This window comes from Cydia splendana, chromosome 1 (genome assembly GCF_910591565.1).
Source record: "Cydia splendana chromosome 1, ilCydSple1.2, whole genome shotgun sequence".
Taxonomy (NCBI): Eukaryota; Metazoa; Arthropoda; class Insecta; order Lepidoptera; family Tortricidae; genus Cydia; species Cydia splendana.
Window position 1 is genome coordinate 1,755,137 of NC_085960.1, and position 241,582 is coordinate 1,996,718.

Below are 241,582 nucleotides of genomic sequence, written 5' to 3' on the forward strand. Positions count from 1 at the left end.
GATTTAGCGTGATGACTGTAATTCACTATTTTATATGGAACTGAAGTTGAAGTGCTATTAGGTACATGATTTTGTTTGAAATGACTAAAGCGAAGGCCAGACTGTGTAGCAAGTTATTATTTTAACCAATTCGTTATTAAATTTATAATTGGCACCTACTAATAACAGATATATAGTACCTTATCGAGTATTTATTAATTTTAACGAGCAATAATTCATTTAAAACAAATATGTATTTGATACGTTTGTTGGTGACCATAAATCAAAAAATAGTGTACCTACTTACGAGTATTTGTACCTATTGTATACTCGCAAGTAAGTACAAAAATAAACATTTTCAAATTGTTACATGTTTTTGTCAGTTTATAAATTTTGGCTTAGCCTTCCGTGCCATTTTAATGTCGCTCACATGGCGACCCCCATGGCGTTCAAAGTGAGCGAGAATTCTTTCAGGTCGCATATCTCAACCGATTCTATTGAAATTTGTTGAGCAGGTTTGATAATTATATACATTTTTTGCCTATTCTGTTCTTAATTTTTTTTCAAAATGGCAGAGCCAATAGATTCGCGCGGTCTACAGCTCATAGCCACTAGTCATTAAAACAACGTGAAATGACCAACATCCGTTGTCTGCCGTTAGCAAGGCTACCTGTATCCTGTATTGACTATTCATCATTTATAACTAATGTTAGTTGACGAGATGGCAATAAAAATCCCTCACGGTCAATACGCGTCAGCCGGCGAACCCGCTTCTTGGAAACGTCATTAGAGAAAAACTACTTAAATAACCTAAATGATGTCATCTGAAGTTGACGGAAATTGACAGGATCTATTTTTACTTTGGATATTATTTATAACAGACCGGAAGACAGTGCGCTGTCACGCTCATACACCGGAGGGACGTGCGAATTCGCATGTGCCATAACCGCGAAAGGCGCGATTTTATGGAGAGCAGTGTAAGGGGGTTAAGGCATAGCTTCAGAGGTACAGTGAAAACGCTGGAAGAGCTTTTGAGCTGTAGAGCTCGCGGCGAGCGTGGCTTGGAGGCCGAAGCTTGGTCAAAGTGAGGCGAGGCCACAAACGCAACTCAGCGGCAAATGATTCAAGTTTATATGAAATTGTTAGAGGATTGTTATTACCTGCAATAAGTCACCTTTATTTTCGTGCATGCCACTTATAAATAAATAAATATTATAGGTATTATACGACATTATTGCACAAATTTACTAAGTCCCATGGTCCACCAATGCGTCAACATGCACTTTGGTCCACCTGCCATCACTAATCTACTTACCTTAAATAGGTAATTATTAGGTATTATTACTTACCTCAAAACTGTTTTCCCTTACGTTTTCTAAGAAACTACTGATGGTGTTCGAGTATGTTAATCACTTAACTCCCAGGGTCTGACAATGTAGGGCACCCGGACAAATCTAGACCTTTAGTCATCTCTGTAAGAGTCAGTAATAAATAACTTACAATTCTGTATTATAGGCACATAGGTATATTGTTAATTTTCCTTCGCGGGAAGAAATTAAGAAAATTTACTGTTTTACATCAAGATACGCAAAACGCACTTTTTTCAAAATAAATACTCTGACTTAGGTAAGTATATCCAGCCTTTATCCAGCAGACATAAGCCAGTATATTATAGTTGTAATGATTTCCAAGATTGTATACGTCTGTTTTACTTAACGGATTGTTCTACCTGCCTTTCCCCTACGTACAGTTTTTTGATCACACTTATTCTGAAAGGGGTACTTATAGCTGGTCAAGCAAATCTTGTCAGTAAAAAAAGGCGCGAAATTTAAATTTTCTATGGGACGATATCCCTTCGCGCCTACATTTTTCAAATTTGCCGCCTTTTTCTACTGACAAGATCTGCTTGACCAAGTATAGCTTACATTTAATTGTGCTTTGCCTACTAATAATAATAAATAAATATATAATAAATATTATAGGACATTTTTACATAAATTGACTAATAGTAGGAGATCCCACATATGGTCGACCTTCACCAATCTGTCTGACGGATGAAACTATGAAAATATGAAAGAAAATATGTTCCAGAACATAAATAAATAGGGTTGCCTAAAGAAACATGGTCAAGGCTATTTTTAATCAATTTTTGAAAAAAAAAATTTTTCGGCAAATTTCACCGATTTGTCTGACGAACGAAATAAGTTTCAATGGAAAGTATACAACTTGTACAACATAAATCATCTAGGTTGCCTATCTTTTTCCGGTCACTATTATGTGGTTGCCGTGTTTAAAGAGGTGATTTTATATCGATAATTGCACTCATCTGTCTGACGCTTGAATTATACATCAAAATGATGGTAATTTTATTGCAAATACAATGGTATAGGGTTGCCTGCGAAAATCCGGACACAAATAAGGGTTGCCAGGCTTTTAATTAAAATAAGAAGGGAAGACTTTTAGCGATAACTGATAAAAAGGAAAAACCTTTTTTTTTCTTTATAAACGATTATTTCCGAAATGATTCACTTTATCAAGAAATGTTGTTTAAAGACCCCTATTTATTTTGAAAGGCCTATCCAACAACACCCCACACTATAAGGTTGGAACGATAAAAAAATTGTCACACACATTTTGTTTCTTTCAAAGCGATTATTTCCGTAAATATTCACTTTCCATTGAAACTTATTTCGTTCGTCAGACAAATCGGTGAAATTTGCCGAAAAAAAATTTTTTTTTCAAAAATTTATTAAATATAGCCTTGACCATATTTCTTTAGGCAACCCTATTTATTTATGTTCTGGAACATATTTTCTTTCTTATTTTCATAGTTTCATCCGTCAGACAGATTAGTGAAGGTCGACCATATATGTGGGATCTTAGACCATAAGGCCCACGGTAAGCTCAAGAAGGCTTGTGTTGTGGGTACTCAGACAAGATTACGATATATATAATATATAAATACTTAAATACATAGAAATCAACCATGACTCAGGAACAAATATCTGTATCATCATACAAATAAATGCCCTTACCAGGATTCGAACCCGGGACCACCGGCTTAATAGGCAGGGTCACTGCCCACTAGGCCAGACTGGTCGTCACTAATAAATGGTTGTAATAAATAACTATTAGGCAATGTTCATTTTATTGTAATGTATTACATATATCCAACCTTGAAACAATTACCTATGTCATTAATACAAAAATAGGCCACATTTATGTTGCATCACACTTGTTTGTTACCAAAATTACCCATTGCCTAACAGTACAGATTTATTTCTATATGAATCGGAAAATTGCCGATTTTATAGATAACCCAATTTTCAACAATGAGTTTATTATTTAACCCAACACTGGTCAGTCATATTTGAACCATACATCTGTTTGGAACTAAAAATCGCCGTTAATAAATAATAATAAACTTATTTTTATTAAAATAATATCTAACTACTCGTACCTACTCATTGGTAATATTGGCAAGATAGCATCAAACGTTTACAGATTTTATACTATTTATGACTATATTGTTCGATAAATTTATGGACCAAAAAGTGATAAAATGACAATTAGCGGCGACACAGTTTGCAGCGTAATCCAGGCTTTCCCAGTTTTACTAATATTAGCTCAAAACGCCAACAGATGTCTTAAAACCCCCCTCATATACCATCCTCCCTCCCCCACCCATTCTCCCGAATACTACGAAGCTTTAGACGCCCTATTTCAATCTTTATACGGGCATGGTCACGACCATAGTCATGGTCATGATGACCACGGCTGTGACAATAGCCACGGCTATCAATACCACGGAGATTACGGGTACGGGAAGAAATCAGGGCATAAATATTACTATAATCACAAGCCATGCTATAACAAACCACATTATGGTCATACTGGGCATTCTGACCATAATTATGGTCAAAGTGGGCATGGTTATGGTCAGAGCGGACATGGTTATGGTCAGAGTGGACACGGCTATGGACAAAGTGGGCATGGGTATGGACACAAGTACCCGACGTATGTGCTGAAAGTGAAGCCTCAAAGCCACGGTCATGACGGGACGAAGGTGTACGCCCCGAACCAGATATACAACGTGAAACACAAGTCTAAGATAGTGGTACGGAAGAATAGGAGAGGAAAGGGGAAGTCGGCGGCCATTAAAGAGAAAGGTAAGGTTTTTTTATAATAAATGTAAATAATAATAAATATTATAGGACTATTTACTATAACTCACAACATTAGTAGGTACCTCCACTACCTCCTTATTTATTTACGAGAAAGCGAGCTAATCGGCACTTAATATTATTTGCTAATTGGCAGCTAATTGGCGAACTCGTGTCGATTTAAAACACTCCCTTCGCTCGTCATTTAAAATTCGACACTCGTTGCGAATTTCCCATTTTTCGCACTTGTATCGTAAATAACTATTATTAACACACCTCTCGGTTATAATAAATCCCCCGTATAGTACATACTTCTGCTACGGTTGACTTGGCACGGCCAACTACTTTATACCTGCAATGACTCACTAAGGTGAAGGCTTGTTCGCACTACAGTGTTAATGGGACTACCATTATTCGGCCACTTTATAGCAGGTTTTTTTGATGTCTCATGATCTTGGATTATTACTATTTTGATTATTTACGTATATGTTAGGGGAAGTCCGGGAGACTTGAACCAATTTATTAAAAAAGTGCCATTATCTAAATATTATTTATCAACACTCCAATATCACCTAACGATATCAGTTCGGATATGATAATCGGCCCGATTCGAACTTTAAGATACGTCAGTATAGATCTAGAAACGATATGGATTAGATATGTCAGATTAGATTAGATATGCATTAGACATCTAATCCATATCGTTTCTAGATCTATTAATAGACGTATCTTAAAATTTGAATCGGGCAGAATGTATGTTTTTTTTTGGTACTTTTTTAAACATTGGTTAAAGTCTCCAACAAGGGCAAATGTCCTGGATACCACCTACATAGGTAGGTATATGACGTTGCCTGAAAAATGTACCCGTAATAGTTTGTGGCACTCTCAGCAGAAAGCGTCCAAAAAAGATAAGTATGTACTTAGAGGTAATAAATCCCCTCAAATTAGTAGCTTATCAAGAGTTTGAACAAATTTACGAACGTCATATTAATAATAAATAGGTAATATTATTAATTACCTACTATGCAGTCCAAGGGGCCTTGATTTCGGAAACTCGGTCAGAGTAAAGGTTATCAACGGCAAAAGCAAAGATATATTTATATTATAATGTATAGACATATAAACATACGTTATCCTTATAATGTATGTAAATAACGACATTTCAGTATACAAACCTGTAATCCAAATAACTGCAGTAAATATGCTAATTTATTGATAGCACAGACTGTGACATGATTCCTTTGTGATATCAGTCGATTCCAGTGTTTCTTTATTTTCAGAAGATTAATGCTGATTTTTTTTTCTCTTTTGGCCTTCTTTTTAACGCTATCAGAGGCGCAAATTCTGCTTGCTATTTTAAAAGGCGATCCATACCGCATTAAAAGCCCTTAGCATTTCTTCCTGAGGTAAATTTTTCCAAAGTGGCTTTGCGTACATAAATTCACGACATGATAATAATATGTTATGTAGCTTTGGCCTGTACAGGAAAAGCTCATAGTAAATTACTAATGGGGTAAAATGATTCCAGGGATCATTTTACGCCTACCAATATGGATCATTTTACCTCAAACACCAAATTTAAAACATCGATATAAATATAACGATAAAAAACATGTGTCCGTACAAACATCGTTAAAGTATATTAGCTAAACATCATTAAGATTCGACAGTGTAACACAATTTGAATAAAATGTAATATGCTAAAAGTAATGGAATTCGGAAATAGGCTTACCATAGATTAGACATATATTATAATTTCCTAATAAAATCTCGCTGCGTGCTCGTACCTACATGACTAACATGACACTTTAAGAGGTAACTGGTGGGGTCACGGGACAGACGTTTACTGCATATTTAGATAGATGGCACTGGTGCAACTACTGGTAGTTGCTCAGATACGATGGGGAATCATTTTACCTCGAGAGATCGTATCATACACAAGTCCCCTACCCCCTACCTAAGAGGAAATATGGTGCTGTAGGTACTGCACACTTTTTATTTGCGAAGGAAAGGAATAAAATCAATATTTTGACAAATTTAATAGTGGTTTCCAAAAAAAATACTGGTGCATGTAATTCTCGACAGCTAGAGTATAAATAGAAGTAAACAAAGTATTAAAGTACCTAAGAGAAAATATGAGGATATATGGGGTATTATCTACGAAAAGGGACCTTATTGTCGATGGCGCTTACGCCGCACAGCGTCGCGTGAGATTGGATTTATATCGGAGCATCGTTAATAATGGCGTAAGCGCCATCGACAATAAGGTCCCTTTTCATAGATAACGTCACAAATGGACTTTATTAGGTACTGCTACTGTAATAAATAACCCGCTGATTACTTTTTATTTGTAGTATAGCGATGAAAACTAATTTTGGCAAATAGGGCGACGTGGGTTCAAAAATCTTAAAGCCGGCAACGCACTTGCAACACCTGTGATGTCCATGGGCTAAATTTTTTACCATCAGGTAAATAATACTACCAGAGAAGAAACAAGACCGTATTGCCCGCTACCTTAGATTGAGTAAGAGTTGTGACGATGATGACGCAGGAAGAATAGTTCGATGGTATGACCATGGCCCCGCTACCCAAGTAGCTATGACGCCACAGTCGGAATTTTGCCCGAGATTCCGTCCCGTTCAGTTCCGACAGTTGACAGTCTGTTCCGGAAGTTAGGGTCTGAACGCATTGAGCGCCGCTACGGGCGCTACGGCCCCTAAAGGGTTGATTAAACAACATAGATTCGATTTATGCTCTTTTTTCAAATTATTTATATATCACGCCTGTATTTGCCTGCCTGAGGACATTGTTTATAAATTTTATAATTTAACGCTCATTGGGTGGTAGGTAGGTACACATAAATTAAGTTCACGGCTGTAAAATTTAACCTAATTTTCTAATTGAACTTGAATAAAATTGATTGAACCCTTATTTTAGAGCCGAATGTAAAATCTGTGGAAGGCCAATTATTAAAATAAAATTAGAATGAATTGTCAAATTACTTACATATTATTTACATATATAATAAAAAGGTAACACTTGGAAAAAAAAATAACTTTCACGTATCAATTTGTATTGAATTTGCCAAATTTGATTAGTGTTTTTACCTATAAATATGTATGTACATCTAGGTACATCAAAAAAGCATATAATCACAAGCGGACGCGTAACACAAATCTCCGCAGACCTTTTATCACATAGTGCGTCATACAAAATGACCAGTGGTCAATATATACGCGACCCAGCCTCCGGTCCCTCAGTACCTCCACGGCCACCAAACCGTCTTGACAGACACATCATTGTCTATAAAATTTAAAATCAACTTTATAACCTTCAATTAAAGTTCAAAGTTGCGCGTGCGTGTTTTTTTTTTACTGAACTTTTTATCAAGTGTCGGTTAGTTGAGGCGAGACCTCCAGACGGAGTGTACGATGGCGAAGTTGCTCTGTGTGTGTTTGTTTATGTGTGTGCAATTAGTGTTTTGTCAGTTTGGTAAGTTTTCTAGGTTTAAAATACTTGGGGTAAAGCTTTGGCTAATATTAGTCTAACTTTCTAACTGTTCTTTCACCTAGAAATTCTTAAAGCACCGTTATTGAAACTTGGCACAGGTTTTGAATTCTATTTTCAAGTTTAAGTATAGACTTTGCACTTTGATAAAAAAGTTGAATCAATGAAATTTCACGACGCTCACGTTCAATTCATTTTCCACATTCACAAAACAAAGAGAAAATAGACAAAAATATAAAATAAAACTATAAAGCGGCGGCCTTCCTCACTAAATAGGTACTTCCCCTATTTTAACGAAAACATTCCTTTCAAAATGACAACAAAATGTCTTTCTTAGGTTGTAGGTAGGTTGCAATCATGCAATAACTTTTAAAAATTAAAAAAAAAGAACGTTTATTGATCTTCCTTTACCAAAAAATGTTATATTATATTAGGCAGGGGCGTATTTACCCTAGGGCCATCCGAGCCATGGCCCGGGGCGGCAACCCGGCATATGCCGCCCCTGGCGGATTGCATTTTGTTTTTCTTCTTTGACTTCTGGGGCGGCGAAACGTATTGGCCTTGGGCGCCACAAAAATGCGCCCGTGATATTAGGAATACTTCTATCTGAGTGCATTTAAAAAGGTAAACACTGTCTACCCTACTTATTACATTGAGTGTTTGTTTACAAACAAATGTTGTTAAGACTACCCTCGAAGATAATTAATAAACTGTATTTGGGGCATGCCACAAAAACTGATAAAAAATTTGCGCGAATTTTATCCATAGGAGGTGGTAAAGTAATTTCATTAAAATTTAGAGTTGTGTTCCTCATTTTGGCTAGAAGAATTGACTTTTAAGTGATGGTTTTAAATGATAAAGATTTTGCAGTGTTCATTTGGATTTAATTTATACTTAATGTTTTACAGTTTGTATTATTCTCGAGTTCGTATGGTGAAAAATAATGTGTAGCAAAGTTTTTTTAACCCTCGTGCCAGTCTTGCCTTAAGAGCCAACGGGAGTGGTCATTTCTCCATACAAACGTACTCCTCGTTTTCCTCCGTGGTTTTTGAAGCTAGAGCAATGATTTTTTCAACACAGATTAATATTGTCAATATCTGTGTCGGACCGTTTTGCTTTTTTTGATATTTTAGTTTTTTAAGGCACTAGAGTCCTTCAAAAATGGCCAAAATGGCCTAATTGACTATGCCGCAATGAGAGGCGTGGCATTCAAAACTGATATCAATTAGCCGAAAAAGCAAAACGGTCCGACACAGATAATTTCATAATCATTTAGATTTCCAAATTTGCTTACGATTGGTTAAGTTTTGGAGGAGGAAACAGAGGAGTACGAAACCTCGATTTTTGAGATTTTTACGCAGGATTTTTCGCCTTGTCCTTATCGCACTACTTTTAGGTGCCGCTTCCGTTAGCGAGACGGGTATATTTACCTAAAATATTTAAAACACAGCTCCTGTTTCGTCTTAACACCCTTGCAGCTGCTGCAACGCTCAAAACTTTTCCAACCACTCACTATGCTCTTGGTTCAATTTTGGAATGTTTAGCTTGTACGGGTACTTTGTTTACGTCATAGTCATAAGTGTGTAAGGTGCAGGGGGGCAGTTTAGACTGCGGGGTAATTTAAACTAATCGAAATATCTTCCATGGTTTACATTATTAACTAGAGTCACACACAACACTTCTTTTTCGCTAACTGGACATATGTGGCACTCTAGTTAATAATGTAAAACATGGAAGATATTTGACGACCGGTCTGGCCTAGCGGGTGCCTGTGAAGCCGATGGTCCTGGGTTCGAATCCCAGTAAGGGCATTTATTTGTATGATGACTCAAATATTTGTTCCTGAGTTATGGTTGTTTTCTATGTGTTTAAGTATTTATATATTGTAGATGTAGATGTAGTGTAGGGACGCCTGGCCGGAAGCAGGCGGGCTGTCGATCGCGTGTCGCGTTCATTCAGCCCGGTTCCCTGGAGTCGGAGCTGCAGGTTACTGTCCCGGCGGCATTCCCTCACCATTCTCCTTAAGTCTACTTGTTTTCCTGCAGAACAGAAGGATATCTTTGAGTTCGACGTCCTTTAGTTCGTTCTCTTTTAGTGTATCTTTACCGAATGTATTATATCGCGGTGCCGCATACATAATACATTCCGCTAGTAGGTGTAAGCTAGTCTCCTCCTTACCACAGTGTGGACAGGAGGCATCTCTGCTAATCTCCATTATCTTAAGGTGTCTGTTGAGGGTGTTATGACCTGTAATAATACCTGTCAGAAGTCTCAGACTGCTCTTACCTAGTTTCAGAAGATACCTGGTTCTCCTGTGATCTATGCCTTTGATCGTCATCTTCGACTGTCTACATCCAGTTTCTTCTTCCCATTCTCTTTGTGCTTCCATGTCTTTTACCTTCTCTATGACTCCCTTCGTGACGTACGCTGACATAGGCAGAGCCGGTTCCGGACCAATGTGATCCGTTTCCGCCCCCATCCTTGCCATCTCGTCCGCTTTCTCATTACCCGTCACTCCTTGGTGTCCTGGTACCCATGCCACCGTGACGCTTCTTCGTTTGCCTATCGAGTTAAGCTCCTCCCGACATTCTCTCACAAGGGAGGAGGTAACCGATGTTTTCTTCAGTGCCTTCAGTGCTGCTTGGCTATCTGTATATATTACAACAGCGCCTTCTTGCTGCACACTCTCTTTAATTATATGTGCACAGCGCGCTATTGCACATACCTCTGCTTGAAATACGCTAGCATACCTACCCAACGGTATTAATACCTTCTCTCCCAGTTTAGGGATTACTATGCCTGCTCCTGCTAGTTTAGTCGAGCTTCTTCTTGAGCCATCCGTAAAACAGATAGTCGTCGGGTGACTGACTTCTACCTTCCAGTTGTCTCTCTCTCCTATATGTATCCTATACTTCTTGTCAAATATCTCCTGCCTTTTTATAAGGTCGTTATTGGCCATCAACATCTCAAGTGTTCAGTAGCTCTTTTCTCTACCTCAATCCAGAGTGGCTTCAGGCCTAGCATTACCTCCAATGCATGTGTCGGGGTCGTTCTCATGGCCCCTGTCATCATGAGGCACGCTAATCTGTGTACTTTGGTTAGGTCTTTTTGGTATTCTTTAATACGGGCCCTATGCCACCATATCACTGCCCTGTATAGCACCCTGGGAAGTATCACTGCCTTGTAGATCCAGTGGATCATACCTGGTTTCAGTCCCCAGTTCTTTCTCACTGCCCTTTTGCATTGACACAGTGTTCTTATGGCTTTTGCCGTCTGTTCTTTGATGTGAGTTTTGTATCTGAGTGTACTATCTAGAGTAACTCCCAGATATTTCAGCTCGTTCACCATTTCTATATCTATGCCTTGTATCTCTATGGGTCTCATCTCCTTTATTCTCTTATTAGTGAATAGCACTAGCTTTGTTTTCGACGGATTGAGATCCAGTCCTCTCTCTCTACACCACCTCAGTACCTGTCTGAGGCCTCTTGCCATTATATCTCTAATGACGCTAAGAACCGCCCCTCTCACTAGTAGCACTCCGTCATCAGAGTAGGCCTGCATATACATACCCCCTCTGTTGAGCTCCTTCACCATTGAGTCAAGAAGTAGGCACCACATCAGGGGGGACAGACATCCCCCTTGTGGGAGCCCTCTTCTTGGACTAATCTTCTTTGATACTCCTCCTAGCTCCGCCGTTATGGATCTGCCTTTTAGCATTTTTCCTATCCATTTTGCTATTGTCGGTCGGATGCCCTCTCTCCTCAGGCTTTCTTCTACGGCGTCGAAAGTAGACTTATCAAAGGCCCCCTCTACGTCGAAGAAGCAGCCTAGTGCGTATTGTTTTGTATCTAATGCTCTATTTCTTCTATATTTATATATTAGGTATACATATCGTTGTCTGAATAACCACAACACAAGCCTTCTTGAGCTTACCGTGGGACATGGTCAATCTGTGTAAGAATGTCCTATAATATTTATTATTTATTTATTTCCATTAGTTTAAATTAGCCTGCAGTCTAAAATGCCCCCTGCACCTTACAAGTATTTGAGGAAAATACCGGAATGCGTGCCGGACGCCTGTGCAATTATGATCCGGTAGTAGGTACTCGAACCAACGCAAATAATACCGCCAAAAAACCCATGTGATATGCTGTTTGTTATTTTAGGTACTTAAATAAAAGTTAAGTACCTTATAAACCACAGATATTAGTTGTTTTGTAATTGCAAAAAACACACAAACACCACCAACGCTATAAAAAACTAGGTACCTACTCAAAACTTATAACATGAACCTAAACTGACCTAAGTAATCATATCTGACAAAAGCTGGTAAAGTCGCTACCTATTCCAATATTTTCGTTACTAAAATACCTAGAGTTAGACCAAGAAAAGTCTGCAGCGATTTTGATAGCCCACGCCAGCCATTAAAATAACACTTGCACTGCGCGCATGGGCTATCAAAATCGTTGCAGACTTTTCTTGGTCTAACTCTAGTTAGGTAATTTTACTTATTTTATTTTCGGTTGGTTATAGTATAATCGGTTCACTACCTACGCTAAGCTATAGGTTATCATTTAATCCAAATAAAAAATTAAATGTTATTTGAGAGGACTCTCCGCTTTCACTTGAACAAAAAAGCGTCTTAAGGAAAAATTGATTTCATAAGGTAGTGGCCAAGTAGCCTTTATGCTGAAAGGGGTTCATTCGGAAAATAAGTTTGAAAACCCCTTATTTTTAGTATGACCATAACAGAGGCGAGAAGCTAATTGCTGCATAAGAACATTAATGATCCATTTTCACTATCTTCTTCGTCTTAACTTTATGCTATTAACCTAAACTCTTATATTCTTCATTTGTTTCAAAATTAGACATCTCCTTGGCACATTATTTATTTCTGTATTTCCTTAGTATTCTCAGTTGATTAATTTTTAGTGTTCCGTACAAAACTGTGTTCACTGAACACTTATATTCAAAATTATTCTCATTTTTAACCCTGTTTTTATTTTATAAAATCAATAATATACCTGGCTATCTTTTTGTTGTTCTCTGTTCATTACCAATCTTTAAGTGAATTTCATTATTTTGTAAAAACATTAACTCCATATTTTACTCATCATAACCTCTTAATCATATCTAAAGTACCGAATTCTTATATCTAGGATTCTTCCCATCGCGAGACAACCGAGGGTTCAGTCAGAGCCTCCTAGACCCTTCCAGAATAAGGCACAGGATCCAAACTGTTCTACACATCCAGCCCCAGAACCCGAGCAACAATCCGTATGGCTACAACACAGACGAATACGGCAGACCCATATCTGACTACAGCCGACCAAATTACGATTACGGCAGACCAAATTACGAATATAGTAGACCGAATCAATTCTATGATCAAAATGGGGCCAACCAATATGGCTTCCAGAATCCAGTAAATACAAACAATTTTCAATATCCGCAAAGTCAGAATGAATTCCAAAACACACCCAGCCCAATTGGGCTCAATACTCCACCGCCACAAAGTGAATATACAAATACCAATGGTAATAATATCTTCCAGAATACACCAAATCAAAATGGGTTCCAAAATCCACCAAGCCGGAATGGTTTCCCTGATTCCAGTCAGGTTGGATTTCCTACTGCACCACCAAAGAATGAATTCCCTAATACCAATGAAAACGGCTTTCAAGATCCACCAAGCCAAAATGGGTTCCAAAATCCGCAAAGCTCAAATGGTTTCCCTGATTCCAGTCAAGCTGGATTTCCTGCAGCACCACCAAAGAATGATTTCCCTAATACCAATGAAAACGGCTTTCAAAGTCCACCAAACCAAAATGGATTCCAAAATCCGCCAAGCCAAAACGGATTCCAAAATCCGCCAAGCCAAAATGGTTTCCGTGATTCCAGTCAAGTTGGATTTCCTACAGCACCAGCAAAGAATGAATTCCCTAATACCAATGAAAACGGCTTTCAAAATCCACCAAGCCAAAATGAATTCCAAAATCCACCAAGCCAGAATGGTTCCCCTGATTCCAGTCAAGCCGAATATCCTACAGCACCACCAAAGACTGAATTTCCTAACACCAATGAAAACGGCTTTCAAAATCCACCAAGTCAAAATGCATTCCAAAATCCTCCCAGCCAGAATGGTTTACCTGATTCCAGTCACGTTGGATTTCCTACTGCACCACCAAAAAATGAATTCCCTAATAACAATGAAGATGGATTCCAAAACCCACCAAGTCAAAATGGATTCCAAGACCAACCAAGCCAAAGTAGTTTTCAAAATGAACCCAACCTAGTTGGCTTTCCTGATAGAAGCAGCTTTCAAGATAATCAAAATAGCGATAATTCAAACGCATCAAAAGAAGCGAAACAAAATGAAAATACTCTGATTGTTATACCTGGGAACACGGTACCAAATGAAGATGCTTTTGTCTTTGATGGGCCTAGTGACGCTGTAGCATTCCCTGATTCTCAGAAGGATAAAACTCCTGGATTTACTGAAGCTACAGAGCAAACTCCTAAAGTTACTGAAGAATCTTCCACTGCTGAATCTACTACAGCATCGATAACAACAACATTGCCGCCATTGACTCCAGTGTCAGCGGACTCAAGAAACAATTTCAACTTTGGACCGAGCGGCATCTTCCGTAATGTTCTTTTTTAATTCAGAAAATGGGAAACTAACACCGGGTTATTGCATTTGTTTGTTTGTTTGTTTTGTTTGGTGTTAAATCAAAATGAATCAGATACGGAAATCAGATATAATAAGAGATAGGTACATACCTAGCTAACAAGTAGGTTAATTTTCTTAGACCAAAATTTCGCTGTCTCTTATAGTTTCCTTATTTTCCTTAGCTACAGACACATTTAGATTTAACACCCTGTTTAGCATGGCTCTTAATATGCAGTATTTTAATCCTGTTGATCATGTGGTACCATTGAAAAACTGTAATCTGTATTTCATCATCATATTTATCATCATCTATGGTTCTCCTTATCAAAATAATACAATTGAGTGGCTTTGTCATTATTTCATTATTTACAAACATTTCATCGACGATTTTACGATGCATCTTCCCTTGAATTCATATAACTAATTATATACCTACCTGCAATATTTATTTTACATGTAATTTATAAAATTGAACGGACGACCAAACATGGGTTACCTGTATGTTGACTTTTTAGAATACGCCAAATAAAAAACACGAATCTATAAAAAAATTCTATTTCCTTGTTAGAAATTTTCTATGATACATATTAATGATAATCATGTGAAATAGCTGCCTTACTTTCATTTTCATTTAAGGGTTTAAAATTGAGCATGTCAGTATGCCCTTTTGGGTACTCGTAGCATCTAGGTATTTGATTTGAAGAATTAACAGTATAATTATGTGTAAATATTATTATCAGTGATTGGTGTTTAAATTTCTTACGAGTTATCTAAATGTTCAGTTTATTGTCAATCTGAGAACTAATAATTAACTTTATGTATAAAGCAACATCACTTATCTATAGAACTTTGTAAATCACTTCTTGTGAAGTAACATTTTGGGAAAGTTTAAAATAGGATGATTGATATCTCAGTATCCTTATCTTACCTCGTACAGGCGCTGTCAGATATATCGGAGCGGCCAAGGTGTTCACAATATCTGAACACGCACTCTAACACCTTGACAATTGACAATAGAGGCGTGTTCAGATATTTGTGAACGCCTTGACAGCTCCGATATATCTGATGGCGTGTACAATATGTACTATAAGTTCAATTAAAGTGGGATGTATCGTGCATATCGATGTGAGTTGACATTGACGACCGGCGACCTCTCGAGCCGTGGTCAAGGTTACTCCGTTACTCAATGCCTTGTAAACATAACAAGTGTCGTTGACAGACCGGTCAGTCGTGATGGCTGGCCCCTTGCTCCATACCGACAAGGGGTCTAGCCAAAATTACAATCGTACATCGACAAACGCTAAACGAAAAAAATGACAGATGCTACGGAAAGTCATGTGACTATTTTCTATACATTATTTAAGTTTCGATTTGTGTTTGGTGTTTTCTATCAACGATCATGTCACTTGGGCTAGGCCCCCGGAGACAATATTAAATTCTAAAGCGTAAACTTCAAGATAGTGTTTTTGCTCAGCAAATTTGACCCCTGGGAGTAGACGGGTTAAAGAAGACATAAAATTTTACCTACGTAGTATGATATTTATATGTTTGTAGATACTTAACTTTATAGGTACATAGGTAATTTAAAATCGGACAATAGGGTATTTTCCTACTAGTCAAATCAGTTACTTTTTTAGAACTGTCAAAACGATTTGCTAATATGGAATTTATATGAAACATTACATCGTCAACTCGCTCACTTTTTATATTTCTATCCGATTTATTAAATTGAACTTGTGTTTAAAACTAACTTCTGTCTGTGTTTTTCTAATAATTATCTGGTGCTTTATTTCATGCATTGTGTAAAATAATTTATTTTAAATACAGTATAATACCCTATTAGAATATGTTTAATCAGATTTGATACGCTCCTAAACAATCAGACAACTTTCGCAAAAATCATAATTCTCAATTATACTCCTAACCATTCGAAAAACTTCAAAACAACAATTAAAATGCATCAACAACACTGAGCGCACCTACCACCGCCCACACTGTTAACTGACAGTTCGTAAACCTTATTACAAAACGCATAAGGTCCACTGATGAACACAGACTTAAGAGTGTTGCTGTTTGTACATCAAAAAGGTCTAATCTTACACGAGTTTTATAGCGACTTACTCGTAACATTTTGGACGACATTGTCATTAGTTTGGGTCCATGAATGATAACGCTTAAAATATTTAAATGTCGTCGAATAAAAACCTGACGAGCAAGGTGAACCAGTGTCACTTGTGTGAAGTGAAACCAAATTACTTCGTTTTAGGTAAGGTAAACGTACTAGTGCTCGACATGCTAATGTCCAATAGATGACACCTTGCTGTCACCTCTATTGACAATGACTTAAGTTTGAAGATGACATGTACTGGGACCGCATCGAGCACCAGTACGTTTACCTTACTTCATTATCTATTTCATATATTTATTACTGAAAATTACATATTTACATAAATATGATTTAGTCAATTCTACTTCTAACACTGATTTCGCAGTGGAAATCGAAGTTATATTTATTTTTACTGTTTTTCCTAGAATCGGCAAACAATTATGTGATACATATATTAATTTCGGGCAAAATGAAAAAATCATGCATTTAAGGGTTAAGGCCGCTAAGCTGATGGGACTGGGCACGGGCAGGGGTGCGAAACTCCTCCCTTCCTAGCGTGAGTCATACGCTAGACAACCGGGCCAGGCCCGGGCCGTGCCGTCCGATATGTCATTTTCTATGACGGCTGATCGGTGATCACGTCGTGCTTTCCATAAAAGCTCTAGCCCCGATCTAGTGTGAATCATTCTTAATACGTGCATGCATGGGTCAAGGCTTGGGTTTAACTTAAAATTTAATAGATTAGGTTATTTATACCGGGTGTGGCCTGTAACATGAGCAAATAATTAAAACATAGATTGTATGATATGAGGAGTCTCCTCATAGTGACCAACATTTGTTCAGCGACTTTTAAAAATAACTTGGGGTTTGATTTTTACTACACTTTAAAGTTTATTCTAAGACGCAATGTATTGCGAATTTTGTTATGTTTAAGGCGTGACAAGCAACGTCAATCACAATGATATGGCGTGGCGATGGCGTCCATTGAAGATAATATTTATTTTGTATGAAAAATAGGGAGTCTAAATACTTCATAATTTTTAAAAGTTGTTGAACAAAAGTGTCACTGTTTGAGGAGTACAATCTATGTTTTAATTATTTGCTCATGTTACAGGCCACACCCGGTATAACGGTAGAAACCTTTTAAATCATAAGAATTTAAGCGATCCATAACAATTATAAACCACAGTTTATTTTGAGTCCCAAACTAGCGAACGCTTCTCAATCATAGCAAATGATTTCTACTTAGAATCGTGAGCATAGCGAAGCACTTAAAAAGTACAGAGTGCAAATAACATTTTACCTCAGAAATGAGAACGTAGGAAATGCAGCATGAAAATAAACATACACAAACATACATAGTATTAAAAACAACTAAACTTTACAATGGCATGACAAGCTGCGCGAGGAAAAGTAGCTATCACTTACTGTTAGTAGGCAAAAGCATATTTCTCAGAGCTGCTATAGCTAAAAGCTTTATTTTACTTGCAGAGGAAACCTGCACAACGGTAGACAATGAGGTGGGCAGCTGTATCTCGGTCACTGATTGCCAACCCTACCTAAAACTGATCCAGGAGTCGAGGAGCAACCCTAACGCTTTGCGGGTGTTAAGACAAGCACACTGTGGCTTCCAGGGAAATAATCCCAAGGTAAGATCGCTAATGACACATTAAGACTAGTGTCAACCCTACCTGAAACTGATTCAGGAATCGAGGAGCAACCCTAATGCTTTGCCCCTTAATAATCTTATCTAGAAAGTATCATTTAGGGATCTGGCGCATATCTTTAAGAACATATCAAGTAGGTACAATTTCGAGATGATACGCGGGTCCATAAAAGTCGTCGAAGACATTTGGATATACGTATTCATAGGTTTTGATGTTATTAATATTATTTATCCGTCTTTTATATTTTCAATCAATTTAAAACTAGTCTAATTAAGTCTAGAACAAGGATTACTATAGGTATGAAATTATTTTTTTAAACCGCCTTCATTCTCTCTGAGAATACTCAATTTATAGAAATAGTTACTACCATTAAATCGATCGTGATCATTCGACGTCATGATGTGTCCAATAAACTAAACCTTAGATGGCCCAGGAATTACTTAAGGTAAAGATTTTTTTTTCCGCAGGTCTGCTGCCCTCGCCCTGGCATTCCCACCGGTCTACCCCCCACCGAGCCTACTCTAGCCCCCACTCAGCCCACTCCAGCCCCCACCCAGCCTACTCCAGCCCCCACCCAGGCAACAGAGCCTACTCCAGGTCCGGAGCCTAAGGAGCTAGAGCCACAACTTGAAGCCGTGTCGCTACCAGAGGCCCCGGTGTGTGGAGTCAGCAATGCGTCCTTCAGTAGAGTTGTTGGAGGCATACCTGCTAAGTTGGGTAAGTAAAATGAAGATGAATGTGTGACGAGCTGAAAATTCTACACGTATGTACCGCCGTGACTCGGGTGGCCGAGTGGTTGAGGTATCTGGCGTGAATGCAGAAGATTCTAGTTCGATCCCAGCCCTGGGCACTGGAGACCTTGGTCACTTTCTCTTATATGACATCTATTTCAGTTTACTACATAAGTTACAAGGTTTTATACACCGGGTCCCTTGTGTGGTTGGAAACTCTTACCCAAATATAGCAGTGATTATTTTATTGTATTTTCTCTAACCACTCAGCACTTTTCTTGTTCCAGGTGACTTCCCCTGGATGGCGCTGCTGGGCTACAAGGAGCGGCGCGCCGGTGCCGGCGCACGCTGGCTCTGCGGGGGGTCGCTCATATCTGCCCGCCACGTTTTAACTGCTGCCCATTGCATTCACACCAGGGAAAACGATCTGTGAGTGTTTTTTTTAATCAGTTAGTGAGTGGCAAACAATACTGCGTTTCTTTACCCTATGACATAAGGACGCGTGCAGGCGTGCTACTCCAGGGGAGTCAAATGTGCGTTTCGACCTTAACTCTCTAAAACACCTAAATTGGGTAGGTATATGATCGCCTCGAAATGGGAAAAATCTTCTTTTCGTATTAAAATGACGTAAGTGCGGGTAATATACACCCATTTGCTAGTATGACTTTTTATATCGTACGAAGACGTCCCTCCATTATGCGCGGCCGACGCTTGGCCGGTTTTATATGTATATATTTTTATTTTTGCACAATACATAAGTGCATATATTTATGTGTAGATTAGTTTTAAGTCAGGTACCCACTGATCAGCGTCTTGGCTTGCCGTGGCATTATGTTGAGTGGGGATCCTGTTTAGCATCTAGTTTGTGTAATTTGTGTTTTGTGTGTTATTTTTTGTACTCAGATGTTAAATAAATGTATTTATTCTTCTTCTTCTTCTTATATGTAAAGAGCGTGTGAATCATCAACTAATAAGCAATATTATATAGGTAGTATTTTTAGCATAATAACGTCAGACGTATGCAGCTTATACTGGTGTATTTTAAGAATTTATAGTCATCACTTTATTATGCAGCAGTATTTTCCAAGGGTACTAAAGCGAAACTAATCAATTGTTCAATATTCAACCTTGTGAACTAGCACCTAACAAATAATTTTGCTTGTCATTCGAAGTTCTGATCGCAGTGACAAATAAAATACGCAATTTGAAAAAAATCAGCCGCGATTTCGTAATAAGCCTCATTAGTATGTAAACAGCTCCATTGTGTGTTCACGGAGAATGAGTCCAAATGCAAAAAAATATGACCTATTACATTTCAACATGAACTTCTATGAACCTTCGAATGAAATGTATAGTTAGTTAGTTTTATTTAAAAAAAATCTAATTTGGGGGGAGATTTTTGAATTTCGATCGCTTGATTTCGTCACTCGAAAATCTGTGGAAAACGGAGAAATGCTAATTTTAGAAATACGAGCGATAGAAATTGGGAATCGGGTGGTATTGACCACTCGTTTCCAATTCTATTAGTAGAATTTAAATGCCTAGTAGTGGAGATATTATTGAACGAAATACACGAAATTGAACGGTCGAAATTCAAAAATCGGCTCCCTGAACGTAAGTAAGTAGGAATAGTAATTTGGTTTTACAAGGGGGCAAAGTTGTTGTTTAGCCGCTCGCTAATATTGATACCCGAGCAAGCGAAAGATTCCAAAATTGAACCACGAGCGTGGCGAGTGGTTCGTAAAAAGGAATCTTGAGCGTTGCGAGGGTTTCAAAGCACGAGGGTTAAACAAAATTTGCCCCCGAGTGAAATACAAAATTTTTCACCACACCAACTCTAAGCAAATATTAAATGTCAAATATCAAACAAAATCAAACCAAATAAAATCCAAATGAATGTTATTAAATTTTTATCATCCAAAATCATCATTTAAAAGTCAATTCTACCAGCAAACATAACAAAACAACTCAAAATTTGCATTTGATTACTTTGCCTCACATGTGAATAAAATGCAACTTTGCTATCAGTTTTTGAAGTGCAAAGTAAGCCTTTCCGAGCTGGTGTGGTGAAAAATATATTAAATTTAATTTAGGTACGCACTTTATAACACTATTTAATCAAATTAATGACTGTGATTAGCAGTATGAAGTGTAGGAGTTAGATGTATGAAAATAATAATTTCTCGAATATCTGGCTATCACTAAAAGGCTGTCAAAAAAGGTAGATAAAACTTTTTAGGTATCAGGTGAACTGATACCTAAAAACTTTTAGCAATAATGTAATGAGGACCAAGCCAAAATAACCCATATATTAGCAGGTAGGTAGTGCACGAAATTATAGGTTAAAAATTGTACAATCTATAATAATAATAAAATACTGCACTTAAAAGCAATGCATACCTACTGCACATACAACAATTTTCCTCACCATATCACAGAATAATTAATAGTACTACCGTACAGAAAGGAAACTTCCTACAAAAACGAAGTTTGACAGCGGTTCAGGGTCGAATCATGCTGTCCCTTTCTAATACATGGCACTATCCCTTTCGGCTATTTAGGGTTGTCAAAAATCAAGTGATTATCTTATCTGTGGTCGTGCACGCAAAAGGAAGTCAAGTGGTGCCAACCCTAATAATTGCTCGGAGCAATGCTGAGCCGAGCGGAGCCGAGTTTGACCGAAGTCAGGAGTTTCGCACCCCTGACCATATGTTAAGCCCCCTCCAGACTATGCGCGTGAATCACGGGCGAAGCCGCGAACGCAAGTGTGGAGTCGATTTTCGCAGACAGCGAAATCGGCTCCACACTCGCGTTCGCGGCTTCGCCCGCGATTCACGCGCATAGTCTGGAGGGGGCTTTAGATATAAGTGGTATACCTATAGCTATTGTGATTGTATTACAAATCGTTTCTTCTGAAGGGCAAACGGAAGCAGTGCGGTATGAATTACAACATAAATACCAAATAAAAATCCTCATAAAAAACTAGGAATTATCCAGTTCCGTCAAATTATAAAATGTAATGATTCTAGTTATGAATGGCATTAAATGAGATACAGTAATTATGGTTCACGTCAGTCTGAATGATATCGAATGCAGTTTATACATATAATGAAAAGATAAACCGGAACTAATCTAATGTCACATTAAATTTAATGAAGATAGTTATATAGGTAAGTATATAAATTAGAGATGCACCGGATATTCGGTTACTATCCGGTATCCTACCTATCCGGCCATTATTTTAATATCCGGCCGCATACCGGATAGTAACTTTGCTTGATTTCAGAGTAAACAATTTGGATTTAAGAAACAGTCAGTCACGGTCATAATCGTACACGTTTATTATTTTAAAACAATTTAAACATTCAACTAACTTGCGCGTGCACTCATTTATGACCTACCTATAAATGAGTCCGCGCGAACGTTCACTAGGGAACAGGTCAAACCTGCACAATGCGCTCCTGAAAAACCGAAATGAAGGTATAGTTCCACCGGCCGAATATTCGGCCGCCGGATACCGAATATTCGACCGATGGTCAGTCCGAATATCCGGTATCCGGCCAAACAACTATCCGTTGCATCTCTAATATAAACTATAAACCTAGATCCGGCCTTCACCACTGCTGGAGGGCTTCGTATTTTCTTTAATATATGACATAGGTACCCTATATCTGTTTCAGTTATAGTCTATTGATACTTATACATTCTACTCACTTATTGATACTTATACTTATACATTATTCATTCTACTCACATTCGAGGAAAACATTGCGAGGAAATCGGACTACACCCAATAAGGCGTAGTTTCCCCTTTTTGTTAAAAAAAGGTTAGATGGCAGTAAATTTTGGAAAATACTGGGGATTTGGGAAAGAATATAAATATAAATATCCTAAATTTAGGATAAATCTCGAATAATTAAATATACCTTACAGAATCCTTCCCAGGATAATAAAACACATTTAAAAATAATTTAAGCGTATTCTCTAGCTACTGTTGGAAAACCGCAAACGTACAATGATAATATAATGTTATTGTCTCTCCAAGGCCCGCAGGCAGATTCTCCGACCGGTTTATATGTAAATACACGGTGCATATGGTTAGTTGTTCGTATTTGTTTCTGTAAGTGGCTGGTTACGTAACAGAACCGACACACATATTAAAAGCACCAAGCAAAAGCAACACAAGAAAACAAAACAAGATGGACATAATCATTACAAAAATGGTAGTTCCACATCATACTCTATACCTACAACTTTTTCAAAGTTTTTTTTAAGATTATTGTTTTTTTACACAGTTCCTAATATATTCAGAACAAGTTTTCTCGATGTTCTTTTAGACGAATTTTAATATTTTCGAATGCATTTCTGTTATTGTTTTAGTTTGTGCCCCCTTCTGATCATCCAGCCGTCTCGGAGTCTTTGAAAAATAAAAGCGTTTGGACAGTGAATCTCGCTCATTTTCGAATGTCATTTAAGTATATTTATTTTATTCTCAGCTACCTTGTCCGCCTGGGAGAGCTGGACCTCGAGCGCGACGACGAGGGAGCGACTCCCGTGGACGTGCTCATCAAGACCCTGGTCAAGCATCAGGAGTACAGCCCCAAGTCCTTCACTAATGACATCGGCATCCTCGTTCTATCTCGCAACGTGCAGTTTACTGGTAAGTTCTTTATCCATGTTTGATAGAAAATAAAGTAAATCTAAAATCTAAAGCTTTTAACGGAAATTTTAATTAAAATAATTCAACAAACCGCGTAAAAATAACTGAACGAATAAAGTTGTAAATGACAATGACAGCATATTCAGGACTGCCTCACCTTGTAGTACAACAACCCAAGATTGAAAAATCATTCAGAAATTGACATTGTACGAGTATGAGTTTTCAACGCTGACCACACGCCATTTGTTTTAGATTTGATCCAGCCTATCTGCATCCCGCGCAGCGGCGACCTGCGCTCGCGCAGCTATGAGAACTACACGCCACTCATCGCCGGCTGGGGTGACACGGAATTCCGTGAGTATTCATTACCTACCCTTTATTTTCCTTTTAACCACAAGGGTCAAGACAAGTAGGTAAATTCATAAATACCGTTTAAATCCAAAAGATTTTCAGTCAATTGTATGTTTGTGTTAGATGTGTGTTCCACTGTAGTACTCGTATATATAGATAGGATTTTAGATTTTATTTTTAATTCATGAAATGAGATATAAATCGATTTTACAGTACATATGGCCCTATTTTACCGCACTAGTGCGTAAAATAGCACTTTTCGTGTGTATGTCAAAAGTTTGAAGGGCCATATGTACTGTAAAACGTTGTACGATACATTCGATTTATCGCCACTCGTTTCGAATTTCCTCTTTTCCGCACTTGTATCGTAAATAACTATTCTTTATTGGTCGGAAGTGGGTGAAAATGGCCACATTTTGACTGTTTCGGAAAATTTAAGTAGTCGGGTCGGATGGGGTTTTAAAACGTTTTACCTGATAGCGCGATTTTTTTGGTAGAGCTTCCGTTAACGTGTTGTATATGTATATGCTTACTTATATATATGTATATGTACCTACTATTAAATACTACTTACTAGTTTAATACTTATTAGTGCTTCAATACTGAAACACATTCGAGAATGATTAAATGCAAATATTAACCTCTGTCTCTAAATGTTATCGATCTATCTAATTATAGTAATTATGTATTCTTAAGTACCTATACGTTACATAGGTACTCCTTTCGTTATTGTCAACTATGTAGGTCACTTACTATCTAGAATAAACTAGATTAGGTAGGGTAGGAAAAGTTACGTTTACAATGAAATATTAACTACGTTGTGGTATAAATATAATCCTTTTTTCCTCCTTGTCAAATATGACTACATCAAAAATTGGACTTATCTGTTTTTTTTACTCTAATTTTAGATATCACTGTAGGTTGATGTGTTCAAGTACTCATACATCTATCATCTGTTTTTTTGTTCAGGTGGTCCATCGGCCCCGCACCTCCAAGTGCTCCAACTGCCGGTAGTCAGCAATGAGTTCTGCGCACAAGCATACTCAGCGTATAAGGCGCAAGTGATTGACCAGCGGGTGCTGTGCGCCGGCTTCAAGAAAGGGGGGAAGGATGCATGCCAGGGGGACAGTGGGGGGCCGCTTATGCAGCCTATTGTAAGTATCACTTTAATAACTGACAAGTCTCCTCTTCTTCCTCGCGTTATTCCGGCATTCTCCCACGGCTCATGGGAGCCTGGGGTCCGCTTAGCAACTAATCCCGAGAATTGGCGTAGGCACTAGTTTTTACGGAAGCGACTGCCATCTGACCGTCCAACCCAGAGGGTAAACTAGACCTTATTAGGATTAGTCCGGTTTCTTCACGATGCTTTCCTTCACCGGAAAGCGACTGACTGAATAACAACTGTGACTAGTACAATGCACATTTTCCTTTGACGCCAAATTGCAAATAAAGTCAGCTTCGTGTGACTTGCGTCCACATTTAAAAAAGACATAGAAGTCGATCTTTAGTAAAACTTTCTATGAGTCGTCAACCAGCGAAACCAGTGCTGGTTTTACGTAAGGCCCACAATCTCAAACCGTGTTTAACCAATCTTCTCATTTTCCAGTACAACAGCGAGACTCACACCACATTCTTCTACCAGATCGGCGTAGTGTCCTATGGCAAGAAATGTGCTGAAGCTGGCTTCCCTGGCGTATACACTAGGGTCACCAACTTCGTCCCCTGGATAGAAGAGACTGTAGCGAATAACTGACCTGATAGAATGTAGAATCTAGTAACTATGCTTCTTGAATGTTTTTCAGGACAAATTTTTTACCAGAAAGTAAAGAGCTACATCTTCAGAGCGGTTGGGTGGGTATGTTTGTACCTATAGTGTCTTCAGAAAGGGCGTAATAGGGTAGGCTATTAAAAAAATGTTAATAGTGCTTTCCTCGATTTCATGTATAATACGATCGTCCCTTAATGTCGATAATATCATAGTCCCGGTCAAATGACAGCTTCCCGGAGTACGGCTAAAAAAAACTAAGCAAACAAGTCTCAAACTCAAAGGTTGTTACAATAGAGATAAGTATATTATGTTTTATTTTTTACTAGCGACCCGCCACGGCTTCGCACGGGTTAATAAATTATACACCTAAACCTTTCTCAAGAATCACTCTATTGATAGGTGAAAACCGCATGAAAATCGTAGTTTTTGAGTTTATGATAATCGCGAACATACAAACAGACAGACGCGGCTGAGGACTTTGTTTTATAAGGTGTAGTGATCGTGCTGAGTCGTGCACATGAGTGTATGTGTAATATTAATATTATTTTTAAACTTGTCATTCATAACTTGTGAAAATGAATCTCACAGTTAGATTAAGATAAACACATGACAATAGAAATTATATATTATTGACTTCATATCTACACTTAAATGTTTAAACTTTAAGTTAAATCCACAATATAAGATCAACGATTATCTATATTTCTGTGCAGTATTTGACTGTAAATCGTTCAGTCGTTTGTTATAAATTATAATTATATTTATTTAATATGTAACATAATTTATTTTAAGTAGGCATATAAATTAAGCTTTAATGTAGGTTTTTTATGAAATCAGGATTTTTGTTTATGCACTCGGTGATAATAAAGTTTATATTATAATTAATGCCGTATTTTGATTTATAAATATCTTTTTATTGTTGCATAATCTTATCTTCTCACATACCGATCAATGTGTTGTTCAAAACTGATTTCCTCGTTTTACCTAATCGTAATCAAAATAGTTTTATATAATACAGTACTAAATAATTAATCATCAGGCTTTCTGTTAGTATGTATGTTAGATTGTATTCCATTGTTAAGGCATACAAACGTATACTTGCCTATCAATTTGTCTTATAAAACGTGTAAGCTTAAAATTAAATTAATAATTAAATTTTGTGACCAGATTCTATGATTAAATAGATTTTTTGTCGATCCAGTTTTTGGAATTTTTCAAAATGCGAAAATTGGCATAAAGGACTTAAGCACCAATAGCATCTATGGCGCTTAAGACTTTTGTGAGTTCACTGTTATAACGAACTCAACGAACTAAGTATTTTTCACTTTTCCATTTCCTAAGCTTACAGCTCATAGTGCCACTAGTATAAAAATGTCCAAAATACAAGCAAAGTTGCCGGAAACATACATTACCTTATAGTTAGTGATCGCCGCTATCTCCCGATATGGTGATAAGCTTAGATAAACTCAATTCATCGACGCAAGTCCATGGAAACGAATGTGTTTTGATCGGTGACAGTTCTCATGTGTAGTATAGAATTAGATCCTATCCACGCTAGATAATATCTAGTGTGAAATAGGAATCAGATTGTTACTAGTGAAGGGGGGAGTGTTAAATTAGGTTATAATGGCAGCCACTTCTGGTAAGTAGAACACTGTTAATATTGTTATGAACACTTTGTTTATAAGGACAGTGATATACAGTACAGCAAATACAGAACAGAAGGCCCTGGCCCCGGGGCAGAACCAAGTTAAAAGCAAAAGGTTAAGTAGGTACTTACACCCTTTGAATGACAAGAACCCGATACGTCATGCATTGTAGTGAAAATAGCGCAAAAAATGCGTTTAAGTGGTAAATTCAAATAGGGTTTGCTCCGTGTACTTAATAGTAATCGTTATGTTATGGGCAACTTGATAAGTACGGTCACTATGCCGTACAAAATAATGGCGAAGCGATATTTTTTTACTTTCGACTAATACCTATGTATTAAATATTGTGCTTGCTGCTATTGAGCATTAGGTACTCATCAGGAGCGTCCATAAAACTCGATTCATATACCACCTTACCCAATTTATAGACAATTGCGTATTTTGCCTACAACTCACGAACAGGAAGGACAACTAAATTAGCTCCGGCTTACTTACTCATTTTAATGACGCTAATACGCCTCTGGTACCTATAAACTAGTTCATGCGCAGTGGAAACAACAACGTTGGGGTCCATCACGGATTAAGGATGACGGACGTTAGACCGGGCCGTGTCCGGCCCGGAGCTTCCGGCGCATCAATTTCTATGGAAAGCATCACGTGATCGCCTGTCATGTCATTGAAAAGTAAGCTCCGGCCCGGACACGGCCCGGTATAACTTGAGTCATCCTTTAGACTGTGGATTTAGTGGAAGGCTGGATGTAGCAATAGTAACTTGAGCAATTTGTGCAAGTGCGATTAATCAGCACGATCTGGACGAATGAAACAAGTGAAAGCGCGGCTAATACAAATAACAAATCACAATAACAAATAATAATACACGGAGAGAAAAAATATTGTTCGAATTAAAAACCTGACTTCTAAAAGACGGGATTATCAAACTCTATTAATTTTTACATTTTTTTTCTAGGCGATAGTAAATAATATAATTTCAAGGAAATTTTATTAATTTTATAGTATAGGAAATACAAAACGGTTTTACTTAATCGTGAAATTAATAATCTTTACTCGGAATAACAGAGTTGTATAAATTCTATAAAACTTTCCTTGAGTTTATAAATGGTGTACTAGTTTACAGTACGTAAAGATTACTAGATAATACAATGGGATTTATTGAAATCGGTGGCTACAAATGAGTATTAATAATTATAAGTCAATTCTGATTTCTATACTTGGTAATCTTGTAATAACAAGTCCCTTTCTTATTCTTATGAGTTTTATTCTTATTTCCGTAAATAGTAAATAGCTTTAAAGATATTAGTAAAGTGTACTAATAACAAAATTCCTAAACGCACTGACCGCCCCTCCCCCCGCACGCGTACTCCGTATCCATCTTGACTCGTCCATTTTGCTTGTAACCTCATCGGCGAAAGGAAGAAATTATGTCATTGTGCCCAAAAAATTAGTTTGGTGCATGTGGTGTGTCGTTGAATGGAACTATGACTAAGTCTAAATTTAACTACGTTGAACATATAACAAAGAAACCTGTAAAATTGGGCCAGCGACTTGTAAGTAACCATAATTGCAATTTACAGATGTTGCACCCGTACCTGATCCTGATCCAAGCGCGATTGGAGCGTGCTACGCAAATTTAGATCACGTAAGAAGTGATCGTTCCTTACGGGATCTAAATATGTCTGGCATGTTTCGATAGCGTTTGAATCGCTTGGATCAGGCTCAGGTGCGGACGTATGTGTACAATGTAATTATATGGTTACTTGAAATTAAATCGCAGCTTACTGAATCCCATGAATTATTCTATAGATTTGTAATTTCTAGTAAAAATATTACTGAAAATAAGAGTGCTGCTTTATAGTTTCCAAGCAAACTGTTGTGAATTTTAGTAATGGGATTAGTAAAACCAAGAAACAAAACACTAGATAAAACTTCTCAGCTTTATAAATTCCATTACTTTTTTTTTATTATTCCTAATAAAGTTTACTTGTTTTTAGTGAACAGTATTGTGTTTCCAAAAATTTCTTTTTTGGGTTTAGTAAATACTAGTAGGATCTTAGTAAAACTGGTTTATAACCGTTAGTATAATCTACTTGTCATGGGATTCACTAAAATTTTACTAATGATTAATATTTTTTACTTGTTTCTACTAAGTTTTTCTCTCCGTGTAGAATCGTTCGCAGACGTTTCTGCTTGTTAAAAATTATAAACAACAAATCGTCCCCTGCCTGCAAAAAAAATATGATTACTCATTGGAAACTTAACTTTATTATTTTTAATTAAAATTGAATCTCCAATGATCATACATTTTGAGATGTGGCCGTATAGCAGGCAGAGAATGAAATAGCTCGCGCCTCTACAGTCTACACACTCCTCTTACATGTACAGTCGACGTCAAAGATATGTGTACACTTTTGCACCTTACTCCTTTGTAATAAGGCGAAAAGTGTAAACATATCGTTGACGTCGACTGTACCATTACTTTAAGCATCACGTGTTTGATAAAGGGATTTTAGCTAATGAATAATAATTAGACATTTATCTTTTATTATCTTTTCACAGGAGGCAATTAGCATGATATGTAGGTATATAATATACATATACGTACGAGTGTTTAATACGTAGCATTCGTTATCTTAGTGCTAAATATTTTATTAAGTAAGCATGTGACTTTCTGAAAAAGTAGGTACCCTGTTTTTATTAGAAAACAATTGTACGTCGAACATTTCCGCGAAAAAATGCAAATCATTTCATACTTCCGGCTTCGAAGCAAAATGTCATCAGCCTATTACTCCTATTAGGCTATACATAATAAATGTCTCCTACTGCTGGGTTTCCTACAGCCCACTTCTGAGCTATGTACAGCCTCTCTCTCACCTATAGGGTTTAGTTAGGCTACAATTCCAACTAGTTTTTCAATTTCAAATGTACCAACATAGACACAATTCCTTACCGATATTTTCTTGGCTGAAAAGGAACAGGTACATACGTGTCCTGGTTCCTGGTCATGTTGACCTCCCGTAGAAAATTTGAGTCTCGCGCCATTTTCTTCTGACAAAGTGGGTTTGACAGAGTATATAAGCTAATAAAATACGTACTATTTACCCTACTTGGAGGTAATCAACCGATATAGGTAATATAAGAATAAATTAATTATATTCATCGAACGTGACAAATGGCTGAAAACAGAATGGTTATTTAGCCATTTACAAACTATAAAATGAACTTCCCTTCAGTGAGTAAATAGTAGGGACTTGAAACAGATATTCAACGGTCTCGCATTAAATTTGCTCCTTAAAATTTTCCCTAATTACAGGACACCTGCAATTTAAGCTATGGCACCTACTCAGCACGTACATCCTGACGACACCGTTCTTCGGCCTGTGTCTCCAGGGCACCTTGCTGATCCTCGTGCTTCTGGACACCAATGTCACGCTGTTGCTCAAAAGAGAAGCTGCCTTAGGCCATGTGCCGGAGAATACTCATGGTAAGGCATCTGCTGAAAGTCTTGTACAGCAGGACCACGCTAAAGTGTTGTTTTCTGATCACTTTCTGCTGAAAGGGAGAAAGACAGAATTATTTCCTTGGCCCTATTAGCAACAAGATAGTAGACAGTATCTGGCAAAAGCATCTATTTAAAAACCTCTTCATTGGTGAGCCAAAGTTTCATTGACACTGCCTATAGCAGTCGGAGCAAACGAGGTCGCAGTCTAGAGCGTGCTTTGCGTCGAATCTTGAGTAAAGGATCACTCACGCTAGACCGGGCCGCGGCGTTCGACATGTCATTTTCTATGACGGCTGATCGGTGATCACGTGTTGCTTTCCATAGAAAAGAAGCTCCGGAAGCTCCGCCCCAGCCACGGCCCGGTCTAACGTGAGTCATCCTTAAAGCTCCACTTCTTACCTTTTTCTTTCAAGCTCTTTATTCCTTTTTCTATGGCATTTCAGACTGGGTGACCATCGGTGCAGGCTTAGTAGAGTTTGGTCTAGGCGCGCTCATCGCGTGGTGGGGCCAAGCCAGGAAGAACTTTGCCTTGTCTTTTTGGCTAACAGCGGTCGCTGCTTCCGGCCTGCTTGTGCTAGCCTTTCCTTTTAAAGACACTCCTGACTCCACTGTGAGTAAGTAGTTTTTCTATTGAGCAATCCCCATCTTTACCTACTGATCTGATCTTTGACATTATATATCTGCGATCAGGTTCAACTCATCTCAGAAAAAGTACCTACGTTTATGGTTTGACGGAATTAGATGCAAGTCGAAATTTGGTGAATGTGACGTCCTTAGGCTGAACATGATGGTTGTGGTGATAGTTTTTTTACATGTTGTCTTTCCGTTATAAGAAACCTGAGATTTCCTTTCCTTAGGTGTAGGTGTAGTATTCACTACACCAGCCTATACATATTCATGTATAGGCTGCGTTTGTTGATTTTAAGACATTTAAAAATCTTCTCCAGTCTAAACCATCTTTCAGCTATTCGGCATCACTTCAAACAGCTGAGGTTACCTAATCTTAATTTTCTTGAGCTGACAAACGCGCTCTAAAAATGTATACAACAAGGCTGTCAAACACTAGCACGTTTAATTAACTATTGCTTGAATAGCTAGAAAGGCGGTTCTAATCTTATTCTTCTATACAGAGCTATGTGGCGGTGAGGAAATAACATCGTACTACAAAACCATTGAAAGCCCCGAAGACGATCCCTGGATCCCTCGTGTCGCCATGCTGTGTTTGACTGCCGCCTTCTGCGTCCTCGCGCGCCTGAGTCTGTTCGCGCATGGCTTCGTTTATGTGGACGATCATGAGCCTGAGCATGGGGCGTATCGTTATGGTGAGTCAACATTTGACAAAACAACCGGCCAATTTCCACTTGATTCAATTTATTGGGGCGATATCGTTAAAATTATTAGAAAAATGGCATTGCTTTTTAAGCTTTAATTATTGCTTTATAACATCTTCCCTTTCCTTCCATCTTCATCTTTCTTTTTTACTAACCCGACCCGACCATTTAATTCACCCGACTAGGGTTACCAGATGTCAAAAAGACTTTTCTATTATGTACCTAAAAAGGTGCATTATTCAAATTTAAACAATGTATCAAGCATACATAGATATCGCTTACGATTAGCCCCCCCCCCCCTATCACCGAGCGTCTGGAAAAATATTCGCACATCAGGAATTTTGTCCGGAAATCCCAAATTTGGATCTAGTAACCCTGCACCCGACCAAAGTCTACCTAATTCTAAAACCCATAAGTTTAATCGTACAAGCCTAGTCTGTCAGTATTTATTATGTTGGTAGATTATAATGTAGGGTTGGTTGTAACGGCATGCAACAGACTAATAAAGTAGTCTATAATCAGACGTTGTTTCATTGTACATTTCCTAATACTACATGGCGCAGTCGGCAGGATTAACAAACTAACACGAAACTAAATTATTCCTTCTAGATCAATATATATATTCAATTTGGCTTCCCAGGAATACTGATCACAATCCGCCTCTCCCTGGGCCTGAACGGCGTGAACTGGCTGACCCCTTCCTCCATTCGAGACGAGTGGTGGCACGCGCATCTGTCTCTCTGTATGCTGACAATCATGTTCGCGATACTGTTTACTCTGTTCCCGAGACGCAAGATCCATAATAAGGGGGCTGACGGTGAAATGGTCAGCAAAGGTAAGATAACGGCTACATTCCAATAGCGACAGCATTACTGCTATTACGAGCACTATAGGAATATCAATTCTTTAGGGCATCGACTATCTACTTCTTAAACCTCTACCCTCCATAGCATCGACATTGATTTTGATATTCCCTGTAGCAATTTTTTGGTTATTATACTTATTATTTATACGTGGGGCAGAAATCTAGACAAAGAATTTGTCAGTTAGCTAGTGGTATGTTTACTACATGGGTTAGGTACCTACCGTAAAATGGGGTGAGTAGGGATTACGAGGGCAGTTGGGATATGAATGGGGTGAGGAGTGATGGTAGGGGGGTGAGATAGTCGAAATTAGACTTTTGTGAGACATTTTAAACTTTTTAGACGACAACGGTTTCACTCACTTGAATTTTTAGTCGCTATAGATATAGCAGAGTGAGATATAGTATTTTTAGACCAGAGTTATCACGTTGTTACGTAAATATTTTATTCCCTTGAGAAGTCAAGCTATTGTAATATTGTGTCAATTCTAGCAATTGTCCCATCTCACTCAATTCCTATCCCCCCTAACCCCGACTACGTGGTGCGTTGGATTTCCTACTATTTTGTGTTTATCGTAGAATCTATGAAATGAAACGACAGATTATCATTGAAAAACTAAAGTTCATACTATCGGAACACTTTTCAAGTATATAAATCAACGTAGGTGCCACATAATATACTCGTAAAAATAAACTTTTATTGAGGTTTGAACTTCGGATTTGTCCCAACTCACCCCATTTTACGGCACTTAAGGTGTCATTACCAATGTCCAATCATTGACTCACAAAAGAGAATGCCTAAGACCGTGTGAAGTGTAACAGGCAGAGTCGCAAAACCTTAGGCCGAACTTCTAACTAGAATAAACGTTACGATTTGTGAATAAGATCCGTGTACTTATGTACCTATTTCAGAATTTTTCTCAACACTGGGCCGCGTGCTTCGCAATAAGATAGTTGTGGTTCAGAGCATCGCGCTCGCTTTCCTCTCCGCCGCTCTGTTCGGCTTCGTACGATTTGATGACGACATTGTCGAGGTTGGTTACACATGTATCACATATATCAATAGATCATGAGGCCTTTAACATCTTGACAGGTGATTTAAGTAGCGTCTGTACGCAAGAGACAACGTTTCTATACTACAGTCAGCAGCAGAAGTTGCTAAGCGGGCTAGGTGTTCAAAATTATCTTGACGAGACTTTATTGTTAAGAGAATTCAGCTCTTAACAAAAAAGTCTCGTCAAGATAATTCTGAACACCTAGCCCGCTTAGCAACTTCTGCTGCTGACTTACGTACAGAATTCTCATTCGTTTGACAGCGGAAGACAAAATATTAGTAGGTAAATAGTAGGTATGATGGAAATACCAGGAAATAAGTACCAATATTTTTTCAGTCTTTTTACTCGCTTTTATAAACAATAGGACATAGACCATCGCTAGTGAACTTGGTATGTGTGTTCAGTTTTACATCTGAACTTTTTTGTTAAGTAGGTACCTATCGTTATTTTAAGAAAGCTAAAGTAAATCAATGTGTTTCACTGTTTCAGGCTCAATTCCACATTGAGACCAAACGACAGGATCCGCGCGCTTCGCGACAAGTAACCAACATTTTTCGAACTTTGGTCATCCTCTTTTTTGTCATGGTAAGTTTCAAAGACGTTAAAATTTTGTCGCTGCGCTGCGATCGTCGATCACTGATCAGCATTTAATCTAACGTCTTTGTGATTTGATTGATTTAGGTATGCGTGGCCCCGGCATCCCCCATCTTCTACTGTTCTCCTTTTACTATTATCAAAGTCATGAGTGTCTACGCTTCCAGATATTCCGCACCCATTTCTCGGGCCGCCGGAGCGACGGAGTGAAGGCGACGACGTCAGCGCGCGTCGGCGGTATCGTGGCGATAGCAACCGCTGTACCCTTAGTGGTGATCAGCCTACTGGGCTGCAACATTGGAGACATAGCTGGGAGCAATGCGGAGTACGGGTTGCCGGTGTGCAGTATGCAATGCGGGTATGTCCGAGAAACCGAAGGGTATTTTCAAGCTTTGGCAAGTCCTATGAGAACTACAACTACGAGTAGTCTATCCAGGCCGCGTAGCCAAGATGCCAATCGCTTACGCTCCGTAGCGATCGAAACGCAACTGTCACTGTCACACTAATATAGAAGAGTGATAGAGAGACATAATGCTTTTCGTTGTCGAAGCGATAGCGATTGTAACCTTGGCTAGGCCGGCTGTGTGTTCAAAGTCCTGTCCCAGCAATGTGTCCTAACTATATGTATTTCTCAGGTGTTCAGCCGACAGTTACGGCTTCAGTCCAGTGTGCACGATCAACACCACCACCACGTACTTCTCGCCGTGCCTCGCCGGCTGCCAAGAGGTTGAGAACCTCAACGGATTTTTGTAAGCTTATTAAGTTCTAAACCAGGCATAAATGGCATTAGGGTCACATAATATCTTTTCCCGTAAATTTTGATTAACTAGAAAAACTATACTCTGCCGGCATAATGCCCCTTAGGATGACTCACGCTAGAAGGGTCCGGGTCCGGGCCGAGGCTTCCTACACTTCGTTTTCTATGACGGCTATCACTTAATGCTTTGTATAGAAACTGAAGTGTCAGACACCTCGGCCCGGCCGTTCCCGGACCGTTCTAGCCTGAGTCAGCCTTAAAGGATTTTTCCGTTTGATTGCTTATAAACGATGCGCTTGTGAATCACTGAAGTTACAAACGACGAGTCCATAGGATAATGCGGTTTTATGTCAGCGTTCTGGTACAAAAGTAGATCTGCCTTAATCCTTGCAGACTATTCTCCGAGTGTTCGTGCGGTGGCGGGCGCGCCGCGCGCGGGGCGTGCTCTCTTTCCGACTGCGGATCTGTCTTCAATATATACCAGCTGCTGTTCGCGCTGGTACTGTCGATGGCAGGTAAGATTCAAAAGACAAACCCTTTGACCACTAAAGAAGTCAACTGACGCGCGCGCTTACAGTGCACTAAACCACTGGACCATACCAAGGTTGCGGTCCGGTGCGGCCGTCAGTGCCATTCAGTGCCGGGAATCCGCTCAGCGGGTTCTCTGTTCGTAGTCGCTTACCTCTACAAAGCGAAAACTCTTCTACGAAAATGTTGGCACTGTTGGCAGTAAATGCGTTAATTATAAGTATTAATAAAGTATCTGACGTTACAGGAGCCGCCCTCCTAATGCAGGGTATGGTAATCGTCCGCTCCGTGCTGCCTGATGACAAAGCCGTAGCCCTGGGGACTTCGTTCGCGGTCACAGCTCTCCTGTCCCACATACCTGGCTACATGCTCTACATGCTGATCAGCCGTGAGTATTGCTTCCAGTTCCTTTTCAACAGCAACATGCTTAACGCTTAGGCGGGCCTCACACGGCTGACCGTGTGCACTGGCTGCACTGATGCAGCCAGATTCAAGCAGTCGTAACTTCAGTTTCACCGTGCTGTCGGTAGTAAGGCCCGCCATAGACAGACCGCTTGAATCAGTTAGGCAGCGACAAGTGGTCCGTGTATGGCGGGCCTTAATGTGCCAACGGAGACGTTCGAGCGGCAACGACCCGCTGACAAAAGCAAGCGGCTGGCACGCTTCTCATATCCCTTGGACAATAGATGCAACAGTGGTGGCCCCGCCAAACGCTGGCTTGACCTTGAACCACGCCTCAAAGGAACGCCACGCCTATAGAGTTCAGGCGCGTCATTGTGAGCCTGGCGCGTCAGTCGACGTCTTTAGCGGTCAAAGGGCTTTAACCCCGGGCGTAAGTAGAGTCCCGCGGACGCAATATGGCGTCCGAAATCAGTGTTGGCCGAAAGTTAATGCGAATTGAAAATGTTGGCCATTAACCATTATAAATTGAACCTTAAACCGTAACGGACGATTACAGATTACGGTTCAATTTATAATGGTTAATGGCCAGCATTTTCAATTTGGATTAACTTTCGGCCAACACTGTCCGAAATATCGACACCTCAAAATTAAATTCTAAATTGAAAACCTCAAGTTCGTTTTTTTGCTGGCAAATATGACAGACTCCTGCTAATACCAGGGGGGTTAGCGTCAATTCTTTTCCCCGAGACTCATTCAATAAGTTTTTTTTTAATTTTCAGACTTAAGCTGCGCATATACAGCCAACGGAGGCTGCCTGTTCCACTTCCCGTCTCTCTGGTCCATGACACTTCTGAGCGCGGGCTTCTCTGCTGTCTCCGGAGCGCTAAGTTTGATGGCAAGTCGTTTGGCTCGATCAATATCATAGCGGAAAATAATTTTGTGGCTTAGGCCAATTTGAACTTATATTTTGACATCAAAATGCTGTTATCCTAATTATTCGCTCATGCATCTCGCTCGCGCCAATTCCCTTCTCGACCAATTTTAGGACAATAGGTATAAAAGTGGGGAATCGTAGGTAATTTTAACTATAAAACTGCCGTGGGACTCAAACATATTAAAAATAAAATTTTAATTTAGTTCCGGTTTTTTTGCTCAACTTTGTACCTAAACTATAGTTCGTTTTTTTAGCATTAGAAAGAACTTGAAAGAAGGTAAGCGATCTTGACATGTCTTTTAATTGAAAAACGCTTTTTAAAAATCAATAACTATTACTTATGAAAGCAGAAGAATATAAATGATCGTATTAGATTCATAATTGTAACATATTTGCCGTAACTTATTTTTAAAATGTGTTTTTCAATTAAAAGACACATCAAGATTGTTTACCTTATTTCTAATGCTAAAAAAAACGAACTATACGTGAATGTCTATTGTCTTGAATTGTAATTTTAAGTTTATGTTTAGGTAATTGTAAATAAAAAAATTATATTACTAAGCTTTATTTTACTAACATACCTATCCCACTTTGTGTCAAAGACACGTATCATAATAACGACAGTACATCTCCAGTTGTAACATTTCTCGTTTTGACATCCGCTTATGGCTCCTCTATGCGATGGGCCAACGCCGGCCACTCCAAGGGACGCATTTATGCGTTAAGGGGCCCACTGATTAACAGTCCGTCGGACGGTATCGGCCTGTCAGTTAGAACAAAATTTTGACAGTTCCGAACAACTGACAGGCAGATACCGTCCGGCGGACTGTTAATCAGTGGGCCCCTTTAGAGGGAGTAAGTGATATTGCTATTTTATTCTACCGCATGGCTGCGTCCCTTCGAGTGGCTGGCGTTGGCCCATCGTGTAGAGGATCCATTAAACATAACGCCATCTAGTGACCTATCAGAGAGAGATAGAATATATATTATTATATTCTTTGGATAGAATGTTTATCAAGGAAATATTAAACAAACTTTTTTTTTCAACAGTTTACTACAACAATTGAACAATTCATGACACAATGCTAATATCAAATACAGCTCTAATCTACAAATAAGTAGAAAAATTAAATAACATAATAACATTGTTGGCCCGTTCCACAAGCCATAAATACAGCATTTGTTTAAAACTATTGTGATAAAAATCTTAAAAATAGACAATGCTAATAAAAACGTGCAAAATAAATTTATTTTTGGCAATTTACAATAACTACAATACATATTGGATATTATGCAAGCTTAGAATATAATGCGATTATATCGACTTTAAAATAAAGATAAACTACAAAAAAGTATCTTATTCTCTACAACATAAGGTATCCTGGATTTTTCATTGACTGATCTTAAAGCAACAATACATTATGTCTGAAATTATATGTATAATATATAAGTACTATTTATGTCAGTATAAATATGGGGTACATAATCAAATACTAATCTAACTTGCAAAATACCGTTTTACTGAGCAAATATTAGAAAGAATGCGAGCAAATAATTGACATAATATAATATAAATACTTAACACTTAACATAATTCCGAATCTACATGATTTCGCAGTTAGTTACCTATAGACTAGTTGTAAACATGACGTGACGTATTTCCTATTTAAAGATCTTAGATAATCTCTTAACAGATAAATAGTTATGTGGAATATATTACTATAAGATAAGTGATAAGACCGTGTTAACATACTGTCGAGACTAAAAACCGTATAGGTATCTACCACATTTGGAAGTAAATGTATAAACACCCCAAATGTTTATTGTATATCCAAGTTCTTATTCGCCTATTAACCTATAAGGTTAAAACATCGAACAATATAAAATTACTATAACAAACGTTTGAAATAACGCGGTATTATCCTTATTTCATTACATAAGCATTAAGTATATACTAACGTTATAAAATAAAAGGTCGCGTCCAGATCTGACGAATAATATGCCCGCTAACGCGACATTCGCGAATCTTTCGCGCACTGCAGGCGCGCTTCATATCATACTACGTACGGATGTAAGTAGTGCATAATTATTCTACGGAAACGTACGAACGTGTCTTGCTATTTCAGTCAGTCTCGGTATAAAAGTACTGAGCTTGACTGAAGTAGCATGACAAATACGAACGTTTCCGAGAAAATACGATGGAAAACATTTATGCACTACATCTGTAATGCAAGTAATTAGTGAACCTTGGTGAGGCGTTCGCAGTACATTCGCCATATCTAGACGTACCTTAAGGCTTGATACTCCATGTTACTTTTCTTCTGGTCTGTAGTGTTGCAGAAATACGAATAGTTACTGGTCTAGTAAGCGCAGATTGACGAAGATGATTTTGTCTTCCAAAATATCGATACTGGCGAGAGGTAGTTTATATCATTAACTGGTCTCTGGTTTCGGAAAGAAGGTGCACTATGTGCGATAAGTTAGTGGTCCAGGATGCGAAGGTTGCCAGAAACGATCTTATTCTCAAGAACAGCTCCGGATGGTATGTCGATGCGGTCGCCGTGGTTCGCTATGATGATCACCGTGCCCTGAAAATAACGAATGTAAGGATAAGGAAACACATAAATAAATATTATGTAACAAATCGACCTAGCCTAAGTAAGCTCAATAACGGCCCGGCCACGAGATTTGCGAGATCGGCGGCGGCGGCGGCAAACATACGTGGGAACGAAAGGACCGATCCATATCTTAGGAACAATTATTTGTGATGAATACAAAAATAAATGCCCTTATCCGGTTTAGAACCCGGGACTTCCTGCTTCGTAGGTCACAACCGACTATTAGGGTACGAGGCTGTCAAACATCTTATCAATATGCGCGGAAATTAGACATTACTATTCTTATAATAACAAGTGTCTACCAAAAATATCATTTTTAAAAACACATTGATTTACATATTACAGAACTTACTGGCCCCAAAGAACTTCGAAGAGTTCCATTATCTTCTGGCTCCATTATCAGATCAGTTAGATGGTACCAAATAATTACAAGATACTTGTAAAGTTTCAACTCAGTACAGCTATTGAAATGCCAATTTTTCTTTTGTGAAGATCCATAAGAACATAACATATAAACAAACAAATAAAAATGTACTACCAACCTTCAAAGAAACTCCTCTTCCAAAAGTAACATCCCCAGACACCGTCAAATGATCCAACTCAATCAGATCCGGTATCGTCGCGAACCTGTTCAAAAACTCCTTCACTTTCGCGAAATGGTTGTCCCCCAACTTCACAAGCGGCGTGGACGGGAACATCCTCTGCTCTGACATAACTAAAGACCCGTGCGACAGGCTGTATAAGTTAGACATGACTAGCAGCAAATCTGAGGTCTTTTTCACAGGTAAAAATCTAGATCTAGGTACGTTCACGCCTATTCCTCCTTCGAAGCATTTCATAGCTGCACCTACAGCAGTTTCAAGTTGGATAACGTTCAAACCATCGCCTAAATGCTTGTTATTAACTATTATTTCCATGTTTAAAGAGCCTTGTTCGACGACTCTTTGTATGGCGTCGAGTTTGGCCCATAAGTTGTTGGTGTTGAAGAATTTGAACTGGCTGACTGATTTGAAGTCGTCGACATGCTCTTTGGGCACTTGGGCGATTTCGAGGAGGCGGAGTTTGTCCTCGTATTGGATGAGGGTGCCTCCCTTGACGTCCGCTCTGGTTTTGTCGGTTACCTGAAAAAAAAAAACGTGTTTAAGAATGAACCCGGAAGAAAAGTGACCGTTTAGGTTGAGGAGTATGTTGAGGTCGACAGTGGTGCCCAGATTGACAATATTACACATGACAATTACAATTGACATGGAGGCATGGACGAACTCATCGAGAGACTGTTGATTCAGGTGGAGGAGCAAGTTGAGGAGGTTGAGGTCGAGAGTGGCGCCCAAGTTGTTAATATTACTGAAGAAGCAGGAGTCTTTGATAAACAATTCTTACCTCCATAACGAACTCGTTGACAGGCTGTTGATGATTTGGGTTGAGGAGCAAGTTGAGGATGTTGAGGTCGACAGTGGCGCCCAGGTTGTCAATGTTACTGATGAAGCAGTAGGTACGGCCTTCTTTGATGAACTTCTGGAGGAGGCCGGAATTGTGGAAAGACTCGTAGAAATCGCCGTGACCGGGTGGGTACCAGCTGAAAAAAAGATTTGCTGTCTGAAAATGGACCCTCTTGTACTGACTAAAGGTTTGAAATTAATTGCTTGAGGAGGGAAAGAAACAAATGCAATCTAGATTTTGCATCAATATCTGTCAAGAACGTTGCATTCAATGAAAAACATCAGCAATATTTTTAATGTCAAATAGGTAACACAAAACAGTCTGTTTTGCGAAAACTGGAAAATTCGGGAAATAAGTTCTTTTACATTTGTGGCCACTGACCTATCTAAACTAAGCTAGTTATATTCGTATATACTTAGGCTACTTTATCATTATGAACGAGTCCTTCCATAGCCACTGGCAGTAGAGACTCCCTGTTGATACACGGATTTCAAGATTGGTCGAATGTACTTGTATGTGTGTGCAACCAATTTAAAATAGACTATTAATATATCAATAAGCTTCAATATCTTTTGGAACCCTACAGCACGCTGCCGTCTCTACGCCGTTGAATGATGTCCACAGCACTAGAACCAATCTAAAAGCAACCTTATGGCTATACACTTACGCTTCAATATCATTATAAACGTGTCCATCCTTCGCCACAGGCAGTAGAGATTCCCGGTTAATACGCGGATGGCAAGACTGGTTGAATGTGTGTATGTCCAGCTTCAAGCCCTTGTATTTGCGGATGACCTTTTGGGTGTCTTCGTCGGTGTTGAATGAGTTCATTAGGACGAGGGGTACGTTGCATTTGTAGGTTTTGTTCAGATGCTGGAATACAGAAAGAGAAAACACGTGTTAGTCACATATATATTCATACTGGGGGTCGTAATGTGTTTCTCGAAACTTTACGAAATATCATTCAATATTATTAAGTCGCTTTTCGGTGAAGGAAAACAACACGAGGAAATTGAACTAGTCATAATAAGGCCTAGATTTGTTTTTGGGTTGGAAGATCAGATGGCAGTCATCTTAGCAAAACTATAAGGGCTGCTTCTAATAATAAGGTCAAAAGTTGATTAGAACTTGGAACTTTTCACGGCTTGTTTAATGCTAAGTAACCTTAATATACCTACTACTATACTAATCAGTGTTGACCGAAACGTTAATGGAATTAACCATTATTCGCCATTAACCATCCGTTACGGTTTACTGTTCAATTTATAATGGTTAAATGCAATTAACATTCGGCCAACGCTGATACTAATATACCACCTTTTTACTTGTTAGTTTGTTCACAAGGAATCCTCGAAAGCATTTTCTTTTCTTAAATTCCTGCTATTGTTAAAAACACTAACCTCAATCTGCTGCACAGTTAAATCCAGGAACGTAAGCTCATTCCTGACTTGTATGACAGACTTCGGTCCCTTACATCCCATAGAGGCTCCCCCAGCCCACCATTCAGCTATTCCTGAATTATTTTACTAAGACCTTCTACAGCAGGGTCTTCTCAATAGCATTCTGAAGCCAGTTGCACTGTCAAAAATACTAACCTCAATCTGCTGCACAGTCAAATCCAGGAACGTCAGCTCGTTCCTCACTTGTATGACAGACTTCGGCCCCTTGCAACCCATAGAGGTCCCCAGACCACCATTCAGCTTGACCACCACAAGTTTGTCTAACATGTGGTGGATATTGTCTGTGGTTGGGGTCTCGAGGGAGCCGTAGTCGATGACCGCGCCCTCTGGGAGTTTCTCGATCTTTTCCCATGTTACTGATGGGCCCTCTGCAAAGAGAAATAGCAATTTGTAAGTACATATGTACCTATTTACAGTGCTTGCAATAAATGAAGTTTTAGAGGATCAGTTTTAGGACCACAACCATTGTAATAACAATAACGTAAAGTTTCATTGAGTTTTGTATTCTAAATGTCAAGTGAAGCCCAAAATATTACGTGTTACTTCTTCTCTTTTATATGAACAGGGAATCAAAAGGAACTGGCTGAAGAGATTCTGGCACCCCTGGAACTCCTTAACGACCAGCGGTCTACGGGCTTCAGCGAATGTGGCCAGTAATCTCTCTAGTTCTACTTCTACTTGTGCTGCTACTCGTGCGAGGGCTAGAGGGAGAGAGCTGACCTGTCTGTCTCACTTACGTTCAGCAAGGAACCGGCTGAAGAGATTCTTAAACCCCTGGAACTCCTTAGTGACCAATGGTTTGCGGGCCTCAGGTAACGTTGCCAGTAACCTGTCAAGTTCCACTTCTACTCTTGCGAGGGCATCTCGTTTTGTGGCCTCTTTGAAGTCGCGAGAGCCGGAGGGGGTTCGTTGATGACTGCGGATCTGTAAATACAAAAACAGCAAATTAACGTAACAATAATAAGATTTATAGCTTTCTATTTATTCCATCATCTCTCAATAGTCCTTACATCCTGTGGGGTGCTGCCTCTGCATGCGTCCCATGACACGGGCAAGGGCAGCATCCGCTCGGTGTACCCCTAACTAAAAGGAGGCCCTTATTGGTTTACGTGTTGGCTTCGGCTCCGCGCAAGCCTTCCTAATATCCGGAATACCATTGTTCCGTGATGGGTCTTTACCCATCACGGAACAAAGATATAATGTGTGACCATACCTAGTAAGTCCTGGGTTCGAATACGTTAGGCTACTTTATTAGTGAACAGTATCGGACAAGCATACTGTTGTTTAGTTTGGAGCTAGGTCACCGAAAAAATACAAAATAAAAACTACATTTTAACATGTGTCCTTTGTAGAAAAAATAAATTCAGTACCTATACCTAAGTATTTACAATATTGCTCATTCTCAAGAAAAGTATTTTTAAATTTTTTTCGTGCAGTACCTATACGTCGGGATTTTGTGTGGCAGTAAACAAAAAAAAACTGTTTTAAACTTAAACTTTTTGAAAATGTTCACGTACAAAAAATACAATAATAAAAATTAAAAATTATCTCATGAACCGTGATAGTTGAAATTTTGACAGATGATGTTGCCGCAATAACAACAAATACTAAACAGTACGGAACCCTCGGTGGGCGAGTCAGACTCGCACTTGGCCAGTTTTTAATTTCAAATGTTGCACTCGTAATTTGTAAGCATTATTGTTCAAAAGTAATGGCGTGCGGCGACAATGATTGCAGCCATTATTTTTTTATCAAAACTGAAGCTTATCAACAAATTAAACACTGGCCGAGCGGGATCATAATGTTTTGTGGAGTCGGTAGCAAACAAGCAGACGAGCCCCTTTGTAAGAAGCAGATGTCGACGCCTAAGGACATAAGCGATGTATTATGCTAGTACCAAGAGTAATTCATCTTCATGAAAAAACATACCTATAAATGGAGACTATTAATATTTTAGAGCATAGGTATTATATTTTTTGTTTAATTTTGTTACTAGCTTACCAATACCAACATGACTGTAATGTACTTACTTACTTAATAAATTAATTTACAGGCTGGCCATCGCTATCCAACGTGGTAACGCGGCAAGTATCATGGGCACCTTTGCACCCGGTACAACCCGCGGAGGTCTTTTAGATTAAAATATTTTAATATTTAGATATATTTAAGTTACTTTTGTATGATTATTTATGTACCTTTAACGTTTTGTATAATAAATAAATATATAAGGTTTGCCAGCGAGCGATGGAGCGCAGTATACTGGGTGTTCGCAGGACTGATAGAATCAGAAACACGGAACTGCGCTTCAGAACTAGAGTTGTAGATGTAGGTGTCAAGACCGCTAAGCTTAAGTAGGACTGGGCTGGACATGTCTGCCGCATGCACCCTGAAAGGTGGGCCAAAATGGTTACGGAGTGGGACCCACGGAACACCATAGATGGTGCTAGCCGGAGTGCAGGCAGACCGAAAAGGAGATGGCGGGACGACTTGGACGTATTTTGTCTGGATTGGCGGGAAACTACAAAAGACAGGGTTGAGTGGAGGGAGCGAGGGGAGGCCTTTGCCCAGCAGTGGGACACTTAACCAGGCTAACAAAAAAAAAAAATATTTACAGTAACTATAAAAGTATGTACAAATAAATTGCTACCCTTACAGGGTGCTGTAATCTGTACCTATTCATTGTAAAATTGTAATATTATGAGCATTAAATATGTTTGAATTGTTTTACTTGAATTGAAACATAACTCCAGTAAAATAAGTAGGAAAACTTTACGTGATAATACGAATTTCAAACATGGAAGGTCTATCCGAACCTCTGTTCAAAAGGGCCTTAATAACTAATTGTTACACACATTTTTTTACATTGCTTTAAATCAGAAAAATAGGTATTTAGTACGTTAACTTTGATTAAAATTACTCGTATACTTGTGCTAGAATTGACTCGCTGGATGATATGTTGATATGTTTACAATGCCGCTCGGGAATAAATAACGATGTCCGAAGGTCGTTCGTACCATCGTAAAAACTTCACTCACCATTCTACACCCTAATTCTCACGACATAAAGACTATCAATGGGCAATTGGTCAGCCATGTCGTTAGTAGTCGTAGTAATAAAATATTACGTAGGTATATGTTATGTCACTTATGTCGACGGAGTAGGGTTTGAAATTGTAGCAAGGAGCCATATACGACTAGCCGTCACGTAACTGTATACAATTAATAGTACGACAGACGTAGCAATAGCTACCTAAGTTTTTCTCGATTATTTATGGGAGAGATTACCCTTTAATATAGATATATTTCTTTTGATGTTCAATAACCACTAAGCATATTTATAAGCTATGTTAAAGACACTTTAAATGTCTTTTTTAGCCCTTTTGTAAGTATCGTTCAATTTCTACAGACTGAATTCACCATGGGAACTAAAAAAAAAACAATAATTGCCTACTTTTTTTATTCGGAACTTTCGCTAGAAAATATTGTCATATAAAAACTTGAAAAGTAATAAATAAAGAACACTGCCATGGCTAAATCGAAGTTTCAACCACAACAACTTTATATTATGAAAATTTGATTGATTCGATTCACGATTTCGATTAATTCGATGAAAAGTTTATCGACTAAACAAGAGGTCACTCAATTGGCTCATTAGTTACAGTCGCCAACAGATATATAGGAGCAGCCAAGATGCTCAAAAATATCTGAACATGCACTTTAACGTCTTGATAATAAAGGCTTTGTTCAGATGTTTGTGAATATTTTTACCGCTCCGATATATCTGATGGCGACAGTACACGTACACTATGGTATTTTACAAACTGGAAAAGGGTACGATGATACTGGTAACCTAAAAATGCCAATGTCTCAAAATTGTATAAAATTGACATTAGCTAGTTTGTTAGTGCACGACACCTTGCACTTTGTGACTATGCGCTGAAACTTGGCACAGTTGATTCTTAGCTGGTAATGAGCAGATACAGACCGGGAGACCTCGAGAGCCATGTCTCATTTAGTGGGGGGAGGGGGGGAAGTTCGACGCCGCCGCGCTTCACTTGGAGCAACATTTCTCTAATACTGTACCTATTAGGGCATGTGATATATCATTTTCGGTTAAATTAAGGATGAGGAATTTTTTTTTGGAACCAAAACAATGCACTTTCTAACAAAAAAAAAACATAAAGTAGAAAAGACAAAAAAACGTATCATGGATTTTTTCATAATTACCAATTTTTTTTTTAAGTGTAGTAGGAATCTGAAAACAAAAAATATAGTTGTAAAGCTACACTTATTACGTTTAAGAAAATATATAGTTTATTATACAAAACTGTTGATAAATGGGAGATAAAAAATAATATTAAGCGTGGGCCAGAGTGATCTCAATACAAAATATTATTAATGTGGGAAAGTTACTTATAATTTGTTCTATAATCGTTTAATTTTTTAGTTTTTCGTAAATACCTCGTAAACGGTAGCCCACAGCAAAAAAATATCTTTTACGTAAATAATCTGTTTCAGATTTCTTATAAAATAAGTGCTCCTTTTTTTCGCTAAGATCAATATTTAAAAAAATATTGAAGGGAGAAAATAAATACTAAGGTCCTCTTTTTTAGTCATTCGTAAATAACTCGTAAAGGATGTCCAATAGCAAAAAATATTTTAACACAAGAATAATTAGCATAAAATTTCCTACAAAAAAGGTTATTCAAACTTTTTCGCTAGGATCAATATTTAAAAAGGGGACCTTAGAATTTATTTTCTCTCTTTAATATCGTTTTTAATATTGATCCTAGCGAAAAAGTTCAAATGACCTTTTTTGTAGGAAATTTTATGTAAATTATTCATGTACTAAAATTTTTTTGCTATTGGCCTTCGTTTACGAGTTATTTACGAATGACTAAAAAAGGGGACCTAAGTATTTATTTTCTCCCTTCAATATTTTTTTTTAATATTGATGGTAGCGAAAAACAGTAGTACTTATTTTATAAGAAATCTGAAACAGATTATTTACATAAAAGATATTTTTTGCTGTGGGCTACCGTTTACGAGTTATTTACGAAAAACAAGAAAAATAAACGATTGTAGAACAAATTATAACTAACTTTCCCACATTCATAATATTTTGTATTGAGATCACTCTGACCCACGCTTAATATTATTTTTTATCTCCCATTTATCAACAGTTTTGTATATTAAACTATATATTTTCTTAAACGTAATAAGTGTAGCTTTACGACTGTATTTTTTGTTTTCAGATTCCTGCTACACTTTAAAAAAAAATTGGTAATTATGAAAAAATCTAAAATACGTTTTTTAGTCTTTTCTACTTTATGCTTTTTTTTTGTTAGAAAGTGCATTGTTTTTGTTCCAAAACTAGATTCCTTATCCTTAATTTATCCGAAAATGATATATTACATTCCCTAATAGGTATAGTTTTAGAGAAATGTTGCTCCAAGTGAAGCGCGGCGGCGTCGAACTTCCCCCCCTCCCCCCCACTAAATGAGACATGGCTCTCGAGGTCTCCCGGTCTGTATCTGCTCATGACCAGCTAAGAATCAACTGTGCCAAGTTTCAGCGCATAGTCTCAAAGTGCAAGGTCCCCATACAACGGTGTGCAGTAACAAAGCAGCTACATCTATCATCGCACCCTTCCAGTTTGAAAAATACAATAGGTATAATACATACCTACAGAAACCTTGAACTGTGTTCTTATATAGGTAGAATATGTAGGTATAACTACGTAATTTATCGTGAATATCATGAATAAGTAAATATTTCATATTTCCTGTTTCTCGCTATGATCAAATACTCGACATCGACAATATCTGCGGGTTAACTTAAAACTAATCATAATTCAGCTTTTCCTCATCGCTAACATCTAAATAAACTCACGTCTAACGTATAATAAACAAGTATCTAAAAACACAACAAAAAGGCCTGTAGTTTATGTATATTTTTCGATTGCCAGGCCAATGTGACCAATCGTTTGACGTTGCTAATGAGAGTGACCGACCACCGACCGACCGGAGTGACTATACCGAATGATTCTTTTTATAAATCAGTTCATATGCAAAATCAATTTAAAACTTACATACCTACCTTAATTGCAATGCTTATTTTAGTAACAGTGTTTAACAAAACCGATTATTAAGATCAGCATTTATTACTATTATCACTATGCACAAAGATTCTCACACAGAAACAACAAAATATTAAGAACGTAACCACAGTGTTTATGATATGATCCTGCAATACATATTTTAAACTAAAAACATCTAGTCATTATGCAAAATTGTTATAACATTAAACTGTAGAATTAACTAAATAAACAAAGTATTTTACGAGTACGATGATGCCTACGAAAATTTTACAAACCATATCTTCATATCAAATCAAAACTAGATAATGTACTAATCCACGTATTTTTTTTAAATATACGAGTATTTATCGATAATTTGATATTTATAAAATAATTACTAACCAAAGATCTCACTAATTCAGTTTCTCCCGGCATTATGTCAAAAGGTCAAAACACACACAAGAATCGAAACGAAAAAATAAGAATGTCCTAAAAACAAGTGCGCCTCTATATATCCTGGCGACGACTGAACGTTAAAATACTGTTGATTAGTGGCCCTACCAGCTAACACTGTAGCTGCGACAAGCGAAAATAAGCTTTATGATTGAATATGTAAGATCCTCGGCATGTCCCTGATAAGCATGTATGATCGCTGTTTGTTATCACAGGCGTCTATCACACCGTATAATTGCGAGTATTATGTATTTTAAAGCTAATATGTACATTGCATATTTAACTTAGTATTTTATTTATGCAGGTGTGGGTGTGGCCGTAACGCAATAATAATGAAACTCGTACGTACATTTGTTTCTTTAGACTGTGAGGAGCATTTTTTTTTAATTAAAATAATATTGCAAAAATAGTGTACACAGTCTGGCCTCGCTAAGTTTAAGTAGGACTCTAAGGAACAAAATAAAAGTGTTTGGCGTGAACACTATCCGCCGAATTCGCGAATGCTTAATTTGATCTAAGCAGCTTTTTTTTATCCAGTGCAAGCTTACAGTAGGTACTACATCAGTTCACTTACACACGTATAATTATATCATTTTCCTATTATTAGGTAATTGCTAGATTTATAGCAGCACTTCTTTAATAATCTAGATTTATAGATATTACACTTTTTGCTTGGAATGTTCTCTCGATTTTTCAGGGACATTATCAGGCCCTGACTTAATGACATTGGGATCAATTGCGAGGTGTAAAAATGTATGATCAATCGAGTTGTTTTTCTAGGTACTATAAATTTAATATAGTATCATCAACACAAGTCTTATTGAGCTTACTATCGGATGTAACCGGTTTATTTGTGTAAGTGTCGTATAATTACTTATTTATATTTATACCATTTACACTTTAATGTCAGGGAGGGAGCAGTGTAAATGCGGCCGCACCAATTACCTCAAGCCTTGAAAACCGAACTAAACAAACCTGGTGTGTCACTATTCTCTATCACCCATATCTTTACTGATAAGTACATTGATCTAACAAATACGGACAAAGATCATTTATGCTGCAAAATCTGCATTATCATCCTTTAAATTGCACAATAGTTACTGCCATCAAACCATCCAACATCAACATTTATTCAGCAAATAGGCCACAAGGGCACTTCACACGTCAACATTGAATTTACGTACGAGCAAAAAACACAAAAAATTATAAAATACGTCGAACCTCAAATATCATATTAAAATTACTTAGAAATGTATAAAGTCTCTAAATGACGAATTCCCAAAAAACTATATTTATATTAAAAAAAAAAACAAACATTCAAAATACCAAACAAAAATCTAAAATTATTTAAGGATAAATGTCTCTAAGGGCCACTTGCACCATTCACTAACCCGGGGTTAACCGGTTAAACCTGGAGTTTCCATGGTTACCAGTACAATTTGACACTGGGTTAACGGTTTAATCGCTTAACCTCGGGTTAGTGGCATGGCGCAAGTGGGCCTAAGTGTCAGAACTAATTAATCAAATTATCCTTAGAGATGTATTGTGCAATTTTAAGAATGGCAATGCAGATTTTTTCATCAGCTTACAATTGTGTGTAAGAACACACAAGAATTTAAAGTTGGTGAAAAATCTAAATGTTATTAATATTATGACAATTATGGATTGTTGAAGAATAAATGATCCATAAGGACTGATAATTAGGCGTTAATTTTAGTAAAGTAAACTCTGTGCAATTTACATAATTTAAAGAATGATAATGCAAGTTTTGGTCATCATATAGCAATTTTTGTGTTTTTCAATAATCCATAATTGTCATAATAACAGAATAACTACATGTACCAATATAAGTATATTTCAAAATCATACATGATATGATGATAACACATTTATTACGTTAAATAATACAATTTTAAGCTTATTTCAATACAGTTGTGTGGTAGCAAGAAGAGAAATCTAATCTTCAAGGATGGGTATTTCACAGCCGTCTTCAGATCCAAATCTTTCTATCCTTCTTCTCGTTCCTCTAATTCTTAGAGAGATAGCTCTGATGATTGATATTTGTATTTTGACTTTGATCCAGTTGATTATTTGTGAGTATGGTTTCGACCATTTTACATGATATGATGATACATTCAAAATCATCACTACAATCAATTCTAAGAGCCAATTTTTTTTTAAAAATCTATAAGTCAATAGGGCTATTCATTTCACAAATGGGGGGGGGGGGGGGGGGGGCTCTGGACATCGCATGATGGTAGCATGACATAGGAGGTCATGCTACACGGGGTCATTCGAAGCATGATTTTAGGGGAGGGGGGCGGGTCAAAATTAGATGACGTAATTTATGAACAGCCCCTTAGGAGGAAACAACACAAAATTGCTTTGCCACTCTTGAGGATAAAATCCAACTTTCTTATTCAGTATTTAGTATTTTACAGGTCATTTTACAATTTATAATAATAATTAAATTATTACTAATTAATTAATTTCCTTAATTTTATTTTATCTTATGTGTTTAAATAAGAGCCTGTACTACCTAGTGTTAAGAAAACCACTGAAAAACGCTTTATTAGTAAATTGTATTATGACTTTACTCGATTGAAATCGTAAGGTGAACTTTTGATCGTCAGTGAAGTAAAGGTTATCACATATAGCACTTGCCTGTACTCGAATGTTAATGACCTTATTTTTATGTTTTAGGAAGACTCCAAGAGCGACATTAATTGTTTGAGAGCGACATATATGTAGCGTAGCGACATATATACGTAGTATTAAAATTTATAGGTAAGTAGATATTTTTGGTATTTAATAGCGCAAAAACTTAATGGATTTGGATAAAATTTACCACATAGTTTAGAATCTGGATTTATAAGATACTTATCATTCCTATAAATATCACTAGATATTTGCGCGGGAAAATAAAAATAGAAGAATATAGTAATAAAACTAATATTAAAGTTCTGACTGGCATTAAAGTCCGTTCACCTAGGTCAACATTGTCGATATTGGCCAATATTTATTCTTTTCAATTAATCCACTAGTTAGGTAACACATTTCAGGATTATAATATAGCTACGTACCGATTCTTGCTGGATTATATCGAAATAATTAATTAAAAAAAAACAAGTCCGAAAAACACACCTTGCTAAGTATATCCATATTCACAAGCAGAAACGAAACGCACCAAAAATTATGGCGGGAGACGACTAGTCTATGAGCCAACTGTCAGCACAATAACTGCCACTAATGATGGCGCCGTTGAGGAGGAACCGATACGGGAGTAGATAAGCTATCATAGGTCTCTGACCAGTAAAGATAATATGGGTATTAAGAGAATTATGGATGATATTAATACAAGCTTCTGCCTACGACTTCGTCCGCGAATATGAGTGCTTCCATATCCCACTCATCTCATCATCATCATATTAGCCACTGCTTTATCGCCTACTGCTGAGCATAGTGAGCATATACGCCACTTGTCCCGGTTCTGGGCTGATCTCATCCAGAAGAGATCAAGAGACCCGCAATTTTAGCTAACGCCGCTAACGGACGCCAGACGCTTCCTTCATCCGAAAGCTTCCATTCCATTAACATATTGGTCCACCTTTGGTCATCTCTATTTTACTTTGGTAATGACGTATGTGGGATACCATAATAAATTCACCCCCTTAAGGAAGTATTTCTGTAATAAAAACTAGGTACCTATCCTATGTCCGTTCCTAAGACAACTATGTACAAGTTGCGAAAACTTTCCAAAAAGTTGGAAAAGTTCTCGGAAAACAAATAAAGTTTTTCATACAAAGGTATGAGAAGCCTCCGAAATCATTCCACGTGGAAATTTCACAATTTTGGAAACTTTTCGACGACACATCAACACCTGTAACTCGTTTGAGTTGCCATAGTTAGTTGCATCGGGGCTATTCATAAATTACGTCATTTCAAATAAGGGGGGGGACGGGGCTGGACATCGGATGACGGTAGCAGGAAGTTTGAAATTATGTGGATGTTATTGGAATTAGGAGGAAATGGGGTCATTTGAAGCATGATTTTTGGATGATTATAGGGGGGGGCAAAAATCGTCAAAAATCGATGACGTAATTTCTGGACAGCCCCTACTATCTCCATACCAAATTTAGTTTCAATCGATTGAGTAGATTAAACGGGAAAAAGTAACTGACAGACATACATAATTACTTTCGTATTTATATTATTAAACGCCGTACCCGTGCCTATCGTGTGCGGCGCGTCATCGTGAACCTTGTCGCAATGCACGAAGGCTGATATTGGCCTGTAGCCGCGCGCATCTGTTGACGGTTCTTAGGCGGTAAAAGGGTTAGGCGGGATTTAATGGCTCCTCTACACGATGGGCCAGCGCCGGCCACTCCAAGGAACGCATTTATGCGTTAGAGGGAGCAAGTGATATTGCTATCTCATTCTACCGCATGGCTGCGTCCCTTGGAGTGGCCGGCGCTGGCCCATCGTGTAGACTCTACACCATTCTATCAGCTGCAAGTTCCAAAATGTTTCTTTCACTGGGGCGTTGAGATCGGTCAGCTCAACGGACTTATTCAAAAAAGTATTTAAAATCCAACATTTTTCATCACCAACCAGTGTTTCACTTGAGAAATAACTAAAAAGTTAACTTTGCAAGCTCTCCACTATAGCAGAAATATCAATTTCCACGTTCACGGAGTTATCTGATGATGTACCTTGAATTATTTTAGCCATGCAAAAAGGAAAGAATCAAACTGCATAGGTACTGTGACTGTGTAAAGATGTTGTCCATAACTCAATTTTTGCTATGAATCCATGAACTTTATCTTTATTTACTTCATAATATCCAATTTTTACTCCCGTGGTAAAAAGTAAAATACCATCATATAAAAATAAATATAGAGTGCGTTCCAAAACGCATATGTCACTGAGTGAATGATAGAAAGGTGCGTTCCAAACACTGGTCTGTGGTTCCAAATTTGTTAGAGTCTGTGCGGAAAGAAAAGAGCCGTAGAATGTATGGGATCCCATACATTTCACGACTCTTCTTTCACAGAAAGTAAAACGTAGAAACGGGGTTTAGGGGGGTCGCGAAAAAAATTTAGTGGTCATAAAGGGCCGTGACACCATACAGTTTGAAAAACACTGGTGTAGAGGAGCTATAATAGGTACTGTACTAGCCTCTGCCCACGACAATGTCCGCGAAAGTACGTAATAATCATCATGACTATGTACTCCCTAAGTATTACTTAGTAAGTACCTAGTACTCAGACTACTCACTATAATTATGCAACTAAATAACATATGGAAATGCTCTAATAAAATCAAAATATTTAATTTAAAAAGAAGTATTTACTTTCTAGTTGATAGTTCATGTATATAGTAATAGATGTTCAGTAAGTATATAATAAAACCTATGATTAAATTCACGGTATGCAATAATAACCTTATTAATATATATTCTCTGTGATTAAATTAATAGGTAAGTACAGGTATGTGAAAATGTAATTAGTTCTAGAGAAATAATATTTTTTATGTATCTATGGCGTAGAAATAAAATGCTCATGGCGTAAACCATTTGCAATAGACACGTGTAACGGCTCGATTCGGGAAATGAATTAGAGATTCACTAGATATGAAATAGTAAAGATATGTGACGTTCCACAGCAAAAGGTACGTTATGACGGCTGACGCCGCGATTCGGGAAATGAATTAGAGATTCACTAGATATGAAATAGTAAAGATATGTGACGTTCCACGGCAAAAGGTACCTTATGGCGGCTGTCGCTTACGTCGCATTGGGCCGCAATAATATTGGAGCGGCGTTAATAGCGTAAGCGCCAACCGCCATAAGGTACACATATCGTTACTATATCGTATCTAGTTAATCTCTAATTCATTTCCCGAATCGCGCCGTAAAAGTAGGCATTAAGTATTATCGTGCCGGGTTACATATCAGAATACCAAAAATCGATTTACCTAATGTTGAATCACCTATGCTCGTTTCACCTATTTTTTTAAATACCTAATGAGCAATTAACCTAAGCTCATAACACCTAATGAACGAATTACCTATTGCACGTTTCACCTACAATTGGTTTACCTAAGCTCAGAATACCTATGGTCGATTTACCTAAAGTTGAAACACCTAATACTCGAAATACCTAAAGCTAATATACCTAATACACGAAACAGCTAATGTTGATATACCTAATGCACGAAATACCTAAACTCGGTATACCTAATAATCGAATTACCTAAAGTTAATATACCTACTGCACGAATTACCTAAAGTCGGTATACCTAATGATCGAATTACCTAAAGTTAACATACCTAATGAACGAAATACCTAAATTCGATACACCTAATGCACGAAATACCTGAAGTCGATGCACTTAATGAACGAAATACCTAAAATCAAAAATATAATTATTGTTTAGTAGAATATTATTAGGACATACAACATTTGATATAATTTTTTTAGCCAAATCATTCAATTGGCTTCCTGTTTTTTATTATAATATAAGGTCTATTCATTTGACAGAGTCGAGATAGGTGCGACGACGAGCAAACCGAGGAGGACCGTGTTAGGTTAACTGCGACCAAACAGTGCCAAAACCGACTTTTATTTCTTCTTCATGATGTTAACTTACAAAAATTAAGTTTTTGATAAGATAACTAATTTTGTATTAGACTTACGAAATCATTCTACTACCTAAAAAGTAGCGTATACAAAGTGTATTTTTAATTTGTTATCCAAACAGTTTCTACTGTAAGGTTGGGAAATCATACGATTTATTGCAGTTGCCACTTGATCATTCGGCAAAATGATATGAATTTTGTGCTAGGTATATAGACTTTAGGTATTCCGTGTATTAGGCATATCGACATTAGGTAATTCGTTCAGGAGGTATATCAACTTTAGGTATTTCGTGCGATAGGTTTAACAGTTTTAGGTATTTCGTCCATTAGGTAAATCAAGTTTAGGTACATCGTTCATGAGGTATATCAGCTTTAGGTGTATCGTCCATTAGGTTAGGTTAGGTTAGGTTAGGTAGTACGGCAGAACTTAATAACTACAGACCAATCGCGCTATTACCCTCATCGTCAAAAATATTCGAAACCGCTATGAGTAAACGTTTATATGAATACTGCGAAAAAAACTTAATCTTTAATGATAGTCAAAACGGTTTTCGAAAAAATCGTTCAACGGTTTTAGCTATGTACAAGTTTATGCAGCATGCTATTGATGTTATAAATAATAAACAATACGCGATCGGGATTCTGCTCGATATGACGAAAGCGTACGACCGTGTCCAGTATAATATCCTATTACAAAAATTATATGGGATAGGCGTTAGGGGTATTCCGCATAATTGGTTCAGATCATACCTAGAAAATCGTCAGCAATGCATAGAAATACAAAATTACGATCAAAATAATAGCGAAATAAATTACACACATTCGGATTTAAAATTGATGAAACATTCCATACCTCAAGGCAGCTCAATAGGATGTCTCCTGTTCTTGATATATATCAACGACCTTCCAAAAACTATACAGCAGACGTGTACTTTATTTGCCGACGATATCTCCATCCTCACTTCGTGTACAGACGATTATAATATAACACAAGACTTAAGCACTTTATTAACAAACGTAGTTGACTGGTTATCGGATCACAATTTGGAAGTAAATTTTTCAAAAACAAAAATCTTACAGTTTAGGCCTTATCAAAAAACACCCCTTAATATTAATTTCACCTTCAATAATATAAAATTAGAATGTGTAGATACCGCTCCTCTTCTAGGTTTCGAAGTTGACTGCAATGTTAACTGGAAAGCGCATGTAGCAAAAATAAAAACGAAATTGTCCCAGTTCACGTATGCCTTACGCGAATTAAAAAAAGCATGCGACCTCAACACCGCCTTAACAGCTTACTATTCCTATGCCCATGCTTGGCTTACCTATGGTGTCATTCTATGGGGGAATAGCACAGATGTGGAAAGCCTATTTATATTACAAAAAAAATGTGTTCGAATCTTGGCTAACATAAATATACCGGAAAGTAGTAAGACACACTTCATCGATCTAAAAATACTTACCCTAACATCAATATACATTTTGGAAACATGTAAGTTTGTAAAAAAATACCCTCATTTTTATACCAAACATTCAGATATACCCCGACGTTACGCCAGTAGGTTTCAAAATAAGCTGGTGCAGGTTATCCCCTCAAAACTCAAACTACATTCAAAAAGTCCTAACTCAATGGCAATAAAAATATTCAATAAAATTAGTAACGAAATAAATAACACCAAGTCCGACACTGAATTCTTTAAAAAACTAAAAGATCACCTCATTAAAAAAGCTTATTATACTTTAAATGAATTTTTTCACGACCAATAATTGCAATTAATAAAGCACCTATACAATAAATAACACTAATTAATATAATCTTATTATTTTGTACAAAAAACTCGATCTCCTCTTATTAAACTGTTTGCTGTGCCCTACAGGGTGTCATATTGTACACAATTCTATGTAATAGGTTAAGATACAATGTGATATGCAATAAATATTATGAGTATGAGTATGAGAGTAGGTATATCAGCTATAGGTGATTCGTGCATTAGGTATAATAGCTTTAGGTGAAACCTGCAGTAGGTAAAACGTGCATTAGGTATATCGTGCATTAGGTGTTTCGTCCATTAGGTTATTTGAGCTTAGGTATTATAAACTTAGGTCAGTCAATGTTTAGGTAAAATGATCGATAGGTAATTTAAAAATAGGTGAAACGAGCATCAGTGATTCAACATTAGGTAAATCGATTATCGGTATCCTGATATGTAACCTCGTGCCGTTATCTAACTATTATAACGTAGGTACTAACACTAAAGGCTAGGCCACACCGGATTCGTAACCGTAGAAGCGGAGCTTCATAGTAATACTTGTTATAATAATACAGAATAGATAATAGTTCTATGTATAGCCCGACAAGAAATTGTATAAAATTATTGAGGGCGCCACTTCCTACGTAACTGTCACATTTTTAACGTAAAATGCTTAAACATGGCAACAACTGTAATTATACTATGAAGTATTTGAACAAATTAAATTATTTTTCAGAAAATATTTTAATTTGTTTTTATCAAGTAGAAACACTACTATATAAATGGCTGGAGGCCTTGGTCACTTTTTCTTAGTATATGACATTTATTTCAGTTTATAACTGTAATTATGTTCCATTCTATTTAATTTCTACAATTTAATGTCGCACTATACCCATGAATATAGTATTTTAACTGGATTAGACATAAAAAAGTTTTAAAGTATTGAAAACAACTTGAATGCCTACATAAATACATGTCAATATTGCTAATTAAATATAGTCAGTATATATTAATAATATAGTCTGTCAAACAACTTCCGTCAGTAGAAAAGAGTGGCAAATTTTAAATGTAGGCGCGGAGGTTCATTGCTATAAAATTTGAATTTCGCGCTTTTTTCTACTGACAAAATTGGTTTGCCAGAATATATAAAGTTATAACTACAATATAAGTTAGTCTCCCAATATGTAAGTATTAAGTTATAAGTTAGTCTACCAGCATGCTAAAAAGCTGTCAGGTCTTACCGCAGGTCTCAGCCGGTTGTCATTCGCCTGGAAGATGCAATTATTGAGTCAATCAAGCCAATAACAATAGCAGTTTTAGAGATGTTGGGCTAGTTTCAATAGTTTGTTTATTTCAGTCAATGTGAACCTATGTAGTACTTGTTCGCAGAAATCGCGAAGCGTCTGGTTGACGTAACTGGGGACCGAAGAGCTGAGGGCTACCTCACACAATGTATCACCATTGCGCGAGGTAGCCACAGCGAGGAAATGCCGCCAGCATCCTTGGTACAATGCCCCAAGCACCTATTTTAGATCTAAGCTAGTTTTTAATTTCATTTGGTAATACCACTGTATATATATTGTTTTTGACCACCCACTAGATGGAGCGCACAAGTTACTACACCGTTGCATCTACATCTGCAGGAAGCCGTACATATGGCGGATGACAGAAGCCTATGGAAGAGACTGGTCGGCAACATTACAACATGATGTCACAATCCTCAGCATTGAGGGAACAACTGATGATGATGATATATTGTTTTTAAATAAATGATTTGTTTTTTATAAGGTACAAAGTATCCAGACAATGAAATAACCAAACTATTTAAACTACCAGAAATATTAGTTGAATGCTTTTAAATAAGTAAATTTTGAGCTGTGTGTAGAGCAGGTACAAGCAGCAACACTATTGGTAGACCTTATGCCTGTTGTATTTTGTAATAAGGTTTACCAATGGACAGTTAACAGTGTGGGTGATGGTACACAATGGGTAGTATTGCAAAGATAGTAGAACAACAGATAAATAAGATACATCATTCTCATTAATAGAACCTGGTATTATAGGGTCACCAAAATATGTTGACTTTTTTATGTGGCATTGTGTACATCAGCAATGATGAGCCGTTTAGGCATACGAAATTGAACTTGCATTTGTATATACAAAGTAAATACTTATTTATTGTAATAATTACATTAAACGTAACAAATGTACGAACATTATTAGTAATAATTAAGACGAACCTGCTAATATTAACACAAAAAAGTCTTCAAAAGTCCTATACAACCGGTGTACCTATCCTATAATCGTAATAATACTAGACTAAGTATAATAAGCATATGTACATAGAAAAATGCTATGTCATTCAGCTAATAGCAATGCTAAGACGCTTCATCATTCAAGTAATTGTGGCTTAGTTGTTTATTTATGTTTCAAGAATGGCTTGTGTCCGATCCGAGCGTCTAATCGTCAAGTGTTGACCTCTACGCAGAGGCAAGGTTACAGTAGATAAATACCGCTGTTATTACGTCTTATCACAGAACCTAAGCATAAACATGTATAGTACGTACAAACCTTCTTATTTAAATCTGCCGTTTCTGCCATTATCACTGGATATTATAAAACACGAGTGTTTTATTATCAGTTCGTGCACGCCGAGCCGAGCGGACCGCGGAGCGCGCTTCGCGATTTTTGACACTTGACAGTGACATTGACAATCAGGTGATTGTCAAACAGGTAAACGAAACGCAGCGAGCGTTTTATTTCGTCACATTTGTTTGCAAATTTCCCTATTTAAATTTCCGTAATTATTGCCATTTATATTATTGTTACTACCAAAGAATCTAGACACGCGGTAGCGTGTCCAGCCAAGTTCAAAGAAAAAGGAACTGGCGACGCAGCAACCGTGTGTAATATTACACGAACCATTTCGAGCTACTTTTGACCCCTTCACAACTTGAAACCTACTTAACCTACACAAATGAAATTTGGCACATGTATTCAAGCCCCTTAGCTAGTCCAAAATACAAAATTTCATAAAAATAGCTCATACAGTTATTGATAAATCAACGTGTAAAAACCGGCATTTTTGTGACTGACTGACATATAGATCACAAACCTAACCCACTTCCAGATGACCTAGAAACTTGAAATTTGGCATCAAGGTAGACTATTAGGTGTATATAGAGGGAAAAATCTGAAAACTGGAAATTATTGATATTTCGATGGAAAAAAAATTATTAATACTTATAGACCAAAATCCTAACCCACTTCTAGATTACTTAGAAACTTGATATTTGGCATGAAGGTAGACTATTAGGTGTATATAAAGGGAAAAATCTGAAAACAGGAAATTATTGATATTTCGATGGAAAAAAAATAATTAATACTTATAGACCAAAAACCTAACCCACTTCTAGATGACTTAGAAACTTGATATTTGGCATCAAGGTAGACTGTTAGGTGTATGTAAAGGAAAAAATCTGAAAACTGGAAATTATTGATATTTCGATGGAAAAAATAATAATTAATACTTATAGACCAAAAACCTAACCCACTTTTAGATGACTTAGAAACTTGATATTTGGCATCAACGTAGACTGTTAGGTGTATATAAAGGGAAAAATCTGAAAACTGGAAATTATTGATATTTCGATGGAAAAAATAATAATTAATACTTATAGACCAAAAACCTAACCCACTTCTAGATGACTTAGAAACTTGATATTTGGCATCAAGATAGACTATTAGGTGTATATAAAGGGAAAAATCTGGAAACTCGAAATTATTGATATTTCGATAGAAAAAAATAATAATACTTATAGACCAAAAACCTAACCCACTTCTAGATGACTTAGAAACTTGATATTTGGCATCAAGGTAGATTATTAGGCGCATACAAAAGAAAAAATCTGAAAACTGAAACTTTTTGACAACTGACCGCGCGTTAGCGAGGGTCTCCTTTTCAGCTTAAGGCAAACTGCTTTCATGATGAATAGAATACTTACTATAGTAATTTCTGTACAAAAAGTAATGATATCCCAACAAAAACATAAATGTGAAATGAGAGCCAAGTTCAATATTAAGAATATGTGTTGTTGTTGACTCGCTGACAAAAGAAATGAGATCTATATGGGTGCCAAGTTCTGTGCTGTGTAGAAAATCCTGAAATTATAAAGGATTTGTCTTGGCTAGTTTTTACCAACAAACCAAATTTTAGAAAAGTAACGTACCTAGTCAAATATAATAAATAACCTATACGTAAAAACTAGCCAAGACAAATCCTTTATAATTTCAGGATTTTCTACACAGCACAGAACTTGGCACCCATATAGATCTCATTTCTTTTGTCAGCGAGTCAACAACAACACATATTCTTAATATTGAACTTGGCTCTCATTTCACATTTATGTTTTTGTTGGGATATAATACTCATTACACTTTTACACATACTACACTTTTGATTAAATATTTAAAAAATAGTTTGATGAGATCGACTCCAATTTATTTTATGATTAAATTGTCAACTTGACTTTATGCTATAAGTACTACTCTTTGCTTTATGCTCAACGTATTTTTTTAAAAAATTTATTGCACAAACCAAAATTCACAAATAGTGGGCTTAATACTAAAAGGTATTCTCTACCAGTCAACCGTTGGTTCAAACAGAAACATAAGGTGGAGGAGAGATTTACAAGGAGAAATTTTAGCCGTTACGTAGATATTTGGCAAATATTCATAAATATCTTTGTATAACCACGGATACAAAAAACTTCTTTTACGTCACCCTAGGCCCGTAAGTGGGATTTTCTTCCCACGCGACGGGAAGAAAATCTCACTTCCTGGCCAAGGCAAGACGTATCATATATATAAAATTGAAAAACCAGAACGGGATAAAAAACGAGGGAAGAAGCGAGATGGCGCCTTACAAATTTCTAAAAAAGTTTTTGACACGTTTCTCGAATACGACGCACGTATGATAAGAAAAAACTCTTCAAATCAATTATCTAAATATGGGAATAGAACTAGAACGTAAAAACTACCGCTTTCGACGCGTATTTAATTTACAAAAAGGAAAAGAAATTTTCATAATAATCTTTATTGTATGAACATCGGCTATTTCTCGGCAACTCTCGGTTCGTTTCGTTTCGGTGTAAAGTAATCTAAATTATGTTTGTCATGTTGGCATACAGTTATTCCTACGTGTTTTTATACGAACTAATATAAAAAGTGATGTCAACCTCAACCTTAGTGTACGCCCATACGAGTGACTTATGCCAAATATGACATCAATCAAATTAATATTATCATATTATTAATAATTTGTATTTTGTTGTTTTAAATTTATTTTGAGTTATATTATTCGGAGTCAATTTGAATTCACAGTCAATCAAGTCAAAAAGAAATTCGACTTCGGCAAACATTGCCATTCGTCCGGGGAACGGGCTGCCGAGATAGGCCAGAAATACAAAGTGGATACGTTAATATGAAGTCCATCAGTTCAAGGGATGACTTTAGAGATACTTAATCAATTTGGAAACTGTTTTCTCGCGTAATACGATACGACTCGACCAGGTAAGATTTTTCTTCTTGCTGAAAGTAGATATATCGGAGTGGATGAGGTATTCACAAATATCTGAAGTCTGAACAATGTAAATTATAATGTAACTTTAAAGTGCATGTTCAGATATTTTTGAGCGACCTTGGTGGCTACGATATATATCTAATGGCAACTACACATTCATGAAGCCAATGTACAGTCCGTATGAAATAGATCAGGCTAAAGTAGCCAAATATATCGTAATATAACTTTGTTGCCATAGAAATAAGGATGTGTTCCGATATATTTGGGTATTGGAGAGACCAAAGCGGCTTAGCTTCAGTGGCTCGGACACAGAGAGAATGGGAGAGGATCTTGCCGTGAAGAGAGCGTACTTGGGACAACGAAATGGGAGACACCCGATTGGACGTCCTAGGTACCGCAGAAACGACGTCGTTGCTCAAGACCTGCTCAACCTCGGCTATAGCGACTGGCGAGAGCTATCGCAAGACCGAGAAACATGGCGTGATCTGGTATCGGAGCCCAGGACTCTTTTTGGATCGTTGCGTCACCGTAGTAAGTATTGTTATGTCCAGAAAGGAAAATGGGGACTACCTACGTTAGTATGAAAAGGCGATATATGGGCGGTGGTCGTCCGAATTCGTCTTAAGGCGGAAATTAATCTAATGAACATTTTTGCTGACTGGACTGGGCTTATAAAAATAAATAATAATTAAAAAAAATACAATCTTGCCATCATTTTATCTTATCAAATGACATCATTTATTCAGAAATTTGCGAATTAATTTATCCAAATAACGGTTACAAATAAGAAGTCCCTATCACAGAGTTATGAACACTGGCAAGGTTGAATAGGTACATAATAATGTGGGTAATTAACGAAGCATAAGACAAACTCTTTATTTCATTTACGCGAGCGAAGCCGCGGGCCCGCCTAGTAACTTTATACAAACTACGGGCGGTAAATGTAAAAGCCCCAGATCGCATATTTATGGCCCTCACCTTCGGTTCGGGCCACAAACACCTGCGATCTGGAGCATTTACGAATTTACCTCCCTAGGTATGTAATGTACTATTATGAGTGTATTAATATAGAGAAACTATCGTGTCAGGTACCTGACTTTAACCTAGCAATGTAATGTACAAAGGCGTACACAATGGGCCAGCGCCGGCCAGTCCAAGGGACGCAGCCATGCGGTAAAATGAGATAGCAATATCACTTGCTCCCGCTAACGCATAAATGCGTCCCCCAGACTGGCCCACGCTGGCCCATTGTGTACTGGGCCTTAAGATTTTTAAAATATGACGTACGAAGACACAGAGAATCTACTAATAGTTGTAAAATGATTATAAGCAATATGACTGGATTTACAACAGGATAATAGGATAAATAGGATAATTATCACGATAAATAAATATATAGTATTAAGTTGCTAAATTATAATGTGTTTTTTGTAAGTGAAAATTAATTTGCTTGAACAATGTTTGCCATATTTCACGCCTGAAACACAGGGAATCCTAGTTCAGGCACATGTAAACGATCACTATTTTTAAGTCTTTGTTTTATATGAATGTAACCATGAAATACGTGTTTTTTGAATAAATTATGTTTATGTTTATGTTTAAAACGCCTGTTTATAAGTTAAGAGAAAAACTAGTCTACGTCGTTTCACTTCCATTTTTAGAGTTCCGTACCCAAAGGGTAAAAACGGGAGCCTAATTACTAAGACTCCACTGTCAGTCAGTCACCAGGCTGTATCACATGAACCGTGATAGCTAGGCAGTTGAAATTTTCACAGATGATGTATTTCTCTTGCCGCTATCACAACAAATACTAAAAAGTACGGAACCCTCGGTGGGCGAGTCCGACTCGCACTTATCCGGTTTTTTAGTCCATCGTCTCTTTATAAAGCCACGTAAGTACTTGGGCACAGATGTTGTTTTGAGATAAAACTTACCTATATTATCGTTGTACCCTCCGCATGCTACGAAGTATATAGTCACGCTTTACCATTTCTTAAAGGCCTGCAACGCACTTGCAACCCCTCTGATGTTGCAGGTGTCCAATGTCCATGGGCTCCGGTACTTGTCACTATCTTTTCATTAGTTAGGCGATTACATTGTTACTATTAAGTCCCTACTAGATTCCGGGTTCTGGTTCGAATCCGGCCTTCACCACTGGAGGGCTTCGTCACTTTTTCAGGTAAATTATGACATCAATTTCAGTTTATAGGTTAATGAGTACCTACTTAATGACGTAATGAAACAAAAACTAATCGCTTATACTGAATATTTATATACATAATATAAACTTAACAGGTAAATTAGACACTTAAAGCACCATGCATTCTCACTTACTTAAGTTATACCTATGTAATATCTTATTAAAATACGCGAAAAAATTAAATACCTAGTAAAATTAATTATTTTCGGAAATAACATTAAAGACCGAGCCACACCGCTTGCGTGTGCAGCACGTGTGCGTCGACGTAAGCGTAGACGTGCGCAGCACCCCTGTCACACCGGGTGACGCGCAAGTCACGCAGCGCACGCCACGGGCACGCAGTGTGCTGTACACGTCACGCAGGCGCACGCTGCAGCTCGGTAGTACGTGCAGTAAAATAAAATACTCCTGCGACGGTACATCATGTTATTATACTACCGTTGCAAAAGCTGCATGCTGTTTGAACAATTTTGACAAAATTATACACAGCGACATGATGCGAATGATCTCAAATGAACTGATAAAAAATTGTCTCATATTTGATTCGAGATAACTGAGAGATTTGAGAGTACCGAATACCTAATATTATTCAACGACGCACAATAGTTCACAACCAACCTCATTTTCCAATAGTACCGTTAGTACCTAACATTCCCACAGGCCACAGTAAATTTTTATATGACTTATTTTTTGTAATCTTTGTTCTAAATGTTGTAATATACATTCGTATTGTAGAACGATATTAATTAGGTTTTCTTTTATCACTGAATCAGACTGAATCCATATTAAAAACCAGCACGCGCACTGGCCGAGTTGTAAATAAATACAAGCTAGCTGCGCGTGTACACGCACAGCACCTATGCAGCACCGAGCTGTGCGTGTCCGAACCTGTTCGGTTCGCCCTCTCATAGGGAACACCGTTTAACACAACGTCATCACTGCACGCAACGAAGCGACGTTGCCGCTCCGCTGCGTGCAGGCGTGCACGCAGCACGCAGCCGGTTTGTCTCGTCGGAGCTGCGTTGCGTGCAAGTCACGCGTACGCGCACGTCACGCACACGTCACGCAAGCGGTGTGTCATCTCTTATGGGAATTCGTATTCTACAACGCAGCGGGACGCGTACGTGCACGTGCACGTCTACGCAGACGCATCCGGTGCAGGGTTGGGCAAAATACTGGCTTCCACGTATTTCAAATACAAATTACAAAATACATTTTTAAAAGTATTTGAAATACCAAATACAAACTACATTGGTGACTGGTATTTGAAATACAAAATACAAATTACAGTGTTTAAAATAATGTATTTCAAATACAAAATACAAAATACTTTTCTTTTTTTTTGTTTAATCATTTAGTTTTTTTTAACGAATATCCTTTCCTAAAAACTTATAGGGTCATTGCGCTTGTTTTCGTCCTTCTCTAGTTTTCGTCCACTTGACGAAATTTGAATATAAACCTACATTGCTGCACAAATTTGGACTGATTTCAATCCTTAGCTAAACAATATATCTGTCTACATATAAAACATATATTTCGCAAATAGTAAATTAAAAATGAAATATATTATATGCTAATCTGTCAAGTGGTCGAAAACTAGAGCATGGACGGAAACTACTACAATGACTCTATCCCCTGTCTGTTGACGAAAAGTTCTGCGCAGAATAGCTCGCGCAATGTACCTATTTGCGCTCGTACAAGTCGTACATTATATTTAAATAAATGTTCCATTTTAGGATCATAGAATTTAATAAAATGTATTTTGTAGAAATGTATTTTGAAGCTTGAAGTATTTGAAATACAAAATACAAAATACATGTGAGTGCAGTATTTGAAATACCAAATACAAAATACTTTTCCAGGTAGTATTTGAAATACAAATACAAAATACTAAAATGTATTTTAAATACGTATTTCAAATACATGTAATTGAAATACTGCCCAACCCTGATCCGGTGTGGCCTGGCCTTAAATACATACACGTTTACAACATTTCAAGACATTCACAATAGGCAAATGCGTCCCATAATGCAATGCAACACTTAATCGAATTTAAACTGTCTTGAGTCATGGTAACTTAAGCTAATTTTACGGCTCACATATTTTTTGTCACCTCTACACAAATGGAGACATAGAGTCTCCGAAACATGTCACGCAATCACTATCCAAGGTTCACATCTTCTCGCTCTCTCCATCCCTCAGCATGACCCAAGAGATTATTAGACGGTGAGTATGAAAGCCAGACCAGCTAGCACCGCGCTGGAGTAAGCCCAGGATTTATGCCTAATTAAGTTTCTATATACTATCCAAGGTTCACGACGTCTCCTTCCTTTGGATCTTTCTGTCTTCTCAGTATGATGCAGGAGGTTATGGTGAGTATAAAAGCCAGACCAGCTAGCACCGCGCTGGAGTTCAGGATTTATAAGTAAGTTTCTATTAGGTAGAATATCCAAGGTTCACGTCTCCTTCCTTCGGTTTTTTCTGTGTCCTCAGTATGACGCAGGAGATTACGGTGAGTATGAAAGCTAGACCAGCTAGGACCGCACTGGAGTACCCCACCCAGGGCGCGAAGTGATCGTTCTGGAGGAGACACTGGGAACCGCGGGTGAAAGCGCACGTGAACCCTGGAAAGAAAGCAGATAAAGTGGGATTGACATTATGTGATACCTTCGAGTATAATATCGTGGGATTTTCTGAGTTGAGAAAGAAAGTACGGGAAATTATCGAGGTTTAGCACAACTTTCACACACACATTAAGGAACGATAGGTATTATTTGTTTTGTTTTAAGAGTATAAACTACTAGTTTTGAGTGGGTAGTCTGATCTGATACAGTGACATCACCGCAAATTGAGGAGCTAACGCTTCAAGCATTAAGGAAGACTCACGTTAGACCGCGCCGTGTCCGGGCCGGAGCCTACTTTTCTATGACATGACAGGTGATCACGTGATGCTTTCCATAGAAAACGATGCGCTGGAAGCTCCGGTCCGGCCACGGCCCGGTCTAACGTGAGACATCCTTTATCCATCGTAAAAAAAATGGTATCATTGCTCCATTGCCACAGTTTTCCTTTCGTGAACCTTGTTGCAAAGAGATAACATCTACCAATAGTCAAGCAATTTTATATCTGGTTGTACTCACAGCTAATCCCCATGTAGAACGCATGGGCCCCCACGAAGGCGACGAGTGACACAACGCTTGACGCGACGCCTAACGCCATCGCGACGTCACGCCTTTCCACTGACTCCAACAATACGGTGGTGTGCCATATGAACGCCAAAGCTGAAATGCAATTATTACAGATGCCACGAATATTCGGCAACTATTCGGTATTCGGCCTATTCGGCCACTTTGCGGAGTATTCGGTATTCGGCTGAATGTTGCCTACTATTCGGCCGAATATTTAATATCTGTTGCACCTATTTAATATTTAAAATGTATTCTTGGAAAGTAGTTAAATACGAAGGCACGTTTTTGAGCATTTGTTGATTACAACATATTTTATTTTTATCATGGCTCTGATTTGATTGACTCATTAATTCTGTTCAACGTAAAAATATATCTTAGCAAACGTTGTGCTTTGTTGGCGAACAGGTTTCATAATAATTGTGACTCAAAATGTTCGCATGTCATGCCGAATATTCGGTCGCCGAATATTCGGTATTCGGCTGAGAGAGGGGCCGTATATTCGGTATTCAGCCAAATTCACTATTCGGGGCATCTCTAGCAATTATAATTAGATGTTTCTTAAAAAGACTTCATAGTCATACGACATGAACCTAGCCGCCGTGCCGCCGAAGTTACGCTCTCATTTTAAAACGACAAATTATTATACTTCGCGCTCGAATATGCAAGCGCGATAAGCCCGCTCCACACTCGTGCGCGAATCGCGGCGCGAAGCCGAGAACGCGAGTGTGGAGTCGAGTTCGTGAGTCTGAGAAATCGACTCTACACTCGCGTTCGCGGCTTCGCGCCGCGATTCGCGCTCGAGTGTGTAGCGGGCTATAGAGGCAGAGGCGAACTTCGCAAATTTCGGGCATCTTTTACTTATACCTTATACTTAAAGGAGTAATTAAAGTGACAGAGATAGTTGCTCGCGGTAAACTGCGATTCGATTTTCGCTATATATTAGCGTATGCAGATAAGCAACAACCTACTGAGATGAGACCATTTCGTGGCACTTTCTCCTTGTAAACGTTTTTATGTTTAGTATATTTTTCCTTTATTTTGTGTTTGTGCTTACAAATAAACTATTTCTTATTCTTATATACAAATTTCCTACGAAACCATGCATAATTATATTAAGTAAAAAAGTGAACTTACTGCTGACGAACCAAACCACCACATACATCATTTGGTGGAAAGAGTACATGCTGGCGCAGGAGCCGTCGTCGCACGCGCCTCTGGTGACGCGCCCGCCCAGCGCGCATGAGCAGTCCGAGTATACGCTGAAACCGGAAGTTAATTAATTAATTATGTCAATCATATTTAGAAATAGAAAAAAAAATTAGGCGTGTAAAATTAGACCCATAAAAAGCGTTTTGGGGATTTAATTCCCAGCAAGCTGGAAATCGTTTTAATACCTTTCGTTTGGACCTAAATGCGTGCAATCCGAGTTTGCGCAATCCCAGGAGGTGTGCTTAAATTTTGGGAGCCTTAGGAGATACATTTTTCCACGGATTGCTAAACCACTCGATGTAAAAGGAACCCAGCATCAATTACTATGGTACTACCAGCAAGGTTTGGTGGATCAGACATTGGTGAAAAAGGTAAATAAATTCAAAATAGAGGCCTTTTTTTACAGCTTTGACTACGAATTCATTTATATTAACTTTCATCATGATTATAACAAATTTTCCGTCGGACGTACAGTTTTCGATCTACAGCAATTATACTGAAAAGGAGCAAAAATTTATGCATACCTCGTGGGATTGCGCAAAGTCGGATTACACGCATTTGGGATCAACGATCAAATGAACGATCTCCAGCTTGCTGAGAATTAATTATTCGAAAAAATCTAATTTGATTGGCCTATTCGTAGAATTAAAATTATAGATAGAAAATAAATGCGAAACGGGGCACAAATCATATATGTATGAATGATACCTACCTATTATGGCTCCTCTACACGATGGGCCAGCGCCGGCCACTCCAAGGGACGCAGCCATGCGGTAGAATGAGATAGCAATATCACTTGCTCCCTCTAACGCATTTTAAATGCGTCCCTTGGAGTGGCCGGCGCTGGCCCATCGTATAGAGGAGCCATTAGGACGAGGCATTCCCCAATGCCTTGTACGAGGCTTGTATGTAGCTAAATAATAGTTTTAGAAGTTTACAAAAGAAACTGCGATTTCGATGAGAGTAAAGTAAAGAATTAACCCAATAGTATTAACAGTGTCAGCTGTAGCACAACCGGCGTGGCAAGGAGAGAAATACGTCGTCATCTGCTCGGGGACGCAGACGGGATTATACACCATCCATGGTCGATCGCAACTGAAAAAAAAAAACATCAATATTTATTTACGCTTATTTCTACTAGGTTTTCCTATCATCTATAGGTAAAGAACTATTTTGTGTATTTTTTTCATTTTAGACCCAGTAGTTTCGGAGATAAAGGGGAGAATGGTCATTTTTTGGCTATTTTCTTAAATAGCTTCTAAACTATTTATTTTAAAATTACATAAAATATATATTTGAGATTCACAAAATGAGCTCTTTCATTTGATATGTAAGACGATATACCTAAGTAGTTTAAAAAACATTATTTTTGAATTTTCTCATTTACCCCCAAAAGTGGCTTCATGTTTAAAATTCATTTGTTTACGTACGATGTCCGTCTTTGGGTCACGAATTTACATATGTGTAACAAATTTCAACTTAATTGGTCCAGTACCTTTGGAGAAAATGAGCTGTGACAGACGGACAGACAGACAGACGCACGAGTGATCCTATAAGGGTTCCGTTTTTTCCTTTTGAGGTACGGAACCCTAAAAATTTCAAATACCCTATTATTACATAAGTTCCGGATAACTCACAGGTCGTTTCACGGAAGCTATCACGAATGCAACGAACGAAACTTTCATTGTATGTGTGACACATGTTGCACATGTATCGGTAGGTATACATACAGTCAGAGCCACCATTTTATTGGTTAATGTCATACATCATACGCACATAGATATTTTCATTCACTCATTCATTCCATTCTGCCAGCTCTTGTGAATAGGGTATTTGACTACTACTCAAATCAGTTTCTTATTTAGAGCTGTCAAAACGATTTTGCTAATATGTAATTTATATGAAACACTAGCATGTGACGTCACAATCAAATTACCTACTCTTTATAGTTTTATACGGGTGACACGCGTATTAAAATATAAATTGTGTTGTTGTGTTGTGTTGTTAAAAAAATAACTGCTGTCTACGTTTCTCTATTAATCTTCTGGTGCTTTATTTCATGCATGGTGTAAAATAATTGATTTTAAATACAGTCAAATACCCTATTGATCTTGTACGAACCGGAATTTAAATCCGTCCGGAAAGGTCCGGATACTCCGGATTGATTCCCTTACCGCTAGGCTACCAATGCTTTAGACATTTTTGATAGCACGAGCTAAACTTACTCGCAGTTTAATCCACAAGCAGGCCGAGTATAATTAAGCTCGGTAAAGCCTCCAATCCCGCTTCGATTGCAGCTCAGCACCGCCGTCATCGCAACGTAGAACGCGGTAGCGAGGAAACTCATCTTTGCCGCGTTGGCGACTGCTGCGTTACGGTCAAACTTCGGCATGATCGGGGCGGTGTAGAGGTATCCCGCTAGCTGAAAGTACGACTAATAATCTTAAAAAAAAAGTAAATCCGACTTCAGTTCCACTTTGTTACATAGTACATTTTACAGCTGAGTGTATACTTAACTGCAATCTGCCTTGCTAATCTTGCTATGTTACGACAATAAGTTTCACCGACTATTTAGTTGCATAAAATGGTAGAATAAATGTTTATTCGACCTTGCTATACAGTTTACGACAATAACGACTACAATAAGTGTCACCGACTATAGGGTATTTGACTACTAGTCAAATCAGTTTCTATTTTTTCGAAATGTCAAAACGATTTGCTACTATGGAATTTATACTAGTGGCTCTGTGAGCTGTAGACCTCGCGAGCAGAGCTTTAAATAACATGGTGCTAAGAGCTTTAAATATAGTAAATTAAAAAAAAAACAATACGAAATGTATGTGTAAAAAAATACAAAAAGTTATAATATCCCAGCATACAATTACTGGGGATCGAACCCAGACCCTCTGTGCAAACAGAAAAAGCGAACGTTTACAAACTGAGCCAAATAGTTCTTAGATGGGTTGACGAAATTTAGCTACTCCTTCTCAAATTAAAATTAGTTAAAATTAAATATCTCAATACCTCCGAAACCAGCGAAATAAATTTTCTGAATTTTTGGCCATTTAATCTATAAACATATCTCAAAAAGAAAACACGCGTATGGTACCGATACCACTATTTGTTTAGGCGCGAGCTATCACGACACCGCCATTTAAAAAAAATTCAAAAAACCGAACGGACAAAAAAATTTTATTTAGACATAGAATCCAGTCACAAAATTTCACGAGATTCGGTTAAGAATTGCGACCTGTAGAGGAGAACATCCGGACATACAAAAGCAAAATGCTCCAGTCGAAACGTAGACCTTCGCTACGCTCCGGTCAATGAAACACTAGCATGTGACGTCACGATCAAATTACCTACTTTTTATTGTTTTATACGGGTTTTAAAGTATAAATTGTGTCTAAAAATAACTGCTGTTTACGTTTCTCTATTAATATTCTGGTGCTTTATTTCTTGCACGGTGTAAAATAATTTATTTTAAATAAATCTAACAAACTTTTACATTCATTACATTCTTAGATTTTCATTCACACACTTTCCACTCCCTTTCACAACAAGCTTACAAACACACTAGCTCACACTCCTCTTTCTTTCCTAATTCCTATTCTTATGTTTAATATATTTATTATTATTTTTTATTTAAAATATTGTTATTTTTATTGTTGTTATTGTTATTTTAAATACAGTCAAATACCCGTATACTCATGACAGACATTTCATCAATAAATTCATTGCAACAAGAAGGTCTATTCAAATTGTAAGTCATATAAAAATAGAAAATACAATTTTAATAACCGAAAGAGAACTTACAATAACTCCTAATGCGATGAATATTAGTTTTATCTCAACATCCATTAGGTTCCATAGTGATTCGTTGTCTGGCCGCACGTAGTATTTCACCTGTAAATAAATAAAGGGTTATTAAGTATTTATGTTGAGAAAAAATACAATTTAAAATGTAATTGATTGTCGTTGTACCATCAGCCGTAAAAGTGCATTTATCAATGAAATCATTCATAGTTTCTCCATGTAATTTCTCAGCTCACTGTACATAAGTTGGGCACTTTTGCGTAAAATACTTACTTGGTCTCAGTCATTTACTATCATTTTCTGATTTGTGATTGAGAAAGAGGCTTAATTAGGCCATCGATCCCGATTGATCCCGATCACGTGATAGGTTTGTTCAATAAATAACTAATGTGAATATTCTTAATCACAGTAACTCAGTGGTCCTTGAATGTCTCCCGGTGATGTATGAAAATAAGGCAAGTACTACGTTACCATATTTTTACATTAATCACTATTAATATATGAATTATGGTTAACAAATTCCTACGATTTGGTTTAGGTACAATTTGGGTATGAAAATTAAATACGCGAATTCAATACCTATTTATCATAACTTTTACACGACTGCCCAAAAAAAAAGTGTATTGTTTTTTTTGGCAATAGATTAATGGTCATTAAAAGTACGCATTAAAGTACCTGCGCAAAGGCCACATCATGCAGCCCGAAGCCCCGCCAAGCAGCTACCAGTAAGGCCATTGCCAGGATTTGCAGGACTCCTACTCTGCTGCCAAGGACGCGACCCATGCTACGGAGTAGACCTGGAAATATCAACAGCTTGGTTTTATTTTATTTGTACTCAGAAAAAAAAGAATGCTTATAATAAAGCGGCTCAAAGGGCCATACACACACAAAGAAATAAAAAATGATTTTCCAGTAGGTACTCCAAACATAAGGATACTGGAGTATAATAATTTATGGATGTGATTCTGATACCCTAATGTAAATCTGCGTATCAAGCTTCCTACCTCATTGTCTCTCTACAAATTTATGAATTATTATATAGATTCTAGGTCAATAGGCTGCGATAATGGATGTATTGCAGCCGCAATTCAGTCAGGTGAGTCAGTTGCTTCGTAAAAACCACGTCCGATGCTTAGGAGCATTAGGTTGCCAAAGCTTATACGAAGTGGTGGAAGATGCGTACCTTTGTCATTTCCACGTTTTATTTCCGGCGCCGGAATCGCCTCAGGATACCTGTAGAGCCGGACCAACGTGATCAGGCAATTGACGTCGGTGCTCAGGATCACCAGCCACGTCAATTTCAAGCTCATGGTTTTCAAAGTCCTACCGAAGGTGAACACCAACACGCGGTATAGGATGAAGATACCTGAGGATGAGGAATTGGAGAGCAAATATTTAAGGAAGTGAAGTGATAATTAAGATAGTCGTTCAAATGTTTCAGTTATATCACCAACGAAATTTAAAAATCCGGGCAGCAATCGAGTTTAACATTTGCTACAGCAATGCAGTGGGCAGTAATGACATGCTGCAATACTGCTGCAGTATTACTGCCGACTGCATTAGTGCAAAAAGTTACAAATCCATACTAATATTATAAAGGCGAAAGTGTGTCTGTCTGTCTGTCTGTCTGTTACCTCTTCACGCTTTAGTTGAAATTTGGTATAGAGATAGTTTGAGTCCCGGGGAAGGACATAGAATAGTTTTTATGTCGGAAATCATCCCTGAAGAGAGTGCAAAGCGGGATGGAATTGAAAGAGTTAATGAATTGCCTAATAATTGAAGTAAGCAATGCGCGAATTGAATGATTGCTATTAAGCATTATTCAGGCGCTATACCTACTTTAGCTGCTGTCACTAATTCCACGCAGACGAAGTCGCGGGCAAAAGCTAGTTTAATATAACTGTAATGACCTATTGTGTTTGTGTGATTTTATGTATTAAATAGCACCTACTCATATTATCGAGAATCTCTGTTTCGCCCTATGGTTGACTGGTAGAGAATGCCTTAAGGCATTAAGTCCGCCATTTGTACTTATTTTTATTGTGCTATAAAGTTGAACTAAATAAATAAATATTAACTTACCAACATGCATATGCAGGTTATACGAAGGATTCTGTTCATCTAAATACGCAATCCCATGCACAAAGAAGGCCGCTCTTCCGAGCGCGGTCACTACCCCCCATATGAGCAGCATGGACAGACGGATGGCAGCCTTCATGGAAATACCCGTAGCTAGTGGAACTGTGGTTTCGCAAAGACCTGCAACCGAAAAGCAAATGGTTACGCGCGGATTTTGTAATTATCAAGGTGTATCCACGCAGCAGTTAACTTTTGTGGTTCGGCCTTCGCATTTAGACACTCGTACATGGACCTTCGTTTTTTATGTCCTAATGCTAGATAATTTAAACTATTCGAGTACCTAACTTTGTACCTAAATCACAACCAATAACTCTTAAAATAAGACCAAGAGGTACAATAATACTCAACTCACCTTCCTCGACAGTATTTATTATTATTGTGGGGGTGTTGTGGGCTTTTGAGTGACACTTCGACCAAGCTGTGATCTATTGTGACGGCCCTTTAAAGTTCACTACTAATGCCCGTTGAATCCAGGAAATTCCAGATTCTTTGCTCTGTACCTCATAGGGTTTCCTGTATATGTCGCTCTAGGTAGGTACTTCTTTTGGACATTAGTGGTCCGCAGGAACAGAGAATATGCATAGCAGTCTCCTCTGACTCCTGGCAGAACCTGCATGTCGGATCTTGTTTTTTCCCTATTTGGAACATGTGTTTGTTCAACTTGCAGTGTCCAGTCAAAATTCTAGTCACTGCACAAGTTTTGTGTCTTTTGAGCCCTAGAAGCTCCTTAGCAGTTTTGCTGTTGAACCCTTTAATTAGAGCTTTCGAGTGTTCTTGTCCTTTGACCAACTTCCTCCAATCGATTGCTCTCGTTTTTTCTATGTTGTTGAGCAGAGAATATGCTCTCGTTTTGTGATTCCACAAAACGGTTCTGGGCCGACCAGGGGTGTGTCTGCGCCCTTCCTAGCAAGTTTATCCGCTTCTTCGTTTCCGTTAATGTCGGAGTGCCCTGGTACCCATCTAAGTATGACTTTGTTAGAATTAGCCAGTGCATTTAGGTTTGATTTACAGTTCTGGACTAGTGTTGAGTTTGACTCAAGAGATTCTAGTGCCAGCAGAGTAGCCTGGCTGTCTGAGTTGATGTAGATACTTATGCTGATGTCTTAGGTTTCTATCCAGGTTGATCTCCGCACATTTGTTGATGGCGAAGAATTCTGCCTGGAAGATTGAGGCCTGTGTGCCCATGCTGACGCTAGCTCTGAGCTTAGGTCTCTCACAAGGTACAATAATACCTACTCAACTCACCTTCATCGACAGTAACCTCCGGGCCGGGCAACGCAAACAGAGGCACCGTGACGATCAGAACGGCGATGGTCCATCCCACTAGCACGCTCCTTCTCCTCTCTGACCCCAGCCCACTGATTATCGGGACCACGAGGAACTCCAGCAGCGATATGCTCATTATAATGACATCTAGAAGGGAACGATAAATACGCTTTAGGAACCATAAAAAAAATTGGCTAAATTCTCCTAACTACAGGTACAGTACGTAACGTCCCTACAGGTAGATTTTACGTACCTACATTATTTCTTTATGTCATTTGTCTATTTGGTTTGTTGATAAAAACTAGCCAAGTCAAAACCTGATCTTGAATGACATCCCACATAAAATAAATGCACTGTAAAAATGATTTTGTATCCAGAACTTGGCACCCATGATCTCATTATTTTTGTCGGCGAAGTCGACAACGACGCATACCGTAAAATGGAGTGAGTAGGGATTACGAGGATGGTAGGGGGTGAGATGGTATTTTTAGACCAGAATTATCACATTGTTACGTAAATACTTTAATTCTCTTGAGAAGTCAAGATATTGTAATATTGTGTCAATTCTAGCAACTGTCCCATCTCACTCAATTCCTATACCCCCTAACCCCGACTACGGAGTGAGCTGGGATTACCTATTATTATGTGTAGCCACCAGCGCATACTGTCCTACTTCGCCCACAAAATGAGGAGGGCAGATGAAAGCCTTGAAAAGCTGATCATTGTTGGAAACACGGAGGACAAACGAAGCCGGAGACGATCTCCAACTAGATGGAGCGATCAATTAAGAGGGGCCCCAGCTTCAACCAACTTTTGCTCATTTGTCAGAGACGCGATAAACAGGCACCGTTGGAAGCAGATCATAAAAACCAGGTGTGGACCATCACCACGTGTGGATGACCACGATCCTCAGTCATGAGTGAGCGACCACAGAGAGAGAGAGGAACACTTTTCAAGTATATAAATCAACGCGCCACATCCATATCCATACTATTTATAATCCATATATCCATATAATATCCATATCCATATATTTAATAATAATATAAATGCGAAAGTGTGTCTGTCTGTCTGCCTGTCTGTCTGTTACATCTTCACGCTTAAACCGCTGAACCGATTTAGTTGAAATTTGGCATATAGATATTTTGAGTCACGGGGAAGGACATAGGATAGTTTTTATGTCGGGAATCATCCCTAAAGAGAGTGAAAAGGGGGGATGGAATTGAAAGAGTTAATGAATTGCCTGATCACTGATTGAAACTTATGCTCAAATTGAATGATTGCTATTACACTTTATTCAGGCGCTATGCCTTACACTAGCTGCTGTTACTGATTCCACGCAGACGAAGTTACGGGCAAAAGCTAGTTAATATTATAAAAGAAAGTCTGTCTGTCTGTCTGTTACCTCTTCACGCTTAAACCACTGAACCGATTTAGTTGAAATTTGCTTTAGAGATAGTTTGAGTCCCGAGGAAGGACATAGGATAGTTTTTATGTCGGAAATCATCCTTGAAGAGAATGCAAAGGGGGGTGGAATTGAAAGAGTTAATCAATTACCTAATAATTGAAGTAAGCAATGCGCGAATTGAATGGTTGCTATGAGCATTATCCAGGCGCTATACCTTCCTTAGCTGCTGTCACTAATCCACGCAGACGAAGTCGCGGGCAAAAGCTAGTTGATAAAATAAAATACAAAAGTAAAATGATTATGTTATGACACTTAAGTATTGTGAAAACGTTCTATGGTGGGTCACAGATTTGCCTCCCGGTTATGTCTGAAAATAAGGCATTTACATACCTACTTCGTTACCATCTGTTTACATTAATCAATATTAATATATAAATTCTGGTCAACAAATTCCTACTATTTGGTTCAGGAACAATTTGGGAATACAAATTACTTATACAAACAAAATTAATTGATGTTCGATTATACGTACATACGAGTAGTATGCCCAAAATTACCTGTAATATAGTGCGGCAGCTCTCCAAGATCAGTGCTCTGCTGCAGGAGGAAGAAGATCGCCAGCTCTGCCATCATTAGCGTCGTGAACCCCATTTTGGCCGTGCCTAGAAACGCCACCGGCTCGAAGCTCTCCGGGTTGAAGTATTTTCGCACATGCTCACGAACTGACAACACCCAAAATAAATATAAATAGTTATTTTCACCACACCAGCTGGTAAAGGCTCTCTTGAATGTCTGTTCGCGATAAACTCAAAAACTACCTACTGAACAGATATTGTTTTCACCTATCAATAGTGTAAGGAAATCATGTTAAGCCGTCCTTTTTTTTAAAGATTTACAATAAATTATTAATGAGCAATTTTCCAATTGTATAATTTTACCATATGAATTGAAATATGTGACTGGTATATATAATTTCCACCAGAAGGAGTAAATGACGGTGTGACGTTCTGTTTTCGAATTACCTCCGGACGAATAGGGTATTTTCCTACTAGTCAAATCTGTTACTTTTTTAGAACTGTCAAAATGATTTGCTAATATGGAATTTATATGAAACATTATATCGTGACGTCACGGTCAACTCACAGGTACTTATTATATTTCTATTCGATAGAAATTGTGTTGATTGAAACTCCTATCCATTGACATAGATATCTAGGGGCTGGCTTTACGGACAATAATAATGAGGCATGACAGGGGCCAGTACAGCGGTATGACACCGGTACAACGCGTTTGGTTGATGAGATCGCATCACGCGCGCGATTGGTTGATGAGTTCGCATCACGCGCGCGATTGGTTGATGAGTTCGCATCACGCGCGCTATTGGTCGCAACTAGTTGCGTTAGACTGCACGATTGGCTGGAATTCGTGAGTCACACCGCTTAACTAGTACCATTTTTAGTGCCATAAAGCCAGTCCATACATCTTATCGGTTTTTTTCTTCTTTTTCAATTGCAAAGTAATTAAAGGCTACAGGCATACTTGTAGGCGTATGAGGTTAATTGAAAGATTGAACATTTGTCAGCTCAATGATTTGCAAAAACCGGTCTTAATGCTCCGGCACAGAAACGTTAATGCTCCTATCTGTATCTGTTTCTGTTTTTCGAATAATTATCTGGTGCTTTATTTCATGCATGGTGTAAAATAATTTATTTTAAATACAGTATAATCTTCTTCTTCTTTAAGTGCCTTCTCCATCCCGGAGGTTGGCGGCCTTATGTCTATATGCCATTCTATCTGAAGTCATGCGAATTAGTTTCTCTGTACTGCCCACGTCCAACCAGTCTCTTATGTTCCGTGTCCATGATATTCTCCTTCTCCCACGTCCTCACACACACATAATACAGTATAATATGTACCCTATTTCAAATTCTGATTCTATTTCATTTAGATTATGACAAAAAGTCAAATCGCAATATAGTCATCAACAATGCAATTTATAAAATTAAGAAACTAAGAAAAATTGCTTACAGTTTATCGGAAAGTTTAGGTATGTGGCATATAAAAACGTAATATCGCCAACATTGTGGGAATTATACTCCAAGCTTAAGCATTATCAACGTAAAAAACTACGTAAACTTAGTGTAGTGGCTAAAACGACAGTCAGACGGATGCAAGGCGAAAAAATCAAAGATACATAAATAGGTCTGTACGTGTAATAAATTGAAAAACCACAATACATGTGTAAAATATACGTGTGATAAAAAAAGGTATATTAGTTATATTTTGTGTCTAGTTTACTTTTAGTTTCTCAAGAAATACATTTTGATTTCGTGGATTTGCTTTATTTATTTCATTGCATTTTTTAGAAAAGCACTATACATACATCGGCGTGAAAAGGGGTTGTCGGCCTCATAACTAGCTGGCCTCACTACGTTCGGCCGTCTATATTAGGGAATGCTCCCGGTACTGAGTTTGTATGGCGAGAACCGGGAATTCCCGGTTCCGGTACTGTGTTTGTATAGAAAACCGGTACCGGGAGCACTCCCTAGTCTATATGCATTCGGCCGGCAACCCAGCTTCCCAGCCTCTGTAGTAATGTACATACATATATTATTCTAATTAAAAAAAGATGACTTAAATGTAATGATGTGATATATTTTTAGAATCGGCTTAAAATGCCCTTTCATTTAATATCACACAAGATAGCCCATATAACCATTCCAGTCGCAGAATCACAAAGTGGTAACTAAATGTCAGATGTGTCGTAACAGAGTCCACACAATGTGTCTAGAATTGTTTCGAAACAAAGTGTCGTCGCCGTGTCTACACTTTTCCGTAACAAGGTGTCGACACATTTGTGTGCACTTTGCGTGCGGTTTGCGACTAAATCTGACAGCAAATTTGTGACAGCAAATGTCAATATAAAATACCTCTTGAAAACCAAGGTTTGTCAAACTACTATTAGTGTCTCGTGTGCTCGTAATTCTAGTAAGTCATCATGGGCAATGCAAATGATAATAATCGACCGAAACCATATAAACACCCAACACCCGTCAACCTTTTACAGAAAAGTTTTTAAAGAAATTCAATAAGCTACTTAGGTCAGGCAACGAATGCTCCAAAAGTTGTAGAGGGAAATGCTCGGAACACAATTTTTGACTCCGTAACTCGGTTTGACAAGTTAGGAGGTGAACATATCAAAAGTCCCCGGCCGTAGCCCTTGAGCGGGGGGGAGAGAGGGGGCTTTGAAGGTCCCATTTTCCCGTTTTTCGATTATATCTCGGAAACTATGCATCTCAGCGACATGGCCACTTTGACGACAATACAAAATGAAAGTTAATTTAATTTGTTACAAGTTTATTCAATCAATTTTTTCGATATGTTGAATAGTTTTTGAGATATCCGCTCTTGAAAGTTTATTTAGGGCTCTCAATTTTATCTTGATATATCTATATCAGTGAAGGTGCTAGGCCGTGTTTGGTATCGTTTTCGTATAAATCTGGGGTGCTGAATCCATTTAAGATATCACATTGACACCATTCCACAAGATAAAAATAAATCTTTTTAGGGTTCCGTACCTCAAAAGGAAAAAACGGAACCCTTATAGGATCACTCGTGCGTCTGTATGTATGTCCGTCTGAATACACAAAATAGTTCTTTACCTATAGATGACAGGAAAACCTATTAGAAATGTGCAGTCAAACGCGAGTCGGACTTAATGTACGGAACCCTTAATACGCGAGTCCGACTCGCACTTGGCCGGTTTTTTTGAAACTCTTCTTGACGCTTAACCGCTGAACCGATTTCGTTGAAATTTGGTATAGAAATAGTTTGCGTCCCGGAACAGGACATAGGATAGATCTTATAACCAAAATCATCTTTTGAAGGTGTGAAAAGTGGCGTGGAAATTTGTACGGGAAATCAATAACCGCTGAACCGATTTATATGAAATTTGGGATGGTCTACATCTTTGATTTAGTTAAAAATGATGAAAAAACATGACTTCAACTTCACCTAAACTTAAACAGTATTAACTTCAAGAAGTCAATTCTGAATTCCCCCCTACACCTCATTTCACACCTTTAAAGGATGATTTTTGAGGTAACTTATTATATCCTGTCTCGGGACTCAAAATATATGTGTACCAAATTTAAATTAAAACTGTTCAGCAGTTTAAGCGTGAAGAGGAGTTTAAAAGAAAGTATTTTAATAAGTTTATATGTTTTTACTTCGGAATGGTGTCAATGTGATACCTTAACTAAATTTGGTACTGCGAATTTATACGAAAACGATACCAAACATGGCCTCGTAGCTTTACTGTTGTAGAAGTCAAAATAAAATTGAGAGCCCTAAATTCTTATTACTTGGCCAAACTTGTGTAGAAGGAAAAGGTAAAATAAAAGTCTTCGGCAGGAATATAAGACACACATATATTTTTTTTTTGCGTTACTATTTCATTCATCAAATATAAACATACCTTGATTATACTATTCTAGTGAGATCCTCATAGATAAACAAAAACATTTACTTAAAAAATTACAAGGTCGAAATGTCACGGAACTTGTGAGAGTAATATGTGAAAAATTAAAACTTTTATGACAAAAAAAATCTGGACACAATTTAAGAATCACCCAATTGCGTCGAGGAATCATCTGTATTTTTGCTTGTTTCATTACCTCCTCGCTTCTTTTTTGTCCTTTGTATTCAGTAGCAATTTGTTAGATCTGAAAATAAAGATAACTTGCGTCGTCACGGATGTCGATTTATAGGTTTTAGGGAGTGCAGAATTCGAAAACGATGATCATTTTATAATCCAAGATGGCGGCTACGTATTTTGTCATAAAAGTGGAATCCAAAATAGTCATCATTTTCGAAATCTGCGCCCCCTAAAACCTATAAAACGATATCCATGACGACTTTTATGACATAGTGCATGGCCGCCATCTTGGAATCCAAAATAGTCATCATTTTCGAAATCTGCGCCCCCTAAAACCTATAAAACGATATCCATGACGACTTTTATGACATAGTGCATTGCCGCCATTTTGAAATTGAAAATGTTATCATTTTCGAAATCTGCGCCCCCTAAAACCTATAAAACGACATCCATGACGACTTTTATGACATAGTGCATGGCCGCCATCTTGGAATCCAAAATAGTCATCATTTTCGAAATCTGCGCCCCCTAAAACCTATAAAACGATATCCATGACGACTTTTATGACATAGTGCATTGCCGCCATTTTTAAATTGAAAATGTTATCATTTTCGAAATCTGCGCCCCCCAAAACCTATAAAACGACACCCATGACGACTTTTATGACATAGTGCATGGCCGCCATTTTGGATTCCAAAATGGTCATCATTTTCGAAAGCGCGGCCCCCTAAAACCTATAAAACGACATCCATGACGACTTTTATGACATAGTGCATGGCCGCCATCTTGGAATCCAAAATGGTCATCATTTTCGAAATCTGCGCCCCCTAAAACCTATAAAACGACACCCATGACGACTTTTATGGCATAGTGCATGGCCGCCATTTTGGATTCCAAAATGGTCATCAATTTCAAAATTGGGGCCCCCTAAAACGTATAAAACGACATCCATGACGACTTTTATGACACAGTGCATGGCCGCCATTTCGGATTCCAAAATGGTCATTATTTTCGAAATCGGCACTCCCTAAAACCTATATATCGACACCCATCTCGACATTTATGACAAAGTGTTTTGCTACCATCTGCATGCAAGACATTTCTATTATTTTTACGTACAAAAATAGCCCCCTGTCAACTTTCAATCGAGATTTAATCGATAATTTATTCGATTAATATTCAGATTAATTCAATTTCAATCTATGTTAGGTCGACTAAACTAATCGCGATTAAAATTTGAGAATTAACTTTTTTTATTCCATTAATTAGTCGAATAAACAGTTAATCGATTAATGCCCATCTCTGACCACGGCATTTTTACACTTTGAGAATATCTGAAAACAAATCAACACAAGGAGCCATTTTGCAAATCCAGTAACATACCAGTAACTTTGTTATTACTTTTGACAGCGCGTGTCATGTGTCAACACAGAGTCGACACAAAGTCGAAACATTGCAACTACTTTGTGACTGCAATATTTCTCAGCCTTAAACCATATTTATACATCATAATTAACAAGTTTCGTAGTATGTAAAGCGTTATTTCTGTTATTTAAGTATAGTATACGCATCGAAGTACTAAAAATGCTTCAAATAATATAGTTATGAACACAGGCACTGAGAAGTAAACAATTTCATTTCCGGCTAAACTAAAACAATGTGGTGGCGCGTTGATTATATTACACTTAGTTTATCAAATCACTCGAGCAGTTTAATTCCCCATAATAATTTAAGTCCTATTGTAATATAAATGCAAACAATATATAATTACGTCTTGTAATCCGTTTTAGAGATGGCGTATTAATGTCACTTATTTTTATTTAAGTATTTTTCCATCTGACAGTTTCCATTTGACAGGAACAAAATGAACGAATGAACGAATGATTTTGGCATAAAGTAGTCGCAAACCCGAAACAATGTGTGCACACGGCGACCACACTTTATGTCACTTTGTGTCATGTGTCGACCCTTCCCCATTTCTGGTAACTGTGTCGACACGGCGACGACTCTGCGACTGGAATTGTGACCGAAACAGACGGTGTCGACACAAGATGTGTCAACACCGCGTCGTAACGGCGACTGGAAATGGTTGTATGGGAGGCTTCTGAACAAAAATTACACGTCCGAAAAAAGGTGACGTCATAACTACTCTCCTTTTTTCATTTATTTTTTTGGTGCGACGGGTCAAATTGATTTAAATGGCCTTAAGATCAATCGTACCGATTTTCATGCTTTCAACACAATTTGCTGGGTTTTGACAAAAACGGGACCAATTAAGTACTATACAATTCAAACATAAAAATCCAAATCGGTTCAGAAATGACAAAGTACTGAGGTAACAATTACATACAAAAAAATACGGTCGAATTGATAACCTCCTCCTTTTTTGAAGTCGGTTAAAAATACCCAAGGGCGGTAAAGTTACGTTGACCGGAAATGAGACTTTCCGCCCGCCAAACAAGCAACAGCTTTAGAGTCTGAGCGGAAAGAGAAAGTCGTAGAATGTATTGGATCATACTCGTACATACGTGTGACATTAAATACAACTTAACAACAACACTTACCTCCTGGCAACAATTTATTACTCTCCATAATTACACTTATATGTAGTAAAATTGTATTATATTAAAACACAATCTTCTTCCTACGTGTTCGAGGTACGATCCCCTAATGTTCGAAATAAATTTGTAAACCACTGGCTTTAAAATTTTATTTTAGTGTCTAATTAGCTGCGTCTTTTACTAAGTAAATAAAACACAATTTATTCGCATTAATTCAATAATAAATAAAACAATCAATAAGTTTTCTACACCCGACTTGATAATCGAATGATATCAATAAATGTGAACTAAAGCCGCAATATATATAGGTACTTATGTCCAGAGATGTGACTTATCTAAGATAAAAAAGTATCTAAGATAGGTACCCTTAGACACTTAGAGCAACACCGGCTTCCGACAGTCGGTACAAATCATTCTGCCATTTTTAGCGCACTTCTCACTCACTACATACAAAATCCAATCTGTAATGACGACACAAATACATAGAAAATGACACACGTCAAAGACAAATCTTGCACACCTCGATCTCGTTTTATTTAGTTTACTTTATTGCACATAAAGTTATAAGTACAAAAATGGCGGATGGCTTTTTTGTGTACGGACGAGTCACTACACGCACCGCCATAGGTAAAGTTGTGCCTATGCCTCGGCAGAGGGGAAATAGTAGGTACGAATGCCGTCTACCTTCCCGGTGTTGCTCGAAGAAGATAACATGGGTCATTGACAGTGTCAAAAAAACAGATATACTTACAGTAAGGAAAGATAAGTCGGGCCCTGGAGGGAAACTACCTTAAATTAGGTATGTACCAACTAGTCGGGAAAGCCGACTATCCGGCCACATTTGTAGTCGGCGATTAGTCGGCGACTAGTCGGCAAAAATGACCGATTAGTCGGCACTTTATTAGTGAAAGAAAATCAGAAAAAAAAATCAACAGTCAATATTTACCATATGTTTTATGTTTATTTTACTAAAATACCTATTCAGGGTGCATACGAAAACTTTTGTTCATATAATTGACCGTTTGATCGTTATCATATGTTGGTGGGCTGGTGTTTTCATCTACAGGTCGATCTCAACTGATGCTCGTGTAATTTCATGTGCAAGTTCGATAGTATTTTTTTTTAATTATCATTCAGTTTTTTTTTTAATGGTGGAGCCATGAGGAACTATTAATGTTATTGCAAAATTTAGAGACTTAGTCAGGGCACGTTGCTCGTAAAGACGCTGACCACAGGGGATAGGTTCTTAACTGGAGACTACGTACGGGAAATAGAGCCTTAGAAATACCTCCCACAAGCTGTACTGACGGTCTCCTCAGGATCGCAAAATAAAAGAACTAAAGACAGAAATTGAACGAGGATTCTTGTGATAGGTCTTTGAACCTGTAGAGAACACCTTTTAGCCAAGCTAAATTATGATGAATAGCGCAACCAAAGGAGCAAAACTATTGTTTTTCACCTGAACTTATACGAAACTAATGACCTGGCCGACTAGCCGATTAGTAGCCGACTAATCGGCCATTCGAGCGCCGATTAGTTGGCTAGTCGGCTAGTCGGCCAAATCAATAGTCGGTACATCACTACCTTAAATCCTTAAGCTGGCTCATTTTACTTAAAGGAGACATTCCTTTATTTTTAAAAAGAAACAAAACTGCATTCAAAGATTTTCTAAAACTCTCTTGCCTCACCCGGGACTCGAATCTACCATAACTATATAACGGGTAATATACAAACATTTAAATCAGAAAAGACGAATATTACCCGATCAATACCTCAGGGCAGCGTTCTCGGTTCTGTTTTATTTTTAATCTATATAAATGACCTGCCTAAATCTATAGATAAATTTTGCACCCTTTTTGCTGACCAAATTTGCATCTGTAATAATACCTGGCCAAAATGAATTACATTTAATTAATAGCTTAAATTCAACCATTCTAAATAACGTAACCTGGTTAGATGATCATAATTTAAAAATTAATTTTAATAAGACTAAACTCATGCAATTTAGGCCCTATCAGAAACGTACCATAAATATAGATTTCACATTCCAAAGCACTACATTAGAATCCGTCCACTCTTTCCCACTGTTAGGTATACACATCGATTCGATTAATTGGAAAGAGCACATAAAATGCAGTATCTGTAAAATTGAGCCGTTTCACTTATGCCTTAATCAGCAAATCCTACTATAGCATACACGAATTCTTAAGCGAGTAATAGATTATTCAGTTGTATAAGTCGATAGTCGCTATAATTATTGTGAACATTATTGTTATTATTAAGATTTGAATTAGTTGATATTGTCTATTCATATTTTTAATGTTCATGTTGAGACTGTACTTAGCTTTAAGCTATTTTAAATAAGCATCAAATGTACACATGAAACGCAATAAAATATTTGAAATTTGAAAAATTTGAAAATCGACTAAAAATTCCAAAAAATAAAAACTCGCAATTTTATTCTACTAGACGATACAGTTAATGTTAATGATAACATTTCTCCATGAAACATTAGGTCTTAAACTCGTCTGTCGTACAAAATATCCATAAAATCTAATATTTAGTACTCAAGATTTTTTTAGACAAGCCAAATTGAAGAAAAAAAAAAATACTTTGAAAGCAGTTTTGTTTCTTTTTAAAAATAAAGGAATGTCTCCTTTAAGTAAAATGAGCCAGCTTAAGGGTTTAAGGTAGTTTCCCTCCAGGGCCCGACTTATCTTTCCACCTTGTATACTATACGCTAACGACTACGTAAGTAATTTACTTTCTATACATCTCGCTCGCACTAATATGCGAGTACGAGCGAGATGCATAGAAACAGTGAGATGGGACAATTGCTAGAATTGACACTACTCGTACTTATATATTACAATAGCTTGACTTCTCAATAGAATAAAGTATTTTTCACCTCAGCAGGTCCAACAAGGGTACTTTGCTTCTTAACAACAGTGAGCAAAATGCGATTTTGCTCACTGAGTCATTTTGTCTCACTCAGTGAGCAAAATGCGATTTTGCTCACTGATTGAGACAAAATGACATTCAAGTGATCTTTATAGTCAAATGTCATTTCAACATGCGGGGTCTAATACAAGTTCGATATACTTGGGTTCTATTATCTCTGTCCCTCTAGGTATGTTCTCACTGCTTAGGGTGAAAAATTTTGTGTACTACACGAGATCAAAGTTATTTTACATCTCGTGCGCTTTTCAATCCCTTACTACGCTCAAGATTCTAAATTAGATTCACTCGCTACGCTCGTGAATCTATTATAGAATCTTTCGCTTGCACGGGACTCAAAATAAGCACTCGAAGAAATATCAAACTTTGATCTCTTGTTGTACAAATAACTATTTCTACTCGTCGACTGTACCTAATTCTTGAATTAAGATTTCTTATACCAAACTGCAATTGGGTATTTTTAATGTATGGGCTCCCAACTCAACTACACTATTCATTTCGATACAGTTTAGTCAACTGTAATGAAATTGACCAATGACAGCTCGCTGCGATCAAGAGGACGAAACAAAACCATAGCTCAAATTAATTATTTATTTTAGGTTGTACCTATAGTAGAAACAATTGCTTCAAAAGTCAGAAACGCGCATGTGACACCCTTAATATAGCAACATCCATCAAGTTTTTCAATCTCGTACCTCACTTAAGCAACTCAGCAAGCTTCGTTGCCTAAACACGGTACTCGACTGAAAAGCTTTCTATTATATCACGAGCGTATAAAATATTATTACGTAACAATGTGATTACTCTGTATAGGTAAATTATGACACCAATTTCAGTTTATAGGTTAATGAGTACTTAATGACGTAATGAAACAAAAACACTCGGTTAGACTGAATATTTATGTACAAAGTTATAACATACTTACAGATAAATTAGACACTAAAGCACCTTTCTCACTCACTTAATTTATTAAATTTATAATTTTATACCTATGTATATAATATCTTATTAAAATAAACGAAAAAATTAAATTCCTAGTTAAATTGATTATTTTCGGAAATAACATTAAACTTGCATTAAACCTACACTAGGCAAATGCCTGTCCCATGAAGGATAAAGTGTGTTGACATTTATATTTTACAATTTTTTCTAGGTACAAGCAACACTTAATCAAATAGAAACTGTCTTGAGTCATGGTAACATTAAGCTAATTTTACGGTATAACTCACATATTTTAAGTCACCTCCACACAAAGGGAGATCTAGGGCTCCGAAACATGTCACGCGATCACTAATATACCCAAGGTTCACATCTTCCTTCGGCTCTCTTCGTCTCTTCAGCATGACGCAAGGGATTATACGGTGAGTATGAAAGCCAGACCAACTAGCACCACGCTGGAGTTCAGGATTTATAATTAAGTTTCTATAGGTACACTATCCAAGGGCCACGGCTCCTTCCTTTGGCTCTTTCTGTCTTCCCAGTATGACGCAGGAGATTACGGTGAGTATGAAAGCTAGACCAGCTAGGACCGCACTGGAGTACCCCACCCAGGGCGCGAAGTGATCGTTCTGGAGGAGACACTGGGAACCGCGGGTGAACGCGCACGTGAACCCTGGAAAGAAAGCAGATAAAGTGGGATTGCCATTATGTGATACCTTCGAGAATAATATAGTGGGATTTTCTGAGTTGAGAAACAAATGTACGGGAAAACGGGTTTAGCACAACTTTCACACACACATTAAGGACCGATAGACATAGACATAGACATAGACATAGACATAGACATAGACATAGACATAGACATAGACATAGACATAGACATAGACATAGACATAGACATAGACATAGACATAGAGAATTTTTTTATTTAACACCACATTGAAAAATGTTTACAGGCAATGCTACAAAACATTATAAGGCTTAGAATTAAACTTAAATAGGCAAAAATTTGTATATTTACATGTAGATATAATTTTCTTAATTATGATGCTAAAAAGGAGCGAACCTCAGCATGTGTTGCAGCAGGCTTACCTACTACAACGCTGGTTTTCAGGCCGACCCTTCGTACAATACGAATTTGCTTGCTGCATGTCGGAAACTATGGCTAAGACTATTTTAGTTATTTTAGTTCGATAGGTACTATTCGTTTGGTTTTATGAGTATAAACTACTAGTTTTGAGTGGGTAGTCTGATACAGTGACATCGCGAATTGAGGAGCTACGCTTCAAGCATTTTCCATCGTAAAAAATGGTATCATTGCTCCATTGCCACAGTTTTCGTTTCGTGAGCCTTGTTGCAAAGAGATAACATCTACCAATGGTCTAGCAATTTTATATCTGGCTGTACTCACAGCTAATCCCCATGTAGAACCCGTGGGCCCCCACGAAGGCGACGAGTGACACAACGCTTGACGCGAGGCCTAACGCCATCGCGACGTCACGCTTATCCACTGACTCCAACAACACGGTGGTGTGCCATATGAACGCCAGAGCTGAAAAACATTCATAATTAGATTTTTCTTAAAAAGACTTCAGAGCTTCAGAGTCATACGACATGAACCTAGCCGCCGTGCCGCCGAAGTAACGCTCTCATTTTAAAACGACATTCATTCATTTGATATTGAAATTCAAGGTACCATAGGCAGTAGGCCTGCCAATGTCAAATTATAATACTTCGCGCTCGAATATGCAAGCGCGATAGAGGCAGAGGGCCGACCGCGAACACCGAACTTCGCAAATTTCGGGCATCGTTCTCTTTTACTTATTCTCACAAACTACTAAGAAGATACTACGTATCTTATACTTAAGGCGTAATTAGAGTGACAGAGATAGTTGCTCGCAGTTTACCAACTTCGATTTTCGCTATATATTAGCGTATGCAGATAAGCAACAACCAAGTGAGATGAGACCATTTCGTGGCACTTTCTCCTTGTAAAAGTTGTTATGTTTAGTATATTTTTCCTTTCTTTTGTGTTTGTGCTTACAAATAATTATTTCTCATTCTTATATACAAATTTCCTGAGAAACCATGCATTTATATTAAGTAAAAAAGTGAACTTACTGCTGACCAACCAAACCACCATATAGATCATTTGGTGGAAAGAGTACATGCTGGCGCAGGAGCCGTCGTCGCACGCGCCTCTGGTCACGCGCCCGCCCAGCGCGCATGAGCAGTTCGAGTATACGCTGAAACCGGAAGTTAATTAATTAATTATTTCAATCATATTTAGAAATAGAAAACAATTTTAGGCCAGTAAAATTAGACCCATTAAAAGCGTTTTGGGGATTTCATTCCCAGCAAGCTGGAAATCGTTTTAATACCTTTCGTTTGGTCCTAAATGCGTGCAGTCCGAGTTTGCGCAATTCCAGGAGGTGTGCATAAATTTAGGGAGCCTTAGGAGATACATTTTTCCATGGATTGCCAAACCACTCGACGTAAAAGGAACCCAGCATCAATATCAATGGCACTATCAGGAAGGTTTGGTGGATCAGACAATTCAGTGTCTGGTGAAAAGGCATTATCAAAAACAAAGAAATCCAAAATGGCGGCCTTTTTTACAGCTTTATTGACTACGAATTCATATTGAGGTACCTTTCGGATCCTCAGATTTGATACATTTTCATCATGATTAGAACAAATTTTCCGTCGGACGTACCGTTTTCGATCTACAAGCAAAAAACTGCACAACAGCAAAAATGTATGCACACCTCCTGCGCAAACTTGGATTACACGCATTTGGGACCAAATGAAGCTATTAAAACGATTTCCAGCATGCTGGGAATTAACTATTCGAAAAAATCTAATTTGATTGGCTTATTCACGTAGAATTCAAATACAAAGAAAATAAATGCGAAACGGTGCACAAATCGTATAGGACGAGGCGTTCCCCAATGCCTTGTACGAGGCTTGTATGAAGTCGGTAAAAATGCTTTAGAAGTTTACAAAAGAAAGGTTTCGATGAGAGTAAAGTAAAGAATTTACCCAATAGTATTAACTGTGTCAGCTGTAGCACAGCCGGCGTGGCAAGGAGAGAAATACGTCGTCATCTGCTCGGGGACACAGACGGGATCATACTCCATCCATGGTCGATCGCAACTGAAAAAAACATCAAAATTTATTATAGCCACATATAATTTATAATTAGAGTGTTATAAATTTCCATAGGCTGTTAAGCTCACATAGGCAATGGCAGATATAACTCAAAATGTAGGCAATACGATGGGTGGCAAAATATTGCAATTCCACCACTGTACATGAGTAAGCTTGTGAAAAAAAACCTCACGAATCCTCATGGCTCAGTCATTTAAAAAAAAAAAAACAAAAACTGAAGTTTTACTTCACCGATAAAGGTCCGGTAAATACCTACCAAAATAATAGGGTTGTTGACACATGTTGAATTGTATAACTAAATCTAGTTAAATAGATAGAAAATGAGCAATTTATCACAATAAACAGGAAACTTAAATAATATAATATATGGAAATAATAAAAAAATACAAGACCTCAAAGTATGGGACGGCCACTTGTCTGGGACGCTACGTGCGTAGATACCCTGGCGCCGTCCCATATTCCAGGCACCAAAGTTGGCGCTGGTGCGGCCGCATCCTCGGCTGAAAGCCTCAAACGCCACAAATATGTCACACTAGGTAGTAGCTACATATTTGCGGCGTTTGGAGTGGAAACCTTGGGGCCGTGGGGACCTAGCGCGCGTCGTCTCTATGAGAAGCTGTCAAAGCGCCTCATAGAGGTTTCCGGTGACCAGAGGGCTGGCCAATATTTTGCCCAACGGATCACCATTGCCATCCAGCGGGGCAATGCGGCCAGCCATCTGGGCACCCTATCTACGGAATACGACTTAGGGCAATTTTCTTATTTATAAGTTTGTGTTTTTATTATGTTGTAAAAATTTTATTAAATAAATAAAAAGTATAAAAAAAAATTTTTCAACTTACAAATAGGAAAAAAAAATGGGTAGATTCGATTCCTTACATTTTATTAAAAAAAATATTGTATACCAACAATATACATAAACGCATTAGGTAGGTATATCACCGGCAAAATCACAATTCCCTTGTTTCCAACATCGAAACGGCCCCTAACGTTACATCGTGACGTCACGACGTATTGCCATTTGTTAGAAGTGTTTCGTGAGTAAAGTGCGGGTGCCAGACTTCGACCATTTGTGACTTTTGTATTGCTTTAAGACAATGGGTCCCATACAGACATTTGATCCTAAAAACAAACCTGATCGATTTAATTATACCATTCATAAAAAAACCGGCCAAGTGCGAGTCGGACTCGCGTTCCAAGGATTCCGTACATTACCCAATTTTAAACAATGTATTTTTTATATGTGAAAAGCGAGTGAATTGCCTTTAAAAAACCCGTAGGGGTCGGATCAAAAACTGAGTAATTAATCCGACTCACGCTTGACTGCATATTTCTAATAGGTTTTCCTGTCATCTATAGGTAAAGAACTATTTTGTATATTTGTTTCAAAATTTTAGACCCAGTAGTTTCGGAGATAAAGGGGGGGAATGGTCATTATTTGGCTATTTTCTTAAATAACTTCTAAACTATTTATTTAAAATTAAAAAATATACGTATATTTGAGATTCTCAAAATGAGTTCTCTCATTTGATATGTAACACGATATAGTTCAAGAAACATTATTTTTTAATTTTCTCGTTTACACCCCAAAAGTGGCCTCCATGTTTAAAATTCATTTGTTTACGTACGATGTCCGTCTTTGGGTCACGAATTTACATATGTGTAACAAATTTCAACTTAATTGGTCCAGTACTTACTTTTGGAGAAAATGGGCTGTGACAGACAGACAGACGCACGAGTGATCTTATAAGGGTTCCGTTTTTTCCTTTTGAGGTACGGAACCCTAAAAAAATCAAATACCCTATTATTACATAAGTTCCGGATAACTCACAGGTCGTTTCAGGGAAGCTATCACGAATGGAATGAACGAAACTTTCATTGTATGTGTGACACATGTTGCACATGTATCGGTAGGTATACATACAGTCAGAGCCACCATTTTATTGGATAATGTCATACATCATACGCACATAGATATTTTCATTCACTCAGTCATTCCATTCTGCCAGCTCTTGTGAATAGGGTATTTGACTACTACTCAAATCAGTTTCTTATTTAGAGCTATCAAAATGATTTTGCTACTATGTAATTTATATGAAACACTAGCATGTGACGTCACTATAAAATTACCTACTCTTTATAGTTTTATACGGGTTATAAAATAGAAATTGTGTCTAAAAATAACTGCTGTCTACGTTTCTATATTAATTTTCTGGTGCTTTATTTCATGCATGGTGTAAATTAATTTATTTTAAATACAGTCCAATACCCTATTGACCGAACTTGTACGAACCGGGGTTTAACCAATGCTTTAGACATTTTTGATAGCAAGACCTAAACTTACTCGCAGTTTAATCCACAGGCAGGCTGAGTATAATTAAGCTCGGTCAAGCCTCCAATCCCGCTTCGATTGCAGCTCAGCACCGCCGCCGTCATCGCAACGTAGAACGCGGTAGCGAGGAAACTCATCTTTGCCGCGTTGGCGACTGCTGCGTTACGATCAAACTTCGGCATGATCGGGGCGGTGTAGAGGTATCCCGCTAGCTGAAAGTACGACTCATAATCTTAAAAAAAAGTAAAACCGACCTCAGTTCCACTTTGTTACATAGTACATTTTGCTATGTTACGACAATAAGTTTCACCGACTATTTAGTTGCATAAAATGGTAGAATAAATGTTTATTCGACCTTGCTATACGGTATACGACAATAACTACAATAAGTGTCACCGACTATAGGGTGACACTTATTGTAGTCACCGACTATAGGGTGACACTTTAAAAACGGCCTGAGAAGGCACTATCAAAAACTAATCCTTTAGGGTTATAATCGCCCAAATCTAAAAGAAAACCGAAATTTTCGCGGGTTTTTCGATATTTGACAAAATTGCGTTCGGCGCTCGAAGTCACAAACTTGTATTATTCATTGGGCCAACATCATAAATAAGTCTGCAAAAAATTAGAACTACCGGATTTGACGCAAAAGAGCCAGGTTACAAAATTCGACCAAGTTATTGGATTGTAACTGCTGTTTACGTTTCTCTATTAAACTTCTGGTGCTTCATTTCTTGCACGGTGTAAAATAATTTATTTTAAATAAGTACAGTCAAATACCCTATACTCATGACAGACATTTCATTAATAAAGTCATTGCAACAAGAAGGTCTATTCAAATTGTAACTCATATAAACGTAGAAAATACAATTTTAATAACCGAAAGAGAACTTACAATAACTCCTAATGCGATGAATATTAGTTTTAACTCAACATCCATTAGGTTCCATAATGAATCGTTGTCCGGCTGAACGTAGTATTTCACCTGTAAATAAATAAAGGGTTTTTAAGTATTTTTGTTGAGAAGAAAATACAATTAAGAATGTAATTTGTTGTCGTTGTATCATCAGCCGTAAAAGTGCATTTATCAATGAATTCATTCATACTTTCTGCATGTAGGTAATTTCGCAGCTCACATCACATAAGTTGGGCACTTTTTCGTAAAATACTTACTTGGTCTTCTGGTCTTGGTCATTTACTATCATTTTCTGATTTGTGATGGAGAAAGAGGCTTAATTAGGCCATCGATCCCGATTGATCCCGATCACGTGATAGCTTTATTCAATAAATAACTAATGTGAATATTCTTAATCACAGTAACTCAGTGATGGTACTTGAATGTCTCCCGGTAATGTATGAAAATAAGGCAAGGACTGCGTTACCATATTTTTACATTAATCAATATTAATATATGAATTATGGTCAACAAATTCCTACGATTTGGTTTAGGTACAATTATTTTTCACATCACCTATTCGAAAAAGTTGTACTTTTCTGTTCTAGGACACATTTTTATAATTTTTACATAGGTACAATTTTTTTAGCTTAAATAGTGTTTTGAATGATGATAATTTCCTCATTTATTTATTTTTTATTTTCCTCATTTTGTGTTTATTTTCCTCATTTTTTTATTTTCCTCAGTCGATGTAAAAAGTAGTTATGTATCACACGGCATCAAAATTATTTCGTCTTGGGCGTTAACACTTCAATCCCTCATTACGCTCAGGATTCAATGTACCTACGCCCTTGACGGAAATATATAATTTTTATCCCTTGTAACACAAACTACTATATCATACTTTTTACACAACTGCCCAGAAAGAAGAATGTATTGTTTTTTTGGCAATAGATTAATGGCATGAAAAAGTAGAATGACCCAAAAAGCTAATTTTCTATGGAAAAGTTGACAGTTCAGTACAAATCTCGCGCCAGTCCTTGAATGAATTTATGTACCAAGCATTAAGTACCTTACCTGGGCAAAGGCCGCATCATGCAGCCCGAAGCCCCGCCAAGCAGCTACCAGTAAGGCCATCGCCAGGATTTGCAGGACTCCCACCCTGCTGCCAAGGACGCGACCCATGCTACGGAGTAGACCTGGAAATATCAATAGCTTGGTTTTATATTATTTTTACTCAGAAAAAAAAAGAATGCTTACAATAAAGCGGCTCAATGGGCCATAAACACACAAAGAAATAAAAAATGATTTTCCAGTAGGTACTCCAAACGTAAATATACTGGAGTATAATAATTTCTGAATGTGATTCTGGCAAATGTAAACACCCTAATGTAAATCTGCGTATCAACCTTCCTACCTCATTGTCTCTCTACAAATTTATTAATTATTATCTAGTTTCTAGGTCAATAGGCTGCGATAATGGATGTAAAGCAGCCGCAATTCAGTCAGGTGAGTCAGTTGCTTTCGTAAAAACCACGTCCGATGCTTAGGAGCATTAGGTTGCCAAACTTATACGAAGTGGTGGAAGATGCGTACCTTTGTCACTTCCACGTTTTATTTCCGGTGCCGGAATCGCCTCAGGATACCTGTGGAGCCGGACCAACGTGAGCAGGAAATTGATGACTGTGCTCAGGATCACCAGCCACGCCAATTCCAAGCTCAAGGTTTTCAAAGTCCTACCGAAGGTGAACACCAACACGCGGTATAGGATGAAGAGACCTGAGGAATGGGAGGGTAAATATTTAAGTGAAGTGATAAGATAGTCGTTCAAATGTTTCAGTTATATTACCAACGTTTAAAAATCCGGGCAGCAATCAATTTTAACATTTGCAGCAGCAATGCAGTCGGCTGTAATGACACGCTGCAATACTGCTGCAGTAATACTGCCACAGAATAAATATAATAAATAATAGTACTAGGTACAGAAGACTCACTCTCTAACAAAACGCGTCTGTTACGATCAGGACAGATATGGCCGCTAGGTGGCGACAGCGCCACGCGCGGTTTATGGCTAGCCACCAAAATTGGTGTGGAACGGATGTACTTTTAGCTACCTGTAGCAAAGCGACGAAATCGCGGACTGAGCCACGCCTGATACTGCCGACTGCATAGTGCAAAAAATTACAAATCCATACTAATATTATAAAGGCGAAAGTGTGTTCTTCACGCTTTAGTTGAAATTTGGTATGTTAGAGATAATTTGAGTCCCGGGGAAGGACATCAGGATAGTTTTTATGTCGGAAATCATCCCTGAAGAGAGTGCAAAGGGGGGTAGAATTGAAAGAGTTAATGGATTGCCTAATAATTGAAGTAAGCAATGCGCGAATTGAATGATTGCTATTAGCATTATTCAGGCGCTATACCTACTTTAGCTGCTGTCACTAATTCCACGCAGACGAAAGTGATTTTATCTATTAAATAGCACCTACTCATATTATCGAGAATCTCTGTTTCGCCCTATGCTTGACTGGTAGAGAATGCCTTAAGGCATTAAGTCCGCCATTTGTACTTATTTTTATTGAGAAGTTGAAATAAATAAATAAATATTAACTTACCAACATGCATATGCAGGTTATACGAGGGATTCTGTTCATCTAAATACGCAATTCCATGTGAAAAGAAGGCCGCTCTTCCGAGCGCGGCCACAACCCCACATATGAGCAGCATGGACAGACGGATGGCAGTCTTCGTGGAGATACCCGTAGCTAGTGGGACTGCGGTTTCGCAAAGACCTGCAACCGAAAAGCAAACGGTTACGCGCGGATTTTGTGCTTACTGATTATCAAGGTGCATCCACACAGCAGTTAACTTTTGTGGTTCGGCCTTCGCATTTAGACACTCGTACATGTACCTTCGTTTTTTCTGTGCTAATGCTAGATCATTTAAACCACATTTAAACTATTCAGGTACCTAACTTTGTACCTAAATCACAACCAATAACTCTTAAAATAAGACCAAAAGGTACAATAATACTCAATTCACCTTCATCGACAGTAACCTCCGGGTCGGGCAACGCAAACAGAGGCACCGTGACTACCAGAGCGGCGATGGTCCATCCCACTAGCATGCTCCTTCTCCTCTCTGAACCCAGCCCACTGATTATCGGGACCACGAGGAACTCCAGCAGCGATATGCTCATTATAATGACATCTAGAGGGGAACGATAAATACGCTTTAGGAACCATAAAAAAAATTGGCTAAAATCCCCTAACTACAGGTACAGTACGTAGTTAACGTACCTACAGGTAGGTTTTACGTACATATTTCTTTACGTCATTTGTCTATTTGGTTTGTTGATAAAAACTAGCATAACTAGCCAAGTCAAAACCTCATAAAATAAATGCACTGTAAAAATGATTTTCTACCCAGAAATTGGCACCCATGATCTCATTATTTTTGTCGGCGAAGTCAACAACGACGCATACCGTAAAACGCATAGTGAGTAGGGATACTAGGAATTACGAGGGTGAGGGGGGTGAGATGGTATTTTTTGACCAGAGTTATCACATTGTTACGTAAATAGGTACTTTATTCTCTTGAGAAGTCAAGATATTGTAATAATGTGTCAATTCTAGCAACTGTCCAATCTCAATCAATTCCTATCCCCCTAACCTATTATGTGTAGCCAGCAGCGCATACTGTCCTACTTCAGCCACGTAATGAGAAGGGGAGATGAAAGCCATGAAAAGCTGATCATTGTTGGAAACCCAACTCCAACTAGATGGAGCGATCAATTAAAAGGGGCCCCATCCTCAACCAACTTTTGCTCGGTTGTCAGAGACGCGATAAACAGGCACCGTTGGAGGCAGATCATAAAAACCACATGTGGAGCATCCACATCCACCGATGACATGAGGGAGCGACCACAGAGAGAGAGCTAGAGGAACACTTTTCAAGTATATAAATCAACGCGCCCCATCCATATCCATATTATAATATTATTAAAGGAAGTATATCTGTTACCTTTTCAGGCTTAAACCGCTGAACCGATTTAGTTGAAATTTGGTATAGAGATAGTTTGAGTCCCGAGGAAGGACATAGGATAGTTTTTATGTCGGAAATCATCTTTGAAGAGAATGCAAAGGGGGGTGGAATTGAAAGAGTTAATGAATTGCCTAATAATTGCAGTAAGCAATGCGCGAATTGAATGATTGCTATTAGCATTATCCATGCGCTATACCTACTTTAGCTGCTGTCACTAATTCCACACAGACGAAGTCGCGGGCAAAAGCTAGTTGATAAAATAAAATACAAAAGTAAAATGACTTATGACACTTATTGTGAAAACGTTATATGTATGGCGGGTCACAGATTTGCCTCCCGGTTATGTCTGAAAATAAGGCATTTAATTGCCACTGCGTTACCATCTGTTTACATTAATCAATATTAGTATATCAATTCTGGCCAAAAAATTCTTACTATTTGGTTCAGGAACAATTTGGGAATACAAATTACTTATACAAACAAAATGATTTGATGTTCGATTATACGTACATACGAGTAGTACTTATACCCAAATTACCTGTAATATAGTGTGGCAGCTCTCCGAGGTCAGCACTGTGCTGCAGGAGGAAGAAGGCCACCAGCTCTGCCATCATTAGCGCCGTGAACCCCATTTTGACCGTGCCTCGAAACGCCACCGGCTCGAAGCTCTCCGGGTTGAAGTATTTTCGCACATGCTCACGAACTGACAACATGCAAAATAAATATAAATACTTAAATAGTTATATTCACCACACCAGCTGGTAAAGGCTCTCTGGAATATCTGTTCGCGATAAACTCAAAAACTACCTACTGAACAGATATTGTTTTCACCTTTGAATAGCCTATGTAATGTAAGCAAATCATTTTAAACCGAGATGGCTCATATGCCAATTGTCTCATGATGAAATAAACTGGTCACTTTTCAACAGAAATGACTATTGAAAAGATGAAACACGATTACTGGTTTCCAAAGCTAAATAGATTCGTCAAAAATTACGTGTCTTCTTGCATGAATTGTGCTTACAATAAAGGTACCACAGCCAAACCAACTGGTTATTTGCGTCTCATCCCTAAGGGCGATCAGCCATTTCATACAATGCATATGGACCATCTTGGACCATTTATTCGGAGTAGACAAGGAAATATGTACGTATTAGCTATCATCGACGGTTTCAGTATTCGTAAAAGCTGTTAAGAACGTCAAGACTAAAACAACTATCAAAATATTACAAGACATATTTGATACTATAGGAGACCCGAAGTCCCGAAGGTTATCGCTGTGATCGCTGAACTAGTTTTACGTCGTCAACCTTTAAAAAATATCCTAACGATAGGTTCCAAGCATGTTTTAAACGCTGTTGCAACGCCACGAGCTAACGGGCAAATCGAAAGATATAACCGGACCATATTGAGCTCGTTAGCCACTATCATGGCCAAGATGAACGTGATTGGGACACACTAGGGACACACGGTTAGGTCGACTTCAGTGGACTCTTAATAATACTCAAAATAAGACGTCGGGCAAAACACCTTCTGAGTTAGTCTATGGACAGAGAAGCGTTAACATAACTGAAGCCGCTGTACTTAAAAATTCTTTGGCCGAAACATCTACGGGAGATGCACAGCCAACTTTATCTGAAATTAGAAAGTCGGCTAAAGAAAACACAGAAACGAATCAAAACTACATGGCGAAAACATTTAATCAGCAGAGAGCACCGACTGTGTTTTTCAAGGAAGAAGACCTGTTTATGATACCGAATCACCACAATCCTGCTACAGGCAAAAGCAAAAAGTTACGTCCAAAATTTAGGGGACCCTTCAAGATAATTGCTGTACTCGACAGCGACCGCTACGAAATATCAAGCATTGACGGACACTCTAAATCCAAGTATTTATCCGACAGGTCACTAAAAAAATTTAAAAAAACATACAACCGAATTGATGACCTCCTTCTTTGAGATTTGGAAGTAGGTTAAAAAGATGGATTACATTTCAATGTGATAAGGAGACTGACACTGAAGTAGTATCATCTGATGCGTCAGCGTCAGATAACGAATAAAAGCTATGCTATGATTAGATGTACCTAGATAACCATTAAAAAAACTAACAAAGTTGTTTTTAGGGTTCCGTAGCCAAATGGCAACAAACAGAACCCTTATGGATTCGTCATGTCTGTCTGTCTGTCTGTCTGTCGGTCCGTATGTCACAGCCACTTTTTTCCGAAACTATAAGAACTGTACTGTTGAAATTGGTAAGTAGATGTATTCTGTGAACCGCATTAAGATTTTCACACAAAAATAGAAAAAAAAACAATAAATTTAGGGGGTTCCCCATACTTAGAACAAACTCAAAAATTTTTTTTTCATCAAACCCATACGTGTGGGGCATCTATATTGAGAAGACCTATCCCACTGTACAGCTATATATACAGTGGAATAGGTCTTCAAAAATGATATTGAGGTTTCTAATATCTTTTTATCTAAACTGAAGGTGTAAATAAATCATTTATTTACATACAATACACACAGTAATTTTGGTTTTGGGTAATATATACAGTGGTACTACTAAACTAAATTAATAGCTAGCTTAAATCTAAATAAAATAGGCCCTTGAGGCATTGTACCAAGGACGCTGGCGGCATTTCCTCGCTGTATCGCAATGCTGATACGTTGTGCGAGGTAGCCGCCAGCTCTTCGGTCACCAGTTACATCAACCAGACGCTTCGCGATTTCTACGAACAACTTAAGCGCGCTGGGACCCCATGGACCTAGAGTTTCAACTCCAAATGGTGCAAAATGGTACTCTCTACCGAGGCTCTTATATTTGTTACGTTTTAGAATTTCGGCGCTTTCCGCCGCTCCGCCCGCTTTTACAGTAGTCCGTTGGAGGTGGGACGGTGCCAGTGTGTCTACGCAGGTAGCATCCCACACCAACATCCGTCCCAACCTCCAAGGAACTAAGGACACTCCATCGGGCCTCTTGCCATCATCTCTGATAATGCCAGTCGGCTCAAGAAGAGCAGGCACATTGATGGTGGCAAGAGACCGACGGACTATGTCATTAAGCGACGCATGTCTCGAAAAACGGCCTGCACTTTTTTGACAAGATAATCCGTGGTGTCCCAGTCGGTCCACGTCCGTGCCACAAGAGCATATGTGTGGCGTACACACCGAAACCCCGAGTCGCAAACCAGTCGCCAGTCTAAGGGAGGCCGGATCCAAGAAAGTACCAGTATTGGGCGAAGGATGGGCATGTAGCCAGTAACCGGCTTCCCGGGCTCCGACCGCCAAAAGACTCGCGCGGTCTGGACCTGTACAGTTGTTTAGGAGAGTATTGTAAGTTAAATCACAGTAAACATTATCCCAACTCCTTTGTGAATTTGGGTTGTCTGGAAATTGTTTGCCTGGGCAAGCAATTTTAAAAGCATTTTTGGCGTCCTCAAAGCCCGCGATCTCACAGTTTGTGGGCAAAGCCCTTAAGATATTTCCTATGAGACCAGGCGTGCTATGAGTGGACGCCAAAAAGGCTGGGGAAGCCGCACTGGAAATTTTGCGAATTCCTAAACCTCCAAACCGAATAGGGAGGGACGCTTGAGACCAGGAAGGCTCACTTAGCTGAATGTTTAGAATCGTCTCTAAATTAATTTTGATCAAATCATCTATGGGCGACAATAAATTTTGATGTTTCCAGAAAGGACAACAGCGGAGCACATACGTAAATTTAGGGACAAAAAGGCAGAATTTAAGAATCACAAGAGCATAATGAGGGCTAATTTCGAGTAAGCGATCCGTGTGACTTTTGAATTTAGTTATGGAGTTAGAAATATAATCGGGAAAAGATTCTTCGAATATAGGAGAACCCAGGAGGCAAAGAGAATACTTGTCTACTGATTTGATATTGGGAGTCAGATCGTCGAATTTGGGTTGTAAGTCGGTCAAAGTACAAGAAGATTTTTGAATAAAGAGTTCGCATTTACTGAAATTCAGTTTTAAACCAATATTTTCGAAACTACTCTTAATAGTTACTCTATACTCTCTTTTTCTAAACTGAATAGTTTGCGCGAGAGACACTTCCAAAGTGGTAAAATGTGTGTCGCCCTAATAAGAGAATGATAAAACTAAAAAAATATATGATGTACATTACCATGCAAACTTCCACCGAAAATTGGTTTTAACGAGATCTAGTAAGTAGTTTTTTTTAATACGTCATAAATCGTAAACCGCAATTTTATTATGTTACTTGCTGCTACGGAATCCTTCATGGGCGAGTCCGACTCGCACTTGGCCGTTTTTTTGTTTAGATGCAATACCTGACATGACATGACATGACAGACCTTCCTATTCCCACAACCCTTTCATTTCAGTTACCGATAAGTTCTATGTTTCTTTATGACTATTTTGTGTAGGTACATACATATTATTGTAATTTAATTTTAGACCCAGTAGTTTTAGAGTTATAGGGTGGATGGTAATTTTTTGTCTATTTTCTAGAATAACTTCTAAACTCTATATCTTAAAATTATAAAAAAAATATGTTTGTGATCCTCATAATGAGTTCTTTCATTTGATATATGTATAACACGATATACATAGTTTGAAAAACTTTAATTTTTAATATTCGCATTTACCCTCCCAAAAGTGGCCCCCATGTTAAAAATTCATCTGTTTACGTTACATGTCCGTCTTTGGGTCACATGTGTGTACCAAATTTCAACTTAATCGGTCCAGTAGTTTCGGAGAAAATAGGCTGTGACAGACGGACAGACAGACAGACAGAAGCACGAGTGATCCTATAAGGGTTCCGTTTTTTCCTTTTGAGGTACGGAACCCTAAAAATACGGTAGAATTGATAACCTCCTCCTTTTTTGAAGTCGGTTAAAAATACCCAGTAAAGTTACGTTGACCGGAAATGAGACTTTCCGCCCGCCAAACAAGCAACAGTTTTAGAGTCTGAGCGGAAAGAGAATAGTCGTAGAATGTATTGGATCATACATACGTGTGACATTAGATACAACTGAACAACAACACTTACCTCCTGGCAACAATTTATTACTCGCCATAATTAAACTTATAGTAAAATTATGTTAAAACACAATCTTCTTCCTACGTGTTCGAAGTAGGTACGACCCTCCAATGTTCGAAATAAATTTGTAAACCACTGATTTGGCTTTATAATTTTAGTATCTAATTAGCTGCGTCTTTTACAAAGTAAATAAAACACAATTTATTCGCATTCATTAAATAATAAATAAAACAATAAATAAGTTTTCTACACCCGACTTGATAATCGAATGATATCAATAAATGTGAACTAAAGCCGCAATATATATATGTATGTCCAGAGATGGTACTTATCTAAGATAGAAGTATCTAAGATACTTAAGATAGGTACCCTTAGAGCAACACCGGCTTCCGACATGTCGGAAGGGAGGAGCCCAAGCAATATCTTATCGTAGGTACAAATCATTCTACCATTTTTAGCGAGGGACACGTGCACAGTCGTACTTCTCACTCACTACATACAAAATCTACAAAATCCAATCTGTAATGACGACACAAATACATAGAAAATGACACACGTCAAAGACAAATCTTGCACACCTCGATCTCTTTTTATTTATTTATTTAAACTTTATTGCACATAAAATTACTAGTGGCTCTGTGAGCTGTAGACCTCGCGAGCAGAGCTTTAAATAACATGGTGCTAAGAGCTTTAAATATAGTAAATTAAAAAAAAAACAATACGAAATTTATGTGTAAAAAAATACAAAAAGTTATAATATCCCAGCCTACCATTACTGGGGATCGAACCCAGACGCTCTGTGCAAACAGAAAAAGCGAACGTTTACAAACTGAGCCAAATAGTTCTTAGATGGGTTGACGAAATTTAGCTACTCCTTCTCAAATTAAAATTAGTTAAAATTAAATATCTCAATACCTCCGAAACCAGCGAAATAAATTTTCTGAATTTTTGGCCATTTAATCTATAAACATATCCCAAAAAGAAAACACTCGTATGGTATCGATACCACTATTTGTTTAGGCGTGAGCTATCACGACTCCGCCATTTAAAAAAAAATCAAAAAACCGGACGGACAAAAAAAAAAATATTTAGACATAGAATCCAGTCACAAAATTTCACGAGATTCGGTTAAGAATTGCGACCTGTAGAGGAGAACATCCGGACATACAAAAGCAAAATGCTCCAGTCGAAACGTAGACCTTCGCTACGCTCCGGTCAATAAGTACAAATGGCGGATGGCTTTTTGTCTTACAGACGAGTCACTACACGCACCGCCATAGGTACACTACAGTTGTGCCTATGCTTCGGCAGAGGGGAAATAGTACGAATGCCGTCTACCTTCCCGGTGGTGTTACTCGAAGAAGATACCATGAGTCATTGACAGTGTCAAAACTGGTAGGTATATACCACAGACTATATAATAGTTCTTACGAATATATAGGTAAATTATGACATCAATTTCAGTTAAACTTATAAATAAACTTATAAATAAAAAATGCTCCCCAGGTCGCTGTCATGTGTTACGGTGCCCAGAAGACTGGCAGCGTTACCTCGTTGGATGGCCAGACTTAGTCTCTGGCCGAAGTAGCTGCCAGCCCTCTGGTCACCAGACGCATCCATAAGACGCTCAGAAATTTCTTATATAAAGATTTCGCACTGGGCCCCCACGGACCCAGAGTTTCGACTCCGAACGGCGCAAATATGTAGCCCTCGCCGAGGACAGCATACTTGCGCCGCTTGTTTAGTTCCGCTGTTGTAGCCGCAGCCCCCGCCTTATTTCAGTTTATAGGTTTATGAGTAGGTACTTAATGACGTAATTAAATAAAAACACATCGTTTATAGTGAATATTTATGTACAAAATATAATAAGTTATAACGTATTTACAGATAAATTAGACACTCAAGCAACTTTCTCACTTACTTAATTTATTAAATTTATAATTTTATACCTATGTAATATCTTATTAAAATAAACTAAAAAAATTAATACCTAGTAAAATTTATTAATTTCGGAAATAACATTAAATTTACATACACTTTTACAATATTTCGAGACATCCACACTAGGCAAATGCCTGTCCTATGAAGGAGAAAGTGTGTTGAAATTTATTTCACAATGTTATCTAGGTACCTACATGCAACACTTAATGAAATTTAAACTGTCTTGAGTCATGGTAACATTAAGCTAATTTTACGGTATAACTCACATATTTTTAGTCACCTCCACACAAAGGGAGATCTAGGGCTCCGAAACATGTCACGCGATCACTACCCAAGGTTCACATCTTCCTTCGGCTCTCCGTCTCCTCAGGCTCCTCAGTATGACGCAAGAGATTATACGGTGAGTATGAAAGCCAGACCGGCTAGCACCGCGCTGGAGTAAGCCCAGGATTTATACATAATTAATAAGTTTCTATACACTTATTCAAGGTTCACGTCTCCTTCCTTTGGCTCTTTCTGTCTTCTCAATATGACGCAGGAGATTACGCTGACTATGAAAGCTAGACCAGCTAGGACTGCGCTGGAGTAAGCCCAGTATTTATAATTAAGTTTCTATAGGTACACTATCCAAGGGTCACGGTTCCTTCCTTTGGCTCTTTCTGTCTTCTCAGTATGACGCAGGAGATTACGGTGAGTATGAAAGCTAGACCAGCTAGGACCGCACTGGAGTACCCCACCCAAGGCGCGAAGTGATCGTTCTGGAGGAGACACTGGGAACCGCGGGTGAACGCGCACGTGAACCCTGGAAAGAAAGCAGATAAAGTGGGATTGCCATTATGTGATACCTTCGAGTATAATAACGTGGGACGGGAGTTGAGAAACAAATGTACGGGAAAGTATCGAGGTTTAGCACAACTTTCACACACACATTAAGAAACGATAGGTATTATTCGTTTTGTTTTAATTCTATATTATTCGAGTTGAGTTGAGTTGTCGGGGTAAGGCTACAGAACGTGTGTGATTGGACTGATTGGAATGAATGAGTGAATGGAAATATCTATGATGAAATGGCGGCTCTGACTGTATACCGATACAGGTGTCACTCATACAATGTATGTTTCTTTCATTCCATTCGTGCCAGCTTTCGTGAATCAATCGGTTCCAATTAATGATCCCGCGGTTGCATGGGATAAGGTGATATCACCGCTAACTGGGGAGCTGCGCTTCAAGCATTTTCCATCGTAATTAAAAAGGCACTATTGCTCCATTGCTGACAGTTGACACAGTTTTACTCTCGTGAACCTTGTTGCAAAGAGATAACATCTACCAATAGTCTAGCAATTTTATTTCTGGTTGTACTTACAGCTAATCCCCATGTAGAACCCGTGGGCCCCCACGAAGGCGACGAGTGACACTACGCTTATCGCGAGGCCTAACGCCATCGCGACGTCACGCTTATCCACTGACTCCAACAACACGGTGGTGTGCCATATGAACGCCAAAGCTGAAAATAAATTATAATTAGAATATTTCTTACAAAGTTCGCAAATTTCGGGCATCTTTCTCTTTTACTTTTACATGTTTGTGCTTACAAATAAATTATTTCTTATTCTTATACCTATACCTATACATATTTCCAGGAAGGAACCATGTATAAATGCATTAATAAGTAAAAAAGTGAACTTACTGCTTTGCAACCAAACCACCACATACATCATTTGGTGGAAAGAGTACATGCTGGCGCAGGAGCCGTCGTCGCACGCGCCTCTGGTGACGCGCCCGCCCGGCGCGCATGAGCAGTCCGAGTATACGCTGAAACAGGAAGTTAATTAATTAATTATGTCAATCATATTTAGAAATACAAAACAATTTTAGGCCAATAAAATAAGACCCATAAAAAGCGTTTTGGGGATTTAATTCACAGCAAGCTGGAAATCGTTTTAATACCTTTTGTTTGGACCTAAATGCGTGCAATCCGAGTTTGCGCAATCCCATGAGGTGTGCATAAATTTTGGAAGTCTTAGGAGATACATTTTTACATGGATTGGCAAACCAGTCGTTGTAAAAGGATCCCAGCATCAATTACAATGGCACTATCAGGAAGGTTTGGTGGATCAGACAATTCAATGTCTGGTGAAAAGGCATTACCAAAAACAAAGAAATTCAAAATGGCGGCCTTTTTTACAGCTTTGACTACGAATTCATATTGAGGTACCTTTCGGATCCTCAGATTTGATAAATTTTCATCATGATCAGAACAAATTTTCCGTCGGACGTACCGTTTTCGATCTACAAGCAAAAAACCGTAAAAGAGCAAAAATTAATGTATATATACACACCTCCTGGGATTGCGCAAACTTGGATTACACGCATTTGGGAGCTATTAACGATTTCCAGCTTGCTGAGAATTAACTATTCAAAAAAATCTAATTTGATCTGCCTATTCGTTCGTAGAATTAAAATACATAGAAAATAATTGTGAAAGGGTAAGTACAAATTTTAGAAGTTTACAAAAGTAACTGCTGTTTCGATGAGAGTACGAGTAAAGTAAAGAATTTACCCAATAGTATTAACAGTGTCAGCTGTAGCACAACCGGCGTGGCAAGGAGAGAAATATGTCGTCATCTGCTCGGGGACGCAGACGGGATCATACTCCATCCATGGTCGATCGCAACTGAAAAAATAATTCATAATTAGAGTTGTTTTAAGTTTCCATGGGTAGTTAAGCTCACATAGTGGCAAATTTGCCCTAATTCCCAGTAGGCGCGGGTATTGGGCGGGTGGCAAGATCGGCCAATTGTGGCAAAAAATTCGCTGATGGTAACAAGAAATAACTCTAAATGTAGTCAATATGATGGGTGCTGAAAAAGGGACGCCTACAGGGCCTGGGGTCTAGGGCGGCAAACGATTGCCATACGAGTAGGTATTTGACTACTAATCAAATCAGTTTCTTTTTTCGAATTGTCAAAACGTTTTTGCTAACTACGGAATTTATATCAAACACTAGCATAGCATGTGACGTCACAATCAAATGAAGTCTCTTTATAGTTAAATAAGAGTTTTACAATAGAAATGTTGTCTAAAAATAACTGCTGTCTGTTTTTCTATTCATATTCTAGTGCTTTATTTCATGCATGATGTAAAATACCTAATTTATTTTAAATACAGTCAAATACCCTATAGAACTTGTACGAACCGGGGTTTAAACACGTGACCTCCAGATTGATTCCCTTACCGCTAGGCTACCAAGGCTTTAGACATTTTTGGTAGCAAGAGCTAAACTTACTCGCAGTTTAGTCCACAAGCAGGCTGAGTATAATTAAGCTCGGTCAAGCCTCCAATCCCGCTTCGATTGCAGCTCAGCACCGCCGTCATCACAACGTAGAACACGGTGGCGAGGAAACTCATCTTTGCGGCGCTGGCGACTGCTGCGTTACGGTCAAACTTCGGCATGACGGGGGTGGTGTAGAGGTATCCAGCTAGCTGAAAGTACGACACAAAATGGTATCATTATGTCTTGTTGTGTTTGCATTTTTTAAAGCTGTAACAGACCAGTGTACCGGGCCGCGGCCTTGGTCCGGTCAGCACATCTCTTTCTCGCTGTCACACAACCTTAACGGACGTACAACGAACCAACTTCAACACGACCGAAGGTTCCGGTCCGTTACGCCCGGTCTCTTAGCAGCTTAAATGAGCATACAGTTAGTGATATACGTGATCCCGTGAACAAGGTAAGGTGTAATCAAATTTTAAGACATATAAAAGTAGAAAGTACAATTTTAAAAACTGAAAGAGAACTTACAACAACTCCTAATACGATGGCTAGTAGTTTTAACTGAATCTCCATTAGCCCCGTTACTGAATCGTTGTCCGCCCGCACGTAGTATTTCACCTGTAATAAATAAAGATTAATGGTCATGAAAAATTAGAATGACACAAAAGCAAATTTTCCATGATGATGACAGTTCAGTACAAATTTCGCGCCAGGTCTTATGATTTTGTCTATACCACGCATTAAAGTACCTGGGCAAAGGCCGCATCATGCAGCCCGAAGCCCCGCCAAGCAGCTACCAGTAAGGCCATCGCCAGGATTTGCAGGACTCCCACTCTGTTGCCAAGAACACGACGCATGCTACGGAGTAGACCTGGAAATATCAACAGCTTCGTTTTATATTATTTTTGTACTCAGAAAAAAGAATGCTTACAATAAAGCAGCTCAATGGGCCATACATACAAAGAAACTAAATAATATTTTCCAGCAGGGACTCCAAACGTAAGTAGGTATAATGGAGTTTAATAATTTGACTTATATGTCCTAAAATCAGTCCCGATGTTTTTTTTAGGAAATATAATTTAGTATAATAATTTCTGGGTGTGACTTTTTGACTTAGGTATATGGCCTAAGGAGTACCTATGAACATTGTAAGCTTTGCTTGTGAGTGCCTACAGAAAAGACAAATTACAACACTCTAATGTAAATTTGCGAATCAACTTTCTGTTGATAAATTCCTCATTGTCTTTCTACAACTGTATTAATTATTATTTATTTTCTTTTGTCAATATGATGATGATGATGAGTCAGTTGCTTTCGTAAAAACCACGTCTGATGCTCCAAACTAGGTCGCCAAAGCTTCTCATGCTGCTGCTTAGGAGCTATGATAAAGACTGGTAAATAAAATAAAAACCTCCACTTATTAAAAACTTATTAAAAACAAGCCCATGCAGCAGGTCCGCTTGCGGCATATAGACCCTTCATTACGCTGGCGGCGTTTCCTCGCTGTACCGCCAGGATGATACGTTGCGAGAAGTACGCGCCAGCCTTGGGATCTCATGTGGAGCCAGTCAGCCTTTGTGCCTAATTATACGAAGTGGTGGAAGATGCGTACCTTTATCACTTCGACGTTCCATTTCCGGCGCCGGAATCGCCTCAGGATACCTGTAGAGCCGGACCAACGTGATCAGGCTATTGATGACGCTGCTCAGGATCAGTAGCCACGCCGACTCCAAGGCCAAGGTTTTCAAAGTCCTACCGAAGGTGAACAACATCACGCGGTGTAGGATGAAGATACCTGAAGAATTGGAGGGAAAATGTTTAAGGAAGTGAAGTGATAAGTCTTTCAAATGTAACAGTTATATCACCAACAAAATTTTAAAAATTCGGGCAGCAATCGACTTTAACATGCAGCAGCCGATATGAGTAGTAATAGGTACTGCCGACTGCATTGGTGCAGTAAATGACAAATTTAATATAAATGTAATGACCTATTGTGATTGTGTGATTATACCTATGTGTAATTTTATCTATTAAATATCACCTACTCATATTAACTTACCAACATGCATATGCAGGTTATACGAAGGATTATGTTCGTCTAAATACGCAATCCCATGAACAAAGAAGGCCGATCTTCCGAGCGCGGCCACAACCCCACATATGAGCAGCATGGACAGACGGATGGCAGTCTTCGTGGAGATACCCGTAGGTAGTGGGACTGCGGTTTCGCAAAGACCTGCAACCGAAAAACAAACCGTCACGCGCGTATTTTGTGCTTACTGATTATCAAGGTGCATCCACACAGCAGCTAACAGTTAAGTTATTGTGGTTTGGTCTTCGCATTTAGACACTCGAACATGCACCTTCGTTTTCTCCGTGGTAATGTTAGATAATTTAAGCTATTTGAATACCTAACTTTGAACTTAAATCACAACCAAGAACTCCTAAAATAAGATCAGAAGGTACAATAATACTCAACTCACCTTCATCGACAGTAGTATCCGGGTCGGGCAACGCAAACAAGGGTAACGTGGTTACCAGAGCGGCGATGGTCCATCCCACTAGCACGCTCCTTCTCCTATTTGAGCCCAGCCCACTGATGATCGGGACCACGAGGAACTCCAGCAGGGATATGCTCATTATAATGACATCTAGAAGGGAAAGATAAATACGCATTAGGCACCATAAAAGCACCCAAATATGGGCTAAAACTACACGTACCGGTTACACGTGCCTACAGGTTTGTCTATGCTACAGGTATAGGGTTATTTCGTTACGTATTTGTCTAAAATTTGGTTTGTTGATAAAAACTAGCCAAGTCAAACCCTGAACTTGAATTACAAGCCAAGTAAAATAAATGCATTGTAAAAAAATGATTTTCTACCCAGAACTTGGAACCCATCTCATTATTTTTGTCGGCGAAGTCAACAACGACGCATATGCATAATATTGAAGTTGGCTCTCATTTCACGTGAGATTATAAATTACATTGATGAAATAAAATACAAAATACAAAAGCAAAATGGTTATCGGCCCGATTCGAACTTTAAGATATGTTAATTAATAGATTTATAAACGATATGGGTTAGATATGTCAGTGTCAAATGTGTCGTTTCTTCAAACAAAAACGTCAATTTTGAGACAGACACATCTAATCCATATCGTTTCTAGATCTAATAATTGACGCATCATAAAGTTCGAATAGGGCAGTGACACTTATTGTGAAAACGTTCTATAGCGGGTCACAGATTTGCCTCCCGGTTATAATGTATGAAAATAAGGCTTCTACCACTGCGTGACCATCTGTTTACCTACATTAATCAATATTAATATATGAATTCTGGTCAACAAAATCCTACGATTTGGTTCAGGAACAATTTGGGAATACAAATCATACAAACAAACTGATTAGTATGTTCGATTATGCGTACGAGTTTACCCAAATTACCTGGAACATAGTGCGGCAGCTCTCCAAGGAATGCGCTCTCCTGCAGGAGGAAGAAGGCCACCAGCTCTGCCAGCATTAGCGCCAGGAACCCCATTTTGGCCATGTCTCGAAACGCCATCGCCTCGAAGCTCTCCGGGTTGAAGTATTTTCGCACATGCTCGCGAACTGGCAACATACAGATACATATATACATATCGACGCTGGAAAGGAGAAATTGGATAAGCGACATTTTCAGAGAAATTGAGTTATATACATCGTTGGAATCGCCAGATTTTTCTGCATCGAATGGACTAGGTTTCGTACCCATCTGACGACTTTAGTGTCGCTTATCCAGTCGGGGATTTGGAGAATCACTGGTACATTTAAGTTACTAAACGACTTAGTTTACAACAATTTTTTGAAAAGTGGAGATTAGATGAAAAGTTATTCGATGTAATGAACCTTAGAGTTTTTTACTTATTTGCCAGTTCAGCTTAAGCTTAGCTTGGATAATTTTGCCTTATGACAACTAACCTTTCACTGTCGGTTAACTATTTTTACCTGACCGAATAATAGCTTTCTATATCATATGGATAAATTTACTTAACTGTCAAATGTGAATTATTGGCGTTTATCATTATTTACCTAATTTCAGATATGAAAAATTTGTCATTTATCCCATTTTACCTGAAATTAGTTGGAAGCTACCTAGTATTTTTTTTAACTTAAGTACTTTCTTTTTGTTGTTTTTTTTTCATAATATCAGAAAATGCCAAATAACGAAAAAAAAATATATTAATCTAAGGTATGAAAACACGAGATAATATTTTTTCCTATTTTGGTTTCAAATATGAATTTCCCATTCTTACTGGTACCTCATAACTCATAATTATGTTGACCCTTTTAAGCAATTTTGATCTCAAATAGAAATGGTACTCTTGTTATCTTAAGACTCGTTACATAACTTCTTATTTGAAATAAAGCTATACAAATTCCTTAAAGGGCTTTTTTTTATATGCGTAGGTATGCCAATCATCCTTGTGGTTGATAACTATAAAACTCATAGAATGTAGATGTATCATAGGTTCAATGTGTCGCATAAGCAGCTTATCGAGTTTGAAATTGCTCCTTAAAAAGTGTTAGATAATTTATCTTGATTTGTTTTTTGGAAAATTTTACGTATATACTTTTTTGCTTGACTATAAAATAAGCATACTTTGCAATAAGATAGTTTTTACTCGATCAATTCTGACACCAAATTTACCTTGGAGTTTTTTACCTGACTAATTTCTTGTGAAATGTGTCGGTAAGATAAATTTACCTAAATTTATTTTTACGACCATTTTGCTTAAGCGACACTAAATTCTTAAATAACTCCTTTAAAGGTAAAATAATAATAGGATAATGTAGAATACATCACTATAACCATATAAAATGTCTAATTTAGGAAATACGTCATCATTAGGAATTTTAATGATTTTTTTTTAGAAAGTCTTACAGTTTTTTGGCTCCCCCGTAAAGTTAGCTGCGTGTCGCTTATCCAATTTCTCCTTTCCAGCGTCGATATAATTACGCCTATTTCCCGGAGGGGTAGGCAGAGACCACGGATTTCCACTCGCTACGATCCTGACATACCTCTTTCGCTTCCTTCACTTTCATAACATTCCTCATGCACGCTCGTCGGTTTAGGGTGCTCTTGACCTGGCCTTTCGTCAGGATTTCCCCGATCTGATCAGAGAAAGTCCGCCGAGGTCTACCCCTTCCAACTTCCACTTCCACTTCTCCCTTATACACTCTCAACTGAACTTGCAACATCCAAAATAAATATAAATAGTTATTTTACTGATGAGAAAGTTTTTCCATATGTGGGGCAAAGTAATAGGTATGATACAAATTTTGAGTTGAGATGTTGGCTGGTAGTATTAACTTTTAAATGATGATTTTTTGTTGTGAAAATGTTTAATAACGTGGTAAAGGTTTTTAGATTTAATTTCGTTTGATTTTGTAAGTACCTATGATATTTTACAGTTAGGGTTTTCCTCGCGATGGTGTGGTGAAAAATTATGTGTTTCACTCGGTCGGTCAGTTAAACAACAACTTTGCCCCCTTGTAAAACAAATGACTATCGTGGAACAAGAGAGCAAATATCGTTTTTTGCTGCTAAAGTGCTAATTGCAAGTATCTTTAAATTGAGAGTTACAAGCAAAGAGTAAAGTAATATACATAATATAGGTTTAAAGGTTGATTGAAGTGTCACTGTCACTGACTTACATCTTCGGTCGGAAGGACCGCGCTGTTTTCTGCTGTTGTAATCATAACCCTCCTTTTGCGTTGCCGTAGTCGGGTAAAAAGAGACTTTTCACGATGAGCATCGCACGGAGTATTTTGGTCATTTGTGTGTGTAATCAATCACATTTTATATAGTATTTCCGTTTATTTCACAGTCCAGGATTGTTAAGGATCTATGAAATATCTCGGGGTACTTTCAACCGTTGTTTAACAATCTACTATTATTTAATACACTATACAGTACATATGGTGCTAATTTACCGCCCTAGTGCGGTAACCAGCACTATACGTGCGTATGTCGAAAATTTAAAGGGCCATCATGTACTGTAAAACGTTGTACAATACACGTGCGGAAAGTAGGAAATTAGAAACAAGTGGCGATAAATTAAAACACTACCGAAGGGAGTATTTTAAATCCACACGAGTTGCGATACAAGGGCGGTAAAGTTACGTTGACCGGAAATGAAACTTTTCGCCCACCAAACAAGCAAAAGCTTTATTACAACACGTGTGACATTAGATACAACTTTAACCCTTACCTCCAGGCAACATTTTTTTGCTCTCCATAGCTACACTTATAATAAAATTTTATTATAAGTTAAAACACAATCTTCTTCCTACGTGTTCGAGGTTCGACCCCCTGATGTTTGAAGTATATTTGTAAACCACTCACTGATTTGGCTTTATAATTTTAGTGTCTAATTTGTTGCTTCTCCTACCAAGTAATGAAACACACTTTATTCGCATTAATTCAATAATAAATAAAACAACAATAAAACAATCAAAGTTTTCTACACCCGAATTTATAATTGAATGTGTTAATATTAATTAAAGCCGCGTTATATATACTTAGGTATGTCCAGAGATGGGACTTATCTAAGATAAAAATATCTAAGATACCCGTCGAGCAACACCGGCTTCCGACATGTCGGAAGGGAGGAGCCCAAGCGATATCTTATCGTAGGTACAAATCATTCTGCCATATTTAGCGGGGGAAACGTGCACAGTCACACTTCTCAATCACTACATACAAAATCCAATCTCTAATGACCTGATGACGACACAAATACATAGAAAAAAAACACACGTCAAAGACAAACTACTAAGGGCCAGTTGCACCAACCACATTTGACAGACTGATCAACGTCAGCCGGCGCGCCCCGGCGCTTTACTATGAAACTTTCCATACATAAAAATTTAGCGAACTCTTTAACGATACGAACAGTTTGGTGCAACCGACCCTTATATGCACTAATACACTAAATTAAAAAAAATGCGAGTACGAGCGAGATGCATAGAAAGATTAGAAAGTAATTGATTTTCTCGACAGCGTTTAGGTACCGTAAACCGGGGTGACTTTGGAAAATTTGGGGTTGCTTTGATAGATTTAAAACGGCCATAGAATTACCATTATTCATTATTTATTGAAAATGTTCCTGTAACTAGTTAGATTACTATATATTTATATTCACCTACTGTAAAACATCTCGCATAAATATATATTATGGCTAGAAAACTACAATTTTAAAGTCGCCCCTGCATTTGAAAGTCACCCCGGTCAATGGTATGTCAGTGCCAAACTACAATCGAAATTTAAAATGTCACACTAACCCGCCTGGGAACAAAAGCTAGTACAGATGTAGTGCATCATTCATTATTTTCCATTGTATTTTCACGGAAACGTAAGAACGTGTCTTGGTATTTCATTCAGTCTCGGTACAAAAAGTAATGAGGGTGACTGAAGTAGAGTACGAGTAGCATGACAAATACGAACGTTTCCGAGAAAATACGATGGAAAACAATTATGCACTACAACTGTACTAGACACAGGTTTTATTTGATGTTAAAATATGTTATTTCAGAATGTCGTTTTGAAATGAGAGCTTAACTTCGATGGTATGTCAGTACAAGTATTAGTGCGAGCAAGACGTCCGCGCGAATGACACCTTACTGATATGATTCCGATATCATTCAAAATATTCCAATACGTATCGGTTTGATGTGAGGTGCACGTTCGAATCGGCCTGTTAAATTATGTATGACAATGATGACGTGAAAAATGACGATGATTATGGATTTTCGTCGCGTCAGACATCAGTACATTTTTAGTTTTTGATAAGATATTATCCAATAACTATGACTGTAGAAAATTATATCTGTACTTACCTACATACTTAAAACACGTAATATTATCTAAGTACCTTATCACGTAAACAATAATCTTTAACAGGAAAAAAACAAAGGTTGTAATAACTATCCCAACAAAAACATAAATGTGAAATGAGAGCCAAGTTCAATATTAAGAATATGTGTCGTTGTTGACTCGCCGACAAAAGAATTGAGATCTATATGGATGCCAAGTTCTGTGTTGTGTAAAAAATCCTGATATTATAAAGGATTTGTCTTGGCTAGTTTTTACCAGCAAACCAAATTTTTGAAAAGTAGCCTATACGTAAAAACTAGCCAAGACAAATCCTTTATAATTTCAGGATTTTCTACACAACACAGAACTTGGCATCCATATAGATCTCAATTCTTTTGTCGGCGAGTCAACAACGACACATATTGAACTTGGCTCTCATTTCATATTTATGTTTTTGTTGGGATATCATTACTTTTTGTACAGAAATTACTATAGTAGGTACTTATTCATCATGAAAGCAGTTTGCCTAAGCTGAAAAGGAGACCCTCGCTAACGCGCGGTCAATTATTGTCAAAAAGTTTCAGTTTTCAGATGTTTTCTTTTGTATACGCCTAATAGTCTACGTTCATGCCAATATCAAGTTTCTAAGTGATCTAGAAGTGGGTTAGGTTTTGGTCTATAAGCATTAGGTAATTTTTTTTTCCAACGAAATATCAATAATTTCCAGTTTTCAGATTTTTCCCTCTATATACACCTAGTAGTCTACTTTCATGCCAAATATCAAGTTTCTAAGTGATCTAGAAGTGGGTTAGGTTTTGGTCTATAAGTATTAGGTAATTTTTTTTTCCAACGAAATATCAATAAATTCCAGTTTTCAGATTTTTCCCTCTATATACACCTAGTAGTCTACTTTCATGCCAAATATCAACTTACTAAGTGATCTAGAAATGGTTAGGTTTTTGGTCTATAAGTATTAATTATTATTTTTCCATCGAAATATCAATAATTGCCAGTTTTCAGATTTTTCCCTCTATATACACCTAGTAGTCTACTATCGCCCTAAGGCAGAATGGATGAGTGATGAAGCCTGGTCCGCTGTTCTGGAGAGGAAAGCCCTTAAAGAGAGTGGCATAACCACGGAGGAGCGGCGGCAACGTTACTCAAAGTTGCATAGCAAGGTGCAGAACCTGTGCAGAAGAGACAGAAGTGCCTATTTGGATACAGTATGCCAGGAGTTAGAGAAAAACGCCCAAAAAGCTCACACTCGAGATATGTTTCAAAAAGTGAAATTTCTTGCAAGAGAATTTAAACCTAAGAGTTGGACAGTAGAAGATGAAAAGGGAGTGCCTATTGTTGACAAGCCATTAGTACTAGAGCGATGGAGATCGTACTGTCAGAGTCTTTATAGGAGTAACGCATCCGAAGAAGGTGACGAGAGAATGGACTACAATACTAAAGAACCAGACATTCTCCTTCGGGAAGTGGAACTTGCTATCGGGAAACTAAAACAGAAGGCACCTGGCAGTGACGGAATAACAGCACAAATACTAAAACAATTAGGAAACGCCGGTACTAAACTGATCCATACCATATGCCTCAAGGTTTGGCGTACGGGCCAGTGGCCAGAAGACTGGATGGAGTCGATCGTAGTACCACTGCATAAAAAAGGATCGACACGCAAATGCGAGAACTATAGGACTACCTCGATGATATCACATGCGAGCAAAATTCTTCTCTATATTATTAAAGAGAGACTAGCCTACTACAGTGACAAAGTGATTTCCAGGGAACAAGCCGGTTTTGTTAAAAACAGAGGGACGCGTGAGCAAATATTTAACTTGAGACAGTTAATAGAAAAAAGTCGGGAATTCAACATACCGTTAGCACTATGTTTTATAGACTACGCAAAAGCGTTCGACTGTATTAACTGGAGTCATATGCTGCGAGTCATGGATGAGATTGGCATACCCGAGCACCTAAGGTTTCTGATTCAAAACTTATACCTAGATGGACAGTCGAAAGTAAGGCTAGATAACACCGTCTCAGGCAATTTTAAGCCAGAACATGGAGTCCGCCAGGGCTGTATACTCTCCCCTGTACTTTTTAATCTGGTTGGAGAACACATTATGCGTAGAGTACTGGAAAACTGGAATGGCGGTGTAAAGATAGGAGGAAATCGCATAAGTAATCTACGCTTCGCCGACGATACGACTCTGGTGGGATCGAACGAGGAGGAGTTAGCGGAAATGTTGAGGACCCTGGAAACAGTCAGCTTGGAGTACGGCTTGAGAATCAATAGAGGCAAGACCAAGCTGATGTTCGTAGACAGGAACAACACTGCGCCACGTACGTACGAACTCCAAGATCTGGATACTGTGGACGATTTCATATACCTGGGCTCTCTAATACGATCCAATGGCGACTGCGACAAAGAGGTGGTGCGCAGAGGTCAGATGGCAAAAGCCTTCTCCATCTTTCTATATGAGTCAGAAACGTGGACCCTGAAGGCAAGAACAAAAGAAAGGATTGATGCGTTCGAAATGTGGTGTTGGCGGAAAATGCTGGGGATCAAGTGGACGGACCGCCACACAAACGAATCAATCCTTAGCCAGCTGAAAATCCGAACACGACTCTCCACTATTTGCACACAGCGCATACTTCGATTCTTCGGACACGTGGCTAGACGCGAAGATAGTCTAGAGGTATTGATGATGGTCGGTCACGTAGAAGGGAAGAGAAGTAGAGGAAGAGCGCCTACCCGGTGGATAGACACAGTAAAGGCATATGCAGGACCCAAGGCCCAGACCTGCCTGCAAATAGCGCAGGATAGGAGTGCCTGGAAGAAAGTGGTATTAAGCGTTGGTAATCACGACCCTCAGCAATGAGGATACGACTGGGAAGAAAGAAGAGTCTACTTTCATACCAAATATCAAGTTTCTAAGTGATCTAGAAGTGGGTTAGGTTTTTGGTCCATAAGTATTAATAAAAAAAAAATCCATCGAAATATCAATAATTTCCAGTTTTCAGATTTTTTCCTCTATATACACCTAATAGTCTACCTTGAGGCCAAATATCAAGTTTCTAAGTGATCTAGAAGTGGGTTAGGTTTTTGGTCTATAAGTATTAATTTTTTTTCATCGAAATATCCATAATTTCCAGTTTTCAGATTTTTCCCTCTATTTACACCTAATAGTCTACCTTGATGCCAAATAAGTTTCTAGGTCATCTGGAAGTGGGTTAGGTTTATGATCTATATGTCAGTCAGTCACAAAAATGCCGTTTTTAAACGTTAATTTATCAATAACTGTTTGAGCTATGTTTATGAAATTTTGTATTTTGGACAAGCTAAGGGGCTTCAATACATGTGCCAAATTTCATTTGTGTAGGTTAAGTAGGTTTCAAGTTGTGAAGGGGTCAATAGTAGCTGGAAATGGTTCGTGTAATATTACACACGGTTGCTGCGTCGCCAGTTCCTTTTTTTTTTAACTTGGCTGGACACGCTACAAAGTTGTTGTTTAACCGCTCGTGCTAATATTAATACCCGAGCAAGCGAAAGATTCCAAAATTGAACAACGAGCGTAGCGACGAGTGCTTCGAAAATGGAATCTTGAGCGTTGCGAGGGTTTCCAAGCACGAGGGTTAAACAAAATTTGCTCCCGAATGAAACACAAAATTTTTCACCACACCAACCCGAAACAAATATTAAATATAAAATATGAAACAAAATCAAATCCAAATGAATGTTATTGAATATTTATCATCCTAAATCATCATTTAAAAGTCAATTCTACCAGCAAACATAAGAAAACAACTTATTTTAAAATTTGCATTTGATTACTTTGCCTCACATGTGAATAAAATGCGATAACGCATTTGATAACGAGAATATTTTAGGAAATAATCGCCTCGAAGGAAACAAAATGTACGTGAGGATTTTTTTTTCGTGTCATCCCTATGGTGTGGGATGTTGTTGGAAACTTCTTTCAAAATGAATAGGGGTTTTAGAAGAACATTTTTTGATAAAGTGAATATTTTCGGAAATAATCGCTTTGAAAGAAACAAAATGTGTGTGACAATTTTTTTATCGTTTCAACCTTATAGTGTGGGGTATCGTTGGATAGGCCTTTCAAAATAAATAGGGGTCTTTTAACAACATTTTTTGATAAAGTGAATATTTTAGGAAATAATCGCCTCGAAAGAAACAAAATGTACGTGAGGATTTTTTTTTTCGTGTCAACCATATGGTGTGGGATGTTGTTGGAAAGGTCTTTCAAAATGAATAGGGGTTTTAGAAGAACATTTTTTGATAAAGGGAATATTTTCGTAAATAATCGCTTTGAAAGAAACAAAATGTGTGAGACAACAACCTTATAGTGTGGGGTGTCGTTGGATAGGCCTTTCAAAATAAATAGGGGTCTTTAAACAACATTTCTTGATATAGTGAATCATTTCGGAAATAATCTTTTAGAAAGAAAAAAAAAGTTTATCCTTCTAACTTTTGAACCTTCTGTCCAAAAAATATGAAAAAAATCACAAAAATACTGCTTAAAAAACTCAATCAAATAAAATTAAAACAAACTTGATCAGTTAAGCCGTTTATGAGTTTTCGCTAAAAGTCTTCCCTTCTTATTGTAATTAAAAGCCTGGCAACCCTTATTTGTGACCGGATTTTTGCAGGCAACCCTATACCATTGTATTTGCAATAAAATTACCATCATTTTGATGTATCATTCAAGTGTCAGACAGATGAGTGCAATTATCGATATAAAATCACCTCTTTAAACACGGCAACCACATAATAGTGACCGGAAAAAGATAGGCAACCTAGTTGATTTATGTTGTACAAGTTGTATACTTTCCATTGAAACTTATTTCGTTTGTCAGACAAATCGGTGAAATTTGCCGAAAAAATTTTTTTTTTTTAAATTTATTAAAAATAGCCTTTACCATATTTCTTTAGGCAGCCCTATTTATTTATGTTCTGGAACATATTTTCTTTCATATTTTCATAGTTTCATCCGTCAGACAGATTGGTGAAGGTCGACCATATGTGGGATCTCCTACTATTAGTCAATTTATGTAAAAATGTCCTATAATATTTATTATATATTTATTTATTATTATTAGTAGGCAAAGCACAATTAAATGTAAGTACGTTATATCGTCGCATTACTTCAAACCCCTAAGCACATCACTGTGAGTCCTACAGTTATATTAATACCAGTTTGAGAGAAACTCACTAGATGGCATTTAAATAAAAAAATATATAAAATAAAATGCATTTATTTCATACAAGGGTGGATTTCAAAATCCTGCGAAAACTTATGGTTCGGTCTTTATAAAAAAAACTAGTAGGTTGTGCGAGTTGCAACTTTTTTATATGTTTTTAAGAACTATTATCTTCATGTTCCTTCAATTACCATCTCCAATAACTTAATAGTTTTTTTTATATAAAATGTTTTATATGTCTAAAATCATCACCGTCTACCGGAAAAATCTGAACCTTATTGTTTGCAGTGAAAATTATAGCATACCTATCGTACGATTGCGATTTTTCTTTTACTTATATCTTTTCCATGTTGTTGTTTAACACATGGGAAAATATGCAATAATTCCTTCACCGAGAAAGTACATTTAAAAATATTTAAAATTTTGTCACGAATATTCGTCAACACCGTCATGGTAATGTCAATGTGAGCTTATCTCCGTGTATGAACAACGAAATACCGCTAAAGGTCCTTGCCCTATTTTTCACTTTAATATAGAATGCCAAAAATGATTTCACTATAAAGTCACATCATTGAATCGTGAGAAATATTACGAACAAATTTGTAAAACGTAGTTTGTCACAACAGAGCATCATCACCGTTATGCTTTGGTTTAAAAAAGTTACAAATGATATATTAGAAATAATTATTGAAATGAATGGCACACTACATGAAGTTTATTGTGTAGCATAGACATTAACTACTATTATTCGTATTCTAGAAATAAAAACAAGAAACTCTCAAATCGTCAACACCATACCCATCATCACCGGGAAAAAATGACGACCGGTGATGATTTCATGTGTATGGTGATGACGGTTCTCAGAAACTTTTCTAGTTATTTTGCTATAATTCATTATGAAATTAAGCTGTATGTTTGAAAAACGTTCTCTATGTCTTCTAATACTATATAATGTCTACCTTATAAATGTAAAATAAATGTAGAAGAAGATATGACTATTTTTTTCACACTAGAGGATGGTTAGTTTTAAATAACATTTTGACTGAAGTAGGCAAAATTTAGGTCACTTAGAACTTAGAACATACAAATGTTTATTTTTTATCATCTAATAATGTAAATCGTGCAACTTAGAGTCTGTAATTGCATGTTAGTCGTGTTAAAACAAAGTATAAACAAGCAACATATATTAAGTTTTAAGCGACCATAGGCTACGGTACTGGCTCACCATCGTAATGGCCTTATGTTTTTTGATAATATTATATTAATTGATGTACATATATAATTACAGCAATTAATAATTATACCATTGGGTAGTCACCGGACCCAATACCTAACATTTGTAACTTATGACATGCATTACAAGTAGGGGTCTTGCAACTTATAAAACACTGATTATATATTAATGTTTAGCTATTAAACAATATATATATGGATTTAAATCATTATAGCTATTTTTAAAGTTAATTTATAAAACAACAAAAATACAAACTTATGTAATGAATCAAATTATAAAAAAAAGTAATATATCATAAAAATTAAGCTCACTGGTAAGCCAGCAATTTTATAATATGATATAAATACCAAATTATGCAGTAGATAAAAGAAGATGCGGGTTTAAACTGATAATAAGAGTAAAATATTGTTAATATGATTTAACATTGAAAAAACCCAAAAAAATAAATGAATACATAAATTGCCTATTTCGGAATATAAATTATTTAAAATTATACAATAAAAATACTTGTTATATATTTATTTATATGAATAAAATGTATTTTTTATAATTTACTAAAAATAATTTATGTAGCTAGTCTTATGTTCAAAAACATGTTATTTGTAATGTTTATTAAAGTTCTAAAGCCTTACAAAAAAAAAGTTTTTGTTTTTTTAATACGTTTTTAATACATATATAAATTAGTTCCCAAATCGTCATTACCGTACATGCAGTGTCATTACCGTCTATAAAAGAGTCATTACCATACCATGATTGTCATCACCATCTTGCGTTTTTATTTTCCGAAAGCGATTTCTTCAAATATAAGCCACAAATGATTTTATAAATACCATAAAGATCATCAATATACAGCCCCCTATTACTTTACCCAGCTAGAATCGTGTTAAATTAAACATTAAAAAAATATATTTTTTTGTATGGTGAAATTTCTGGTGATGAAATCCACCCACAAACATGGTCCATATTTTGATAATACATCTTAACAATTTAAAACTTATAGCTAAGGTAAACTTAAAAATAAACTTAAATGACTATCTTAGGTACTAAAGACAAATGCAGAGAGGACCAGTGCCTTATCAGGCCACTGTCCCATCTGTCAGCAACAACGGCCAGGCTCCAATTTCACCACGGTGACAGGTGCGACAATTGTAAAACATCACTGTTGCTGATGTCACAGGCATCCATGGGCTACGGTTACCGCTTACCATCGGGCGGGCCGTATTCCTGTTTGCCACCATCATTGTTTTATTAAAAAAAACTTTATTATATCGGAAAAAAACAGATATTTCTCTTGCTAAGTTTATGACAATTGTCACAAGAAACACTACAATTGTCACGAAATTCCGACATATAACTCATTACCTGTCAAGAATTACCTACAATTCTTCTAAATCTTGACAATTGTCAGAAACTTCACAAAAGAAATATCTGTTTTTTTCCGATATAATATAGTTTGTTTTCATAATACAATGATGGTGGCAAACAGGAATACGGCCCGCCCGATGGTAAGTGGTAACCGTAGCCCATGGATGCCTGTGACGTCAGCAACAGTGATTTTACAATTGTCGCACCTGTCACCGTGGTGAAATTGGGGCCTGGTCAAATTGACAGGAAAGCATTAGGCCACGCGAGTCATTATGGGCACGATTATAGACTGATAATGATGACATTGATGACATTTATATTTTATATTACAGGAGATTTGGTTCGTGTACTGATAGTTAAATCGACACCTATGAGTATGTAGTAGATTTATTTATATTTTGGTTACCCATAAATATACAGGCACTTACATAAGAAACTTGTCTTCGCGTTGCGTCCTTTGCAGGAAATATCGACTTACTGTGGAATAGACTGTGGATAAAACAATTTCCGTGATCGTAATGTTCGTATTACCGATGTATCGAGTATTATAGGGAGTATTATATTCTTTGATCGGATGTTTCACACACATATTTTCATCTAACACGATAACAAGCCTACAAACTGATATTACAAATAATATTATATTATTATATGTATAAGTCCGTGTGTTTAATTAAAATACATTCACTTGCATCTTCTTATCTTGCCTGATGCACTTAATGAATAAAACAGCAACAAACTTCTTTCTGGCATCTCTATCCAATAAGTATGACGTGAGACATGCCGAACCGAATCGGACAGAAAAAAACTTTGACAGTGACATTATCACATTATTGCAAAAATGTACATTGCGGTTTTAACTAAAAAGTAATGATAGTTAAAATGCAACGCCGTGTTAAATTACATTTACTTAATCGTTTTTTAACATATCAAGTGCTAGCTAAAACTTTAATAAGTATTTCATAAATTATTGATATGTAGAATATTTTTTTTATCAATGTAAAAACCCGAGTGTAATACAAAATGTTCAATTGAAAGTCCAGTGTTTGTCACATTTATCTGTTAAACATCAACTCAATCATCATACATTACTTAAGTACATATACAAAATGCATTCGCTACCAAATTCGCTCCTTACAAATTTACCTTTCAATGCGCCCCCTGCACACAGTTGGCGTTCGCACCCTAGTACCAACTTAGTTATTATACTACTTTTAGTACCATTAAACTTAACCTAGTATAACTTTGCGTATATCGAGTCCACAGGCTGCAGGTGTACAGCGATGTACAGAACGCTCGAAATAATGTTATTTTTACTAAATAAAATAAAATAATTTTATTAGGGCGAGCGAAGCGAGCCCTATCACTATTCGACGAACTATGCATTCTTGTGGTACACTTTACGGAAAAACTACTGCACTGGTAGGTTTGAAATTTAACATAGTAATTTAAATTCATGTCTAGATGTGTTATCAAACATAAAAATATCATTTTATAAACCTAAAAAAATAAAATAAAGCAATAACACTTTGTATTACTACTAGCGCCATCTCTTGGCAAAATAATGAATTAACATTTGCTAATATTAATTATTAATTTCTCTAACAGATGGCGTTAGTAGTAAATAAATAAATATTGGACATTATACAAATTGACTAAGCCCCACAGTAAGCTCAAGAAGACAATAATGTCGACGGCGCTTACGCCATTAACAACGACGAATACAAAAGTGGGTTAAAATTTTGGATTCAGACGCACCTCGCGTCGCTTGGTTTGATTCCCAATTTAGCAATTAAGTTTCTGTGAATACCTACTTACTAGAACAATCTTGCTGTGGAGGTCAATTTCCTCGTGTCTCGATCATAAATCATAAATCATTTATTTTGCTTAAAACATGGTACAATAGATGGTCAACAATTATAAGTGAAGCACACATTTCACCAGTAGCTGGCATGCAAAATTTATACCTACAATATTTGAAACTAACAAAGTCATAACAAAAAAATATTATTAATGGAAACACATAAATAGATCAGTCATGTTGTGTTAGCAAACTTAAATCGGGTATTTTCACTTCGAGAAACAGTTTTGGCGCCATTAATTTATTACGTAAGACGATTTTTGAGTGGAGGGGGATCAAACATATCTTATTATTTCTTACAAGGGGGAGGGAGCGGGTTTTCATAGTATTTTTTTAATTTCTATGAAATTATGACGTTTAAAATACAAATAATAATACTTCCAGTACTTCCACACTCTATGCTATCAAACACGGTACAGAGTTAGCTTAAACGAGCTCAAGTACCTAAGGTACAGGTACAAATATCACATTCGTAATTTTTTTTTAAATAATAAACATTAAAACAAACCAAACGTGGTACTCAATTTTTTTCTTTAGATTCTTACGTAATATATGGTAATATAGGGGGGTGGGAGGAGGGGCTCAGCCTATTCTTATTATTTCTTACATAGGGGAGGGAGGGGGTCAAAAACTGGCAAAAATTGTCTTACGTAATTAATGAATGGCGCCTTTAGTGTTACTATTGCTAAAATTATAAAGATAAGCATATTAATACAAACTTCAGTGACTTAGGGCCGACACACGACTGCAACTTGTATGGGAACTACACGCCACCTGCACGCCAATTGCAACGTCAGCGTGCAGTTCAACAAAATGACCCAGAACCCTGGCAGCTCCTAGTGGAACTCAGGTTTGGTGCAACAAAGGCACATTAAGTTTTGGTCATCTGACTCATCTTGATGAGCACTTAGGAGAGTAGTACCCAAGATAGAGGTGATGCTGAACCCTGGCAGTACCTAGTGGAGCTCGGGTTTGGTGCAACATAGACACACGCGGTTTTGGTCATCCGACTCGTCTTGATGAGCACTAGGGAGAGCAGTATCCAAGATAGAGCCAATGCTGAACCCCGGCAGTACTTAATGGAACTTAGGTTTGGTGCAGCATAGGCACACGCTGTTTAGGTCATTCGACTTGTCTTGATGAGCACTTGGGAGAGCAGTACCCAAGATAAAGCGGATGCTGAACCCCGGCAGTACATAGTGGAACTCAGGTTTGGTGCAGCATAGGCGCACGCTGTTTTGGTAATCTAACTCGTCTTGATGAGCATTTGGGAAAGCAGTAACCAAAATAGAGCTGATGCTGAACCCTGGCAGTACCTAATGGAACTCAGGTTTGTTGCAACATAGGAACACTCTGTTTTGGTCATCCGACTCGTCTTGATGAGCACTTACGAGAGTAGTACCCAAGATAAAGCTGATGCTGAACCCTGGCTGTACCTAGTGGAACTCAGGTTTGGTGCAACATAGGCACATGCTGTTTTGGTCATCTGACACGTCTTAACGAGCACTTAGAAGAGCAGGACCCAAGATAGACCTAATGCTGAACCCTGGCTGTACCTAGTGGAACTGTGTGTGTGAGTGTTTATGTGCGGAGCAGCGTGATTACCGCCACTAGTAGGTGTCCAGACGGGATAGGTTTTCGCTGAATTGTGTGGTGTGGACGCAAAAATAAATTACCCAGCATTATGTAGGAAAGCCAGTTGGGGGCTATTCATAAATTACGTCATTATAAATTAGGGGCGGGGGGGTGTGATGGTAGCATGACGTAGGAGGAAACGGGGTCATTCGAAGCATGTATTTTGGATGATTTTAGGGGGGGTCAAAAATCGTCAAAAAACGATGACGTAATTTATGGACAGCCCCTTGGCATCCTTACAAAAAGTACTGGGCGACCGTGTAGGATGTAATAATAAGCGCTTATGAAATTGTATATTACGTGTGGATGATGTTGACAATTTGATTTTGTAGTCTGGACACGTTTTTAACGGACAAAGTAAAAGCTGTAACAAACAGGCGTACCGGACAGCAACCGGCGTCCCGTTAGTATATTTCTTTCTTGCTCTCACTTATAGTTGCGGTCTTAAATGCCGTAACACACTATCGCACCGCACCGCGACCTTGGTGCGTCGCACCCATAAGTGAGAGCGAGAAACAGATATCTCTTTCCCACTCTCACTTATGGGTGGGCGAGAAACAGATATCTCTTTCCCGCTCTCACTTATGGGTGCGACGCACCAAGGTCGCGGTGCGGTGCGATAGTGTGTTACGGCCTTAACTGACTTATTACGTACCCACCCACTCAATCGAACATGAAACAAGCTTCGGATTGGATCAAAGTCGCGGTCCGGTACGTTTAGGTAGAAAAACTCCGCGAGCCCTTACAAAGCTCTGCTTTTTGCTAGTTAAATAAAAAAACAATGACATTGTCCGTCACACATGACGTCACGCAAGCACCCTGCGCCGCCTAAACGAAACAGCAGGCTCAGGCATACATTTTCGCCGCGCGGTAGAAAGAGAGGGTTACGCCTTACGCCTTACGCCTTACGCTGTCTCGAGTTTAACATTTTTTCCCCACCTCAAAAAGTGCACAGCGCCGCTAAAGAAGTTTTCACTTCAAAAAACTTTCATTATTTTTGTTTTCCTCATGATCCAGTCATAGATTTTGAAAATACCAGTTTCATTGAAGGGAAAGTTGGGATGATCATTCGTCTGTTTTTAGGGTTCCGTACCCAAAGGGTAAAAACGGGACCCTATTACTAAGACTCCGCTGTCCGTCCGTCTGTCACCAGGCTGTATCTCATGAACCGTGATAGTCAGATAGTTGAAATTTTCACAGATGATGTATTTCTGTTGCCGCTATAACAGCAAATACTAAAAAGTACGGAACCCTCGGTGGGCGAGTCCGACTCGCACTTGTCCGGTTTTTTATCATTCGTCTGTCTTTAGTATTCGTCTGTCAGAAAATCGATGTCATTCATGTTAATCGATTTGTGATTTTTGGTGTGGTTCGCGGGGAGCGGGGAGTGAGTGAGCGAGACCACAGATATAAAATCTATGAGTATGAGCAAGACAGGTGAATCGTAGCCGGGCAGAGGGGCATCGGTATCTTTGAATCGGTTAGGATTTCCCATCACTAAATTACGGCTGTGACGTCACAGTAGGTGGTAAAAAGTCGGCACACTTGGTTTCAATACAAATCGTGATATTTGCTTCATCTAGCTAGTGTATATGTCGTAGTCAGATCGTATAATCCGCCGTATTACATTACGGCTAGCCGTTTTCAAAAACAGGGGCGTTTTGAAATGCGGCGGTTCGACGATTAGCCGGATTGTCATTGCGATACGTTCTTCAATAAGGCGGCCTACGTTTAGCCGCATCATACTACTATTTAGATTGTAGAGTGACCAGTTATTTCGGTCGCCTACGTAACCGGAGTTTGACAATGTTTGCAATTTAATTTATTTTTACCATGATCCCACCGCACTACATGTGTTTCTTTTCCGAAACATTTCCTTCATAACTTAAATAGACGGAGCCCCGCTAGCGGGGCTCCTATTTCTGGGCGGTTTGTCCTTCGGGCATCTGAAGCTACCTAACGAACCTAACCTACTTACCTACCTACGCTTTTTTCCCGAAAGTGTAATGTTTTCACAGACGTCTCCTAAATCAATAGGTAGGTAGGTTAGGTTCGTTAGGTAGCTTCATATGCCCGAAGGGCAAACCGCTCAGAAATAGGAGCCCCGCGAAGCGGGGCTCCGTCTAGTTAAGTTGCGAAGGAAATGTTTTTTGAAAAGAAACAGTCCGACAAACTCCAGATTTGATGGACACCCCAGCGTTTTTCATAGTTTGTTGTTGTTATGTCAGGCAGCGCCACGAGTGTTAAAAATGGGAACTAAAAACTGTCAAAGCGGAGGCTAATGACTCGCTGTATTACATTACGCCTAGCCGTGTTGAAGAACGTATGGCGCCGAATACATTCCGGCGGATTCTCATTCAGCCGCATTCAATCCGGCTAATCGTTGAACCGCCGCATTTCAAAACGCCCCTGTTTTTGAAAACGGCTAGCCGTAATGTAATATGGCGGATTATACGATCCGACTGCGACATACAGGGTGATTCAGGAGACGTGAGCAGGACTAATACTGCGCATTTCGTAGATTATAAGCAACACTTTCGTATCAGTATTAGTGAGGTTAACGTTAATTTTCTAACTTCACATTGAAAAAAAAAGTTATTAATTTATTTACGACATGCGTGGTCACCCTAAAATTAGAATACTAAACTACCGATATTCTGTGTCAAATTGAATGTCACCACTGTCATCGCGGTCTGGTTACTTTTGAAAACTCGTATCTCACTCAAGTTTGACAGTTTATTTTCTTCGTAATCAAAAATTAAAGAGGTTTTATGCTTATTAATTAGGTCTTGTAGGGTGACCATGATTGTAGAGGATTAAATTTGCCCTCACCAAAAAGTTAAAAAATAGGAAAAAGTGTGGTTGTTTCCCCTAAATACGACGGTGATCGATCAATTATCAGTTACTGAGTGTGCAGGATTAGTCCTGCTCACGTCTCATGAATCACCCTGTATATATTATATCTGTGGGAGCATCTCTAGTATTTATTCCAGGGTGAGAGATGTTTTTGCGCGCGTTGTTTCATCCGCTACTAGGTAGGGCAAACCTTGGCTATTCGGTGATACGTAGTTATCCGGTGATAGTGAGTTTTAATGTCTTTTAGCCGCGTTACCTGGTAATTATATTACTTTAAACCATATTACACCACATTAGTCACATCCATGGTATCTCTTAAACATTGTTTTAAGCAATCAAATTACCGGGCAACTCGGCTAAAAGACAATAAAACTGACTATCACCGAATAACTACGTATCACCGAATAGCCAAGGTTTGCCCTACTTAACGGGAGTACAGGAGCGTGTTGGTATGGTTTGTAGTTTCTGTTACCTCTGCAGCAGTTTTTAAAATTTAAATAACTTAACTTTTAGTTTAGTTCTTTCTATTTTGCAGTCGGTTATAATTATTTTGTACTCGTAACATCCTATGAATATATAAATATGTAACGTAATTTTCTTATCGTGAACATAACAATACATGATATAATAAACAATCACCACAGGTACTTAACACAAACGCCCAGATTATCGCATTTCAACCATGATATCGTTAATTCTGTATAAGTTTCCATTAGCATATTACCTACTTGGATATTTCATGATAAGATAATAATAAATAATAAACATTATGATGATATTTAGAATTTGTAATTGTACCTAATCATGACAAGTACATGTAGGTAAGGTCGCAATTAGACTATTATATAATATCATAGACTAGCGACTCGCCCCGGCTTCGGACGAGTTACACAAAACCGTAACAAATTATACCGTAAACTGGGGCTATTCGGTACAATTTTTGTAGTAAAACATCAATAACTCCATATTTTATATCAAAAATATATTTCTTTTTAATAATGGTTAAAACGCATCTTTCTCCGTCATTGTATGTACTACATATCGATACCTTTGGATTCAATTGGCGTAAAGGACATTTTGGCGAAAATGAGTTGTATATACAGTTTTGTTCAGAATTCCAAGCGCTATCGTTCTGTATAGTTAAAATTTCGATATCTCTTAAAAAGTGGCCTTTACGACCCAATTATTTACTATGATTTTGCAAAAACAGCTTAGCTCAAGGGGCGTAAATGACCAGTTACAAATTAGATGTTCAAAGATATTATCGTAAAGGTTACCGCTAAATATAAATATTGTTGTAAATGACTTACATGTCTTTTGTCGTCCTTTAAGCCCTTCATTTGTCTTAATGATTTTTCATATCGTATGGTCACGATGGTCGTAAAGGACATATTTTACTATTGATATTATTGTACTTGCCCTTTACGACCCGCTCTAAAAATATTTTTTTATAAGTATAAGAAGCGAACAAGGTCGTAAAGGACTTTTCTAATACTTGTGTTTTTTACTACCTCAAATTAGTTTCTAAACTCTAAATTTAAAACAAATAACATGGACCTAGCGGTGAATAATATCAAATAAATCGTTTTCTGGGACCTTTATTACTATAATGTAATGTTTGCCCTTCAATTTGAAAGCATTTACGCTAAGAGCTTTTTCCACTGTTATCTTTGTTCATGGGCGTAAAGGTCTATAACAACTGTAATCGGGATATACCTAGCATATTTAACTACCGTTTGATACATTTTTAAGCTTCGTAACAGTAAACTATGCTGAAAACAGTTAACATGTGTACCGTGGGTGGTAACTAATACACCCCAAATTTGGAATAAAATAGTCTGATAACGTCCCTTACGACCCCTTACTAAACAAGATTCACTAAATTATCAAAAAATTCATGGGCGCAAAGGACATTGATACTGTTTTTGACCAATTTTAAAGGACATTAACTTCTTTCCTATTTAATTAATAGATATGAGTGCTAATTTAGGTTAAAGAGACTAACATTTTGAGTACTTTTCTAATACACATCAAAAATAAGCTCGATAAACAACAACAATATATCAAAATTTAAAAAAACTCGCAGTTTTTCGCTTCTCCTGAAAACTAGCATTTTGTCCTTTACGTCAATTGAACTCAAAGGTATCGATATGTTTGAATGAGTAATAATTTTTTAAGAGGTGTTCTAAAATTTTTCATGGTTGACGTTTCACGTTTTTGACAGCAGTAAATTAATTAAAAAAGAGAATAATTTTTAAGAAAAAAAAAACGACTTCTATGGGGGCCGGTGAAAGATTATTGTAGATGGTGCACTACATATGTAGAAAAGGAGGTAAAACCACCCACTTTTCTACTAGCATTTCGCTTCTGTAGGGGTCGTAGTTCTAGCCTAACCCAATCCACTCCTCTGATAGCAGTTCGGTTCTGTGAGGATCGCAGTTCGAACCTAATCAAACCCACTTTTCAAGTAGCATTTCGTTTCTGTAAGGCTCGCAGTTCTAACCTAACCTAACCCTTGTTCGGTTCTGTGAGGATCGCAGTTCAAACCTAACCTAACCCACTTAACGGCGCATGCGGTGCGGTGTACGGGGGTTTGAGCGGGAGGGGTTAGTAAGATTGACATCATCATACTTTATACTTATACCTACATTTTATGGTAGGTAATCATGATGGTTTATTTAGTTAAGGTATCATAGTGGTTTTCCGGGTCAAGGTCCGGGTCCGAGTCCGAATCCGGGTCCGAGTCCGGGTCCGAGTCCGAGTCCGGGTCCGAGTCCGAGTCCGAATCCGAGTCCGGGTCCGAGTCCGGGTCCAAGTCCGGGTCCGAGTCGGGGTCCGAGTGCGGTTCTGAGTCCAGAGGGGCTACCGCGAAAACCATAATTCGCAAATTGCGGGGATCTTTCTCTTTTACTCCAATGAAGGCGTAATTAGAGTGACAGAGAAAAATGCCCGCAATTTGCGAACTTCGATTTTCGCGGTTATAGCCCAGGTCCGAGGCCGGCTCCGAGTCCGGGTCCGAGTCCGGTTCCGGTTCCGGTTCCGGGTCCGGCTCCGAGTCCGGATCCGAGTCCGTGTCCGAGTCCGAGTCCGCGTCCGAGTCCGGGTCCGAGTTCGGTTCCGAGTCCGAGTCCGGGTCCCAGTCCGGGTCCGAGTTCGGTTCCGATTCCGGGTCCGATTCCGGGTCAAATTCCGGGTCCGAGTCCGGGTCCGAGTCCGGGTCCGAGTCCGGGTCCGAGTCCGGGTCCGAGTCCGGGTCCGAATCCAAGGTCCGAGTCCAAGTCAAAATCGAAATTCGAAATCACCAAACGTGTACTATGCGTCGTTGAAGAGTTCTGTTCTGGTCATCATCAGCAGTTCCACTTCATCAAATGCGACAGTTTTAAATGTAAATGCTTGATTTTATGATGTAAATACAAAAAAATCTATACGTATGCCTTTATTATTTGAGGAGTTCCCTCGATTCCTTATGGATTCCATCATCAGAACTTGAGCTTGACAAAAATGTGGCTTAAAAACTTAACTTGCTTAACAAACATAACGAAGAGGAAAAATCGCCAAACGTGAACTATGCGTCGTTGAAGAGTTCTGTTCTGGTGATCATCAGCAGTTCCACTTCATCAAATGCGACAGTTTTAAATGAAAATGCTTGATTTTCTGATGTAAATACAAGAATCTCTATACGCATGCCTTTAAGATTTGAGGACTTCCCTCGATTCCTCATGGATCCCGTCATCAGAACTCGAGCTTGACAAAAATGTGGCTTAAAAACTTAACTTGCTTAACAAACATAACAAAGACGACAAATCGCCAAACGTGAACTATGCGTCGTTGAAGAGTTCCGTTCTGATCATCATCAGCGGTTCCACTTCATCAAATGTCACTTTTTTGGATGTATATGCTTAATTTGTTGATAAAAACCCAAAAATCACTATATGTATGCCTTTAAGATTTGAGGAGTTCCCTCGGTTTCTCATGGATCCCATCATCAGAACTGGGTTTTGACAAAAACGGGACCAATCTGTATGCATATACATACAATCAAAAAAAGAATTTCCATAATCGGTCCAGTAATGACGGAGATATGGAGTAACAAACATAAAAAGAAAATATAAAAAAAACACAACCGAATTGATAACCTCCTCCTTTGGGATTCGGAAGTCGGTTAAAAAAAGGAGAAAATCCGAATGTATTTTTTAGTTAAATCAAGATATTTTTCTTTACCTGTCTCTAAATCTTTATAAAAAATTTACTACAGTATATTTGGTAAATTTATATGGTTCTTAAATAATAACAGGCATGAATAGCAGTGTCAATAACAGTCCTATCGTTCGCAAATTAACTTTTTGTTACAATCCAAAAAAACATATGAAACATAACTAATGCCTCTTAAGTACATGACATGTAGGGTAGATCTCTAGGATCTTTACGAGTACCTGTATTATTTATAAATTTTAATTTAACGCTGAAAATAGCTTTCCGCGCATCCCTTTCGGAAGGCCTCGTAAAATCATACACTTTTCCAGTATAGAAACATCCTTATTTTTAGGAAAAATATATGTACACCATCGCAAGCGCAGACTTCTGGCCGCAGGGTGTGGTGTTTCGGCGGTTCCGGGGCAACCTGCTGAACCCTACGCCGAGATACAGAACTATTCGGATTTCGAGATAATCACAAGATCTTGAGACGATTTAGAGATCAACTAGATCTACATTAGATATCCACTAGATGTGACTTGGATATCTAAGTCATAACTTGTCGAAATCGTTCAAGAGGACCTCCAGAATCGCGGAAACGTCAAATTTGACATATCTATCTTACAAATATCTTTAAATTATCCATATCGTAACTTGTTGATTGAACTAATCTTGATGAAATCTAATTCATTTTCCAAATCGAGCCGTCAGACGACGCAACAGAGCCACGCTGTTACGTCATCGCCCGAATCTAATGTTTAGTTAATTTCATTTTTATTTGTGGGTATGGTTTTTCTTAGTCTTTTCTTTTATTTTGTAGTTTCACAGTGCCTTGGTTTTATACTGTAATGCTGTGTTACTTATTTGATCAATAAATAAATGTAGGTAATTGAATTTGAGTAAGAATTGCAATTTCTTTTTCATAATAAAAAATCTTTTAACTTATTGTTTAGTCATCATTAACATATAATTTAATATACAAATATAAGTACCTAAACAATACTCATACTCATACTCATTTATTTATAATATAATTACATATTACACGTCAAAAATGGAAAATTAAATTAGATAAATTAAGATACAATTATTGTTATTATGTTACAATTACATGTCTTTCCCATCACGGAACAATGGTGTTCCGGACCTTTGGGAGGCGTGCGCGGAGCTGAAGCCAATACGTAGAGGCCCTTTTGACACTTTAATGAAATGTAAGGGGTACACCGAGCGGATGCTGCCCTTACCCGTGTCATGGGACGCACGCAGAGGCAGCACCCGCCAGGGTGTAAGGGCTATTGAGAGTTGATGGAATCTAAAATGAACTAGGTTATTGGGTGAAAGCGATGGACTAAAAGTACTGAGCTATGGGGTAAAAAACCGGACGCCTGCCTAATAAAACGGCATGCAACAACAATTACATTATTATTACAGGTTTGGTTGGTATACCTAAATAAGTGTGTCAAATATTATTACAATTGTGATGATAGTGTTAATTAAATTTGTTTCATAAAAATTATTATCTAAAATGTCAACTTGATTGTAAATTATAAAAGTCATTTAGACTGTAAAAGGCATGCGAGAGGAGCCATTTCTTCAGTTGGCGCGTGAAGAGTTGATGGATTTTATCGTGGTGATGTCCTGCGGTAATGTGTTACACACTATATTTTAACCTATTGGGCGGAATGCACGAAAGGAGCATGATATTGTCTCATCATAAATAATGATTAGGTACCTAATGAATACATCAATCTCCGAACTTTAAACCTAAATTCAAAAATATGAAAGTATTTTTTTATATTGTGTATTTTTTTCAGTCGTGTAATGTAGACATTAGGTACATAATATGTGCCTACGTATGATTCGATAATAAATATAGTATGATGTATAGATATTTAAAAGTATGCGTGATGGACACCTTTGCACCAGAAAAGATGCGGGCCTGCGGGATGCCTTGTTTGAGTAGTTTGCTATTATTGTTTAATTTTAATTTTAGATTTTTTGTACTGGTGTAGCCAGTTTTAGTTGTTAATTTGTTTTTTTTTTGTAATTGTATTCATGTATGTATGTCTTTTCTTATCTGTCTTGAAAACCAAAGAAAAGTTCATGTCAAATTATATGTTACTTCAGAATGTCGTTATAAAAAAAAAACAGCCAAGTGCGAGTCGGACTCGCACACGAAGGGTTCCGTACCGTTATCTATAAAAACGGTCACTCATCCAAGTACTGACCCCGCCCGACGTTGCTTAACTTCGGTCAAAAATCACGTTTGTTGTATGGGAGCCCCACTTAAATCTTTATTTTATTCTGTTTTTAGTATTTGTTGTTATAGCGGCAACAGAAATACATCATCTGTGAAAATTTCAGCTGTCTAGCTATCACAGATCACGAGATACAGCCTGGTGACAGACGGATGGACGGACAGCGGAGTCTTAGTAATAGGGTCCCGTTTTACCCTTTGGGTACGGGACCCTAAAAATGAGAGCATAACTTAAATAATATGGGAGCGGCTTTTTGGCGACGGGGTCGTATACCTGAACTCTTAATGATGTATTTAAACAAAACCACATACTGAATACATCTCTCATCTACTTAATTTATAATATCTGGGAGACAACATATAAAAACTCAAAAATGCGCGTTTCCCAAGAGATAAGATTTACTTGACATTTCTGCCAAGAATTTGGCAGACAATTCTGCTCCTATTGAGCAGCCCAGTATGAACATGGAATTGGTTCCAGTCATAACCAATGATTTAATAGATTTAAACTAGCTGTTAAGACAAAAGATTCTGTCTCTGGCAATTTAGTTTTAAATAAATATAATGAAAAATACTGCAAACATGGAAAGTATATCCACCTGGTGCATCAAAATATTCAATGTATTAGAGGAAAAAATGTATAGATAGAACTTTTTTTGAATGATTTTAATATTGATATTTTATGTCTTACTGAACATTGGTTAAATAATAATGAATTAATGCCCCAATTTAATAATCACCAGGCGGGAAGTTCGTTCACCAGACTTAGTTCCATACATGGTGGGTCATTAATTATATTAAATAGTCAGTTAAAATTTAAGGAACGTAAGGACATTGTATCCATGTCTGTTGAACGGACTATAGAACTAAGTGCAGTAGAATTAGAGCAATTTATTGTTGTCTGTGTGTATAGGCCGCCATTAAGTAATTTTGAATTATTTGAAAACATAATGGAATCTGCCCTACTTAAAATATCATCTTCTAGTAAGAAATTGCTTATATGCGGCGACTTTAATGTAAATATTATGGAAAATTCAACAATGTCTTGTAGATTATTGAATCTTTTTAAATCTTGTAATCTCAACCACATGTTTATGGAGCCCACTAGAGTGACTGCTACTAGTGCAACCTGTATAGATAATATTTTCACAGATATTTTTCCTATTGCTAAAAAAGTTATCAGCAATTTAGAATCAGACCACTTAGGTCAATTAATGGTATTTGAGGCATTAAGGAAAAATACCATGAGAAAACAAATAACTTTTGTACCGGTAACCTCGGACCGCGTGGAAAGAATGAAGCTAAGTTTAGTTCAGGCGCTACCCTTTTTGTCTTCCGATATGAGTCCTAATAGTATGTATAATTCATTCTTTCACACTTTTATGGATCATTATAATGCGATATTCACCTCAAAATCAGTCGTAGTTAGTGGTGCATCAGTTTTTAGTGAGTGGGCTACTGCGGACTTACATCAAAGAAGACGTGAACTGTATGCCTTATATGAGGAACGGCGGTTTAATCAGAGTGATGAATTTAAAGAACATGTGAAGGAGTATTCGAAGAAGTTTAAAGTAGATTGTCATATAGCTAAGCGAAATTATCTAAGTCAGAAAATAAAAAGTAGTTCCGACATTGTTAAAGCAACCTGGAAAGTTATAAATGTGGAGACTGGTCGCTCGAAACATACAATTAAAGAACTTAAACTAAACATTGATAACAAAATTATAGATTCCAACTTAGAAGTAGCTACAGAATTTGAAAAATTTTTCACCGAGGTACCAGTATCCACAACTAAGGATTTAAATTCATCACCCTCATCTGCTGTTACATTATTAAAACATAACGCTCCAGAGTGTTGTGGAGACCTTAATTTTGAACATGTTTGTACCTCAGATGTAATAAAGGCGTTTAAATCAATTAATGTCAAAAAAACTAATGACCTCTGGGGAGTCTCTGTCCATGCTGTCAAATCCTTAGTAGAAATTGTAGCGCCTGACTTGGTAGTTATATTTAACAACAGTGTTGATTGCGGCGAGTTTCCTGATCTAATGAAACATAGTAAAGTAATTCCTTTATTTAAATCTGGTAGCAGCTCTGACCCCACTAACTTTAGACCGATATCTGTGCTACCAACATTTAGCAAGATTTTTGAAAAATTAGTTCTTTCTCAATTAGTACGACATTTTAACGTTAATAATTTGATGCATAATAAGCAGTTTGATTTTACACGGGGTCGCTCAACAACCGATGCTGGTGTTGAGCTAATTAAGCATATTTTCGATGCCTGGGAGGAGTCACGAGATGCTTTAGGTGTCTTCTGTGATTTATCTAAGGCCTTCGACTGTATTTGTCATGAAACATTAATCAGGAAACTTCATTATTACGGAGTTAGAGGATCGGCACTGAATTTACTTAAGTCCTACTTAAATAGTAGAATACAAAGGGTCGATGTGAATGGACAGCGATCACCTGGGTCATTGGTCTCTATGAGTGTACCACAGGGGTCAATATTGGGGCCTTTCCTGTTCCTTATCTACATAAATGACTTGCCATTCCTTATTAAGACCCACCATGATATAGTATTGTTTGCAGACGACACCTCACTTATTTTCAAAGTCAAACGTCAGCAACAAGCTTACAATGATGTAAACAATGCTATTTCAAAAGTAGTAAATTGGTTCAATGTTAATAATTTACTGTTAAATGAGAAAAAGACTAAATGTATTAAGTTTGTCACTAGTAGTAACGTAAGGCATGTACAAACAAGTGTCATTGTGAAGGATAAGGAATTGGAATTAGTTGATAGTACAGTTTTTCTTGGTATAACTTTAGATTCTAAACTCCAGTGGGGTCCCCATATTGCTACTCTTTCGAATAGACTGAGCTCTGCAGCTTTTGCAGTGAGCAAAATCCGTCAGTTAACTGATGTGAAAACAGCTCGATTAGTATATTTTAGTTACTTCCATAGCATTATGGCATATGGTATTTTACTGTGGGGCGGTGCTTCAGAGATAAATACCATTTTTGTTCTGCAGAAGAGGGCTATTCGAGCAATATACAAAATGAACCATAGAGACTCACTTAGAGATAAATTTAAGGAAATTGACATAATGACAGTGCACTGTCAATACATTTATGAGAATATTCTGTATGTACATAAAAATATTGTAAATTTTAGGAAAAATTGTGAAATTCATAATATTAATACTAGAAATAAACATAAGCTCGCAGTGCCCTTCACTCGGCTCCATAAAATTAAAAAATCATTCATGGGTAATTGTGTAAGATTTTATAATAAACTTCCAAACCATATTACTGAATTATCTATTAATAAATTTAAGAATTATGTAAAGCGTAAACTTATTTCTAAAGCTTATTATACCACACAAGACTACATGAATGATATTACAACGTGGGATTAATTGTTATTCGAAATGATTATTTATTTATTAGGTATATTTGATTATTGATGAGGAAATGGATATTCCGATGTAATACTATCTACTTCTTTTGTTACTTATGGTTTTTTTTTTTTTTTTTTTTGACATTTAGATTTTATTCTAGAAATTCTAGACTAGTATTTTTTTTATACAATCTTTTTAATGTTTGACGATCCTTTTGTGAAATTTTTAGTGTTAAATTTGATATGTATAATAATCCAATTTTATTATGGAATAATACTAACATCAATAAATTGCTCTGATAATTAGATTAAGATTAATTACGATTCATAAGAGCTTGTTGCTAGGCCTACATGAATAAAGTAAATTTTGTTTGTTTGTTTGTTTAAGACCTAGCTAGATCGGATTTATCGCCCCCGAAAACTCCCATATAGCAAATTTCATCGAAATTCCGAGATCCAGGTTGATAGATATAATAACTAAACTAAATCAATAAATTAAATACCTAGTAAAAATTATTATTTCGGAAATAAAATTAATTGTACATTATTTACAACATTTAAAGACCTTCACACTAGGCAAATGCCCGTCCCTTGAAGGAGACAGTATAATTAACATTTTACAATTTTATCTACATGCAACAGGCTACTCGTATTTAATATGATATACAGATGTAGTGCATAATTGTTTTCCATCGTATTTTCGCGCAAACGTTCGTATTTGTCATGCTAGTTCGGTCAACCTCAGTACCTACTTTTTGTGCCGAGACTGACTGATATAGACACGTTTGTACGTTTCCGTGAAAATACGATGGAAAATAATTACCTATGCACTGCATCTATATAATATATCATAATATAATATATCATAACTAATATGTCGTCAACAGTTGCTTCATGGAATACAATATTAGTTCGCTATTTATTTATAGTAATTATTATCACAGTAATACATTGTCATCTTTTATAACACGCATTTCCTAAAGGGGTTACTACATCTATCACATTTCAGGACACTTATGAGTTATGTAGTAACTGATACTTTATAGAGCCCAGAATGTTATAAAAGTCGATTTTTTTCGTCATATTTGGTAAAAATTTGGTGGTTTGATAGAGTTCCCTATTCGTATAATAAGCACAATTTCACCATTTATGTCTTAAAAAATCTACACTATCTAAAAAATCCACCGAGGTACGAAAACGTATCATAAGTATTTTCATAACTCAATGGAAAATTACATACATGAATTGATACAATTCGTTTGTCCCAAATTGAGATTTCGTATTTATTTCACCCTCTTCAAACCAGCCAAATTTAACCCAAATTAACAAAAACTACAACAAAATATATCGGCACATTATTTGTTTCATTTACTTATAACTAAGTTTGTTGTTGTTATATACACTATCCAAGGTAGATATCTTCTTCCTTCGGCGCCTTCTGTCTTCTCAGTATGACGCAGGAGATTACGGTGAGTATGAAAGCTAGACCAGCTAGGACCGCACTGGAGTACCCCACCCAGGAAGCGAAGTGATCGTTCTGGAGGAGACACTGGGAACCGCGGGTGAACGCGCACGTGAACACTGGAAAGAGTTTAATAAATAAATACATTATATAGGTACGAGTATATTTACAGATCGACTTAGTCCCATACTTGTAATTAAAAAATAAAAATACATGAAAATTATTTCTAAGTTATTTAAGGCTTGTGTTGTGAGTAATAGACGACTGTATAGTAGGTACTATAAATACTATGATATTATATAAAAAAGAATAAATTAAACACGCACTACAGACACGCACCGTGATAGATTCCATTAGGGTTCCAGCTAAATTGGACATTCCATAGCGTTAGTATTGAGCAACCAATTAAGCTAGGACCCTACATGGCTCAACAGTCGTGGAGCGTGATGGTACCTACATCCGTGAGCTAGTGTATCTGTACTCACAGCTAATCCCCATGTAGAACCCTTGGGCCCCCACGAAGGCGACGAGTGACACTACGCTTGACGCGACGCCTACCGCCATCGCGACGTCACGCTTGTCCACTGACTCCAACAACACGGTGGTCTGCCATATGAACGCCAGAGCTGAAAAACAATTGTAATCTTTTCTTAAAAATAGTTGAAGATTACATGAAGATATTGGAGATACAGCAAAAAGGGGTGTGAAACAAAAAATGATAACCTGTGACTTCGTTCTCTTCTGCAGGTCTGCCATTATCGATCTTTTAAAAATCATCGCGGTTAGTGGAAAGGCATTTTCACTTCGATATGGTAAACCTTCTAGGTTTCAACTCGGAGAAAATTAAAACCCAAGTCTCGAAGAAACAACATATAAGGTGGGTAGTACGAGAACTTCGGAACTACATGTATGACATGTATATTTTATTTTCTAAGGAAATATCAATATTTATATTAGTATCTCCGCTGTTTTGCACGGAGCGGGTAAAATCCGTCGCACGCGTCCGCGCCAATCGTTGCTCTTCCTATTTTTCAATAGGGTATCTCCTACTCCATGCTCCGAAGACAGCGGAGACACTTAAGTAAAAAAGTCGGTCAATAAACTTACTGCTGACCAAGCAAATGGTGACGTAAAACATTTGGTGTAAATTATACATGCTGGCGCAGGAGCCGTCGTCGCACGCGCCTCTGGTGACGCGCCCACCCGGCGCGCATGAGCAGTTCGAGTATACGCTGAAACAGGAAGTTAATAGAATACATCAATCATATTTAAGAAATAGAAAAAAATCTAACAATTTAAGAAAAACGAAACGGTGCACAAATCATATAATATACATAGGATGAGGCGTTCCCCAAGGTTCAATTTTGGATCCGATATTTTTTGTGTGTATTATGAACAACTTCACAATATCAGCGTTAACGCAAACAAGATAATAGTTGATAGCAAGGCCAATCGAATAATATAGTTAATAATCTTGGCTAGGGCGAGTTGCAAGTGGTAATGTGCTCGGTAAATATAGTTTAAGTAAATTTTAAAAAGCAACAGCTGTTTCAATGGTAAAGTAAATAATTTACCCAATGGTATTAACTGTGTCAGCTGTAGCACAGCCGGCGTGGCAAGGAGAGAAATACGTCGTCATCTGCTCGGGGACGCAGACGGGATTATACTCCATCCATGGTCGATCGCAACTGAAAAAAACAAATAGGTTTATTTAGCCACATATCATTTTAAACTTAATAACATAACCCCTGGTTAGGGCGGCAGGTACTGATAGTTTCCATCCAGCGAAATCAACGCGATCAAGTTTTAGACATTTCTGATGATAGCACTTCTTTGTGACCTACCCACAGCTTCGTCCACAAGCAGGCTGAGTATAATTAAGCTCGGTCAAGCCTCCAATCCCGCTTCGATTGCAGCTCAGCAACGCAGTCATTACAACGTAGAACACGGTGGCGAGGAAACTCATCCTGGCGGCGCTGGCGACTGCTGCGTTACGATCAAACTTCGGCATGACGGGGGCGGTGTACATGTATCCAGCTAGCTGAAAGTATTAGTTGACACAAAATGGTATCATTATGTCTTATCGTATGTTTTATGTTAATGGAAAAGTGATTGACCGATAAAACCGGTCTAAATGAGCAAAATTTTAATTGCTTATTTATCGTAAAAAAAAAGCAGAATAGTTCAATTTCTGGCCACTTTTTAGAACAACAACGACTCACTTTCAGAGCTCAGTTAATTTGTTTGTTAATTAGCTAGGTATCGAATACTTTACTTGGACATTGTGAAACAGGCCCTAAGGTTTATTACAACTTAAATAGAACTTACAATAACTCCTAATACGATGGATATCAGTTTTATATTCATATTCATCATCCCCAGTTGTGAATCGTTGTCCGGGTGCACGTAGTATTTCACCTGCAATAATTAATTTGAACACTCAAAAACTTATTCTACTCATTCCTTTTCCATTTAAAAAGAAGCCTTGCGTGTAGAATGGATTCCCTTGAGAGTGTCGAAATATGTATACGTGTTTTGCGGCATAGACGGCCGTATCTTTTTATGCGTTCACTTAGAAGTTTGATTTTTTCACAGCTTCAAGGGACTGTACACTTGGTATAGTTTTAATTATTTTTCAACTGGATACCTTCACGCGTTCCCGAGATAAAGGTCTTGACAGACAGACGGACGGACAAGAAAGTGATCCTATAACGGTTCTGTATTTTCCTTTTGAGGTACCCAACCCTAAAAAACAAGGAAATACTTAAACCAGAGTAAGATAACTCCAACAAACCACATAAACGGTCATTATCTTATTTATCTGCTTATCTAAATCGTATCATTGCCAAGCCTATTGACCAATTTTGTAATCTTTGTATTGTAACGCTGCTTTGTGTAACCTAAATTTAGTAATTGCTTATCTCCTGCCTACTAACCAAATATTTGAAAAAACATCATAAAATTCGTATGAAAATCGCCTAAAGCTGACCCCACGAATGCCATCTGGGAACCTAACGGGCTTAGTAAGAAGATAATAAGAGAATATATAACATGATCATGACAATAACACGAACAGAAACTTAGGCCGTCTCATGCATCCCGAAGCCAAGATTAATAAAATTGCCACTACTTAGGTACTCTACCGAAGCAATAGCAAGCGTGCTCGAGGTGGTGCACATACTGAGCTGCGAAATTGCATGGAGAAATTATCAATGAATTCATTGATAAAGTCGCCATGCACTTTTACGGCTGATGGTATTACATATGTGATGGTCGAACGCTATGAAGAGGTCGGCTGGCGGCAGTCTGCACCTTGCCGTCCACAATGGCTTATGACCGCACAAAATAGAGACAAATTGCATGTGGACGCGATCCTCAGCAATGAGGGAACGAGAAAGATGAAGGCGACGCACTACGGAATGTACACAAGACTCGTACCTGGACGAAGGCCGCTTCATGCAGCCCGAAGCCCCGCCAAGCAGCTGCCAATAAAGCCATTGCCAGGATTTGCAGAAGTCCCACTCTACTGCCAAGAACGCGACCCATGCTACGGATTAGACCTGGAAATATAACAGCTTGGTTTTATTTTATTTGTAGTCAGAAAAAAAATGCTGACAAATGGGCAGTGTTTCGGTTTTATCTACAAGGGGAAAAGTTGTTGTTCAACTCCTCGTGCTAATATTGATACCCAACAAGCGAAAATTTCTTGAATCTAGAGCGTTCCGAGGCTTCAGCAATCTTTGCTACCGAGTAAAACAAAAGTTTTCACCACACAAACGCGCGGAAAATATTAAATAACTGTAAAAGATTACAAATCAAATCCAAATGATCGTTTTTAGGGTTCCGTACCCAAAGGGTAAAACGGGACCCTATTACTAAGACTTCGCTGTCCGTCCGTCCGTCCGTCCGACCGTCCGTCCGTCCGTCCGTCCGTCCGTCCGTCCGTCTGTCACCAGGCTGTATCTCACGAACCGTGATAGCTAGACAGTTGAAATTTTCACAGATGATGTATTTCTGTTGCCGCTATAACAACAAATACTAAAAACAGAATAAAATAAAGATTTAAATGGGGCTCCCATACAACAAACGTGATTTTTGACCAAAGTTAAGCAACGTCGGGAGTGGTCAGTACTTGGATGGGTGACCGTTTTTTTTGCTTTTTTTTCGTTTTTTTTTTTGCATTATGGTACGGAACCCTTCGTGCGCGAGTCCGACTCGCACTTGCCCGGTTTTTATTTTGTTCGGTACCGTATTGATTTATTTAATAACATTTTTAAAACAATAAAAACACTAAAACTTATAAATAAAAATTTAAGTCGTAGTCCGTAGGTAGGGTGCCCAGAAGGCTGGCCGCATTGCCCCGCTGGATGGCAATGCTGATCCGTTGGGCAAAATTTTGGCCAGTCCTCTGGTCACCGGAAGCCTCTATTAGGCGCTTTACCAGCTCCTGATTATTAAATATCTATGATTAAAAATTATCAATTTTTAACAAGCAGAAACGTGAAACGTCTATTAAGCTTAGAATAAATTATCATCCGATTCTCCAAATTAGGTTTCCAAGGCTTCTCAAGCTGCCGCCTAGAAGGTATCTCAGCACGAAGTCAATCAATCAATCAATTCTTTATTTCATTAACAATACAGAAGTAGTGGAAGATGCATACCTTCGTCCCTTCGACGTTCTTTTTCCGGCACCGGAACCGCTTCAGGATACCTGTAGAGCCGGAGCAGCGTGAGCAGGTACTTGATAACGATGATCAGGATCTGCAGCCACGGCAGGTCCAAGGTCATGGTTCTCATGCAGCTGCCGAGGGTGTATACCAGCACGCGGTAGAGGATGAAGAGACCTGAGAATTGAAGGGCAAACATTTATGCAAGTTAGCCTTATAAACGAATAGGGTTAGACCAAGAAAAGTCTGCAACGATTTTGATAGCACACCCAGTGCAAGTGTAATTTCTTTTTCATAATTTCATAGAAGTTTGACGTTTAAAATAACACTTGCTCTGAGTGCTATCAAAATCGTTGCAGACTTATCTTGGTGTAACTCTAGTAAATTTTTCTGAGAAAGTTAGAAAGCTAAGTTTCGGTTTGACACTGGTAAATATGTAACCAAAGTCGAAAAATATCACCAGACCATAGTCCTTACGAGGGTTGCACTGAAAATGTCGGGAATAGAGAAAACTGTCGCATCTAGACAGTCAATCTTTATTTTAATGCATACTTAAACTCAAACTGACCACGCATATAAATTTTCTTTTGAAAGTAATCATTCTGTAATGCACACGGCTCATAATCCCAAAGTCCTTTTTGTATGGCGATTTTGGGGCTGGAATTGAAGTTCTATATATATATATTTTTTTTTTTTTACTGTTGTCATATGAATATTTAGGAATGTCGAAATCTGCCGATATGCAACTTTTTTGGCACTCTTTTTTAATTAACAGCACAAATGCGATTTTAAGTTTTGACGTTGCTTTGGAATGACATGCTTCTTTAAGATCACCCATGGGATAAAATGAAAGTGACTTTCATATTTAATTTTAACTGCAAACGAGCGTACGATGAACTCTAGTTCATAAAAAAATAACAGAAGCCCTATTATTTGTTCGCTGAGGGCATATTGAAAACCGTTTAAAAAAATATGATCCGAAAAATCACTTGGCCAAAAATTCAAAATTGCCAGTAATTCTTAAATACAAAAATGACAACCAAATGGAATATACCTTAAAAGTTTTATAAAGAGTTACATTTTTATAAATTATATGCCTCTTTCTATTATGTTATTTCTAAGTGTCCCATTCCCAAATCTTTCAGTGCGACCCTCGTATTACATTTTCAGCAGCATTCGTATATGGTGGAGTATTAGCACCCGTACTCTATTTATTAACTTACCAACATGCATATGCAGGTTATAGGAAGGATTCTTCTCGTCTAAATACGCAAGTCCATGTGAAAAGAAGGCCGCTCTTCCGAGCGCGCTCACTACGCCGCATATGAGCAGCATGGACAGACGGAATGCAGCCTTCGCGGAGACACCCGTGGGGAAAGACCGAGGAACTAGTGGAACTGCGGTTATGCAAAGACCTGCAACCACAAAGAATAGGGGGTTACGCGCGTATTCTGTACTTACTGTTGAATTTCGGAAAATAACTTTCTATTATAGCTTGCAATGTAAACATTTTCATTTTAGCATCGAAAAGCGACTGGTAAATACGAGTATCAAATGACTCACGCTAGACCGGGCCGAGGCGTCCGACATGTCATTTTCTATGACGCCTAATCGGTGATCACGTGGTGCTTTCCGTAGAAAATGAAGAGGCGGAAGGTCCGGCCCGGCCCCGGCCCGTTCTAGTGTGAGTCATTCAAAACTTCTGAAAAACCTGCGACCACCGAATTGTAAGTCGGATCTTCTTACAGCTAGGCTAACAACGCTTCTAGTCGTGTAGGTACCTAACGTTGTATCTGTACCTACCTTATTAATAAATAAATGAAAAAAATTTATTCGTACGCACAAACACATAAGGGAAAATTACACAGAACAGAAAAACATAAAAAGAAGAAAGTGCCACGAAATGGTCTCATCTCAGCATGTGGCGACTTCCAGCGCCGATGTTCCGATGAGACCATCCGGTGAAACAACCAAGAGCCCTGAATCATAACCAAGAGCTTCTAAAACTAGACCAAAACATTCATATTACTCGTACACACCCTTATCGACAGTAGTATCCGGGTCAGGCAACGCGAACAGAGGCACCGTGACGATCAGAGCGGCGATGGTCCATCCCACTAGCACGCTCCTTCTCCTCTCTGAGCCCAGCCCACTGATTATCGGGACCACGAGGAACTCCAGCAGCGATATGCTCATTATAATGACATCTAGAGAAAGATAAATACGGTTTAGGAACTTAGGTGCTGTCACAGACTAATTAACACATTCAGCTCCAAGAACCCGACTGTCGGGTACACTGTTCGTATCGACTACACGCTCCATACGGCGAAACCGTGGCTACGCGCTACGAGCGTAACCCGTAGCACTTAGTGGCAATGAATGTGTTAATTGTTGAGCCATCTACGGTTCAAGCTAATTTGGTACTAACCAAAGTACTAACTCAATTAAATACTAACGTTATGACATCTCCAATGTAAAGTAAAACCTAAATAGCTTAACAATAAAAGTCCGTGACTGTACGAGTAGGTACATTTAACATTTACAGTGAGAATACTAATTGAACAGTGTAGGGAAAGCGATAAGAGAAAATTTCTCCTATTTATTTTTTAATTTTATGGTCATTCTTTAAAGTAACGATACGCTGATTCTGAAATAGGAAAATTTTAATTCTAATATAAAATTTAATCGTCTAGTTTCAAGATTACTTTGTGCTATTGTGTAGCAAAATCTGCTATTGTACAGGAATTGTTACTTTACTTTATCATATTTTATACAAATTTTATACGAATAAGGACTTTGCTTTGAAAAAATGTCCATGTGAAAATATCGCACTTTGGAAAGATGCCACAATTCAGCCGATCTCTTTATCAATAAACGATTACTGCAGATCTCTTTTGTGTTCCAAATTTTCCAATGTGTTACTAGAAATTACAATATGATGCCATACCATACCACTGAGAGAACCAATCCATGGTACATCGTAAAGGTCCTAATGTATACGTACGACGAGTATAAAATCCATCTAAGCTAACTTTGCACTTTTGCACCGACTTGTACAAAGTGAGTGAGGTGTCATTATAAGCATCGTATTTTCATAGCAATTTTACATTAATTAATGACATGGCCAAACCTTGTCATTGCAAATGCCATGTCACCCAAGTTACCTGTAATATTGTGGGGCAGCTCTCCAAGGTCTGCGCTCTGCTGCAGGAAGAAGTAGACCACCAGCTCGGACAGTAGCAGCGCCAGTAGCCCCAGCTTGGCCATGTCTCGAAACGCCAACGAGTCGAAGCCCTCCGGGTTGAAGTATTTTCGCACATGCTCGCGAACTGGAAACATCCAAAATAAATGGAAAACGAGCGTCAGCGAAGGTCTTAGTTTCAGCTTGAGCAAAAATGCTTTCGTATGTCCTGATGTTGTTCTCGTAAAATTTGATGAGTAGGTTCGATGATTAGGTAAATATATTTTTTTGTCGATCCTATTTTTGGATTTTTTTTTCATAATGGCGGAATCATACATTTGTTCAGTTTCGAGTTATGCTCGCGAGGTCTACAGCTCACAGAGCTAGCTAGGTACTAGTTTTATTTGGGGATAATCTTACACAAATCAAACTAAGCCAACCTTGTGCTATGGGTACGAGGCGATGACATACATACTTAATATAGATAAATACATAAATAGATTCAATATAGAACATACATAACGCAGTAACAAATATTCGTGATAAACACACAAATAAATGCCCTTACCGGGTTTCGCTGCAGAGTTATTTTGGTATGTGTCACCCGTTCATGATATTTCCGCTTAAATTATTCTGATTTTATCGCCTATTAAACATTCGTAAGTACCCGGAATACCAGTGACTAATGCATTCATATTATTCCTTAATTACTATCACATAAAATTTATAAAAAAGCATTATCAATGCTTTTTTTTCATGCAAACAAACATATTTCGTATTATTATGATTAAAGGTGCATCGACCCAGCAGTTAACGTTTATGGAGCAACTGTGAAGTAACACTGATGTTTATACCTTATTATTTCAACAGAAGATAAACCTAAGGTAAACGTGCTAGTACTCGACATGTTAATGCCCAGTGTTGACACTAAACTGTTTCCTCTATTGTTAATGAATGACTTATTATCACTATCACTACACCTTATAAAACAAAGTTTCCCGCCGCGTCCGTCTGTGTGTATGTATATTCGCGATAAACTCAAAAACGACTGAACGGATTTTCATGCCGTTTTCACCTATAAATAGAGTGATTATTGAGGAAGATTTAGGTATATAATTTATTTAAGTTTACCCGTGCGAAACCGGAACGGGTCGCTAGTTCTAATAAAGTTTAAAGATAACTCGTGCGAGGACGTATAATGGTTTTAATTTTTATCCAAATTCAACTTTCTCGCATAAACACAAGGTCGATTTTGTGGTGATATAGTATACGAGATTTTTAAAGGTATAATATTATATTTTCGGATCAAATATAATACAGTACTGTAATAATTTTCGACTAAGATAATTAGAATGACACGCGATTTCAAAGTAAAACGGAATTATCAAAATGATAAAGAATTCAGCAAAGACTGAGTAATTTAAAGACATACTTAGGTATTTGTATTATTATCCTTTAGATTAAATAAATGAATAATTGTTTTATATTTACGAGTAAGTTAATTATTTAAGTTTACCCGTGCGAAACCGGAGCGGGTCGCTAGTTCTAATAAAGTTTAAAGATGACATGTAGAATTGTAAATAGTGGGACAGTGACGAGCACGCAGTCGTCTATCTTTTATTTGCACGTGTATTTTTGAACTAAGTATAAAATATCTCGGGGTATCTACTTTCAACTCTTGGTTAAAAATCTACTATTATTTAACACACAAAATACCCAAGAACGGTAAAGTTAAAGTTACGTTGACCGGAAATGAGACTTTCCGCCCGCCAAACCAGTAACAACTTTACAACACGTGTGACATTAAATACAACTTTAACCCTTACCTCCGCCCGGCAACAAACTAGTACTCTCCATGACTAAACTTATAAGTTAAAACACAATTTGTAGAATGTTCTTCTTCCAACGTACAAGGTACGAGTTAGGTACGATCACCCTCAAAATGTTCAAAATTTATTTGTTCAAGCCACATAGAATCACTGATTTTGGCTTTATAAATCTAATTTATTACAAAGTAAAATGAAACACAAATTATTCGCATTAATTCAATCAATAAGTCTTCTGCTCACCCGACTTGATAATCTAATGATATCAGAAAATGTGAACTAGAGCCCCAATGTGTCATTAGGTATGGGCTAATCGGGAGATAACTCGTGCGAGGACGTATGATGGTTTTCATTTTGATCCAAATTCAACTTTCTCACTTAAACTCAAGGTCGATTTTCTGGTGATATATGATACGAGATTTTAAAAGGTATAATATTATATTTTTGGATCAAAGATAATACACTATTGTGATAATTTTCGAGTAAGATAATTAGGATGAAACACGCGATTTCGAAGTAAAACGGAATTATATCAAGATTATAAAGAATTCAGCAAATACATAGCATAGTTGACTAATTTTATTTTAAGACATAGGTATTTGTATTAATATCCTTTAGATTAAATAAATGAGTAATTGTTTCATATTTACGAGTAAGCTAATTGATGTTTCACGAGAGTTCGTATAAAACGAAATTATATCATGATTTATTTTTTATATATTTATTTTTATTTTATTTTATTCTAAACAATATACATTGTGTCGAACAGTAATACATGCATATAATTAGTACATACATTAAAAACTAGGGTCAAATATATCTTATCTCTACCAAGTACAAATTCAAAAACGAGGTCTTAAAAAAGTTAACGTTACAAATACAAATACCTTAAAAATACAATTCCCATTAAAATATGTCCTACACAATTTCATTGATATAATAATAAAATTTAATACTTCTACAACAATAATAATAAGACGAAAAATAAATAAAGAGAATAATAATAATGTCAACAATAGATCAATAGGTAGGTATGTCATTTACATTTAAAAAAACCATTAAAATAAATAATAAAATTGGTAACCATTGCAATACTAATTAAAAGATCCATTCAAAAATTCATCGATAGAATAATAACACTTGTCAGTCAACAAGAAAAGCCTTTAACTTGCGCTTAATAATACGATTAGAAATAATACGTCGATTCTGTTTTAAGAATTTAATAAGGTTTTCATCTTATTTTGATACGACGGTAAAACCAAATATTATCTCTTATCTTATGTTAATATCTAGAGCTGGAAAAGAAAATTGAGTAACGTTTTTATGGAGAAGGTTCACTATAAGTAGTACCTATTATCTTAAAACATAAAAGAGGCACGTATTTAACCGGTCAACTAATTAATCGAATTTGGGTAGTTTAAAGTAATAGAAATGGGTCCTAAAATTAATAGTTTGGCCACTAAAACGGAGCCTTGAAATATATCAAAATGAGTTGTATTTTAATGCCGTTAGAGCTTTTGTTTATTTTTAGGCAGGTTCCAAATATTTATTTGGCAACTGAATTCTTATATTGGAGACTATTTATGAAGCACATTTTAAAAAGGAAACGGCTATCTATTAATTTAAAAATGAAGTTCTTTTAAAATATTTTGTTTGGTCACTATACGGTCAACCTAACACGCTCCTCCTCGCTTCGTTCGTCGTCGCATCTATCTTTTGACTCTAGCAGAACACAGTGGTAACTATTGAAATTAGTAATTAATAAGTGTTCCGTGAACAAAGTTTTGTACGGAACACTAACAATTTAAAGACCTAATGGTATAATGGTCATTAGGTGTTTCATGATTAGGAATTTCGACTATAAGTATAATAATTATACGTAAATAAATTTGTGGTGTTTTGGGGATTAGGAAATTAATGTCAATTTAAAGTACTAAGTATGCATATGTTTAAATTTAAATTATTTAAAAATGGAGTATTTAAAGCTATGTATATAGGTATCTTAGGTATTCTGTTTATGTACAAAATATATAAACAACCAAATTTTATGGTCGCTTTACATTATTAGTTGCCAACTTATTATTTTAGACGCCAACCTATCAATTCAAGTTTCCTATAATTTTTTTGGATGGCTTGATTTTGCTGAAATGAAATGAAATTTGAAATTTGAAATGAAATTTATTAATGTATGTTGAGAATGGGTTACATAAGCTTAATTAATTGCTACTCTAGTAGTCTCACCAGACTCTACCTTTTCAGGCGTACAATACATTTCAGGACGACACATGCAATCACATTATATACTATCAATTTAATATAATTAAGTTTACTCGGGTAATTCCGAATGTCGAAAACTGTCGGATAATTCCGAAAGAGACTTTTATTATGATGGAATTAAGGGTGATTTTCATCTGAATTTCGGAATTATCCGACATTCGGTAATACCCGAATACACCTTATAACTAACTTAAATAAATAAAATAGATTCAAAATTAAATTAACATGTCATATATATCTAGTTGTCATTAAGAAATTCGTTTATACTGTAATAACATTTCTGTATGAGCCATTGTTTAACTAAGTTCTTAAATTTATTAAAATTACATTCCTTAAACATGTTCGGTAACTTATTATAAATGGTTATACACATACAGTACGCACTTTTGGAGGAAGTGCTGCCAGTTTTTTTATAATATCATGCTTAAATTTGAGGCTAATATAAATTTATTGGTGCTAAAATATTAATGCACAGTCAAATTATATTATTATATGCCCAGTGAAAGTTCCTGTTTAATATTTATCTGCCCGGTTAATAATAAGGCATAAAAAAATAAGAATTGCATACCTACAAACCTAAAACTAATACCTAAAAAATTCATAAAACATAATATGGGTGACCTTACTTTTTATTGTATGTTATTAATTATATTTTTAGTTTTAATAAATTGTCTACTAATAATAAAAATAATTAATAAACTTAGATTATTCTAACCTGAATCGCAAAACTTTGGCCTCATCAGAAGTCACCTTGAAATCAAGCCTCATGTAAATTATAGTTCTTGATAGGTCGTTATAATACCCACAGATTATAGCAAAAAGTGGAGGGCACTAAACACTGTAAACATACTTGAAGATGGTTTAAAGTGGCAGTGATTCAGGTATGTTTAGTCAGAAATTTTATGCAAAAACAGGTTATTATATTGTGTGCAAATTTGGTGGGATATAGGTACCTAATTATGTAATATGTTTACATCTCTCCTCAACGCGTCTGCACATTGTCCAGTCCAATATCGCATGTTGGACACGAAAGAAGCAAAAAGCGTAAAAACCTTTTTATCTTTGTTTATACAATTAATGAATATAATCATTACAATCATTTTGTTCATAGAAGGACTTGCCATAGGGCAGTTTCAGATGAATCGAACGATGTGAAAACTTTCTTAAAATAACGACATCAACTTAATAATGTATAAACAAAGTAAAATTAATATGAAATTTACTTAACATATTACAGTTATGACTATGACTGTATAAGTAATTAAACTAATTAATATGAAAGATCAAGCATGTAGATTTACAATTCCATAATACATTCAAAACTACAATATAATTGTGGAGTAATAACGGTAAATTGGTTTATTTGCCTTTTTGGGTCATATCCATTGACCCTGGCTGTACATACAGTTAAGTAGCTATATGGAAACACCACATTTATTAGTTAAAAAACCATTAATAATAACACCAAAGCAAGTTCAAATGTAGGTATTTAGAGCATTTTTTTATTACTCCGACGGTCTGTCTGTCTGAACGTTTGTCTGACACGTACTTCTGGCAATCTATATTCGTACTCCTGACAATTATCGCGTCTAAAATCCAAAAAAATTACTTGCTTTACCTACTAATTAGATAGTTAAATGTAAAAGTGCATCAGAAATATTAACATTGTCAACAGTCTAGTCTGTGATCTCTAACCTCGAGTCCATATAGTCTTGTTTGATTCCGTAACAAAGTTAAACACATAAATTTAATGATAATAATTGTCAAGATATCAGCTTTGCAATGTTGCGCTAATTAACGATTTACATAATCATTATTTACTTAACCCTTTAAACGCCACGCCTGTTGTGTTGTGTCTGAACTTCATGAACACGTGTTTCCACGCCATCGCCATCGAGTCACGAAGGTTGATATGGGGCCGATCTTTGGCGGGCAAAGGATACACATTCACTGCTACATACATACATAGAAGATTATGCATTGTATATTCGCTAGTCATGTAGTGCTACGTTGTAACATGTAGCATACCTTTCCCGCTGCTCGTAGCATAGCGAAAATGAGGTAGAGGCCTAATGATAAATGTGTCGTGATTAGACTTAAAGGGTTGAAAAAAACGGACACGGCCCGGTCTAACGTGAGTCATCCTTAAAACAGAAAACCGAACCGTAGAATGATGAAATGATTGATTGATGTCTTAATACATGTTAATTTATACATCCTTTAAATATGTTTTTTTGCTAATTAAATGATCGAAAGCTCTTCCTTCATTAAGTAAGGTCTTGGTTTTTCCGCTAAAAAACTAAATAAGTAGGTAGATCAGATAAGTATAGGTAAGACAGTCTATTACGCTTTGATGGAATCTAAGCTAAGATATAGCATTAAACTCTGGGGAAACAGCTACCAGTATAATATTAACAGGGCTCTTATAATACAAAAGAGAGCAGTTCGTACTATGTTTCGCATACCTCCTTGGGTTTCGTGTAGACATTTTTTCAAAGAATTAGGAATTCTCACGGTACCCAGTTTCTATGTCTTGCTGCTGCTCACAAAGCTTCTTAAGAACGAGTCTTGTGAAGAGCAATATGAACGCTTACTTATGCGCACCAAAAATATGAAACTTAAGTTCTGTCCTAGACTCGAGGTTGCTGCGCATTCCGTTGCTCATCAAGCCATAACCCTTTATAACAGATTGCCTACTGAACTAAAAATCATAACGGATCACTCGCTGTTTCATAGGGAATTAAATAAAAAGATTTTTATTGAGAAGTTGCTTTTACACAGTGGATGAAATTTATGATAATGTTTAAGGTTTAGGATATATTATTATCTATACATTTTATTTAAGTGTTTAATAATTTTAGTTTTAAGACGTATTTCAAACACAATACCTGTATTGTTTTTTTTTTTTAATAAATATATGACTATGACTATGACTAGTATTATATCTGATTTGTTACTGTTTAAGGTATGCGATAAAAGGTGATATTCGGATGACGACTACAATTTCCTAACACACTAATTTAAACTTTAACGATTTTTACTCATTATAATTCACAATGATGGGACTTAATCTTGTAAAATTAAGTTTTGCTTTTACCTCCAACGTTACACACAACGTACAATTTCCTATATGAGCAAGAATAATGCGGCAACGACATCAACGCAAAACGCAATTAATCCGAGAAAATTCGGTGACATCACGAACATGGGCGTTCAGTTCTCATACAAGTTGCAGTTGGGTTGCAGTCCGTCTGTACCGGCCCTAAAGGATGACTCGCTAGACCGGGGCCTGCCCGGAGCTTCCGGCGCTTCGTTTTCTATGGAAAGTACCACGCGACCTGATCACCGATCAGCCGTCATAGAAAATGACATGTCGGACAACCGTTTACGCTCCGTAGCGTAGCGTAGTTATCTTATCTCTCTCTATCACTAATATTTCTTGTCTACGCATGCTGCACCCATTCTGACTCGAACGATTCGAAAATACCTCGACAGAAATTGTTTTTTTATTAATTAACATTATTAACAATCTACCTACTATACCTTTTGCATGTTATGGCCTTTTGTAAGGCGAAAAATGTACTAAAACATTTCCTTGACGTCAACTATAGTAGGTACATACTTACTTACATGTATTTGATCATGATGGTTACGAATAATTAATTTAATATCAGTGGCGGCGCGTCCATAAAAGCCGATTCCCACCGGCTTGCCTGTTTTTGGACGTTTGTGCAGAGTTGTAAAGGAAATATGTAAGCCAAATTAGCCCGCCCCGGCTTGCCTATGGATATGTTTGACGCGCCGCCACTGGTAAGTATCTAAGTATACATATATTTTTTATGGGAAACATCCCAAGTCTATCCAATTTTATTATATCTATTACATGGCATTATTAAATAAAATTAATATTATTAATTATTTGTTAAAAATTTACCAACACGTGACTGCCACAACACACAACACGTGAACCACAATGAATGATTTTTATGTGGTTATTAATTTTATTATAGCAGATCTTAGGGTTCCGTACCTCAAAAAAAACCTAATCCTAAATATCACTGTCTGTCTGTCCGTCTGCCAAATCCTATTTGCTCCAAAACTCCAAAACTACTAGACAAATTAAATTGAAATATATAATACATATGTAATCAGCGACCCAAAGAAGGACATGTAGTAACGTAAATATTATGAATTTTAAACGTAGAGGCCACTTTCTGAATGAGAAAATTAAAAAAAGTTTGCAAACTATTAGGTTGTTGCATAATTTTTTTCCCACTTCAAAATTTTCTTGATATTTTCAGTAGTCTCGGGAATATTATAGAATAAATCTTGTGTATAGTAGAATGTTCTCGAATCTTTTACGTAGTTAAAATCGAAAAAATGGACCAACAACATCTTCGAGTGATTTACTTATACAAACACCAATTGGGAACCAGTACGAGGGAAACAGCAAATAAGATTAACACTGCTTTTGGCCCAAACACTACTACCGTTCGCACAGTACGAAATTGGTTCCAGCGCTTTAATGAAGGAGACTCGAGTCTAAAAGACATTCCTCATACTGGTCGCCCCGTCACGTTTGACGAAGAAGCATTGCGGCGCGAGCTTAAGTTGCATCCGGATTCCACCACCAGGGATTTAGAGAAAACTCTTAAATATCACTACAGTACCATAGATCGCCATCTGCAGTCGATGGGTTACCGTAAAGTTTTGTCAAGATGGACGCCTCATGCTTTGACCGATGCTCGACGTGTATTACGAGTCAACATTTGTGAAAGTCTGCTGTTGCGCCCCCAAAGAAAGAGCGTCCTGGAATCGATCATCACTGGAGGCGAGTCCTGGGACGTGTACGAGAACGTTACACGAAAAGCCTTTTGGATGCCTTCCGATAAACGGCCACCAACACAGCCGAAAAGCAGTCCACATGGCCAGAAACTTATCCTGTCAGTTTTCTGGGATTCGCAACGAATGTTGTTGTGGGAGTAACTGGACGACCATTAGACTATCAATGCCGAAGTCTACGTTCATGAACAGCAGAAGTTGGCGAACTCTGTTAAAGAAAAAAGGCCAAACCGTCTCGAAGTATCATTACTTCATGATAATGCAAGATCACATACGGCGAAAATGACCTGTAAATTTCTAGAGGAGCTTGGTTGGACAACAATACCTCATCCACCTTATAGCCCTGATCTAGCACCTTCCGACTATCATCTTTTTCGGGCTTTGAAACAGCATCTTCGTAAAAAGAAATTCGAAAATTCCTGCGACCTAAAAAATGACCTTGCCAACTTTTTTGTCTCTCAGCCACTTTCATTCTGGGCTAAGGGTATTGAAACTTTGCCTAGCAGATGGTTACATGTTCTAGATAATGATGGTGATTATATTGTCGATTAATTGTTTCCATAAATAATTATTACAAAAAAAATAGTTTTATTCCAAAGTGGGAAAAGAATTATGCAACAACCTAATACATTGTATATATGTATACCGATATCAAATGGAAGGGCTCATTGAGATAATCTCAAATATAATTATTGTTTTTATAAATAATTTATAAGTTAGGTAATTAGGTATTTAAGAAATTAAACAAAAAAGTCCATTCACGCATTCCCCATTATCGCCGAAACTAATACTGGTCCTAAAGCTTTGGCAAAAATAAAACAGTAGGTAAATTGTTCTTTACCTATAAATTACCTACAGGAAAACCAAAAAGAAGACTACAGTTAAGCGTGAGTCGAACTTAAGAAAGGAAATGTTATTTAAAAAATGTGCGAAATAGGTACGGAATTCTTGGAGCGCGAGTTTATTTGCACTTGATCGGTTTTTTGTAGGTATAAACATTTTAAATAGTCAACTAAAACGTTAGTTAAACAATTGCAATTTTTTAGAGTGCTATAATAAAATTAATATGTAACTACAATAAAATGATGCAATGTCTCTCACGCAAGAGTCATGTCGATTTTAATTACTTAGCTGTTAAAATCGGTTATCATTTCATATAATCTTCCATGGTTATACTCGTACACATTTATTTGCATATGATCGCATTATTGAACCATTTGTTCATGTGTTCCTTGTGTACTTATAATTAGAAGTATAACGACTGTGTTTTTTTAGGTGAAGACTGGCTGTGCTCTGAAGAATTGTTTGACAATATATATACTTCGACTACCGTAGGCTCAAAGGGCTTAACGGACAAAACGCGATTTTCCAGGAGAGCCAAAAAACAGTTTTGTTTTGAGAAAAAAAATCATAACTTTTTTGTTTGTTTGAATAAACTGATGCCTGTATGTGGCTTATTCTTAACTTTTTGAGAACTTTTAAAATGGTTGCTTGAACTTATAATACAATGTTTATTTACGAAAATAGCATGTCCGTTACGCCAAAAAACACGACTGTTTCTAAGAAGTGCGTCTAGTGTAGTAAATAAAGGTAGTGGACCCCGCAGTAATTCCTCAGCCAGAAAAAACTTTACAGTATGATAAAGTATCAATAAATAAAAAGTATTGTATAAATTTCCAAAGAATAATAATAATAGGATTTAAGTAAATACCTAAAGTCTTAAATCGTTAATATCTTTTTACGGAAAAATGCTCCGTTTAAACTTTCTTCTCCGGACATATTCATGTAACGTATTGCAACAATATATGAAATATCAAAAAAAAAATCCCCGTAGAAATACCAATATTAACAAAATATAATTTTTTGGCGTGTCTTGGACCCAGGGCCGGATTAACCCTAAGTCAAAGTAGGCAACTGCCTAGGGGCCCCGCCTCGGCTAGGGGGCCCCGGCGGCTCAGCGCGCACCAAATAAAATCTTGTTTCATAGGGTCAAAATTGAAAGGGGGAAGAAGACGAAAGTGTCCCTAGTTTTTCATAGGAATGCTCGACCTCAATTTACCATTGGTTTGTGAACAAAAAATTAACAGTGTGAACACATAAATGAACGTTCATTCGGATTTTGCATATTTTTCTCGAATCCTGTGGTTATCTAGACAAAGATAACGTAACAGCAAAAAATGGCGTTCAAGTGGAACGAACAAAATAAATGTCTCTGGAACCACAAAATTGATGAGTATAGTATAAAGACAGATCAATTGTATAAAATCTCTAATTAGTGATTTAAACTTAAACTTCTATAGGATATAGTTTTTCTAGGTACTGTATAAATATTCCAGAGTTCCAAAACAATCGCCAGTAGTAAGATATCGCAGTACAATTTGGAGTTTTATTCGGCTAGGTGTCTGTCTCATGACTGTCTCTCATTAAAGTGTTTTTTTTGCTTCTTGTTTGTTAAAATCTTTATTAAATGATCACAAATTAAACTTTCTTATACCAAGACGTACAACTTCATTCGACGCCATAGTGAAAGAAAAGAAAAAAATGAATAGTCCTTCCAGCAGCCGTGTGAACGTGAAATGCAAGGAAAATTATACATTCACTCGAGTGAACATTCATCCGAGTGTCGAGTGAACCGTCTGATCCCACCTTTAGCCTTTGGCCTCGCTGCGCCAAGCTCAGCCTGCGGTCTCGCTTTTTAATACAATGGACATTGGTTCGTGTCTGTGCTCAACTATTTATTCTGAAGCCTGATGAAGCACGGCTTTGACTTCGCATGAAAGCTCGCCTCACTGGCGCACTTCGGACTTTTAGGCCCAGATGAAGATCGATAGGTACCCGGCCTTTTAACACGCTTTCACAATTTGCGATATTGTTAGCAAAAAATTTCGCGCTCGCTGCGCTCGCGTTTATTTTTGATTCTTTAGTTGACCCTGTATCATCTACATATTAGCTTGACTGGTGAATGAATAGAGTTAGACCAAGAAAAGTCTGCAATGATATTTATAGCATACGCAATATATTAATTAATTATATATAAATTATAATTATGGCATAACAATTTTGATAGCACTCGCAGTGCAAGTGTTATTTATACGTCATAATTTCATAGAAGTTTTGACGTTTAAAATAACACTTGCACTGCGAGTGCTATCAAAATTTTTGCAGGCTTATCTTGGCCTAATTCTAGTAATTTTAATAATTTTAACATATGGAAATTCTTTACTATTACTTATTAAGTTAATTCTAATCATGTGGCTCGGCGTTTGGTCTTATGGTCGGACAATCGCTGTTCAGCCTCGCAAAATATTAACTATTGAGAAAATCAACTTTGCGGCACTAGTTGAGCTTAAAATTTGCCATTAGAGGTAGATAGGAAATTGACGCTGAAGCTCACATCTTTGGTATTCCACTGGGAATTGGCCTTAAGCCTAAATGGTTCTCCCCACACTTGACGCGACGGAATCGGCAAAAACCAATAGAATAAAGCTTTATACGTCCACGCAATAAGAGCGAAAAAGACATCGTTCGATTCGGATCGGCTGGACGGCTGGGCTGACGCCTGAAGATTGAAATTAAAAACGCAAACTAATTATTTCCCTGTACTGAATATGCTGTGTGCAGAATTGACTGTAGGGGGCCCCGAGCCTCGCACTGCCTAGGGGCCCCGACATGCTTAATCCGGCCCTGCTTGGACCGGAAAATTGCTCAGTCTAATTTTTTCACTGGAATGCCATTTTATTGCCGATTTATACCTACAAATTGAAAATCTAAAAAAGTTACCATGTAACTATACTTTTTTCAGAAATTGCCTTTTTACTCGCTGTGGAAAATTTCTCTATCCATTTTATTTATTGAATTAAGTTCACAGTTTTCTTTCCATTCAACTATAAAAACATCCAAAAAAAAAACGAGCGTATTAAAAACTAAACATATCGGGAGCAGTATATAGGGAGCGGGCTGTACAAGGGATGATATTTCTTATGGATATTTTGGATTTAAGTATATACGTGACTACTTAGTATATATTTAAAAATAAATCAGGCTGAGAAATTTTCCACTCTCAGTTTTTAATAGTTCTAAAATACATAAACTTGGGTATGCATTTTTTTTTGGATTTTCTTACCCACTACGCCAAATTATATTCTAAGATCATATAAGAAGGAAAAAATGGCAGAGCAATTTTCCGATGAAAATGAGCGTCAAAAAAGGAATTATCATAAAAAAAATATTCTCATGTTTGACAAAAGTTTTAGATTTTTTTCTAGTATCACATACTGATACAAATTATTTGGTAAAATAATTTTGGACGGAGGAATTACTCGGTTCAATATATAAACAGATTTGTAATTTTACGTATAAAAACCTAACTTAGGAGTGTTTTTTTTTTTGGATATTTCATATGTTAGTTTCGGCTCATACTATACAATAACCAAGCAAAATTTCATCGACTGAGGAATTAATGCATGGGTCTCCATACAACATCTTGCTTCGTTTACTCCACTAGTCCCTTACGCCTCGTTTTTATAGTTTATCTTATTAGAAAAAGGGCGTAATGTACAGAAAAATTAACTGTTTTAGTACCATTTGGCGTAAATCCAACAAATTCGTTGCAATATTGGCAACTTGCATTTAAGGAACTCTATACTTCTAAGTACTATAATTTACAATGTTTTTTTTTTCAAAAACTTATGGAGATGTATCCACTGTTAAGTTTTATTCCCCATTTTTGTTATTTTGGATACTTAAACTTGGAAAAGGTCGTTTTTTTTAGGCACAAAACTAGGGCATGCAGTACCGGTTCCGGTACCAAGAATTTCATTTCCCGGTTCTGAGCATGACCGGAACGGGGATTCCCGGTTCTTCCCGGTTCTCAAGGCATCTTTTGAATACATTTAAGAAATTGTTTGTGTTAGCGTACAATCTTTAAAAATGACTTATTTTGATATAAATAATTGCATAAGAATTAATAACGGACTTAATTTATTAAAAAAAAATCGTTCCAACCTATTTTACGAAAGTAACACTTTGCCTCCGCCTGGGCCGAGCCACACGGCCGTAGCGTAGTCGATGCACTCAGCACTATGACGGCACGGCCTGCCTTCACGAATACCTACTTTACTAGGTTAGTTTGTAGGGTTATTTGGGTCCCCCGTTTCATAGCACCATTATTAAAAGTTATTTAATGTCCCGAGCTAAAGTACTAAAATATTACTACTAGTGAATTGGGAATAAATAGTCATATGATGAGAACCGGGAAGTACCGGTACCGGGTCTTCAGTACCGGTTCTTTTGACACTATGAAATTCCCGGGAATTCCCGGGAATTTGAGAACCGGGAATTCCCGGGAGCATGCTCTACACAAAACCAATATTTTCTTTTTTTTATTTGTTTATATTATTTGAACAGAATCACTGCTGTCCTACCATCTATATTTTTTTATGTATATCATTACAATTGATTATAATTACTTTTACTATAGAAAGTATGTATGCGTTATTCCTGTTTCAAATCTTAATTTGATCATACATTTTACTTTTACACACTATAATACTATTAGGTACAATAGTAGTTTTGACATTTTGTATGTCTGTTCAGTAAAACTTAATGAAATTGCGATTATTTATGACATAACATCAGAGTAAGTAGCAAAAAAGGCATATGGCCAGGCCTACGTACTTCTATGGATGTAAATCCAAACGTTATAGACAATAACTTTTATAAGGTTAATCCTATAAATAAGGGTTTAATTTAAACAAAAAAGTATTAATATTACGTCTAATCATAATTGCAAATGGCCCAGTCACATACAAAACTAAAAGTTATCGGTCTAACCTTAATTAATCGCCATAAATATCATTTGAATATAGTCATGTTTTATTATTTTCATAAAACTGATGAAAAAGGTACCCACTAGTTTAGTATAAATTGTCAAATTTTAGTAACCCTATAAAGCATTAATGAGCACATGAGCAGGTAATCCCAAGTACCTACTAATAAAAAAAAATACAAGGAAAGAACTAGGTCATCCCACTTATACACAAAACAGCAACAATTATAAACTCAAAATTTTACATAGTATGTTGGCACATAGTAGTGGTTACATAGTATCTTACATTGAATTCTCTAACATTCGTATAAATATCCACTTGTTGTGGGCGTAACGTACATTTAGCACTCAAGAATCTACTGCAAATAGGCGTAACTGACAAAAAACTAGCACAGATTTAATATTATTTCCGATGCAAAAGGGCGTATCGTATAAAAAGTTGGGAGCTACGCTAAAATGTCTCACAACATTTTTTTGAATTGGCAGATACGGCAAAATGCGTTGGAAAATTGTGTTCAAGCATTGATTTTTCATAGGGCTTATCGGACATTTTTTTCAAGTTATCGAGACGTTAAATATACCATTCGATAGAGAGAAAAAAACTGAGTATAACTGCATTCATAACTCATTTTCGCCATTTTGTCCCTTACGCCCTTTGAGCCTACGGTAGTCGAAGAGTCATGTCGATTTTAATTACTTACCTGTTAAAATCGGTTATCATTTCATATAATCTTCCATGGTATATACTCGTACACATTTATTTGCGTATGATCGCATTATTGAACCATTTGTTCATGTGTTCCTTGTGTACTTATAATTAGAAGTATAACGACAGTGTTTTTTTAGGTGAAGACTGGCTGTGCTCTGAAGAATTGTTTGACAACATATACTTGTATTTAAAGAAAGGGACAGGTCGATCAGAAACTAAGAACGAGATAATATGGCAGATGTTACGAAAAGTCACGTGACTATGTCTATAGGCACATTCACCTTGGCTAGGCCCCCAGGTCCCAAGTTCGAATCTTGCCCGAAGCGAGAAATTTCTCAAATCCCATTTATTTTCAATTTTTAACATTCCGTGTTCTTCCAGTTTTTGTTTTAACCCAGGCTCGGAACCGGTTTTTTTGAAAAACCCGAAATAGCCCAATATTTTTAATTATTTTATGCTCTTCACGTAGGACTGAATCATGTATTTAACAACTTCGTATTATTAGATTGTCCCATTAAAAATTAAATAATAAACCAAAGAACGAAAAAGAACGAAATAATACCAGTATATTATTTGTATGAAGAAAAAACCGGTTCCGAGCCTTGGTTTTAGCTAGGACTAGTTTAATATTTGAGCTTCACAATAAAATAAAATTTATAGGTGTATAAAGACACAAATGTTATTATTTTTATAAAAATATTTTAACTTTTGTTATTTTAAGTAGAAATAAACAGAACTCTATAACTTTTTCTTTCGTATACCTACCTGTGACATTGATACCCGTTTGTAATAAAACACCTGTAATTTTAATTTTCTTACCTTTTACAACGTACACCATTTTCATAAAATTCTACTTTCACTATTTCCTTTAACAAAACTTTTTCCAATTTTTTTCAACATTTAAATATACCATGAATTATTCCATTATATGTAAAGAGACTAGGTTGATATACAAGCACAACAGTACTCGTGAGCGTCTAACAACTGTGTATTGTAAAACACTCACAGAGTACAGAGAAGGCCAGAACAAAAACCATAACTGAGCGTTTCTTTTATTTTTTGCCATTTTTAGGGTTCCGTACCCAAAGGGTAAAACGGGACCCTATTACTAAGACTTCGCTGTCCGTCCGTCCGTCCGACCGTCCGTCCGTCCGTCCGTCCGTCCGTCTGTCACCAGGCTGTATCTCACGAACCGTGATAGCTAGACAGTTGAAATTTTCACAGATGATGTATTTCTGTTGCCGCTATAACAACAAATACTAAAAACAGAATAAAATAAAGATTTAAATGGGGCTCCCATACAACAAACGTGATTTTTGACCAAAGTTAAGCAACGTCGGGAGTGGTCAGTACTTGGATGGGTGACCGTTTTTTTTTGCTTTTTTTTTCGTTTTTTTTTTTGCATTATGGTACGGAACCCTTCGTGCGCGAGTCCGACTCGCACTTGCCCGGTTTTTTTTAAATATTGTGCCCTTTTTTGCCACTTTTGTCTTATTTCTAGTCAGGATCGCGAGCCCTTTTCATCCTTATAGGAGAAAAGAAGTGTCCTAAAATTTCCATACATTTTTCAGTCTTTCCTTTTTGTTACCGCCATACTAAGTATATGGGGAAATGGTAACACAATAGGAAAAAAACTCTGGGACATTTTTTAATCCCATTAGGATCGGAAAGAGCTCGTGATTCTGAGTAGAAATAACAAGAGTGGCAAAAAAGGTCACAATATATAAAAATGGCAAAAAATTTAAGAAACGCTCAACTACGAATTTTGCGAATCCTGTTTATTGCACCGCTTCGCCATATTGTTTGAGATCAATTATTTATTATATTAAGTCAACGCCTAACTCTACACAAAATTTAAAAACAATATGTTCTAAATTTCGAATGTGACTCATTGTTATACTACCTACTCGTACACTGATACAGGTTTATACGGATTATGTGGATAAGAAATGTAAATACTCTATTATCTTATACAAATGAAAAGTACTTTACATTACTTTTCGGTGGTACAGTCGAGTTCACAGTCATCAAAAATACATATATTTAGATTTACACGCCTCTAAGATACTTACCGGTGGGCCAGCGGCGGTAGCACGGTCGCATTTTTATCGCTTGTCATGCCTGTCACGTTCTAACAAGTATGTAAGTGCGAAAGGGACGCGCATAGTGACAGGCGATAAAAATGAAACCGTGCTGCGCCCGCAGGTCGAGGCGGTTCACCTAATTTGTTGTTCACCAAACAACAAATTATTTATATATAATTTTCGGGTTCCCCTCATCTGGCATAATATTGTTTGTCAGAAATACACTTCGCATAATATGTATCGCAGAAACACTTTTAATCGAATGATAATTTTGCATAACTATTACTTGGCATTACTATTACTACGCATACAATACATTTTGCAGCATATTATTTAGCAGAAGATTACTTTCGCCGACTTTAGTTTAGCATAATTTTATTTGCCATAATCATCCTGCAGCATACTCTTATTATGGCATAGTGATATTTTCTGATATTAGCAGAAAAGTGGGTTAAGTAAGAACCGCGACCCCAACAAAATTTAACCTGTGCCAGAAAAGAAATGACATTTAATTCAATTAATTCAATATTCATGGCACCAACAACATGCGATGACATTAATCTTATTTAAAGCTGCAACACGACTGATTAATTGACACGATTGTTCTCCAAGAAGGAGGTTCGTGGGGTATTTGACTATGGTACGGTCGTATAGAGGGTGGTCTCACGACCCCCAGAAAATTCCGACTTTTGGTCTACCGGATTCTGTCAGAAAAATGTTTGACGGCCCGGCCAAACGGTGGGAGGTAGGTGGGGGGTGCTCGACCAAATGTCATAGAGGGACCCTGGCAGTTTTTGACGCCGCCATTTTTTTTTCAAAATGGCCAACTTTTTTTTTTTAATTTTTTCAAGTTTGTCCTAGCGCGCTGAAATTTTGGTCACGGAATCTCGGGGTCCTCTAGATTCGTATGGAAAAAAAATTTTTCGAAAAAATCCAAGATGGCGGAAAAAATGGCCACTTTTATTTTGTATGGCAACTTTTAAACGGTGCGAGATAGGTGGGGGGTGCTCGACCGAATGTCATAGAGGGCCCCGAGACAAAACAAACTGCATTTAAAAATTTTCAAACGGGCCGACTTTTTTTTTTTAATTTTTTCAAGTTGGTCCGAGCGCGTTGAGATTTGGCATGGCGAGAGATAGAGGCCTCTAGATTCCTATGAAAAAAAAAATTTTTGGAAAAAATCCAGGATGGCGGAAATAATGGTCATTTTAATTTTGTATGGCAACTTTTAAACGGTGCGTGATAGGTGGGGGGTGCTCGACCAAATGTCATAGAGGGCCCCGAGAGAAATAAAACTGCATTTAAAATTTTTCAAAATGGCCGACTTTTTTTTTTTTTTTTTTTCAAGTTGGTCCGAGCGCGCTGAAATTTGGCATGCGGCGAGCCTGGGGGCACAAGATTACCATGTGAAAAAAAATTTTTGGAAAAGTCCAAAACGGCGCGGGCACGGGCAATAGTCAAATTTCCAAGTAGGTTAAGCGAGCCCGAAGGGCGAGCTTCAGGCCGGGAGGCCGAAGGCCGACCCCGCGGAGGGCCGTCAGGCCCGGAGCTTCACCCCGAATGTCCAAGCGTGCCCCACCCCCAGTAATTTTGGGCGAGGCCGAAGGCCGAGCTGCGGGAATGACGAACAAAGCAAAATCCTATACAAAAAGTGTGTTAAGCGAGCCCGAAGGGCGAGCTCCAGGCCGGGAGGCCGAAGGCCGACCCCGGCGGAGGGCCGAAGGCCCGGAGCCGCCACCCCGACTCCCAAAACGCGAGGCCGAAGGCCGAGCTGCGTAAATGCAGTTCCTCCAAGCGGTCTACAAAGTCAACTGTCTTGATAAGCGAAGCCGGCGGGCCGAAGGCCCGACGGCGAAGCGTCGAGGCTCGCGAAGGCCGAAGGCCGAGCTCCGCGTAGGGCCGAAGGCCCGAAGCGTCACACGAGAGGGGGAAGTTGGAGCTTAAACACGACCCAATAGGAAAAGTGTCTTAGACAAGCGAAACGGCGGGCCGAAGGCCGAAGGAGTATATTATTATACCATGCGTTGGACTAGTTCGAAAAATTAGTGAAATAAAAGTAATTCTAAGCTTGGTAATTAGTAATTTTGCGCCAGTGACAGTGAGTCGTCCCATAATGCTTCGTCTAGTGGTATGTATTTTGTGGTTAGGTACTTCGCAAAACGAGTGTAAGTTTGTAGGTCGAAGAGTGATCCTTTTTACAAGCTTTTATTTAACTTGCAATGTACCTATGTAAGTATGTAGTTATGTAACTATATTTGTACGGGTCAAATCTTTCAAATTTAATTTGACCCACTTCCCGACTTCCAATGAAGCTGAAAATTTGCTTGCATACTCGTACATATGTAAGTCGGGTGACAATGCAATATTATGGTACCATCGAGCTGATCTGATGATGGAGACAGGGAGGTGGCAATAGAAACTCTGTGATAAAACAACGCAAACTAATTGTGTTTGGGGTTTTTAGAATTGTCTCGATGAGTATTAGTTGCCTGTAGAAAGAAACGTACAGTCAGCAATAAAAGCTTTTACCAAAAATTGAATTTTTGCCAAAATTTAAACTTATTACGAAATAATATTACGATGTAACAATATTAAAGTTTGACGACCGGTCTGGCCTAGTGGGTAGTGACCCTGCCTATGAAGCCGATGGTCCCGGGTTCGAATCCTGGTAAGGGCATTTATTTGTATGATGATACAGATATTTGTTCCTGAGTCTTGGTTGTTTTCTATGTATTTAAGTATTTATATATTATATATATCGTTGTCTGAGTACCCACAACACAAGCCTTCTTGAGCTTACCGTGGGGCTTAGTCAATTTGTGTAAAAATATCCTATAATATTTATTTATTTATTTATTATTTATTTATTTAAAGTAACATTGCCTCAAAATAGGAAAATAGGAAAAGTGAGGTTGTCAAGACACTTTTACTATTGGGTCGTGTTTAAGCTCCAACTTCCCGCTTACCCCCCAAAGCAAAACCAACCCTCCAAGTGTTTTAATAAGCGAAGCGGCGGGCCGAAGGCCCGACGCTGAGCTTCGGAACCCAGCGAAGGCCGAAGGCCGAGCTCCGCGTAGGGCCGAAGGCCCGGAGCGTCCCTTTAGATTTCCCATGCACGCGAGGCCGAAGGCCGAGCTGCGGGAATGAAGTGCTCGCACGCGGATCTTTCCGTCCTAACAAAAGTAGAAATTCATTTCTCTTTCCCTTTGGAAAACAAAACTACGGCACCAACAACAGCACAAACAACAGCACCAACAACAACAACACATAAACAACAATACCAACAACAGCACAAACAACAACACGCGCACCGCGGGGCCCTCGGGCCCCGCGCACAGGGCAAAATCTAGTCCGTATTATTATAGATTCATTAAAAAATACACATAGTACAGGAATCGATGGACTATCAACCAAGGTCATTAAAAGAGCAAAGCATATTATTTCGAAACCTTTGACTTTCATAATAAACTTATGCATTGAAAAGGGAGTATTTCCAGACCGGCTGAAAACATCTATCATTAAACCCCTCTATAAGAAAGGTGATAAACTGGATATGAATAATTATCGACCGATAGCGTTATTACCAATATTTTCAAAAGTTTTTGAAAAAGTTATTTATAATAATATTAGCTCGTACTTTGAAAAGAATGACTTATTTGCCAAAGAACAGAAAGGGTTTCGTAAAAACAAATCAATAAATATGGCTATATATGAATTACTACAGACAATCATGGCAAAAGTAGACAAAGTAATACCGGTATGCGCAGTATACATGGATATGACGAAGGCTTTTGACTTCGTCGACCATGAATTATTGTTAAATAAGCTATACAGATATGGTATACGAGGTAACGCCCACGATTTGATTAAATCCTATTTAAGAAATCGGAAACAAATTACTCAAGTGAACAGGATATGCTTAGACAGTAAAACTGAATTCACGTTCTCATCTGATATACAAGAAATAATACGCGGGGTACCACAGGGTAGCGTTTTAGGTCCTTTACTGTTCAACGTATATATTAATGACCTCCCACTTGCCGTTGAATATCCTATGATACTCTTTGCTGATGACAGCACAGTAATTATCTCAGGAGAAGATTCAGATTTAGAGACATACCAATTGAACATTAATAGAACGCTTGAACGAATAATTGAATGGATGGACAAAAACAATTTAAAAATTAATTTATCTAAAACAAAAATAATGAATTTTAGGCAAAGAGTTAATAAGACAAGTGATCTAAATATTAATTATAAGAATACACAGATTGACGAAACTGAAATGACGCGCTTCTTAGGATTACATTTAGACAGTAAATTGACATGGAAAAATCAAATCGATATAGTATGTAGTAAACTAGACCAATACTCCTACGCTTTATATAACTTAAGGAAAGTAGCTAATCAGGCAACTGTGCTTACAGCGTATCACGCATATGTAACGTCCACTTTACGGTATGGAGTTATATTCTGGGGAAACTCCACAGATAGAGAAAGAGCATTCAGATCACAAAAGAAATGTCTTAGAGCAGCATGTTATGAAAAATCTTTAGAGTCTTGTAAACCCCTGTACACAAAACATCAAATACTAACTTTGCCTTGCCTTTTCATCTATGAAGTAGCTATACACGTGAAACTAAACATAGGTCAATTTACAAAACTTAATAGCATTAGACATCAAGGAGAAATATACGCAAAACCATTCAAAACGGCCTTACTTTCCAAAAGTGTATTCGGAATGGCACCTAAATTATATAATAACCTCCCAAAACCCATCTTAAACTGTAATAATCTACAACATTTTAAGAAAATTTTGCATGACTTTTTATCAAAAAAAGCCTACTACTCCATTCAAGAGTACCTCTGTGACAAATCTTAACATTATCGCCGTAATTAATATTAGATATGAGACCGCTTCTGTTAAATCATAAATTTGTAAATAATATTGTAATTTGCATTTGCATGACTTATGTTTTAAGTAGTAGTAAGTAGTTATAAGTGTGACTGTTTGTACGCCTTTTGGCAAGACCATGGTGATTCCATATTAAATCATGTTCCATCATTGTATATACCCATGTTCTACAGACAATAAACGAATTATGAATTATGAATTATGAAAGTTATATTGGGTTGGAATTGCGGCCTCCTATAAAAACGAACGGGTGCCGGAAAAGTAGGTTAGGTTAGGTTAGAACTGCAACTATTTACAAAAACGAACAGCTTCCAGAAAAGTAGGTTAGGTTATGTTAGAACTACGACCTCATACAAAAACGAACAGCTGCGAGCAAAGTAGGTTAGGTTAGAACTGCGACCTCAACAAAAACGAACACATGCCAGAAAAATAGATTAGGTTAGAGAATAACATTAAGATAGGTACCTATCATTCGATTATGAAAGGCCATAGTCGGTTTTCCATAGTAAGCTGTCCCTTCAATCAATTTGATTCTGGTTTTTTTGTGAGTACCTCTAATGGCGAATGATATTTTTGCTAAGTATCAACATCCTACTAGTGACAGTTTTTGATTTATTATTTTATTATTATTTTTCTTTAATGTTTTGTTTTTCGGGATGTATTCAAGCGATTTGCTTATTTTTTTTAAATAGTGTTCTTTATTTAGGTATGCATCGATACTCAAAAAACGAATACCAGTTGTCATATAAAAAAAAAGAAAAACAAAGTAAAAAAAATAAAACATTTTTTTTATGTCGTGGTGAAGTAGTGACACCTCTAATTTTTTTTTCTAGTTGTAGGCCAGACATTGGCCTACTACTTGCCTGAATATCAAAATCTTCCAAATGGTATTTCCTGTCAAAAAATAGCAATGTGTGTGGTCAAGTTCTGTACACAATCGGTGTTTTTCAATGTAGTATACAAACATTAAGTTGTCATTGGCATTTTACTCTTAAATACGACAACCTGATAAGAAAACGCAAAAATAACCGAAGAGTTTGTATACTACATTGAAAAACACCGATTGAGTACAGAACTTGACCACACAATTTGCTAATTTTTGATAGGAAGTACCGATTGGAAAATTTTGATATTTAGGCAAGTAGTAGGCCAATGTTCGGCCTACAATTAGAAAAAAAATTAGAGGTGTCACTACTTCACCACGACATAAAAAATGTTTTATTTTTTTTTTACTCATTTTTTTCTTTTTTTTTATATGACAACTGGTATTCGTTTTTTGAGTATCGAAGCATACTTAAATAAAGAACACTATTTAAAAAAATTAAGCAAATCGCTTGAATATATCCCGAAAAACCATACATTAAAGAAAAAAATTAATAAAATCATAAGTCATAAACTGTCACTAGTAGGATATTGATACTCAGCAAAAAAAATATCCTTCACCATAAGAGGTACTCACAAAAAAAACCCGAATCAAATTGATTTAAGGGCCAACTTACTATTGAAAACCGACTATGGCCTTTATTTCATAATCTTTTTACCCGACGGACTTTATAGTTACTGATTATTTTGCCGTATAAACACACTTTAAAAACTAAAAAACAGCAAATCCATCATAACTCTATCCGTCTGTATGTTACCTCTTCACGCTTAAACCGCTAAAGTGATTTACGAGTAGATGGAATTTTGTATGCAGATAGTTTGAGACCCGTGGAAGGACAAAGGGTAGTTTTATTAAATCTTTAACACCATTCCTCGTAGACGAAGACCCAACTTGATAACTTTATGCCACCTAAATATTATGCAATACATTTATCTGCGAAAACAATATTCGTTTAAAAGACTATTATGAATGTACATCGGTAACTCGTGGCATTTAGGTAGCACTTAAAACATTAGTGATGAGCACACATCGGTAACTCGTGGCATTTAGGTAGCAGGCACAGACTAGTGATGTGACAATGTTCTTCCTATACGAGCCGAGAAAAAGAAACCACTAAAAAAAGGAAATTAATTAAACTAATCTTTTAAGTGCTACCTAAATGCCACGAGTTACCAATGTGTAATTATGAACATCAACAGTATGCCAAAACATGGTTCTGCATTTTAAAACTCAGCGAAATGATTGTATGCTAAATGATATATGCGAAAGGTAATTCTGCAACACATTAGTAAACCATAATTTTCATTTCAAATGTAATAAGACTGATCGACTAAGAAACATACAGGTGCAAAAAATGTTTGCGGTATCTTGGACTATACGAGTAATCTAAGGCAAATTGTGCAAGTGTGCACAATCAGAAATGACTAAAAAGATAAAAAATAATTAATATAATTATTGATTATCTTCAAAACCGACTTAATTAACAATAGGTGTACCGGTGTTTCTGAGAAATTATTATTTTAAGCCTCTAGTCTAGTGCATACAAAGCCAATAACCAACTCCAACTCTATTGACAGCTATGAAACTTATGAAAGTTCAAATTTAAACAAATGTTTTTATGACATGCAGTAGCTAGGCTAGAGAGAGGCTTAATTTACGCTTAGGAATATACTTTTTTAAATTATCAGACTTAAAAAAAGCAAGGTATATAGAATTGTAAACAACTACTCTACAGTGACTCTAGTCTCTTCATATAAAGGTACTGTCACCTGCAATACTTAATTGTTACTCTTCGAAGGCCGCAAAAATATGTGACACGCTCTTATGGCTCTACAAATAAGATCGTGTGAGATATTTTTGCGGTCTTCGTAGTTTAACATATTTTTGCAGCTGACTGTACGTGCGTGAATACAGTGGTTACTTTTATGCTATTAATTGATTTGATTAGAACCGATTTGTTATCAAGAGGATCTTTCAGTGAGATTCGATCTCACCAAATTAATTGCATGAGCAGATTTGTACAAGGTATACATTTACTCAATTTACAAGCGGCATTGCGGTTTTCGATCAATCAATTAAATTCGTTGAACCTACTTAGCCGGCAATGTATCATAAATTGCTTTATAGGACAGTTAGCTACAGCACCCAATAACTTAAGTTATTTTTAACGATTAATGCATGACTATTTAATTCAAGACGACTACGAAGTATAATCTGCTGCTGACGAGGGTTTTTGTAAGTAGGTTCAGGTGCCGACTGAAAGTTTCTGGTGCACAATTTTTATTGACCATATCTAAAAGATGTTTATTTTATACATGTTTTGTTAAAACATTGATAAGTGTAACCAAAGATTTTTTCAATTAATATTATAACATTTATATCTATCGCACTCATTGTACATCAGTCACCACACGGGATTGGTATGCCATTTAGGGTTTTTGATAAATTGGAGAATTGAACAGCCAATATTAGGGAATATTACTGCAATGTTCTGCCGCCAGAGTGCAGCACTCAACATAGAGTAAAAGCATAGAGTAACTTATACATACTAGGCCTTAAACAGTTTTTTGACAAGTTTTCACTATGACATTGATGCATCAAGGCGGTTTGTTTACAGGTGGCCTACCGCGAAACCCGAAAATCGAAATTTCGTTATCTGCCTCTCTATCGATCGAATAAGCAAGAGTGATAGAGAGGCAGAAACCGAATTTTTGATTTTCGTGTTTTAGCGGTAGGGCCTGTGAGTATGCGAGTGACGCCCTCTACGCAGAGTTTTGCGTAATATTCCCTATTTAGCTAGGACCAAAGAGTATAATAATATATGTATAGTAAAAGAGAGCCAACTCGCGAGTAAATGTCAAAAAACGTCGACACTAACGCTCCTAGCGGATTTTTGTCACAAACCTTTACGTATGTGTGCGTGGCACACATGCATAGTAGTAATAAAAACTATGGCGCCTTTTTCCTTGACCGTAAACAGTGAACTACAATGAGGGTTCCATTCTTTCACCTTCTTGCAAAGCAATCACGTGAAAAATGAATACACCTCATTGTAGTGCACTGTACACGGTCAAGGAAAAAGGCGCCAATATATTATGTACTATAATACATATTCATTCAGTGACGATTTACTACCTAGACCAGTATTTTATAAATGTTCATACCAAAGAATATTTTAGTCGCAAAAGTAAAACCACGATGTGTAAAAATATCATTTATTTTTCATTACTTACATGCGTAACAAACCAAAAAAATATTTTCTAAGGGTTCCACTTATTATAATAAATTAGTTCGAAATAATACAAATCCACTATTAAAACTTGGACTTCAATTTGACTAGCTAGCACGAGCCACGAAGCATTGATGCGTTTTGGAGTCATGTTGTTTTAATTCGCACAGCCGAAAAGGCAATAACGTTTCTTTCTCCCAGGCGCACTCATTTTCATCAATTTATAGTGATTATACTATAAATTATTAATTAAAATTACAAAAAATTAGAATCTTCTGTTTGACTTTTATAGTTTGACGGTTACTATCATGGTATAATAATATACTCCGCCTGGTACTCCATTCCCGTCTTTTCTAGGTCACCTAACTGACACGGGCCTACGTCATCATGCGACAGCGCTATATGATAATGTGCGATAGCGCTATATATAGCGGCCATGTTGTTGTGACGTAGGCCCGTGTCACTCTGGGAATGGAAGACCATGTTTTATTAGACTATGGTTACTATGTTCTTTGTTTTAACGTTTCCTTTCACGTAAGGCACTTGGCGAAACTATTTAGTTAAATGTTCTTAATAAAAACGATTATATTATTTTAATATAAATACAATTATATTAAGACGATTAAAAAATGTGAGGTACCTAAATTACTGAAAATATTAAACGTTTCATACTTGAAACGGAATTTGTGATAAAAATGCAAAGACATGTTTTTTTTTTTTTTTTTTTTTTTTTTTTTTTTTTTTTTTTTTTTTTTTAGCTTTAGCCTGTCCAGATGGACGAAAAAAAAAAACAACAAGTTTCCATATATAAGGTACCCCTCTTTGAAGTTTCGCCCCCCTGGCTAGGACCCTAAATGGCGCAACAATCGCGGAGGGTGATGGTACGATTTCAAGAAATGTTGGTACTACTAAAATAACTGTTGAAGTTACAGGCCGGAAAATTACTAGTTAAAACCTTGAACAATCCAATATAATCGCGGTTATTAGTGACATGGTGACATTGGTGACACATGTAGGTATAATCAAGCAACTATGCATGGTGACTGATAAACGGCCATCTTGTGTTTTTTTACACCATGTGCGTTTAGGTGATGATTTGGGTGAGAACATGTCGAGTGTTTGCTTGTTTCTTTGTGCTCACAAAATGTACATTAAGTATTATTTTAAGTAAGTACCTATTCTATAATGGATCGACCAATTTTTTATCATTTTTTATTGGCGTTATTCGTAAACGTTTAACAAATCTAACAAACCGTTGATAATCGTTTATCCTTATCCGTTATTTTGACATTTCTGTTTATTACAAAGAGACAAAATTTAACAGATATTAGAGGTTTGTAAGAAGTAGGTATACGTATTAGTAGTTAAAAGGGTAGCGCTATTTATAATGTACTTATATATGTAGATACTTAAATATGCTGTAGTAGTGTAGCCAGTGTAGGTTGTACTTAAGTCTATGTATAAATACCTACTAACATTAGGTTAAGATATTTGCTTGTTGTACACCAATGGGTACATTGTTTATCCGAAATAAAGAAATCTATTTATTAGAAAATATTACTGCAGTTGCTTCTAATTTCCGCCACCTTTCCGTACCTTTTAATTGGAAACTTGGCAGTCCTTATAGTTCATTTTTTAGCATTAGAAAGAACTTGTAAGAGGGTAAGCGATCTTGACATGTCTTTTAATTGAAAAACGCTTTTTAAAAATCAGTAACTATTACTTATGAAAGCAGAAGAATATAAATGATCATATTAGATTCATAATTGTTACATATTTGCCGTAACTTATTTATAAAATGGGTTTTTCAATTAAAAGACGCATCAAGATTGTTTACCTTATTTCTAATGCTAAAAAAACGAACTATAGGTAAAGCGACCACTCCATATAAAAGGTTCAAACATCGTTTGAAACAATTCTGAGAATGCGTTACCCTGGCCTCAAACTTTTTGCAAGGAAAAAATCGAACACTCGAAGGTCAGATCAGATGTTCTTGTTGTTTTACCCACCCAACTATAATTATAATTTACACGTTCAATTACTAAATAATATTATTTTTGGTGATATCTTACATTTATGAAAAGATTTTGCCGCAGAAACTACCGACGACCGGTCTGGCCTAGTGGGTAGTGACCCTGCCTGTGAAGCCGATGGTCCTGGGTTCGAATCTCGGTAAGGGCATTTATTTGTGTGATGAACATAGATATTTGTTCCCGAGTCATGGGTGTTTTCTATGTATTTAAGTATTTATAAATATGTATATTATATGATTTGTTAGACAATTTTCACAAATGCATATTTTCCGAGTAGCGAATTTTCACATCGCATTTTATCACAATCGCAAATTTCATTAATCGTCTTTTTTAATGCAGCGATTTTTCATGTAGCGTTTTTCAATGCTCATATATTTTACCAGTTGATCATTATATCACAAGCAAATATTTCCAGGATTTGTTAGACAATTTTCACAAAAGCATATTTTCCGAGTAGCGAATTTTCACCTCGCATTTTATCACGATCGCAAATTTCATTAATCGTCTTTTTTAATGCAGCGATTTTTCATGTAGCGTTTTTCAATGCTCGTATATTTTACCAGTTGATCATTATATCACAAGCAAATATTTCCAGTATCTATCTACCTAGGCTTTTCCCCCAAAGTGTACTATTTTCACGAACGTCACACTAAACTAAATCAATAGGTAGGTTAGGTTCGTTAGGTAGCTTCAGATGCCCGAAGGGCAAACCGCCCAGAAATAGGAGCCCCGCGTAGCGGGGCTCCGTCTAGTTAAGTTGGAAAGGAAATATTTTTTGAAAAGAAAGTTTCGTACGTTAGACTCTTTACTAATACTAAAAAATTCAGTATGGCAATTAAAGTTTCGAAAAAAAAGGTACTGGAAATATTTGCTTGTGATATAATGATCAACTGGTAAAATATACGAGAACTGAAAAACGCTACATGAAAAATCGCTGCATTAAAAAAGACGATTAATGAAATTTGCGATTGTGATAAAATGCGATGTGAAAATTCGCTACTCGGAAAATATGCTTTTGTGAAAATTGTCTAACAAATCATGTCCTATAATATTTATTTAAATATTTATTTTAAACTAATGTGGCGACAAAAAGTGTCCTAAATCTTGGAAATATAAGAAAAATCATAGGAAACAAAGGAACCTTTCATTTATTGGAAAATTTCAATTCCTATACATAAATATGAGAAGTATTTGAATGTTTTCCAAGGTTCCCAGTTTCGCAATTTCAGAAACTTTGTGACTGCACAACGGAGAAAATGAAACAAAATGTAAATTTCCACAAAATATTTATTCACATTTAGTGCAATATATCGTCTCGATTTCTTACTCCATCAGTGTAACATTTAGTAAATAGTAAATACAATATAAGATATGGACAAGAAAATAGCTCATATACCTACCTTAGTATTTCGTCTCACAAATTGTGAAATTTTCATTGGTACGTTATCATTAATATTAAATTCCTTTATTCATTTGAATTCTTAGGTTAGGTGATTTATAATATGAATATAAAAGTAAAATATAAAAACACTTACAAAACAACAAAAAATACATATAAACACATTATAAAAAACCTAACCTAGGTTACCGCCGGCAGCGGGGCAGGGCCCAAGCGCCGTGTCCAAAATTACTGCCTTCTGCATCATTAATATTATCAATATTCAATAACCTGAACTTTCATAATAGACCAGCGGTGGAACAAAAATGGGTTTTGATAACATTAAAGTTTTTTCTTTTTTGATATGTTATTGCATGCATGTTAAATAACATTTATGTAAAATATTAGAAAATTATAGGTGGAGCGTTCGGCCATATTTAAATATTTCAATTTTGCTAAATAACTATGTAAATATAAAATTAAAGTTACAAAAAACTGTAACATGTTCAATAACACTTTAATTTATTCACAATATTCGGTTTTTAGAAATCTGGAACAGCTGCTTTCTGGTGAACGTAAAAACACGAATTACTTTGTCAATAAAGAATTAAAGTAGCTGATATTGTAAAATTACGATATTATCTATCAACTTAGTATACTTGTAAAAAATTAGAAATGTAGACAATGTGCTTGTCTAGATATTGATTTCTGGTTAAGCAGTATAGCCAATATTGAATTAAAGTTTGTAGAGTTAATATTACACGGTCATAATAAAGATCTTAGTTCCCACACAAAATATTAGAAATATAAAATCACGGCGACACTAAATACTGATACGTAAGTATGCATTCCGCGCTTTTAATGAGTTACATTTCAAACACGCGGCGTTTTCGCGCGCCGCGCTGTGCGCCGTGGCAGGAGGCAGCGATCGACGGTGGCGGGCTAACGATTAGCGCGGTGCCCGTAAAAAATACGCAAAACGTTTATAAAATTATTATCAATGGTAAATAGTTATATTGTTAATAGTAGGTACACTAATGGAAACTTACCTACACTTATTTATTTCTATATGTACTAGGGATTGCCCGCGGTTTAGTTTACGTAGAATTCGTTATCGTGTTAAGTATAGAAATAATAGATACATTTGAAAATTATTTTAGGTGCATTGTCATACAGATAACCACCCTTGTTAAAGTATTCTTCAAATTCAATAGACAGGTGTCATTTCAATATAATTTTGCGTAATTTGGCGCTTTTAGGTTATAAATGACTAGCGACATATATTTTTTACCTTATATATTTACCTTATCATTTAAATCAATTTCAAACTAACGTTATTCAATATTTATCATTTTAAAGTCAATTTTACCAACCAACCGAGCTTTACGAGTATACCTACGGAAACAACTCAAAATTTGCATCAAATTAAATGCCACTCTTCTTATCCGTTTCGAACAATCAAGAGGGCCTTTACGAGCTGATGTAGTGAAAATTTTATTTAACCCTCGTCCCTTGAAACCTTCACTACGCTCGAGGTTCAACTTTACGAACCACTCGCTACGCTTGTGGTTCAATTTTAGAATGTTTCGCTTGTTTGGGTATCAATATTAGCATGATTAATCAACAAATTTTCCCCTTGTAAAACAAATAAATAAGGTAGGTGAGGTGCAGGCATATGAGGCCCGGCGGGTAACAAGGCCCAGCATTCAAAAATAGCAGTTGCTCCCTATTATTCTGAATTTGTACTTGTTGCTAAGAAGATCCACTGTCAGTGCAGGTAAAAAGGTCCAGTCCCGGGCCTTATTGAACGTATGAGATGAAATAATAGATTAAAATATTTTTAGATAATTTTGAATATTTTTAATCTCTCATTAATAAGGCCGATTTGAAGAAACTTCTATGAAATTATGACTTATAAATAACACCTTCACTGCGTGGGCTGTCCAAATTGCTGCAGACTTTTCTTGGTCTAACTCTAATAATGTTTCACTTGCTTTATTGACCTAAAGACGTTTTAAAGAATCAAAAAGTCTAATAACATTTAGACACTTATACTTTTTAAAGGCAGTAACTACTTACTTATATAGGTAACTTTTTTTATTAATACATAGGTAGTTATTTACGATAGAAGTGCGAAAAATTGAAATTTTGCAACGAATGACGAATTTTAAAACACGGCCAAAGGGAGTGTTTTAATGTGCTTATTATAGCACCGGTGTCGTAATGTAGCACCAGGGCCCTATTTCACCAACGTGACATTGTTGCTGACGTCACAGGCATCCATGGGCTACGGTTATAGCTTACCATCGGACGGGCCTTATTCCTGTTTGTCACTATCATTGTATTATTAAAAAAAAACTTTATTATATCGGCAAAAAACAGGTATCTTTCTTGTGATGTTTATGATGATAATGATGACAATTGACACAAGATTTCAAAGAACTTTCGGTAATTCATGACAGTAAATGAGTTCTGTGTCGGAATTTCGTGGCAACTGTCGTATTTCTTGTGACAATTGTCCAAGTCCCAGCCCCCCCTTTGCTACAGTCCAACCCGAAAGGCACCTTAGGTCGGCGCTTACGTCATTATTACCGGCGCCCTAATACTAATGAAATGAAAATGAAATGAAAAATATTTATTTCGAGCAACTATGGACTCATACAGATTTGTTAGTAGACTTACGTTCCTAATGTTAGTACCTAATTAACTATTACAATATATATACACTGCTGGAAACATGCATTTCGCAGCAGTGTCTCATATACGGGCAGTCAAGTCTGTCCGCTATCACACACAGGATAGGGTTGGGGCTGGCCCACACCCGGCGCACCAGGGATGTGCATCGTGCAAACTAATGCGGTGCTACGCGACGTAAGCGCCGACCGCCATATTCAACGTGGTTTGTCACATAGTACCCTGTAAAGGTATGATTCCAGGGATAAAAAATGTGTTATAACGTTATCCAGCGTATAATGGAATTCATAAAAGTTTTTCTTTATAATTACTACAAGTAAATTTGTTCATATTTGCATATTATTAAAAAGGTAAATGAAAAGTAATTGAGTAATTTAATTACTAATTAATGTAATCACAATTGCAAATTACACAGAAAAATTAATTACATGTAATTAAATTGTATGTAATTAAATTACAAACATTTTAATTACATGTAATTAAATTACACGAGTAATTAATTACATGTAATTAAATTACACGAGTAATTAATTACATGTAATTAAATTACACGAGTAATTAATTACGCCCAACACTGGTTGGTGGCAAACAACCACACCGCTCGTCTGATGGTAAGCGGTTACCGTAGCCTATAAAGGCCTGTGACGTCAGTAACAGTGATGTCGACAAATGTCGCACCTGTCACGTTGGTGAAATAGGGCCCAGATGTACAGTAAAAATCATGTTAAAAGATAATACTAACTGTTACGAATAAATATTTATACTGTAAAAAATTATCCCACCAAAAACATTTTCATGTAAAATGTTGCTAAGACGAAACCATAAGCTTAAGACTCGCACTGTTAAAAAGTTATCAGATCTCTTGTCGAGCCAAGCTTCAAACTCTACAAGCCCCTTCACTAACTCTACACCTTAGTCAAAATATGTGGCTTGGCTGTTTTGCTACCGCCACATGGGCATAAGGTGAAAAACTTATTATAATCATTATTTTTAGGGTTCCGTACCTCAAAAGGAATAAAACTGAACCCTTATAGGATCACTCGTGTGTCTGGCTGTCCGTCTGTCACAGCCTATTTGCTCCGAAACTACTGGACTAATAAGTTGAAACTTGTCTATAACCCAAAGACATACATGTAAAGTAAATATGTAATATAAATTTAAATAAAGGGGTCACTTTTGAGATGAATGATAAATAGAAGAAAAAAAACTATATCTTTGTTATATATCAAATGAAGGGGCTCATTTTAGAATTAGAATCTCAAATATATTTTTTTCATAATTTTAAAATAAATAGTTTAGAAGTTATTTAAGAAAACAGGCAAAAAATTAACATTACCCTTATCTCCGAAACTACTGGGTCTTTTTATTATGAAAAAAATACACATATTAGCTCTTTACCTATAGATGACAGGAAAACCTATTAGAAATGTGGAGCTAAGCGTGAGCAGGCCTATGGAACTCTCTGCGCGAGCTCGGATTAATACCTACGAATCTGCTCCCGTTCACGGTAGAAAAGCAAGCCAGTTGGTTGCCACACGCGCTCACGTACGCACGTCACCGCGCGCCGCACTGTCAATTTTTACGATAGTTACACGGACGGCGGGATTCGGGAAATGAATTAGAGATGCACTAGATAAGAAATAGTAAAGATATGTGACGTTCCACGGCAAAAGGTACCATTGCCCCGACTGAATATTGGAGTGGCGATAATAATAAGCGTAAGCGCCAGCCGCCATAAGGTACCTTTTGCCGTGGAACGTCACATATCTTTACTATTTCATATCTAGTGAAGTCTAACGGCGCGATATCTTAAAGTTCGAATCGCGCGGGTTGTAGGTACCTACCTACTATTGAATTTCTTTAATTAAACATGTAATGTTTAATATGTGTGACAAATGTATAGATTTAGATATCTATCTATTTGAAATAGGTAGTAAATTTTTAATTTATTTTGGTAAATGTTTATTTTAACGACAGTAAGTTTACACCGGAAAGTGCCTACTCATTTTTGCTCTGGTTAACTTATAATTAATTACCTTTATTCATGGGGTTTCTATTATTTTTCTTTACTATGTAACGTTAATCTCTATCTGGTTTTAAATTACACGAAGTTTTAAAACTAATTCTTGCTGGGATTATTGCGCGGTTTATAAAACGGCGTAAACACTGCGGTTACTGCAGGGACATATGACCTTTTAAAATGACTATTTCGCAAACACTAAAGCATAATCGGAATATTAGGTATAATTTAAGATTTAGCTTTCCTTTTATTTCACTCCTCTGTTTAAGTGGGTATTTATTTATCATTTCTAAGCGTCAGCAACCCTAGCGTTGTGCCGGTGCGCGCGGTGCGGGGAGCGGCGCGTTGAAGGTCACTCCATTGTATTTTTGTGTAGGTATCAAAACGGTAGGTACTTGCGTTTTGTTTGAGAGATAAGTATCTGTTCGTAAGAACTATTGTATAATCTGTGGCGTGAGTCGGACTTAAGTACTTAGTTTTTGATCCGATCCCTACGGGTTTTTAAAAGACATTTTACTCACTTTTCACTAAAAAAACATATTGTTAAAAATTGTGTAATGTACGGAACCCTTGGAACGCGAGTCCGACTTGCACTTGGGCGGTTTTTTTATTATACATACAATAGTTCTTGTAGAAACGAAACGGCCGAGCTACATACTTTGACTAAGGTGTAGAGCTAGTGAAGTTAGGGTAGAGTTAGAAGCTTGGCAAGAGATCTGATAACTTTTTGACAGTGCGAGCCTTATGGTTTCGTCTGGGCAACATTTTACATCAAAATGTTTTTGGTGGGATTTCACTTCTTTTTGTAAGTTGCTTATGACAATCTTCCATCCCCTAATTTAAAGGGTTGGGGGTGATTTACTATTAAAAATCCTGAAATAAGTATCTGGGGGCATCTGTTACACAATGTACTTCTTACTGATTCCCCATATAAACCCATCACCCCGTAAGGGTAAACTTTGAGGTTGAAATCTGCTTTCAGCCCGTAAGGGTAAACTTTGAGGTTGAAATCTATTCTATATCCTTCCCCATAACAATACCTATCTACATACCAAATTTCAACTAAATCGGTTCAGCGATTATTGATTCCCCATACAAGATTAAACCCCCTCATCATCCCCTTAGGGATTAAAAAATTCAAGTTTTTGAATTTATTTGTTGTTTGTGTACTAAAACTATCTTACATATGAAATTTCAGCTTCTTAGAGGACTTCAGGAAGTACCCTAAAGGTATTGATAATCATCAAGTGAGTGAGTCAGTGACGAAATCGAAGTTTTTAGATATGAATAAAATCTAAAGTATAAGAGCTATGCAATTGATATGCTTAATAAGTCCGAGAACTTTGTTTATCTAGTATAATCCAACCCCAAGTTATGAGGGTTCCAAAAAACGACGAAGCGCTTCGAGAAAAGGTAGATAGTGCCCTTGCGCTTTGCTCGTCTTGGCGGGGGCACTGCCGTGCCCCCAGATGTTAAAACATAATAATAATAAAGCTTTATGTTTAGTGACTTTAGTTACCTACTATTTTCGCGTAAACTAGACAATTTTTATATCTTTAGTTAATAAGGCCCAAAAGAATTATTTTTAACTTATTATAAATATCCTCTTGTTGTGAAGTATCAAATATTGTTATTTGTATATGTATAACTCTTAAGTTAAAAACAATAAAATCTGTTATTGTCTACTGTCAAAATTATTATTTTTTGCGGGATTAAGTAATACCCTGCTAGTGTTCAATAAGGCCCACAATAGGACTTTTATAAAAGGTATATTTTCCAAGAGTATCGTAATATTTTTATAACTATTTTGGTATAATGAAGAAACTTCAATAAATAAGATACCTATTTGAGTGAGTTTTTCATACTTAATATCCTGTTTATTAAAAAAAAACATTTTAATTTAAGGTGGGCCGTATATAGGCATATACGGCCGACACGGAATATACGATAAGGTGAGGTCACTTACCTTATTGTATATTCAATATGTATACGTGTAATATTGAGCAGTTGGTTTATAATATACATAATATGATATTGACGTTGAATAGGACAGGACATGACAATAGGAACCAGAAATAGGTATAGTCGGTCAAACCAATTTGTAAGTAAATAAAAACAAAAAACTATATTCATCCTTTTCTTTTGGGTGCTAGTACTAGTGTAAGTCAAAGATAGTATGATGATTCTCTCTATGTTTGAAATGAGACAGTCCTTTGACAAACTATGGTAAAAAATAGTTGTGAATATCATGTACATTTTTATTACAATTTCGAAATTCAAATGTTCTTCCTAATCAACTCGGCCACTAAACTAACTGATAACTTGGTATTCGATCCGCTAACTCGGCGAATGAATCGCCAATTCGCCAACTCTCCGAGCCGAGTCAACGCTATCACACTGCTACTAAGGCCATTCAAAAATAAACCTTAATTCGAGAGCCCGAAGGTTCTTATATGACAAACAATACATTATGACTTAAAACTTTATGGGAAACAAAGGGACCCCTTTAATTTCACGTAATGTCCGCATCTAATTTATATATGTCCACAGTAAACAAACAAATGAATGATAAGAAAAGACAGACAGTGCTGTGAGCGGCAGGTGGGGCGAGGCGAGGGGCGAGGTATAGGTAGGCTATGATAGGGTCTCGGGCGCCGCGCCGGCGACACTGACGGACCAGCGCGGCGTATGTATGAATTTCGCGCCTTTTTAAATATATTTTACTATTACAATGCAAGCTACACACCGAAATTTCTTATTTTCCATAATATGGCTGCGTATATTATTTTATAGTAATAGACTTATTTTTACAGACTCTAATTCAATATTAGATATTATAGGACAAAAAACGCATATTAATTCTAAAGCATATATCTTATTCTTCTAAATTTTTAGCTTGCCTATTAACTTAAGAATTTAGATATGTTGTTGTGGATTTATTAAACTTTAATTCAATATCGACAAAATAATAAGCTAATTTGTAGTTTGACTAAGAAGCACGTTAAAAAAAATTCTAATAATTTTACATTATAAAGTGTCATACATATTATAAACGATGGAACTTAAACATTGCACTTTAATTCAATATTAAAAAATCATCACTAAAAATATATAAATACCTAATTTATATCTAACGCTCGTTCTAACTTTTCGTCATATTTTACAAATATGCTTAAAAATATGTCCCATGTCAGATAAGTATCACTTTTTCATCTTTAGAATTATCAAAACTTTTAGTGCAAAAATCCGGTCCCACTATTGGTCTATAAGAACTGTAGTTGTAAGCATATTATATACGTAAGTACTTATTAATACTATGTGACAATAAATAAATAGGGTTGCAAATACCCCTAAATATCATAATTACATAAGTAGTTCACTAACATAATATAGGTAATAAATAAATTAATAACTTATCAATAGTTACAGATAATTAAAAGAGCCGTTTGAACGCGATGCATGTTTTCTTAATTTATTTAACATTTGGCCAAATTATAAGTTTGTTTTTATTTTAGCATAACACTTAGGTACTCGTATAATTCTTTGGTATTAAGGGGCCCACTGACTTTCTGGCACAGCGATCTCGTCAGTAGAAAAACGAGACAAAATAAAAAAAATTGTCGCGAAGAGTTGGCTTCCCAAAGATAATTTGAATTTCGCGCCTTATTCTACTGACAAGTTGGGTGTGTCTTAGTATAGAAACATAATTTATGAACATTTTGTTTCTTTTTTGTTACTTTACGTCTAACGTTACGGTAACTTTTTTTGACGTAGGTAACAATAAAAATCAATATCCATACAGGAAATAGTAATTTTTCTCAAAAATGGACGGCAAAGTCGACTTTGCCGTTTAAAAAATAGGTTGCGAAGCGCGTAGTTTATGGTCAGTCAAAAATTAAAAAGTTAAAAACATTGCAGTCTCGATTTTGGGACTGCAATGTTGCATACAAATTCCATTATTTGTCGAGTTCCAAACTTTTTAAAAGTTGAAATGGCCATATCAAATGAAGGCACAGGCCCATTAAACAGCCAAACAGATGATTAGTACCGCGACTATTTAGCTGTCTCAAATAGGTTGGCGTATTTTCGGCAGAAAAATACACTTCTATTTTTTTATTAAAAAAATAAAAAGGCGGCAAAGCTAATTTTTTCAATTGTTTCTACTTTTTTCTGTGAAAATATATACGTAAGAAAGTTGCTTTTGTAAAATATTTCTATGATATTTATATTTCTTGCACCATTTTTGAGAAAAGCACTATATATGACTCGGCTGGAAGGCTACTTGCTGGCTTCGGATTCAATTAAACGGACTCCCAAGGTCGTCCGTTTAAAACGAATCCTCAGCCTGCAAGTAGCTACTTCCGAGCCTCGACAATAATGTACTATTAAAGTTGTGCTGTTATACCAAGTGAGCATGCACCGCATGCACTTCTACATACATTACAATTAGGTAATATAAGTAGGTACCTACAAGTAGGTACATATGTACAGTGCAAAAACGCCAAAATACTTGATTCTCACAAAAACTCTGCATCATAACATAACTTAAAACACAATTAGAGTGAATTGCAAAAAATTGTACCTACCTACGTAATTAAGCGCACTTAAGAAGCTGTGATTAGTCTTAACTTAATTGATTCATTTGTGTTACGAAAATTAACTATGTAAATTGTATTGTATTGTATTTATTGCACTTAATTTGTACACATATAAGTAGTTATATAGCATACGCTAACACACTTTCATGCATCTAAGTTAAATATAAATTAATAAACTGTCGTAACACAATGGAATCAATTAACTTTAGACTAATTACAGGTGCTTAACTATGTACAAATTATTTGCAATTCACTCATTAGGTAGGTAAAACCATTACTGGTAATGACATGACATGACCTCAGGAGCCCGATTCAGAGTTGACAATTTGTTACGGTTTTGGATCTTAATTTGATACGAGCTTGAAGATCACACGACGAGCTTGAAACGACACTTCCTACAAAACCGAAGTTTGACAGCGATTCAGGGTCGAATCATCATATCCTTTTCTAACTTATGGTACTATCCCTTTCGACTATTTAGGGTTGTCGAAATTCAAGTAATTATCTTATCTGTGGTCGTGCACGCAAAGGGACGTCAAGTTGTGTCAACCAACCCTAATAATTGCTCGAAGCAATGCTGAGCCGAACGGAGCAGAATTTGCCCGAAGGCAGGAGTGACTCCCCACTGGTCATAGTCTAATACAATATGGTCTTCTCTTCCCAGAGTGACACAAGTCTACGTCACAATAACATTGCCACTTTATATAGCGCTATCCCATATTATTATATAGCGCTGTCGCATGATGACGTAGGCTTGTGTCAGTCACGTGGTCGGAAGAGAGTACCAGGCGGAGTATATTATTATACCATGCCACTGGTGAAAGTCGTGCCAATCATCAAGACGATCGTCGAGGTCGTATCAAAACCAGTAAAACCCAAAACAAGTTGTTAAATTAGAATTGACCTCCAGAATATCCATAGCTTTTCCCGCATTTATATGAGACACTTAATTAAGAATAAGTTATAGTAGAGTTTTAGGCTGCGTTTCCAGAGCTGTGCGTGGTAGCTGACGAGCGGTGCGAGGATGCGTACCGAGGATGTGGAACGTCGTGAATGTTTCTGAGCAGCGAAACGCAGCCTTAATACCACGTGAACTTCTGCTGTTCAGTGAGAATAGTTAATCATTGTGGCTACCAGTTTGGCGCTGACATAAGCGCTACTTGCTTTCTATGCATCTCTCTCGTACTCGCATATTAGTGCGAGCGAGATGTATAGAAAGTAAATTACGTAGACGTTAGTGTATGTCAGTTTTGACACTGTCAGTGACTCATGATACGGATACTTATGCGGATACTGATATTAGTTCAATCAGTTCAATTATCTCAGATCTTTGTTATTTCCGTTAGACAAGTCTACATAATACATGATTCATTCATTTTTATCAGATAGTTTTTAAAATCTATATCATATAGATACCTATGGATCATACCCGAGTACTTTGGTGAGTCAGTAGTGAGTGCTCTCGACCAAACGCTGGCAGTCTAAACACCTCGCCGCGTGCTCGATTACTCGGCCGAGAAAATTACTGGGACAGCCACTCGGTGCCGTTCTCAGTTTCCTATGGAAAATATTCTCGTTCGAAAATATTTCCCATACAAAACACTGAACTTTCTCGTTCGAGAAAGTCACAACTTTACCCACAGTACATGCTTACACCTCCTATTGACTATGTGCAAAGTTGGTTGTGGGGGAAGAATAAGCCATGCCAACGCCCGTCTCGGTGGATATATGAACTTTCGTGGGACGACATCTTCATACATATTTATATGTCCCACACCCACTTGGGCGGCGCCACAGTCACGCACGGAGAGAATAGGCACAATCATCTGCGTTAGCGGTGAACCACTTTTAGACTCTATTCTAGTATATTAAGGTTCAAAAGTGGAACACCGCGAACGCAGGCGATTGTGCGCCTTTTGATCTAACTGGTTGTAACTTTATAAAAAATATAGGATTAAGTAACCACAGACTCCACAGTAATTTTAGGTACCAATATAAAAGCCAAGTCAGGTCCCAAAGCTGGCACCGAACTGAATGAATGATAATGTCCTGAGCACTTGCCAAATCTCTGTCCAAGACCATAACTTTCCTATCCAGCCAAAACCCGTTATTGTCATATGCCAACTCGATTAAATACTTATGTGCATTTTACTGGCTATTATTTGAATTGGACCTTCAATGAAGTGGGTTTCAACCTTGATAGTACGATTAACTTAAGTCATTTGAACCCGCTGCCATAAAGCCGCTCCCATACAATCGAATATACGCTCTCATTTTAAAGCGACGTTTAAATTACATGAAACTTCCTTGGTGAATGAATCTTCCTGCACCAATATACTCTGTTTGACCCAATGATTAACAGGTAGAGAATGCTTTTAGGCATTATGTCCGACATTTGAAATTTTTTTGTTAGTTTGCGCTATTAAGTCTAAATAAATAAATAAGTAAATCCAAAAGAAAATTTCTGATTGGTAAATGGTACTACCTTACAAATCTAATAAGACTAGAATATGATACTCGTGATATAACATTTATTATAATGGTTGTATGTTGGTTACAAAAATACATTCGTGTACAAAGATATACAAAGATAATTTAATAGCACATTTAAATACAATCTTACTTTACAAATAACAACACACTAAGCAATTACATGCAAAACACAGTTTACAAACAGGCTTGAATAGCTAACACTACGCAAATTTCTCATTTTTAGCACGCTAAATATAACAACCGTGTATGTCATGTGTAGGTATCGGTAGTTACGGAAACTTTCCGAAAAGTTGGTAAAGTTACAGGAAAATTTTACAGGAGACAAAGGCAACTGTCATTTTGGGAATGCAAAATTTCGATATTTTGCAAAACTATAAGAAGTTTTCGAAATTTTTCCAAGTGGACATTTCGCAATTATGGAAACTTGCCGACAGTAAATCAGTAGCCGTGTGCCAACATAATGTGCCTTTGAAAATGGATCCAATTGTGTAAGTCCCTTATTTTTACGCAATAAAGTACATACCATCGCCCGCACTGTTAACTGTACATCGGTGGACCTTACGCCTTTTGTAATAAGGTCCACCGATGTACAGTTAGGAGTGTTGCTGTTTGTACAAGCATGAATATGCGGCAAATGCCAATAGGATAGGTTTGTGCTGACTATGGTTTGTAAGGGAAACAAGCTATGCATGGGCAAAATCAGTCGAATATTATTGTTTGATATTATAGGCTCTGCTGTAAAATTTCTTATGAAAATATTTAATATTTTATTTTAGTAAGACAAAAAATACTGGATATATGTTGAATTTAAACATATTTTGGTCAATTAAAAATCATTCATTGTATATACAATTACTTTTCACATTAATTATAAATCAACTATACAATTCTAAATAATACAATATTCAATGAATTAAACACCATCATTAAAATACAATAGCATTTTTGTGTAAAAAGTCAAAATTAAACCTTTAAAATGATATTTTAAAAACATTGTTTGTGCAGCCTATTAATATAAGCGCCAAATACAAACTTTGATATAATACATTCATTTAATAAATCAGTAGACCAACTGTAACACTAATAACAAAAATAAATTAGCAACATCACACTTATCTTTAGTCCACAGAGAGATATAATGTAACATACAGCGGGACCTTAGTTCTTGTATCGGTATTTCTCTTCTTTGGAAATGGGTGCGGGCGGATCGGGCTGACTGCTCTGACTACTTCCGCCTGGCTCCGGATTTCACCCCGTCGTCCACTGTAGGAAAATGTTGGAATAAATGAAAATTCCAGGGACATAGTGACATTTATTTGTTATGAATAAAGAGACAGTTGATTTTTTATTTACTATGTGTCATACTTGTAATTGTGAAAAATGGGGAAGTTAAAATTTGCCTTTGTCTGAATATTAACATTGTGGCACCATTAAGTCTTTTTTTTTTCTAAATTTCGTTATTGGCATATTATATACATACATATAAGTACTATATACTTTTTTCCTATGTTATGACAATGTTCCATAGTTATAGTAACTATGGAACTCTGCCAGGGTCATAACAAGAGACTATGGGTAATATTCGATTTTTAATTTAAGTATACAGAAGTGTTAGTTAATAAATATACACATTCAGTAATATTATTAATTCAAATTGTTTTTAAAACTTCTTAAAATAGGTAACATAGGAATTAACAAACCTTGAGGTTGGATCCTCCCTCCTTAGCCAGTTCAGCCTCTCGCCTCTCCATCTCCTCGGACCGCTGCTGCATGCGCTTCACCTTCTCAGGGTCCTTGACTCCACGGGAGGCCTCCTCCTGTCGTCGCTTCTCGGCGGCTTCCACCAGCTGCCGGCGTCTGGTATCCTAGTACAGTACATTAAGATTAAGTACAACTGATAGATAATATTGTGTAGAAATTAGACAATAAACCATTATCAAATTAATTTGAGACTATCTTTACTGTGTCAAGGAATAAAGTGCGAAGACTGTTGTATATAATAATAATCCAATTATGATGAATCTTAATGACTCATTAGAGGCCCGAATTTGTGGTGACATTCTTAAAAACTCGATATTGTTCCAACAAATAAATGTCTGTAACCTAATGCTTATTATGTAAAAACTTCTATTACCCGATAAACTATTATAATGAGATAATAATAGGTATTTGGAACTTCTTTGGAATGTTTAGCCAGGCCCAAGTTATTGAGCCCATCAATGATTTGCAATCGATCGCATTGTCTAGAAAGTATGAAGTAACCGCAGATAACTTACTGCATCTGGAGTCAAGACGTCTGCCGCTTGAGGTTTACAGCAGGATGTAAATATTCCCATTTTCAGGGTAAATATTCTGCATTTATTTAAAAAATTGCAACAAGATAATCCAAATTCTCCTTATCAGATCAGAATTCGTCAACAAATATTAACTTGACGTTACTGATTCGTTTAGAAACTAGATGCAAGACATTGATGGATTGCGTTCAGAAATTGAAAAAAAAACTACTCAATATAAATCAAAGAATATAATACTCACTAGGAGAAGACCGATAACTCCATACAAAAAAATGTCCCTTTCAAAAGTTCGTTCATACTACTAGCGCTCTGGTAGGATACCATTGTACTACTTAATATAAATTCAAGCATTCGTCTCATATTCGTCCTTTATTCTGGGAATCTAATGAAATAAAATATAATTGAAACAAATTGAACCTAACGTAAGAAACAAAAGTTGACGCATGTTGTGTTTGTTTCATTTAAAAAACAAATATGCTGTATCTTTTATCAAATTAAGATCATACTTTATAATTAAGCTTCGGTAATAATAATAAGGACGTGCATCCTATATTCTTAAACATATAAAATATAAAAAATTTCAATGATAATTTTTAATGTAATCCTATTTAAAATAATAAATTAATAATGTAATATAACGACATATAAGATGGAAATCTATTTTTGTATTAACTCTCTTCCTGTGACAAAATTTTTGACTACCTATTAAACAACTGTACCGATATTCGGAACCTAATAATAATATTGAGAATGGCAACACTGCGTAGTCGGTCGTATTGTCCTTTTCTAGCATATACGTCCTTCTCTCTCCCACACCCCCACCATTCAGGCAGGTTGCTTTGACAGTTAAACAAGGGAAATTTTCAAGTCATTGGCTTGCTGTTTTTCCATCTGGAAGGTCGTGAAGCTAAACTGCTGGTGAGTTTTTGAATTTGTACCCCAGTTTAGCTGACTATATTGAAAAACAGTTTCTAACGGTTTTTGCCGTTCGAAATAAATATTTAAATTTAGTTGTCCGATAAACTATCTAGCAAATAAAAACGATCCGGAATAGTGATGTGCAAGTGTTTTCAAAGGCTGCCTGCGCGCACCGTGGCTATGCCAATGAAAATACTAAAACACATATGTTAGAAAACACATCGAGCTGGTAAAGCGTGCACGTGTCACCATTAGAATTTAATTTTATACCTACATTAAGTCTCTTCCGAGTCTTGTTAGTTTAAATCTTTGTGTGTGTATAATAACGGTTGAAATTATAATACTTAAATGGTGATGTGTGGAGGCATACCCTTCAGTTTTCAAGTGATTTGTGTTTTCGAATACGAAAGGATCGGATAGTTAATACGTGATAAGTAGAACCTATGTATTGAGGTAGAAGTTTATAGACGTGTAGGTTTTATCTGCCCAAGTATCTATCAGCAATTTGTCTTTTTATCCCGTTCCGGGTTAATATAATATTGCAAAATTATTTTTTTGTGAATTAAATTGCTGATAAATAAGTGTACCCGCTTAGGAGTCGACGAAGCCCCGCCTTCGCGGGGCTTCTATTTCCGCTCTGAGGGACACAAGGTAACGAACAAACCTACATCGCAAACATTGCATTTATTTTTGTGGAAAGTGAGTACTTCGGCAGTACATAAACTTAAATCTGACTAGACATAGAGAGAGATTAGCATGGCTCTGCGCAAGAATGGCATGCGAAATCGTGAAGTATTTCACTCTTGATCTACCAACTTATATCTCTCCAACTAGATATTTAATTTTGAAAAAATTGTTAAAATGTAGGTAGGTTAAAATGTAGGTACCTACTTAAATAAATAACTTAGCAGGTACTTACAGCTTAAAAGGTTAAGGAAAATAACTCTTGCATGTAGTTGCTATATGTGCTTGTGTTATATTGGATTTGAATAACTTGATTATTAATTCGATACGTAACTACATACAAGAGGGTCAATTCTTAAGCCTACCTACCTACCTACATAAATAGTACACTTGGCATTAACGATACGGGAATCTTTAGATTGATTCATTGACGAAGACGCATGGTTCATCTTGTCAAATTATATTAGTTAACTGAAGAGTTAAAGTTTAGTTTTGGCAAATCTGCGCGTCACCGTGAATGACACTTTCTAAAAGTGCCTGTAAAAGCCTGCATAAAGCCTTTCACCTTGTCGAGCAAGGAACCCGCAACTAAGGGAATATTACCCATAAACTCAGGGTATTCGATTTGAATGATATTCTTAAACCTACGTCTGTTATGGTTCCACCTGCGTAAGGTGTGCCTAAGAAAATCTTTTATTCGTTCACAAACTAACGTCAAGTTATTTGTGATGAAACCAATATATTATGTACCTATCTAAGCCTGCGCAAGGCTGCCATGTCTCCACCTGCGTAAGGTGTGCCAAAGAATCTTTGATTCATTCACAAACTGACGTCAAGTTATTGATGATAATATTATAACCTATGTAAGCCTGCGCAAGGCATGTCAGACATATTCACAGAAATATAAATGATATGGTCATAACACATGCGAGCAAGTAAGCCACAATCAGAAAAATATTACAAAAAATGAATTTGTAAATATCTCCTTTTAGAGAAAGTAAAAAGGGTTCTAACAAAATCAGTCGAAATAGGCAAGGCTTTGTTATTAGTTTTCATTTTTGTTTACCAATCTATTCTAAAAGGGTCCCAAACACCCTATTGGCTAAGCCCAAAATTGGGCTAATTAACTGTGGTAAAAGTGAAAACTGCTTTCCATTTACATTACATTTCTAAAATTATAAGGTATAAAATAACCTAAGATTCCAGGCCTATCTCGACTCATTTTTATTTTAAAAATGAAAAAATCTTTGCACCCTAATATAAAATTGTGGTCTGGAGACGCTTAGCCTCATAACTTGGGCGGCATAGAGAATACTAAGAGATTTAGTCACCTAATTTCGATTATAAGCCCAGGCAGAAAATTGATAATTAGAATAAGGAGTGGTCAATCCACCAAGGTCCAGACAATCTGTGGACTCTAATTTAATCAGACTATGTAAGCTCACGACAGTGCTTACGGTTCCATTCTGAAATAAGCTATGTTTACAATATAATTCAAATTATATTACTCATGGTGTGAAACAAACAGCCTGCTCAAGGTGTACAAAGGGTCCGATTAACGGCCCTATGAATATCTAAAAAACCTTTGAAGTCTAGGCCTGCTAAGGCAGACTAGAAATAAATACATATGATCTCAATGTAAGAGCAGCTCACAGTTGCATAAATTATATTTGCCTCGAGAGCACTAGACTTTCAGTTAACATGTTTACGAGTACCTACCTTTGTACACGACATGACCAAGGTTACCTACCTATTTAACTATTATATCCCTGACTGCCATGGTATAGGAAAATTATCATGTGCTGGCGGTGCTGCACAAGCATGTTTGAAATAAAATATACAAAACTGGCCTGACGGGCGTTTATCAATTATGTATTTTACACCTTGTGTCTGTATTGTGACCTAGGAAGTTTTAAACCACCTGTATCGTAAGTGCTCCTATGCACGGTCTGCACGGATTAAGTTTATTTTAAACTACCCATGCCCTAACCTCAAGGGCAAGTGCTTCTATGCACGGACTAGATACTGTTATCACATATCACACATAATTCACTTATCATGACTTGTCATAGTTTGATACTGCAAGTTTAACAAATTTAAGACCGTGGAATGTACCCACTACAAAAAGGTTTTTAAAAACAGTGACTGAATGGTTTGCACGAACGGTTCTAGCACAACTTCTGGGCGGTCACGTCTAGGGCATAACCCTCTAGTTCTCAATTTATACATAATTATAACATTGTGATACTGTTCGCTTTGCACAATAAAATAGGGAAACAGGAGCACGCCTTGCGAAAAGGCGAAGCTATTTTGAAACGCGAACTTTTCAAAAATAGATTGAAATATATAAATATGTCTTTGATGTGGAACATGTACACCCAAACAAATGCAGTCATTTATTATATGTTAGCAAAACTCTGCCAAAGTGTTAGTCTGTCTGTACAGTGTAACCTGAAGGCATCAATGAACAAAAATCTCTTGAAACATGGTGGATTAATTAATTTACACCCCGTCTGTGTCTTGCTCCTACCAAATCCACAATTTAAGGACCTCAACCTATCTAGGTACCCTTCTTGCTCGAGACCTGAAAAAATGTTCACAATAATCTCATGCAGTCAAGTGTCGGAAAACTAGGTCCACACACTTAGCGCTACCGTGAATATATATCTAAGAAGTCTGTATACTGCCTTCCAGGAGGCGGGATGTTAATAGACTAGCCTATATCGTAGGCCAGAGATATAGTATACAAAAGCACACTGGCCCAAATCCAGTAATATTATAATTTCAGAATATAAAATAATTGACAATTCTGCGTATATTTGATATCAAAAAGTTACAGTTATCCTTAGTTCATAAGGAGGATAAGTATACATAAATATCAAATAAATTCGACAAAGTGTTGACTCTAGCATTGGATGAAATAGGTCCCTCTTAAAGGGCCTCTGCACTGTTGGCTTTGGGCCCACGGGTGCCCGGCAAAAGGTCGGGGACCCCATGGTTCCGCACAGTTTTTGCAAATAATGTAAAATCACTAAATAAACACACAAATCTGCATTTTGGTTAAAACACATGCGATGAGCTAAGGTTTCGAATTAAGTACCTTATTCTTAATAATTTACACACTGGAAAGAGGAAACTGAATATTCAGAACTATGCAATGTCTATAAATGCTTTACATAAATTAAGCCACTTAAGCGTTCAGAACCAATCAAGCTTATGTCTACTAGTAGGCACCAGATAAGGTAAACTTACTGCATATATAGAAATTAATGAGTACAATTTAGGTCACTTGATGATAGCTAAACATGAATATAATCAGAATGAGCCTGCACCTATACAAATATCATTGATAAGGTTCTGTGGCATTTCTATATTAACCATTTGAACGCCAAGAGCATCAAAAAGCGTCATTATCATTACTAGTCGTGCCAACATGAGTGTTATGTTATGGCTTAAGCTCTCAAAGTAACCTTCACAATTTTAAGTAAGGTTTGTTTAGGTACATTAGCTCGCGTTCGCGTTAGTAAAGCGTACAAAGGATTAAATGCATTTTATAGCTATAACCAAGTATGTAGCTCACATTGGCTCACAGTCATGAAAGGAATTCAGTAATTCCCTATGACATTTTAGTAAGTAGGTACCCAATACTAACTTTGTGGGTAGTGATAGTGATATAACGAATATGTACAATATTCGTCTACTTAATCCCGAGAGATTTTGGAAATAAGAAAGGTCTTGTCCTTGTTATATTCCTGCAACTGCTTACTTTACTAGATAATTATTATCAAATTTGTTAATAATTGGGAGTTATAAATAAAAACTACTCGAGTACTTCATAAATAATTCTTATCTCTTCATATTTTAATTACATCACTCCTTATCACAGATGCTGTATGCTCCTTGAAGAGTAGACTGACTTAAAATCTCATCTTCTTTTACCTAGTTTCACATACATATAATTAAGTATAGCACCCTTGTGGTGACACACTTATCCTCTTTGAAAATGTATAAGGACCTACATTAAGTACATATATAAAATGTAAAGTTAGTATTATAATATAATTTTATATCAAAATGTATGCTTTACTAACTACCTCTCTCCTCACAAGTGTTAAAATAAAGGGTGTACTACATAATTAATTAAACACTCGTAATATAATAATATTACATATACATAATAACTACATGTATAATCACATTGGCTTGGCGTCTTCCCACCACCAGGCGATAACAAACACGTCTCAATATTATTATTAGGTTCCGAATATCGGTACAGTTGTTTAATGACAGCGTTTTACACAAAAATAAAACGCTAATTAAATAACTTACCATATTCGGAACCTAAAGTTTTAATCCTGCCTGGTGTAAATATGAATAATTTTGAGACAATGACTTGAAAATTTCCCTTGTTTAACTGTCAAAGCAACCTGCCTGAATGGTGGGGGTGTGGGAGAGAGAAGGACGTATATGCTAGAAAAGGACAATACGACCGACTACGCAGTGTTGCCATTCTCAATATTATTATTAGGTTCCGAATATGGTAAGTTATTTAATTAGCGTTTTATTTTTGTGTAAAACGCTGTCATATAACATTATAATTATAGATGGTCAAGCAAATCTTGTCAGTAAAAAAAGGCGCGAAATTCAAATTTTCTATGAGACGATATCCCTTCGCGCCTACGTTTATCAAATTTGCCGCCTTTTTCTACTGACAAGATCTGCTTGACCAACTATATTTTCTTACTTATTTAAATCAGTAATAATATGCATGCACTAGAATAAGTAGTTAACTAGGTTAAACTAACTCTAATTTTCACATGCCTAACGGCCGAATGTATTAATTAAGGTTCATTATCTTTATTGTAACATCCTATATACCATATTATGTTCTTGTGAATAAATGATAATTCAATTCAATTTAATAATTAAATACATTGGGATTAAGCATATATTATTTGCAATTAACCTTACAGTAACAAAACACAAGAAGTTAATAAGAATTTGTTTTCTAGAGCTTTTTAAAAACAGAATCGAAGACACACGAATCGACGAGATTGATTGTTATCCTCATCAGTTCATATGAATAAAATGATAATTATGTCAATATTTATAATCGGGGATCAAATTCTCAAAACTTCATAAAAACTAAACTAACCATCTTTTTCCAAATAGACTGAACATTGGCCATTTCACTGATATGCTAAGTTAATTTATGCTTCGAAGTTGTCGCGACTAAGCCTATCTTGCGTTTGAAATAAAAAAAATCGCACGTAAAGTGAATTGCGAACATACGGTTTGATAAGCCAACTAATAGATCAATAAAAGCAAAATATGACCAACAAACAAAATATTGAAAGTAGGTCGCTGGGTTGCGAATTGCGAATAACACCAATTCAATTCCCAGTTCTCCGATGAGACGTGTTGATACGATTTTCAGATATAAAATGATGAGAAATACCAAGTCAAAATAAATCAAAAAAGATCAACCGCCCCCTAACGAATTCGGATATGTCGTAACTATTACGACATGTTATCTCGATTAATCGTTTCGATTCGATTATCAAAGTAATCGATACTGAAGATAGAAGAAAATTAATACCTTTTTTAGGTTTCAATGAAAGAAGAGCTCAAAACAAAAGTAAATTATTGGTAAAAGATACATTGATACTTTAATCCAATCATAGTTCTATCGATACTTAACACTTTTTTGATCTGTCACTTGTCTTTTTCGTCTACCTACTTGATATGTCGATGAATTCGCAACACTAGCGCAAAGTACTTTTTCGTGGTGGACTGTCGAAAATTATAAAATAATTTATAAATACGCTATTAAATATGCTATCACGCGTAGCTTTGCGTTCAGGTATGTACATTTCAATTATATATTCTGGACAGGCCTTGTAATAAAAAGAAAATATGATTTTAACCTTAACCCTAAGTTACGACGTTTATGTAATCACCGATTTGACAATTGACGATCGGTTTTACCTGTTTGATCTAATTTTAATTGATATTTTTAAGTTTTTAAAGTCACTGCGCTTAATTATGCGTCATTTTACCATAGTTCTTGTGTTGGCAATGTTTTGGACATCTTTAATTAAGTACTATATGTATAGGTTATAACCTTACTGCTATGCTCAACCGAGGGTTTTATTCTTATAAGTGTCCTTCAACTGTATTTAACCTCATACAAAATAACGTACAACATGCGCTCAAAAACCTCTTACTGCCTTATATATAAATTAATTTAATCACAATGAAAGCCATTTAAACCATTACTAAAATCCACAATATCCACACACACATTTCAGAGAAAAAGCTTTGAAATTGTTAATTTTAATTAATTATTGCTAGATTAAACAGCTGACTTGCCATAACATGATATTACGAGCCCCGATGCACATGTTTTCGTCTAGTGAGACCATTTTTTGAGGTTCTCGCGTTTGTTCAAAAATAATGTTTTTATTTAAAAATTACTAATATTTAATGCTTATATACTAATGTAATTTAATTTTATATGGTAATACTCTGCAATAACTAAATCCAAATATAAGAAATACCGTTTGTACTGAAAGAAAAAAAATAATGATTTTTTATTTTTTTATTGACGGGTAGGATTACAACATATGTGAAAAGGGCTATTACAAGGGAAAGCAATAGGGCTCTGCCAATGTACTGATAATTTTGTTTCGAGCCCATGCATGCAGCAGTGCTGTAGGAGAGGACAATATGATTTGGGCAACGTTTTTGAAAAGTCCTTATTTTCAGCAATAAAAGTCTCATGCAATTTTATTATACGATCAAAATAAACTACATTAAACATTGCTATTATGGTTCCCATTACTGGGTCATTTTATGTTCATGTGTAAAATTTATTAAAATAAACAAAATTGTTGCGTGGAACTAGACGAAATAATTTGCATCGGGGCTCGTAGTAGAGATAATGGATGTCACACACAATATATATAAAAAAAAATAATGTCAGTGCTTTTATTAAAAAAAAACAATTGAAGTCATGTTAATGTAGTGAGTTCATTTATTTTCATTTTTAATTCATTGTGTTAAAAGTATCTCAAGAGCATTTTAGGTTTTATTTTATTAAGCTTCTTCAAGAAAAGGAGGTTCTCAGTTTGACCCCATGGTCTAATAAAACATGGTCTTCTATTCCCAGAGTGACACGGGCCTACGTCACAATAACATTGCCACTTTATTTCAACATAACATGTTACATGGGTACATTATACCTATGGTTAATAAGTTAAAATATTTCTTTATAATTTTATAATTTTCATTTATATGTATTTTATCTTAAATTTTACAATAACACGTCATTTTTAATTATTCGTTAGCAATATCTTCCGATTCACGAAAGAAATTTCAGACGTTCGGGTAATTCTGTTTACATTACTGGCAACACAGGATAGCGCTGTGACATTTGACAATTCGGATCTAGATAACTTCATGCCCTGACCGTCATCCTTGTCGAACGCGTGTTAATTGTTATTTCCTTCTCGCTCAGTGTCAGCAGTCGCAGTGTTTTCCAAACTTTTCACGTCGTAAGCTTGGTAATTAATGTGTAACTGTGAATTGGTTTTTCAAACGTTTCTCTTGTATAGATAAATAAAGTTTAATTTAATACATTAGATTTGTTTTATTTTACTATGTTTCTACATGAATAACTTAAAATTAATGCCGTTAAAATAATTTTCACCGTTGATTAAAATTCTCCCACATTTTAAAGTTTGAGACCCTGTAAACAGCATGATGACGTAGGCCCGTGTCAGTTAGGTCATACGCGAATCTCGGAATAGAGTACCAGGTGGAGTATATTATTATACCATGTTTGACCCGTTAAAACAATTTTCTTATTATTTTTTTACTAGCTCTCTTCTTATTTACTCTGTTTAATTGTTGTTAATCTTAACACATTAGAAATGGTCATGAAAACCAGGGTCTACTGTGGACATTACCAAAGTTAACAATTCAGATGATAATAATTAAAAATACTTCAATATTAAAAATAGTTAAATAAAGTTCAACTAAGTAAACATATCTTTCATATTGCAGCGGCGTCCCGACAGTCCGCGTCCACCGCGCTGGTGGCCCGCAGCGCAGCCACCGACGTCTCCGGCGTGCGCGATGAGAAGAACTTCCCCAGGCCAGTGAGAGGCGAGCCCGGCAAGGTGCGCCTTGGCTTCATCCCAGAGGAATGGTTAGTGATTCTCGGCCCAATAGTCTAAAATTATGCTCTTTATTTGCACCATTCTTAATTCTTAAAAACCCTTGAGTTCTCTGGTCCAAAGCAGGAGTAAAATAACTAAAAATAGTAAATATCATTAGTTTCTGTATTTATGTTCAATTTTCCAAAGAGCCGCAATTGTACTTCAATAGCCATGGCTCGCTGACCTATGCCCCAAAGTATAATGCCATATCCAAGTTTTGAAATTATGTATATAATTTATATTGGCAACATCACTTGACTTTTCCGTTTTGATTTTCTGTTCCTTCTGTGTGTGCATGATAAAGTACTACTATTGTAGTTATCTTTAGGGCTCATTTAGACGGTATGCGAACTCGTATACGATTTTAGTTACATTGCGGACCATTACGGTTACATCAATTCAGCCAACCGATCAAAAAACGCAATGTAATGAAACTCGCATGCGAGTTCTCGCACTGTCTAAATGAGCCCTTATTCTTGGGGTCACCTTAAGCTCAATGGTAGACAAAATTGGTTTCTTTATGACCCGAAAACTAAACTGCAACTACATAATCTAATCTACCATTCCAGGTTCCAGCTCTTCCACTCAAAGACCGGCGTGACCGGCCCCTACACCTTCGGCGTCGGCCTGGCCACATACCTCTGCAGCAAGGAGATCTATGTCATGGAACACGAGTACTACAGTGGTCTATCTCTGCTGGTCATGGTCTACGTCGCTGCCAAGAAGTTCGGACCCTCTATTGGAGCTTACTTGGACAAGGAAGTTGATGTGAGTTACTTTAACTATATATATGATAAAATATTATTTGATTTAAACTAACACGATTTAATTCATTAGATTTATAAAACTAAGCGCCACTTGCACCATTCTACTAACCCGGGGTTAACCTGTTAAACCTTGAGTTATCATGGTTACCAGTACAATTTGACACTGGGTTAATGGTTTAAACCCTTGTATCACGGGTTAGTGGGTAGGTGCAAGTGGGCCTAAGTCCCATGTTAGTTTTAAAATTATGATAGAATATATTATTAACTTATTGAAATAAGTTGTTAAACGATGTTCATGAATGTAAAATAGATGTCTAAAGAACCTGGATTTTTTTTAATTTAACAACAATACACAATATATCACAAACTGAAATGAACGGTACACAGTATTTCCGGACCGATATGACTTTCAAAACTTCAATAAAACCAACCTTTCTGGTGTCCATGGGCTACGTAATTGCTTACCATCAGGCAATTCGTTTTTTCGTTTGCCTATATTGACCTTTTGAACGCCACAGACGGCAATTGACGTCAACGCAAAATCGTGACACCGACGCCAAAGACGGCATTTGACGTCGATCGTTTTTTGATGAAAATCTACTGAAAAACACCCCACTTTTAGGTTGGCATTATTTATTCACAAAACTAAATTTTACCCCCGTGGCGTCAGTGGCACGGCAAATGGATGCGCCGTTTGGCGTTCAAAAGGTTAAGAGTACTGCTATATATAAACAATATTTTTCCAGTCGATAGAGTCAAGCTGGAACGAGGGCCGCGCACAGACCATCGAGTCGCTGGAGAAGGCCATCGCCGAGGAGAAGAAGGCCCAGTGGCGCGCCGAGGGCCAGGAGCTGCTCGTGCAGGCCAAGAAGGAGAACGTGCTGCTGCAGCTCGAGGCCGCCTACAGGGAGCGCCTCATGAAGGCCTACTCTGAGGTACAGTATCCTTGTATCACTGACTATATTGAAGACTATGGCACCAATTGTTAAGGCATCCCTGTTCAAGCCAAGAAGGATGTGTTGCTCTCGAGGCCGCCTACAGGGAACGCCTCATGAAGGCCTACTCTGAGGTACAGAGTCTACAACAATCGTCATAAAGAGTTAGCTAGACTATCTAGAGCCTTGAAAAGACAGGTAGGGCGCAATACTTATATCATCAAAGTTGATGGCATTTCTTAAGGTATGGGATTTTAAGGTATTGCCCCATAATGCCCCCCACCCCCTAGCTACGGCCTTTACGGCGGGGAAACCGGAAAGTGAAACATGTTATGTGGTTAAGGGGTAGACATATTCGTAGCTAAATTATGAATATTATTATGCAACAGATAGATGAATAGAGGTTCAAGGCTAGAAACAACTTAGATCATTTGTAAGTACGTAAACAAGCACATAATGGGATTTTTGTCGCCATGCGCTTAAACTCCTTAACTGCATAAAATAATATATTTTAAACCTGGATCCCGACCTGGACCTCGAACACGCGAAAGCGAGAATGTAAACAATTGCAGGGCCATTTGCGGGTTTATCTTCATTTAATATAACGATAATTTGAAGTTGTTGGCATATTTGTTATTTATCTACGATAAGTAACATAAAACCTCGTTTTCCAGGTGAAACGCCGCCTGGACTACCAGCTGGAGAAGTCCAACGTGGAGAGGCGTCTGGCGCAGAAACACATGGTCGACTGGATCGTGTCCAATGTTACCAAGGTAATTATACTCTTGTCAAACAACTTTGTCAGTAGAAAAAGGCACAAACTTGAAATTTTAAAATTTTCTATGGGACAATAACCCTTAGCGCCTACATTTTTTAAATTTGCCGCTTTTTTCTACTGACGTCTAAGCGTCAGTGGTACCAAGCCATCTGGCACCAACTCGCAATCAACCCATTGAATGCCAGCCTATCATGTGCTGTTGATTATGGACTGTAGCCGCGTAAGTTAACGTCTTTAGCTGCGCGCGATGACGCGTGGCGCTAAGTCGCGTTCAGTTTTATGATGGGGCCGTGTCGTACAGCTGCGTTCGTGACCCACAAATGATCTCACCGGAAGATCAGCGCTGACTTTTGGGTTAGCATTTATGCTGAGGCGGGACCATTTCGTGGTAAACTATTTATTCATTTTATGTTTAACTTTCTTTATTGTTCTTTACTTGTGTACCTATGTTATAGTTTATCACGAATAAATGAAATGATTTATGATTTTAAAAGGGTTATGGCTAATAATAATAGTAAATATTATGCATAATCCAAATGTATGTAAGGCGTCCATAGGCTACGGTGACTGGTTATCAGGCGGGCCGTATGCTTGTTTGCCACCGACATGGTATTAAAAAAAATGTTATCTTGCAGGCCATCACCCCCGACCAGGAGAAGGCGACCCTGGACCGCTGCATCGCCGACCTGGCCGCGCTCGCCGCCCGGAAGTAGACTTAGAACAATCGTGTACATTTATTTAATGAGGATATTGAGGATGTATTGAGTAAAGAGATCAGTTATTATGAAGGACTTTTATTATATACCAGGTAAACCTTCCATCCATCCTTTATTTGATGGCGAAATAGACTTTCATTCATAGTATTTTCTTTAACCTTTTGAACGCCACAGACGGCAACTGACGTCAACGCAAAATCGTGACAACGACGCCAAAGACGGCATTTGACGTCGATCGCTTTTTGATGATAATCTACTGAAAAACATCCCACTTTTAGGTTGGCATTATTTATTCACAAAACTAAATTGTACCCCCGTGGCGTCAGTGGCACGGCAAATGGATACGCCGTTTGGCGTTCAAAAGGTTAAAAAAAACTAGTGAATGCTTTAATTTATTAGCAAAATTCATTCGTGTAACGAAATTTAATCATATTATTATTATGAGACTAATTTTGCGTCACACAATGGGAAAAGTCGTTCATGGGTACCTAAATTATACAATCAAGATTAAATCCCCTTAATTCGTCTACAAAATGGGTAACTTTAATTACACAAAGTAATTAATTTGTGGCATTATCTATGCAAAGGGACCATATTGTCGATGGCGTTTATGCCGCACTGCATCGCGATTTTATATCAGAGCATCGTTAATAATGGCGTAAGCGCCATCGACAATTATCAAGTACTAGAGTCGGTCACCACGCTCAGTTTTCATGCCAAGTGCTACGTCAAGTATGGAGCTTATAGGGATATCTATGCATTCTTAGGTATTGCCAAGTTCTGCAAAGTTATCGTGAACAAAGTCTATCAACTATACACAGGGAACTGAAATAATAAAAGAGATTGTTATTGCCGTGTTTATTAGGTACAATACATTAGCTGGACAACATTAACGGTTTAGTCGGGAGACCCTTAACATCTGACAATATTATCCGACACAACGAAGCCCGCAAAAATATATGACTTTCGTTGTACAAGATATTATTGCAGGTTGTAACAACAACATACTCTAATGACCAATTGTAAACCTTACATTTTTAACCCTTTGACCGTCAAAGACGTCAATAGGGGATATTACTGCAATGTTCTGCCGCTAGAGTGCAGCACTACCGACTCTAGTAAATTCATAGACTAACTTATACATACTGTGCCTTAAACTGTTTTTTGACAAGTTTTCACAGACAATAAAATATGACATTGATCCATCAAGGCGGTTTGTTAACAAGAGCCTACCGGTAAACGCGAAAATCGAAATTTAGTTATCTGCCCCTTTATCGCTCGAATATGCAAGAGTGATAGAGAGATTAGATTAGATAACGAAATTCTTTCCTTGCTGTTGTTGTCTGTAGGTACATGTTCGTACATGTTTTGTGATCGTCACGAATAAAAATCTTTTATCTTTATCTTTAAATTTCGGCTTTCTTGTTTCGCGGTAGGCCATGTGATTGACGTGACGCTGACGTGTGATGTGTCAATGTGGTTTGTTTACTGTATGTGCCACTAAGGTGCCACCTACGCAGAGCTTTGCCTAATATTCCCTATTGATGCGCGCGGCTACAGCCCAATATCAACCTTCATGCATTTTGACAAGGTTCACGATGACGCGCCCTACACGATAGGCGTGGCGGTCTAAGGGTTAACAGACGAAAAGCCAGAAATTTGAATGTGCTGCTGTTAGTACGGTAACGTTTATCGACATAAATCATTGGTCTCTTTTTAACAATGAGGGACAAATGTACAATGTCGAAAAAGTTACCGAATAAGGGATGTTTCACTTACAATCGATGCTTACAAACGCTATTAGTAATAACAATACATTCCATTTATTTCCTTTTAAGGAAATAATTGCGCAAATTAAATTAGTCAATTACGACTCCAGTAAAAGGAGGATTCACAATACAATTTCAGACATACCTACCCCTACTTATCGTTATGTCAAAAAAAGTTAGCATAACTATCTCATTTTTTTACATTCTCTAAAAAATATAGAACCAATTTAAGCATAAGGCTGAACTTCGATGTTTTTTTAGTAACTAAGTAAAATAGAATACTTAGCCTAAATTCGCCCACATTTAATGATTCCATTGTGTTACGAAAATTAATCATACACATGTGTACAGACATAGACATAACCGTTACATAATGGCATCAACGAAGTATTACGTTTGTCAAATTGCAGTGAATCCACCTTTCCAAAAACAATTGAAATTATTTTGTTTATTGACAATTCTCATAACACTATAGATAAGAAACACACACTAACAAATATTATGCGTAATGCGAATGATTCAGAATTGCATTTGCACTGACACTAACGTGTCTTGTACTTAAGTAAACGTAATAGTATTGAGTAAATCACAACAAAAACAATACTGGTTTAATAAGAGGCATTATATTGATAGGTATTCATAAATATAACAAAGAAAATATCGCACTCAAATAGTGTCACTGTCACTCCATACGATTTAAAAACATTCTATCGATGAAATATAATTAATAATAATATTTTTCTCATAGCTTGGGTACGGTGACTGCTGTCAACTCCATACAATTTGTAACTTTAAAACGCAAGATTGTATTGAAATGACAGCTGTCACTTTACCAAGTTATATGAAAAATACAATAATCATATCTTATTTATATGAATCAATTTTGAATTGTGACACTATTCATTGCAATAAAAATAAAAAATACTCACAAACAAAACCTGGATGCCATGTGTGTTAGGGCCTGCTAACTTTAGGTAAATTTATTAAAAATCCATTACATTAAAACGTGCCAAACGAAATGTCTTTAGAAATTCAATTTTACTTCCAAAAAATGCTATTTCAAAAATTAGACTGTTACACTATTTAGTTAGTATAAAATTATTTTTGTTAAACTATTGTAGAAAAACTATGCACTTCGGCACCATTGGCAGTGTTTTAGCTCACCTATTTACTACGATAACATCAAACAGATTAGACATGTTTAGACATACAATTTGGTTAAATAGGTCATTTAATTCTGCTGTCCAATTATGTATGGTCACATTTAAAACATGTAAATTTGTCTAGTAGGCCAAAAATAATAATGATTCCATTGCGTAACGAAATATTAAGAATACGAATAATTTGCGTTATATTAATGGAATCGGATAATTTATCGACGAACGGACTCCGTTACTAGGTTTCTTATTTCTTCAATATTTTAGAATAAATATGTCGGGACCTTTCACATCAAACATATAATTCGCTAACATTGTTTACACATACATATATACGAGTATACAAGCTTGTAGTTAAAATATCCAAGTTACTGTAAAAACTACTTACAAACGTTAAAATGATTGTAAAACCGTATTAAAACTTGTGCACCACAAACCGCACAGCAAAAGCCCGAACCAATAAATACAACGTTACAAAAATATATTTATTGTATATCTCTTTACAAAACAACTACAAAATGTGCATCCTATTATGTAATTATTGTTGTGCTGGCTCAAAACTGACACTGATCTTTTAAATATATTCCCATTATTTAAATATATTTTTAGTAAATAAACACAAGTACGGCATTCCGCGAGAAATACGCCTATGCAACGCTTTTGCTTTGTATGGCAGCTACCTCAATGAAATCCGTAAAGCTCGAAAATATACTGCCAATTTACTAGTCAAGTCATAAAATATTACCAGACCCAATATCGCTTTCTCTGCATTTTCACAAGTACTTATTAGAATAGTATGCGACACTCTCGTGGAATGCCCTAAATCACGTTGAGATATATTTTAAGCACGTTGAGATAAATAAAATAGATTAATGTCGTTTGCGTCAAACACATTTCAAGTTCTCACTAATATTAAAATATTTTCTGGATTTTCAAAATAATTCAATTATTCAGATCAGCCAGTTAAAAGAAACAGTGTCCCTTTTCAGCCGTTGAACATCGAATTACAAGACTACAGCTAGCTAATATTAAAATACCGAAAAACTGTTAATAACAAAATACATAAACATTAGTATTTGGTTTACAAACGTTCGGGGGACGTCCTAGTTTTGTTACTGATTTTCTTAGTATTAAATACAACTTAATAATGGGAGAGAATAGTTATTTACACACATCAAGGGAGGTAAAAGTAAAGAATACCTTAGACTCTTGATGCGTGATTGAAAGTCTTCTTTATTTAAATGGCCCAGGCCGCACAGGGTGACATGAAACTAAGGAGTAAATGCAACTATGGGTTTATTGCGTCTATTTGTTATTTCTTGAATACGATTGGTCGGAACGCCCTCTGTTACGTTTTATTTCCAAGTAGCTCAGGGTATTGTCCCAAGATGAGGAGCTCTTATATATTCACGTAGTTTAAAAAAAGAACTCAAATAGACAATAGCCCCATAGTCGCTTTAGCCCGGTCAACCTTACCTTACTATATCCACCCTTATTTCAGTAGTCAATATAAACAATTTTTCAACTTTTTTTTTCTAATTTTACCCTTCTTCGGTGATTAATCGGGATCAAATCCCATCGACAAAATGACTCAAAAATGTATAAAGATATACTGCTAAAAGCTAAGTCGATAATGTTAGCACCGCCTTCATATAGCGCTAATTAAATGTATACGACCATTATACGAGTTGAATTGATAAGAGAAGAAAATTAAAATAAAGCTTATATCAAAAGCTTACTTAGTTTAAAATTTAGTAAGTTCCATTGTGTAACGAAATTTTGTAATAAAAATTGTATGTAAAATTTTTGCTACACGATAACTATATATATCTTTTTGACAAACATAAGCCTTATTCAACCTTAAATTCGGTATATCTAAATGGCCGTATACATTAACAATACAGCAAAATAACTGTTAAAATTAAAGCCTTAATTTTAAAGCGATATTTGGTGTTCTTTTCTCTCAGTAGTAATTTGAAGTATGGCACTAGTAAAAGAAATATAGCACCTCTAAAATAATATATGGAAAAATAACAACAAAAATGTAATTGATGCATTGTAATTATTTTTTTACTCTTAATATTTGAAACAATAAATGCATCCACCAACAAATCATAACTATCCCGTAATAAAGCTTAAGAACAACCTAAAAAAATAAGAATAAATACCTAGACTTAAAATAGTCTATGCTTTAAAAAAATGTAAAGAAAGAGTAGAAAAACAAATCTCACGGAACAAAAAATAAATATTAAATATTGTGATATAAAAATATGTTTTACATGTTCAGATTATTAGAGGTACAGCTCTGTTTAGCTAGATATAGTGTACAGTGTACAGTAAGCTTCAATAGTAGAGTATGAAACAACGCGTATAAAGTATCTGTCACCCCCGATTACTTTTCCACATAGAGATAAATCACGACAGTTTGCGTTTAAAAGTATTTGTAATATGCTATATGTCTATAGAGACATATTTATTTTTGTCAAGTTATGAGAGAATGATACTTTTCACGCGTAGTCTGATCCGCTACTTTTGAATTTTTGATACTGACTGGACAGTCATAGATGTGACTCTATAAACCTGAACAAAGGTTTTAAGGGCAAACATGACCGCTAGCTAGTTTCATTTATTCCTAATCTACTGCTAAGTCTTAGCTTTGCTGTTAATTAAATTAATAATGATCTTTCTTTTATCGTTTCTTTCCCAGTTAGATTGATTTAAATTTTGTTATGTTAAATCTTATATTAAGATTCATTAGTAGTAAATAAGTTTTCATTTCGACCCGATCTTTCGTATAATACAGAGCCTCAACATTGCTAAAATCATGGAGCCATTTCTTCAAATTGAACATAGTTAAAGGTTCCCGTCAAAATTTAATTGATTCCTTTGTGTAACGAAATATAACTATATGTATGACTAATTTCGTTACACAAATGAAACAATTAAATTGTAATCAATTTAAACATGTACGTGTACGGAATTTCCCGCAGACGGCTTTGGCTGCATTGAGTTACAAAAAAAAACTTCAATCTTAAACGTACCGGTACTCAATACATTGGTGTTCTAACCTTGACTTCCAGCAAAGACTTAACAGCATCTGAACACAAAACCTTACGTACGTTACAAAATCGCGCATTTCCTGCTCTTTCTGCCGTGCTCGGCCTTGATGTGGACTCTCTCGGCCTCCTGGAACCGGCGTACGAGGCGCACAAGTTCGTGGAAGGCCTGGTCGACGTTCATGCGGGCCTTGGCGCTGCACTCGATGTATGGCACTTTGAGCTGGCGAGAGAGGGCTTGGGCCTCTTCTAGTGATACCTGTAAGAGAGACAATGAATTATAGTTGGTCTAATAATAATTTCATTATTTTTACCTTAAATCTGACGTTTCATCTGGAATTAAGAAACCAAGTTTCAGTTGGAAGTGGAAACGTCGGGTTTAATGTAAAAATGAATGTATATAGTATGTAGACCCGTTCATATCATTAAATTTGTGTACATAATGCGAGAGTTTAAAGTGTTAAATAAATAATCTTTATAGAGCTGTCCCAGCTTTTTGCAAAATTTTATGGGAGTATGCCCATTACCCTACGTGTTACAGATAGCCCCCTCTGCAGAGCTTGCATGGAGGCAGAGGAGACAGCCGCCCACGTCATTCTCGAATGGCCAGGGGTGGCTAAATACCGGGCACAACACCTCGGCTCACCGGGGTCTCTCCCAGAAGTCGTCGGCAACGTCAAGGGTCTGCTAGGCTTCCTGGTAGAGTTGGGTTGGCAAGAATAGTGCCGCCAACCCACCACGCAAAATAGGCGCATTAATATGACGTCGAGTTGCGGAAACCAAGCCCGCGAGAACCTATAACCTATATATGGGAGTATGGGCTCGGCAACTAGAAAAAAAAATGTCTCACAATTTCCATACGTTGTTCGTTCCTTCTATTCCGTTACCGTCATCTAAGTATGACACACCGACGTCTATGAAGATTGGTAACGGAATGTCAATCTTGAGACATCTTTTTCCTAACCATATGGGAGTGACCATAATTTAAAAATATTCACTGATTTCTGTAAGACCATACCAATAATATAATAAATAATAATATAACTTTATAACAGCAATTTTGAGTTAGGTCACATTAATGTTATACGTGACATCTACATTTACGACTCATAAAACATTTACGTCAACTCCAGCGTTCTCGGGACGTTGTAAACATAAATACACAACGAATTCATTTTGAATTCTACACTGCTTCTTGTTATACTCTGCTGCTTCGGGATACGGTTTATATTTGTTTGTTTATAAAACGTTGTCGTCATAAAATTTACTACACTGGCCACAACACATAAATGTCAAACTTAAAAATAAAATTCTTAAAAAGGAAATATGCTACACTGAACTTTAGAACTTTCTACTCTATTATTCAAAGCATTTAGTATGTAGGCAAGAATGATAGTTTTTAAATCTAACCAATGACCAAGGGCCTCAAGCGACACTCCCAATGAAGACAATGACAGGCCTACATTGAGTCATACTGCGTCATATAGGGAGAACGTATGACGTATTACAGGACGAACTTGAAGGAAAACAAATACATTATTCACCCATGTGTTCGTGTTTGGATGAACTACTGGGCAAGCCAAACAATTAAGTATTACATCATAATTATATTATTTGGGGATTCCCCGGTTAAAGTAAGGGATTTAATGTATTTATACCTAATGGGTATTTAGTGCAAGGTAAATTTGAAATTAAACTCTTGCAGCAGGCAGTTTTGATGGTTGTGCCAGCCTTGTGAAGTTTATACAATCGCTACCATCATATTTTGAATCTTTTCCCATGCAAGGGTGATTTTTTTTTAACATACGTATAGGCTCTAATTGAACCTTAAATCCACAATTTTTAGGGTTCCGTACCCAAAGGGTAAAACGGGACCCTATTACTAAGACTCCGCTGTCCGTCCGGTAAAACGGGACCCTATTACTAAGACTCCGCTGTCCGTCCGTCCGTCCGTCTGTCACCAGGCTGTATCTCACGAACCGTGATAGCTAGACAGTTGAAATTTTCGCAGATGATGTATTTCTGTTGCCGCTATAACAACAAATACTAAAAACAGAATAAAATAAAGATTTAAGTGGGGCTCCCATACAACAAACGTGATTTTTGACCGAAGTTAAGCAACGTCGGGCGGGGTCAGTACTTGGATGGGTGACCGTTTTTTTTTGCCGTTTTTTGCATTATGGTACGGAACCCTTCGTGCGCGAGTCCGACTCGCACTTGCCCGGTTTTTTAATATAAGTAATGAAAATAAGTCAATACAATTACGCGGATAGTTTCATAAAACGGGTGAAATTAAACATAATTACCTAGTAACTGCCTAAAATGAGTCTTTATTCGTCTATATTTAATTGATACCTTTGTGTAACGAAAAAATAGTTCAATTAATTTTCGATTTGACGAACACTAGCTGTAACTGTGATGACGTAACTTTTTTTTTCAAAATTCCATAGCAATATTATACTTTTTAGGTGCTTAGTTTCTTACCACTCTCTGCGCCTCCAAATCAGCTTTATTCCCCACCATGAGCATGGGGAACTCGTCCCGGTCCTTGACGCGTAGGATCTGCTTGTGGAACTTGTATAGCTCGTCGAAGCTGGAGTGTTCAGCCACGGAGAATACGAGGAGGAAGCCTTCGCCTGAGCGCATGTATTGTTCGCGCATGGCGGAGAACTCCTCCTGACCCGCTGTGTCCAGGACTGTAATCAAAGTTATTAATTTTATTGACCGAGTGAGCGCGAAGTCTTTCGTCTGCCCGACTAATCTCATCTATAGGTCGCATTTCTCAAACGATTCTCGTGAAATTTTGTGAGCAGGTTCAAGGTTCATATGAAGTTTTTTGGTCTATAAAGGTCTACATAATACTACATATTAACTCACATTTATAGACGGGTCTATTGCGCATATATTTTTAGACCCATCTATAAATGTGAGTTAATATGTGTTCAAAACGTGAAAGTTTTAAATACTATATAGATCTGTTACACAGGGTGGCGATTTTGGTTGGTCCCATAGTAAAAGTTGCTCAGTATAATCCCAAAACCTCCCTGGCAACGGGAATGCACTTATTTTTTAGCCACCCTTTACCTAGATAGGTACTAATAGAAAAAAGCGTAACTAAACCATTGAAGATAGTAACTTGAAGTAGTAAAAATGGGATTGAAATCTTTTAACTATGATGGACAAAGTTAAGGGTGGAGGCTACTTTAGAATACACAATGTCACAGAAAGCGTTATTTATTCAAGTAAGATAACAATCAAAGAGCATTTTGTTACCACTTATCTTGTCATCTCAACTAATATAAACTGATATGTTATCAACTGTCTGAGATAACATCTATAAATACTCTTATTCAATTGGAGACCAGACTATTTTACGAGCTCCGGTTATTTCATAAAAACTGCAACACTCTCAACTGTCCATTGGTGGACCTTATTACAAAAGACATAAGGTCCACCGATGGACAGTTAACAGTGTGGGCGCTGTTACAATACTATGAATGTCAGGTTAAATAACAGTACTAATTACGAGAATGATGAGTTTAAGTCTCCGTCACACAGGCGCGTTTTGCAGGCGGCGCGTGAGCGAGGTGCACAGCTTTTACATATAAAACGCTCACGCCGCGCTCACGCCCAGCCCGGAAAACGCGCCTGTGTGACGCAACCTTTAATATAATATGCACCTAATTAAGTCATTAATGCCTTGTCTGAGTATGATAAGGACCAAACTTTTAGATAATATTTTGAATTTTTATTTTTCGGATCTATACAGCAGAATTAACATTTAACTAATGAATTATTACAACCACACACTTATGAAATATTAAATTAATAACTAAATAATGTTGAAACCCATGTGTTGTTTCAATGAGTGACATAATTATTGTTAAGTAATGGAAATGGATAACTTAAGGAGGCACTTAAGAAAAATAACTTTTCACATCGCCTATTCAGAAAAGGGCTTTTTCTTCCCCGCTAGGAGGGATCAAAGTGGCACTTTTCTTCCCTGCTAGGGGGGATCAAAGTGGCACTTTTCTGTTCTAGGACAGTGTTTTTGTTATTTTTTACATTCCTTTTTTAGATTGAATAATATTTTGTAACATAATAATTGTGTCACACTAAGATTTTGTTATTTTCCTCATAGTTGATGTGAAAAGCAGTATGTGTCACACGGTATCAAAATTATTTCGTCTTGGGCGTTAATACTTGAATCCCTCATTACGCTTAGGGTTCTACTTTAGAATCCACCGCTTCATTCAGGATTCAATGTACGCCCTTGACGGAAATATATCATTTTGATCCCTTGTAACACAAACTACTATTACAATTTTACAGGGATCTCATTGTGTTAACGATTTTTTTAATCAGCTAATACGAACAGATGTTATTATTTCATTGTTTCTTTGAAATATACTCTTTTTTTTATTTTTCAAATTTGAACTACAACTAACCATTCTTTATAAAATATAATATTCTGTAATGATTGGTAAATAAATACTAATAAGGAAACTTTACTACAGAAAGTACTTGTGTTCTGCCCACAAAATACATAACTGCATACATTGACAACAGCCATGACACACTGCCGAGTGCCGCCCAAACATAAAACGGTCAGGCCAATCTGGCCAATGATCCAAACACAATAAAAATTATATTCTACTCACTGTCCAATTTCGCGGGAATATCGTCTATCACGCATTGCTTCGTGTAGCTGTCTTCAATTGTAGGGTCATAGTCGGTCACGAAATAGCTCTAGAAAAAAAAAACAGGGCACTTTAAGACCACTTGTAACAGTGGGCGGCGTCTTTGAGATTGGACCTTGACACACACTTTGTGTCATAACTGAAGGAATTGGAGCAAAATCAGGACTCTCGGCGGCTTCAACTAAGGTTGATGAGTCAAAGTTGCAAAGTAGATTCTAAGAATAGTAAATACCTTGTTTGGAGACCTTGATTAACCTATTACGATTTTACCTGGATAAATTGTATAGTGATAGCACTTTTCCCAACACCACCACCGCCCACGACGACTAGTTTATACGTCTGCGCTTGATTAGGTCTATCTCCTGGCCTAGACATTTTGTAAAATTATTAGAAAACAAGTATTTTAACACAAATATGGTCCGATTGATCCTTCGCTGACGGTCACGGATGACACAAGCGACGGAATTTGCACGGCACTACTTGACAGATTGTTCGGATCATAAACACTGAAACTGTATAAAAACTATTTGAGATCAACATATAAACGAGTCCAACTTCAGAAAGTTCTGAGATATTTTGACAGTTAGTAACGAAAAGAAAGACAATCAAGTATAGTTAATCTGTGGCTCTTATTGTTGTCATTTTATTATTCCATTGCCGGGTGCATTATTATGAAAATTAAGTACAAATCATTCTAAATCATGATTAAAATAGCAGCATTAAACGACGAGTCTGAGGATGAAAGTGGATCAGAAGAAGAAGTCACAAAAGAAGCCCTAGAACAAATAGCATTACAACAATACGCAAAGGCTCTCGAGTTACAAAGAAAAGGCAATTTGAAGGACGCTACCCAACTACTCAAGGATCTCCTGGACACGGAGCTACTTTATGATATTAAGAAACCAGCACAAGGTGAGAAAATATCAGGTCCTTTGCTTAATTTAAAGTATTTATGTTATAAAAATCTTGCAACAATCTTGAGTAGTTCGGATGTAGACGCCGCCATTGATTGTTATTGTGCGGCCTCGGAACTTGATGATACAGACGTTACATTGTGGCACCGTCTTGGACAACTGTGTATGCGCGGGAAACGGTACGAAATGGCCCTCCATGCTTTCCAACGCGGAGCCGACCGCAACCCGCGCCACTGGCCTTGCCTCGACAAAATTGTCACTCTACTGATGGGACTCGACTTTCATGAAGAATGTATATCAGCTATCTATGATACCCTACAACTGGATCCGGGCTATCTCAGAGGTTTAGCCTACAGAAAACACATATTCACTACCTACACATACATAAAAGATTTCATGGAATATCTCAACTCTATGTACAAGTGGAATGAAAAAGATGATGACCCAATAGATGAAGATGAAGCGAAGAAACTGTTAAAGGAAGCAGAGGAGATACATGAGGAATTCATAGAGCAGCAAAGAAAACAGAAGCACAAATATGTATTACCCCGCTTAAAATTGCAAAAGCCAATTAATAATTTAACATGGAAATCAGTGGGAGAATCTCTGATACACATGCATCAATATATCTCAGACAATTGCTACAGTCATGCCTGTTCCATGGATGTTATATTTGAAAAGGAAGACAAACAGGAACCTATGGAAGTATGTGAGGAGCCAAAGAAAGATGAACCTCCTGAGAAAGCTGAGGAAAATGCAGAAAGTGATAAAAATAATGAGATTGTGTCTGAGAATGACAATGAAATGTCAGATAAAGACAAGGCTGCCACTGATACAGAGAAAGTTGAAAGTGACCTAGAGAATGCTGCTACAGATCCGCCTTCTGAGACACAACCTGAAGCTAAAACTCAGAAGAAACAGCCCGTGAGAAGACGAGGGAGTGCCCTTAGCTTCTTGCAACAATGGGAGTGGTGCACCAAACGGCGCTCTGGCAGAAAGAAGACAACCAACAAAGCGGACAAACTCAGTGATAATATCTATGATACTTTAAGAAGAATGGTGCCACCTTGTCTGACTTCTGATAATACTGAGAAAAAAGAAACAAGGCAGCCTTCTCCAGATGTTACAGATCTAGACAAGCTGTTTGATGAAAAAGATCAGCATGAGAAAAAGGACAGTGATTATTTTGGCACTGAGATTGAAAATAATGATGTGCAACAATTCATTAACAAGTACATTGAGAATAAGAAAGATATAATTGATATTTTAAATGACTTTCTACAGATTTTAGCAGGAAAATGGAAAGTAAAATGGCCTGAAGGTCTTTCAACTATATTTATTGCATGTAATAAATGCTACAACAATCATATTGATGTGCCAGCATGTACTGGAGATAACCATGATGAATTGAGACACTATACTGCAGTTAATATCTTGGTTGAGGAATTTCTAGTCAATGAAAAGTTGAATATAAATGACAGTAAAGACACACATGCTTTAGATGTGATAGAGTCTATCGCCATGATTCTTACTATGAATCCACATATTTTTTCAGGCATTGATTGTCTGGAAAACATGTTGCGCTATCTTTGGGTCAAAGTGCATATTAATTTATTGAATAAGTGTGATGAATTAGCTTTGGATGCATTGTATCAACTATCCTTTGAATTTGAAGCAATGGGGGAAAGCAGTGAGAAATATAGTCTGCAAATTATTAACTTCACATTTAAACCAATCATAAACAATGATGAAATAGCAGAATATATAAAATTCTTAGAAAGAAATAAAAAACTATCAACAGTTATGGAGTTATATGACCAAGGTCACTATGAAGAAGTATTATCGATTATCATAGATTCATTTGAACATTGCAAGACTATAGCTAGAAAGCAAGAAGAAGAGATGTCTTTAGATTTTGCTGTGCAACTATCTCTTATTTTGGACACATACTGGGCACTAGAAAAAGTAAATGAGTGTTTTAAATGGTCTTTAACATGCTTACATGAGGCCTTAAAACACTATTTTCGGTATACTTCAGGTTCAGAAGAGTATAATAAGTGGACCCTTGCTGTTGTCAAAATACTTTGCTGTATGGAGCACATTCTGACTACAGAAGGTTTGGTCTGCCTAGACACAGTCAGTCAGAAAGAGATAAGTCAAGGATTGGAAGACCTTATCAGAATAATTGGGCATCAGGTTGAAACCAATGCAACAGAGATGCCTTTTGGAACAATCATTCCTTGGATTATACTGCATTATATTTTACAAAGAGAAGAAGATCAGGGACGAGTAGCAATGCCCAATGATGGCGAGAAAAATGATGATGATGTTCCAAATCCTTTAATGGTGTTATTTATTGCACATCAACAACTTGGCGATAGAGGCTGGTGCTGCAGTTCTGATGGGAAACTGCTGTACTTTATTTTAGATACAGTGGTACCGCGAATACGATCACCAGCTTTAGCAAAATCAGCAGAACAATTATTGCAATACATGGAACAATGCGTCTTTTGCTTATTCGGTCATCCAAGTAGAAAGAGTAAGATTAAATATTTGGCAGACCATAATGTAACTCCACATTCATTAGATTGGCATAGAGCTCAGCAGCTTTACGAAATATTTAGGCCTCCCACACTTCCCGAACTGGAGGGTAAGGTTTCAGCCATAACAGCCGACACAGAACAACTGTTCCATCGCATTTTGGCACTACTGCCTTCAGAATGCGATCCACATAAGTACGTCTCCGAAATCGAAAAATACATAAAAGGCGTTGAAACGAAACTGCCAACCGTACCCTCTCTCTTACCGTACAAGATGAAAGATATTTACTTTTTGTTGGGCGACCATTACTTTAAAAGAGAAGAAGCTAAAATGGCAGTTAAGTTCAACATACTCGACGTTATCGTCAATAACGACCGTTTGGAGTCATGGGCGCAAATAGCCCTGGCAAAAGCCATGAACTTGGAAAGGCTATTAAACTCCTGTAAGAATCTGAACAATGAAAGGGAGTTTTTGAATCCAGCGCGATCGACGATAAGATGCTTCAAGCGTTCTTTGCAGTTAGACCCCGAACATTGCAACATGTGGATTGAATACGGAATGTTCGTATACATTATCCATTCATTTTGCTCTCGTGCTTTGAAACAAGCCAGTGAATCTCTGAGCATGGATGATTTTGCGTCTCTTGAAAAGCAAAAAGAAGACATGTTGGATACTACGCAAAAATGTTTTACTACAGTAGATGATCTCAATAGTGCCACTAACGAGGATAAATCGGATGAGGATTCATGGCTTTACTTTTATATGTTGGGTAAAGTAGCCGAAAAACGGAACAAACCACCGGCTGTTTATTTAGATTATTATTCGAAAGCCGTAACAATGCTACAAAAGACGGATGCTATATACCCTCTCAAAATCAACTATAATGCGCCCGTGCATCTCTGCATTGAAGTTTTAGAATTGCACTACAGAATACACGCCTCAATTTTAAAATATATCGAACAACACGAGAACAAACCCATTCCGTCGTCAGTTGGAAAAGTATTCCAGGCATGTATAGACGAATGGAGGAAGGGACCGTTCTCAAGAAAATCTGCAAAGGATCGAGAGGATGCAGCTAAAGAATCGGAAAAAGCTGAAGCAAAACAAAACGAACCGGTTCATGCGGCTAATATACTCAAACGTTCTGTAAGTGACGCGGGCGAAGAAGATAACGTGGAAGCAAAACGGCAAAAGTTAGAGGCTGCGGCGGCGAAAGTTAGACGTTCTGCTTCTTATGATACTGAAAGACTTAATGCTAACAAAGAACTTACCTCAACTCAAAATGCTGAAGCAACATCGAATGTAGCGACTGAAACATCACAAACTGTTGAAGAAGATGTGCAAATGACAGAGAAAAAAGATGAAACGGTAAATATAACTGCAGAACAGGAAAAAGTATTCGAGATACAGCAACCACAAGACAAATCAGAAGTACCGCCAGCAGTAGAACATACAGAAGAAGAAAAAGAAAAAGTAGACCCTGACAAGAAGGAAGAAACTAGTAGCTCATCATCTTCGTCGTCTGATTCCAGCTCAAGTGACTCCACGTCAGATAGCAGTAGCAGTAATTCAAGTAGAGATAGTGAATCATCTAGTAAATCTGCCAATGAGTCGAAGCCGCTAACAGAAGAAGAAACTATGAAAATCATTAATGCATGTTTATACGCACTAGAAGACTGCGCGAGCAGATTTCCTCCGCACTATAAAGCAATTTACCGATTGGCGCATTATCATTTCTATTTTAAGAAGGGGAAAAATATTGAGCGATGCCGAGATCTAATGTTATCCACTTTTACGTCGAGTTTTGGGTTATCGATCGGAGGGCTGTTTAGTGAGAGGAGAATGACGAATTTCTTCAACAATATTTGGAAGATTCCAGTGATGGAAGTTGAGAGAGCTGGAGGTTTCGCGTTCCATATGAACCGGTGTGTCCTGCTCACGATGGAAATATTAAAAGAGATAGACGACCATAAAACATTACTTGACTTGAGCTTGCAACTGCAGAGAATCCCTGAACCGGACAAAAGGTACTTGCGTGATGCTGATAGGGAGGAACTAGCACAGCAAGCGTTCTCTCTGTCAGTACAATCTCTGAAAGGACAAGTGCTCAAGTTTAGTCAGCAGCCAGACTTGAAGAGCAACGACATCGAACAGCAGGCGCTGAAAAGCCTCATGCTCGACATTTACAGATCCTACCAAAGAACGCAGAAACAGTCAAATTCCAAGCAGTTCGTCAATTTAATCATTGACGCTTACAAACTTATCACGACAATTCCTATTACGGAAAACACTAATCTCGTTGACGTCAGTCTTAAATATTGCCAATCGATCGCTCGTTCGTCGTTGAAACAGTTGAACAACCTTGATAATTTAGAGAAAACTCAAAACGCACAGAAGAAGCAAGCAGCCAAGATGGCAGCTGCTGCCGAAACTTCAAAGGCGAAAGAAGCGACTAATCAAAGTAAATCAGAGACAAAAGTTACTACGTCTGTGTCGATGCCGCTACCAGCGGCGGGGAGTGGGCTTCCGAAGATGTCACAACACGAGATGGCAGCAGCCTTCCAAAATTATTTGCCCATGTTGAACGATCCCATGCTCTCCCAACAAACTGCGGCTGCACTATCCCTCTCTTACTTAAGCAACGCTTTAGCGGGCTACACTTCCCTGCAAAACACTTTGCAGAACTCCCTCCAAAATTCACTGCAGAATTCTTTCCAAGCAGAATTCTACCGACAGTTCCTCGGACAGAGCTTCTCTCCGTACAACGTGCCACCGCCCGTTAAGAAACAAAAACGTGGCCCAAAACCCAAACCTAATCCTTTAAGTAATCAATTGAAGACTTCTCACGCTTCAAAATCTTTTAGTGGCACTAGCACGACTTCGTTATCCAAATCAGTCAGTACGAATACAACTAGCAGTATACAGAAACCTGTTAGCAGCTTGCAAAAACCTTCACCAAGTAATTTACCAAAAATGTCAGGCAGTTTGCAGAAGTCTACATCAGCCCCTTTAGCTCCAAGCATGGGGACAGTATTGGCCAGTCTTCCAGCATCGATGACTGCTGGATTAAGCAACTACAATCCGCCCCCTATTTCCTCACACTCTGTACCCACACAAGCGCACATGTCTACGGCATCTACTGTAAATACGGCCATTCACACTAAGCCACCACAACCCCACCAGCAGGTCAGTCCAGGAAAAACTCTACAGGAGAAACTAGCGGAACGTCAGAAAAATATGCCTACAATGAGTAAATCTACCCAAAATGTTAGCTCCCAGGAAATTAATGCTTCAATAAGTAGATTGCCGTCATCTTTAACGATTACTAAGACTGGTGTGCCAAAACAGGCGCCACAGTCAGTTATACAAGGCAAAAAGCCAGAGGCTAAAAAGTCACTTTCATTTAATGAGACAGAAACTCGACCTAAACCTACTATATCCTCAGATGAAGTTATCGTGTTGGATGATGATTAAGATTGTGATTAGTCTTAAGTCCCGAATTATGTATTTTTCGAATGTAATTCCAAGTACTGCTTTTATAAAGATAAGATAAAGTATGATTGTCTTTTATTTAGAATCTTCAATCTACACGTAGTCATATGGGTAAAGTAAATAAAAAGAAATAATACATATAATATTTACAAAATATATTAATTACAGGTAGTAATTGTTTAATACAAGTATCATAATTATTGACTATGTACAATGATATTTTAATAATTAACTTATTACTTGCATTCTCATGCAACAATTTTCATTCAATGGTTAAATAACAAAATGCGTTTACTTATCCTAAACCCCATTTTAGTGTCACTGCTGACAATACAGGCACCTACCTATAATAGGTATAATAATGACTTAAGTATTCATATTGTAGCTTCATGTAAAGGCCTCTTCGTTTTGGCATTTTTGACTAAGGAAAATAGTAGAAAAGCTGATATGTCAAAGCAAAAATCACGCACTACATCCTGTAATCCACGTCGAAGCGCTCTTTGAAATCAGTGAAAGTCAATTTTAGAACAGGCAAAGTAGGCCCTTTGCGTTTAATTAAATTTTTTTTAAACCATTTTTTATCAATTGTAATGTTTTAGCCGTGGTGAACTAAAGTTTTGCATGGCAGCAAAGTATTTTTGTCTTGTGCCTAGGGCTTGCAAATATTCGAAACTTTCAGGTATTCGAATATTCGACTTTTTCTGACGACATATTCGAATATTATAAAAAATAAGAAAAAGAACGAGAAATCGGTTTATTATCGTTTTATTCAAAAGCTTATTTCACATATTGCTAAAACTAATGATATTTTGCAGAAATCCACTTAATTGACTAGATTTTATCATCCTACTATGAGATGTCCACATTTATAAAAACAAGTAAAACGCCAAAATAAGACGTATTCAATATTTCTAGATAAAACTTTTATTATAAATGCGCCGTTGAGTGAAATAATATAACTTTCATCATCTAAACCAAACCTAGGTATGTAAGATATTTTTTTTAGTAGGTAATTATTTTCTGATTTAAATTAACTTGTAGTCACTCAGAGGCCTTAATTAATGGTCGGCTTAATTATATAATATTGGAATATTTAAGGGAAAAAGTTAGTTGACTACTGGATTATTCGTCAGCTAAAGGTGCATAGTTAGATTACCTAGTTGGGCAGGTTTGGTATGATCAAATTTGAGAATTGCGATAAGTGCGGGCAAGGTTTAGTCTTAATAAACAGAATGACCCTTTAACTTAAAACTTATGCACCGTAAAAATAACATACTTTTTGATTTCGTTTTCTTTCAAATTGAGTTAGGTTTCACTGTATTCACGAAGTCTATCGAGAGGAATACAGTAAAAATATTATTTCCTTCGTATTTGGGTACCATTACCATACCTACCATTACTCATTCACTGTAAATACCCGGAAAACACACAGAAACTGTAACTGCAGCGGATTAAATAGATTTTTATAGTAATAAAAAATATTCGAATATTCGAAACCTGAGCGGCCGAATATTCGAATATCAAAACAGGCCGAATATTCGACAAATTCGAATATTCGAATTGCAAGCCCTACTTGTGCCTCAAAATCCTCGCAACGCTTAAAATTACACGGCTTGTGGTGAAATTATAGGTACTTTCCGTTGCTTAGTTTCAACTAACAACTTTGCATTCTTTTTGGATACCTAACATACAACTATTGTAGAATACATTTTGACACATGTGATGTCCGTATAGTTAAGCCGTTCTCCTGTTTTAGTCAAATCTTTAATGAAAAGGCCTTGAATATTCCCGGTTATTACAGAACTCTATACAAGTAGAAGTCTTTTAGCATATGGCTGAAGTTGAACCCCATGAGGAGGGATGCGATGTACGCGATACAGAGCGCGGGCAGGGGCAGCAGGAACGCACGCGTGTTACTCAACATCGGGATATCTGGAAAAAGTAAATGATCCATAGATTATTTGAAGTTGGAAAACTGTCCCCAGCCTGCCATTGGTCAGGACCAATTCAAGTCAGGATTCTGAAGAAATTGAATGAAGTGTCAATATTTTATAAGACCTGTTCATGACTTAAAATTTGTTTTATTTATTAGGTTACCAACAGTACATAACTTTACTGTTAGTAACTGTGTACTATTGCCCGAATTGGCATTATAGGGATATATACGAGTAAGATCAGAATTTAGAAAAAGCTCAAAAGCTTATAGAGGGTTATTTCTGCTTCGGTAATGTCGACTTAAAGGTGCAACAATCATATCTGAAGTTAGAGCCAAATTGTCTCTGATTTTAGACTTGACCTCTTGAATTCACATCTAACTGTCAATTATATCTAACAAATTTCCGTGACCTTGGACATCAGAAGGCCTACCGCGAACACCGACGTTCTCTTTCTCTTTTACTCCAATTAAGGCGTAATTAGAGTGACAGAGAAAGATGCCCGCAATTTGCGAACTTCGGTATTCCCGGTAGACCCTAAGATCTGAATTTATCAGAGCAATTAGGTACCATAGATAATCCGGCTCTGAATTCAGAGGTGTCTGGGGTGACCCTTACTGAACGGTGCAACAAAAAGATCTCCATTGGTCCTAGAGATGAGACACAATTGCATCTAGATAACTAGAACCCATTATAAAACTTAGGATAGTAAATAATATTTAGAATATTATTCTAATGTTAGTCACAATTGGAAAGTTTAGGCCATAAAACAATTAAAAAGTCAACCCCCAAATGTCTCTGGACTTACCACTGTCAACTACTTTGCCATAATCTGAAAGTATTTTAGGTAACGTTTTTAATAACTCTTTAAACTGTTCCACTTTCAGATTACTTTATGTACCTACTCTTAATTATGTTCATATCTGAGGGCCTACCGCCAACATAGAAAAAAGTTATCTGCCTCTCTGTCGCTCGAATATGCAAGAGTGATAGAGAGGCAGATATCGATTTTTCAATGTTGGCTCTCTGATGTCTTTGATCACGAAAACAGTAGATACTTATCCCAAGATTCCCAAGACGGAACTATAAAACACAAACGCATTAAGTACTTTGAATTCTAGATTTTATTTCAATGGCAATACGGTCCTACATTAATTAATAACATTCGTCTTCGGACATAATACGAAGTTTACTTACTGCTGTATCCCAGGAAAGTGATGTAGAGATAGTAGATGATGGAGGCCAGCCAGAACGTGTTGGACACGAAGCAGGGTAGGATGCCGTCGTGGCTCAATAGACCTGGAAACAACAAACAAATCTTTAGTAGATCTAAACTCACAACTGCCACAAAAGTAACTTAAGTTTTATAATTCACTCTAACATTTAAATAGATACTTTTCCAACTGAAAACCTAAAAAGTTAGAACCTATATCATATTTCGCCCTTTTTGTTTTATAGCAAAATTAATCAACTGGCTTAAGAAGCCATTTGAGGATAGATTTTGTTTACTCTTCTTGAAATACCTAAAGATACAGACTAAAGCCGGGTATTCATTAGGCAACTTTTGTTAATAAACACTGTTTAATGACTGTTTATAAACAGTGTTGCACGATGTTTCATCACCTCTGTAAACATGTTTATAAACTTCTTCTTCTTCCTCGTTCCCTCAATGCTGAGGATCGCGACCACGTGCAACATGTCCCCACTGGTTGCGGTCATAAGCCAAGTGAACTGCACGGTGCAGGCTGCCGCCACTCGCCTTCTTCATGGCGTCAGACCATCTCTTACGAGCCCCACCCCGAGCGCGTTTACCATTCATTCGCCCCAAGATGATACACTTCTCCATATCATGCATTGATGATCTCATAATGTGTCCGAAGAATCTAAGGGTTCGTTCATGGCATGCTTCGGAGAGCCGTGTGGTAATACTGAGTTCTTCCAAAATAGAGATGTTAGTTCTTCTAGCTGTCCAAGGTATACGCAGCAGTCTTCGCCAACACCACATTTCAAAAGCGTCAATCTTAGCCACATCACAGCTTTTCAGGCTCCAAGTTTCGGCACCGTACATAAATATCGAGAAGACAAGAGCTCGAACCAATCGCACCTTAGTCGTACGTCGAATACCTCTGTTCCTCCAGATCTTGTCAAGGTTAGCCATAGCACTCTTAGCCATACCAGCTCTACGGCGTATTTCGTCAGTGCTGCCACCGTCGCAGGTTATTAACGACCCAAGATACACAAACTCGCTGACTTTTTCGTACTGGCGGAGTACGTCGGTAACTGGAAGTATATTTGCCCTATCCACTACCATTATTTTAGTTTTAGAATGGTTTATCTTAAGGCCCAGCTTAGCGCTCTCATCCTCAATTCGCTTCAAAAGAGCCGCCATTTCTACTTCACTAGACGCAACTACTGTAGTATCATCTGCATACCTGAGGTTACTGACCAATCGACCTCCAACTGCAACACCTCCTTCCCAGCCGTCAAGTGCCTTCCTCATAATGTATTCGCCGTACAGGTTAAAAAGCTTGGGTGACAGAATGCAACCCTGACGGACGCCCCGTTCTGTGTGGAAATCACTTGATTTGTGATTCTCCAGCTTCACGAAGCATGAACCCTCCAGGTACAAATTCTGTATTAGGTAAGCGAGATGTTCAGGCACGCCCATCTCCACCAGCACATTAAACATGATTCTCCATTGCACACAGTCAAACGCTTTAGCGTAGTCAATGAAGCATAAGACCATTGGCTTCTTATACTCGCGACACTTTTCGATAAGAATTCGGACGTTCAGTATTTGTTCGCGAGTACCCTTACCAGCAACGAAACCCGCCTGTTCACTGGGTATCTGGTGATCCACGAAGGGGGAGAGTCTAGCGTTGATAATGCGCAGGAGTACTTTGCTGGCATGCGACATCAGTGACAGTGTTCGGTAGTTTTCGCATTTCCTTGTGGATCCTTTTTTATGCAGGGGCACTACCGCCGATTGTGTCCATTCCTTTGGCCATTGACCACTTCTCCAGATCTTGTTGCAGATTTGGTACATGATCTTCGTACCCTCGCTGCCCATATTCTGCAACATAGCCGCGGAAACGCCATCAGGACCCACAGCTTTGTGCTTCAGTCTTTTTATGGCATCTTGCACTTCTGCGAGCAGTAGGTCAGGTTCCCTGATGTGACCATCCCATCTCCTCTCATAGCTGAGTCCCTCTTCATCCCGATAGAGTTCGTAACAGTAGGTTCTCCATCTCTCCAAAACCTTATCTAGCTCTGTTAACGTGTTACCTCTGCTGTCATCAACTATCCAACTCTTTGGTTTGAAGGTACCAGTAAGTGTTTTTACTTTCAGGAAGAGATCCTTGGTCTGCGATCTGTCAGCATGTCTCTCAATGTCATCACATATGTTGTTGATATGCCTGTCCTTGTCGCTTCGAGTGGATTTTTGGACTTCGGCATGCAGTTGGTTATAACGATACATCTTACTCTCAGAGTCAAGACCTTCACTCTTCAGCAACTTCCTTTCCTCAATCAGCTCCCACGATTCTTTGCTAATCCACTCTTCCTTCCTTTTCACGGTTTTAAATCGCTCCTGACTCTCCTTTGCGGTATCCAGAATGACCTTTTTGAGACCATCCCACTCGGCTTCGCTGGAGTCAAACGGGTCCCACTCTAGTGATTTGATCTTTGTGTCGAGTGCAACGTGAAAGTGGTCTAGAGCCGGTTTAGTAAGACAAATATTTTTCTGTGGTTTCTGTCGAGTACTCTTTAAGCGAAGTCTGAAGTCCGCTATAACAAGTTGGTGGTCACTTCCGCAATCTGCTCCTGGGAGAGTTTTGGCATTAATCACAGACGATCGCCATCTAGACTTGATCGCTATAAAATCGATTTGATTTCTATAGCCTTGTGGAGAAGTCCAAGTGTACAATCTCCTTGGATGGTTTTTGAACCAGGTATTCATAACAACCAGCTGATTTTCTACGCAGTAATGAAGAAATTTTTCGCCTCTGTCGTTCCGCTTGCCCAGGCCAAAACCGCCAACAACTGTACCCAACAATGGATCTCCCATAGTGCAACCAACTTTCGCATTCCAGTCACCCTGCACAATAGCGATTTCTCTAGATGGTATCGTGCTCAAGAGGGAATCAATCTCTGCATAAAATTGGTCCGATGTTTCTTCATCTGATTGAGAGGTAGGTGCATATACCTGTATAATATTGATCGGTACTGGGCTTGCATCGAGTTTTACAGCAATCACTCTATCACTTTGGGTCACATATCCTTTTATACAGTTCTGTAGTTTCCTCCGGATGATGAAGCCTACTCCATTGTTACTATGATCTTCAGCTCCGATGTAATACATGGTGTTCCCGTTACTAGTAGTGAAATGCCCGCTACCGCGTTTATGTACCTCACTCAGCCCTAAGATGTCGATCTTACACCTTTCCATCTCCTTCTCGATAACTTCCAGTTTTCCTGGTTTCAAGAGGCCTGACATTCCAGGTCCCAATGCGAAGATGTTTACGTAATGGGGCCTTCTTTCTTCCTGTACCATGACCAGTAGCATAGTTTCCACTTACTGTCCGGTGGTCCGCAGTCAAGTGTGGACGATGTCATCGAGTGTGGACGTGTGAGGCGCAAGTTTAGAAACATGGAAATAGTACTACCTCCTCGGGCGACATCCTAGCAACTACTAAACTAGTGTGGACTGCTAAGATTTAGACACAGTGTTTACGGTAAACTTGTTGCAAAACATGGTGATCAAATTTATAAACAAATGTTGCCTAATGAATACCCGGCTTTAGGGTCGGTTGCACCAAACTGTTCGTATCGTTAAAGAGTTCGCTAAATTTTTATGCATGGAAAGTTTCATAGTAAAGCACCGGGGCGCGCCGGCTGACGTTGATCAGTCAGTCAAATGTGGTTGGTGCAACTGGTCCTTATAGTTTTAAATGTGGTACTGACCATACTATAGCGATCTACCCTCTTTCGGATATGCACAAAAACTAGGTTGAATTTCGTAGCGACCCTTAACCTTCCAGTGTGTGGTGTTCAAAAATCGTGGATTCAAACCTCGGTTGTGCTGTATACAGCAGAAAAAATCGCTTTCGAAAAAATTACTAAAAATTCGGTCAGGATCCTTATCATACCCACGAGACAAGAGGTTAAAGATGAACTTACTGTTGAACAGCACGATCTGCAAACAGTGGAGCAGCGACAGCGGCGGGAAGAACGCGTTGATGTGCACGTCGAAGGCGTAGCCCCACTCCACGTCGGGCGCCGCCGCGTCGCGCCGTAAGTATTTGTTGCTTATATACCTGGAAATATATAAATCTTAGTGTACAGTCACAGTGGCCAGCGTCCAGCGGGGCGTTTAAAATAACACTTGCGCTGCGTGTGCTACCAAAATTGTTGCAGACTATTCTTGGTCTAACCAGGCGTGGCTCACTCCGCGATTTCGTCGCTTTGCTACAAGTAGCTAAAAGTACATCCGTTCCGCCCCAATTTTGGGGAAAGCCATAAGCCGCGCGTGGCGCTGTCGCCACCTAGCGGCCATATCTGTGCTGATCGTAACAGACGCGTTTTGTTAGAGAGTGAGTCTTCTGTACCTAGTACTATTATTTATTCTGTGGTCTAACTCTAGCTTTGCGTCAAATTTTGTTCTATCGACGAAATCTACCCAAACTTCTCGTTGGTCTATACAAGTTTGTAAATAATGAAGAAATAACTTCTAAAATAATATAAGGGGCTAAATATAAACACATAAGTAAACTTTGTACTGTATCAAAATGATAGTTACCAAAAGAAAGTGGACACCAGCAAGCCAGCTCCGATGAAGTCCACGAATACTACAAATATGATGAATAACACCAGTTGCCCCCAGTCCAGGCCCATGCCAAGCCCGAAACAGATAGAGGACACTGGAACAAATTCAATCAATCAAGCATTTTATTTGTGGTAAACTTAAAGCTAAGATTACATACAAAAGTATAACTAAAACTACAGATATTAATAAAATTGGTAAGCGTTAAAGTTTACCACGAAAATGGGCTCGCCTCAGCATGATACTGACCCGAAAGTCAGCGCTGATCTTCCGGCGAGACCATTTTGTCCAATTCCTTATAGGGATAAGTTTGTCTTTGTACATTGCATATATTTTGTTTTCATTGTAATTCCCACGTGGTTTATGTACAATAAAGTGTTTACATACATACATCAAATCACGAATAATAAAAAACCGTCCAAGTGCGAGTCGGACTCGCGCATGAAAAAATCACGTTGTTGTATGGGAGCCCCACTTAAATATTTATTTTATTCTGTTTTTAGTAAGTATTTGTTGTTATAGCGGCAACATAAATACATCATCTGTGAAAATTTCAACTGTCTAGCTATCATGGTCCTTGAGATACAGTCTGGTGACGGACAGACAGACAGCGAAGTCTTATTAATAGGATCCCGTTTTTACCCTTCGGGTACGGATCCATTCAACAGATAGAAATAGGATTCAATATAAAAAATAAAAGCATTGCCAGTGAAAATAGGACCTTGTGGATTTACATTTAGAATTGAATTTGGATCTCACTGCTGGCCAATGTTGCACAAGTGGGAAAAAAGAGGAAAAAAAAAATTGGGGATTAATGTCTTTTGATTGTAGAAGTATATTAAACATTTATAATAAAGATTAAACGGGAAAATGGAACCATATGAAAATACTTACAAAATAACCAAACACTGAGTAACACAAGGAATGCCGGGTCATCTCTGGCAAACTGTGATCTGGTATCTGAAAACAGTATTAATTTTTACATACCTAATGAAAAAATTACCATAGTACCTAATTGATACTGGTTTTTGGGTGGTTTTCACCTTTAAAGATGGAAATTTTAGTGTTCTTAAAGGCATTTCCATGACTTTTATACCCTTTTTATTATTTCATATGTAGATTATGCAATTTCAGTTTCTTTATTTGAATTGACTTGCCGATCCGAACACTTTAAGATTTTTTTAAACTTGCATACACAAACAGAAACATGGAAATATTTGTATTAAGTTCCCAACTCACATTAGACCATGTAAGAACACCCACTTGTAAAAAGACAAAGCGATTGAACAATAACTTCCACATCATATTTTCCATCTGGCAATTTCAATGTTCTTTTAGTAAACACATATACAATGCTACTTTCTTGTCCAACTACAACAAGAAGAGATCAATTTACTTACGTTTCCTATAATTAAAATTCCGGAAAACTTTCTGAGGCGACACGAATAAGTATACCATTTGCCAAGCCGCGAATTCGAAGTCCATCTGATTGAATTTGAACAGTCTCCGCAAGTATTTGTACCGCTTGACCGCTGCGCTGGCCGTCGTGGGCTGGTAGTTGGCTGGAGCGGGCAAAGGTGAAGTACTGCGAGGGAAATTAAACGTAGAAGAAGTGCTTGGGGTTGGCGATGTTGAGTACTTCATTTTCAACTGTGTTTCACAAACTATTCCCAATAGTAATCAGTTGAGACGATACGTGTATCAATGGATAATAACAGAGGGTGTTTAAGAGCGCATTGGTGGCCGCGTTTATTAAATTACTTGTTTATTTTCATTGGAAATAGTGGATTAGTCAGGCACCGAGAACTCTGGAGAACTGACGTACGTAAGTGACAGTTGACGTGTGACAGGTGGCAGATAGCAAGTGTTGCCATAAAAGAAAAAAAACAACGTTTTAAGGTTCCGTAGCCTACGGAACCCTTATCTATGAAATCGGCCTTTGCCATCTTAGAGGATATAACCAACGGAGACGCCATGTCTAAAATTTTCGGTACAAAATAGTCTGCCGTTTTTTGCGGGGGAGGGGCACATCAAATGTATAGGTACGTCATGTCAGATAAACGTCAGTCCATACATATGGTTGACATGTGGTTGACCATTGGCCGCCTATTTTCGACAGAGGGGAACGCCTGTTAATGGCGGCTCCATTGTTAATTACTCCGAGTTTGCCATAGTCTCTAGTTTCAGTTTCTAGATTAATCAAAGCATTTTATAATAGTTAATAACTGGCATTAGTAACTAAAATGCTTTGATTAATACAATTTTGAAGGAACTGAGGGTGGCACTTAGTTATTGTACTTGCACACGTAGCATGTATACTTTCTCCGGTGTTACACCATAATAGCTGTAACACACTACCGCACCGCACCAAGGTCTCGTTGCGCCGCACCCATAAGTGAGAGCGAGAAACGGATATCTCTTTCTCGCTCTCACTTATGGGTGCGACGCATCAAGGTCGCGGTGCGGTGCAATAGTGTGTTACTACTTTAAATCGTCTTTAATAGACGCAAAGGCTAATGATGATTCTACCAAACTTCATCTTACATTCATTGCGTCTCACTCTCTCATAAAGCAAAATGTGAGACAAAATACACATTGGACATAGAAATAGGGAATATTACGCAAAAGTCCGTGTCCGCGAAACACGAAAATCGAAAGTTCGGTTTCTGCCGATCTATCACTCTACCTTACTCTTATCGATAGAGAGGCAGATAACGAAATTTCGATTTTCGCGTTTCGCGTTAGGCCACCTGTAAATAAACCGCCTTGATGCATCAATGTCATAGTGAAAACTTGTCAAAAAAACTGTTAAGGCCAGTATGTATATGTATAAGTTACTCTATGGTTTACTAGGTGCACTAGTGCTGCACTCTGGCGGCAGAACATTGCATCAGTACAGTTATACTCCCTATTGGACAGGTGGAATACCGCCCTTAGGCGACTGGTAAAGAAGCTGCGCAGGGATTTTCTAGTAGATAGTATACACTGGCAAGCCAACTTTGTCTGTAGAAAAAGGCGTAAAATTCTAAATATGTATGTGAGATCTTTCGCGCCTACATTATTCAAATTTGCCGCCTTTTTCTAAGTGGCTACAACATAAGGCATGGTAAAAGAGTAATAAAAGAAAAAAGGCCATTTATTTTATTTACATTATTTATTGGTCTTATTATTTAAAATACGCTAATATTACTAATTACTTAAGTATATACTTACGATAAAGTTCTATAATTAACAGTCAATTTAGTTTTATCACAAAACATTTTCCAGTACCGATATAAAAGCACAATAAATAGAAAGCCAGAGGTTTTGAATAAATATGAATGCCACATATTTTCGTTGTTTATGGCAAAATTATCTTAGTGACTAAATATTTTCTGTAAGTTGGTAACTGGGTTATATAAAGTTAGCGCCTACCTTAACTTCTTAAAAAAGAGGAAATTTCACTCATCATCTTTTCCAGCTGTATGATTCCTATGTAATTTTTGCATTGGAAGACTAGTTCACTTACCATTATGATGTTACATTACATAGGAGGTAGGCGATTAAATGTACCTAATCTTTATTTATGTTTAGTTTAAGCCTAAATACCACCGCATGCCGAATATAAGGCAAACATATCGAACAAAAGGGGTCCGATGTTTACTAATACCTTTTAAGATCATTGCGATGCCGTGCCGTTGCATTACTCATAGTATGGAAAAAGACTAATAAACTTGGGATTGATCGTTTTACACTGGTATGTAGACATCTTCGAGCAACACGGAAGGGAGGCGGCATTCGCACTATTTCCCCTCTGCCGAGGTACAAGATTAGCGCGTCAATCTAATCTAGCGCGGGTAATAAAACTAGTTGCACTTGGATTTTTCACTAGACCGAGTCCAGACGCGCGCGCGAACACTGCTGCACAAAAATGCCTGTTTGCTCGGTTTTTTGTTATAAAAAGAGGTCGGGGACATCAAATTTACAAAAAGAAAGTGTTACATTTCACATGTAATATTTTTTTTACATATCATACGTTTAATTACATTCAAACACAATTATCATATTTTAGTCTCATGTAATTGTTGGATTTATCGATTTTGCTCGCTCAGTACAAATTGCGGATCGGTCGAGCGACAAATCCGACTTCTCATCTCTCAGAATACAATAACATACTTCAACGAAAATGTGTTAGTGTGCGTGTTGTGACACTTGTCTCTCGTCCGTACACAAAAAGAGATCGAGGTTTGCAAGATTTGTCTTTGACGTGTGTCATTTTCTATGTATTTGTGTCGTCATTACAGATTTATAGCGTGTGACAGGGACAGCACGCCCACGCGTGCGTAAGAAAGGGATATCACGCCTTGTGAGCGTCTTCCCAAGAGAACCAATCGCGGTCGACTCCCGGCTCGCTTCTTAACAGATTAAGCCGTGAGTCAACTTATGATAGGCGCGTGTGCCGCCATGTTGTATCGCGTGATCGCTGAGGGCGCTGCGCGCGAGTCAGTTCGGTAGCCGACAGCTTTGTGTATAAACGTATGCGCGTATCCGACCCTACGACCGATCATAGCTTTGTTCAATTGTAACAGTTTTAGTATTTTAATGTGTAGTGGACTGTTGTATCGTAATCCGTGTACTTTAAGTTTAATAAACTGCTTTTAACTTCAGTGCCGACTATTACTATACCCACGCCCGCTATATTCTGGCCGCCCAACGTTTTTGGGTCTGGAACGATCGCGCGTTCAAAAAGTGTACCTACCGGCCGCGACTTGTTTAAAAAAATGCCTCCACGTCGGCGTCGTAATGAAAGACTCTCGTTGGGTTCACAAGGGAGCACCGAATCAATCAACGAGAACAGTATCACAATGAACCAGGACGCCCTAACGGCGGTGTTGACCACCTTGCAACAGACTCAGAACGAGTTTTGTCAGCAATTGCTTCGCGAGGTGAGGTCCTCGACTCCGTCGCAGGCCGACGCCACGGCTGCTGCCATCGCTGCGGCTGCTACGTTCGCTGCAGCTAATGGTAACTTCGCACAATGTACGGCGCGTTACAGCGGCAACAAAGAGGAGCACCTGGAAAGCTTCGTGGATGTCGTAGAAAGTTACAAGTCGTGCATGCATATTACGGACGAAAATGCTGTTCGCGGTCTGTCGCTACTGCTTACCAAGGATGCAGGAGTTTGGTGGCAAGGTGTAAAATCACAAGTAAGGACGTGGGAAGATGCGCTCGGCAAGCTGCGAAGTGCTTTCGGCGAGCGACGCCCTCCTTTTGTAATATACACAGAGTTTTTCTCTTTGGTTCAAGGTGAACAAAATACGGAGATTTTTGTTTCCAAAGCCAGAGCATTGTTAGCTAAACTGCCACCAGAAGACCTTAGCGAGCGAGTCCAAATAGATATGGTATTCGGGCTCTTAGATCGCCGCATAAGAAAAAGATTAAAAAGAGAAAACATAGATACGTTTGATACATTGTTGAAACATTGTCAAAGTATTGAAGATTCACGCAAAGAGAATCATGTACCCGTTGCGGCAAAGAAGTCGAACGATCGTGAAAATTCTACGGCAGCGAGCGTTTCGCCGAATCGCGCAAGGTCGCGCGCCACCGGTACGGGCGGCGTTGCTACGCAACGCGCCGCGGCCGCCGCCGACGGTGCCAACGCTTCAACGTCGCGTGCGTCGTCGCCGTGTTCTTCCGATCAAGCTGACGCTAAACCTCGTCGTTTGTATTGCGTTTACTGTCGTCGCGGCGGGCACAATAAAGACAATTGTGAAAGGGTAAAGAAAAGCGAAAAAAGTGATAAGTGCGTAGAAAATAAAGTCGTTGAGGAAGTTAAGTGTTACGGTTGCGGTGCCCCTAATGTTATTCGGTCCAAGTGTCCTAATTGTAACTCTAAATCGGGGCTGTCGTTTTATTCGCTCGACGTAGTATCCTGTCACGTCGACGACGCCGCTAACCCGCGCGAGGGCGGGTCGAGCGGACACGACTCGTCGCAACATGCATCACCACCGCCGCCCGACGCCGCGAAGGCGCGTGCTCGGCACGGTGAAACTCCCGCCGTACGGCTCGGCGAAAGTCCTGCGCGCGCTCACGAGTGTTCGCGAGAGCGCGATACTTACGCCGCCGGTCGCGGAGCAGCGGCGCGCACCGCGCGCACGGCAAGCGATGCGCCCGTGCCAGGGATAAGCGCCGGCGCCGCGCCGAGCGCTAACTTTTCGCCTGCGCACTGTGGAGGAGGTACGCATGCCGTGGATGATTTTAGTTACGTACAAGCTTTATTTTGTAATGATGAAAGTAAAAATTTGTTTTGTAATGATGAAAGTCAAAGCCTGTCTTGTAATAAGGTTAATCAAACTTTGTTTTGTAATAATGAAAGTCAAGTTTGTGGTGATAAAATTAATGTTTGTCAGGTCAATGTCAAGGCTTCTCCCCGCCCTATTATGATTATAAATATTCTTGGGGCGAGTGGCTCTGCGCTTGTTGATCCTGCGGCTAAGGCTAGTGTCGCCGGTCACACGTTATACGCTTTCCTGCGAAGTAAAGGACACCCGTTAGTGTCGTCAACAATGAGTGTTAGGTTGGCAGACGGTGTTAGTAGGAATATGACTGTACTCACCGCGGAGGTGGAGGTGACTTTGAAACACAAGACAAGAAAAACTAGTTTTGTGATTTTTCCTGATGCCGTTAGTAATGAGTCTCTCCTAGGGATAGATTTCCTTAAGGATTTCGGTTTAATCGTTGATTTTCGCGACGATCTCTGGTATTTCGCTGAGAATAGTAAGCAAAAGTATGCGTTACAGTTTGAAAGCGTGTCACCTCCCGCTCTGTGTGTTGCTGCTTTAGAGGTGCTTCGGGAGGACGAAGCCACTTTGCTCAAAGTGCAAAAATACGAGTTGCGTGCCCAGTTGCTCCCTGAAAACAAGGACCTGTTTGAGCCAGGGGGAGGGCCAACTCCTTTTGCTGAGCACAGGATCGACACGGGCGACCAGGCGCCTATCGCGGTGCCGCCTTATCGTGTCACGCCTGCCAAGAAGGAGCTGACGTATGTGGAAATAGAGAAGATGCTAGCTGATATTATAAAGGTTAGTTATGATTTGAGAGCCGTCCTTGACAAGGAAAACTGTGTTCCTCAGGTTACGCCATATCTTCGCTCGCTTATTAGTTCCCTGTCACTGGTACGAGATCGGGTAGAAGCTCAGCAGGATAGGCGTAAGGAACATGCTGACAAGTCTCCTCAGCCAGGTGATGTATTTGACGCCATGGACAATGTCCTCATTAAGTCGCACGTTCTTAGCAATGCGTCAAAGAAAGTCTCTGCCAAGTTGGTGCCGAAAAGAGATGGCCCTTACCTGGTTGTTAAGAAGGTTAGTCCGACAACTTACCTGGTCGCTGATCCTGGCTCACCCGGTGAGGTTCTGGGCAAGTATCACTCCTCTCAGCTCGTTCGATTTAATAGTAGAGATGATGTGCTTCCTTCTCCCGTAGTGCCAAAACGAAATAGAGGTCGTCCACGTAACCGAGACCAGAGTGTTGTGCGAGTCCATGGACGTAGGCGTCTTCATGAACTCGAGGGGGAGTCTATAGCGTGTGACAGGGACAGCACGCCCACGCGTGCGTA

At 37.4% G+C, this 241,582-nt stretch overlaps 9 protein-coding genes, 2 long non-coding RNA genes and 1 other non-coding gene across 18 annotated transcripts; 6 read left to right on the forward strand and 6 right to left on the reverse strand.

The window, feature by feature from the left end:
* The first annotated feature begins 7,384 nt into the window (after nt 1–7,384).
* LOC134806472 (venom protease-like) lies at nt 7,385–25,655 on the forward strand. 2 transcript variants are annotated; one of them, XM_063779744.1, is made up of 9 exons: nt 7,385–7,634; nt 12,809–14,296; nt 17,921–18,078; nt 18,564–18,813; nt 19,115–19,256; nt 23,324–23,487; nt 23,740–23,841; nt 24,808–24,992; nt 25,445–25,655. In XM_063779744.1, the coding sequence occupies exons 1-9, from the start codon at nt 7,574–7,576 to the stop codon at nt 25,589–25,591; spliced, it is 2,697 nt and encodes an 898-aa protein (XP_063635814.1). In that variant the 5' UTR covers nt 7,385–7,573; the 3' UTR covers nt 25,592–25,655. The 2 variants fall into 2 exon arrangements, with proteins under 2 accessions (XP_063635814.1, XP_063635821.1); XM_063779751.1 differs by lacking the exon at nt 12,809–14,296 and having other exon boundaries at nt 7,386–7,634.
* Nucleotides 25,656–25,824: 169 nt separating this feature from the next.
* Nucleotides 25,825–37,733, forward strand: LOC134806518 (solute carrier organic anion transporter family member 2B1-like). The gene is made up of 12 exons (XM_063779821.1): nt 25,825–27,248; nt 30,584–30,754; nt 31,216–31,386; nt 31,903–32,094; nt 32,744–32,938; nt 33,878–33,999; nt 34,510–34,605; nt 34,782–34,972; nt 35,250–35,363; nt 35,765–35,886; nt 36,147–36,287; nt 37,081–37,733. Exons 1-12 carry the CDS (start codon nt 27,233–27,235, stop codon nt 37,224–37,226), a joined length of 1,677 nt encoding a protein of 558 aa, XP_063635891.1. The 5' UTR covers nt 25,825–27,232; the 3' UTR covers nt 37,227–37,733.
* Nucleotides 37,734–37,784: 51 nt separating this feature from the next.
* LOC134806538 (UTP--glucose-1-phosphate uridylyltransferase) lies at nt 37,785–60,364 on the reverse strand. 4 transcript variants are annotated; one of them, XM_063779841.1, is made up of 9 exons: nt 60,247–60,364; nt 58,917–58,943; nt 43,491–43,677; nt 42,889–43,121; nt 41,961–42,166; nt 41,234–41,429; nt 40,396–40,974; nt 38,179–39,823; nt 37,785–37,904 (listed from the first exon to the last, which is right to left on the reverse strand). In XM_063779841.1, the coding sequence occupies exons 1-8, from the start codon at nt 60,274–60,276 to the stop codon at nt 39,716–39,718; spliced, it is 1,566 nt and encodes a 521-aa protein (XP_063635911.1). In that variant the 5' UTR covers nt 60,277–60,364; the 3' UTR covers nt 37,785–37,904; nt 38,179–39,715. The 4 variants fall into 4 exon arrangements, with proteins under 4 accessions (XP_063635911.1, XP_063635925.1, XP_063635933.1 ...); XM_063779855.1 differs by lacking the exon at nt 58,917–58,943 and having other exon boundaries at nt 60,247–60,359; XM_063779863.1 differs by lacking the exons at nt 58,917–58,943; nt 60,247–60,364 and adding an exon at nt 52,429–52,529.
* A 13,305-nt stretch (nt 60,365–73,669) lies between these two features.
* LOC134806696 (uncharacterized) lies at nt 73,670–74,936 on the reverse strand. The gene is made up of 3 exons (XR_010146552.1): nt 74,853–74,936; nt 74,345–74,466; nt 73,670–73,759 (listed from the first exon to the last, which is right to left on the reverse strand). It is a non-coding gene; the product is annotated as an uncharacterized LOC134806696 (long non-coding RNA).
* Nucleotides 74,937–89,575: 14,639 nt separating this feature from the next.
* On the reverse strand, nt 89,576–167,918 carry LOC134806680 (solute carrier organic anion transporter family member 2B1-like). 2 transcript variants are annotated; one of them, XM_063780010.1, is made up of 13 exons: nt 167,780–167,918; nt 151,463–151,627; nt 150,338–150,505; nt 149,522–149,713; nt 148,343–148,475; nt 97,592–97,641; nt 97,073–97,194; nt 95,996–96,085; nt 95,113–95,312; nt 92,640–92,753; nt 91,719–91,843; nt 91,009–91,149; nt 89,576–90,270 (listed from the first exon to the last, which is right to left on the reverse strand). In XM_063780010.1, the coding sequence occupies exons 1-13, from the start codon at nt 167,802–167,804 to the stop codon at nt 90,092–90,094; spliced, it is 1,704 nt and encodes a 567-aa protein (XP_063636080.1). In that variant the 5' UTR covers nt 167,805–167,918; the 3' UTR covers nt 89,576–90,091. The 2 variants fall into 2 exon arrangements, with proteins under 2 accessions (XP_063636080.1, XP_063636086.1); XM_063780016.1 differs by lacking the exons at nt 89,576–90,270; nt 91,009–91,149; nt 91,719–91,843; ... (3 more) ...; nt 97,073–97,194; nt 97,592–97,641 and adding exons at nt 142,186–143,750; nt 144,117–144,257; nt 144,739–144,863; ... (2 more) ...; nt 145,960–146,049; nt 147,070–147,191 and having other exon boundaries at nt 148,293–148,475.
* Nucleotides 167,919–193,307: 25,389 nt separating this feature from the next.
* Nucleotides 193,308–202,501, reverse strand: LOC134792260 (small VCP/p97-interacting protein). Of its 2 annotated transcripts, none has more exons than XM_063763612.1 (3): nt 202,339–202,501; nt 194,988–195,152; nt 193,308–194,550 (listed from the first exon to the last, which is right to left on the reverse strand). In XM_063763612.1, the coding sequence occupies exons 1-3, from the start codon at nt 202,369–202,371 to the stop codon at nt 194,536–194,538; spliced, it is 213 nt and encodes a 70-aa protein (XP_063619682.1). In that variant the 5' UTR covers nt 202,372–202,501; the 3' UTR covers nt 193,308–194,535. The 2 variants fall into 2 exon arrangements, with proteins under 2 accessions (XP_063619682.1, XP_063619630.1); XM_063763560.1 differs by lacking the exon at nt 202,339–202,501 and adding an exon at nt 195,564–195,720.
* On the forward strand, nt 197,203–197,306 carry LOC134798660 (U6 spliceosomal RNA). Its single transcript, XR_010145244.1, has one exon. It is a non-coding gene; the product is annotated as a U6 spliceosomal RNA (small nuclear RNA).
* Nucleotides 202,502–202,914: 413 nt separating the features above from the next.
* LOC134806704 (ATP synthase subunit b, mitochondrial) lies at nt 202,915–208,669 on the forward strand. The gene is made up of 6 exons (XM_063780030.1): nt 202,915–203,046; nt 205,251–205,395; nt 205,975–206,173; nt 206,919–207,107; nt 207,782–207,880; nt 208,521–208,669. Exons 1-6 carry the CDS (start codon nt 203,019–203,021, stop codon nt 208,596–208,598), a joined length of 738 nt encoding a protein of 245 aa, XP_063636100.1. The 5' UTR covers nt 202,915–203,018; the 3' UTR covers nt 208,599–208,669.
* Nucleotides 208,670–209,450: 781 nt separating this feature from the next.
* On the forward strand, nt 209,451–211,648 carry LOC134806718 (uncharacterized). Its single transcript, XR_010146553.1, has 2 exons — nt 209,451–211,137; nt 211,192–211,648. It is a non-coding gene; the product is annotated as an uncharacterized LOC134806718 (long non-coding RNA).
* A 343-nt stretch (nt 211,649–211,991) lies between these two features.
* On the reverse strand, nt 211,992–219,800 carry LOC134806712 (ras-like protein 2). The gene is made up of 4 exons (XM_063780039.1): nt 219,554–219,800; nt 219,245–219,332; nt 217,068–217,279; nt 211,992–214,842 (listed from the first exon to the last, which is right to left on the reverse strand). The coding sequence occupies exons 1-4, from the start codon at nt 219,656–219,658 to the stop codon at nt 214,648–214,650; spliced, it is 600 nt and encodes a 199-aa protein (XP_063636109.1). The 5' UTR covers nt 219,659–219,800; the 3' UTR covers nt 211,992–214,647.
* Nucleotides 219,801–219,941: 141 nt separating this feature from the next.
* LOC134806723 (calcineurin-binding protein cabin-1-like) lies at nt 219,942–226,242 on the forward strand. Its single transcript, XM_063780048.1, has one exon. It carries the CDS (start codon nt 219,985–219,987, stop codon nt 226,210–226,212), a length of 6,228 nt encoding a protein of 2,075 aa, XP_063636118.1. The 5' UTR covers nt 219,942–219,984; the 3' UTR covers nt 226,213–226,242.
* Nucleotides 226,243–226,290: 48 nt separating this feature from the next.
* LOC134806731 (protein unc-50 homolog) lies at nt 226,291–235,813 on the reverse strand. The gene is made up of 7 exons (XM_063780054.1): nt 235,386–235,813; nt 234,880–234,945; nt 233,962–234,082; nt 233,343–233,479; nt 229,362–229,463; nt 227,810–228,162; nt 226,291–226,879 (listed from the first exon to the last, which is right to left on the reverse strand). Exons 1-6 carry the CDS (start codon nt 235,627–235,629, stop codon nt 228,026–228,028), a joined length of 807 nt encoding a protein of 268 aa, XP_063636124.1. The 5' UTR covers nt 235,630–235,813; the 3' UTR covers nt 226,291–226,879; nt 227,810–228,025.
* Nucleotides 235,814–241,582: the final 5,769 nt, after the last annotated feature.

What these genes read in the sequence shown, in the direction of transcription:
- LOC134806472 (XM_063779744.1), top strand. Translation starts at nt 7,574, where the DNA reads ATGGCGAAGTTGCTCTGTGTGTGTTTGTTTATGTGTGTGCAATTAGTG. An exon ending in AGGCATACCTGCTAAGTTGG is followed by an intron (nt 18,814 to 19,114) that starts GTAAGTAAAATG and finishes TTCTTGTTCCAG; the next exon opens with GTGACTTCCCCTGGATGGCG. An exon ending in TCGCAACGTGCAGTTTACTG is followed by an intron (nt 23,488 to 23,739) that starts GTAAGTTCTTTA and finishes CATTTGTTTTAG; the next exon opens with ATTTGATCCAGCCTATCTGC.
- LOC134806518 (XM_063779821.1), top strand. An exon ending in TTGATGACGACATTGTCGAG is followed by an intron (nt 34,000 to 34,509) that starts GTTGGTTACACA and finishes TCACTGTTTCAG; the next exon opens with GCTCAATTCCACATTGAGAC. An exon ending in GTGTGCAGTATGCAATGCGG is followed by an intron (nt 34,973 to 35,249) that starts GTATGTCCGAGA and finishes TGTATTTCTCAG; the next exon opens with GTGTTCAGCCGACAGTTACG.
- LOC134806538 (XM_063779841.1), bottom strand. Translation starts at nt 60,276, where the DNA reads ATGGCAGAAACGGCAGATTTAAATAAGAAG. An exon ending in CAGCCGGTTCCTTGCTGAAC is followed by an intron (nt 43,122 to 43,490) that starts GTAAGTGAGACA and finishes TTCTCTTTGCAG; the next exon opens with AGGGCCCATCAGTAACATGG. An exon ending in TCAACGAGTTCGTTATGGAG is followed by an intron (nt 40,975 to 41,233) that starts GTAAGAATTGTT and finishes TTTTTTTTTCAG; the next exon opens with GTAACCGACAAAACCAGAGC.
- LOC134806680 (XM_063780010.1), bottom strand. Translation starts at nt 167,804, where the DNA reads ATGAAAATGGTGTACGTTGTAAAAG. An exon ending in ACGCTGCTCCGGCTCTACAG is followed by an intron (nt 97,642 to 148,342) that starts GTATCCTGAAGC and finishes CCGGCTCCACAG; the next exon opens with GTATCCTGAGGCGATTCCGG. An exon ending in GTTCTACATGGGGATTAGCT is followed by an intron (nt 90,271 to 91,008) that starts GTGAGTACAGCC and finishes CTTTCTTTCCAG; the next exon opens with GGTTCACGTGCGCGTTCACC.
- LOC134792260 (XM_063763560.1), bottom strand. Translation starts at nt 195,623, where the DNA reads ATGGGAATATTTACATCCTGCTGTAAACCTCAAGCGGCAGACGTCTTG. An exon ending in ACGTCTTGACTCCAGATGCA is followed by an intron (nt 195,153 to 195,563) that starts GTAAGTTATCTG and finishes GTACTGTACTAG; the next exon opens with GATACCAGACGCCGGCAGCT.
- LOC134806704 (XM_063780030.1), top strand. Translation starts at nt 203,019, where the DNA reads ATGCTATCACGCGTAGCTTTGCGTTCAG. An exon ending in ACGCGTAGCTTTGCGTTCAG is followed by an intron (nt 203,047 to 205,250) that starts GTATGTACATTT and finishes TTCATATTGCAG; the next exon opens with CGGCGTCCCGACAGTCCGCG. An exon ending in TCATGAAGGCCTACTCTGAG is followed by an intron (nt 207,108 to 207,781) that starts GTACAGTATCCT and finishes CTCGTTTTCCAG; the next exon opens with GTGAAACGCCGCCTGGACTA.
- LOC134806712 (XM_063780039.1), bottom strand. Translation starts at nt 219,658, where the DNA reads ATGTCTAGGCCAGGAGATAGACCTAATCAAGCGCAGACGTATAAACTA. An exon ending in TCACTATACAATTTATCCAG is followed by an intron (nt 219,333 to 219,553) that starts GTAAAATCGTAA and finishes TTTTTTTTCTAG; the next exon opens with AGCTATTTCGTGACCGACTA. An exon ending in TATTCCCGCGAAATTGGACA is followed by an intron (nt 217,280 to 219,244) that starts GTGAGTAGAATA and finishes CTTTGATTACAG; the next exon opens with TCCTGGACACAGCGGGTCAG.
- LOC134806723 (XM_063780048.1), top strand. Translation starts at nt 219,985, where the DNA reads ATGATTAAAATAGCAGCATTAAACGACGAGTCTGAGGATGAAAGTGGA.
- LOC134806731 (XM_063780054.1), bottom strand. Translation starts at nt 235,629, where the DNA reads ATGAAGTACTCAACATCGCCAACCCCAAGCACTTCTTCTACGTTTAAT. An exon ending in GCAGATCGTGCTGTTCAACA is followed by an intron (nt 229,464 to 233,342) that starts GTAAGTTCATCT and finishes TGTTGTTTCCAG; the next exon opens with GTCTATTGAGCCACGACGGC. An exon ending in CACTTTCCTGGGATACAGCA is followed by an intron (nt 228,163 to 229,361) that starts GTAAGTAAACTT and finishes TACTTTTTCCAG; the next exon opens with ATATCCCGATGTTGAGTAAC.